The sequence below is a fragment of the Equus asinus genome, chromosome 28 (genome assembly GCF_041296235.1).
Source record: "Equus asinus isolate D_3611 breed Donkey chromosome 28, EquAss-T2T_v2, whole genome shotgun sequence".
NCBI classification, from domain to species: domain Eukaryota; kingdom Metazoa; phylum Chordata; class Mammalia; order Perissodactyla; family Equidae; genus Equus; species Equus asinus.
This window is the reverse complement of record NC_091817.1, coordinates 43,285,762-43,574,119: the sequence shown is the minus strand read 5'-3', so window position 1 is coordinate 43,574,119 and position 288,358 is coordinate 43,285,762. Positions and strand designations below refer to the sequence as shown.

At 43.4% G+C, this 288,358-nt stretch overlaps 2 protein-coding genes and 1 long non-coding RNA gene across 6 annotated transcripts; 1 reads left to right on the top strand and 2 right to left on the bottom strand.

The window, feature by feature from the left end:
* Positions 1-10,104: 10,104 nt before the first annotated feature.
* On the bottom strand, positions 10,105-17,705 carry LOC123281769 (uncharacterized). Of its 2 annotated transcripts, none has more exons than XR_011499082.1 (3): positions 17,298-17,655; positions 13,010-13,090; positions 10,105-11,479 (listed from the first exon to the last, which is right to left on the bottom strand). It is a non-coding gene; the product is annotated as an uncharacterized lncRNA (long non-coding RNA). The 2 variants fall into 2 exon arrangements; XR_006521481.2 differs by lacking the exon at positions 10,105-11,479 and adding an exon at positions 11,594-12,339 and having other exon boundaries at positions 17,298-17,705.
* A 53,291-nt stretch (positions 17,706-70,996) lies between these two features.
* On the top strand, positions 70,997-228,007 carry CDYL2 (chromodomain Y like 2). Of its 3 annotated transcripts, none has more exons than XM_070500412.1 (7): positions 70,997-71,410; positions 174,486-175,074; positions 199,225-199,442; positions 207,230-207,402; positions 213,641-213,851; positions 218,800-218,943; positions 221,560-228,007. In XM_070500412.1, the coding sequence occupies exons 1-7, from the start codon at positions 71,387-71,389 to the stop codon at positions 221,716-221,718; spliced, it is 1,518 nt and encodes a 505-aa protein (XP_070356513.1). In that variant the 5' UTR covers positions 70,997-71,386; the 3' UTR covers positions 221,719-228,007. The 3 variants fall into 3 exon arrangements, with proteins under 3 accessions (XP_070356513.1, XP_044617054.1, XP_044617055.1); XM_044761119.2 differs by having other exon boundaries at positions 199,222-199,442; XM_044761120.2 differs by lacking the exon at positions 70,997-71,410 and adding an exon at positions 71,558-71,778 and having other exon boundaries at positions 199,222-199,442.
* A 34,836-nt stretch (positions 228,008-262,843) lies between these two features.
* DYNLRB2 (dynein light chain roadblock-type 2) lies at positions 262,844-272,307 on the bottom strand. The gene is made up of 4 exons (XM_014845375.3): positions 272,165-272,307; positions 269,624-269,699; positions 263,956-264,123; positions 262,844-263,105 (listed from the first exon to the last, which is right to left on the bottom strand). Exons 1-4 carry the CDS (start codon positions 272,165-272,167, stop codon positions 263,062-263,064), a joined length of 291 nt encoding a protein of 96 aa, XP_014700861.1. The 5' UTR covers positions 272,168-272,307; the 3' UTR covers positions 262,844-263,061.
* Positions 272,308-288,358: the final 16,051 nt, after the last annotated feature.

The window sequence follows — 288,358 nt, the reverse complement described above, 5'->3', positions numbered from 1 at the left end:
CTGCTTCCAGGGGAACCCAATTTAGCTTTATAAACAGAAAATCAAACACGCCCAATTGTATTGAAAAGATAACAGTGGGTTGGCCACTTGGAAACTCTGCCTCCCCCATTTCTGGCCCCTAAACTCAGTTGCAAGGTCCTGCTGTGCAGCCAAATGCAGATGTGTGAGAGCAGGTGGCCACACGATGCTGAAGCTGCCGCTCCATGGCCCTCTTTGGGCGGCCTCAGCTGCACACAGATTTGCCTAAAGGGATGCAAGAAGGGCTGATGGTGTTGAAGGGAGACGTGGAAAGGGAAGTAGAAGCAGTCACGCAGGCTGGGCTTCCTTTGACCTTGCTTCCTTGACGGAAGGCACTCATGTCTGTTGGCCCAGTGATTGTACATTGAGGTGTTTTCACCCCTAGTGAGTGTGGGTTAATATGGCGGGGTGCGTCAGGTTCCAAGCTCGGGAGTCAGACAGAGGTGAACTTGAAACCCAGAGCTGGCATTTACTACCTCTTTGACCTTGGATGACTCACTAAGTCCCTTGCCTCATGTGATTGTCATGAAAATTAAATGATAAAATGCACATAGCATGGCACGCGTTGTGCCTTGCGTGCCATATAGTAGAAATGTAGCAATTATAATATTAGTGTGTGTGTCCACACATCCAATATATACAATATATATGTCTGTGTATATATATATATATACACAGACATATATATATAAGTATACACAAATATCATTTTGCAACTTGCAAGTTCTCATAGAGCCTAGAAAATGTGGTGTGGCTGGCTCAGGCTCCAAAGTATATATCTGCAGAGAGTTAAGATCCCTGAATGCGGGATAAAGACCTATTTTCTTCAAAAGTTTTTTTCAATATTGAAATTTTCAAATCTACACAAAAATAATATTATGAACTCCCAAATATTCATTACCTAGCTTCAGCAATGATCAATATCTCGCTAATCTTGTTTTGTCTATCCATCCCCCAATATTTTTTTTTTCCTGGAATATTTCGAAGCAGATTCCAGGCAACAATTCACTTCAGCTGTCACCTTCAGTTCGCATTGTAACGAGTTTAGCCTCATTCTTCTTCACCTAGGGCTGAAGATCCTCTGGGTAGTGCCATGAAGACTCGCGTCTGCTCTGGGCCATGCACGGGGTCTCGACTGCCCCTTCCTACAGCCCTGAGGCCTGAGGTCCTCGCCCTCGACATGTGGGCCCTTTCCTCCCAGGCTGTTGTTTGTAATGATGGTTTCGAGGTCGTATCTCATTTATACGCAGGTACCTGCTGCCTGCTTCTCTAGACTCAGCCGGCGTAATTCATGCTGAGCGCCTGTCTCCAATCGGGGAAGGCACTGCTGCCTCCACATTTCACAATAAATATCTTTTTAAACGGCCTGGTGTTCAGGCTCGTTTCTCATTCCAAGGAGGCTTTTGACTGATGACCTAAAGAATTGCTTCCCCGTGACTGACAGGGTAATGCAGTCTCTGCAGCCTCCCCTCTTCTCTCTCTACAGGAGGCTGGGTGAGAGCTGTGACTTCAAGTGCCACAGGACACTTCCAACAGAGCCATTTACCCCAGTCACTACCCATTTTCCTCTGGCCCCACAGGGCTGCAGGCTGCCAGCCAGTAAGTCAGGTCCATCTTGGGGGTGCTCTAATGGGACGCATTTTTGCAGGAAATCAATGTGAAAGGCCTCCAAGGCCAAGGTGAATGAGGGCTCCCTGCCCGCCTGGCTCTGTGAACGCCCTCACTTGAGTCTGCAGGCAGCTCACAAAGGCACAGTTTAACAGAGACCTTGAACCCCACTGAATGCAAAAGCTCTACTACGGGGGAGAGTTGTGATTAGAACTCTCTCTTGATCTGGAGGCCCTGAGCTGCAAAGGCTGCTCATTTTATGATCTCCGTAGGCCCTAGGCACTCTTACTTTGTGAAGCACCTTTCATCACATCAATCACAAGAAAATGGACCCACATCCCGCATGAAATGCAATCATGTATAAATGTTAAGTTGCAGATGACTAGAGGCCTGGGACAGATTCTTTCCTAGAGCGTTCAGGGAGAGCATGGCCCTGTTTGTGCTACCAACGAAAGCCAAGAGGCCTAGAAAACGATGGTTCTTAACTTTCTATTCTTCCATCAGACTTAATTCAGTATTATAGAATCATGAAGGGCCTGAAAAAGTCACCTAAATTGTCCAGTTACGCTTTTCTGGGTCTTATGCAGGAATACGTTGCCCAGATTTGGAGTTTTGTGATATAAAAACCGAGCTTGCAATTCTAGGTAACTCACTCCATTGGCAAAAGAAGCCCAGCCATCTGCTTTCTAGATGACCTGGGAAGGTCTTTAGTCCTTGGGTGTGAACGGAATCCAGGCTGGAGTGACTGAGTTAGTTCTGCTTTAATGATTGAGGATGCTTCCAAGCTCCTAACTGCCTCTATCTCAGAAGTCAGTCAATAAAAAATAAGTGCCATAAATGAGAAGGGCCTGGGGAGCACAGCTGGCTGGAGGCCACCAGGAGGCTCCTGAGTGGCTCTGGCTTCTCCCCTCTGAGGGCCGTCACCAGGTCATTCTGCTGCACATAGTTTGGTTCTGAGTGTGGCCCCTTGTTAGGGGCTGAGTTGTGTCTCCAAAAATTCATACGCTGGAGTCCTAACCCCAGCACTTCAGAATGTGACTGTATGTGGAGTGACAAATAAAAATGGCAAGTAATAGGAATATATTGCAGTATATGAGGAAGCCATGTGGTGTAAACCTAATTCGGCCTGACCTTGTCTTTCCAAAAGGGCCTGACCGTGGCCATTGAGCATGCATTGTATATCTGCTTTAGACATTCCCTATGGCAAGAACAAAGGCCCTTGAGACAAAGTTGCAACTTCCCTCCCCCTCCCAACGTTGGCATTTCCTTCAGAATTAAGCATCTTTCTTTAGGCTAGAAACTGATCGCGGCACTCACCTGTGACCACCAGACAATAGACTTGCCTCCTGCTACGCCCTCTGAGATAGCAGACCCACTACCTGCTGTGTCCATCAAGCACTGTGCCGACAGGGCAATCTTGTGACTATTGTGGGAGGGACATTTCAATCATATGTGAAACATCCTGTTTGGGGGTATATAACCACTCTGTATACCTCACTTCTTTGGTGCCCTTTCTTCCTTTGGGAAGAAAGGCCCTGGGCCATGGTCCTCAGATTTTAGCTCAGAATAAACTCTCCCAAATTTTCATTTATAGATTGGTTATGGATTATTTTTGTCAACAGGAGATAGGGTTTTTAAAGAGGTAATTAAGTTAAAATGAGGTCATTAGGGTGGGCCCTGATCCAATATGACTTGTGTCCTTATAAGAACAGATTAGGACACAGACACACACAGAGGGAAGACCATACGAAGACATGGGGAGGAGACATGTTCATCTACAAGCCAAGGAGAGAGGCCTCAGAAGAAACCAACCCTGCCAACACCTTGACCTTGGACTCCCAGCCTCTAGAATTGTGAGACAATAAATTTCTGTTATTTAAGCCGTGCCATCTGGGGTATTTTGTACCACATTTTGTAGAGCAAACTCATACAGCCCTCATTCTGTGAATGGACTTCTGCCTCAGTCTCTTTCTCTGGGCCTCATCCACCACTCTCCTGCCCCAGGCCAATCTTTTCTCATCCCCCTCCCAGGGGCTGGTATCTGGACCCCACCTGTGACTGTGGCTTGGTTCTCTGTATGTGCTTTTCTGAAGCTAGCTCTCAAGATGTATGAATACCATGACCGCTGGATTCCTTGTTGAGATGCTTGCGTGGGTTTTGCTTGCCCATTGTCCTTCTTTTGGGAAACTTCCCTTCCCCCATTCCATGTGTTTATAGTAGTCATAGCATCTGCCTTTCTTCTGCTGACCCATCCATCTGGCTCACTCCATGGACCATTATTCTTGACCAAGAAACATTTCAGAGGGAGAATCATGATTTTGGTGGCCAACTGGATACGGGGAGGGAAAATTGAAGGTGACACTGGTATTCTGGCTTGGGCATCCGGATGGATGATTGTGAGACTGGGAACATGGAAGGAAGAGCAAATTTGGGAGGAAATGATGAGCTCTGGCTTTCAACAACTAAGAAATGAGCCAATAAGTGATGTTTTAGGAAGGCTCGTTTAGGATTGAAAGGGAGAGTCTGGAGGTTGGGAGACCAGGAAAGAGATAATAATTGATCCTGGTGAGAGAAACGATGTTATTAACCAACCACTTCTGCATTGTAAGGATCATGGCAAATGCCAGGCTCAGATGAGCACGATTATCAAAGGTGGGCCCGGAGCTGTTTTGGGGAGTGGAAACTGGGGAGATTCCATTATTTTACAAGATAGAAGGAAGGGAATTTGAAGTTCCCAAGAGTAATCAAGAAGTGAGGGGGCGAGAGAGAAAGATGGAAGGAGGCTGGAGGAAGGAAGAGCCAGAGACCTGTCTCAGCCTGGAGATTCCATGTAAAGTGACCAGTCCCCGCTGATAGAGCGGCAAAGGAACGTGAAGCACGAGATACCCAACATTTAAAGTTCTCTGCTTTGCTCCGCCCCACCTAAACTTTTGCTTGTCTCCTACACACACAACCTCTTAAAGCAGTTTGGTTTTGGCTTTACAAGGAAAAAGAGGAAGGGTCTGAGTGTGGATATTTTCAGCAAAGCGAGAGCATCCGGGCTGTGATACCACGCACCCACTAAGGGCGCCTCAGTTGACAGATGGGTTTCACTCGTACTGTCCGTTATGTGCCTCAAGTCTGAACTCACCAACCGGTTCTGAAGCGTCCTTCCAGATTGCCGCGTTCCACCGCACCCTAGAGGCGCTCGGAAAGCATCTGTTGATCGACTGACTGCCTCACAAAGGTTCTCCCATAAGAAGTCCCCGAATGATCCACCTTCCAGTTCTGTCCAGTGGCCTGGCCTTGAGAATGTTGCTCCAAAGACAGCGCAGAAATTGCCCATTGCCACTTGGAGATCACAGTAAGGGAAGTGGCTGCACTCAAAGACGCAAGGTTCACTCAGCAGCTTCAGAAACTTTTTTTTTCAGCCAAGTTTCTGTTCTGCTAGCAGTTCTTGCTTGTGACCTAAAGCAGCCAGAGCCCCAGGGACCGATGCTGTCTAAACTTCCTCCCATTTATTGGCCTCCCCTCCCCCTCCCCCTCCCCTCGCCACTGGGCACTTGTGCTTCCCAGCAGCCTTTGCGGGCCAGCCCTTCCTGCACCCCTCCTCCAGCCACAGCCCTGCTCAGAGCGCTCATCCTATCAGATGCCGGCCCGCAGCTGGACGGCAGCCAATCGCAGCCATGAATGTTGGCACCGGGCTTAAATCCACACTGGCCTCCCTCCTGCCTGCGGCGGGTCTAGTCTGGTCTTCCTGTTCTAACGTTTCTCTCTGCTCTGGCCAAGGCGCGTGTGCAGAATTTCTTGGTTCCCATCATACCCGAACAGCTGGTATTTGTGTTACGACATGCGTTCTGAGTGTTGTGGATGCGTCCTCTGGAAATGTTGTCTGTAAATTAGTTTTTCTTTTGCATGTTGGTTTGTTTGAGCTATAAGCATCTGCAGCCCCCACTTTAAGAAATTTCAGAGCTCTCTTTTCCTTGTCTTTGAACGGAAGTGATTACTTGTCTGGTTGCCCAGATCTGGCTGGGAGCAGGGCCAAGAATCCCCTCTTATACACACCACTCAGTGCCCACACCCATGCAATAGTCTCTCAAAAACACTGACTCATCCTCTTTATTGCCATCATTCATTCGTTTACAATAATATTGAAACCTACTGTGTGCCGGGGACTGTGCTAGGTACTGAGGAAAAAACAGTGCTGGGAAAAAAACAAAAACCAAAAAAACCAATGGCCTTGCCATCCTGGAGCTTGGAGTCTAATGGGGGATATAAATAAGTAAACAATTTAGTCCACTGATGTAATAGGAAAAGATGGAAACACTAATCCAGACTTGGAAAGTCAGCAAAGTTTTCAGGAAGAAATGCCGTGTGCATGGGGCTTACAAAATGTTGATGTTAGGCAGGAAGGGCTGGCTGATGTTGGCCTAACCATTGCCCATGCCATGCATTTATGCATCTATCGTACAGGTAAATGCCATGTCGCACCAGACTTAAGGAAAGAGGGAAAGACATCGACTCAGTGTTTTTTCCATTTCTTGGCAGCCTTTCAAATGGAATTGTAGTGAATTGCTTGTCACTTTTTTGCTTGTAGAGTCTGTGCTTTGTAGGCTCAAGACTTTTGACTCTGTACAGTCAAGACTTGTTCAGTGTCCTAATGGGTAAGCTCGTTACCCTGTGGTAAAGCTGTATTTGGAACCCCCCAAGGTCAGCCTCATCCCTAAGCCTTGCTTTCTGGACATTGACCATAAACTTCTTGTGATATGTGTGCTTTAAAAATACGTATTGAAGGTGGACAGATGGGGATAGAGCACCTATTATTTTATATATATGAAACCAAATCAACCAGCAACTTTGGAAAATTTAGTTAAATTTGGAGTTATTTCAGGTGAATAAGAGTAGATAACAATTGAGTGCTTACTATGTACCAGGTGCTAAGTGCTTGATACGTATGACCTCATTTTGTCCTCATAACCACCGTGGGGAGTAGGAAGTATTTGCTCTCCAGTGTAGAGATGAGGAGAATGAGGCATAGCCAGGTTGAGTAACTTGCCCCATGTCTCATGGTCAATGGACAGGCAGAGGCAAGAACTCAGGGCGCCTCCCTTTGGAGCCTGGGCTCCTGACCATGCTGACTCTCAGAAGTCCTATATGTTCTTTGTTTTTTTCATGCACAGGATCGAGCTCCCTTCCAGGTACCTGGTTTGATTCTTTGGGTCGAGAGGATGTTTGGTCTGGAGAATCTGAGCATGGGAAGCGAGCCTGGAGAGAGAGTGATGTGTGAACTAGCACTTTATGGCTCCCTTGACTCATGGGCGAGGCTGCAGACCCATTCTTACAGCTTCTACACTCCCTCGGGGTCACCCCAGAGGGGTGGGTGGGAGCTGAAATCCAGTGCAGCTTCCCAGGTCAAGCCCAAGGGGGTGACTTTTCCAATTCTGCAGACTCTGTGGGGCCAGCCCGGTGGCGCAGCGGTTAAGTGCACATGTTCCGCTTCTGGGGCCCACGGATCACCCGTTTGGATCCTGGGTACGGACATGGCACCGCTTGTCAAGCCATGCTGTGGCAGGCGTCCCACATATAAAGTAGAGGAAGATGGGCATGGATGTTAGCTCAGGATCAGTCTTCCTCAGCAAAAAGAGGAAGATTGGCAGCAGTTAGCTCAGGGTTAATCTTCCTCTAAAAAAAAAAAAAGACTCTGTAAGGGCTGACTCTGGCCTGCCACCCGGCACGCCACCGCTGTAGCAACCTTGCCCGCTCCCAGCCGCACCCCTCTGCCTTGCCTGACCTCTGGTGCAGACCCGGCACTTCAGAGCCTATTTTGCCTCCAGGCCTTCCCCATGTAGGTTTGAGACTTCGAGGGGCCAACCTGGTTCTCCTTGCCTCACATCCTGAAGCTGTGGCATGCCCCACCCCAGGCTCACACCCGGCGGCAGAATCTAACACCAGGAGATGGTTTCAGGTTTCTGAATTTCCTGGGAGGGGAATTCCAACTAAACAGAGCATTAGGGAAGAAGGAAGAGCAGGAATGAGAAGAAGACAGGAAGAAATGGCAGGGGAGATGGATTGCCCATCTGAGGTCACTAATCGAAGCCTTAGGAGAAAGGGGGCCACACATCTCAGGCTAGATACAATCCCTACCCTCTCAGTGGGAGAAAAGTAGGGCTAATGGGACCAGCAGGCATTTACAAATAGATATAGAGCGTTGGGTTTTCAATTTCCCCCAAGTTACCTGTAAGAAATATTAAATGGCAGATGTGAAATCAGCTAACTATATCCTCAGAAAGCTAACTTCTCCGGCCAGAATAAGAAATAAGATGACATTTGTCTCTTTGAAAGATTCACCTGTGCCCACAATACAGGGGATCCGTGTCTGGGTTTGTGCACATGTGTCCTTAGGCGTGCCCGCTTGCATGTGCCTATGCCGGCATGTGACCATGTGTGTTTGCATGTGTGCGTGCACATGGGGCTCTCTTCCTGCCGCGTCAGGAAAGCACAATGTCCCAGTTGCTTTGGAAACAGCATTCTTGCCCTGACACAGCTGGGGACGAGGGCGCGTGGCAGGCTGTGACATGACGCTGTGCGGCTGTGATTCTCTGTGGAGGCTCTAGGACTGTGGGTTGCTTCTCTTTAGTCCTTGAAGACACATGGGCCATGCAGGATGATAGGTGCCAGGAGGTCTTTTTCAAGGAAGTTATGAAAGCCTCATTTGAAAGCAAATCTGGAAAAGAAAGCCAACTGGCTGTGTAGACGTACTCTTGGATCCTTGTTTCCTACTCCCTGAAGAATGTGCCAGTTCTTCCCTTCAGTGAGGTCTCTTCCAGGGGAGCAGGTACTGGGGCAGAGTGGTGCCCCTTTTCGGCCACTGGGGGACATGATTTAAGGCATCCTTGGGAGCGTCCTATATTTGTTTTATATAATGGAATGTTAGCAGCCACACTGTATTTTGGGTACAGAGGATTTTAGTGATTTCTGCTGCAAATGAAACAGATCAATGAGGAAACACCCAGTTAGAGAGACAGGCTAATAGGAAAGCTTATAAACACAAATGTTGGTTTATAAGGAGTGTGCACTGGTGTACTTTTTAATAAGGTGCTTATTCTTATACCTTAATCAATAATATCGTTCAATCATTAAAGAAATCTAGGGGCTACACAGTGAAGACGCAGGATGAAAGATCCAGTCCATGTTCTGCAGGAGTTCAGAGAGGGGAGAAAGTGTTTAATTCAAGAGGTCATCTCGACAAAGTGTGATTGTGCCGAGGAAGGTGAAGTGCGAGGCGTGGTGGAACACCTCAGAGGGAGGGAGGGCAGACCCAGTGGTGGTCGTGGGGTGGGGTGGGGGCGGTGGCAAGCTTGTCCGCCCCTCCCCAAGCCCGTTTTTTATTCATACCAGCTTGGGAACTTGTCATTCCTGACCAGTGAGTCAGTTGAGAGGAAAATGGTAATGAGTAAAGGAATGTCACTGTCAGTGTTACCTGGGGGGAACAAACCCACACCCACAGGCTCTGCTGGATTGCACTCTGACCCATAAAGGCACTGACTGCAAATTGCCATGGCCGTTAGTGAATATTAAAGTGACTTCACAAGTCGCCACTGAATGGGAGTGAGAACACAGATACTAGTGATCGTGACAAGATCAGCCGCCGTTTGTTTTGTCTGCAGGATGGCACTGTGCCAAAAACTCTGCATCCCTCATCTCCTTGAGTCCCCACTCATTCTTGTCCCCAGAACTCAGTTGAGAAAACTGCACTTCAATGAGGTAATAGGTGCTGAAGCTTCAGGTCTATATGTCTTGAAGGCCTGAGTCATTGCCACCGTCCCTCACACCCACGGCAGACAGACAGACAGACAGTCCATGCACATCAGTTGTAATGGGTCTCTTAGAATGTGATCAAAATCAGCTTTGTCTCCCTTCTTGCCTCTGCCCACTCCTCCCCCTGTCACGGGAAAAGTTCTTCTCTGCCCCTGATGGAAGCTCAGATGGTCCTATAGCTTTTCCAGCCTCTCTCAGATAATACAAAATACCCTTTCTGATGTCCCAAGGGTTCTCATTTCAGTACTCGGTCTGTTCTATCCTGTGTAAGGAACCAAAATCCAGACCTCCCTACTGATGAGACCTCTGCCCTGCTCTCTGCCAGCTGGGCCCGCTGTGGGCAGGAAGCTGGCAGTGGGAGAGGCTGTGTGGTCAGCTTCGCCCTGTTTCTCTGCCTTTATCTCCCGCAGCTTGGTGAGCAGTTTCAGACCCCTGCAGGGTCCAAATGATGGAGGACGGAGAGAGAAGGGGACACGAAGGGTCTTACTTGTCAGGTCTTGTCTTCAACTTACCGCTGTATCAGAAGGTTGCATGGAGGGAATATCATTTTAGCTCAAAAAAAAAAAAATTGGCAGATTTTGTTTAGATTTGGAGGAAAGGGGTCACTGGGACATGGTAATGATTGCTAAAACTAACTGAGCCCGTTTCCTGTACCGTACAATCACATACTCACCGAGAGGTGGCTATGATTACTTTTTCCCATTTTATTGTTGGGGAAACTGAGGCTGTGGGAGATGAGTAATTTGTCAGGTGCTGATAGCTCGTTGGGTGGGAGGCCAGCGAATTGAGCCTGGAGAGTTTGACTTCAGAACCTGGTCTCTTAACTGCCCTACTGTCTGAAGTTGGGTGTCTCTCAGGAGAGAAATGCATTATTCCATACCAACTTGACAGTTTGCCTTCTTTCTTGCTCTAGAAACACTGCCAACCAGATAGCATTTCCTTTTAATGACTGGTATCAAAGCAAATCTAATGAAAATGTGTAACTTGGAAAAAACCCAACACTGTCTGAAATTGTAGTAATTTATACTCATGAGGGGATTTCTTGTGCTTGAAAATAACCAACAACTCCATTGGATGGTGTGTAAAGACTAAAGAAAACAAAATAAATCTCATGGGAACTAATTTGTATAACTAGAAACTATCTCAAGAGAATTATTTTTTGTATTGTATGATACTTGGGAGCATATTCCGTACAGTCGAATTTGCACCCGGAAGTAATTTGATGTGGGAAATAAGACACCCTCCCCTCAACTTGTGATCTGTAAAGAGAGAAAAATATATCATTGATCATGGTTTTCACACGTAACGCTATTATTTCAGTTGTTGCAATTTGTCCCTTTCTCAATGCTTTAGTTTCATTGGTACTCACAGAAGCATTGAAACACTTTTCACATATTCCAATTCCTCAAAGCATTTTTAGTTCAAGAGATTGGAATATTTTGGGTGGAAGCAGGCATTTTGGAGTGGGTGGCTTGCAAATGCCAGTTCTCACCCCTTTGTCCAAGCCATTCCCTCTGCATGGTCTATCTTCACTGTCTCTACTTGTTGAACTCCTACTCATCATGCAAGACCCACATGGATTGTCACCTCTTCATGGAAGACTTCCTAATTGCTACAACCAAATGGGCTGTCTGCCTCCATTGGGCCGTAGAGAGTTTTAAAATTTGCCTTTGCAACATTTTGCCTTGTATTGGAGTTGCCTATCTTTGTGTCATTGCCCTAATTAGAGAGTTCTCAGTAGGTAGCATAAGCCAGCTCTACAGCCCATGGGCTAAATCTAGCCCACCGCTTGTTTTTGTATAGCCCTTGGGATAAAAATGCATTTTAGGGGCCGGCCCGATGGCGCAGTGGTTAAGTGCACATGTTCCACTTCGGTGGCCCGGGGTTTGCTGGTTCGGATCCCGGGTGCGGACATGGCACCGCTTGGCAAGCCATGCTGTGGCAGGCATCCCACATATAAAGCAGAGGAAGATGGGCATGGATGTGAGCTCAGGGCCAGTCTTCCTTAGCAAAAAGAGGAGGATTGGCGGCAGATGTTAGCTCAGGGCTAATCTTCCTAAAAAAAAAAAAAAAAAGAATGCTTTTTATATTTTTAAATGGTTGGAAAAACAGTCAAAAGAAGAATAATATTTCATGACACATGAAAATGATATAACATTCAGATTTCATTGAACATAATTAAAGTTTTATTGGAACCCAGCCATGCTCATTTCTTTGTGTATTGACTATGGCTGCTTTTGTACTAATACAGCAAAAGGTGAGTAGTTGCGACACACACCATGTGGCCTGCAAAGCCTAAAATATTTTCCCTCTGGCCCTTTATGTTTGTTGACTTCTGCTCCTGAGCAGGTGTCAAATTTTAGTGTCTATCAGAATAACGTGGAGGGCTCATTAAAACGCACTTTTTTGGGCTCCACTTCTACAGTTGTTGCTTCAGCAGCCCTGGGGTGGGCCCTGGGAATCTGCATTTCTAACAAGTTCCAAGGTGCCGCTCCTGGTGCCGGTTGGACTCAACTTTGAGAACCACTGGTCTGAGGTCAAGGATGGTCTTTGAAATCACAGATAGATCTTTATTAATTTGTTATTTATCAAGCCATTAACCTCTCTGAATCTCAGTTTCTTCATCTGTAAAATGGGGTTAATGACAACCTGGTCAGACTGTTTGAAGATTCAGCAGATGAAGTCTGTGAAAATTCCTGGAACAGGTAATAGGGGTTCAATAAATGGCCGTGTCTTTCTTTTCCTCCTTCCATCTCTCCTTTCTTCTATTCTCTCTCCCCACCCCTTCCCTCTGAGAAGGAGCTGTGGATACTCATTTTCTCACTGACTCTGAGTCGTCTTTCTTCAGGAGGCTGCTTTGGAATTGTATAGCCGTGTACAGCTCCTGCTGTGTCTCCCTCCAGCATGGTGCTTGTCCTGAAACCCAAGCAAGGCAGGCTGGGAAACCAATCTTACCTAATTGACTTGAGTACCTACTGTGTACAAGTTTCTGTACTAAGGAAGAAAATTAGGATCAAGGACTGAAAAAGAGGTTGTCTGTCTACCTCTCAGAAGTTTTCGTGATAAAGGCAGAGGCCAGGGTTTAAAAAATTAATAGTTGCCCTTTAGTTAATTGTAATCAGGCGGTTTTGTCTTTTTTCCCAAGAAGAATGATAAAGGGCAAGTGCTTTAGAAACAAAACTACGCTGAAATCTTTAAGGAACCAGATATGCGTGCACGCAAAAGAAATATGGGTGGTTTGAAAGCAGGATTTTTCTTGAGCCTAGTTTTAAAACTGTGGTTACATTAAGCACCCAAAAATACTAAGTTTTCCTTAGGATTTTTTTTCCCTTTAAAAGTTAGCCATTCTTGCTTCATAAAATTGTTATGAGAATCAAATGAGATTAATATAATTGTATTTGAAAATTATAAAGTAGTGTTTAAATGCAAGGGAAATCAGGTTTACCACATGAAGTCACAATCTAATTAGGGGAGAAAGAGTGTAATTCATTGGCTGAATAGCAGAGGCTGTGGAGAATTAGGTGGATGCTGGAGGACCTCACTTCTCTCCGTCTTAGCCCCTGGGAATCCGTACACCTTGATTTACCTGTTAAGCTAATTATTGAGAAGCCCTTTTAACTTTCGTGCTCTCAAATTTCTCACTTTCTTTCTCGACGTGTGGCAGAACCTGAAAGATGAAGAATTGAGAATTAAGCTCATACAGTTTCTCTTCACACAGGGCACAAAATGTCAGTCATTTACCTCCCCTTAGCCCTGGTGAGGAAGAGGCACTTTTTCATTTTGCATTTTTCCTTTAGTGCCTCCTTCCCATTAGCTCTTTGACTTCTTCGGCTGTGGCCACATTTACAAATCATGTTTATGTTAGTGACCTTCTTCTACTGAGAAAAAATTGTTTCTAGGCAATGGTATGCTGGTCAATGTTTAACAAACTGGCTTTCTGGGAAAGCGTATATGCTTGTAAGTTTATTATCAATGTCACTCATGGAAAGGACGCATAGCACACAATTTACAAGTAATGATAAAATACACAGTACTCTTCACTGTAAATTCCATGTAACTGGTTGATTTTCACAGGATGCTTTTGCTGATTTCTTTCGAATTCTTGTATCCTATGGTTGCAATTGACCAGCAAGTATAGTTCTGGCATAAATGTTGCCTGATATTTTCCTGTATGTTAACTACTAAGATGAAAGTGAAACAATCAAAGATGTTTGTAAGGATGTTTGCCAATGATGTGAGTGGCTCCCTTGCTGACTTGGATAATAGCTTTTGACTACTGGAAGAATATTTCTTTAATTTTTTGTGTGATTATGCCTACCGACCCAACGCACATTTAATTTTAATCTGCATTATTAACATTCTTTTCCATCACCTTCTTGAGCCTAGATGATCAACAAAACAATACGTCAAGCCCTGATTTGTAGCCTTTGCCAGTTTCAGTGGCGTAAATACTCCCATTGCTATGTATTTAGGCCGTTCCTCTGACTTGCGACTTAGGCCATTGTTCATCAGTGTCGGGGAAGGACGTCCAGATGGGATATTCCTGGCTCCCAGTGGCTCGCCCTTGCTTCCAATCTCTGTTTTCCAAATTGGGACTATCAGGTATACTTTCAATGTTTGTTATGGATTCTTTGCTAGTTTTACTTCTTTTTGCTTGTTTCTTTCAACTTTAGGGATGGGAGTTTGGGATATCTGCCTTGCAGCTATCATTCTTAGGAGTCTCTCACGTTTGGAACATTGTAGAGAATTTTGAACATTGTATACAGGAAGAAAATGAAAAGCAGTCATAATCCAATCTCTCAAGATTGCCATGTAGTTCTGTCGGTTGCTTTTTTTTTTTTTTAAAGTTTTTTTTTTAGATTGATTTTTTTTTTAATTTTTTCCTTTTTCTCCCCAAAGCCCCCCAGTACATAGTTGTATATTCTTCGTTGTGGGTCCTTCTAGTTGTGGCATGTGGGATGCCGCCTCAGCGTGGTTTGATGAGCAGTGCCATGTCCGCGCCCAGGATTTGAACCAACGAAACACTGGGCCGCCTGCAGCGGAGTGCGCGAACCTAACCACTCGGCCACGGGGCCAGCCCCTGTCGGTTGCTTTTTTGATGCACTCACATTTAGTCTCACTTTTTCTTTCTTCAACCAAATTAGGACCATAGTATACATTCATTTCTAAAGCATTTTTTAAATGAAAAGTATGATTTATACACTGAAAAGTGCAAAAACTAATGAACTATCACTAAGTGAAAATGGCCATGGAACCATCGCCCAGGTCAAGTGATGAAATGTTACCAGCCCCTCCAAAGCCCCTCCAAATTTATACCCTCTCCCTTTCCTCCAAAGTTAAAGGCTATCCTATCATCTATTGGAAATTAATTTTGCCTACTCTTAGGTTTCTATTTATAAGCCTATGGAATATACTCTTTTGTGTCTGGTTTCTCTTTCTTAGCATTATGTTTGTGAGAATCATCCCTGTTGTTGTGTGTAGAAGTAATTTGTGCATTTGCACTGAGGATTTTTTCCCATTGTGTGACTCTACCATAATTTATTTGTCCACTCTACTTTTGATGGATGCTTCAGTTGTTTCCACTTTGGGCCTATTTCAAACAATGCTGCTGTGAACATTCTTTTCACGCGTCTTTTAGGGCACATGTACCCTCATTTCCGTTGGATAATCGCTAGGAATGAAGTTCCTCTTCAGATGTCATGCGTACCTACCACCTGGGGAGATGATGCCAACCATTTACACTCTCATCAGTGGTGGAGGACACTTCCTGTTACCTCATGTTCTCACCAACACTTGGCATTGTACTTTTGTTTTTGAACTTTTTTTTCAACACTTAATATCACATTGTGAATGTTTTTATGTGTTAATGATGTTAGTTTTTTCATTTTTTTTTTGGCAAGGAAGATTGTTTCTAAGCTAACATCTGTGCCAATCTTCCTCTATTTTATGTGAGACGCTGCCACAGCATAGCTTGACAAGTAGTACTAGGTCCGTGTGCTGGATCTGAACCCCGGCTGCCAAAGTGGAATGTGCAAACTTAACCACTATGCCACCAGGCCGGCCCCTGTTTCATGATTTTTAATGGTTGTATAGAGCAGGGGTCAGCAAACTCTTTCTGTAAAGGGCTGGAAAGTAAATATTTTCAGCTTTGGAAGCCACACAATCTCTGTTGCAACTACTGAACTCTGCCATTGCAACACAAAGGCAGCCATAGACAACATGTAAGTGAATGAGTGTGGGTGGCTATGTCTCAATAAAACTTTATTTATAAAAACAAGTGGTGGGCCAGACTTGTCCCACAGACCATAATTTGCCAACCTTTGGTATTTATGAGATTTCCTAATTATAATGCTTTTCAAACTTGTTTTTAATCAGGAAAAAAACCACTTAAATCTACAAGAAACATCATCTATTTGTTGAATACCTACTATGAACCAAGCACCGTGTTTAGTTTTGGGAATCTAGTGGCACATCACTTACAGATAGGTTCTTCATGGATCTTACGTTCTAGTTGGGGTAGACTGACAATTACCAAAATAATAATGATAATACAAAGTGAATCTTAACTGGAACTCACTATGTAAAATAGATAAAAGCAGAACTGTTTGACTCGGAAATACAGAACTCAGTGTCCTAACAACTTGACCACAGTCTGGCCCCACTGGTTCCCTCTGTGTTTAGGGCTCTACTGATTACAGCTTGAAAAGCACGACCCAGTGATCAATTGTAGGATGTTGACAGTTTTTTTTTATTATGCCACTGTTTTGAGTTTTTTTTGTACATAAATCTTTACATTATTTTCTACAGTAGATGTCTAGCAGAGAATTTATAAAGTCAAAGGATATGGCTGTTTTGAAGGCTTTTGCTCTATTTTGCCAAAACATTTTTCATTTTGTGCTACCATGAGCACTATTACGTGAGTTGTATGTCACCTTTGCCAACATCCGGTATTGGCATTTAAAAAGCATTTGCAAATTTGATAGGTGAAAAGTATCACCTTGTTGCTTTAATTTGCATTTCTTTGATTAGTTGAGTGCTGAACATTTTTTCATATTTATTAGTCATTTGCATTTTTCCCTCTGAATTGATGAGAATAGGACATTTTGAGCATAATTTAAATAGAGTTTTGAAAAGAGATTAGCAAATCAATTTTTTTCCCCAGATGCTAGACTTCAAATTGGAACGAGGTCATGGTCAAGAAAAGATTTTTGGAGAACTCTCCTGGGTAGTCAAGCTTGTATTTTTTTCTGGACACATTATTCTTCTTAATTTGATAAAATAATATTATTTTTTTCAAGTGTTTAAAAACACTATTTGAAATTTTACAGGTAAAGATTTAAGTGTGAGAAACAGCGTGATGTCAGCAGAGGGGAGAAATGAAACTAGATGTAATGAAAGTAACTAGGTATGTGCTGTGGAGCAAATGCTTGTGTCCACCCAAATTCATTTGTTGAAACCTAAATCCCTAGTGTGATGGTTTTTGGAGGTGGGACATTTAGGAGGCAATTAGGTCCTGAGGGTGGAGCCTTCATGAATAGCATTAGGGCCCTTGTAAGAAGAGACTGGAAGGAGGCAGATGATCTCTCTCTCTGCTCTCCACCCTGTGAGGATTCAAGGTGAAGATGGCTGTGGGCAAAGAAGGAAGCGGGCCCTCACCAGACAGCCATCCAGTTTATATATTCCGTTATAGATATCTGTATTAGTCAGATGTATTAGTCTGTTTCTCCAGAGAAACAGAACCAATATGTATACATAAATCTCTCTCTATAAAAATCTCCATATATCTTTGTAGAGAGATATATAGATTTATTATAAGGTATTAGTTTATAATAAAAAAAGCTAAGAAAGGGATTTATTGTAAGATATTAGCTCACGTGATTATGGAGGCTGAGAAGTCCCACAGTCTGCTGTCTGCACGCTGGAGATCCAGGGAAGATGCTGGAAGCCTTGACAGCCAGAGAGCCGAGGGTGTAGATTCCAGTCTGGATCTGAGGTTCTATGAATCAGGATCACCCAGGGCAGGAGATCAACGTTTCCGCTCAGCAATCAGTCGAGGAGTGAATTCAACCTTCCTCCGCCTTTTTATTCTATTCAGGCCCTTGACTTCTTGGCTGATGCCTGCCCGTGTTGGGGAGGACCGTCTGCTCTGCTAGAATCTGTGCATGCTCACCCTCCACCCAAGCCGCTCTAGGTGTCTACTCCTGCTCCCCCTTCAGAGTTCTCAACTGTCCTGGGGGAAGCCTCCGTTGACCCCTGAAGTTAGGTCAGAGGCCCTGTTCTGTGAATCCCTTGACCCTGGACTCCTCTGGCGTCATCGCAAAGGTAATTAAATAACCAATTGTGCAATTCAACCTTTGATGTCTGCATTATGGTTGCCATGTCAATGAAGCAAGAAATAAATGGAAGGCAGAATCGGAGCAGTTTTATTGGCCCCATGCCACGCCTCACACCATACCTGTCAGATAACATCTGAGTCCAATCTCTGAGAGGGAGAGAGCGGGAGAGGGAGAGACGGAGGGACAGTGGGAGGGAGAGAGGAAGACTTCTGTATATATTTATTTTTAAGCTGAATTTCTCTTCTCTCCTCTCATCGATTCTGACCCTGATGGAGAAAACATTTTCAAAGGTGGCGGGATAAATTGTCTTGTTATTGCTACCTTTGTCCTTTGTTCTGGGAGATCCCCTCCACCTTCTTGTGAGCTTCTGGCTCTCTGTCTTCAGCATCTGCCCATAAACACTGGAGAAGCTGAATTTTAAAAATCCTAGTGTTGGATTACCTCCCCACCCACTGTTTCCAAAAGGGAGGCAGGAAAACACCCAAAGTGTATATCACCAAGGGAAAGGTAAAAAGTGAGAGTGTTATCACCCAGCGGTTCTGTTCATCAGATAAAAGAGATGCAAGATGGAAAGTGAAACATTACCCAATCCTGGAGTCACTGTGACTAGACCTGTGATGTTTCCCCAGGGCCACTGAAGGGATCAGCACAGACCCTTAGACCACAGCTAGGCTGTAAACCCCATGAGTGTGGGCATCCCTGGGGGTCTTGTTCCCTGCTCTGTCCTTGTCATCTCACAGCAGTCTAGCTCATAAATTTGTACTTGGTGACTGTGTGTTAAATGTCTGGAGGAATTAAACTCTTTAATCCGTTTAGAATTCGTTTGAGTGTATGCTGTGATTTAGAGAACTAGCTTTATTTTTCTTCCCAAATTATCAGTCTGTACCTTCAATGGCAAGTGTTGAATAATTTTCCCTTTTCCTATTGACTGAAAACACTCCCCTTACTGTGTAGTAAAATCATAAATATCCTTGGTGCTGTTTCTAACTTTCTGTTGATTAATCTGTTGATCTATTTGATCCCATCCATCACCCTTTTAATAATTGCTCTTGATTTTTGTTTTTTCAATGGCCAATAGAAAATTTACTTGTTTTTATAGAAAAATCTTACTTTCATAGCTTGTACAAGAAGATAACATTTGAATATCTTTAAAGCTCAGAACCCCAATCACAGAATATCAGAATATTGCATTCTGTCAACACACTTCGTTTAATTTATATGGCACAGGTAGTCATTTTATTTCCAATTGTGGGGTTCTATTATTAAAAATAAAATACAGATTATATTAAAAGTAGTACATTCTACCAAAGGTGCCTGTTTAGTAGGTTAAAGCAACTTTTAGCAGCTATCAGCAATGTCCTTTTCTTTCTCTGGACAACTCTGAGTGAGCTGGAGGAAGCCAAACTTCTAGTCTTGTGCAAGGAAGTAAAAGAAATTGTAGAAGACATTATGCATTTCTGGAATGGCTCCTGCCTCCTCATTCCTAATTTTCAAAATCTTCTTGGCTATTCTCCCCCATTGATTATCCCAGATAACCCTTACAGTCATTGTGTCAAATTCTGAAAGGGAAATCCCGCTGATATTTTGACTGGAATTGAATTACATTTGAAGGTTAATTTGGGGAATTTTTACATCTTTGCAATATTGCATGTTTTCATCCAAGAACATGATATGCTTTTTTTTTCACTCAATTGTCTTTGATGTCCCTTAATAAGCATTTTTATCTTCATATGAGTCCTGCATCTCTCTCTCTTGTTCCCTCCCTCTGTCCTCCCCCTTCCTTCCTTCCATCCTTCTCACTCTCTCTCTCACCTCTTTTGTGAATATATGTTTTTTCCCTACGAACTTTTCAAAACTAGTTATTTGTTTAAAAAATAGTTATTAAGCTCTTTTATAGTGCCAGTCTTATTCCAAGTAATCTAAGCCATTGACTTCTTTTATTGTGGTGTATATATATATTTGTTTTCAATATATATACTTGTGTTATATGCAAATAAAGATTATTTCAATGGTACACAGAAATTCCACCATAATCTTAAATAGCAGAATTCATTAAGGGTGTCCTTGTCTTGTTGTCTATTTTAATGAGAACATTTCTAGAGGTTTTTTTTTTATGTTAAGAATGCTGTTAGTTGCTGGCTTGCCATTTGATACTGATAGTCTTTGCTACATCATAAGAGTATATTCCAATTTCTATTTTGTTGGGAGATTCTTTTTAATAATCAGGGACAGATGCTCTATTTTATAAAGTGCTTTTCTACCTTTGTTGAAATGGACAAAGTTTTTCCTATTTAGCCCTATTAATACTGAACGACCTTTGCATTCTTAAACTTCATTTTGGTGTAGCTGTGGATCTTTTAATATGCTACTTTGTTAGGCTTGTTTAAATGTTATTTGGATTTTTGTGGCTCTACTTAAAGATGAGGTATCTGAGAGAGAAATTTTATGTTTCATTCTTCAAGTTTTCTATTTGTATTTTCTTTCCCTTCTTTCTTTCTTTTTTTTATTAAACTTGCTGCAGTTTATCCTCTGCTTAATTGGCCATTTCAAAGTACTATTTCTCAGGACTTTGAACAGATATATCAGTTCTATTACGTTTTCTAGAGTACTAATTTCTCCTTTACTGTAATTATTTACTTCCTTTTCTGTAGGTTTATAGCTTCCTGCATTGACTGTTTGTTTTTATTATTTCTTGTTTACTAATAAAAAGCATTTCAGACTGTGAAAATTCCTCTGAATACAGCTTTGACTGTGTTCTGTGAAATGTGCAGTTTATTGTTGGAGCAATTTTCTAAGTTGTCTCTCTATATAGATTTTATTTCCAACCTGATCCAACAGCTACTTTATAGAGAGTTTTACATTTTGCTGGTGATAGAAGGGTGAGAACACATGCCCTGTACAAATTCCATTTTTGAAAAAATTTTCAAATTTTCTCTGCAGACAAATAAACAATGGGTATAAATTTTGGCATATATTTGTTTACTTCTTTTATTAAAAAATCAAATGTTTTAGTCTAATTTTTGGTCAGTTCTTCCGTTAAGTTTTTATAGCAATTGCTTTATGTATTTTGATGCCAGTACATAAAGGGTCTCGACCATTATGCATTTATTGGTTCTGCCTTTACCAGGGGATTACATTTTACGTGAGGGAAGTGTTCCTGAAGACTGCAGGTCTGACTGATTTTCCCATTGGAATGAATGTAAAGTGTGTATGAGAGAGTATACTTAGTGTGGGTAAACCTTCAACCACTATAGTGTATTTTTATCTCAATGATTCTTTATTTTTCAGCATTCTTCTGATTATTTCTCAAAGGGCATAGTATGTCATGATAAATTTTTTACCCTACTTATAGTGTTGTATTATATCTAACTTCTATTTTAAAGTTATTGATTTGGGGTCACCATTTCAGCAATAGCAATTGTATTATTATTGTACAAACATTCTTATAAATATATAAATAGTTTAAAATTAAAATTTAAAAATTGCTTTTTACTAAAACTGTTATTTTTACTGTATATATAGTAAAATAATAAATACCCACCAAAATCATCTGTGCAAGTTCTAGCATTTAATAGCAATATGGGTTCAGGATAATGACAAACGATGGGGCGTATATTTGTTTTCTGCTAATGTGGTGCCATCATGTGGCAGCATCAATCATTATCATCATCATCATCATTATCTTCATCATTGTCATAACAAATACTATGTAATACATATGCCAGGCTGCATTCTAAGTACTTTAAATATATTAATTCACTTAATATTTGTAACATCATATAAGGTCATTATTATTATTATTCCCACTTCATAGATGAAGAAAGTAAGGCACAGAGAGGTACACAGCTTGTAATGGCAGAATTTAGACCCTCTGGAGTCCGAATTCCTAACTACCATGCAATGCTATCTCTCCACAGTTTACAATTCACTTGGTTGGAAAGCGCTGTAATTTTGCTATTTTTCAAGTTTTAAAAATGCTAGGCTTTGCGTTATTTCAAATTTTGCACATAAAGTACAATTTTCTTAAGATGTTTGTATCCCACTATTTAATTTACTTAATTCAAAATCACACAAAATGTAAGTATATTGTTTTGCTAAATTGCATTACAGAAAGTTTGCATGAGTTTATATTACAATCATACTACCATTATTTAAAAGAAATCTTTGTCAACAGAGGGAAATGTAAAATGACCTATTGTTTAATTTGCATCTTTTATTTAATTAAAAACAAATTTATTGACCTTTAGTGTCTCTTCTATAGATTTCATGCTTATGTCAATTTTTCTTCTGGGGTTTTAGTATTTTGTTCTTTGATTTATGAAAATTCTTTCTATTTTAAAGATATCAACTAATCCTTTAAATTTAAAACACCTTGACAAAATAGTACAGTTACATTTTGTATGATTTTTGAGTTGTAGTGGTAATTTTTTTGTTTGCCTTTGCCTCTGAATTTTCTTTCTGAGTTCTTATTTGGTTAATAGAAAATTTACATTTTTATATTATCAAGTCAGTTGCTATTTCCCTTCGTAATTTATTACATAGGCAATCCTCCTCCCTCAAGAGGTTGATAAATATTTAATCATATTGGTTCCATTTCTTTTATGATACAATCTTGTTTTATTTAACTCTATATTCCAGCTGGGATTTCTGTTTGTGCGTGGTGAAAAGGGAAATTCATAATTGAAAGTGAATCTTTACAATCCCTTTGCAGTTGTTAGCCTGGTGTGCTAACACAATTTATTAACATCTCTGTCTCTGATTTTGGATATACCTTTAATGAAATTAACGTACACAATAGATTCTGTTTCTCCATGACTGGTTTTGTTCCACCGATTCCCTTTATCTGTTCTTGTACAGTATCACGCTGTTTATTGCACCCTGAGATAGCTGCAGGGCTAGTCCGCCTCCTCTGGGGTTGTTCTTTGATAGCCTTATCTGTTTATTCTTCCAGTTTCATTTTAAAAGACAAGTTGCAGAGGCGTTTAGAGTATGGGCTCCGGGGCTGGACTTCTCAAGTTTAAATCTCGAGTTGATGCCTACCAGCCCTAAAGCCTTGGGTAGGTTGCTTCCACTTCCCCATTTGAGAATAATGGTAGTGTCTTCTGTGAGAACAATAGTAGCATCTTCCTCATGGGGCTGTGGTGAGGATTAACAGAATTAAAACACATACTGCACATAGTTTAATGCCTGGCGCAGAGTAAGTTCTAAATACTAGCTATTATAATTTTGTCAAATTCAAAACTCATCCCACTGGGATATTGATTGGAATCATATTAAACCAAATTTATGCATTGGTTTGGAAAGATTGATAACTCCCTCTTTGAGAACATAGCTTACTTTATTCAGGTCATATTGTGCATTTTATCAATGAACATGTGTAATTTTACCCAAGTGTAGTGTTCCAGTCGGATTCTTAGTTAGCTAGAGCATTTAAGATCCAGGTGGAGAGTGGGAATTCATCCCAAACCAAGCCAGATGAGACCTTTGAACTAAATACTACCCACCAGTCTCTTGAAAGGATGAGACCTTATTGAATGTGGTGGGTAAAGAGGATAGAAGTAGCATCAGTCACTCCTCTCCTTGATAAGAGTCTTGACTCTAAGACAAGACCCTCTCTGATTAGGAGGTTCTTCCTGGGGCAAGATGTGGCTGGTAGCGATGGTGATGTGGACTGGGCTCAAACTCTGGGTACCACCAACGGTCTTGTTGACAAGAAAGTCAAGGGTTCAACACCTCCACCTTCCCACCTGGATTACGCTCCAGGCCTTGTTAGAGCTGCACACCTACTCCAGTTAGAAATAGTAACCCTCAACTCGCCAGTCCTCCCCGACCTTGTTACATCAGCAACAGGGATGAACTTGTACAGACTGTTTACTCCTGGCATCCACTTAGTAGGAGCACTTATTGACTCATATCCTTTATTTTTCTCAACTAGTCAGTTTGACACGTTAGAAATGACAGCGTTCTTACAGTTAGTGCTTGCAGACCAGCACACATGGTTACTTTTGTTTTCTTATCAAGGACATGCTGTTCACGAACAAATTTGGGACTTGCTCTCCTTTTCTTATCTCTCAAGGCTAGGTAACACTAAACAGAATTTGTTCAGTAAATATTTGTAGCTTTCTTCATATACCACTCATAGTTTTCATTTAGACGTTTTACAGATATTGCAATTCTTTTGTTATCATTATGAATTGGATTATTTTTTTCTAATTTGTTATTACTAACGTTAAAAGAAAGTCATGATTTTTTGAATATATATGTTTTAGCAAGCCACTTTACTCTTTTCTTTTTCCTTTCATAACTTTTATCGAACTAATCAAGCTTATTATCATTCCCCTCTCCTTCTCTGGTTTAGAAACTATACATTCTTCTATTCTTTTCATGTCTTCTTTAAATTTTTAATGACATATTTGACTTAAGGTTTAAAGTTACTGGATATCTTTGTTCTCTTTCCAAACGTATGAAGACCTTAAAATGGTTTAACTCTGGTCTCCCCTGCCATAGTCCATATTTTTATTGTTTAGTGCTTCCATCTTAGTTTTTTTATTTTTAACATTTTCTTTTGAAATAATTATAGATTCACAGGAAGTTGCAAAGATAGCGCAGAGAGGTCCCTGTATCTTCTGCCCAGTTCCCTGTAAAAGTCACATCTTTTGTAACTATAGTGCAATATCAAAACCAGGAAGTTGATGTTGGTACAATGTCTGTTTTTAGTTCTATGTCATTTTATCACATGTGAAGATTTGTGTGACCACTACCACAATCAAGATACAGAACTGGTCCGCCACCATAAAGATCTCCTTTGTAATATTGCTTTATAATCTCACCCTGACCCCTACTCTCCCACCATCTCCCATCCCTGGCAACCACTAATCTTCTGTCCACCTCAATAATTGTATCATTTCAAGAATGTCATATAAATGGGATCACACAGTATGTGACCTTTTGAGATTGGCTCTTTTCACACAGCATAATGTCCTTGAGATCAACATTTGTTCTTGTTATTACTCTTAGATTTATTGATCCGTTTACCAGTTTCTCTACTTACTAGTATTTCTTGCAGCCCTCTACTTCCTTTTGAGTTCAGTTTCTCACTTCATAAAACTATTATAGCCTTTAGTAATTCTTTTAGTGAGCGTTTGTTAGTGCAAAATTCTTTCTGTCTTTGTTTATCTAAAATTATCCTTTACCCCTCCTACTCTGAATGGTAGTTCAGGAGGATAAATATTTCTAGATTCAAAGTTACTTTTTCACAAAACTTCCAAGATATCATATCCTTATCTTCTGACTTCTGATGTTGCTGTTGAGAAGTCCCCTGTCAATCTAATTATTATTCCTTTACAGTTAGTCTTGTTGACCCTTCTCTCCTGCATACTCACCTCTGCTCCCTCCATAGCTTTTAAGATTCGCTTGTTGCCTTGTGTCTTCCACAGTTTCATCATCATATTTTTAATTGTGGATTTATTTTTATTTATCTTATTCTCATCTCAGAACAAATTTCCAAAGTAGAGATTCATGACTTTTTTTTAAGGTATGGAAAATTCTTAGCCAACATATCTTCAATATCTTCTTCTTCCCTATATTCTTTCTCTAAAGTCAGGAGATTTTATATACAGTAAAATTCATCTTATTTAGACATACTGTTTAGTGAATTTTGACATACATAGTCATGTAATCACCACTACAATCATATAGAATATTTCCATCAGTCCAAAAAGGTCCCTCACCTCCTTTATAATTAATCCTCTAATTTCACCCCAGCTCCTAACAACCATTCATCTGATTTATGTCCATAGTTTTATCTTTTCCTAATTGTCATATGGTATAGAACTTTTGTGTCTGTCACTCTTTTTTTTTGCTCAGCATAATGCACTTGAGGTTTTTTTTTAATTAAAAAAAATTTTTTTTTTGAGAAAGATTAGCCCTGAGCTAACATCTGCCACCAATCCTCCTCTTTTTGCTGAGGAAGACTGGCCCTGAGCTAACATCCATGCCCATCGTCCTCTACTTTATATGCGGGACGCCTGCCACAGCATGGCATGCCAAGCAGTGCCGTATCTGCACCCGGGATCTGAACTGGCGAACCCTGGGCTGCTGAAGTGGAACGTGTGCACTTAACTGCTGCACCACCCGGCCCGCCCCAAGGTTTATCGATATTGTTGTGTGTACTCAGTAGTTCCTTCCTTCTTATTCCATAGTATTTCATTATAAGGCTATACCACAATTTGTTTATCTATTCACCAGTTGTTTCCTGGGTTGGGCGATTATGGATAAGGCTGCTGTAAACATTCGTGCACAGGTCTTTCAGGGGACATCTGTTTCACTTTTTGTGGGTAGATATCTAGGATTGGAATTGCTGAGTCATATGGTAATTGTACGTGTAACTTTAGAAGAAAATGTCAAAGTGTTTTTCACAGTGGTTGTGGCATTTTGATTTCCCATCACCTGTGTTTAGAGATCTGTTTGCTCCATATTCTCACCAGCACTTAGTATTGACAGTTTTTTAAAAAACTTTGTCATTCTAATAGGAGTGTAGCAGTATCTTATTGTGGTTTTAATTTGCATTTCCCTAGTGACGACTTATACTGAGCATTTTTTCATGTGCCTGTTTTACCAACTATGTATCTTCTTAGGTGAAGTGTTCAAATCTTTTGTTCAATTTCTTAACTAGGCTTTTTTTTTATTATTGTATTTTGAGAGTTCTTTAAATATTTTGAGTATAAATCCTTTATCAGATATGTGTTTTACAAATATTCTCTCCCAGTTTGTGGTTCATCTTTTCATTTTCTTAACCGTGTCTTTCGAGAAGCAGATGTTTTTAATTTTGATGCAGACTATCTTGTTTCTCTCTTTCATGCTCTGTACTTTTTGTGTTTTGTGCGAGAAATCTTATCTTTCTCATGATCACAAAGATTTTCTCTTTCGATTTCTTCTAGAAGTCTTAGAGTTTAGATTTTACGTTTAGGTCTATGACCTAACTTTTGCATATTTTGTGAGGTAAGTGTTGAAGTTCCTTTTCTCCTTTCCCACAAATTTTGATATGCTGTGTTTTCTTTTCCATTCAGTTCAAAACACTTTTTAGCTTCCTTGGTTTCTTCTTTGAGCCATGGATTATTTTAGAAGTGTCTTATTTGGTTTTCATGTATTTGGGGGATTTTCCAGAGATCTTTCTGTTACAGTCTTCTATTTCAATTCCTTTGGGTCAGAGAACATATTTCACACGACATGACTATTTAACTTTATTGAATCTTATTTCATGGCTCAGAATATGATCTATTTTGATAAATGTTCCATGTGCACCTAGAAAGAATGTCTAATCTTGCTGGTTTTGCCAGAGTGCTCTGTAAATGTCAATTACATCAAGTTGATTTATATTGTTGTTCAAATCTTCTGTGTATTTACTGATTTTCCCTTTGTTCTGTCAACTATTTACATGAATTTTGAAATAAATTCTGATTGTGGATTTGTCTATTTCTCCTTATAATTCAGTCAGTTTTGCCTCATGAATTTTGAACATCAATTATTAGGTGCATAATGTTTAAAATTGTCATGTGCTCTTCATGAATTGATCCCTTTTTCATTATGAAATGATTTTATTTATCCTTGGTAATATCCTTTACTCTGAAATCTACTTTGTCTGATTTTAATATATCTACCCCAGATTTCTTTTGGTTAGTGTTAGCATCCTTTTACTTATTTGTGTCTTTGTATTTGAAGTACTTTTCTTGTAGGCAGCAAACAGTTAAGTCCTGATTGTTTTGATCCAATTTGATAGTGCGTGGCTTTTAATTAGGGTATCTGGGCAGTATACATTCAATGTGATTAACATGGTTAAGTTTAAACCTGTAATTTAGCTATTTCTCTGGGCAATTTACATTTAATGTGATTATTAATATGGTTAAGTTTAAACCTATAATTTTGCTATTTCTTTTCTCTTTATCTAATCTATCTTTGTTCCCTTTTTCTTTTCTTCAGCCTTCTTTTGGATTAACTGAACTTGCGTGTGTGTGTGTGTGTGTGTGTGTGGGTGTGGGTGTGTGTGTGTGATTCCGTTTTTCTCTTTTGTTGGCTTATCATATGTAACTCTTTGTTTTGTTGATTCACTGATTGCTCTAGGGTTTGATAGTATTATCTTTAACTTGTCACAGTCTATTTTTGAGTGACGTTATACCACTTTACCCATGAGAACTTTACAATAGTATGTGTCCGTTTCTTTCTGCCTGACCCTTGTGCTATGATGTCATACATTTTATTTTTATATATGTTATAAGCCCCATTCTACACTGTCATATTTTATGCAGTCAATTATGCTTTTTAAAAAACAGCTTTATTTAGGTATAATTTACCCATTGTAAGCATACAATGTAGTGGCTCTTAGTAAATTTATACGAGTCTGAAATCATCATGATGATCCATTTCTATCACCAGACAAAATTTCCTCATGCCCATTTGCAGTTAATCCTCATTCCCAATTTCAGCCCCAGGCAACAATTAATCTGCTTTCTGTCCCTATAAATTACATTTTCTGGAATTTTACAAACATGTAGTCTTTTGTGTCTAGCTTCTTTCACTTAGTGTAAATAATGCTCTTGAGGTCCATCTGTGCCATTGCATGGATTATTAGGTTGTTTACTTGTATTGCTGAGTAGTACTCCCTTGTATGGGTGTATATAGTTTGTTTATTTTCATTTGCTCATTCAGGAACACTTAGGTTGTTTCAGTTTTAAGCTATTCCAAATAAAGCTACAGTGAACATTCACGTCCAGATTTTTGTGTGAACATAAATTTTCATTTCTTTAGGATAAATACCCAGGAGTACGACTACTCGATTGTATGTTAGTGTATCTTTAACTTTATAAGAAACTATCAAACTTTTTTCCAGAGCGACCCCCATTTTACACTCCAACCAGCAATATACGAGAGGTCCAATTGCTCCACATCCTTTTAACCCTTGGTATTGTCAGCATTAATTTTAGCCATTCTACTTGGTGTGCGGTGGTATCTCCTTCTGGCTTTAGTTTATATTTCCCTAATGGCTAGAGAAGTTGAACATTTTTTCATATGCTTATCTACTATCTCTATATCTTTTCTTATGAAGCTTCTATTCAAATCTTTGCCCATTTTCTAATTGGATTTTTTGTTTGTTTTCCTACTGTTGAGTTTAAGAGAATTCTTTATATATTCTAGATACATATACTTTCTAGGACATATGATTCGCACATATTTTCTCTCAGTCTGTAGCTCGTATTTTCCTTCTTTTCACAGGGTATTACATAGAACAAAAGTTTTTAATTTTGATGCTATTCAACTTATCAAATTATTTTTAGCGGATCATGCTTTTGGTGTCAAGTCTAAGAACTCTGCATAACTCTGAGTCACGAAGCTTTTCTCCAATATTTTCTTCTCCAAATTTCATAATTTTACATTTGTTATATAAATGACCCAAAGATGGCTTCTGTGTGCTGGCTCCTAGGTTGTTTATTTCTTTACTGCAGGCTGAGACTTCTTAGCTCAGAAGCCCATTGGTGCCAAACTCAAATTTTTACGCATCAAATTATTTAAAAATAACCCAAACAAGCATATTTGGAGCCTGACTACTTTGCATACCCTGTGAAACCTCACCCAGCAGCTGCTGACCATTAGTAAGATAGAACTTTGTGCTAACAAGACCCAAAGGAGCTCTCTGGCCCAGAGACTCCCCGCTGTGCAGCTGAGTGACAGCATCTAGACAGTAAGACCACTCTCCCATCCTCCTTTTCTCCAGGAGTTTCCTTGCCCTCCTCTCGTTCTGGGTGGTGGCCCCACACTGTGAACCTCTGGATGGTCTTGTACCCTGAGGGAGTCCCTCTCTTATGCAATCCTATCCAAGCCACGCCCAATAAAGCATGTGTGTTACTGCCTCTCACGGTCGTGCCTTTTCCATTGATCAGCCTCCAAATCCCTTGAACTCCCTACAACATTTTACATTTACAGTTAGTTTTTTGTATAAGGCGTCATTTTGTTTTTTTGCTATGAGTTCCAATTGTTTCAATACCATTTGTTTAAAAGAGTATCCTCTTTCCATTGAATTACTTTTGCATCTTTGTTGAAAGTCAGTTGGCCATACTTGTTTGGGTCCATTTCTGGACTCTATATTCTCTTCTGTTATTTTATTCTTTTTTTTTTTTTTTTTTTTTTTTGGTGAGGAAGACTAACCCTGAGCTACATCTGTTGCCAATCTGGCTCTTTTTCTTTTTCTCCCCAAAGTGCCAGTACATCGTTGTGTATCCTAGTTGTAAATCATTCTAGTTCTTCTATGTGGGATGACACTACAGCGTGGCTTGATGAGTGGTGTGCAGATCCGTGCCCAGGATCTGAACTGGCGAACCCTGGGCTGTCAAAGCAGAGTGCATGAATCTAAACACCTGGCCACGGGGCCGGCCTCCTATTTTGTTCTTTTTTGATACTATTATCAATGGAGTTGGTTTCTTAATTTCAATTTTGGACTCTTCATTACTAAAATATAGAAATACAGTTGACTTTTGTATGCTGATTTTAGATCCTGTGACCTTGCTAAACTTGTTTACTAGTGATTATATTATAATACTAGGTTTTCTTTTTTTTATTCTTTGGGATTTTCTACATATAGTATCATGTCATCTGTCAGTAAAAACAGTTGTATTTCTTTGCTTCCAATTTGCATGCCTTTAATTTCTTTTATTCGGCTTTATTTTACTGTTAAGACCATCCAGTATGTTGTTGAATAGGTTTGTTGAAAGCAGACATTCGTGCCTAGTTCCTGATCTTAGGGAGAAATCATTCAGTTTTGCACCCTTAAATATGATGCAAGCTGATATATATATATACATATATACATATTTTAGGAAGATTAGCCCTAAGCTAACATCTGCCGCCAGTCCTCCTCTTTTTGCTGAGGAAGACTGGCCCTGAGTTAAGATCTGTGCCCATCTTCCTCTACTGTGTATGTAGGACGCCTGCCATAGCATGGTTTGCTAAGCAGTGCGTAGGTCCACACCGGCGATCCGAACCAGTGAACCCTGGGCCGCCAAAGCGGAATGTGTGAACTTAACCACTGTGCCACCAGGCGGCCCCACAAGCTGTATATTTTTATTTATGCTCTATCAGGTTGAGGAAGTTCCCTTAGACTCCTAGTTTGTTGAGAGATTTTTATCATGAGTGCATGTTGGATTTGGTTAAATACCTTTTCTTCACTCATTAAGAATATCATGTGACATTGCCTTGCATTCCTGGGTAAATCACAAGATAAACACACACTTGATGTGATTTATAATTTTTTGATATGTTGGTGAATTCAGTTGCTAATATTATGTTTAAGATTTTTGTATCTATACTTATGATGGATATTGATCTGTAGTTTTCTTTTGTTGTAAGGTCTTTGCCTTTGTTTTCAGGGTAATTCTGGCTTCATAGAATGAATTGGGGAGTCCTTCCTTCTCCTCTATATTTTGAAAAAACTTGTGAAGAGTTGGTAATATTTCTTCTTTAAATATTTGATAATATTCACCAGTGAAGCCAACTTAACTTTGGCTTTTCTTTGTGAGAAGATTTTAATTATGAATTCAATTTCTTTACTTGTTACAGGTCTATTCAGAATTTCTTTTTATTTTTGGATGAATTGGAATTTCTTTCTAGGAATTTGTTCATTTCATCTAGATTATCTAGTTTTTTGTCCTAAAGTTGTTCATAACATTATCTTATAATTTTTAAATTTTCTGCAGGCTTGGTGATTATGTCCTCTCTTTCAGTCTTGATTTTGCCTGTTTTCTTTTTCTCTGTTCTTTTCTTGGTTGGTTAATCTAAAGGTTTGTCAATTTTATTGATCATTACAAAGAACCAATTTTGCCTTCATTGTTTTCCTGTTTCCTATGTCATTTATTTTACTCTTCTTTTTCTGGTTTCTTAATGTAGATGTCAATTATTCATTTGAGACCATATTCTTTCCTGATATAGGCATTTAATTGCTGGCTTTCATAAACTTTAATTTCATAAACATTAATTGCTGCATTTCATAAACTTTAATATATTCTGCTTTTGTTTTCATTCAATTCAAAATATTTTCTAATTTTCCTTATGACTATTTCTTTGAGCCATTAATTATATAGAAATATGTTATTTAAATTCCAAATGATTGGTTTTCCCAGATTTCTTTCTGTTGTTGATTTCTAATTTAGTTCCATTGTAGTTAGAGAACATATTTTGAATGATTTCAATCCATTTAAGGATATTAAAACTTGTTTTATGGCCTAATATATAGCCTATCCTGGAGAGTGTTCCATGAGTACTTGAAAGGAATGTGCGTTCTCCATTAACTGGAGGGTGTATTCTAAATATGTTAAGTTGGTTGATAATGTTGTTCAAGCCTTTTATATTCTTTTTCAGTTTCTATCTAGTTATTCTATCAACTATTGAGAGTGAGTTATTGAAATCTCCAACTCATTGTTGAATTGTCTATTTCTCCTTCAACTCTTGTCATTTTTGGATTTATGTATTTTGAGGCTTTGTTATTAGTTGCATATACGCTTACAACTGTTTTGTTCTTTATGATATATGTTGACCCTTTTATCATTATGAGATATTCCTTTTATCTCTAGTACTATTTCTTATTTTAAAGTTTATTTTGTCATTGATAAATATAGCCACTGTAGCTTGCTTATTGTTACTGTTAGCATTGTAAATCTTTTCTCGTCCCTTTACTTTCTACCTATTTGTGTCTGAATTTAAGGTGTTTTCCATAAACAGCATGTAGCTGGCCCTTGCTTTTTTAAAATTCCAATGTGATAATCCCTGCATTTTGACTGAGGCATTTAAACTAACCATGTTAATGTAATTATTTAGATAGTTGGATTTACATTGGTCATTTTCCTACTTGTTTTCTGTGTCTCCCGTCTTTTTTACTCCTCAGTTCCTTATTTACTGCCTTCTAGTGTGTTACGTAAATATTTTAATTCCTCTGTTGATGTTTGTTACTGTATTCTTTAGTTGTTTTCTTAGTGGTTGCTATAAAGATTATTATATACATCTCAATTTATCACAATCTACTTCAGATGAATACATTCTCAATTTTTGTGAAATATAGAAACTCTGCTACAACATGGCTTCATTCCTATCCCCTCTGTGTACCCCTGTTGCCATATACATTACATCAATATATGTTAAAATGCAACAGTACAATGTCTTAATCATTGCTTTATGCAATGTAATGTCTTTTAAAAGAATTGAGAAGATACAATATATTTATAAAATCTCTTATGTTGGCCTACATATTTACCATTTCTAGTGATTTTCATCTCTTCTGTGTATTCAAATAACCATCTGTTGTTATTTCCTTTCAGTCTGAAAGACTTCCTTTATTATTGCTTGTAATATCGGTCTGCTATCAGCAAATTCTCTCAATCTTTGTTTGTTAGGGAATGTGATTATTTCATATTTATTTTTGAAGGATAGTTTTGCTGGATAGAAAATTACTGGCCGACAGCTTTTTCTTTCAGCACTTTAAATGTTATCCCACTGCCTTCTGGCCTCCATTGTTTCTGATGACAAGTCTGTTGTTTATCTTATTGTGGTTATTTTGAGGGCAACTCCTTTTGCAGTAGCATGGGGCTATGGCCAGGATGATTCTGCCATCACTGCCAGCCTCCTAAACCTTCACCTCAAGCACTGCCTCTGAATATGGTCCCAGGCTGATGGTGGCTGGAGCTTGGGGAAAATGATGTAAAAGTGGCCAACAAGTGGTGCCTACAATCAACATGACTAGGACCAGGACTGGGGTGGATCTGCGTCACCAGGCCAATGACAGCACATCTTTGGCTGGCTGGGCACCTGGCTTTGTGCTGATCCCCCTTGGATTTCACGTCACTTTTGTCTTGCTACTTTTCAAGATTTTCTCTGTGTCTGATTTTCTGTAGTTTGATTATGATGTTTGTAGGTGTAGATCTCTTTATTTTCAACATACTTAGAGTTTGTCCAGGCTTCTTAATATGAAGATTAGTGATTTTATAAAATTGGGGAAATGTTCAACCATTATTTCTTCAGCAAGTCTTCTGCCTCCTTCTCATTCTCATTACATGTATGTTGGTGTGCTTGATGTTTCCCCATATACATCTGAGGCTCTGTTTATTTTTTTCAATCTTTTTAATTTATTTTTCAGATTGGATAATTTCTATTGATCTACAAGTTCACTGATTCTTTCTTCTACATTCTATGGGTTTGGAAAAATATAGAATGACATGTATCCATCATTATAGTATCATACAAAGTATTTTCTCTGCTCTAAAAATCCTGTGTGCTCCACCTCTTCCTCCCTCCTCACTCCCAACTTCTAGTGACCGTTGATCTTTTAACTGTCTCTATGGTTTTGCCTTTTTCAGGACATCATATAGTTGGAATCATAAAGTATGTAGCTTTTTTGTTTGGCTTCTTTCACTTAGTAATATGCATTTAAGTTTCCACCATGTCTTTTCATGGCTTGATAGTTCATTTCTTTTTATGCTGAATAATATTCCATTGTCTGGATGCATTAGTTTATTTATCCATTCACCTACTGAAGGATATCTTTGTTGATTCTGAGTTTTGGCAATTATGAATAAAGCTGCTATAAACATCCATGTGTACGTTTTTGTGTGGATGTGTTTTCACCTCCTTTGGCTCAATACCAAGCAGCATGATTGCTGAATCGTATGGTAAGAATATGTTTAGTTTTGCAACATGCTGCCAAACTGTCTTCCAATGTGGCTGTACCATTTTGCATTCCCACCAGCAATGTATGAGAGTGTCTATTGCTCCACATCCTCACCAACATTTGGTGTTGCCAGTGTTCTGGATTTTGACCATTCTAGTAGGTGTCTTCTTGGTGATTTCAGCAAGATATCTCCATGTTGATTTAATTTGCATTCTCCCAATGACATAAGCTGTGGAGCATATATATATATATATTATGTTTTGTTTTGTTTTGTTTTTTGTTTTTTAGGAAGATTAGCCCTGAGCTTACTGCTGCCAATCCTCCTCTTTTTGTTGAGGAAGACTGGCCCTGAGCTAACATCTGTGCCCATCTTCCTCTACTTTATATGTGGGACGCCTACCACAGCATGGCTTGCCAAGCCGTGCCATGTCTGCACCCAGGATCCGAACCGGCGAACCCGGGGCTGCCGAAGTGGAACATGTGCACTTAACCACTGCGCCACCGGGCTGGCCCCTGTGGAGCATATTTTTAAGTGCTTATTTGCTATCTGTGTATCTTCTTTGGTGAGGTGGCTATTGAGGTCTTTGACTCATTTTTAAATTGGATTGTTTGTTTTCTGGCTAGAAGAATTTAACCCAACTAAGGAGGAAAGAGAAGCTTCCCTGAGAAAGTGATGACTTGAAAGAAGAAACTTGAATGATGAGTCAGAGTTGGATAGGTTAAGAGATAGGAAGCGAGAGGAAAAGGAAAATGTATAGACAAAGGGAAAATTATATGCCAATGCAAGGAGTTGAGAAACAGGTGCCACGCTTGAAGAAGGCTGGAGGATAATCAAGCAAATGGGAGAATGATGCCTAAAGTATGCAGGAACAAGAGTTTTATAAGATTATCTGAGATTTGAGATATTTTTCTAAAGAAGAGTCAAAATGAAAAGTTTTAAATAGCTGTAGGTGATGGGTTTGAGTATGTAACATGATCATCTTTTTTTTTTTTTTTAGAAAGATCTTTCTTTCACTAAGCGAAAGAAGCCAAATTGAAAAAGCTACATACTATATGATTCCAACTATAAGACATTCTGAAAAAGGCAAAACTATAAAGACAGTTAGAAGATCAATGGTCGCCAGGGGTTGGGAGTGGGGAAGGATAAATAGGTGAAACACAGAGGAATTTTAGGTTGCAGGATGGTGAATGGGTTTAGGTGTGGACACAGATTGGTTGCTAGGAAGCCAGATTTGAGGCTACTGTAGGAGTCAAGTTCAAAGATAATTGTAGCTTGGACTAGGGTAACTGTAGTGGGGGTGAAGGAAGACATGCAAGATGTGAAAAATGCTTAACATATTGGATCAACAGGACTGGGTTTTTGAGTGTATGCAAGAGAGAGAGGGAGAAGAGTCAAAAATAACTTTGAGATTTCTGGCCTGAGCAACAGACTAGATGATGGTGCCATTTATTGAGATAGGGAAAAATGGTACAGTAGCAAGTTTGGGAGAGGAAGGGAGAAGAATTACGAGGTCAGGTTTAGCCGTATCCAGGAAATAAAATATATGGATCTGGAGCTTGTGAGAAAGGAATGAGTTGGAGAGATGGATTTGGGAGTTGTTGGAATATCCACGATAATGGAAGTTTGGGAAGAAGATGGGGCAGCACACACAAGCTGTGTAGATGGAGTCAAGAAGAAAGAAAGAGGCTGGAAGATTGCCTAACATTAAGGGTGGATAAAAGAAGGATCCAGGAAAGGAGAATGAGTAAAAATACTTAGAAAAGGTGGGAGAGAATTCAGGGAAGTTTGGCACCCCTGAAACCGAGGGAAAAGATATTTCTCAAAATGAATAGTCAGTGGTATCAAATGTTGCAGGCAGGTCAAGCAAGATGAGGACTGAAAAGTGTCCTTTGGATTTGTCGCAAGAAGGCATCAATTTTTCTTTGTGAGAGAAGGTTCAGTGAAATAGGTGGAAGTCATAATGAGTTGGTTGAGGACTAAGCTGGTGGTAAAGAAATGAAGGTTGTGAGAACAGAGTCAAGAAGTTTGACTCTTACCGCGACTTCTGGGTTGCCTAACCCAAAGGCCGCTTTCCAGTCCTTTCTTTTTCTTCAAACATTTGACCATTGTGTGTTTTGGTAAGGATGTTTATTTGTCAATTTTGCCTGAAATGTAGTTGGCTATCTCATTCTTGAAAATTAAAAATGCTAAGTTTGTATATATTTTCTTTTACTACACTTTTTTTTTTTTTTTTTTTGGTGAGGAAGATTCTCCCTGAGCTAACATCTGTGCCAATATTCCTCAGTTTTGTACGTGGGTCATTGTCACAGTGTGGCTGATGAGTGGTGTAGGTGCACGCCCAGGATCCGAACCTGTGAACTCCACGCCACCAAAGCAGAGCTCATGAACTTAACCAACTACCCGACGGGGTCGGCCCCTGTTATTACACTTTTGACTATTTTGCTCTATTTGCTCTTTTTCTGCAGAAAGATTCCCACATTAGTTAGATCTTTATAATCTCTCTATCTGCCAACTCTTCTAATATTTTCATTTTCATTCAGTATTGCTTTAATAATTGATTTGAAAAAATTTTGTTAATGTTTCTCAAATTTGTTCTTTGCATCATTTAATCAAGTTTTGGCAGCATTGTCTTTACCGTTTCCCATACAACCGTTTTTTCAATTATAATTTTTTATATTGGTTGTTGGTTTATGTCAGATTGTTCTTATTTCATAGAAAATAGATCCCTTGTATCCTGCTAAATGTAAGAGGTGGATCTTTTATGAACTCTTCTCTTATTTCATGAAGTTTAGCAGAAGATCATTTATCCAGGAGTCTAAACATAAGAGTAAATGATGGAATTATTATACATTTGTTATATCCTTATTTTTTTTAAAGAAAAATCATTGTCTACTTTAAAAAAATCATTTATTATAATAATTGAAGAATGATTTCCTGAAGTGAATAATCCGTGACGATGATGAGCTCCATTGAGCTGAATCTGTGATGATGAGAGTTGCAGTGGAGGGAGGAAGAATCCCTTTATCTGATGCTATTTTCTACTGCGAAGAGCTCATAAATTTCATGGGACAAATGTCATTTATTACTGAGCAGGAGATGGCTCAGATGTGGAGGCTGAAAGAGAAACCTGAGAAAGAAAAGCAGAGGGAGGAGAAGCGGATGAGGAATCTTGTCATCGATGCTGCGGCACCATTCCGTTCTTCGGTGTCTGTGCTGCTGTGACATCATATCCTGTTGATAAGGGACCCTTGCCACATCCCAGTCTTCAAATCAACAAGGATCTCCTGGGAAATAAAAACTTTATTTAAAATAATAATTTATCATTTTTATGTATGTGTCATTTTTAAAGGAAATGAGTACTAAAATTCTCTCTGAGTGTTTGAGAATTGATAAGTAAAATATATTTGCTGTGGTTTTATTAAATTTTTAGATATATGCTATTTTTTCATTTTCAAGTTAATCCAGATGTTTTTCATGGGTGCAAAATGATGACATGTTTAACACATTCTTCAGTTAGTTTTCATAATACATTTATATTAGGTAAAACTCTTCTAGAATATATATGCTTTTAAAACTAATTTGTATTTTGCTATGCTTTGGGTCCCACATAACATTCTAAGATGCTTTTTAAAAATCATTGTGCTTGTTTGAAGCTGCGATATCTAAATATGGAAACATCGCATTATTCTGTAAGAGGTCAAATCATGGACATTCTGGCTAAATGATCTTCCATTGTAAAACTATCTTACAGGAAAATCTTCTTTGAACCTTCCTTAGAACTTTACTCCTTTCTCTCAGACTTCAGAACATTTTATGCTCTCTCTTGATTTCTTATCCTGGCATCTCCAGGTGGACTCCACCATTTTTGGTGTGGTAAGGAACAGGAAGAGTGATTGACTGCTGCCACGGTAACTGGCGCCCCGAGTCAACATTCAGAAATTGTCAGACAAGTAATTTCATCACCTTATTATCCAATATTTTCTTCACACAGTGCAGCTTTTAAGCAAGAGAGGTGAGGCAGCATAGATGGTTTCATGCTTGTAGAGTCGCAAGCATAAAGATGAAAAAGATGGCAGGATGATACGATACTAAGGTGATCTCAAGCATAGAGGCTCAACATGTCCCTTTTACTCATCCAGACAGGAGTTCTGCCAGCTACGGGAACTCCTCTGAAACCGCACCACCTTGTCTCCTCCACCGCTCTCTTTTATTTGTATGTACATTCTTTACCTGTTCCACAGGCTCCAGTGTTTTTCTAACGGAGACATGATTATTTTTAAACTGAGACGTTTGTCTAATTCTGAATCAGTAAGTTCTTTCAATCGCTGCAACACTGCATTCTAAATAATTCCACACTTTCATTACTGTACATACAAAACCTCATACAAAGTCCACTTTCCAGGTGTAATATTTAACCAGACCCAAATGTCTTCCTATTTAATGTACTGTATTTTGATCTTGATCCTTATGACCCATCAGACTCTACACTGATTTTTATTTTCTGTCTACTCCTTCGTGAACGTCCAGTAACATATCAATATCCGGTGTTGGAGAGCAATTAGTTTTGTTCCCAATCCTCTCTGAGGAATATGGATACTGGTTGATACCCTCGTCCTATCTGAGGTTGACAGTGGCTTTGTGTGAAGTGTGTGTAACTGTTACTGGTGCATAGCAAATGTTTAATGACATTTCTCAAACATCTAAACTATCTAGGCAAGATTAAAGGCCTTTGTAAGTAGAATCGTGTTTTAGGAAATGAAGAACTGCGAGGCCAGTGGCTTTTATAAACCAACTCTGAGATTATTGAGGCCCTGGCTCACCGAAAGGATGATGGCTAAGGGGAGGGGGCTTCATTTTGGAGTAATGCAAATGGTCTTATACTGATTGTGGCGATAGAGACACAACTTTCAATATACTCAAAGTCACTGAGCTTTGTGGGGCAGAGAAAGGCGAGAGGGGAAACCTAGATGGGCAGCACGGATGTGGAGCAGCAGAGTTAATGGCATGTTCCAGGAATGGTAATTACTTGATAGTTATTTATTTTAATTTTTCTTCTTTCTTTATTTTTGCTAATTTCATCAGATTGCTATTCATTCTATTTTTCCCCTTGTTATTTTGGGTTTTCTATTGAAATTTTTTGTTTCATTCTGTTCCCTTTTTTTGTGTTCCTAAGACATCTATATATTATTATTTGCAAACAAGATTCCAACTATTTCCTCAAGAAAGGCAGATTGTAGCCACCCCCCCAACCCCTACCCCATGGTCTTGTACTCCCTAGACATCCTGACCCTGAGGGAGTGTCCTACTCTTCCTGGGGTCTGTCATTTATAATCCCTCCTCGGGGTTCTCAGATGCTGGCCTCATGGCTCTTGCCCAGCGCAGAGGGAGGAAAGCTTACAGAATCTCTGCCCACAGGAACCCATTGCCTCCCATCCCTCGTCGATCCATGCAAGAAACTGACCATCTCAAGAGAGGAACCAGACAGGAGTGGAAGGGGAGATGGGTGTTGAATGCATTGAAAGACCTAAAAGATGCAATTTGCTACAGAAAATAACTGTCAGATTAGGTGTAGGTTAAAGACCTGCAAAAAGTTAGAAAAAAATACTGAAATTTAAAAGGATTCTGCTTTTGGAATGTGTCACAATCATCTTTAAGGTCTCACTCCATTTTAAAGAAACCAAGACTGAATCCAGACAGGAGGCATATGGATGTGGTTTATTCAGGAAAGATAACACATCCTGTTATCCTGTGCTGTCCAATACAGCATGTGTGTAGCTGTTGCCACGTGTGGCTAGTGATGGCTGCATTAGAACTGGTATAGAACATGTCCATCGTCACAGATGGACAGTTGTTGCAATGTTGTAACAGTATTGCGATCAGTTGTCCACACTCAGAGAAAAGTTCCTGCCTCTCCATTACAAACATTGGTTAACCAATGTGCACGTGTATATTTATATGTTTAACATATGTATTATGTTAGTGGCACACTGTTTTAACAGACTAAAAAATTTTTAAGCAATCAATGGTTAGTCTCCCAATCTCACTGGAGAATAAGATTCGACTGTGATTATGTTTTTATGTGCACAGTGAAATGATTAAATAGTGATGCAGAAGAGGATGGGGAAAGAGTAGGAGATTGAACAATGGGTGGAACCTGTGTTTTCTTTACAGAAAAAGAAAGTAAGTGATTTTTTATTTAGTTATAGAGCACTTAATTTTTTTAATTGCTTTTTTTTTTCTGGGAAAGATTCACCCTGTGCTAACATCTGTTTCCAATCTTCCTCTCTCTTTCTTTTTTTCTCCCCAAAGCCGCAATACACAGTTGTATATTCTAGTTGTAAGTCCTTCCAGTTCTTCTATGTGAGCCGTCACCACAGCATGGCTACTGAAAGATGAGTGGTGTGGTTCTGTGCCTGGGAACCCAACCTGGGCTGCCAAAGCAGAGTGTGCCGAACTTTAACCATTAGGCCATCAGGGCTGGCCCTAGAGTACTTAATTTTAGGATGGACTTCACTGAGAATGAATGATTCAGTACTTTTCCTCAGGATGCTGGAGATGAAGGCACTTGTAGCTCTATTAGCCAGCTGGATATCAGTTTGAGGAGTCTGTCCTGGCCAGCCAAGCCTGTCTCGTGGTCTGGCTGATCCCTTGGGGAAGTGTCTCAGACCCACCCCCTCTCTCCTCCTGCCCCCACTGGACTGGACTGGACTGTCTATGTCATACTTACTCATGTAATTCTGCCCCCTCTCCCAAGCTCCACAAGAGCAAGGACCATGACTGGTTTTGCTCACCACCGTGTTCTTGGTACCTAGCGCATAACAGAACATCGATAAATATTAGCTGAATGGAAGATTAAATCAACAATAAGGTAAGAACCTGTTGATCACAGGTGTGCATCAAATGGGTTCTATTCCTTTAAGGAATGAGAGCCTGGCCGCTGGAGGCGAGAGCATATTTCATTTACATTTATGCATTTGACCCTAGATTGTGTAACTTATTTACAATGGTGTCTGGGAAAAGCTGCAGACTCATAAATAACCAGGCAAGTTAAGGCTGAAGGAAAAAAACGGCTGAAGAATCAGTTGCTTGTTTTAAAAAACTCATTTCATGATGCATTTCCTTTTTCTTATCAAAGAGGCAGGAAGCTCAATGTCTATAAATCTTTAACATAAGTATCCCCCTTCAAAATGAGGACAGACTTTTAAACCTCTCTGGTAACCAGTCTCTTCATGAAAGTTTATGATGCTTTGGGAATAGAGAGTGCTAATTTAAGTGGGGTGCACAGGGAGAGAACACTGCAAAAGAAAAAACAAACCTTAATTTTACTTAATCTCAAATTATAACCAATAATTACATAAGAAATAATCAGTATCTTCCAAAATATAAGCAGTGTTTTACATTTCCACTGACAGCTTAAATGTGTACCCTAGCAATCAGAGCAAGGTATTAAAGTTCATTTTCAAGGACTTGCAATAAAAAGGTGAATAACAAAGCCTATGCCAAGACAGACAGCTTGTGAATAACTGCTTACCCCAGGACTCTCAATGCTTTTGTGAGAGAAATATCAATAAGGAACCTTCTTCTTACATAAATAAGCTGAAGGAAATATCTTGATTTTCAGAACTGATAGGATTTCAAAACAGGAAAATCTTCAAAGCAGATGCATGTTTTGAAAAAAGAACAAAATATTTCTTCCCAAGGCAACATTCATACTCTGGAAACAGCTGAACAATCTCCCTGTTGACTTTTCCCCTTGTTTTGAAAATTTTAATGGTGACTTGGGTGCTGTTTTCGCATCCTGGTCTTGAGTAAATGTGGTTTCAGTCCCTAAATAAATCTCTATATTCTTTACAAATTCTCTACCTTGAGAATGAAATATGCATCTAAATTACAAGAGGGAACGGGCATGACAACTTTGCATTTTTCTAATTTGTGGAGATGAAGGAATCCTATAACACCGACTGTAGGTTTCCTCTACAAAACCCTTATAATTCCTCTGCACACTGTCTCCTTTCCAGAATCTTGTGGCATCTGAAATACTCAAAGCTATTTAAATGCAATGTATTAGTTGTTGAAAACAGAATAGCTTCTTGTTTTCTTTCCCTTATCTTCTCATTGTTGGGTTGTGAGCATTTGTAAACTTGACCATCTTAAAACCTGTGGAGTGGAAACAAGAATTGTAGTGTAACAGTTAACCCTTCTAGCTTTGTGTAGGATCATGCGTTTTCTTGACCTTCTCCTCTGTCTTGGCATGGACTTGTTTCCTTTGCTACAGCTTGTGTGCAACTTCGTTCCACTTCCTGTTGGAGAAGAGCCTGTGCAAGTGGTTGAAGCTTCTACCAATAGCCACAGTTTTGGGTCCTATAAGTAGAATTCCTTTGAGACCCTGGTCAAAGGGCAACATTCCTGAGGAGAGGACTGGTGTTATGGTAACCCTGGTGCCATCTCACAGGTTGCCTTTTCTAGGATGGCTTCCCTTCTTCTTCCTCTCTTATAGGATGGTTAACCGTTCTCTTTTGTGTGCCATCTCTGTACTCCATGATTGTTTCTGTCCTGGCACCCAGTGCACTTGGCTGCCATTGACTATCCATTTTCCTGATCTCCCTTCCCCTCCAACACGTGCTTAATTTTGAGCTCCCTGAGAATACTGAGAATAGCATTAAGAAATATCATTATTACCACCATCATCATCTCTAACATTTATAGATCATTGACTATATGGCCTGTGCTAAGTGTATCATTGTCTCACTTAAACTTTACAGTGCTTTTACAGAAGGGTAAACTGAGGCTCAGGAGGAGTAAATGACTTGCACAAATTGGTAAGTGGCAGAGGCAGGATTAGAACCCAGATATATGTGATCTGGGCCCTGAGATCTTCATCATGATGTTCCGCTTCTGCATGACTTATTCATCTTTGGATCTCCAGTCACTAACACAGGTCATAGCCCAAAGTAGTCCTTGGCCAACATTTCTTGAATGGATGAATGAATGAGTGTGAAGAATTGAAAGGAGCAGCCCAGGCAACTGAATAAACAGAAGTAGGGCTGCTCTTGGCCAAACATGGAAGGAGGCCAATGTTTTCTTTGCCCCCCTTAAGGGTTTCTCCCTCTAATATACTACTGGACTACCTTAGCCTTCCCATTTTCCTTTCTAGCCAAGCTTACTTTTATAAAGGATGGGATCAATTTATTGATGTGGCCAAGATGCAACCCTCCTTCCAGGAGCAACAGCATTATAATGGGATGTCAAGTTTTTAAGGTGACCCTGAAAAAAAAACCCTGGCCTTGGACAGCCCTGTTAGAACCAATTCTATAGGGAAGTTCTGAGGGTTTTATGACCTGCAAAGCTACTCAATATAGATGTTAAACAGCCTAGTTTCTTCCAATTATGCCTCACTTCAACTGTGTCCTCTTGACACTCAGGGTTCCCCAGTGATTGGGCTGGGAGAAAGCTCCCAAATATGAGTGAAAGATGAAAAATATTCAGTCATTTGGACTTGCTAGCACACTGAAAATTGGATAAATTAATGTTCAACCAGCTGTTTTGGCTTTGGCCCACCAGACAAAGCCAATTTCTATCTTCGAACTTTTGGGGATCTTCTTTAGGGAGTCTTGATGGAGTGCTTCACGGAGAGCTAGTCTTCACCCAAGTCTATCACAGGAGTCCGAAGACACAGCCAACACCCCATCTGCACTGGTTCCTTTTGGAGATCTGAAGCTGTTGTGAAGTGGGTTTTCATAGCACCCAGGAGCTAACAGAACCAAACGACAGATGAAAATCACGTTCTGTAGACCAGCGGTTGTCCATGGGGGGCCATTTTGCTCCCAGGGGACATTTAGCAATGTTGTGGGGTGGTTTTGGTTGTTATAGCTGGGGAAAGGTGCTTCTGGCATCTAGTGGGCAGAGAGCAGGGATGCTGCTAAACATCACACAGTGCACAGGACAGCCCCTCCTAACAAAGAATTATCCGCACCCAGGTGTCAGTCGTGCTGTTCTTGAGAAGCCCTGCAGCAGAGAAGTCAAAATCAGGAAGCAAAATCTGTCGATGCTGCAAAGGAATGAGTATGGGGCTCGGAGTAAGAAGCAAAGTTAAAAAGTCAGAACACAGGTGGATTCTGGAGAATTGGAAGTGGGGACCAAAAGCAGGAGCAAAGTGAGAGAAGCTGAGACCGTTGCTCTGAGCAAGGGCGTAGTGCTCGAGGTTCCTTGAACTTGTGTGGTGCGGAAGTGGGCTTGCCTGGTTTTGAGGCATGGGGTTGGACCACACGCACAATGATAGCAGATGAGCAGTGCTCTGGGGATGCAGTTGACCCCTGGGTGGGTGCTAACTAGCCCAGAGGACTTAAAGGATTTGCACAGGCCATGAGGATCTACCACAGCCATTAATTAGCCCTGGAATTGAATCTAAGACGTCAGTATATGTCGACACCACACAGTTTCACCAATTCAAAGCATTTGAATGACAAATTTCATTTCTGGGTGGGTTTTTTTTTTTTCTTTAAAGCATCATGTCAGTGTACTGTGGAGGGAAGTGAATTCATTGATGGTGGTCATCTTGATACATCTCGACAGGATCATGAGGTAATGTGGCAGAAAGAAAAAAAATTACTCTTTAGTAAAAAAAAAAAAGAGTATCAAGTTTCTGCCTTGTAGGGGAAGAACAGCATGACTAAGAGAGGTGAATGGCACTTGGATGGAGTAAAATACTTCAATGGGACTGTGTGGTTGAGGAAGATGAGCCCCTACCTTGCTTTTCTGCCAACTTCCAGCAAAGCCTAGATTCGTGAGGGTGAGGGAGAGAGCTCAGTTCCTGCCAAGAGAGTAAGGATTTTGAGTGTTGGTGGGCAACCCAAGAAAGAGGGTTTGAGGGACCCAGCATGTGAGAAGAGGGCCCAAGTAACATGGCAGGATGCAGCACCTTAGCGAAAATTGTGGGAGTGAGAAATTCCCTGTAGAGGAGAAATATGGGGAACTATGCAAAATGGATGCAGTTGTAAATTAGATGCTGTGCTTTTCCTGGTTGTGAAGAAGTGATTTTTAGGAAACCACTTCTATTATCCCCCAAAACCTCAGTAAAATGTCACCACACACAATGGCCTTGGATAGCATTGTTTGGGGGAGGGTGGGGAGGGAGGAACGTGAGAGGTGCTCACAGGAAGCAGGGAAAAGAGGTGACTGGCAGAAATGCAAGCCCCATTCGCTTTTCTTCCCCATTCCCACTTTCTTGGACACTGGAAAATCGCGCGATTTCTCTTAGTACTGAGATGGGGGCTTGAACCATATTATTTGGAGAATAAAAGAAAATGTGTCGGGGTTGGCCCTGTGGCCAAGTGGTTAGGTTTGCGTGCTCTATCTCAGCAGCCTGGGGTTTCACTGGTTCGGATCTTGGGCGCAGACCTGGTACTACTCATCAAGCCTTGCCGAGGTGGTATCCCACATAGCAGAACTAGAAAGAACTACAACTAGAATATGTAACTATTTACTGGGGGGCTTTGGGGAGAAGAAGAAAAAAAAATGTGCCCTCAGCAAGCCAGAGAGAACTGGAGCTACCTATTACAGGAATGAGTCAGTGAGAAGAATTATCAAGCAGTGGTGCCCGGTCGGTCTGCACAGGGGGCCCCGCCTTCTCACGAGTCTTCTTGGGAATTGTTTCCTACACAGGTATCTGGAAATTTTCTCATGGCTTTCTCAAGGTCTTTTGGTGACACGTGCAGCCTGAAGCTTTTCCAAGGAGCTGGAGTCTAATCCTTTCTTGCTCAACCTAGCTACAAGAACTTGTGGAAGGGAGATGTGATAAGAGGTAACTCTGAGATGCTGTAGCCTGGGCTTGCATGGGCCAGAGCCCAGGCTTTCTGCTGGCATTGCTTGCTTCAGAAGATAGATGAATTCTACATCATCTTCCGAAGTCTGTCCTCTGAAGATGTCTTGGTTTTGCTGCATCGCATAGATCACGCCTGCTGTGTCTCCCTGCAGTTCTGGGAGTGCCCAGCGGCCAAACACGGCACAAGAGGCTGTTGAAGAGGCTGTTTGCCAAAGACAAAGAGTTGGAGATGCCAAGGCATTTTCTGCAGTCATTTTTCTTGCCCAATCCTCATCGTCTTCCATTAATCAGGAGTACTAATGAACAGTCACAGAGTGTCCAAATGACAATAATTCACCTTTCCCTCAATCCTACCAAGGCTGTTTAAATGCAGCTGTAGAAATCATAAGGTTTGTGCATGATAGCTGTGCTCTAGGTCCCATGAACTTCTCTTCCTCCTGGATTTTTGCTCACTAAGTCAGCTCTAACACTTTCCTTTTCCATCTCTTGGCTTCCCACTGGATCTTGCCCCTAGATCATCATGCAGTGGGTTCCTCCTCACTGCTCACGTCTTAGTTCAAATGTTACCTCTTTGGAGAGACCTTCACTGGCCTCCCAGGGCAGAGTATGGCTCCCCCACTTCCCTGCCATTCTGCAGTGGGTTTTTTTTTCCAATGTACTCATCACTACCTGCATTGGTTTGTTTGATGCCTCCTTGGTTGCTGTCTTTCTCCTTCTACTAGAATATAAACTCAATGAAGCCCAGGATCTCATCTAATGTGATCACCATGACATCCCACCATCTTCCATTGCACCCTGCGTGTAATAGGTTCTCAATAAATATTCATTTAGTAAATGAATAAATGAATTAATAAGTGAAACTACTCTCTATAACGAATGACTTTATGGTCTTTTCTCAGATCTCATTCTCCTTAACGTCCCTGTTGGTTTCCCATACACTCAGAGTTACTCTTTACCTTTCCATGCATACGATGCCCTACCTTATCAGGGGCTGGTGTGCTTATTTTTCCATCTCCTACCACTCTTTGCCTTGCTCCAGTCACACTGTCTTTTCTATTATTTGAGCATGCTAAGCTTGTTCTTGATGGTCAAGAGCACAGCCTCTGGACTTGGCTGAATGCGAGTTTGAACCCCAGCTCTGCTTGTTGCTAGCTGTGTGATGCTGGGCAAATTCTTTACCTTGTCTAACCTTCATCTGTAAAGTGTAAGTGATGATAGTACCTGCCTCACAGGTGGTAACTATATGGGGCCCGTGCTCAGAGAATTAAGGAAGTCTCAATGAATGTTAAGTCTTATGAACACAGCATAGATTGAGTCAGAGTTGCAGGTTTTAGCCTGCAAGTCTTTTTCAGGGAAATAAAAAGTCAGTCATGGGTGTGGCTGAGTTCTTTAGCGGGACGAGTGTGGACCAAGGATGTGGAGGGTCAAGGATTGAGTTGTGTGTTGCATTCACAGCAAGATGGAAAAGCCTCAGAGAGAAGACATCCAGAAAGGGTAGGAAGCAGACCAGTGCAGCAGTGTGGGAAGCCAGGAGCAGTGTGGATGGCTGGAGAGTGGCTGCAGAAGATGAAGTCAGAGATACGGGGTGGTGGCAGTGTCTGAAGGCCCTGAAATGTTATCCAGGACATCCTGGAATGTCATCCTAGGAGATTGGGATGTCCTTTTCTTCTTAGCTACTTAGGGCCATGGATCCCTAGTGGGTTGAATAGCGTCCCCGAAAAACCTCAGAATGTGACTTTGTATGGAAATAGAGTCTTTGCAGATGTAATTAAGGTAAGGATCAAAACCTTAGAGATCATGCTGGCTAGGGCGAACCCTAAATCCAATGAGTGTCTTTATAAGAGACAAAAAAGGACTCATAAAGACACAGGGAGGAAAGTCATGTGAAGACGGAGCCAGAGATTCGAATGATGTGACCACGAGCAAAGGAACTCCAGGAGCCACCAGAAGCTGGAAGAGACAAGGAAGGATTCCCCCGAGAGCCTTTGGAAAGAACGTGGTCCTACGAACATCTTGGTTCTGGACTTCTGGCCTCCAGGACTGTGAGAGGATAAATTTCTGTTGTTTCAAGCCACCAAGTTTTTATGGCTGCTTTAGGAAACGAATCCAATCTCTTAGAGAATTTGATGAAATCCTCTTTTTTTTTTATCCTCTCTCCGGGAAAAGACATGTATGTATGCACACACATGTGATTTTGCTCTCAATTTAATGGACGTTCTGAAGTTTATCCATGAGTCCCAAGGTTAAGAACTCTTCCTCTGGATAATGGGGGCATCATTTCTCTAGATAATGGGGCATCATCAACCCAACTGGGTCTGAATTTCAAAACAGTAATCATGGAAGCAACATAGGGATAAATAGGAACTAAGGAGATTTTAAATACTGAGAAAGAATTACAGTGGAATCACTTCCCTTTTCACACTTTTGCAAAATCCTGCATTATTTTTTTTTCTAGAATTATTTGAATACAAAAGAAAATTAATAAGGTTGCTTATCATGTGTCCCAAGGTAGGATTTTTAATAAAACAAAAAGGAGCAATGATGTTAATTTCTGCAGTGTGCTCGAGAACGATGGTACTGCTGTGAAGAGGAAAAACACCCCAGAGTAAAAACTTGCCTAATTCACTGGAATTGGGTGGAGAAGTGAGGGAGAGGTGGGTGAGGTGGTTGAATTTTGTGACTTCTGCGGCTAGAGGTGAGGCTGCTGCTGAGAGTTTGAAGCCTGGTGTGAGGCAGGCTCCTCATGAAGGCGCCTAGTGGCCATGACAGAGCATCTCTGGAGAGAGGCGGGGGAGAGCGATGCTAGCCCTGGAGCCATGGAGAAGGGACAGGGCATGGAGTGGGGTTCTCAACTCTCGGGATTCCACCTTCCCTCCCAGCTCTGTGGCAATTTCCTCTCTGCCTTTACAAACTGGGACAAAAGATAAAGATTCTGCTTCTTGAAAGATTCTTTATATATTTAGGAAATAGCTTTAGTCGTCAGGCTGGAATGTATTTTCTAAAGATGAGTGGTATGTTTTGATTACCTTGCATGATCAGAGGGAGAGGAAAAGCCATAAGTTCAAATCCAAATTTAGCCTTGTGTGCATTTGGATAGGTCATATATCCGAGCCTCAGTTTCCCTATTAGAATAAAAAAAGTTGCTTTTAGAATTAAATGAGACAATATTTGCATGGTAGACATTGTATGTGACCTACTCAGGAGCCATCCTCACCCACACTTTTTTTTTTTTTTTTGCTAATGGCATCCCAATTTATTCCAGGATAATAGAACCTTATCTCAGCCTGGGGTCCTGTGACTTAGATCTGGAGAAGGAGATGAAAGGGGAAGTTTGTGAATGAAGGCCCATCTTCCAAATAAAAAGACAAACTCTCACAGGGATAAAGCCTTTGCCCCTTCCTCTTCATTCTGCTTTGAATGTTGGATGTGATGTCTGGGACTGCAGCAGCTATCTTGTAACCACAAAGGTATAGGCAGTTTGTGAGTGAAGGCAGAGCAGAAAGAGAAAGAGCCCAGGTCTCTGACAGTATCACTGAGAAACTAACCAAAGCCACAAGCACTAACTTCTAGGCTTCTTGTTATATAAGTTAAATAAATTCCTGTTTTCTGTTGCAGACATACGCAGTCCTAACTGTGACTCCTAAATGTGAAACAATATGTCCTCTTCCTAGTACTTGGCAATAGTGAGAGTCAATAAGCGCCAAGACCTTTCCCTTCCCTCCTTTCTTCTGCATTGGTTTAAGTTTTGCTTTTCCTGTGTCATTTCCCAAGGGCCCCATTTCTTTATTTTGTGCATACCTTCATGACACATTCAATTTTACTCAACAGCATCTTATTTGACCAAATGTCACCTATCAACCAAAGCTACCTTTCTTCAATAGAGCTGAGAATCCAAGAGGAAAAAAAAAATTAGTGGCAATTGTGCAGAAAATTAGATGCAAAGAACTTCCTACTCTAAAAGTGGTCTGAATCTTAGAGTAGGCAGAATCTGAGCAGAGAGCCTCAGTTCTTACTCATAGCTTCTAGCCTCTTACTTTGGATACAGTTTCCTTCAAAACTTGGCTAAATAGTTGGAAGCCTGTTCAAAGCAAGAACGTGATGACAGCATAGGAGGAGAACAAAAAACTATAAAAAGCAAAACTGTGAAGTGAGCATTTTAGGAGCTCGAGGTCATTTGTGTAGCTGCAGGCACCCCACACCAGGAAAATCCCAAAAGGGACCTATCCATCACAGCACGGTGAGAAAGGTGGCATTCCTAATTATCCAGAGATGCACAGAAAAGGTTAATCTATGTTCCATATATCCTGCCCAAGGCAGGGAAAGGTTTTAGCTTCTTTTGGAAGATTTCCATTTTTTAAAAGCTTTTCCTTGAAAACAGTAAGCTTCCCATATCTGGGACATTTCACTTTAAATATTTGGATAAACGTGTTATCTTGTTGCCTAGACATCTTACGTGTTTAGAGATTATCGTTCTAAATTCTTAATCTGTATTTGTGCTAACACTCCCTGCAGAGATAAAGCCCCCTTACAGACATGCGATAAAAGCCTATTGGTTTGACTTACCTTTATTTGTAGAGGCTGTGGGGCATAAGAACTTCCTTCATTTACTCTTTCAGCTTTTACTTTCAAGAGTTGGTGTCACACCTAGAAGAACTCAAGTGACAGCAGTTGTTCTGATTGGGTGGGTCATCCCAGGATCTCAGGAGTCTTCGAGATGCTTTATCAATGAGGGAAATAAGTACACTTTCAGAGCCCCACGTTACGAAGTGTGGACTGGCTAGATAATGCTCCCCTAGGGCTAATGCTGCTCCAGCCCTGGCACGGAAGGAGGTGATGGAGTTTTCAGTTTGGACTCAACTATTCGTGCCCTTTGGGTAGGGAGAGAAACACAGGTCCTCCTTCACCCCACCATTAGAGAGAACAAGATGCTGAGAGAACTGAACAGGCAAAGTGGACACAGATGTAGGACAAAATTCTGGGGAGAAGCTGAAGCATCACACAGCCTGGATAAAGAAGTGGAGACCCCAGCATGGGTCATGAGGAGTCTCAAACTTGGGAAGAAGATCAGACCAGACCAGAGCAGAATGTGTTCCTCCATTTCTCTTGACTGTCCCGGTTAAGGGGATTCATGCACTCCTTCAGAAGGACAGGCAATCAGATCAGGAACCCTGTGTGTACGTCCTAGTACCTTGCTCCTAAAGATGGAGGATAAATGAATCACTTCTCAGGACAGAGCTTGGAATCATTCATTCTCAAAACATGTTTTTTCAGCTTAATAAACACTAAGTTAGACAACCCCAGGTGTTGTTCATTGCAGACACTGGGACCAAATGGACCCAAGGTTATGACATCCATAGTAGACAGAAATCGGATGTACTGTTCTTCTATGTCAAGCATTCTTCAGTTAGACGTCCATGGATTTATATTTGTCACTATATGTGGTGATGGATGTTGACTAGACATATTGTGATGATCATTTTGCAATACGTATATCAAATCATTATGTTGTACACCTGAAACTAGTATAATGTTATATGTCAATTATATCTCAATGAAAAGAAAGTCTTGAGTATTATCTGTTTATTAATCAAATTGAATTTTTGAAAATCTGTAATCATTTCCAAAAAGAAGTCCTATTGATTGGAATTGTATTATATATATGGATTAATTTGGAGGAGAACTGATCAGTTTGCAATCTTATCTTCTCATCCATGAACATAGTATATTACTTTATTTGTCAAAATCTATTTTTATTTTTCTTACAGATTTGTAGATTTTAAAAAGAACGTCAAAATTTATTTCAAGAAATTTTATAGCTGTTGATACTTTTACAAAATAATTTTCTCCCATGATATTTTATAAATGATTGTAACTAGTATATGGAAATCTATTGTCTTGTTTCATATTTTTTAATAAAATTAGAATTCTGAACTTATTTAATAGTTTTTAGTTGATTCTCTTTGGTTTTTGAAACTAAATAGTTATGTATACTGTTGTAATTTACATGTTATTTCTTTTTCTAACTTATTGCACTAACCCAAAATTCCAAGACATACTGAATAATAGTGGTTATTTCAGGCATCACTTCCTTTCTCCTGATTTTAGAAGGAGAGGAAATCTTATTAATGTTTATGAACTATTCCTCTACCCCTAGTGTGCTAGCATTGTTTAACCAGGTGTGCAGCTGAATTTTATCAAAGGGGTTTCTTTTCATCCTTCAAGACCCTCACAGAGTTATTCCCCTTGGATCTATTACTGTGTGAATCAGATTGACGATTTCATAATATTGAACTATCGTTGCACACGTGGAAATAATGCTGGCTGGACACAGAGTGATATTCTTTGAATATATAGTTGTATTTAACTTGCCAAAAAATTTTTAAATGACTTTTGCATCCTTATTTAAAATTACAATTTATCTTCGAATTTCCTTTTTTGGGGGATATTTTTGTCAGCTTTTTTATGGCATCAGAGTTATACTGATTTTATAAAATTAATTAGAGAGTCACCCTCTTTTTCTACATGTTGGAACAGTTTCAAGAGAATAGGAATGAATCTCTTTCTTAAAAGTACTCACCTGAAATACTTCCTGGTCCTAAAACGTGTTGGGGAAAATTTTTTTTTTAACTTCTTACATGGTCATTTGTATTTTTGACTTTTCTACCTCTTCTTAAGTCAACTTTAGCTATTTATAATTTCCAACAAAATTTTCCACTTAGCCAAGATTTTAAAATTAATTGGCATAGCATCTAAGGTATCTTGTGCCATTTAAGATATTTCAGAAACTGTAAATTTAAAACGATTTTGAAATTTCAATTTACAAGATCTCAGATGTGAATGAAGCCAGAGGAAAAATGTCAACTCTGTCTGCCACCAACAGATGGCGGTAGCAGTTCCTTTATATTCTTACTTTAGATGTAAGAACAAATGGACTTTGAAAGTCTATCGGAACCTGTATCTGCAGGAGACCTTTACCGTTCCAAACCTCATACGTGTGCCTTGTTTCTTCTCCTTCCTCCCTCCTTCCCTCATTTCTTTCTCCTTTCCTTCCTCCCTCCTTCTTTCCCTTCCCCACCTCTCTTCCTTCCCCTCCCTTCCTCCCTTCCTCCCTCCCTTCCTTCCTTCACTTGCCTGGCCTTGGAACATGTTGGTCTTTTCAAAGAATCAGAGCTTAGATTTATTTTTTGACTGTCACTTATATCTGCTAATTCCTTATTTTTCAATTTTATATTTTTTCTAGTGTTTTAAAATTTGAGTGCTTAGTTTATTTCCAATATTATTTAATAATGAAGGCATTTAACTCTATAAATGCCCCCGCTAATTAACACCTTGACTGTATTCCATTAGTTTTTATATCATCTGTTTTCCCTGCGATTGACTTCTAAATCATCTGTCATCGCAATTTTGATGTCTTCTTATACATAGCTATTTAAGATGGAGTCTACTTTTCATTCTATGAAGGGAGTCTTCAATATCTAAGTCCCTGTGATTATGAAGTTGTATAGGGGAGTAAAACTGTCATAACGTGAAACGGTCACTGATGGATTAACCATGTATAAACTCAATCTCATCTTACAGGTCCCTTCACTGGTAAGACCAGGGCTTTACCTGTCCTTCTGGTCAGATCTCTTTGTCCAGTCACCTCCAGCTGATCGTTGGATGTTTTCCTGACAAAACAAAGCAAGCACATTATATTTGATTAAAAAGAGAGCCTACAGAATTTTATAAGATTCAAGGTGATGTTGGAGAACAGCTGGAATCATCCACATTTCTTTGACAAATAAGAATCTGGCAGAATGCAGGTGAAAGAAGAGGGAAATCCACAAGACGATGACCTGATAGCTTCAGAGGAGAAATATCTAAGTAGAAAAGCATTGAAAGGACCCTTAGGAAATTGGTGAAAACTCTAAATTTTTCTTTCAGAAAAATTACTCTATTTTCAAACATGAAGGATATTGTCTCATGAGATCCCAAATTTCGTCAGAATAAATATGCCAAAATCAATATTCATTTTTTGTTCTTTAATTTCATTAAATATGCAATAAAATAATCTCACTTTGATAATTTTTTGTTTCATTTTTCAAGATAAAGTTCTACTCCAAATTTTCTTCAGTGCTTATTGTGAAATTTTGATCTTCCTTTTAAGGGCATATACTTTAAGAGGATTATTCTCAGGATCAATTATCCTCAGGTAATGTTTGTTATTAATTTATAATTTTATCAAATGTTTGCATTTTGTTATTATGTGTTCTATGTTTATAAATTTTCCGTGATTCCCAGGAAAATGTACTTTCTTATTTTAAAAACCCTATTTTAAAAATTAAGGGTTACCAATTTTATGATTTAGATCCTTTATGGCTTTGTTTATTTTTTGTCTGATTTATCTGCCACAACCAATAATCGTATGTTGAAGTTTCACAAAATCATAGTGTTTGTGTCAGTTTTTCTGTATATTTCTAGCAGTTTTTTCCTTTATGTATTTAAGTGGAATATTGTAAGGAACAGAACAACTCAAAAATTATATATCTTATTTTAAATTTTATTAGTAGCTAGCATTAAATGTTTCACATACATTTTTTAATTCCTAAAAAGCTGTGTTCAGTATTTGCTGAATCTTGTACCGTCTTCACGTTGAATTATATCCCTTATTACTAGAAAATGTTCCCCTTTCTCCCATGTACTTTTTTTGCCTAGATTTCTTTTTCATCTAATATTCATTTTACATTTCTATCATATCTTCCTGTCTTCTTTTGTTTTTTTAAATGTTATGTCACTTTCATCTTATATTTATATTTTGTGAAAAAAACAAGCTTTGGAACTAACCTGTTCTTGTGGCCTAAGTTGAGTCTCTGCCTCCCTTATGGGCATTTATCCCATTGACATTTGTCATTATAGTTAATATTACCCCAGTCATCTTATCTCACGTTTTCTGTTTTTTACATATCCTTGCTGTCTCCTTTATTTCCTACCTTATGCTATGTTGACTTTTATGTTTGTCTGTGTTTTAAGGCTAATATATCATGTAAATTCTAGTAGTAGTTATCTTCAGTGTTTCAAATTTTTTCTCTGATTTTTGTTTTTCTAATCCCAAACTCAGGAGCAGAGGAGTATCTTTGGGCTCCCCAACCCTCCCTCCTCCGTTTGAGACAAAGTATTTAGCACAACTTGCTTACTTCCCCCTACTTCACAGGTTTCAGTACCAGATATTATTACGTTGTTACTTTTGCATTCACTTTCAGTTTTAAAGCTAGATTAAAAACAGTGATTTAGACTCTACTATTTTGACCAGTTTCAGGGTTTTCTTCTGTTTTCTTTATGATAATTCCATTCCTGAGGCTTTTATTTCGATTGGTATATATAATTAGGTAGTTTTTTCCCCAAGAAAAGTATATTTTCTGAGTTCTTGTTAATATGAAAATGTTATTGTGTTGCCTTTACATATAAATGATTACTTTTTTGTATAAAATAGTTACATTTTAATTTCTGTAAATTGGTAAGGGTTTCGTTCATCACTGTTTTCTTCTATTATAGCTTCAGATTTTGCTTCTGTTCCATTCTTCCTCTTCTTCAGTTGCGTTTTTTAAAATTATATCTTTGTTCTTCATTCTCCATCTTCCATGGGTATCGTATTTTCTCTCTTCATCTTAATCTTTTTGTTCTTTTATTCTAAATTCTGGGAAATGTTCTTAAGTTTGCTGTCCATGCCACGTGCTGTCATTTATTGTCTACAATGTTGATTTTAATTCTGCTACAACATTTTAAGTTTCCTTGAAATCTTTTGTTACTCGTCTCCTTTTTTATCTTTTTCTTTTGTCTATTGATCTCAGTTTTTTTCTCTCCTTATGCCTCTTTGATAATTATTCATACAGCCTATTATTTTTTGTCCTTCTTTTGAGAACTCCAACCAGGTTTTGGAGTTTTTCCTTTGAATTTTGGAGCAGCTCATTTCAGAAGCAAGCTCTTCCCCGAGTTCTCCCTCTTTCCAGGTTTCTTGCTGTATAGGTATGTCTTTCCTCAGATAAACTCCCTACTTTCCCTCTTTCTTTGTGATAAAGAAAAGTGAAATTACAGCCTTACAGACATCTCTTGGTTCAGAAAAATGTAATATTTCATCCTTGTCTTACTGAAGAGAAAAATATTCCTCCTTTTAGTGTATATTTTTAGCTATGCTGTTAATTGAAATCAATACAATAATACTTTTTTCGTATCTTGCTTTTTAAAAAAATAAACGTTATTTCTTAGAATAGTTTTACGTATACAGAAAAATTGCAAAGTTAGTAGAAGCCTTCCCATATAGTTCCCACCCAGTTTCCCCTATTATGAACACCTTACCTCATTATGGTACCTTTGTCACAATTAGGGACCAATACTGACATATTATTATTAACTAAAGACCATTCTTTCTTTACGTTATCTTAATTGTTACCTAATGTCCTTTTTTTCTGTTTCAACATTCCCATCCAGGACATCACGTTACATTCAGTCATCCTGTCTCCTTAGATTCCTCTGGCTGGGACGATTTCTCAGACTTTCCTTGTTTTTGATGAGTTTTTGAGGAGTACTGGTTGGATGCTTTGTAGAATGTCCCTCAGTTGGGATTTGTCTGATGATTATTTCTGAATTAGACTGGGGTCATGGCCTTTTGAGAGGCAGACCATAGGGGTAAACTGCCATTCCGTCACATCATCTCAAGGGTGCATGCTCTCAGCATGACTTATCAGTATTCCTCTTGGTCTTGATCACCTGCCTGAGGTTGTGTTTGTAAGGTTCCTCCACTGTAAAATTACTCTCTTTCCTCCTTTCCCTACTGTGCTTTTCGGAAGGAACTCTGTGCAGCTCACGCCCAAGGAGTGGGAAGTTATTCTCCACCTCCTTGAGGTGGAGTATCTGCATAAGTTATTTGGAATTCTTCTGCGCAGAGAATTTGTCTCTTCTTACCCATTTATTCATTTAGTCACTCATTTATATCAATACTGACTCATGAATATTTATTTCCTACTTTGGATATAGTCCAATACTACCTCATTTATTTTGTTCCTCAAACTGTTCCAGCTTTGGCTACTGGGAGCTTTATCAGTTGACTTCTTTGACAGCCCCCATCACTGTGGGTTTATTTATTTATCTTGAGCACTATAAGATGTTCCAGGCTCATTTTGTTTATTTCCTGTCCTAGTCCTAGAATCATCATTTCTACAAAGAGCACTGTTTTTTTCCCTTTTTTGAGGAAGATTAGCCCTGAGCTAACATCCACCACCAATCCTTCTCTTTTTGCTGAGGAAGATTGGCCCTGAGCTAACATCTGTGCCCATCTTCCTCTATTTTATATGTGGGACACCTGCCACAGCGTGGCTTGATAAGTGGTACTAGGTCTGTGCCTGGGATCTGAACTGTTGAGCCCTGAGCCTCGAAGCAGAGCGTGTGAACTTAACCACTGTGCCACCAGGCTGGCCTCCCCCTCCCTTTTTTTTTTTAGTGGAGAATAGTATTAGAAACCAAGATCTGGGCACTAGGAGTGTTCATGCTACTTAAGGTCTTACTTCCAGGCTTTCTCAGCTGACAGAGCAAGGAGATATATGTGTGTCTACTAACCTGTATATATACGCATAGCTATAAATATTCCAATATGTAAATATTTCTATCTATATTAAGCTAAACATATGTTTATACTGATGTCTCCAAGTCCAGCCCATTATCACATGGATCATTCTAGCCTCCTCCCATTGCTTCTCCGTAGACTCCCACTCCAGAAACTTGCTTTGCTTTTAAAATAACATTTCCTTAAAAACAAAATGTCCTGATTCTACAAATGTGTCTGTTTACATGTATGTGCATTACATGCTCATTCTAGAACATTTGGCAATGCCTATGGAAGAAAGCCCAAATCCCCTTCTATATTCAATCACTGTTAACATTTTGCCACACGCATACACACGTACACACACACAAACACGCACACACACGTAATTTTATGAACAAAGCTGTAATCATACTAGATATACTATTTTGTAGTCTGCCTTTTCCACTCAACAAAGTATAATGAGATTTTCCCTCTGTCATTAATTATTCTTAAAGGTCATGATTTTAATTACCTGCAGAATATTAACCTTTTGGACATTTACATTTTAATAATTTTTAGTATTATAAATAACAATAATGAATACTCCTAAACATGCGTCACTATGCACGTACCTGATTTTTTATTTAGAATATTTTGTGGAAGTTAGATTACTGGGCCCTAGGGTCTGACCATTTTACAGAGAATGATAAACAATGTCAAATTTCCTTCCAGAAAAGATAGCAGCAATTTAGCTTACTACCAACATTATAGATGAGAATTTTCTCTACATCCTTAGTAATATTAGGTATGGGAATAATTTTTTAAAAACATCAATTAATTAAAATGACGTCTTGCTGTTTTACATTGAATTTCTTTTATTACAAGTGTGTTTAAATAGTCTTTTCCAAGTTTATTGGCCATTCATATTTCTTCATTTCTATTTTGCCTATTAATGCCCTTGCCCATTTTTTTGTTAGGTATGTTTATTTTTTATTATTTCAAAAATATTTTAATTTAGAAATAAATGCATACTCAAGATGGAAAACTTTTTAAAACAAAGAAAAATAATTATCCATGATCTCATCACTCATTCTGATTTCACTGCTATCATTTTCATTTTGATGTGTCTCTTTACACACCAAAAATCAATGTTTTACATTTTATATATAGTTAATTAGAAAAACGATACACTGGACTCCTTGTTTTGTAGGCTGCTTATCAATCACTGAATGCTGTATCATTAATATTTCCTTTTCTACTTAAAAGGAAAGATCTCTTGGGAATGAGTGTCTGTGCATCTCTTCGTCTTTTCTGTCGCCATCCTTCATCAGGAAGTCTGACTCCACTCAACAGGTTGATAAGGACCCCAATCTGGACCATCTCCTCATTTCATGGCACTGTTTTCCGTGCCACAAGGATTTCTATGGGATTAGCGTTCACTCACTTCCTGCGTTCCCTTGCACTGCTGCGGCTGCCATTCCCCTAGCCTTGAGGGCACGGGATAAGGAGCGACGGCTACTCTCTGCTTTATCACTACATTCCGATCATATACACAGGCTTGTCTCGAAATTTTCCATAGCACAACTAAGATATCACTGTAACATTTCACAAAACTTCTAGAGACCTTGAGATAAAAGAAGAGAAATTGAACACAAAGTTAAAACCAATTACTGGGTTACTTTCTGAGACCACAGATCCAGGTTCCTCCACCTGGGTCCCCGGCTGGCACTGCCAGGGCCGCTTCCTAGACTGGGTTATTCTGGTAGAGGTCCACCTCATTCGACTCTCTTCTCCTTGGCTTCCTCTAATGCCTTTCTCTTTTGTGGAGCCTCGGGTTCCCTCTCCAATGCAAGTATTCATTTGTCATCTTCTGATTGGTTCTTTGCCATGATGATTGGCATTTGCAGCGGCCAATCCTCTCAGACATAAAAATAAACCTAGTGCCCTGCCCACACGGGTGGGGCTTGTTTTTGGACACCCTCTCACCCAACAGCTTGTAATGATCAGTACATTTTCAGAAGTCAAGTTATTCAGCATAAAATGGAAATCCCCCATAGGGTAGTAGAAATTCAAAAAGACACAAGCATAAAGCTAGTAATTGCAGCACTATTTGTAACTGCAAAAGGCTGTCCATTAACAGGATGAATAAACTATGATATTGCCACATCATGGAGTATTATGCAGCGGTAGGAAGAATAATTCTAAATAATGCTAAAGAATGATTTCCAGGATATGATGTTTAGTGAGGAAAGCAAAGTAGACAAAAGTGTGTCTAGCATACTAACATCTATCTAAGAAATAGGGGTATAGGAATGTATGTGCTTATTTGTTTATAATAAAAATTCCATAATAAACCATGACATCAAATAGTTACCTACAAGAGGGGGAGAAGGAACAGAGTGGAGGGAAAATGACAGAAGTAGACTTCCCTAAATGTACCTTGTTTGTAGATTTAACTTTGGAACCATGTAAATATTAACACAAATAAATAAATGAAAATAAAAATGAAGCCCCTAAAAATCAAAATCAAAATGAAAACAAATGAATCTAAATGTGCGGTGAGTTGGTGACTTAACCAAGAAAGGAGGAGTTATTTCAAGTGAGTTTAAAACAAAGCAATGTGACTGGACATCTCTTGTGGGATAAAACCTAAGGACTATAAAACCTACAAAAAAAAAAACTCTAGCTTTGTCCATTGAAGAGTCCTAGAAACAATGGCCAACCTATAGCCATAAGCTGGTGTTCACTTTATGGTATCTTAATGCCATGTCTCAGTAAAAAGAACCAGGAATTATTGGTGAAATGCTGGATCCCAGGTCTGGTGCAGGAAGTAGTCAAGATGTCTGAGCATCTTCACGTATGAGAAAGCAAGGGTGTGTTCAAAGACTCAAGAACCAACTGGAAGAGGCTCCTGCTGGCTAAAACAGGAGCAATTTGAGAAATAAGAGGAGGAACAGTGGCAATGGGGTGAAACATGTTCAGCATGTTAAAATTCATGTGTTCGTAATGACACTAAAACACATGCCTCATGATCCTTTGGAGATGTTAGAGAACTAACTCATGATTTGGAAAACTGGTAAATGAAAGGGAAGAATGAGGCATTTAGCCAGCCATTACTGTGCAAATGTACCTTAGGGCAGCCAAAGACTTGATCAGGAAGATTTCATATAAGTATCCACTGATTAAAAAGGAAGAAATGATAAATAACTACCATTTTGCAACACCTCATGAAATGAATCTAGGCAAAAATCATGAGAGGCTGCTGAAACCATAAGAAGGAAGACAGGCAGACATCATGTGCCTTCTGGTGGGAGTGCACACACCAGCTACGAAGTATTCTTGCCCCCAAACAAACCGAAATCTAGATCTAGCTGCTGGCATACAGGAAATACTGGGTACAGAAGCACATGGTAAATGACACCACTGACAAATGATTGAGTTTTTCTACAAAAAAATTGCAAGAAAAAAAGGCAGGGATGGGGAAGAGGAAGGAAGATATTTAAAGGTTACCAAAAATTTAAGAGACATAGCAAACAAATGCAATGCATGGATGTTTGGATCCTGGTTTATACAAACCAATTGTCAAAAAGTATTTACAATGCAACTGGGGAAATTTGGGCATCAACAGAATATTTGATGGTATCCAAGAATTAGTGTTAACTTAAGTGTGATGGTGTGGTTACATTTAAGAGACTAGTCCTTATATTTTAGAGATCTATATTGACATGTCTTCAGATAAAATGATCTGATGTCCGAGTCTTTCTTCAAAATAATCTAGTGTGTGGGATGGGGGAATGGGGTGGTAGAGATAAAATAAGAAAGGCCTTGGACTGGTTGTTTTGTAGCTGGGTAATGGGCGCATGCAGGCTCACTGTATTATTCTCTCTACTTTTGCATAGGTTTGGAATTTTTCATTTTAAAAAAGGTAAAAATATTTAAAAAAAAAAAAGATGGATAAGAAGAGGAAGAGGAGGAGGAGGAGGACGAGCAGGAGAAATCCCCCTGTGGGGCTTCACAATACATTTAGTTGTGTCCCCTTAGGGTTCCTCCAGAAGCTTGTGGTGAAGAATAATGCCTTCAGGTCCTGTGTATGGGCCTCTGGGCCTCTATTTCTGGGCTCCTTTGGGGGAACTTCATGAATGAAAACATGCACACTCATCTCCCAAGATGTAGGAACAATGCTAAGTCTATTTAGGAAAGAAATATTTCCATATAATCTTCAAGGATGCAACTTTACCCGCAACAGAGACAGCCTTTCACATGATTCTGGAGAACAGCAATTCCCGGAGTGGTCCAGGCAACCCTGGGGCCCTGAAACCATTCTGGGGATCCATGTGATCAAAACTATTTTCATAATAATAAGATATTTTTGCTGTTCTCATTCTCTCACTAGTGTACAAAGGAATTTTCTTTTTTTTTTCCAGCTTTATTGAGATAGAATTGACATATAACATGATATAAGTTTAAGGTGTACAATGTGATGATTTGATATACACGTATATTGCAAAATGTTTACCAAAATAAAGTTAATTAACACATCTTTCACCTTGCATAATTACCATTTTGTTGTTGCTGTTGTTATGGTCGGGACATTAAAGCTTTGCTCCCATGGCAACTTTCAAGTATACAGTACAGTACTGTTGACTACAGTCACCATCCATACATTAGATCCCCAGAATTTATCATCTTATAACCTGAAGTTTGTTCCCTTTGACCGACATCTCCCCATTTCCCCACCCATTAGCCCCTCAGAGGAATTTTCTAGAAGCTACATGACTCTAGATAACTTTATTGCTCTGGCGGCTAATGGAATGTGTGCTTGTGTCTTATTTTTTTGTGCATATATTCCTGTGGTGTCAAATTCTTTCAACTTAATTTCTGATATACTGAATATCAATAGATAGAACCCACATACACAATAGCTCTTCGGAGTGCACAGTAATGTCTGAGAGTGTCAGTGGGTCCTGAGACTAAAACGTTGAGAATCTCTTATACAGACAGCAGTTTAGTCACTTGAAGCCACAGAGATAGGCACATCTGTTTCACAATAACGTTGTTGACTTACCATGTACAAAGATGAATCACATTTTGATCTTCTAGACAAAGGAGTGTTGGGTTCATGGACTATAATCCAAGTCCCTTCCTCTTACAACACACACATACACAACTAAAAAATTGATACTGTTTGCTTGCCAGAATCTACCCACCTCCTACCCCAAGATTTCAAAGTCACAAGATTAATTCTTAGACAAGGCTCAACGCCAAACACGTGGGTTTTCCTTCTCCCCTGGTGGTCCCTGCAAGAAGCAACTTTTCCCCCAGCTCTTATCCCACCTGGCCTACTTAAGGCAACAGAAGCTTGACTCAGCTGCCCCTTCCAGAGCATATCCCCAGAGTCATGACCCTTTCTTCTTACATCTATAAAATGGGGCCAACGGTTCCTACCTCACTGAAATGATAAAATGTGGAAATGATAAAACATGCATCTAACAGTTGAGTTCTGCCTACAATGCCTAGAAGGAATGGCAGCTTCGCTCTAATAAAAGTTGCTGGAGCCCATGAACGGCTCGACACCTTTCTTTACTTTTCCTTTCAATTAAGATCGTTCAAAGAATGTCTTGCCTGGGTTTCTGGGAGGTTCTTCCTTTTGCTCCTTGGCCCTCATTTCTCAGCCTGTCTCACAGCCCCAGTATCTGTGGTCTTTTCCACCCCCGAGTCCTCACTCCAGATTCACCCTCTATCCTTAAAGTCTTCAAGGTTCTGAACATAGATCCTGCCCCTGTCCTGCTGGGACAACAGCAGGCCCTCACAGTGTGAGGAAAGGAAGCAAGAAAGAGTAGAAGGAAACAAGGGATGGTCACACATGGAAAGGATGGGCCCAAGGGAGTTGCTCATGAGTAGTAGTCGCCATTACTGACTATACACCATTTCAAGAGTCCTTGTCACCTGCTATAGTCCTTCTCACTCCAACAATCTTTGTTTCAATCCATTGACCAACAATTTTATTTGTATAATCTTTACCCCAGCCCCCATGTCATCTAGCTTAGGTTCAGTAACCATCATCCTATCATTATAATTACTTCCTTCTATATACTCTTAACTCCATCTCCCCTCTCTCCTTCAATTGAACTCACGTGGCGAATCCTACCTATGGTTAAACCCAATGCCCAGCCTGCCCCTGAACAACTGAACATGGTTGGATAAATCCCAACCATGCTTACTGATTTGACTGATCTGATTAACTTACGACCACAAATATCCACTGGCCTTCAGTACCTCCCAGCAATACCACTGTATTTTCCTAGTCAAACCACTCTTCTCTCTGAGTTGATTTTTCATATTTTAAAATCTGTCTTCAAACGTCTAACAATAGAAAAACCATATATTTCTTATCTACATCTGGATACTCTTTGGAGTGACAAGGGGTGCTATTAATAGTTTTTTGCGGGGACAATAGACTAAACCAGTATTGTTCCAGGCAAATCACATTCCTCTATTTGATACCTCTCGTTTTCCCTCACTTTCGTCTGATGATTTCATGGAAAATATAGAAATAATAGAAGAGAGCTTCAGACCTGCCAATGACCTCATTTATAGCTACTTGACTTTCCCTGTTCTTCTAATGCATGGTGTGTTAGCTTCTTGTGGCTGCTGTAACAACTTACCACAAACTTGATGGCTTAAAACAATAAAAATGTATTCTCTCATGGTTCTGGAAGCTAGAATTCTGAAAACAAGTTGTTGGCAGGGACGTACTCCCTCCAATGGATCTGAGGAAGAATTCTTCCTTCCTAGCTTCTGGTGGTTGCTGGCAACCCTTGACATTCCTTGGCTTGTAGACACATTGCTCCAATCTCTGTTTCCATCCTCACATGGCATTCTTCCTGTGTGTCTCTGTCTCTGTTTTCTCTTCTTACAAGGACGCTAGTTATTGGATCAGAGTCAATCTTAATCCTGTATGACCTCATCTTAACTAATTACACCTAGAAATAAGGTCATAATCTGGGTTTTCGGGTGGACATGAATTTTGGGGGGGCACTATTCAACCCAGCACAGAAGGATGCTGTGCTCCTGAGTCCAGCCCCTCCACTTTGGCCTTCTGCATCCCCTCCCCACTGGCCTTTTCAAAGAGATGTTCCTACAATTCTCTCCTCTCTCTGTTGCACGACCACTTCCTCCTCTTTATTGCATCATTCCTATCATTGCACAGACACGCTATCATATCAACGCCCCCCTCCACCTACTGACCCACTTCTCTGCTCTTTATAGCAAAAGGCCTTGGATGAGTCACCTGTCCTCACCATCTGTACTTCCTCTCTGCCCAAACTCTAACTCGCTTCAGTCTAGCTTTCAACATTACTGCTCCACTGAAGCTGGTCCCGTCAGGGTCACCAGTGAACTCCACCCTGCCAAGTCCCATGGTCAGTCTTCTTACCCCACCTCTCACTGACATTAAGGGTCAGCCCTGCTCTCTTTCACTTGGATTTGGGATGCGACACTCTCTTGGTTCCCTCCTTTTTCAATCACCCCTTCTCAGACTGCTTCGCTGGCTCCTCGCCCTGCTCAGGACCTCTAAATGCTAAACTAGGACTCCATGCTAGGCTCTTCTCTTCCAGATTTCTGCCCACTCCACCAGCGATCAAAGCTCGTCCCTTTCCTTACCATCAATATGCTAACCACTCCCACAAATGTCCAGCCTGGTTCCTGACTCACATATGGAATACTCCCTCATCTCCACTTGGATGTCAACGTGCATCTCAAAATTAGCATGTCCTAAAACTGAACTGTTGATTTCCTCTCACCTAGCCCTAAAACCACCTACAAAATGCGCTTCTCCCTAGTTTTCCCCAGTAAATTGCACCTCCATTCATCCAGAAACTCAGACCAAAACATAGGATTCTTCTACTTTCCTCATATCCCACGTATCCCCCTATACACCCTAGTCCAACAGCTTCTTTTCATCTTGACACCTTTCTCCTTGGTCCACATCTCTGGGATCTCACACCTGGACTTCTCTAATAGTGTCCAGCATCCCGCTTGTCCCTCTTCATTCCATTCTCTACCCAGGAGCCAAGTGATCCAATCATATCTTTGCCTTGTTCAAAGCTCCTCCAATGACCTCTGACATCACTTAGAGTGGCATCCCACTTCTCTACCTGGCCTACGAGTCCCTACATGTACCTGGCCTTTGGTTAGCTCTTGGACTTACTTCTTCCCGTGATCCCTGATACTCAGCTTCAGCCACGCCAGCTTAATTGCTGGACCTTGAACACACCAAGCTTCTCCAGCCTCAGGGCTTTGCCCTTGCTCTTTTCTCTCTCTGACATTCTCTGCCCTCTGATTTGATTTGTGTTTTCTCTCTCTTTGTTCAGGTTTCAAGTGCCACCACCTTAGTTAGGTCTTGCCTAACTACCTTATCTCAACCAGTATCCCTTCCCAGCCCTGGCACACACCCATCTCAGTTCCTCTCTGCCTCTTTATCTAGCTTCATTTTTCTTCGCCATTCTTATCAATACCTGAAACAATATTATATATGTATTTTGTTTTCTTATTTTATTCTTCACAGTCTCCTCCACTGTACTTCATGAGGGCAGGGTATCGTTTGTTTTGTTCAGTGAAAAAAATACCTAGCATGTTGTAGACACTGAATAAGTAGGACTTTACTTCAGTCATTATTATGATTATTGAAGTAAAGTATTTTTAAATTAATGCTAAAAATAAAATTTCATTAGTAACAAGAGTTTCTACATGGCTTGAGAGCAATATTCATTTTGATGGTTTTATTTGATTTAATTCCTTTCTGTAGGAATCTTGAACATTCAAGGATGTTAGGGACAAATATCAAGTTTGAAACTGGTAATAGTAGTTGTAATAGTAATTATAAAAGATACCCTTATTCAGCCCTTACTAGTGACAGGTGTCTTGCGTGTATTATCTTATCTAATTCTTGAAACAACTCTAGGGGGTATTTATCACCCCAATTTACAGATGTGGTGTAGTGGTTTTAAAATATGTCTGCAAATTCTTTGACAGTTTTGGTTTACTTTGTTGGGTTTGGGGGGGCTGGATGACAACGGCATGTGCACACTCAAGCAACCCTATGAAGAGGCTCACATGTCTAGGAGCTGAGGCCTCCTGCCAACAGCCATGTGTGGGCGCCATCTTGGACGTAGATCCTCCAAACTCAGTCAAGCCTTTAAGTAACTGCAGTCCTAGCCAACATTTTGACTGCAACTCCAGATGAGGCTGTAAGCCAGAACCACCCAGCTAAGCTGCTCCCAAATCTCCAACCCGCAGAGACTGTGGGATAAGAAATGCCTTCTGTTTTAAGCCACTAAGTTTTGGGAAAAATTTACTGTGCAGCAATAAATAACAAATCCATTTGGATATGACAGAGAGGTTAAGTCAAGAGCCTCATAGCATAAAGCTAGTAGTGATGATGCAAGAACTGGAATCCAGGTACTCTGACTCTAGAGCCCACATGTTCAACCACTGCACCATACAGGAGGTCAAGATCACATCTCAAGTAATACCAGAAGGAGAATATTGCCGCATTCTAATGCCACTGTTGGGATAGTGCTGCAATCTTTCCTTGGAGGTCACACTGGCTGGTCTTGCTCCATCACGAGGTCATGTTCTAGGCAGCCCCTGCCTTTGCGTCTAAGATCCCCACCTGCCCCAGGCTTATTCCACCCATAGTGGACACCTATCTCCCCGCATCCTTTCCCCATTCCTTTGGGCTTCTGCTTATCTGTACCTCCAATCACATAATTCTGGTAAAGCTGTCAATCATTGTACTTTTCCTGCCCCATAGGTGGGTGTATGACTTAAGCTGACCAACTATAGAGTACTATCAGTGAGTGACTACAGTAACTGGGCCAAAACAAGAGCATACGATTTACATCAGCCAAGCCCTCCCCTGGGATTTAGAAATACCATATGAAGTCTCTAAGCTGGGATGACGTGAGCTGCCAGGCATCATATTTTCAGCTGCATGGAGGAAGACTACCTTCAACAGAAAAGATGTCAGCATGCAGAAGGAGGCAGAGAGTGAGAGAGACCATTTTATATCCTTCGAGACCTTGAATCCAGCCAACCCTGAGAGCAACTCCATCCTTTTCTAATCTATGTGCGTCAATAAACTCTCTCTTTGTTTTAGATTAGTTTGAGTTGAGTTTCTATCACTCACCCTTGAGTTATGACTAGTATGAAAAGTCTATCCCAGTTTTTGGAAGATGGTGAATGTCTTCATTCTCTGTGAGCAACAATGGTTCTCTGTCATCTGAAGAACCTGGATTAGAACTGTCCATTGGTTGGGCTGACCTGCCCACAGAGGGTGAAGAAGAACATTCCCTTCATCCTTCAGGAAACATCTGGCTTTTCTGGAAGCCAGTGATGGTCTGGGGGTAAGCTCAAAATAAAACAGCGTTATGATGGATGGGTAACTCAGCCACTCAGTTTGAAACCTTAGTCATCTCTATATCCTTTCTTTCTTCAGTTGTTCACCTCCTCCCCCAATTCTCAACACACACACACACACACACACACACACACACACACACACACATCCTGTTAGTCATCAAGTCCTGTTGATTTGGATCAAATGCTTTATGGAAGTAGGTGGAGTAACCACAATGAAAGCTGGTGGCTGGTGGATTTTTCCTTCTGAACATCTTGCAAATCCAGTTTTTCCTCTGCATTTCTACTGTCACCATCGTGGACCAATGCAATTAGTCTCCCTGCCTCTAACCTCCACCCTTGCCATCCATTTCTCATATTTCTCCCAGAATTTGTTTTCTAAAGCACACTTTTGACCGCCACATGCTTTTGATGGATTTAAAAGTCTTCACCGGGTTTCCACTGCTGACTTGCTAAATTGCAAACTTCTTAGCTTGGCTTTCAAGACTCTCCATGAACTGGCCCACATTCACTCTCCAACATCCTGTGACCTCTATGAATCAATCTTCTAGTCTTCTCACACCCCTCCCATTGTAGAACTGCTTACCAACTTCCCTTACTTCTTTCCCCAAGTTAAAACACTCTCCCTCCTTTTCTATGAGTCTTCAAGATCCATTGCAACGCTACCTCCTCCATAAATTATTCCCTGAGCATGCCAATCCACAGTGAATATCCCTTCTATGAATTCCGTAAACAATTGTTGTCTAGACGAGGGTTTTTTCAAACTGTGCTCATATTCTCAGGGAGTATTTGGCTAGAGCAAGTCAAGTTTTGGGAGTTTTTGTAAAACTACTGATTACATATTCAAATTTGGCTGAGTGTATTATTTCCATATCCAGTTTCTTTCTTGTCTTCTGCTTCCAAATTACATCCTCGTGCTATGGTTGTGCATTTATTCCCAAGTACAAATTAAGGATCATTAAAATTTGTTTTGCGACCTACAGATAGAGAACTGCTTATTATTAATGTTATTATGTAAAACCATGGGCACTGGGAAAATAGTATGAAAAGGGAAAAGAACCTCTATGACAATTTCCACAGTTTCTCAACCAAATACACTTTATTATTTCCACACTCTCAGCCGTTTTTCCCCCTCACTGTTTTAGTATGGAGGTTTAACTAGAAATTGGTATAAAATTTGTTGTATTGGCATAGTCTGACAAACAGTCATTGTGTACCTACTTTCTGCCAGGAATAGTGATAGATGCTTGTGACACAAAGATAAACAAGCCCCTGCGGGAGGAGGAAGAGTTTTCCAGATGGATTCAATGTAGAAGGACATTCTAAACAGAGGGAACAGCATATGCAAACTCACGTGTCCTAGAATGAGTGAGACGTGAAAACTTTGCGGTCCGGATTCTGTGGAATTTTTTTTAATTGAAAAATTTGGTGACTTTTAAAAGTTTGACAACCTCTGGATTAAACCCTTTCTCTTTGTCATATGTGCCTCTTTGCCATTTTGTTCTCCACAAGGGCAGTTCAGGGTCCAGATTCAGACACAAATAACCTTTACTGAGATCTGCTGGTAGAGGCCACTTCATAGATCCATAGATCCTCTATTTAATTCTCCCATCATCTTAGGTGTTTATCAGCACCTCCAATTTAGACATGAGGAAAGCAAGGCTCAGATGGGTAAAGTGATTTGTCCCAAGTCTCACAAATAGGAAATGACCGAGGGATGATGTGAGTAACATCCACATCACATCTGGAGAGGTGACCAACTGGGCATTTTTTGGGCTGGGATGAGGAAGACCTTTCTTCCACTTTTCGAACAGCCTGCCGTCCCAGGTTCTAAGGTAACTACATCTTTTTTAGAGGGAAGGCTTTAAACAGAAGAGTGACCGTTTATCCACGATATTAGTAGGAAGAGATGACTTAAGGAGTTTGGACCTTAGAGAGCTTCTCCAGTCCCTCCAGCTCTGGAGCTGGCACTTAGTAGGAACTCTTTTTGTTGAACGACTGAATCCTTCTCACGTGCGCGTGGTTAGTCCCTCCTCCAGGACTCAAAGTCCCTTGTGGGCAGGGTCCCCGCTGTGCCTGTCCAGGGACACTGTGCCAGGACACTGGGCAGAGTTTGGAAAATATCTGTTGAATAATGGATGAGTGAATGAACTGGGGGAGGGGGTTATGGCGGGAAGGCCACCCTGGCTCCACAGACTTTCCAGGGTCGATGGGTGCTGTCCTGGCTCTCCCTAGTGCCTCTGGATGGGCCATTTCGTCCTCCTCCCTGTGGCCTCCCCATCTTACAGACCAGACCGGAGGGAGGGGCTATGCCGCCGGGGAGGCACCGCTCAGCCCCCAGGGGCAGGTCTCCCAGGGCGGCGCCCACTCCCCTCCCAGGGGTGGTGGTGGGGTGCGAGGGAGAGGTGAGGCCCCAGGCCGCTGAGTCCGCCTGGGGCCCCTTCTCTGCGACCTGCCACCGCAGACCTCTACCTGCCTCCCTGGCCGCCCCTTCGCAGCCCGGGGCCGGGTGTGCCCGGCGGGCACCTGGCCCGCCACCCCCGGGGGACCCCGCCGGCCGCCTCGGGAGCCCGCTCGGCGGGCCCGCGCGCTCCCCGGCTCGGGGACCGGTCCCCCGGGGCGCGGCCGGCCGCCGCCCCCGCCCCCCCGCCCCGGGGGCCGGGCCGGGCTCCCGGGGGGCGGGGACTCGCCCAGTGGCAGCAGCAGCGTCCGGGCCGGCGGCGGGCGCGGGGCGGCTTCCTGCAGGCGGCGCCGGGGCGAGCCGTTGCCCGCTGCAGCCGCCGCCGCCGGGTGGCCGGGTCGCGGTGCCGGGCGCTCGGGCCGCGTCGGTGCCTCCCGGGCGCGCTGCGCGGCCGTCGCTGCTGCCCGCGCTCGTGCCGCCGCCGCCGCCGCCGCCGCCGCCGCCGCTGCCGGTTACGCCAGCCCCGCCGCCGCCCGCTCTGATTCTGCGCATAGGCAGCCCCCAAGCCTGTCATTCTGCAAAAACACAGTTTACTCAACACACCACACACACACTCGCACACACACGCGCGCACTCACACGCGCACACCGGCCCCCGCGCGCACACGCACGGAGGGCGCGAGCGAGCAGACGCGCACAACCGGCGAGCCAAGTTCCGCAGCCTGGCATGGCTTCTGGGGACCTTTACGAGGTACGGGGCCGCGGGGGCGCGGGCGGCCCTCGCCGCGGGCGGCGGGCGGCGGGCGGGCGGCGGGGCCCGGGCCGGGGCCGGGGCCGGGCGCGAGCCGGAGTTGCCGAGCCCGCGGCGGCGGCGGCGGCGGCGGCGGCCGGAGGGCGGCGGGGGCCGGGCGCGCCTCCTCCCGCCCGCCGCCCGCCCGCCCTCCCGCGGCGCCCGCGCCCGCTCCCTCTTTCTCTTTCTCTCGCACACTCTCTCTTACTCCATCTACTTTGCGGCCTTGGAGGGGAAGGAGGAAGCCGGGCGGAGCCGGGGCGGGGGAGGTAGCGGTCCCGGGGAGGTGTTTCTCGCCCGACGAGCCGCCCCGAGTGCAGAAAGTACAGGTAAAAGTCGGCGCCGGACGTGCCGGGGACGCTGGGGGCCGCGGGGCGGCGGGGCGCGGCCCGGGCTGGGCCGGGGGCGCGGGAGACGGGGGCGGGCGGGGAGAGCCAAGCCCAGCCCCGGCGGAGCGGGGTCCCGGGGGGCTGCGGAGGGGGCGGCTGGGTGGGCTTTCGGGGGACACCCGCCAGACCGCTCCCCGGGGCCACGAGGCCCCACCTTCCTGCCCCCACCTGCTGCCCCCGCCACCGGCTCGGAAGCCCTCCCGGCCGGGGCGTGGGGGCGGTCTTTGCGCGTGTCGTGGCTCCCTGGGGGCGAGAGGGGGCGCTGCAGAGGGCCCTCGGTGGAAGGAAGAGAACATGGAAGCCAGAGGTGGGTGGTAACACGTTGCTAGAGGACAAGGGATGTGAGCCCTGCTCTTGGGCCTCTGCGTCTCCCTCGGTGGATACCTGTCTCCAGGTCCACACAGGTAATGGCCAGCATTGGATACTTTGAAAGCGTCTCCAAGTGGTCAAGGAAGACGTTAATTTGGCGTCTTTGAAACAATGGAGAAATAGCTATGGCCCCTGGAGCTAGGTTTTGGCTAGCTCTGGATACGACTCTTCCTGCTTCTGGATTCTCGACGAGTGGACAGAACTAGAAACAGTCCCCACTCCTTGAGGAGAATGCCCCCAAAGAGGTGTTGTCCCCCAAGAGGAGGTTCAGGATAAGGAAGCTAAGAGACCAGCCATCTTTAACCAGAAGGCCTGCTGATCCTTCGAGAAACTAGCTTCAGTGGTCAGCCTGGACCTGGACTCTCTGAAAATGAATGCGGTAACACTAGCTCTGGTTATCAAGGCTTTGGGCTAAATTGAGGTGAATACCCTGAAAGGGTGGAAGTAGCCTTCTGGGTAAGAGACTGTAGGGTGATTCACCCACAATGAGCTTTATTTTTTTGGGCCCTCTGGGCATCTGAAGCTTTTTCAGATGGTGCATTTGCTGGCTGATGTGAGAGAAGAAGGATGGAGAACAGGCAGGTTCGCATCTCAGCTCCCTGGTCAACCAGGGTTTTTTGGATGATTCTGGACTTGGTGAGGCCCAGATATGGACTGCTAGTCAGCGGCTCAGGTGGGGCCAGTGGATAATCTTGGCACGCCTTGAAAGAATGATGCAAGTTGACCTCTTCTCTACCCTACTGCCTTGTTCATCCCTCTACTAATAAGGAAAATGAAGTTGGGTAGGAACCTGGTGAAGAACTTTGGCAGATTGTGGCCAAGGCGTCACCCACGCACTTTGATCTGTTTCAAGATGGTGGAACAATTTCTGAAACCAAAAGTTGAAGCACAGTAAAATGGAAGATTTGATTGAGCTTCCCAAAATATAACCAGCATTATGAAGACGTTGGCCAAAAGTGGATATTGTTCAGGGGCAAAGCTCCTCTCATTGGGAGCATGCATTTTTCTACCCATTGATATTGAGTCATCTTAGAGCTGCTGACCTTGTCTGGGTCAAAAGTTGCATCATGAAGGCGTTGAGAGGGCATATTAGGGAGTTGTCAGTATTTCTCCATTTAAAGTTTGGAACTTATAGAACCTTCTGGGGATAATTTCTTGTTTAATGTTCATCTGAAACTGCCCTCCTTAACATTGGTAATTATAGTTGCCAGATGAGTCTATTAAGAGGGGAGTTTTTATACTGGCCTTGGAACTATCTTAGCACATCAAGAGTTCTTACTGAAGTTCAATAAACAGGACAATAATAATAATTACTTCTGTGTTGGAGGTAATGGTACTAGATGTAAAATAGTTTTCCCATGGCTGATTATTCGCATAGTCATTACTAAAAGGGGTAACTTGCGTTACGAGAATATAACCAAAGTCAACGTTTTTATAGCCTGTGTCTACATTACACAACATATACTGAGGAATTTAATTTGTTGTCCAAATTTAACTTTAAAAACAAGTGCTAAACTGCACCTTAGCATATATATTCCTAACTGTAAAATTGTTGTGTGTGTAAAAAAATAGGATGTTGATTTAAGGACAGATCTTGGAATATCCAGTACATTGATTGACCTTGAAAGAATAATAAAGAAGAAAACTCATCTCATTCTCAATTATGGCATTGCGTTAACTAAATATTACACTCAAGCACATATACAATGGCCTCTTGTAACCTCTAACCAAGAAACCACATTTTGAGTGGGCTGAGAACTAATAGCAATTTGTAATTGATGTGTTTCACCTGTGCGTCTACTGACATTATTCTTGAGCTTTCATGGCGAAGATGTGATTTGAATTGTAGAGATTCTTCGTCTTCTCTTTGGTATTTCAGACATTAAATTGTAAAGAGTAAACCTTCTGCCAATAGCATTTTTTAGGAATAAGTGCTGATTTTAAAGATCCCAGGGGCTGGCTGCTGTGGCCAAGTGATTAAGTTTGTGCACTCTGCTTTGGTGGCCCGGGGTTTTGCTTGTTCGGATCCTGGGCGTGGACAAGCCACCACTCATCAGGCCATGCTGAGGCGGTGTCCCACATGCCACAACCAGAAGGACTCACAACTAGAATATACAACTGTGTACTGGGGGGCTTTGGGGAGAAGAAGAAGAAAAGAGGAAAAAGAAGATTGGCAAGATGTTAACTCAGGTGTCAATCTTTAAAAAAAAAAAAAGAAAAAAGATCCTAGAAAATGAAAACTTTTTTTGTGTAATGGTACTCTTCAGTCACAATGAAGAAATATAGGATCAAGCTCAGTTGCCAAAATTTTGGATCTTGATAGATTGTTTTGCTTTGTTTGTCCTATAGCAGAGATCTCATCGTCTGGTGTGGTATAGCCATCACCTATAGGAAGCCGATCGTAAATATTGGTTGGTCTTTTCAGAGTCAGGTATCTGGATACAAAATGATCTTCCTTATCCAGATGCTGTGGTCTGCATTCTGCTAAACGTGAGGTCATAAAGTGGCAGTCTGTCAGCCATGTCTGGGCTATGTATTTTGCCTTGCCTCGAGGGTAGATCAGAAAAATGGATTTGAGTACCTTTAGATGGAGCATGTGATCTCTAGTTTGTTGTTGTCCCCGTGCTCCCTGTGACCATGCACTCATTCTGCTTCACTCATATTTATGCGGCTCCAGTTGGCATTAGAGTTTGCAACCTCAGGATTGCAGTCAATCATTCTCTAAGATGTTTGGGTATCAGGAAGACATAATTGGTAGAATAAGGAGTCCAGTTCTCTCGTCCATCTCTGTGTCCCTAACTCCTTGCCCATTCAAATACTTGTTGACTGAATCAGTGAAGGGAATACCAAATTAAGTACATTAGTCCCCTCTCATCCGCGGGGGATATGTTCCAAGACCTCTAATGGATGCCTGAAACCGCGGATAGCACTGGACTCCATACGTACTATGTTTTTTTCCTATATGTACGTACCTCTGGTAAAGTTTAATTTATAAATTAGGTACCGTAGGAGATTAACAACAATAATTAATAATGAAATCGAGCAATTATAACAATATACTGTAATAAAAGTTACTGTAGATCTTAGCAACCTCAGCATGCGATTTTTTTCCTTTCCTTATCGAGTGGAGAACTTTCACTTTTTCACTTAAAGGAAGCACTTCATGGCTTCTCTTTGGCATATCCGAATTGCCAGCATCACCACTCTTGCGCTTTGGGGCCGTTATTATGTAAAATAAGGATTCCTTGAGCACAAGCACTTGGGTACCGTGGCAGTCGGTCTGATAACCCAGATGACTACTGAGAGATTAAAGCTCAGGTAGCGTATAGAGCATGGATACACTGGACAAAGGGATGATTCACGCCCCAGCTAGGATGGATTGGGAGGGTGCAAGATTTCATCACACATCTCAGAACGATGTGCAATTTAAAACCAATGATTGTTTATTTCTAGAATTTTCCATGTAATACTTTTGGACCTCAGTTGACCGCGGGTAACCCAAACGGCGGAAAGTGAAACCACGGATAGGGGGACTGTTGTACCCATAAACAACCTTGGGTGACCTTTGTTATCCTTGTGTTGAGTGTTACCCTCTGTTCTCTTTTCTTCCCTGGCTCATGGTCTCTTGGTGGTGGTAACACCATGGGTAGGGGTGACTCTCTGGAAGGAAGTGTGGCTGAGTCCCTTTCCAGAGAACTGGCCTGTTATTCGTTGGAAAGATTGAATGTCACCCACGTGGCTTTCCCTGTGGCTGTTGGGTGGTATTTCAAACCCCTTCCCTTGTGATTAGCTGACATTGTGGAGGAGGGCTCCACTTCGTTGGCGAAAATGTTCAGAGAGAGTGCTGTATGTCTGTAGAGAAAGTCAGTAGTGGCCAAGTTGAAATTTATTGAGATGGACTTGACAGCATAGTTCCTTATGTGATTGTCAACATTCTATTTATTTATACTTCCCAAAGTTCTATCTCAAAAGGTTGAAATGTGCTATATGTCTTTTTTGGGGATTGATAAACAGGCATGCATCCATATCTATGTAATGTGTACATGTGTGTTTATATATATATATATATATATATATATATATTTCTAATATAAACTACTGCTTTCATTCCAAGTAAAATAAATAACAATAGGATAATTTTAGTTTTGTTGAAAGAAATTTACTTTAATTAAAAACTCTGCTACACTGATAAACACAGGCATTTCTGCTATAGCCCTATATATCCACCTTGCGTTCTGCAGAATCATGCGCTAAAAATACAGGGCTTATGGGAAAAACAAGACTGATTCAGACCGCTGAAAACCTATGGAACTTTGTAACCAGAAACAAAAACAAAAACAAAAACAAATCTAATAAAAGCACAGCTCGGTTAAATCTCTACCAGGCTGTTGTTTGCCTTTAACAGGTCAGTCCATCCTTTACATCCTTCAAATTGGGCCTGTGCTTCCTTCTTCTCTCTGTAGCTTGCAGAGGGCATTTGCTTCTTAGAGACCACTGTCATCAAGATTAAATCTGGGGGCTGGCCTGGTGGTGTAGTGGTTAAGTTTTTGGGCTCTGCTTTGGCAGCCTGGGGTTTGCAGGTTCGGATCCCAGGCATGGACCTGTATACCGCTCATCAAGCCATGCTGTGGCAGTGTCTCACATACAAAAAAAAAAAAAATAGAGGAAGATTTACACAAATGTTAACAATCATCTTCAACACAGCAACGGTCTTCCTCAAGCAAAAAGAGGAAGACTGGCAACAGATGTTAGCTCAGGGCCAATCTTTCTCACCAAGAAAACAAACGAAAAAATTATGACTGGCCCAAGGTGTTGCCCTCTTCATTCATCCGTATAGGGAGAAATTCTGTCGTAGCTTCATCTGTGACTTGCAGCTTCATCGGGCAGGTTAGCAGAGTGGAAAGCATAGTGTTCTCGAAGCCGCCATCAGCCGCTATTCATGTTAAAAGAAGGTGCTTGAGTGTGTATTCAGTTCTGTTCTAAGGTCTTCATATATCAAGTCTCTCTCTTTCCTTAGAGCGGGCTTGCCTATGATTGCTTCCAAATATTAGCAAACTAGGAAAAATGAAATAAGAATCTACACAACTTAGTTGTTGCGCTGACATCATTCCCCTGTTTACCAATCGTGTCTGAACTAATTGCTGTTAAAGAAACACGTGTAGAGGCAGAACAGATGGTTACCAATATAACTTCTTGAATCTCGGTACCAGTATTTGAAGAGGCAGATATGGTCAAAGAAAGTATATCGGTTGAGTTGAATTGATTCCTTGGCTCATGGTAGGCACCTGATGGATATTGAATGGGTGTATGATTCTCCCACCTTTTGAAAGTTATTTTAAATTATTCCCCATGGGTAGATGTGAGCTTATTTTCAACTAGACTTTCATGTCAAGTCATTCCTCACTGCGTAAGATCATTTCTTTGGGGGCTTAAACTGTCCTCGAAGGGAGTCGATGTAGCTCCTTGCAGCCTGACCGATTGCTAAGGAATGGTTCAGGCATGGTCATTATCAAAGATCCTAAGTATTGGAGACATACGTTTAGATTACAAAGATGAGTCCCTCTGCATCTCTTGGATGGTGAAGAGAGGTATAGATGTGGCCGAATTCATGCCACCATCATTCATTTGTTCATTTCACATTAATAGAACACCAAATATATGCCAGCTACCGGGGAAATGAGATTGTGCTTTCAATGAACCTACGGTCTAGTGGGAGGTAGAGTTAAGAAAATGATTTATAGTGCAATGGAAAAGTGTTAGGACAAGGGAACGTGGGGTTCTCTAGGAGCATGGGGAGATCCAGCCTTGGGGGAATGGGAAAAGGCCTCCAGAGGAGGTGGTGGCTATTGAGGAGTTTAAATTAGGAGATGAGCATAATCATATTTGCAGGACTTATTGAGAATATTTATCTTTTCTCTTTTTGAAAGCAATTTGTTTGTTTTTGCATCTTTAAAAAATGTAAGCATAAAGAGAAAAATAAAAAGTATAATACCCAAGAAAACTATTATTATGCATTTAGCACACACTTGATGTTCAATAAATACTAATGTGATACCTGCATTAATTAAAATGTCAGCTTCTTGATGTAGATAGAAATGTAAGAGTGAAATTGTTTTCTGTATATATTTATGTAATTAAAAAAACCAGATTGGAATGTAGGGTACATACTGTTTTAAAACTCATTTCATTTTCACATATATATGATATAAAATATGATTCTATATCATGATTTTGAATGACAGGTTAACTTTCTTTGAATAGCTGCACCATTTTGTCTGTAGCTAATCCCCTCTTGTTGGACATCTAGAGTATTTCCATTTGTAAACCATTATAAATATTGCTGTTATTAATCTCCATGAACATAATTATTTGTATGCACATCTTATTGTTTTCCTCAGGATAAATTCTGAGAGATGACATTACTAGGTTGAAGAATGTGAGCATTTTTAACACTATTGATATATAACCTCAGATTGTCCTTCAGAAAAGGACAGTGGGTTAGATTGGAGGAAGACTAGTTAACGTGAGCAGTTAATAGGCTGTTTCAGTGATTGAAACAAGCAATATTGGTGGCTTGAACTAAGGGAGTGGTAGAAGAGACAAAGAGAAATGTGTGGAATTGAAAGATTTAAAAAGAATCAGCACATATTTGGTGCATAAGTCAGGCTTATGTTTGTATATAATATAAAATATACAATAACAGTGACTTAAGGTTTATTTTCTTAGATGAAATAAGCTTGGAGTCAGGCAGTTCAAGGTTGGTATGATACTCTGTGAAGTTCTCAGGGTATCAGGCTCCTTCTGTCTCTTTCATCTTCAGCTGTGGCTTCTGTCCTCAAGGTCACTGCTTGGTCCAAGGTGGCCATGGAGCTCTAGCCATCTTTTTCATAAGAGGATGGAGGAAACAGGAAGGAGGCAAGGGCAAAAGTTAGGTCATCCTTTATAAACAGCTTACTGGAAGTGCCATACAATCCTGTTTTCATCTCGTTGGCATGAACATAATTATGTGGTCACACTTAGCTGCAAAGGAGGCTGGAAAATGTGCTTTTTCAGCTGTACTAACGATTCCTCTCTTCAATAGAACTTGATTGTCAGTATGTAGAGAATGAAGGAAAGCCAAGAGTTGAGGAACAACTTCTTGATTTCTGTTTTGGTCCAGTAGATGGGTGGTGGAACCACTCATGGAGATAGTGAACCCAGGAGGAAGCAGGGATTGAAGGAAGGGGGCTGTGGAAAGGACAATGAGTTCAGAGTATGTGTGGGACATTCAGGCCTAGATATACATAGCAGTAGGTCATATGAGCCTGAAACTCAAAAGCAGTATCTGGCATGGAGGTAGAGATTGGGAATCATTAGTATCTAGATTATAATTAAAGCCAAAGGATAGTGGGTAAACATGAGGAGGGTGCACTGCTGGAGTACTGGAGAAAATGGACATTTAAGGGATGGAAGAAGAGAAAGAAGATCAGATTTATGAGGAGTAGCAAGAGAGGCAGAAGGAAAAACAAGAGGCTTCGCTGTTATAGAAGGCAATGGAAAATGGCATTTCAAGAAAAAAGTTATGGTCAACAGTGTCCTTTGGATTAAATAACCAGGAAGTCATTGGTAACCTTAGGGAGCATCTGTTCCAAAGAGTGTGTTGGTGGGTGGGGAATGGCTTCATTGCAGTGTGATGATGAGTGAGAAGTGTTGGGAATGTGGATGTAGAGACATCTTGTATGGGCAGCACTTTTAAGAATCTCCTAGATAGTGAGGAGAGAGGGAACGTGATATCCAGGGATGAAGTGGGAGAATGGATCAGCCATCTCCATTCCCCTAGTTCTAGACATGCTTTGCTTTTTTGGATGACTTGGATAACAAAAGATTGTGGTGTAGGCTTTGGGTTATTGGACTTACATTCTTAGAAGAAGTGAATTTCCGTAAACCCTATAAACCCATCTCCTGCTGACCTATGACTGTTGAGTCCAATTAATTTTAGCTGGAGAAAAAAAAAGAGCATGTATAATGTAGGCATACAGAATCTTTCTAAATAAACTTTGGTCAAGGAAAAGATCTTGCTGAGTGGAGGACAGGGAGACAAAGTTCTTTATTAAGGGTCTGTCAGATCACGATGGTGCTATTGATAAATGAATGTGATGGTATTTTTTGTGTCCACTTGGCTCCCTCCAGTCCCCAGTTATTCCATCAAACACTGATCTAGGTGTTGCTGTGAGGGTATTTTGTAGATGTGATTAAAGTCCATAGTGAGTTGATTTTAAGTAAGGGAGATTATTCTAGATAATCATGGTGGGCCTGATTCAGCCGGTTGAAAGGCCTTAAGGTTAGAACTGAGGCTTCCCCGAAGAAGAAGAAATTCCATCTGTAGACGGCAGCTTCAGTTGGAAGAGTTCCAGCTTCCCCTTCCTGATGACCTGTCCTGTGGACTTTGGACTTGCCTAGCCAGCCCCACAACCATGTAAGCCAGTTCCTTGCAATAAATCTCGTAATGTATGGTGGTTCTGCTTCTCTGGTTGAACTCTGAAGCAGTCAGGGTTCTAGTTCACACTCCGCCATAATAACAGTGTGCCATTAGGTAGGTCTTTTAGTCTTCTTAAACCTTGGTGGCCTCTGCTGTAAGATGAGATCTCTTCTATTTTTGAAATTTCTCCTGCTGATTTGAGTCTGTTACTTCTTCAGATAAACACCTCCCTTGTTAGTAGCTGTCGTCACCTTGTTTGTATGCGTGTGTCAAGAGGGGCAAGCCCAGAGCTCCAAGAACCCTGCCAGGCCTTGGTGTTCTGTCACACTGCTGTTGTTCCGTGGAGCTGTGCTCGGATGGCCGGCAGAGGTGGTGCTGGACCTCCAGAGGAGGCCTCTTCTGGGTCTGAAATTCACCCCTTTCTTGAGTCAGCCTCCTGCTCTGGTAGTTGAGTGAGTGATGGGGGTTGTAGAATAGCTCCTCTCAGTCCTGATCCACCTCCTCTTGTCCCTTCTTTCAGCTGATTGTCTCCCTCTGACAGTGCCCCTTAGACTTAGCCGGTGGATAGAAGCCGCTACTTCTGAAGGTCGCATCACTCCAGGGCAAAGGCCGTCAGTTGACCAGCCCTTAAAACGCAATAGGTTCCTAAGAAGCCTTGGAGGGCCATTGGTTTGTCGTTTTATGTCCCATTTTTTCTTATTATAAAGGGCACTGCTCCCAAATTATTCCCTCAACTCCAGTCGCCCCAACTCTCCTAGAATCTCCTGGGGGTGACCCATCACCACGTGGCTTCATAAATGACTTAAAGAAGGATCAGCAGAAACTCGAGAAACATCTGTGGGACTGTGGCTCTGGGCCACACACTGCCATGCCAGGAATTCCCCTGCCGAGGGGCCACCACCTTATTCTCAGATTCTTGATCGGGGAATTTTCCTCTTTGGTTTTCATTGCCTTGTCTTCTAGTCCATTGTTTTAAAAATCATGTCTCAAGGGGTCTGCTAACAAACCATGGATATTATGCAAATACTGGATTTGAATTTTATTTAGAAATAGTCATTTAATAATCCATCAATCAAATATTGACTGTCTGTCGACCCCGTGCCTAGAACTTTGTGAGGTGCTAGGGCTGCAGCCTTGAAGGTCTTTTCAGTTGTTGTTCAGAATGTGATCATCGCAAAACCTAAGACCCAGATCCGGTTGTAGACCACATTTTTAACACATTGGAGTGTTCAGTACATTAAAGAGGGCAACCAGGTCAACTGTTTTTTGTGAGCAGACCTCAGAATACAGCTTTTCCCGCCATCTCTGGACATATATTTGAACTTGTGGTCAATGCACTGTTTTAGCAGTGTTGTAGGTCTGCAGTGTTCCTGGAAAATTCAGGCCTCTTCATAGCTCTCCACATAAAACTGTACAAACAAATATTCTGTACAACACAGTGCACCCCATTCAATGAAATACCACTCAGTGAGGTGTGAGATACCTCAGTGAAACACCAAGGGTCAGATGGTGGTGGTCGGTGAATGGTCTAGATGTGGTGTGACCATCAGCGTGTGATAACAATTGAAAGTCTAGCACTTTTTCTCCTTATGTTGTATAAAAGGTACTGTTGGGGTTGATTGAGAGTTCCAGATCCTTTTTCCCTGACTTTTAAATTTGAGAGAAGGAATGTGAGCACTTGTTTTATGTACAGGTTCAGCCACAAAACAGACATGTCCTTCGTCTCTTCTTTCAGACTCCAGGATCGGTTAGAGTGTAGTATACCCTGAGATTGCAAGACAAGATAATCCAACCCAAACTGATACTGCAACAGCCACTTTTCATAGCAAATCAAAGACTGTTTTCTTATTTACAAGCAGACCAAATGCAGAAATAAATTGCTGAGGCTGTTAATTGGATGACAGCTAACATCCTAGGACCTCATTTAAAATTTTTTCTATTAATCAAAATAGGCTTTATTGTGCTCATGAGTTAACTCACTGATGAGAAGCTGTCATAAGTTAAACTTACAAAAGACATCTATGCTAAGAGATTTTACGTATTTAGTTTCCTGGGGCCATTTTATTGGGAAAAGCGTTACATTGCTGAGCCCCAGCATTTTCTGTTAGACTCTAAGCTCTCTGAGGGCAGAACCATGTCTGTATTAGTCATGATGTATTCCCAACTCTTTGGCACTTTGCTGGACACATAGTAGCTTTTCAGTAAATATTTGTTGAATGAGTGATTGAAAACGTTTGAACTGATGCTTCTAGGCCACCTTGGCCTTCTCTTGAGTGAGCTTCCTTTTCTGCTTCCTGTGCGGTGGTGTTCTCTCCCTTTTCTAAGAAGATTCCTTCAGATTGTCCTTGAAATTCATGTTTCCATTTTGCCTTCCCCCAGATCTCGTGTAGCTTTGTTAGGTAACAAAAGTCCCTTAAAGCGAATTGAAACATTCAAGCCATTGTCCCTCATTATGAGTGACGACTCAGTTGAGAGTAGCCATTCTCTGTTGAGGCCTGCATGTGACAGAACCCCTTTCACGTCGACACGCACAAAGACCGCCCTATAGTTTGCAGCTGCTGCTGCCATTTGTAGCTCTGCCTCTTTTCTCTACTCTTGCCTCAGTGGGTTGGCCCCGTTTGATACACACCATCCTTTTTGGGTTGGGCTGCCTGGAACCAGACTCTGAAATGGAGAGTTGTATCCAGAGGGTCTCCTGAAGAATGCGCTTCGGAGATACACCTGTAGGGAAGTGAGGAAGGCAAGACTAGACCGATGGTGGGGCTGACCTGCAGTAAGATTACAACCGAGGTCTCAGCTGATCCTATGGAAGGCTCTTGAGCGGGGATGGCCCTTCAGAAATGTCCCAAATTGAGGCCAGGGAACTGGGCCATCATATCCTTGCATCAGCCAGTTATTGCTGGTAGGCTGCCCCATGGGAGGGAGTGTATTCTTGGGCAGGGAAGTTCCCTGTGGCAGAGGACAGTTCCCTTTGAGGGGCACATCTGTGAGCAGCAGAGATATTCCTAGAAGCAGAGGGGATGGGCACATCCACCCTGAAAAGGAGACCTGGGTGGAGCATCACATCATCCACTAATGGATGCTCCGGATCCTCCAGAATACATGTCTGTCACCTTGGTTGTATTTTAGATTATTGGTGGCTCCATTGAAGACGTCATTGGTCACTTGCCAGCTTCATGGGGCAGCCTGGTCTTGAGTCCTCACAGACGGGCGTGTGTTAGGATGGTGGTGTGATTCCCTCGTTTCCCCATGCAGCAGGCACACATGTCCACAGGGGGGCCAGTATTTTGGAGGCTGTCATTTCTGTTGGGTCTGTGCCTCTTATTCTTGAAATGTGGTTTTCTCGGTCATTCTCCCACTCTTCAGTCACCTTTGAGTCCTCATCTGTTGCTGCCTCTTCCTCAAACTTTGGAGCTTCTCAGGGTTTTGTCCAGGGTTCTTCTGTTCTCTCATTGTGCTACAGTGACTGTGTGGATGATTTCCAAGTCTCTGACGCTTGCCTGGACTTTTCTTCCGAGCTCCAGAGCTGTCCATCTAATTCCACTTGGGCTCTTCAAACTCAAAATATTCGAAGTTGAACTTACTATCTTCCTGTGTAAAACTTGCTTTTCCTTCTGGGTTCCTAGCCTCACTAGGACCTCCATCCACCTGTTCCTTAGCCAGAAGCATGGCCTCTTTCATTTTGCCCAGATACCATGTATGTTCTTCTGAGTCAGCATCCTGCCTGTTTCTTGAATCTGCCCTTTTCCCTTCTTAATCACTCTCATCACTTCAATTCAGGAGACAAACTCCCACTGCTTGGGTCGCTCCAAAACCTCTTAGCTGATACCTCTGCATCTAGTCCAGTTTTTCTCTATACTCTCCTCACAGGCTTTTTCTAAAATCCCCATTTTATCACGTCTCTCTCCTGGTGAACTACCTCTAAGTAATGCATAAGCTCTTTGTGATATGATGCCTTCTCACCTCCTACTGTGTCTCCATTTACAATAGATAGCCTCTCCAGAGAGATCTGCTCTTGGTTTCTGGAACGTTCCACGTGCTCTCCTTTAATCACACCCTTCCAGATGACTGGGGTGCTCTCCATCACCAGCCCTGCCCCATTTTTGCTCGCTTAATTCCTGCTCATTCTTTATGTCTCAGCTTAGATGGAGCTCTTGGGAAAACTTCCCTGACTCATCAAAGATTTTCTTTGGGCTCCTGTGGAACCTGATTCTTCTCTCATTATAGCCCTCGCTTTAATGTGTTGTAATTTATCATCTTGTTTTCGAAGTCTCCCCCTGGGTGGTAAGTTTTGTGAGGGCAGGGATTCTCTGTCTTGGCCCGTCTTGAGCACCAGCACAGCGCAAAACTCAAATCTGTGTAATGAGGGAATTAATATACTTGTCTTTTATTTACACGGAAGTTGAAATTGTCTCAGGTATTTCTACAATCTATTTTGTATGAAGCTTGAAGGCATTTTCAATCTTTCAGTTTTCCTAAGGGCATATAACTCCTTAGTCTCTTTTCTTTGTCTTTATTGACCAATCAATCAGTGGATGTTGGTTTCTCATAAGCAAAATTCACCGACAGCTTTTGGCTTTGTGTGGTTAATAAAGCTAAGGCAGTCAAAGGAAAGCTGAATCTTGGAGTTGGATGGGAGTTTTGAAGTCATCTGCTTAGTCTTCCACTAACATCTCCGACAAGATCAAAAGCGAGGGCCTCTTTTACTCTCTTGAAGGAGACAAATGCTTGAGATGCTAAAACTGGCTACTTGCCTTCACTAAAATCTGAGTGTGTCATACGTGAGACAGAGACAATATCTTCCTGCGCTGTTCTAGAGAGTCGCCTTGAAAATCTTGATGTCATTATTGCTTGCTTATGCAAGACTTAGTAACAGAGGCCAGTGAGGCTCAGCACAGCCTTGAGTCTTGTTTAATTCTCTTGTTGAAGAAGAATGGCGTCAGGATCTGCCTCACCGGCTGAAGTCACAGGCCTTGACATTATGGGGAGCACTTGATATCTAAACTTTTCCTGGAAATCCAAACTCATTTATGAACTGTTGGAAGTCAGATCAAGTATGGAACCCAAAGCACCCGTTGCAGTAAAAAGTGAAGGGGCAAAATTCTAGTGTGTTGATAGTTGCATTGCTGTATTTGCTTGTCTGTGTTGCCACCTAAAACCACATTCACTTTGATGAATACGCTACACATGGAGACCCGGGAAACAGACTTTGGTAAGGGTCTTGTCGTTAATAGAAAGAGAAAGGGAACCACCCAATGGCTGCCTTTGGGATGGAAGAACATACATACCCTCTTCAAACCATAGACCTAATTTTCTCTCTGAATTGATGTATGTTTTGGTACCACGTAGAAGGTCCTAGATTGTTTTCTCACCTTGCTTCTCAAACATGGCAGAGTTGGAAGAGTCTTTGATATCTTGAGGGATTTTTATGTTTTATTACTCCCCACCCCTACCCTTGTGTGGCTCTGTCTACGGTATTGTCTTTTTGGGAAGCTCATGCAAACCCCATTTGCTTTTGACTTAATGAGTTGCTGTATATCTTTTGAAGAAGTCTAACCTCTGATCCTAGTTGATGCATAGAGAGGTTATTGAAGTGTGACCTCCTATGATTCTTGTATAAAGTAATCTTAATAATAATGGCAAAAACAGTAATAAAAGCAGTTAATGGGTGTTTACTGTGTGGCAGACGCTGTCTAAATTCTTCACTTAGTCATTCCTATGGGATGGCTCCTGGTATTACCCCAGATTGTGATTCGGAAGCTGGGGCTCACAGCCACCAGATGGTACAACCGAGATTTAAACCGGGTCATCTGAAGTACCACTACTCATCTTGTGCTAAATTGTAAAATGCCCATGGGTTCCCTTCTGACTTCCCTCCTTTTGTTACTCAGTGTACTTGTACCGTAGGCTCTCTCTTGGACGTGTGCTTTACACGGAATCTCGGGGATAGGTCAGTGACTGTTGCACAAGAACAAGAAAAGGAACAAGAAAATCTTCCTGCTTCTCCATGCTTACAGCACGAAAACACAATTGTGTATGTCGTGTATCGTTCAAGAGAGGGGTGACCCAGGCCAGCCTGCGTGTTAGCATGCGAAGGAGTTCCTGTGAGATGAGTTCATCAGGACGGGCAATCTTCCGTTTGAGTCTGTCTGAGTAGATGTTTGTCACGTTGCTTTCAGCCATGTCACTTCAGAGAAAGTGATGGCTCTGCCCACCTGGTAATTATGATGGAGAACCAGTTTCAGTGGTGTTGGTGTTGGTCGGCCTTGACTCAGGCTTTAGCATTGAGAAGAGTGGTTTTGAGGGCATTTGGTAACGTTTCTTGGTCAGTCTCATTTCATCCTTTCAGCATCCTTAGGAGCCTCGGTGTATTTTCCCATATGCTCTTTATTTATTTTGGTTGGCATGGTGTCTGCATCCCTTCATGGTTGAAACTGGCGGGATAGTGTTTTGAAACTCTTTCTTTAGTACCATGTACTGTACTTAGAGTTTGGTGTCTGGTGGACAGTGTACATATGGGTTTGTGCTTAAAACAGCCAGGCTTCCCATGGGTGAGGCAAATAATCCCACATGCCAGCCAATGGGTCTGCACACTTGGCTTTAAAAAAGTTAGCATCCATATTGCTAATCTTTACTAAAATTAAGATAGTATGTTCAAATAAGCAGAACCATTCATACCAATACTTAAAGCAATAGAAAGAAATAGGAGATATAGGAAACTAATTTTTTACCATCTGTGTGACAAACTGTAAAGTACTGACAGTAATTTATCAGTGTACTTTTCTGTAAGAAAACTTGAATAGAGAAGAAAACTAAGATATAAGAGAATACATATACAGATGGAAACACACAGTTTCTTTCCTTCCTAGGTATTTTGCATTGGGTTGTCCAGAGGACCTGACATTTCTATTGATTCTAGTAAAGAGTCTTAGAGGCTGGAATATCTTAGATGTCATGTAGTCTAATTCCTCCCCCAGTGTGTACATTCTTCACATATCATCACCCAGTTCCTCCTGGGAAACTTTCCAAGGAAGCAAGGTGCTCCCCGTTGAAGGGCAGCCTCTCACATTTTGGTGGAGTGTACTTGCTGTTGGAAAATGCTTTGTTACAGTGAGCCAAAGTCTGCCTCCTTGTGCACTTTCTACCTGTTTGTAAGAGTAATGAATTTAGTCGCCAAGAACTATTGGTTTCATTTCATTAGATAGCTCCATTTCCCCTGCTACCGTCCTAGTCCAAGCCATTCCTTTCTCTCATCTGGAAGAAACAATAGCCTCTTAAGTGGACTACCAACATCTCCTCTTTGCCGTCTTCTGTTCTCATACTGTATCCAAAGTGAGTGTTTGAAAAGGTGGTTCTGCACATGTCACTTTCATCCCAAAGCCTTCGATGGCCTCCCATCGCTCTTGGGCAGAAGTCCAAATACTCACCGTGGTGTAACACCTGCCTACCTTTCCAGGTTCAGCTAAGAACACTCTTCCTTTTCTTCTCTGGGTACCAAACTCACTGCCTCTTTCCAGTTCATGCAAATGTCCTTTGCCTCAGGACCTTTGCTCATGCTGTTTCTTGTACCTGGAAGGCCCCCCTGGCCCTGTCTGGTCTCTTCTTCCCTCACTTTTCAGCTCTAAAGTTGATTCACCAAGGACACTTTCCCTGACCCCCAGACCAGGGTAGACCTCCCTGTTATGTATTCTCTGAGCATGCTGTGCTGCTCCCTTCGCCGCATTGGTCCTTGTAATCAGTCAGTTATTTTCGTACCTATTTAGGGGCTTTCTTCTTTAAGGCAGGGTCACATCTTGCTCCGTCATGTATCTCCAGCACCTAGAGCATGAGAGGTGTCTGTGGGAGTCTTCCAAGTGTTCCAGAAAGCTTTGGGCCACTAGAAATTAGGACCGTTTCCTCCACCAGAGTAAGCATCACTATCTGTTTTTCCCTCCTTTTATCAATTGTGTTTCCTAACCTCCACCCTCCTGGTTGTTCTCTCGTGGGTATCTCTAGTCTGTTTGATGCCCTACCTTAAATGGACTACCTACAATACTTCTTGGTTTCATCAGCCAAGGTTGCTTCTTGTAATTTGGACGCTGGACTTGTTATTAATTTAGTCTCAGGAAAAAAAACCAGAACCTGAATTGCAGACTAAATATTGAAAAAATAACATCAATGAAAACAGAAGACTTAGAACTTCTGGGCAATGAGTTAAGTGGAGCCTAGAGGAACTTTCATAACCTGAAACACGTACACTAAAAACAAAATGAATCAACTCAGTGTTCATCTCATGCGGTTAACAAAGGAGCAACCAAAAATGAAAGGAACCATAAAAAAGGAATAACATAAATAAAAGCAAAAACATTGATAAAATAGAAAAATAGAATAAGTGTATTAACATTGTATTAGCTTTTTCTGATGGCAAAGTTTTACATATATATATATATCACAATTTTTTTTATTGTGGTAAAATATATATAACATAAAATTTGCCATCTCAACCATTTTTAAGTATACAGTTTGGTGACATTTAGTATTTTCACAATGTTGTGCCACCATTACCACTGTCTTGTTCTGGAACATTTTTTATCATCCTGAGAGGAAACCCCACACCCATTAAGTAGGCATTCCTCATTTCCCCAGCCCATGGCAACCACTAATCTGCTTTCTGTCTTTGCCTATTTTGGGTATTTCATATAAATGGATACCTTTATGGATAGCAAATCCATAAAGACAGAAATGGATAAATATATATTTGTGTTTCATATAAATATATAGCCTTTTCTACCTGATTTTTTTTTTTTTTACTTGCCGTAGTGTTTTCAAGGTTCATTCATGTTGTGGCATGTAATCAGAATTTCCTTCATTTTTATGGCTGAATAATATTTCGTAGTATTGTATGTCTACCACATTTTGTTTATCCATTCATCTTTTGATGGACACTTGGGTTGTTTCCACCTTTTGGCTCTTGTGAACAATGTTGCTATGAACTTGGCTTACAAGTGTCTGAGGCCCTGTTTTCAGTTCTTTTGAGTATATACTCAAGAGTAGAATTGCTGGGTTATATTATAATTCTGTGTTTAACTTTTTGAGAAATTGCCAAACTGTTTTCCATAACATCGGTGCCATTTTACTTTCTCATCAGCAGTGTGTTGAGGATTCCAGTTTCTCTGCATCTTCACTAACACTTGTTACGTTGCGTGTTTTTTTTTTTTATAGTAGTCATCTTGGTAGTTGAGAAATGGTATCTCATTATGGTTTTGATTTGTATTTCCTTAAATGACTAATGGTATTGAGCATCTTTTCATGTGTTTATTGGCATTTGTGTATCTTCTTTGGAGAAATGTCTATTCAAGTCCTTTGCCCGTTTTTGAATTGAGGTTTTTTTTTGTTGTTGTAGGAATTCTTTACACATTCTGGATATTAAACACTTATCAGATATATGATTTGAAAATATTTTCTCTCATTCTATGGGTTGTCTTTTCATACTCCTGACAGTGTCCTTAAATGCATAAAAGTTGTAATTTTAATGAAGTATCTGTTTTTTGTTTCATTGCGTATGGTTTTGGTGTCAGATTTAGGGTAGAACTTCCAGTGTTATGTTGAATAGAAGTGAAGAAAGTGGGCATTGTTGTCTTTTCTTGGTCTTAGGAGAAAAGCTTTCAGATTTTCATCATGGATATGATGTTGGCTATGGATTTTTCATAAATTCTCTTTATCATGTTGAGAGAGTTTCCTTCTGTTCCTGGTTTTATGAATGGTTTTATTATGAAAGGGTGTTGGATTGTGTTAAATGCCTTTCCTATGTTGACTGAGATGGTCACGTATTTTTTCCTTCGTTTTATTAATGTAGTGCATTACATTTATTGATTTTTATATGTTGAACCACCCTTGCACTCCTGGGATAAATCCCACTTGGTCATGGTGTGTGATCCTTTTAATATGCTGCTGGATTTGGTTTGCTAGTATTTTGATGATGATTTTTGCATCTATATTCATAAGAGATATGGGCCTGTAGTTTTCTTGTAATGTCTTTGTCTGGCTTTGGTTTCAGGGTAATGGGGGGTGTCATAGAATGAGTTAGGAAATATTCCCTTCTCTTCAGCTTTTTGGAAAAGTTTGAGAAAGATTGGGGTTAATTCTTCTTTAATTGTTTGGTAGAATTCAGCAGTTAAGTCATCTGGTCCTGGGCGTTTCTTCGTTGGTAGTTTTTGATCACTGATTCAGTCTCCTTACTTGTTATAGGTCTATTCATATCTCCTATTTATTCTTGAGTCAGTTTTGGTAGTTTGTGTGTTTCTAGAAACTGCTCCATTTCATGTAGGTTATCCAGTTTGTCATGTAGGTATCCGGCAAATTAGATGACCTACATGAACAATGCTGTTTGTTCATGGCATTCTCTTATAATTCTTTTGATTTCTGTAAGGTCTGTAGTAATATCTTCTCTTGGCAATTTGAGTCTTCTCTCTTTTTTTCTTAGTCAGTTTAGATACAAGTTTCTCAATTTTGTTGATCTTTTCAAAGAACCAGCTTTTGGTTTCATTGATGTTCTCTGTTTTTCTGTTCTCTTCGCTATTTATCTCAGTTATAATCTTTATTATTTCCTTCTTTCTGCTAGCTTTGAGTTTAGTTTGTTCTTCTTTTACTAGTTCCTTAAGGTATACAGTTAGGTTATTGATTTGTGATCTTTATTTTTTTTTTTCTTGGTGAGGAACATTGGCCCTGAGCTAACATCTGTTGCCAATCTTCCTCTTTTTGCTTGAAGAAGATTCTTGCTGAACTAACATCTGTGCCAGTCTTCTTGTATTTTGTGTGTGGGATGCTGCCACAGCGTGGCTTGATGAGCATTGTGTAGGTCTGCACCTGGGATCTGAACCTGTGAACCCTGGGCCACCAAAGTGGAGCACACAAACTTAACCACTACATTACTGGGCTGGCCCCTTGATTATTTTTTAATGTAGGTCTTTCGAGGTATAAATTCCCCCCTGAGCATAGCTTTCACTACATCTCATAAGTTTTTATATGTTTTGTTTTTGTCTGTCTTAAAATATTTTTAAATTTCCCTTGTGATTTTTTCTTTGACCCATTGGTTGTTTAAGAGAGTGCTGTTTAATTTTCACCTATTTGTGAGTTTTCCAATTTTCCTTCTATTATTGATTGCTAACTTTATTCCTTTCCTGTGTTTCCTTCTATTGTTGATTCTAACTTTATTTATGTGGTCAAAAAAGATACTTTATGTGATATCAATCTTTTAAAATTTATTAAAACTTGTTTTGTGGGCTGGCGTGTGGTCTGTCCTGGAGAATGTACCACGTGCACTTGAGAAGAATGCATGTTTTGCTGCTGTTGTGCATTTGGTTTCTGTACGTTAGGTGTAATTGGTTTATAGTTTTCTTCAAATCATCTGTTCCCTTACTGATCTTTCTGGTTGTTCTATTTATTATTAAATGTGAAGTCTTAAAGTCTCCAGCTCTTGTAGAGCTGTATATTTCTCCCTTCCATTCTTTCAATTTCCATAATGTATTTTGGGGCTAGAGCGTTAGGTGTGCATATGTTTTATAATCATTATATCTTCTTGACAGATTTAATTGGAATTTTTAAAAAGCCATTTTGTTGTTTGATTAGGTCATATGAATCTTGAAGTCAGTTAAAACCTCCTAGATTTTTTGGAGGTCCTTAGTTTACTACTTTTTACTGACCCTACCCTTGTGTTATTGACATTTTACCATCTTCCTCTAAATTATATGGAAGATTTTGTCAAATGCCTTGTCGCTTTTAAGATATTGTACATCTGTATCGTTTTCCTTGTATACAACCCTGCAAATCTTATTAAAGGAGGAAATGAGATTGGTGTGAAGGATTTGCTTATTGTAATGGTTCCATGTTGTTATTGATAAATCATTTCATAGTTTTGTATAGACCTATAAAATAACCTTTAAAAAATCCGTTTTAGGATTTTTACCAAGAATTCACAGCAAGCCGCTTAGTTAGCAGTTTGTAGAACAGAAACAGCAGCGTGTGTGTCTCTGTCCTGCACGCAGTTCTTTTTCAGGATTTTAAAAAATTGCTAGTTACACTCTGTAATTTCCTTACAAGGTTGTTTTCAGGTCCTCAGATCATCATAAGTTTGGGTCCGGAGGTTTGAAATCAGCTAGAATGAAAGTGCTTGTGTGTCTTCTTCTCAGTTTCCTCTCCCCATTATATGTTTTCCTAATAAATATGGATAAAGCAAATACATATTCACTGCCAAAAATTTTTAGAAAATAGAAAAAACAGGAAAGAAAATAACTCACAATTCTTTTATTTAGCAGTGTCCACTGCTAACACTGATGTATATCCTTCTAATCTCTTTTTCTGTTTACACAGGGAATATCCAAATGTGTATGTAATAACCACAGAATACAAAATTATGGCCATACGGTGCAAAATGTTTTGTAACTCTTTTTAATTATATATTATATTTCTTTACTTTCTTTGGTAGTATCCTATAACATGATTTTAATATGCCATACCGTATAATTTATCACCTTGTTGTATATTAGATTCTATACTTTGCTTGTTTTGAAATTTTCAGTATTTTAAATAGTGATATAACTAAGCTTTCTTTAGAAATCTTTGTATATGTTGCTGATATTTCTTTATGATAAATTTCTAGATGTGGAAGTTCAATGAGTATGCCCTTTATAAAGACCTTTGCTGATACTGCCAAATTGCTGTCCGGCAAGGATTTGCTTGCCATCCAGCAAAGATGTGGCCAACAGTGACTGGCATGTTTGTTTCACTAGTCTCTCAGCACGGCTGGTGTTATTGTTAAAAAATGCAGTTTGTGGGGCCAGCCCGTGGCCGAGTGGTTAAGTTCGTGCTCTCTGCTTAGGTGGCCCGGGGTTTCATGGGTTCAGATCCTGGGAACAGACATGGCACTGCTCATCAAGCCACGCTGAGACGGCGACCCACATAGCACAACCAGAGGGACCCACAACTAAAAATGCACAACTATCTACTGGGGTGCTTTGGGGAGAAGAAGAAGAAGAAAAAAATGCAATTTGGGAGATGTTTTTCATTTCTTACTGATTTATAAAGATTAAAAAAACTATCAATGGGTTTAATCCTTGTTTATAGCATACATTAACAGAAATATTTATTTTTCTTTCTGGTTAGTTGTTAATTTTGCCTACTGTGATTTTTTGTTATGAGGAGAGTAACAAATTTTTATGCTAGATATATGCAAATTTATGAGTCGTTCTCATCGCTCCATCCTTCCTACTCCTCCCCTTCCTTCTTTTCTTCCTGCTCTCCTTTCTTGCAGTGGGGAGGAAGCCTTCTTCCATGTGCTAAAGTATGTAACTATTGATCTGTAGTCTTTCTCTTTTTTTATGGCATAATTTTTGCACATTGAAGTGTGCAACATTTGTACATTTAATATAGCTGTAATTTCTTTTGCTGTATGGTGTGAAGTGGGGTTATAGTCACTGCCACTGTTTATCGTGTTTCAGCACTGTTTACTGAATAATTCATTATTTTCCCTCTGATTTGAAATATCAGATTCATCACTGACGAAATTATTACGTGTAGTATTATGAATTTGTTTATGGGCATGCTGCTCTTTTCCACAGATTTAATTATTGTGCTTTTAGAAAACATTTTATTATTTGGTAATTTGAGTCCACTTTTGTAGTTCTTTTCTCAAAATGTTTTTGATTATTTCTTTTGATAAAGTGTCAAAATAAAATCCAGGTGAGATTCTTCTTTTAATTTTGCTAGATTTACAGACCACTTTGGGGGAAAGTTGACGTGTTTGCAATTTTGAGTCTTCTCCTTCAGAGACGTAATACGTCTCCCTATTTATTAAAACTTACTTTTATGTGTGTTAGTGAAATTTTCTGATTTTCTTGACACATATCCTAAGTTTATTACTAGGTAGTTTAAATTTTTGTTGCTTTTGTGAATAGAGTTTTATACGTAATTTATTATTGTTTATAAATTGGGAGAGTAATTTTTTGGGATATTTGTCTTTAACTATATACCTTCTGAATTCTTAACAATCTAATATATTTCATTCACTTCTTTTTGGTGTGTTACGTGGTCACATCATCCTCAAATTATATTATCTTTCCTGTCCCTTCTGTTATGCACTCATATATTTTCTACTCTTATTAACCAGAATTTGCAGAAAGTGCTAAATAATAGTGTGGTAGCTGACATTCATGTCTTATTTCTTGCTTCTGATTTAATAAAACTGCCTTTTCTTTCGCCATTACTTAAGGCAGTGGCTATTGATATAAGGCAGATATTATTTTTCCTGTTAATTATAAAAGTTCCTCTACCTATGTTACTGTTTTTTTTCTTTTTAACAAAGATTGGATGTTACATTTAATTAGATGTGTTTTTGGTACTGACTGAGGTGATCGTATGATCTTCCACTGTGTTATAAACTTGGTATAATTTAGAAACCAATTTCCTAAGACTAACATTCCATATTTTGAAATGAGCACACTTGGTGACGATGCAGCTTTTATTTTAATATTTTGCTAGGTTCAGCCAGCTGCTGTGTGTGTTCAGAATTTTAGTGTTGATGTTCATAAAATGTGATTGGTCTTTGGTTTTCTTTTGGTGTGTGTACTAATTTAGTCAAATTTTTAATGTCACGATAATGCTGATTTCATGAAAGTAATTGATTAACCTTTTTTGTTTTTCCATGTTTTCAGACTAGTTTACACATGTCAATTAAATTTTCTCTTGAATGTTTTTTGAAAGAAATAAATTGCTTATGATATTTTCTATGTCTGGAATATTTTTTGACACAATTTTTGATAGTATTTTCAATGGCTGTTGATCTTTTTCATATTTCTCTTTCTTGAGTAATTTTTGGTAATTTATATTTAATAAGAACATCATTCATATTATCCCTGTTTTAACATTTATTTGAAGAGGTGCAAATAGTTTCCTCGTATTTTCGGAATATCTGTTTCATGTATTTGGTGATGTTCTTCTTCTCTTCCTAATGTTGTAGCTTTGTGCTTTCCCTCTGTTTTCTATTTTTCAGGTTGCCAGCAGTTTGTCTATTATATTGAATTATTTTCATAAAATCACTCCTTAGCTTTGTCTTCCTATTTCACTGTTTTCTGCTTTTTATTAATCAGTTTCTGCTTTATCATTATTCGTTCCTTCATTTGTTTACTTTTCCTACTTTTAGTTATGAAGTGCAGTATGCAAACAAAAGTGTAATATTGTATATATATAATTTAATGATAATAATGATAACGAGTGTACTAACCATGTAGTTTAAAAGAGAGAACATCTTTTTAGCCCTCTGTGGTCCTTTTCCAGTGTATGCCCATCCCTCTCTCCAAGAGTAGCTATTCTGACTTCCTGGTTATTTCTTTTACTTTCTCTATAGTTTTACAGCATATTTATTATCCCTAAAATTATGTTGCTTGATTTTTCCTGGTATTGAACTTTATAGAATTGGAATTAAATTTATGCATTATTCTACATCTTTCCTTTTGCTCAATATTATGCTTTTGAGATGTATCCATGTTAATGTAGTTCACTTTTACTGGAGTATAATATTGCTTTATAAGAAATATGAATATTTGTATTTACATATATAAATACACAAAGGTATTAAAGTACAATATATAGTATATACCATGCAAATATAAGATATGCAGATATATTGAATTTATCTATCTATTGTGGATGGACACTGGAATTATTTTAGTTTCTTATCTTGTTTTCATGCTTTGCTGTTGTAAACAGCGTTGAATGAATATTTTTGTAGCTGTCTCCTGGTTCATCCATGCCAGAGACTCTCCATGATAAATACTTAGATGTGGAATTCCTGGGTCCTAGTGTACTCGACTTTACTAGCTCATGCCAAATTCATCAGATTATTTCCGAAATATTTATGTTTTCTTTAGGCTTAATTTGTTCTTAATTTTCTAGCTACTTGAATTGATCGATTAGCTTATTTATTTTCACATTTAATATTTGAAAATAAAAAAAGAAAAACATTTATAGCTTTTAACTTTTTCCAGAGTACGGTTTTAACTACAGAAGTTTTATTACGTAGTTTTCTAATTGATATTTTTTTCTAAATAGAATGTATTTTCAGTTGCTGTTTGCTCTTTCACCCCAAGAGTTATTTAGGAGAGTGTTTTAAAATTTCCATCTTATCAAATTAATATTATTTTTTGATTGTCTTTGTTGTCTTTGGCTTCAAGTTTTCATGCGTCTTATGTAACCCCTTTTGCAATGTTATTGAATTATTTGTGACTAAATAGGTGACCAGTATTTTATTGATATTTGAAAACTGCAGAATCTCTGGAGAGCACAAAATTTGATATGTATAGTATATGAATAAATATATGTTGATACTGAAGACATAGACCTATTAGATAAAGCTGATTAATCATATCAAGTAAATTCCTTAGATCCTTTTTGGTTTTGTCATAAGATGTGAGGTAGTTTGAAGACTCAAGGTCTCCTTGTAAATGTACTGGGTGGGTTTCCATGTCAATGCATAGAGACAATATTGTGAGTACTGACGTGTTTGAACTTATTTATGGCATTGATTTTCTGTTTATTAAGTTTTCATGTTTTCTCTTTCTCGCTATTATTTATTTTGTGACTTCTTTTAGTGTTCTGATAGTTATATATATGCTTCTGTTTTTGTGGTGGTTATTCTTAAATTCCTAACAAATATATTTGAAACTATTCTTTCTACTAATATGTAGACTTAAACAATTGTGATAGCCTCCTTCTTCTTCATTTCCTCTCTAGTGGCCCCTTCTCCTGGCTTTTAATTTAATTATTTGAAGTTTATTTACAGATTTTTGTTGCTATTGTGTTTTTATACTATACCTGTTTCTTAGGCATTGTATCTTTAACATTTCTTTAAATATAATGTCAACAAAATTATTCAGATTTAAATATGAATTTACTTATGACTTCACTTATTACTCTTTTATATATTGCATAATTTTGTTTTTTGTGGACTTGTGTTTCATGATGCTGGAGTATTTCCTCAGGTAGCTCTTTCAGATAGGGACTATGCATAGAAAATCTGATTCCTTGAATATAGCTGTTTGATTTAGAACAATATTTCTTTCTATTGGAATAAGTCTTCCTCTTTTGATCACTTGATATAATTTTGCAACACATTCGTTTTTATTTATTTATTTATTTTTAATTTCAGTAACATTGGGTTATAACATTATATAGCTTTTGGATGTACATCATAATATATTTCTAATTCTGTGTAGATTGCATCATGTTCCCCACCCAAAAACTAATTATAGTCCATCCCCTCACATGTGAGCCTAATCACCCCTTTTGCCCTCTCTCCTTCCCCCATGGTAACCGCCATTGCAGTCTCCGTTGCTAGGTGTTGTTTGTCGTTGTTTTTATCTTCTACTTATGAGTGAAATCATATGATATTTGACTTTCTCCCTCTGACTTATTTCACTCAGCATAATACCCTCAAGGGCCATCCATGTTGTCACAAATGGCCGGATTTCATCATTTCTTATGGCTGAGTAGTATTCCATTGTGTGCATACACCACATCATCTTTATCCATTCGTCCCTTGATGGGCACCTAGGTTGCTTCCAAGTCTTGGCTGTTGTGAATAATGCTGCAGTGAACATAGGGGTGCATGTATCTTTATGCATTTGTGTTTTCAAGTTCTTTGGATAAATTCCCAGCAGTGGGATAGCTGGATCATATGGTAGATCTATCCTTAATTTTCTGAGGATACCCCATACTGCTTTCCATAGTGGCTGCACCAGTTTGCACTGCCACCAGCAGTGACAAGGGTTCCCTTCTCTCTACATTCTCTCCAACATTTGTTGTTTCCCGTCTTGTTAATTATAGCCATTCTGACTGGAGTGAGGTGATACCTCATTGTAGTTTTGATTTGCATTTCCCTGATAGCTAATGATGTTGAGCATCTTTTCATATGCCTGTTGGCCATCCGTATATCTTTGGAGAAATCTCTATTCAGATCTTTTGCCCATTTTTCAATTGGGTTGTTGGTTTTTTTGTTGTTGAGCTGTATGAGTTCTTTGTATATTTTGGATATTAACCCCTTATCTGATATGTGGTTTGCACATATCTTCTCCCAATTGTTAAGTTGTCTTTTCGTTTTGTTGATGGTTTCCTTTGCTGTGCAGAAGCTTTTCAGTTTGATGTAGTCCCATTTGTTCATGTTTTTCTTTTGTTTCCCTTGCCTGGTTCGACGTGGTACTTGAAAATATGCTGCTAAGACTGATGTCAAAGAGCGTACTGCCTACGTTTTCTTCTAGAAGTCTCATGGTTTCAGGTCTTACATTCAAGTCTTTAATCCGTTTTGAGTTGATTTTTGTGCATGGTGTAAGGGAATGGTCTACTTTCATTCTTTGGCACGTGGCTGTCCAGTGCAACACATTTCTTAATGCTAACCCTCTATATTTTGGAATAAATCATACTTGGTGATGGTGTGCTTTTTAAAAAAAGTATTCTGATGAATTCAGTCAGCTACTATGCTTCTTATCCTTCCTCTTGTGGCCTCTGCCTGTGTCTTACCACTCTTCCCTTTATTTTTTGTCCATTCCCGCCTTCCTGCTGACCTTGAATGTCCCATGTTTCATCTTACGAACTGTTCAAAATACTCTTCAGTCTTTGCCTGGCACGCTCTCCTCCTGCTACATCTATGAATTCACGTATTTTTGACTCTTATTTCAAATGTCTCTTCCTATAGGAAGTCTTCCTTCACGTCTAAAACCAGATTAGGTTTCCCTGTTTTCTGTTCTAGCACCTTCTTTGTATTCTTTTCCTAGGACTTATTATGGTTTGGAATTTATTTGCTTGACTGTTTGGTCAATGTCTGTCTCCTCTGAAGTTCACAAGGGCAAGGACTGTGTTTGTTTTTCTCGCTATTGTATAATCCTGGCCCCACGTACAGTGAGCGAGACATAGTGGATATGCAGTAAGTATTTATTGAATTAATCCTGCCACTTTTGATTTCTATTTCTATTTTCCTTATATATTTTATCCATTCTTTTCATTTTATGCATTCATTGATTGGCAAAATGATAAATATAGACTTTAGTGACTTGTAAAGGAATACCTGTCTCATTATCACCAGGTCTTCATCTTATAGAATACTGTCAGCACCCAGAAGTCGCTGTATATATGAAGTTCGTTCTTAATATTCTTTTACCCAAAGCTCAGTAGTGACTCTTCCTTTTTCATTCCTGAGACTGCTTGTACTTATCTCCTCTCTCTCTTGTTTTTTTTGGTGAGGAAGATTGTCACTGAACATCTATGCCAATCTTCCTCTATTTTGTATGTGGGACGCTGCCACAGCGTGGCTTGCTGAGGGTTGTGTAGGTCTGCACCCAGGATCCGAACCCATGAACCCTGGGCTGCCAAAGTGGAGTGTATGAACTTAACTGCCATGCCACTGGGCTGGCCCCTCTCTCTCTTGTTTTTTTTTTGATCATTCCTGTCGTTGGTTTAGTTTGTTTTTAATGTTTTGGCTCACTTTTGGCTTTGTGGATTTCTCTGCTGTTTATTTTCTATTTCGTCTGTTCTTTATTATTTTCGTCCTACTCTTTTTTCTGTATTTGTTTTCCTTTGGTTAAAAAAATTATAGATGTGGTTTTTTAGTTCATTAAATCTCAGCCTGCCTTTTCCCCCCAAGCATATCAATTAAAATTAGGCATTTTTGTTTAAGTACTGCTTTAGCCATATCCCACAGGTTTTAATATGTGATCTTTTTGTTATTATTGAGTTTAAAATATTTTCTGATTTCCCTTCTTTTTTTTGGGGGGGGTGAGGAAGATTGGCCCTGAGCCAACATCTGTTGCCAACTTTCTTCTTTTTGCTCGAGGACTATTGTTGCTGAGCTAACATCTGTGCTAATCTTCCTCTATTTTATGTGGGATGAAGCCACAGTGTGGCTTGATGAGTGGTGCTAGGTCCGCACCTGGGATCTGAACCTGTGAACCTCTGCCAAAGCAGAGTGCGTGAACTTAACCACTACACGACCTGGCAGCCCCTCTAATTTCCAATTTGATTTAGGAGTGTCTTTCTTAATTTCCAAACATGAAGATTTTCTAGTTATCTTTATTTTGTGGAGTTTTAGATTAATTGTATTGTTAAAGAACGTATTCTAGGGGCCCTCCCAGTGGTGCAGCATTTAAGTTCGCACGTTCCGCTTCTCGGTGGCCCGGGGTTTGTCGGTTCGGATGTTGGGTGCGGACATGGCACCGCTTGGCAAAAAGCCATGCTGTGGTAGGTATCACACATATAAAGCAGAGGAAGATGGGCATGGATGTTCGCTCAAGGCCAGTCTTTCTCAGCAAAAGAGGAGGATTGACAGTAGTTAGCTCACGGCTAATCTTCCTCAAAAAAAAAAAAAAAAGAACATATTCTGATGTTCTCACTTAAAAATGCTTTGAGACCTGCCTTCTCACTTAGTCTGTGGCTACTTTTTGTAAGTGTTTTGTGCATGTTAAAATAGTTGTATTCTGCACTTGTTGAGTACAACATTCAAATATGTCCTTTATGTTGAGATTATTAATTGTATAATTATATAATTCTATAATAAAGTAATATTCGAATATTTAGCCTTGCTGATGTTTTGGTTTGCTTGTTCTATCAGTCATTGAGAGGAGTGTATGAAAATCTCTGTTCTGGTTGTGGATATGTCTATTTTTCCTTGTAATTTTATCATTGTCATATTTTGATATAGTTTTATCAGTTTTTACATTGTATATTTTGAGTTTATGATATTAGGCACATACAGATTTATAATTTTTATATGTTACTGGGAAACTGATCCTTTTTTAAATAAAAGAATCCCTCTTCTTAACTCTAGTAAAGCTTTTTGCTTTAAAGAATATCTTGTCTGATATTAGGAGAGACACATCATATTCTCTCAATAATGTTTGCATGGTATTTATTTTTCCATAGTTTTACTTTCAACTTTTCTGTATTTGTTTGTTTTAGATGTGTCTTTCTATATGGCACATACAGATCTTCCTTGGCTTATAACGTGGTTATGTACTGAGAAACCCATTATAAGTTGAAAATACCCTACGTTGAAAATGCATTTAACACACCTAACCTACTGAACATCATAGCTTAGCCTCACCTACTTTAAACATGCTCAGAACACTTACATTACTCTACAGTTGGGCAAAATTGTCTTACACAAAGCCTATTTTATGATAAAGTATTGGATGGCTCATGTAATTTATTGAAAGTGAAAAACGGAATGGTTGAATGGGAAGAGAATGGTTGAATGGGAAGAGAGTGGTTGAATGGGAAGAGAGTGGTTGAATGGGAAGAGAGTGGTTGTAAGTGTGTTGGTTGTTCACCCTCGTGATTGTGTGGCTGCTGTTGCCAGCATCACGAGAGGGTGTTGTGCTGCACATCACTAGTCCAGGAGAAGATCAACATTCACAATTCGAAGTATCGTTTCTAGTGAATGCGTATCACTTTCGCACCATCGTAAAGTTGAAAAACCGTTAAGTTGACCCATCGTTAAGTCAGGGACTGACTGTAATTAGGATGTTTAAAAAATCCAACCTGATAACCACTATGTTTTAATTCCAATATTTAGACCATTTATACTTAATATAATTATGCATATATTTGGGTTTAAAACTATCATTTACCGTATACTTTCTCTTTGTCCTACCTATACTGCATTCCTCTTTATCTTCTTTCTTACCATTTTATTAAGAAAAATTTATTATCCCATTTTCCCTCTATTATTTTAGTGGTTACTCTAGAGTTTACAACATACACATTTGACTTAAATGCTAATGTTAATTGGCATTTTACAGTCTTATGAGACAATGCAAAGGTCTTAGAAATCTTTATGCTCCAAGTTAGGTTTGTTTTTGTCTTAGATATTATTGTTTTTAGGTGTTTTATTTCTGTATATTTTAAACCCCACAGGATATATTATTATTATTTTGACTTTCCCTTATTTCTTATTTTTGTGGCTCTTTATTCCTTCTTCCATCTCTAGCTTCCTTCTGAAATTATTTTCTGAAGAACATTCTTTATTATTCCTTTAGTGAGGGGCTGTTGGTAACAAATTGTCTTCTTTTTTGTTTGTCTGAAAAATCTGTATTTCTTGGGGCCGGCCCCGTGGCCGAGTGGTTAAGTTCACGTGCTCCGCTTCGGCAGCCTAGGGTTTTGTTGGTTCAGATCCTGGGTTCGGACAGGGCACTGCTCATCAGGCCATGCTGAGGTGGCGTCCCACATGCCACAACTAGAAGGACCCACAACTAAAAATACACAACTGTGTACTGGGGGCTTCAGGGAGAAAGAGAAGGAAAAAAAAAGAAGATTGGCAACAGATGTTAGCTCAGGTGCCAATCTTTAAGAAGAAAAAAAAAAATCTGTGTTTCATATTCATTCTTGAAGGATACTTTTTCATGGAGTAAATAATTCTCAGGTTTCAATGATTTCATTCAGTGGATTAAAGATGCCATTCCATGGTCTTCTGGCAGTCATTGTGTTTATTTGACTCCTTGATTTATGGAGTTGATATTTGTCATCAATTCCCTGTAAATGTGTATTAAAATCCTTCACTGTGTCCTTTTTGTCTCTTAATTTTTTCATTCTTATTATATTCCGATTCATCTTCCAGTTCACTAATTATTTAATTGTCTGTGCCTCATTTTTCTTAAAACTCTTCCTCTAAGTCTTTAATTTTGGGTATTGTATTTTTCAGTTCTAGAAATCTGTGTAATTTTTCAGTTTCCATTCCTTTCTTGAAATTTTCAATGTGGTCTTTTAGCTCCTTGAATCTACCATAGAATCGTTATTTAAAAGTCTCTGTTGGACATTTCAACATCTGGAGCCGCGGTAGGTCTGTATGTACTGTCTGATATTTCTGCCAGTTCTCATTAACACCTTCTCTCCTCTTGTGCCTCTTTATCTTTGATCGTATTTTGAAAAAAAATGTCTGCAGAGCTAAACTGAGGCCTGGATTGATTTTATTTTCTCTAGCTTGGATTTTAATCTGCTTTTGTCAGACACTGGGGAAATGTAGGATCATTTTGAACCACTTACAGGAATGGAGATTTTCTGGGCCATCCAGATAAATCAAAGCTTAGCAGTGGCCTTTAGGAGGCTAGTTTGCTTGCTGTTTCCTCTACTGCTAGAATGCAGCCCATCAGGGGCCCAATGCAAATTCCCAGTAGGTCCAATTTTGTCATCCTCTCAGCTAACTCTTCTGTTCAGGAAATGCCCTCCCATGGCCCCAGTTCTGGATTCACTCCCTGGCTTTCAATTTTCTCCTTGTTTCTGGCTGGGTAATTGGCCAGTACCTTCTAAATTCTCCTCTTCTGTTTTTCTTTGGCAAGAACGAAACAATTTTTCATTCTTGTGGTTTTCATTCTTGTGGTTGTCTTATGTGTAACTGTTTCCCCAGTTTTTGTTAGAATAACTGAAGATTTTGTATTTGTTCTTCTAGATTTTTAAATATTATATCTTATTTAAAGAAAGATTAAAAATTAGCTTTTATATAGCTACACTGACAAGAATTAGACATCAAATCTAGTTTTTCCTTTTATCTTTGCTTATCATGAATTATTTGATGGCACATCTACTCCAGTTTTTAAAAATTGTTTTGGTTCATTTTTTGGTCAGTGCATTTTTTTTTTCCTCAGGAAGAATATATGTATGAGTGATGTACTTTCTGGGCTCTTGAAGATCTGAAAATGGAAAACGTATTTTTTGTTCTTCCGTATAAATAATGTTTAGCTTGGATGGTTGTGAAAATTTTGTTGCGTATTTGTTTCTCTGAAAACCATGGTGTGGAGGAGAAGTCTGATGCTAACATGATTGAAAAACTAATACCCTTTCTCTCTGGTTCTTGTAAGATTTGTTTTTTACCTTTTAAGTTAATAAATTTCAGAAATATATATCTAGCATGGAGTTTTCATTAATATAGGTTGGTACCTAGTCTTTTGATCTGTAGTGAAGTTTTTCAAAATTATGTTGTTAGTTATTTCTTTCTTAAATCATGTTACATTGGCTCATATATTGTAGTTTTTCTGGATATACCCTCAATATTTCTATAATTTTGCTCATCATTTTTTCTTCCTCCTTAATTCTCAGAAATTTCTTCTTAGCTAGTCTTCTAATTCAGTCATTCAGTTTTCTGCAGTGACTGTTGCTGACTTTGTATCTTTCGCAAAATAGTTTCATTGTTTTTATAAAACCTGGTACTTTATAATATAAACAATACAGAAATGTCCGTTTTATTTAATACTTTTGAAGTTATCATATTCTTAAACCCTTCTTTCCTTTTCATGAGTATCATTGAGAATCCATATTGCGTAATTTATGAAGCCTTATGAAATTTTATAAATACTGTTGTACTGCGAAATGATCAGTCTCATTCCTCAGTTTAGCGTCCTTAATTTCATCTATGCAAATACGTCTGATTTTCTTTTCAGTGTCTTTATCTATATAAAGGCATGCTAATTTCTCTAGTGTTAGGAATTGAGCTAAGATTCTACCAGTGAAAGTATTGGTCCCTGTTCGCATATCTCAGGCTGAGATGAAAGAAGCTAGGAGCGGGTTATTCTGCCTGCAATTGTGCGTTGCCGTATTGGCAGAAGGGGCTGAAGCCGGAAGTGTTGACATGACTGGGAGCTTCTAATCCCTTTTGAAGGATTCCTTCATATGTTCATGGTGACAGCCTAATATTAACAGGTGCAGGGTCCCTTCTCTAACCAACTAGGCTGTCCTCATTCGGAGCCATCCGTGGAGTGACTCTTCTTTTACTTAGCGTGGCAAGACTAAGGGATAATAATGGTATCTACCTTTTAGAGCTTGACAGTTAGTTGAGACAAACACTTGTTAAGCTTTTGTGTAGTTACTTGCACATAGTAAGTGCTCAATAAATGTTGGCCTCCACATCATCTCCATCAGCTTATGCTTGGGCTAATTTTTTTCTAACTTTACAACTTTTTGACCCATCATCTCAATCACATAATGACCTAATACGTTACAACTGATTAGCATGTGACCATATCCCTGCATACATGTGATCTTAAGCACTGAAATGCTTCGATTGCTTCCATTGGCTCATAAAACGTGGAGCCATTGGCTCTGGGTATGGCTGGAGCCCATGATTCTGGAGTTGTAGGAGATGATTGTGTAATGGGTGTTTGCTGGCTGCTTGATGAAGGCTATTATATTCTATGCTAAGAAGTTTGGACTTTATTCGTAGGTAATAGGGAGCCCTTGAAGGTTTTAAGTAGGGGGTGCTGGTGGTCAAAACTGTGCTTTTGATAGCACAGCTTTCTAAGTATAGAGTCCTAACAGCTAACATTTAGTAATACAGGCCATTTGCTTGTCTAAGTGGTTTATCTGCCTTATCCCTTTTAATCCTCAAGCACCTGTTGCAGACATGAAAACTGAGGCACCAAGAAGCTGATAAACTAAGTTACAAATCTAGTGGATGGAGGAGGCAGGGTTTGAACCCAGGTAGTCTGCTCCTTCCACCTTTGGTTCATGTCCCTTTGGAGCCCAAGCTCACCTCCTTGCACGGTCACATTCTTCCGCAGGCACTTTCTTCTTTCCCTTTCTTGGGATCGCCCGCTCTTGCATAGTCAGAATTTCGCTGTGGGGCTCTTTTGAAGATCATTTGAACCGTCTTTCTTCTTAGAATCCCTGGACAATAGACGCAGTCTTTCAATCTCAAAACATTTTGAGTCTGCCTTCCTAAAGTTCGAGATCTCGAATGGAGGTGCACGTCTAAATCAACTGTGGGGTTTGATAAACTGGGATCGCCCTGGCCTCACTCCAGACCAACTGTGTCAACGATGGCAGGGGGGCTCGTCTGTGGATGGACAGATTGAAGAAGTTCCACAGGTGATTCTGATCTGTGGGGGCAAGGTGTTTGAGAACCAATTGTATTGAGAGCTGTGGGAAAGTTGACAGTTATTAAAAACGATAACCATCAAAACCACCACCACCACCGTTTATGATCCCTTTACTAGGTGTCAGATGCCTTATTATGCTCTTTGTGTGTTTTAATCATACAGCCCTTTGACATAGATACGTGAACTCATATTTGCAGATGAGAATACAGAAGCTCACGGTGGGTCAGTAACTTTTCAAAGTCGTGGAGCTTCTGCGTGAAGCATCGGAACCCAGATGGCTGCTTAACCACCAATGGGGTCAACCTTGAGTTTGCACCAGAATCCCCTGGAGGGCTTTCACGCAGACTACTGGCCCCACCCCCTGAGTTTCTGATTCACTAGGGCTGGACAGGGGGCCCAAGAATTTGGATTTCTAACAAGCCCCCAGGCTTGTGTCCTTGTACCTTCTTTGTTGGACTGAGCCTGTAGCTTTTCTTTCATTGGGAACCATCTCAATTCTAAACTCCACATGGCATGGTCCATTGCTTTCACCTGCCCGGTTCCTTTGCTTTGTCACTCTTGTGACAAAGAATCCACAGAAGCACCTGTCCACAATGATGCTTTTAACCTTTTGAGAGAGAACTTGTCATAGGGGTGAGTTCAACCCTAGGTCTCTATGAATACGGCCCTCGATAACTGGTCACCTCTGCGTCTTCTTGCTCTCATTTCATTCCTCCTGCCTTCCAGATAACTACCCAGTGTTGTCGTTAATGAACTGTTTAGCTTTTAAGATTGTTATCCTCCTGCCAATAATAGAAGCCTAGATGAGAAGATGCTTGCAAGGAATATACAGCTATTTTGGTGCTGTTTTTAGCATACCAGAGGCAATACACTTTCTCAAGTCGATAGCAGGATGCTTTCTTAGGGGTAATTTCTATTGACATTAAGTTCTCGCCTAGTTTAGGTGTGCCCTGCCTGTACCATAGATTAACGTGTTCCCGAGTTGGATAATATTGTAATTGCACGAGAGCAGCCTGCTGTTTTGAGGAGTCCTATAGCAAATCATCTTTGTAAAGTGAACAGTGACACCCAGTTTATAAATCTAGATTTTCACCTTTTCCTTAAAATGAAATATGCCTACAGGTTGAAGCACTGGTCTCGGAGGAGAGTCTCTGTGCTTCTACAGTTAATTTCCCTGAAGATGGTAATTCCTAGTAATTCCAGTAACTGTAGTAGCTTCAAAATAGTCTGAGTCAATTCTCATAGAATTTAGTACAGGGCCTCAAAGAAAAAAAGATGCAGTTCAAGATTTTTCCATGTTTCAGGGAATCTTAGAATTCCCCTGACAGTTTCCTGGTCTTAGGGCAACTTTGAAGTGGTTTGTGCAGTCCCTGACTCTGTTATTATCATAAGTTTGTGTGTTTATTTTTTCTCAGTGCGGTTCCTCCAATGCAACTGCATCTTTATCACGATGCGTTTGCTCCTGGGCACTATCTCAGCCGCTGAGTGTCGTCCGTGTTGCTGGGGGAGGTCCGTGCCGGGGGAGGGCACCTTGTAATTCCTCTTCTTATCCACATAAGCAGTGAACACTGTCCCAAACCAAAGAGGATAGTTTGCTTGCCTCGCTCCTAACCATCATCCCAGAAGTCCTCCAATATTTCCAATGACCACGATGTAGTATTCCTTCCCGGCCATTCTTTCAGCATGTTGTTTTGAAACCAGATAATATTCAGTTGGTATATGGGTCACAACTCTGATCCGTGGTTAAAGTCATTCAGTTACCTGAGAGGACACAGTGGAGGCCAGTTCATCTGGAAGGGCTTGCTGAAAAAGTCACACTACTTAGGACCAAAGTTTCTCTGCATATTTAACAATTTTTAATGCTTATATTATATAATTATAAATTATTACATTATAATTATAAATACCACCACATGTTATTATATATAACATATAATATTTAATAATACATAATATATAATACGTTATTTTTATATATTAATATATTATATAATTATATGATACTTTTATTCTTATATTTCAAAATTTTATTGACTGCACTAGCCCAGTTATCTTATATATGAATGTATGGAATCAATTTTCAAGTGAAATAAAGTCTTAGTAGCTGGGATTAGAATGGTATTTAATTTACTATTAAACTTGGGAAGAACTGACTTATTGATAATAGACCAATTGGCTTATTCTCTGATTGAGAATCTGACACCTCTTAAAACAGGTCTCACTGGTATTTTTTAGTAATTTTTTGGTTTGTTTTCTTGATACGGATTTTACATAGTTACGTTTTTCCTAGGTATTTTGTTCTGTTCAGTTTTATTTTTGTTGGTGTTGAGAGTCTATCTTTTTCTATTATATTTTTTGTTTATTAATTTTATAGGGTAAATTATTGGTTATTGAATACTTATTTATTTATTTATTTTTTTGAGGAAAATTAGCCCTGAGCTAACATGTGCTGCCAATCCTCTTCTTTTTGCTGAGGAAGACTGGCCCTGAGCTAACATCCATGCCCATCTTCCTCCACTTTCTATGTGGGACGCCTACCACAGCATGGCTTGCCAAGCGGTGCCATGTCCGCACCCAGGATCCAAACTGGGGAACCCCGGGCCACTGAAGCGGAACGTATGAACTTAACTGCTGCACCACTGGGTGGGTCCCTATTGGAAACTGATTTTATAACCTGCAGTGTTTCCCACTCTCTCTTGTTAGTTATTACTGTCTTCTGCTTACTTCTCTTACATTTTTTAAGTTCAGTTTTATCTTAAGCAAATAATAGTCAATTTCTCCATCCTTCCTGATAACGGATGCTCTTATTTATTTTACTTGCTTTGTTTACCAGTGTTAAATACTTTTAAATTTCTTTACCAGTGTTAAATACTGGTTGTGATGGGAGCCTTATCCATGATTTTAATGGGAATGCCTATATCACATCATCTTCAGTTTGATGTTGGCTGGTGGTTTAAAAACGACTGGGAATGTCCTTCTGGTCCTAGTTTGCTAGCTTTAAAAAAATAGGGAATGACTTATTAGATGCTTTTAAAAATTATTGAGATCATGTGATTTTTTTCCACTAATTGATATGAAGATTTTATTAATTTATTAATATTTTTTTCTGGGACAGATCCTTGATGATGGAGGTATATTTTCTTTTATTATACTAGTGGATTACAAAAATACTGTATTTAGAATCTTTTCATGTATGTTCCTAAGTGGTACCGGGCTGTAGTTTTAGTTGTGTGTAAGTGTGTGTGTGTGTCAGATTTTTCTGTCAAGGTCATGAAATGGCACAGACTGAGTGGGGAAATGTTCCTTTTTCACTATGTCTGGAACATTTTACAAAGCTTCAGAGAGCATTCTTGAGAAACCTTTTCAAATTCATCTCTAGCTTTTGCCTTAAATTGATTTTCTTAATTTTTAAGTCAATTTTGTTAATTTGTAGTTATCCAGAAAATCCTCTATTTCACTGAGAATTTTCAAATTTATTGTTTTAAGTAATTTCCCCATGTTTTTGAATTGCTGCTTTATTTTTGTTAAATATCCCTTTTCACTCTTTATTGTGTCTATTTGTGTTTTCTCATTATTTTCTTTAATTAGACTACATAGAGGTTTGTGCGTTGGTGGTAGTTTTTGTTTTTAGTAGTGTTTTTCAGAGAACCACCTCTTGCATTCTACTCTTATCTGGTTGTCTTTTTTTGGTGGGGGAGGAAGATTTGCCCTGAGCTAACATCCATTGCCAATCTTCCTTTTTTTTTTTTTTTTTTTTTTTTACCTTGAGGAAGATTGTTGCTGAGTGAGCTAACATCTGTGCCAGTCTTCCTCTATTTTGTATGTGGGATACCTCCGCAGCATGGCTGATGAGTGGAGTAGGTCCACGCCTGGGATCCCAGCTCGGGAACCTGGACCACTGAAGTGGAGCACGTGGAACTTTGACCCTTGGCCATGGGGCCAGCCTCTGATGTTAAGTTTTTAATGGATTCATTTCTGCTTTTAACCTTAGTAATGCCTTGATTCTGTTTTTTGTAGGTTTTATTTTGTTGTTCTCTTTCTAATTTGTTGAATTGGATTGTTGGTGCATTTACTTTTATACTTTCTTTTTTAATAATAAAACCATTTAATAATTTTCTTATGATTATAGTTTTGGCTGTATCTCTATTCTAGAGTGTTCTGTGTGGTATTATCATTATTGCTATTTTGAGCTAATTTGTAATTGCATTTCTTTACCCTTCATGCATTGTTTGAGTCTTTCCTAAATAGCTGAGGGTTTTTTTTTCATGTCTGTAATTTCTTTATAAATCTGTGATGAATATTTTGCATTTTTCTATCTCTAAAATTATTCTTTTAGGATAGGTTTCCAGAAGCAGGATTAGCAGGTCAAAGGTAAGACTATTTCCTAGGCTTTTGATAGATATGGCCAGATTCTTTATCAGCTCTTTTGGCCATCGAGGACAGCTGGGCCTTTTCTTGGTTGTAGGTGTTAAAAGTCATTCCCCACAGATGCTGGGTCTCTACAGACAAACGTAGAGTGGTAGAGTGGGCTCTGGTCCCCCACTGGTGTCTCTGCTCCCTGAGTCCTCACTCTTTGGCGAGGAGATTAGGGAGTTCTCCCTGTTCATCCTCACATAGATCCGAGATGCTTCGACTCCTGGGGACGCTAATGGGCAGTAACTTACAGTTACCTCCACCCTGCAAGTGCAGGCAGCCTCCAAGCATCCCTGCTGACACAGAAGTGTCCTGACACGTACTGAGCCACCAGGAAACGCCAGGCATTTTACCTATTTTGCCATCTTAGAATACCTCTATGAGTTAAATAGAATGTGGGTGAGGAAACCAAGACTCTGAGAGGGGCCGTGAGGGCTGAAGTGAGGTCGGTGCCAGTAAGGGTGTGAGCACAGCTCTCTGACTGCCACCCCTGCTCCTTCCACTCGACAAAAGTGCAGGCTGTGTGGCTGGGCCATTGCCCAGGTGCCAGGAGTGAAGTTCTGAGGACACTTCTCCCAGGAAGTCACGTGGGCTTCTCACTCAGCCGGCACGTGTCCACCTTCCCATCTGAGACCCTGCTCCTCCTGCAGCAGGAGGGCCCTGGGGAGCCTGTTGATTCCCCAGTTCATTAATTTGGGAGGAAAGAGAGCCAGACCTCATCACACTCCCAAATGAATTTCAAAATGAATTTCATAGTAATTTACTGAGCTCATACTCTCTGCCGGGTCTCCTGGTGGATTCTCCTGCTGAGTCCTCCTTGATGGAGGGCCCTTGTCGTCTCTGTTGTACAGATAAGGGAAGTAAGGCTTAGAATGGCTAAGTGACTGGTCCAGAGTCACACCATGGACAAGCCGTGGAGCCATGTGGGCTGACACCAGATGGCGATTTTCTACGGTGTTACTCCTGGCCACATTTTATGGGACATGATGGGTGTGACAGCTCTCAGATTCTGGTATATTTTCCCAACTACATAAAGTTTTTATGCAAAAAATCCCCTTCTCTAGTGGCAGTGTCTTCTAACTTCTGATATTGGGGTGGCCTTTGCTCCTAGCTTAATCTGCATTTGCCCCAAATCCTAGACTCTTGTCCACACAGCCCTCAGAAAGCCATGTAGTCTAAGTATTTTCCCCTGTGGCTTTGCCCCCCTCTTGGTTGCACCCCCTCTTCCCAGATGGACCTGTGGTATATTCACCTGCTTGGTGGTGCGCCACAGGTTGGCAAGGATCGTGTCTGCCCAAGCATCTTGTCCCCACCCCCTGCACAGTGGTGGCTCTCGGGTGCATGTTGGAGACGTGGATTGTGCTGAGCTTGTTAAGAAGGGATAAAAGTTGCACTTGCCTCCGAGGATTATTGTGAGGATTAAATGAGATGATGCACAAGGCATGCTTCCCTCATTGCTATCCCACTGTAAACAACTCTTCCTGTCTCTCCTACGTCTGTTCTTCCCACAGACCTGGTTATTTACCTTGACTTTTGACAAAGTAGATTATATATTTTAGAAATAAGTCCTTTGCCAGAGATATGTATTCTGCATATATTCTCACAATCTGTGGATTACCTTTTTATTTTCTTAATTGTGTCTTTTGATAAGCAGAAGTTCCTAATTTTAAAGAAGTTCAGTTTATCAGTCTTTTGCTTTATGTTGAATGCTTTTTGGGTCCTAGTTTAAAAAAACTTTCTACCTGAAGGTCGTGAAGATGTTCTCCTGTGTTATCTTTTAGAATATTCGTTGTTTTACCTATTGCATTTAGATAGATGATGGATCTGGAATTAATTTTTTGTATTTGGTGTGAGGTAGGGGTCAAGATTCTTTTTTTTTTTTTTTTTTAAGTTGGGAATCCACTATTTCTTGAAAAGGCTGTCCTTTCCCTGTTGTGGTGTTCCCTTATAATAAATGGATTGACCATGTATGTATGGTTCTGTTTCTTTGACTTATTGACGACTAATGTAAATGAGAATTTTACTACTTCCCAAACCTTCGGAAGCTTGGACTCTGTTGCCCCACTTCATTTCTGTTAGTGTTGTCGTGCCTTTTAATTCTACATTATTTTTGAAGTCTACATACCATTATTATTAATTGGTTTGTACAATGAATATTCATTTATATTTACTCATATATTTATTCTTTCTGTTGATTTCCATTGTTTCTTGCATTTCTAAATTTCAGTATGGAAGAATTTTCATTCCTTCCTTAAGAATTCTCTTTAGTTTTGTTAATAACAGCAGCGTGCTCCTGAGAGCTGATGGTTCATGTCTTCCAACTCTACATTCAGGGATGTCACTTTGGTAGCTTCCAGTCAGCCATGATGGGAGTATTTATATCACAGAAATTGGAAACTACGAATTAGTGCTTTTTTTTTTTTTTTGGAAGCCGGTTGTTAAAACATTTACTAGCATATTACTGGTTGGTGGCAAATTCTGTCAGTTCTTGTGTCTCAAAGTGTCTTTATTTTACTCCACTTTAGAAGGATATTTCCACAGGATAAAGAATTCTAAGTAAGTGGCATTTATTTCCTCTCAGCTCTTCTATTGTTTTTATAGAGAACTCAGCTGTCAGATTTATTGTTGCATTTTTTTTAAGATAATGGACGTTTTTTTCCTCATCTGGTTACTTTTGAGAATTTTCTCTCTGATTTTCTGAAGTTTTACTGTGGTGTTTCTAGGTATCGTTTTCTTTTTATCCTGCTTAGAATCTTTGCAACTTGATATTCTCTTTATTTTTAGAAGATTCTTGGTGATCATCTCTTTACATGAAGGTTCTACCCTATTCTTTTTCTCTTCCTCTTCTGGGACTGTTGTCACATATATTTAGACTTTGCCACCATGTTCCCCATGCCTACTATGTTCTTTTTTATTTTTCTACCTTGTTTTGCTTCCTGTTTCTATCTGGATATTTTCTTCTAACCTATCTTTCACTTTACTGATTCCATCTGTGTTTTATATGCTGTTAAACTAATTTACTGTATTCTCAATTTCTGTTATTCTGCTTTTCAGATTTAGATTAATTCTGCTCTGGTTAAATTCTCCATGTAGTTATCTATTTTGAAATTATTTTAAAGGTTGTGTTTGCTAACTCCAGTATTTATATCCTCTGTGGGTCTAATGTGGGTCCTGCTTCTTGGTGTGCCTGGTAATTTTTGATTGAATGTGGGACATTTATTTGGGTCATGGATGATGTTCCCTTCTTGCAAAGAGGATTCACCCAGCCTGTCTCCTGAGAGGATGAGGCAGATCGCCTCCGTTTGATCAGAAACTGAGGCTGGTTTGCAGTCTTGGTAAGGGCTGGCTACTTCTGGTTGCCTTCCTCTCCCTAACTGAGAGCCTCATGTGTTTATTTTTGCCTTGGTAGATTCTGAACTCCAAAAATCATCTCCCTAGCACCGTGAGCCTCCGGACAGTTCAGCTGAGCTGTTCAGCCTTTTTCTGCTCAGCACATTAGTTTCTCATCTTCTTTGATTGAGAACCATCAAATGCTTTGAAGGGAAAGCAGGTGTAGAGCATACTTCTCTCTGCCTCTCTTCTATCCCAGCTTTTTGACCCTCAAGTCTTGATTGGCCCCTCAAGCCCATCATTCACGATGATTCTCCTCCTCCCAGCCTTTTAAGCCTGTGGAAAGCTCTCCTTAGCTTCCATGTACCGTTCTGCTTTCTGTTTGTGCTTCTGCCAAGCTTTTCAGCATCTAATCCCACACCATTTGAGAGCTGGTAAATAATCCAAGGGGAAGAACAGAGCGCGGAATGTCAGGCACACCTCCATGCATTTTTTCCTCTGGGATCTTGGTGCTTCAGATCCTGGCTGCCTCAGCAGCTCTTGAATGTCGCAGAACAGGTGATGAGCTAGCTTTCCTGGTTGTTCTTGGCAGCAACATTGGTTTCCTAAAAGTTGCTGTGTCTTGGCTGGAGTAGAAGTCTAAATTTTTTGTTTTGTTTTTCTTACATTATCTGTGTTTGTTCTGAAACCAGAGTTATGCCAGCCACAAAATAGACTGAGACATTCCCATATTTTTCTATAAAAGCTGTTGACTAGCTTTTAAATTATCTTTTGAAAGTTTGAAAGAGTTTGTTAATAAAATCATTTGGGCATGGCACATCCTCCCCCCTCCAGTTGTTCATTGGCAGCTTTTCCTAATTTCTTCCCTGGTTATCAGTTTTGTTGGCTCTTTTGGTAATTGATTTCTTTTGGATTGTTTTAATATGGTGATTAATTTCATCTGTATTTTCCAGTTTCCGGGTTGCCGAGGAAATGTAATAGTTTCAGATTTCTCTGTTTATAGCTTCTTTCTCACAGATAGTGTTTTAGGTTTTGTATTCTGTCTCTCTCTTTGGTTTGCTAATTTGTCTTTTTCATCTCCTTTTTGTTGAGGAAGATTAGCCCTGAGCTAACAACTACCAATCTTCCTCTTTTTGCTGAGGAAGACTGGCCCTGAGCTCACATCCGTGCCCATCTTCCTCTACTTTATATGTGGGACGCTGACCACAGCATGGCGTGCCAAGCGGTGCCATGTCTGCACCCGGGATCCGAACCGGAAAACCCCGGGCCACTGGGAAGCGGAACGTACGCACTTAACCGCTGCGCCACCAGGCTGGCCCCCTTATCTCCTTTTTTAAAGAACTGATTGTTAGATTTTTTTTGACCCAGTCTATCCTTTTTACTTTTTATTTCTCTGAATTATTTTGTGTTTAAAATTAATCCTTTTTTCTTGCTTTGATTAGGATCATTTTGTTGACTTTTTTCCATGGCTTTTTGTACTGAGTAGTTTACATATTTTCATTCTTGCTTATTTAAAAATTTTATATCAAGCTATTTTTTTCTCTTTGAGCTTAGCTTTGGATGAACCCTGTAAATTTTGGGATGTGTTGGAACTATTGTCTTGATTTAGTATGTAGCCCATAATTTGTTTGGATTACCTTTCTTAGCCAAGACTTAATTATTGGGGTGTTTTGAGGTTTTGTCAGTCCTTTAGCTATTGATTTTTCTTTTTATTGTTTTGTGGAAGGAGAAAATAACTGGTTAATTTCTGAACTTTGGTATTTATTAAGTATTTCTGGTGGACTGGTACTTGCTCAATTTTTGAAAATATTCCAGAGACATTTAAAAAGACTGTGTTTTGCATTTTTTTTATTGTGAAAAACCTAAGACTGCTATAGACAAATCACCAATTGCTTTACATATTTTCAATAATTTACTTTTTCAACAATTGTTTAATTGATTACTTGCACTAAATAAGATACTGCTAGGCACTCAATAAAGTTTTAGTTTTTTTAATCATAAAATGTGATTACTAGAGAAAATTTGGAAAATAAAAATATAAATAATAAATATGAGTGACCCATAATTCTCTACTCTTAACATTTTGGTCAAGTTTCTTTGGGTCTATTTTGCTGTATATACTTTATTTAGACACAATTGGGACTGCAGTGTACATGTGGCTTTATATCCACTTTATATTTTAAGCCTCAGTCTTAGGCTTGACTATATCCTTTTTTTTTTTAACCTTTTTTTTTTGAGGAAGATTATCCCTGAGCTAACATCTGCTAATCCTCCTCTTTTTGCTGAGGAAGACTGGCCCTGAGCTAACGTCTGTGCCCATCTTGCTCTACTTTATAGGTGGGACGCCTGCCACAGCATGGCTTGCCAAGCAGTGCCATGTCTGCACCTGGGATCTGAACTGGCGAAACCTGGGCCGCCGAGAAGCAGAATGTGCGCACTTAACTGATGCACCCCCGGGCCGGCCCCTTGACTGTATTCTTATATCTTAAATGTTCTTTATGGCAATATTCAAACTTGTACAGAGAGAGCATACAATTAGCTCCCTTCTGTGACTTTCTCCTCTTTGATGGACTTCTTTGTGTCAGGCTGGGCTCATTTGGAACCCGTAGCCACACTGGGTCCCTGAGAGCTCTCAGTGCAGACTTGTAAGTTAGGAAAGTGAGGGACAGGGGACAGTTCAAGTTCAGGGATCACAAGTTAAGTTGGGGATGGGGAAGGGAAGGCGATAGGTGGTGGTAGTGGTGGTGTTGGCTCTGGTGGTGGTTGGGGGTGCTGATAATATGCATTGTGTTGTTCTGCTAATGTTATCTTATCTCTTCTTCACAAGAACCCTGTCTTCCATTTGTTCAAACCAAGGCTCCATGGATTACGTGGACCAGCTCGAGATTACCCATCTGAGTTTTAAATGGCAGAACCAGGATGCAAACCTGCGCTCTGGGCCCCAAACCTGTGCTCTTCCCTTTATACCTTGCTGTCTTCCCACAGTCACCTACTGGTGTGAACTGGCTCCAGGCTTGAACTTGTGTGCTGTGTATACTGTGTGCCGACACGGGGCTGGGGCCAGGGTTACGGAGCTGATGGTGCCCTGTACAAGGGCTCACGGTCTAGGTGGAAGAAGAACAAATATAGAACGGGATTCAGGGTTCAGGAATCTTGCCCAATAATTCAGGAAAGGCTTTTTGGTGCTGATGTCTGATCAGAATCTTCAGGTGTGAGTCAAGGGCCTGCCAGGTGGGCAGAGGTGGGCACAGTGTTCCATTCAGGGGGAACAGCAGGAGCCAGATGAACAGATGTGTGTGCAGGAAACAGAGAACAGAGATGAGATTTGGCTGGAGTGTACAACGCTGAAAGGCAGAGAGAAACTAAGGTGTGCGCTCAGTACTTCTAGGGGAGTCTGTATGGACAGCTTTTGGGTGTGGCCATGCCCTTTTGAGTGGTGCCTGCTTCTCTGACCTTAGAAGTTGGGAGGGAACAAAGCCCATTCCTGATGCAAGAAGGGGCTCCAGAGGGCAAACTACCACCTCGTTCCCACCAGCTACCACAGCCACCACCACCACCGTTACCACTTCTGACAACATCGGTAACAGTGACTGCCAGCATTCATTGCACACTTACTGGGTCCCCAGCCCTGTGCCTAGCGCTTTGTATGCAACATCTTTTTAAATCCTTTCTCAAACCCATGAAGCCTAGGTACTTTAATGATGAGGAACCTGGGGCTTGGAGAGGTTAAGCACATGCCCACGGTCCTACAGCTAAGAAGGTGCCAATCCAGGGCTTGAACCCTGACACCTCAGACACCCGATGCTGGGCTCTGTGCCACGGGGTCCAGGCTGGTGATGCAACGAGGAAAATGACACGTGGTGGACCATTTCCCAATTTTCTTGAAACATGTGGCCTTTTGGTCTGCCTTTGTTTTATTTATTTTTTGATGCTTTTGAGTCCAGAGAACTATTTCTATGCTGTAAGAAGATTGACAGCACATACATGATGATCAATGGCGACTGACCCTCAGCTTTGGGGACTCTAGGCATAGTGGGGATTGTGGCAAACCCAGAGGGGTAATGGTTGTTAAAATCTAGCCAGTGTTGGAATATAGACCCAGGGCTGCCAGTCCTCCTTTGTCTTAATTTTTTTCTTTTAAAGAAAAGCTGGGAATCTGGATTTTAGGTGAAGTCTACCAGTTTTAAAAAGTCAGCTCAGTGTTTTCAGTGACCCCGAGCCAACAGTAATGGAGCTGTGGGAAATAACAGTCTCCTAGTGCGTGGTTTCCAGGCTGTGCCATCCTGCCAGAGACCCTCCTGCGACTCATTGGTCTCCCTCTCAGCCCTGGGAGGGGGCCTGCTGACCTACGTGGTTTTGCTGTTTCCTGGCACATCTGGTGGCCGAGCGAGGAGCCTGACTGCGCCGTCTGGGCCAGGAATCGTTCTCAGTCCGTCTTGGGCACTTGGCTTCCGGTGCCCTACATTCTTGGGGTTACTCTTGCTGTCTTCACCAGTGATTCAGAACAGGCAGAAGATTCCAGAACACTTGAGAGGATGCAAGGAAAATTACTTAGAAGCTGCACTTAAAAAAAATCTGGCTGTAAGAAAAAATCAAGAGGTCACTTCTGGAGTCGGTACCAAATGGAACATTTTGAGCACGTTCGGAGAAGCCGTTTTCTTCCCGGAGCACAAGTCACTCCTGAATTCAGAGCACTCGGCGTTAGGAAGTCAGCTCTCCCCTGGTCAGTGGGGTAGGGTAATGTGGTGTGAGTGTGTTACACACCCAGCCCGTGCTTCTGTGCAGACAGCGAGCGGGATTTCAGCCTCCCATCATCTGCAGATCGTCGTGGGGTTGGGGCATAACTGCCCTTGTTTTCGCCAGGTGCAGCCTAGCACCGCGGCATGGTACCTGGTGGAGAGGTGCCTGGTCCCCAGAGCAGAGCCAAGGGCAGAAGGCAGGTCTTGGGAACCAGTCTAGTCTTGTGAGTTTCATTCCCTTTCCACTCCACTCTTCAAATTCCAAGGAATTGGGAACAGATGATGCTGGCTCGGTGGCAGGCATGCCGATCCGCGGTAGCAAGGGTGCTCTGACGACTCCAGAGCTGTTTAATCAGGTGGTGGCAACGTGCTACTTGTTCAGGGTGAGTCAGTGGTGTCATTGGTCCTCCCTGCCCTCCCCTGTCTTCTGAGGCAACAGGGGGCAACACGAATGAAAGGTCAGTGTATAGAAACCTTTCCAATTGAACAAGGACACCCTAGTGTTCAGGGTGAAAACTCGGTCATGGGTGGGATTGATTTTAAATTCTCTACAGGCATCACAGAGGGAGGTTACAATTGTGTCATTTTGCTCCTGAAAGCCAAATCGAGGAGCAAAATCACCTCCTGTTACAAGCTGATAACTTGTGTACTGTCGTCTCTTTGTAACGATAGTAGTAATAATAATAATCATCCCTAATGTGCATTGATTTAGTATGTGCTTACAGTGTGCAGGCATTGTTTGAAGTGTTGATAGATATTAGCACATTCAGCCTTCAGACCAACTCTACCAATGGGGCGCTGTTATTATCCTCCTCTTACGGATGAGAAACTCAAAGCACAGAGAGGTTAGATGGCTTTCCCAAGGTCACACAGCTACTAAGCGGTCAGGCTGGAATTTTGCATCCTAGCTGCTCTTGATTCCACTCTGCTGACTGCCTTTTGCCATGGGGTGTTTGAGTATTTGTGACAGGGTTTCATTTGACTCCTGGTTTCAGTGTCACTGGTGTCACAGGGACTGGACATCTGGCTTTCCAGATGCTCAGTTCACACAAAAGAGGTTGCCTGGTGTCATGCATGGACCATGGGATTTGGAATCAGAGGGTCTCGGTTAAAAACCCCAGACCCCCACATTCTGCCTGTGGGACCCTCAGGCAGCTTGACTGAGCTTCTTACCTTGACTGTTTTGTTGAACGGGCAGCATGCTGGCAGCGCCTGGCTTCTGGGGGTGCTTGTATAGATGAGGAGAAACAAGCGTTGAGAATGCGCTTTGTCAGCTGGGGGGCCCCAGCTGTGGTCCTCTTATTAGGCCATGTCTGTCACTCACCCTGCAGGTCAGGGGTTTTGCATGTTGTAGCACCAAAGGGGCCACTGGGGTCTCTGTCTGCAGAGCTTTCCTGGGGGAAGGAGACAAGTGGCTCAGTGCCTTCTGCTGGGCTTGTATAACTCATAGCGGAAGGGTGGTGTTCCAAGCTTGTCCCCTTTCTGATCTGAGAGTGCTGCTGGTTGTCACAGGGATGAAGTTACTGCCTCACTACCCTGTGCATTGGGGAGAGAACCTGCCAGCGCTCACTTAACTAGAAAGTCCCTTTGCCGTGTTGACACACGCTGTCAAACCTGAGTTTGGTTGAGACCCCCACGTGGCATTTCACCGTAGCTCTTGGTGAGCTGGTGTGACATCTATCACTTGGTCAAGTTGCTCAACTTCCCAGACCCTCAGTTTCTCACCTGTAAGTCGGGGACAATGACATTTTCTTGGAAGGTTGTTGGGAAGATTAAATAAAATGATGGATGTGGAGTAGCTAGAAGAGGGTGCTCCTGCATGTTCATTTCTTTTCCTTTCGGGTCCTCACTTGTTGCCTTCTGAGGTCAGGACTCCAGAGTGGGGCTTCCTGCAGGAAGGGCATCTTCGTGGTGTCTAGTGCGAGGCGAATGTTAGAGGATTCAGCGTGTGAGAGGGGAGAAGAATCCACGACAGCCTCCTGGAGCTCTGCTGTGGTTTCCAGAGTTGCTCAGGGAGTGGGGATGCAGGAGATGAAGGCAGGAAAGGGAGAGCTTAGAGAACACCGCCCACATGTGCCAGCGCCTCCCGGAGCGAGTTTCCCAGGACTTTTCTGCATCTCTGGACTTCGACTCACCCTGATTCGGTTTGAATCTCTTGCTGCTTCTAAGTGTGTTGCCTTGATGAGTTGCTTTAACTTCTCTGTGCCTCAGTTTCTTTCTTTTTTTTTTAAACGGGAATAATGATACTTACCTCCCAGGGGATAGCAAGTCTGGAATGAGACAGTGCGAGTGAAGTCTCTGTAGGACACACTCAAATAGGGTACTCCTTTCTTATTGGAGGAGCCCACAGGAACAGTGTAATCCCCCCACCCCCCGCCCCAACTGCTAACTACGATTTCCTGAGTGCTTAGTAGGTACCACTCTTGTGTTCAGGCACTTTCTGTTTCTTTTTCTTTCTTCTGGTCACCAGGGTGTTGCCTTCAGTTGTCAGTTGTCTTGATTCTTGCTCGTATTTGAAGGGGTTAAGTGTTTTAACAATAAATATTAAAAGAATTTCAGGGGGCCGGCCCGGTGGCACAGCAGTTAAGTTCGCATGTTCCGCTTCTCGGTGGCCTGGGGTTCGCTGGTTCAGATCCCGGGTGTGGACATGTCACCGCTTGGCAAAAGCCATGCTGTGGTAGGCGTCCCACATAGAAAGTAGAGGAAGATGGGCACGGATGTGAGCTCAGGGCCAGTCTTCCTCAGCAAGAAGAGGAGGATTGGCAGCAGATGTTAGCTCAGGGCTAATCTTCCTCCAAAAAAAATAATTTTTCAAACTAATGTAATGTTGCTTATAGAAAATAATCTTACCTGGATTAAGTAACAACAAAGAGTGAACATAGAGTTCACAGTGTCATGGTTTTGGTGGTTAATGCCAGTCCCTCCTCCCCAGGACGTGGGTGAGACTGGTTCTCTACTCCAGGGCGTAGGGAACATCTCTTCTGGCTTGTTCTGAATCCTCGTATCTTGTCCTCACTTTTACACCAAGGATTAAATTACACAACGCAGTTAAAGCATGGAACTCTGCCTTAAGAACATGGTGCCTGTAACGTAACATGTGATGGTGATGAAACTTTGTACATAGTTCTGGTTATTTCCTTAGGCTATTTTCTACAAGTGGAATTACTGGTCAGAAGATGTGACTATTTCAGAGGTTTTTCATGGGCATTGCCAAATTGCCCTTTAAGAATGTTGTAAATTTAGGGAAATTAGCATTTACATCTCTCCCGCAGTATATAAGAGTGCCCATTCACCTGAACATCTGCCAATGCTGATCAGTTAGTTTAACTTTGGCCAAATTTTGCAAAAAATGACAATTAATTGTTTTATTTTTGAGACTTTTATTACTGGTGAGTTTCAATATCCTTTATTTCCTGGCCATTTCACATTTTTTTTTCCTCTCTCTCACACTTCTTTTTCCTGACCTTTCCCGTTGATACGTTTATCTCTTTCTGACGAATCATAAGATTCATTTCAACATTAAAAATAAATGTTTACCGTTTGTTGCAAGTCTTTCCCTCATAATGTTGTTTCAAATTTAGATTATGCTACTCTTTGATATACAGAAATTTAAAATGTTTATGTAATAAAAGCTTTTAAATTTTCCTGTAAAGTTAGAAAGACCTTCTCTATCCCTAAATCATGGATGTATTTGTGAATTTATTTATTTTTACATTTAATTCTTGAATTAAACTGTATTCATGTGGTTGATATGAGGTAGACTTCTCGCAATTTTCCTTTAAATAGTTAATCAGTTATCCAAACCCACTTTCTTGACTGAATCTACAATCTAAAATGTCGTTTTTATTATACACAAAATCCATCTACAAATATATGTAATGTACACATAGGTCTGTTTCTGGGCTTTTTATGCGATTTCACTTTTTGTCTGTGCTTATATCAGTTACTACTTTATTGTAGTGTTTAATAAATGGTAGTGCAAGTCCTGAATTTATTTTTCTTTTTGTTTCAAAAATTTCTGGGCTATTCCTGCTTCGTATTTACTTAAAATAAATTTGTCAGGTTTAGGAAACCCAGATGGGATTTGATTGAAATTGCTTTAAATTTAAAGTTAATTTTGAGAAAATTAGCATGTTTATAGTAGTGAAACTTCCCGTCCACAAATATAGAAGTGTCTCCATTTGGTGAAATCATTTTTTTTTATGTGTCACAGTTGTTTTGTGGATTTCTTCATATAATCCTGAACATTTTTTGTTAAATTTATTTCTAGGCATTTTATATTTTTGTTGCTTCCATAAATAGGATTTATTTCCTCCTATATTTTCTAACCGGTTATTGCCGAATGTTGATTAGATCTTTAGTTTGTAACCGGACATCGTTTTGAGTTTTCTCATTCTTTCTAAATTCTTTCACTTCATTCTCTTGAGCTACTTAGATGTATGATAATGTATGCAAATAATATTTTTTAGATTCTTTTCCTGTAGATTGCCTCTTTATTTTTGTTTCCTGCCTTATTGCATTGGTTAGAAGTTCTAAAACAATGGCTCTAGACATCAGGGCTGCCTTTTTTTTTTTTTTTTTTGGAGGAAGATTAGCCCTGAACTAACATCTGCTGCCAATCCTCCTCTTTTTGCTGAGGAAGACTGGCCCTGAGCTAACATCCGTGCCCACCTTCCTCTACTTTATATGTGGGATGCCTGCCTCAGTGTGGCTTGCTAAGCAGTGCCATGTCTGCACCTGGGATCTGAACCGGCAAACCCTGGGCCACTAAAGTGGAATGTGCGCACTTAACTGCTGCGCCACTGGGCCGGCCCCCGGCACTGCCTTTTTAATGGTGGAATTTTATGCACTATAGAACTTGAAAGAGTGGGCGTCATAATTGTACCTCTGGAGTAGACCTTCCAAACACTTCCCAGATACGTATGTCCATACTTACATCTGGCTGTTCTGTACTCCTGCCCTCCTCCCTCCAACCTCTACCACTGTAGAAGTGAAAGATAAAGAATGAGAATATACCTGTATTTAAATGATGGGACTTGCAGTGGGGAACACAAGTGGCCAATTTCAGGTACTCTGGTTTTTGCTGTATCTTCCTGGATGTGCTTATTCCACGGGCTGCACTAGGGTTGACAAAGGCACAAACTTGTCCTGTGGATGTCAACCCGGTGTAATTTAGCTAGTCTCTTTTTGCTGAGTTAGAGACCTCTAAACAGCTCTCCTGTCTTCTGTAGTCTCTCCTCAGCACCCCCTCCCTGCCTGCTGCAACCACCCCCTGCACAGCCACATGGGGAGAAAACCTAACAAACAAAGGAAAACCCTGAGATCGCTCCAGTCTTTTGTTCCTGCACATCCGTGTGCCTCAGCTTCATTCTCAGGCAACTTGGGCCGTTCTGTTGGGATAATCCAGGTCAACCTTTCTGGGCAATTGGACTGTAGGGCCTGTGTGTGGATGAGAGATCCCAGATGTGGGGCTTCTTTTTCTGGGGAGTTTCCATGACTGGCAGGCAGTGGGTCTGTCTGTCTGGAAGCAGAGCTCCCGTGACTCACTCCTGCCTCCGTGCCCCCCCGCCCCCCAGCTCTGAGCTGGCACTGTGTACTCCGTGGGCCGGTGCTGGGTGGCAGAGTGGGTGGCAGGGCGGGAGGACGTCAGAGCACTCTGGGAAGGCAGTGCCCAAGGCTGTGTGGTGTGCTGGTTCTGTCTGTGACGGCTGCCCCGAGACGCTCCATCCGTCTGCCCTGCTGAGGCTTAGCTCCTGAGTCTTTGGTCCTATGAAGCCTCCAGATTTCTCCCTTTCCCATGATGTTCCTTTCTCCTGCTTGTGTATCCCCCGAATCTTTTAAATTTTTTTATTGTGGTAAAATACACATAACATAAAATTTGCCATCTTAACCGTTTTTAAGCGCACGGTTCCACGGCATTGCGTACATTCATGTGGTTGTGTGACCATCACCACCGTCCATCTCTGGAACTCTTTCATCTTGCAAAACTGAATTGTGTCCTCATGAAACACTAACTTCCAGTTCCCCTCCCCCCAGCCCTTGGTAACCACCTTCCACTTTCTGTGTCTATGGATTTGACTACCCTAAGCATCTTATATCAGTGGAATCATACAATATTGGTCTTTCTGTGACTAGCTTATTTCACTTAGCCTAATGTCCTCCAAGTTTATTCAGATTGTAGCGTCCTGCAGGCTTTCCTTCCTCTCTAAGGCTGAATAATGTGCTATTGTATGTATATGCCACATTTTGCCATCCATTCATCCCTTGATGGACACTTAGGTTGCTTCCACCTTTTGCCTAATGTGAACGATCCCCCCGATCTTTTATAGCTGATAATAACAGTGGTCAAAGCATTGATGGCTTTTTACAAAGTCATCCCTCTGAACTGTCACAGTAATTTAAAATTTGCCACTATTATCATCTCTATTTTGTAGCTGAAGAAACTGAGGCTTGGAAGAGTTAATAATTTTCCCAAAGTTACTTTAAGAACTGCTTTATTGAGATATAATTCACCTACCATACGATTCACCCATTTCTATCCAGTCACAGATATGCACAACTGTCACACAGTTGATTTTAAACATTTTTATCACCTCAAAAACAACCCATATCCGTTGGCAGTCACTCCCGCTCCCCCTTCCCCTAGCTCCTGACAACTACAAATCTACTTTCTGTCCTCTTTATATTTGTATGTTCTTGATATTTCTTATAGAGAGAATTATACAACATGCGGCCTTTGTGACTGGTGTCTTTCACTTGGCATAATGTTTTCAAGGTTCCTCTATTCGTAGCGTGTATCAGGACTTCATTCATTTTTAGGGCCCAGTGTTACTTATTGAACCCGTGTAGTCTGAACCCTGAGTCCCAGTGTTCACCCGCACTGCTCCCCTGCCTGCCCATCACATGTGGACAGGCTCACATTTACTAACTGTGTCTTCCCAGCTCCTCCTCGAGTCACGAGGCAGGGACCCAGCTTTGGGTTTCTGTTGCCCGCTGCTGTTGTGACACAAAGCAAGCACTTAGTAAATCGAGAATTAGTCAATTAAAAAGAAGCGCTGTGCTTGTTGAATGCTGTGTGTTGGGCGGTTTTGCCAGCTAAACTCAGACGAGGGGTTATTTGTATTAGTATTCTGCGCGTGATGATTGTGTGTCATGTTTTGCCGTTAGAAATGAGAACAGACAAATGAGAAAATATTCCTTAAAAGGCTCGGAAACAATGTGAATTATAACTGTATTGATGATGGGGATGTGTCACTATTTGCAATTAGATTTAGGAGCTGGCAAACAGCCCACAAGGCAGAGGCTTGCATACGTTGCCCCTGGGTCCCCCTGATGGGCGGGGATGTGTGTGTGTGTTTGTGCATGTTTGTTCCATAGCCTCAAGGTCACTGGCCTACACCATAAAGGGCTGGTTACTGAGGGCAAGCTGGGCAGGTGATCTTTAGTCCAGAGGCCCAAGCTGACCTCGGTTGGGAGGGCTTATTGACCTGCCCGAGGTCCCTGAGCTAGTAAGTACAGAGCGGGGCTCAGCGATGCCAAAGTCCCCACTCTCTTTTTGCTGCTCTCTCTAGCCCTTGTTGTGGACAGTGATTGGAGGCTGGCGAGGGACAAATGTCTTCTCCAAAAGTAGGAGCTGATTGAAGTTCCCTGACTGGCTCAGGTTTGCAAATGGAAGGTGTGGTCTGAACGCAGTGAGGGCAGCTTGCCGAGCACTCTGTAGGGAATCCAGTGATTACTGCTATGAAGTCCCTGAGAAAAAAATGTCTGTGAGTGAAAATTCCAGGGTGTTTTTCTAGATTGAACACCCAGAGGTCTAGTTGGAATCAGGGCGATCCTCTGGGGGCGTCTCTGCTGCCTCTGAGAATTCCCTTCCTACCCCCCACTCAGGTCACAGGAGCCTTGTAACAGCGAGCATGTGGTGACAGAAGTCACTCCCGTCCGTGAGCACCCATGCTGGGCCAGGCGCGGAGCTAAGCACTTGCAGGAGTTCCGTCATTTAGTTCTGACCATGGGGTGGTCATCATTAACCCCATCTTGCAGATGAGGAAACTGATGCATAGAGTGGAGGGAAACTTGTTCAAGTCAGTCAGGATGTGACCGGACGGCAGTTGGTTGAGTACTGCTTTGTGCAGCGCTGTTTCATCTTAGAAAACAGACCCATTATAATACAGAAGAGTGCAGTTCATATAAATTTTCTTCGTGGCTTAGTGGCAAGTTCACTAGCTTGGGCACCGTTTATCCTCTTGGCTGCCGGGTTCCAGCACTTCCCTCGCTTTTGAGCTACATCTCAGTCTGTTTGCTTCATCGGAGCCTCTCCTTCTGCTGTCATTTCATGCTCTTTAGAAGAGTTGCTGCCCTTGATGGTGGACAGAAGGCGAGCAAGGGGCATGGCTAGAAAAACCAACCAAGAACTGAGAGAGAGGACTGAGCCAGGTGATAAATACAAGTTTTGTGGTGACTTGAGGCAGGTGTACCTTTGCAGGAATGGCCAAGGGAACAGGATGGAGCTCAGCGCTCCGGGGTCGCTGGAAAGCCTTTGAATGGAGAGGCTTCAACAATATCTCCGCAGCCTGGGAGGTCCAGATGGTCAATGGTTGGAACGTATTGTGGTGGGAGATCCGTTATGACTTCCTGCACCTTAAATTGAAGAAACGGGAGCACTGGGTTACAAAATGGGGAAGCAGCTCTCAAGGGAACGTGCATGTGGCAATGAGTCATTCGATACCTCCATTTCCTGGAATACTTAATAACTTAAGGGGGTACATCTGTACCCTCAAGGCCCAACACAGTGTCTTTCACATCATGGGTGCTAATGAATGAATGAGTCCAAACCCCATGCCTCTAGTTGCCAAATAGATTGACTTCCTATGAGAAGAGCTTCCTCTTACCCCTTCCCAAACCTACTCCCTTGGCTCAGTTTCTGTCCAGTTGCTTTCGACCTGGATGTCCTGTCTGCTCAGCTGTTCCAGGTCCACAGCATGTCCGGTTTCCAACTGTGCCTTCACGCCCAGTGCACCTCTAGCATTCTCTGTCTCCATGGCCCACAACCCAGCTGTCTCAACCTCATGCCCAGGTAAAATGCCCCTCCAAAACTCCACCGTGCAAACACAGAGGTGTCGTGACCCCCCAAGTTCTACTCTGTAGCCTGGCTACCGTGGTTCTAACGTGAAAGCTTTTCTCCCCCCTCGGTAGATTCAACAAGACTTACACGTGACTGAGTAAAGTCTCAAAGTAACACTCTGGAAATACCGAGCTTTGGGTGATGGCATTTCCTGATATAGTCCGTGACAAGATCACTGCTGCGAAGTGTCCGTCCAGCTATCTAAAAGTGGAATAGAACTTTTTTTGTATATGCTAGTTTATCTGTTACCTTTATTCCTGGCAATAATTAGTTAGCAAAGCCAGTCTTCCATTCAGAATTAGTCTGGGAGACCGTATGTCTTGCCATCAGGAAGGGACTTAATCTTACTGGGGAGCCATTGCTGAGTTTTCAGAGGGAGATAAGACTGAGATTTATGTTTTAGAATGGTCAGCCTTGTGTCTAAGTGGAGACGAGATTGGAGGAAGGAGACTGAAGGCCGAAGATTGGTGAGGAGCCATTGCAATAGTTTTGGTCAAAGGTAATCACCGTGTATGTGATCTGTCATGAGAGCATCTCAAATCCCCAGCAGTCTCTCTCCTGTGTTGCTTCTCCTCACGAAGGTTCCTTCGTGGTGAACTGCTTTACTTGAGTTTATTGACAAAGCCCTGGGGAAGAGGCACCTCCAAGGTGCCTCTCCTCTGGCTCAGACAGCCATTTCTCCATCTTGGCACAGCAGTGATGTCGCCAGAGGGATGGGAGTTTAGAAACTGCCATGTCCTACTGGATATGAAGAGAGGTCACAAATGCCTTCCAGGAAGCTGCCATAAACATGTCCAGGGAGCCTTGGAGAATGTCCAGAATTGTCAACATTTTCAGAACATTGGAATAGGGCAGGGCCATTGCATAGCCAAAATGGCATTATGAAACTATTCAGAGTGTGTCCAGCAGATACAGAAATAGGCTTCCTGCTCATTCTATCCCTGTCTACTCTCCAACCAGGCTGCGACTGTGGCTCCTTTGAGGTTCTCAGGGTATCTTAAAATATGTGCAGCAGAGATTCTGGAATAATATTAAGAGCTTTATTTGACAGCTCATTTTATGAATTCAACTTCCTCAGTTTCCTCCTAACTGCATACTCCTCCCAGTAAACTACCTTAACCCCTCCCATAAGAGATGCGGGGCTCTGGGGCTGGGGTGAACGTGGTTGTGGGAAGGACATCATCCAGAGACACGGGATATATTGGCTCATTGCTCCAACCGTCACCCTTTTCTATGGATGCTGCTGAGTCTTTTCATCAATGGCCTTTTCACATCTTTTGATGGACTGAATAGATCATGACGCCTTGAGCCAGACAACAGAATTAAAAAGTGTTTGTGTGTGTGTTTTCAATTCCTCCACTTTGACTGTTGTTTTGGGAGCACTGTAACCAATCCAAAAAAAGCACGCGGACCTTAAGAGAGGCTAGTTTAGTTTTTTGAGAACAAATGGAACAAAAAGAAGTCCTTACACCGCTGTCTGGCAATTCAAGGTCATTTTCATCACCGCTAATGACCAGATTCTTAGACTTCTTTCTGAATACTTTTTATGCATTCATTTACTTCGTTATTTTAAAATTTTATTTATTTTTTGATAGTTAAACATGCTCAGGGTACAAAATTCAAAAGGAGCAGAAGGATAAATAGGGACAGTGGTTTTCCTCAAATATCTCCCAGACATGACTCTGATGAGTTACCAGTGTCACGTAAGAAATTCTGTGCATGTTCGAGCTTGTGTGTATATAGAGGAGATTTTTTTCTTGATTGGGCAGATTTGTGATTTTCTCTGTACTGCAGCCTGTGGAGGGCAGAAGGCTCCTGTCAAGAGTTTGGTTAGAAGAGGCCTCTAGACTTGGTGTGACACTCATGTAAGGAACATACCATATTCACTGAATCTACAATGCTGTGAATAATAAGATATATCACTAAGACAGAAAACTATGCAGCCAGTTAAACTAGGCTACTCCCTCAATTGTGAGACATATCCTGATTTCAGAGATGCTAAAATGTGAGAAAAATGTTCTCAGCCTCAGTGAAATGTGGTACTTTATCTTCTCATCATTCAGTCCCATTCATAGATTGTCATTATTATGGTGCTCATCAACAAACGTGATGGCTCTAGTGATTTGCATTATGCCTATTTATTCTGGAGAGAAAGTGGCTCTGAATATAGCTTTGCACTGTTATGGGTCAAAAAAATGTCACACCTGCTCCAATCTGGACTCATTTCCCTCAAGGTCTGGTGCACAGTGATCACCCTGGAGTCCCTTCTTTATCAGCTCCGGGAGTCCTTGCCTTTTTCAACTGTACAGCATCTCCTATGTATTCTTTCTTGATATACACCCTTGTTGTGGTGGAGTGCATTCTCAAGTAGATTCTCGAGAAAGGTAGATGGGAAGTTAATTTTTTGAGATTATCCATTTTCTAAAAATGTCTTTATTCTCCTCTCCCACTTGATTGCTGATTCGGCTGAGTATAGAACTCTAGGTTGGAAATCATTTTCCTTAAGATTTTGAAGGTATTGCTCTGTTGCTTCTGGTGTTCAGTGTTGCTTTTGAGAAATCTGAAGACATCCTGGTTCTTGGTCCTTTGGGTGTAAAACTTCATTTTCCTTTCTGAAAGATTTCAGAACCTTAACTTTGAAATCCAGTCCTGAATTTCCACAGGGGTGTGCTTTGGGTTAATCTGTTTTTGGTCATCGTATGGGATACCTGGTGGGCTCTGTGAATCTGAAATCTCATGTTATTTGTTGTTGGAATTTTCTAAAATTTTTAAATTGATTTCCTCCCTTTTGATTTCTCTGTTTCACTTTCTTGAACTCCTGTTATTCAGATGTTAATTTGTTGGTTCTCTAATTTTTTTATTACCTCTCCTATATTCCTTTTGATTATGTTATTGTCTTTTATTTCATATTTCCTTAACTTCATCTTCGAACTGTTCTATTTCTGTTCTCATGTTTTTTTTTGGTGAGGAAGATTGGCCCTGAACTAACATCTGTTGCCAATCTTCCTCTTTTTGCTTGAGGAAGATTGTCCCTGAGCTAACATCTGTGTCCTTTCCTCTATTTTATGTGGGATGCTGCCACAGCATGGCTTGAGTGGTTGGTGTGTAGGTCTGTACCTGGGATCCAAACCTGCAAACCCCAGGCTGCTGAAGTGGAGCACGTGAACTTAACCACTTCGTTACCAGGCTGACCCCAAGAGCTTTATTTTTTGAGTTTTTGAATATTCCTTTTTTATAGAATCCTGTTCTTATTTTGCATGTGAATTATTTTATCTTTTCTTATTTCTTGAAGGGTATTTATTAACAGCTGTATTGAGATATAATTGAGATACAATAAATTATCTTTAAAGTACAAAATTTTTTTTTTAAGATTTTGTTTTATTTTTTCCTTTTTCTCCCCAAAGCCCCGCAGTACATAGTTGTATATTCTTCGTTGTGGGTCCTTCTAGTTGTGGCATGTGGGATGCTGCCTCAGCGTGGTTTGATGAGCACTGCCGTGTCCGCGCCCAGGATTCGAACCAACGAAACACTGGGCTGCCTGCAGCGGAGCACGTGAACTTAACCACTCGGCCACGGGGCCAGCCCCCGAAATTTGATGTTTTGATATATGTATACCTGTGAACCATCACCTCAGTCAATCTAATGAACATATCTATTACTTCTAGTGGTTTCCCCTTGCCTCTCTGTAATCCCACCTACCCCTTCCACTGCCTCCCCACCCCTGTCAACCACTGACGTATTTTCTGTCACTACACATTTGTTTGCCTTCTCACAATTTTATATAAATAGGATTGTACAGTGTGTACTCTCTCTCATTTGGCTTCCTTCACTTGGTATAATTATTTTGAGATTCACCCATGTTCTTTTGTGTATCAATAGTTCATTCATTTTTTTGATTCTAAGTGATATCCCATTGGTAGATACACTGCAATTTATCCATTCTCTTATTCTTGGACATGGGAGTTGCTTCCAGCCTTTGGCTATTACAGTAAAATTGCTGTGAACATTCATACACAAATCTTTGTAAGGACATATGCTTTTATTGCTTTTGGTTAAATACATAGGAGTGGAATGCAGGAATCATACAGTAGATGGATGTTTTAAATTTTTAAGAAACTGCCAAACTATTTTCTGAAGTGCTTGTACCATTTTGCATTCCTCCCAGCAATGTGGGAGAGTTCTAGTTTCTCCACATCTGGCATTTGGTATGGTCAATATTATTAATTTTAACCATTTTTACAGATGTGTAGTGGTATCTTGTTCTTGGTTTTAATTTGCTAATTTGCATTTTTTTAATGACCCATGATGTTGAGAATCTTTTCATCTGCTTGTTTGCCATCTGCATACCTTCGGCAGGTGAAGTGGTCTGCTCAAATCTTTTGCCCATTAAGAAAAATGGATTTTTTTCTTACTGAGTTTTATGAGTTCTTTATTCCAGATATAAACCTTTTATCACATACATACTTGAAAATATTTTCTCTCAGTCCATGGCTTATCTTTTCATTCTCTTTTTTTATTTTATTTTTTTATTTTTTTCCTTTTTCTCCCCAAAGCCCCCCGGTACACAGCTGTGCACTCTTCGCTGTGGGTTCCTCTAGCTGTGGCATGTGGGACGCTGCCTCAGCGTGGTCTGACGAGCAGTGCCATGTCTGCGCCCAGGATTTGAACCGACGAAACACTGGGCCGCCTGCAGCAGAGCGCGCGAACTTAACCACTCGGCCACGGGGCCAGCCCCTTATCTTTTCATTCTCTTAATGGTTTCTTTCAAAGAGCAGAAGTTTTAACTTTGAGGAAGTCCAGTTTTCCGAATTTTTCTTTTATGGATTGTGCTTTTGATGTCATATCTAAGAAATCTTTTATCTAACCCAAGATCACAAGGATTTTCTCCTATGTTTTCGTCTAGATGTTTTATAGTTTTAGGTTTTATGTTTAGGTCTATGATCCATTTTGAGTTAATTTCTGTGTATGGTGTGAGGTATGGTTTGAAGCCCTTCTTTGCATGTGGATATCCAGGACCATTTGTTGAAAATATTATATTTTCTCTACTCTATTGCTTCTGCTCCTTTGGCAAAAATCAGTTGTCTATATATGTGTCTGGATTGATTTCTGGACTCTTTATTCTATTCCATTCATCATTTTTTAAAATTTTTACACCAATATCACACTATTTTGAATACTGTACCTTTGCAATACTGTACTTTAAAATCAGATAGTGTTAGCAATCCAACTTTGTTCTTTTTCAGAGTTGTTTTGGTGATTCAGATTCTTTTTATTTCCATATTAATTTTAGAATCAGCTTGTCGTTTTTACAAAAAAGCCTGTTGGAATTTTGATTGGAATTGCAGTGATTCTGTAGACCAATTTGGAGAATTGATAGCGTAACAGTATTGAGTTTATAACCTGTGAACATGATGTTCTTATGCATTTAGGTTGTCTTAAATTTTTCTTGACAATGTCTTGTAGTTTTCAGTTTGTGAGTCTTGCGCATCTTTTTATTGTTTTGTTTGATAATATGGCGAACCACGTTGGCTTTTTTTAATGTTAAACCGACCTTGCATTCTGGGGATAAAATTCCAGTTGGTCATGATGTATAATCCTTCATATATATGGTTGGATTGTATTTGCTAAAACTGTCGAAGTTTTGCATTTATATGCATGATAGATATTAGTTTATAGTTAGTTTTCTTTTCTTGTAATATCTTTGTGTGGTTTGTGGCAGGATAATGTCCTGATAGAATGAGTTGGGAAGGATTCCCTTCTCTTCAATTTTCTGAAGAAAATTTGTGTAGTTGTAGTAAATGTGTGGTAAAAGTGGAGTTTCTTTTGTGAAAAGATTTAAAAATACAAATTCAGTTTATTGAATAGATTTAGGGCTATTCAGCTTACCTATTTCTTCTTGAATTCAAGAGCCTTGTCTTTGTGTCTTTCCAGGAATTTGTTTATTTCATGTAAGTTGTCAAATTTATTGAAATAAGTTAAAAGGATAATATTCCCTGATTATGCTTTCAATATCTGTAGAATCTGTAGTGATGACACCTCCCTCATTGCTGATATTATTAATCTGTATCTTCTCCCTTTTTTCCCTGGTCAGTATGGGTGGAGGTTTATCAATTTTATTGATTTTTCTCATTGAACCACCTTTTGGTTTTTCTCTACTGTTTTTCTGCTTTCCATTACATTAATTTCTCATCTGATCTTTGTTATTTCCTTCTTTTGCTTCTTTGGGTTTAATTTGTTTCTCTTTGTCTAGTTTCTAAAGGTAGAATCTGAGTTAATTGACTTAACACCTTACTTCTTTGATAACAGAGGCGTTAGCAGCCTCCCACAAATTGAGTATGTTGTGTTTTCATTTTCCTTCAGTTAAACTACTTTCTAATTCCCTTTTGATTTCTTCTTTTACCTGTTGTAAAAGAGGTATATTTAGAAGTATATTGCTTAATTTCAAAATAGTTAGGGATTTTCCAGACATCCTTAATTAAATTTCTAATTTAATTCTACTTTGGTTGGAGAACGTACTTTATAGGATTTCAGTTCTCTTAACTTTATTGAGACTTGTTTTATGGCGCAGTCTGTGGGCAAGTACTCTGTATGCATTTGGAAAGAATGTGGGTTCTGCTGTTATTGGGTAGAGTGTGCTAGTCAACTGGGGTTCACTAGTAGGAGCAGAATGCCAACTAGGTCAAGTTGGTTGATAGTAATGCCCAGATTTTTCTATATTCTCCTTTTCTCTATGTGTTGATTTTTTGCATACTTGTTCCATTAATTTTTGAGAGAGGTGTATTTAAACCTTTGACAATAATTGTGGATCTGTCTCCTTCCACTTCTATCACTTTTTGCTTTTTGTATTTTGAAGCTCTGTTATTAGATACATAAAGGTTAAGTTCACGTCCTCTTGATGAATTGACTGTTTTGTCATTAGGAAATGACTTTCCTTTGCCCTGGCTTTCTGTGAAATCCACTTTGATATTCAAATAGCCACTCCAGCTTTCTTTTGAGTGTTAGCATGACATATTTTCCCGTCCTTTTACATTTAACCAATTTGTGTGTCTGTATTTAAAATGCATTCCATGTAGCCAGCATATAGTTGGTCCTTGCTTTTTTATCCATGCTGACAATCTCTTTTAACTGGGGTGTTTAGACCATTTACATTTAATGTTGCTCTTGATGTGGCTAGGCTTAATTCTGTTACCTTAATGTTTGTTTTCTATTTGTCCTATCTGTACATTGTTCCTCCTCCCTTTCTACCTTCTTATGTAGTAATTGAATAATTTTTAAATTTTTAATCTCCAACTAGATATACGTATTTGTTATTTTAGTGGTTGCTTTACACAAAATTCTTTGTTTTTTGTGTATCTTGGGATGTCTTTACTCTGCTTTCACTTTTGGAAGTTATCTTTGCTAGATATTGGATTCTTGATGGAGTCATTTTTCTCTTACTGCTTTAAAGATTTTCTTTTTACCGTTGGCTTTCAACATTTGGCTACGATGTGTGATATCTTTGCGTTTATTCTACTTGGAGCTTGTTGAGTTTCTTGGATGTGTAGATTAGTGTTTCTAATAAAATTTTAGGTGTATTCAGCCATTATTTCTTTTGATATTTTCTCTTCCCCTTTCTGTCCTCTCCTTCTGGTACTTCCATTGTGCATATGTTGATGTGCTTAATATTGTCCCACATTTCTCTAAAGCTCTGTCCATAGTTCTTCATTCGTTTTTCTTTCTGTCCTTCAGATTGCATAATCTCTACTGATTTGTTTTCAAGTTCACTGATCCTTTCTTCTACCAACTCAAAATTTATTGTTGAGCCTTGCTAGTGATATTTTCATTTTGGTTATTGTCTTTTTCAACTCCAGGATTTCCATTTTTTAAAGAAAATAATTTCTATCTCCTTATTGATATTTTCTATTTGATGTGCCATAGTCATCATACTTTCCTTTAGTTCTTTAACATCTATATAATAGCTGTTTTGAAGTCTTTGTGTGCTATATCCAATATCTGGGCCCCCTCAAAGACAATTTCTGTTGCCTCCTTTTGTCCTCTGTCTATTCATCACACCTTCATGTTTCTTCACGTCTCATGATTTTTGGTTGAGAACAGGGCATTTTGGATAATATATTGTAGCAAATATGAATACTGATTCTCCCCCCTTAACCCTCAACCAGAGTTCCTTTATGTTTGGTAATTTATTTATGTGTTTAATGACTAGGCTGAACTAATTCTGTAAAGTCTATTTTCCCCTCGATGTGCAGCTTCTGATGTCCCTCTTCAGCTTTTCCCTCTTGTTTTTATCTTTTAGCCTCACTTCCTATGGATTCCCCCGGTTAACATAAGCCACGTATTGGTCAAAAGTGGTGCTTATGCCCCTTCAACCTGTTAGATTTTCACTCTTTATGATTGGATTTGTGTGTGGCTTAGAGACTACTTTCACAGTTTAGAGGGTTTATGATTTTGCTGTGTGCTGAGGACTGGTATTTGGGATGTTCCTTCTCTAAGACAGTTTTGAGAGAGTGCAGCCTTGGGTGTGTGCAGTCTTCCAAACCATGAAGGATGTGTGTAATTTTAAGCCTTCCTAGGGTCCTTGTGTCTTATTGTTCAGGCAGTGTTTGGTCAGAGGTTATGCTTACACCCCTTGAATCAGTGAGGCCCCTGCCCTTTGCTGACAGGTCCTTGGAGGGGAATACTTTCAAGTCTGCTCCACATCCAGCTCTGTTTACTCTTGAATGGGTGTAGCCTAATGCATGTGCCCAGTCTTCTGGATTCCCAGTTATGAGTGTGATCCCAGGATAGACCGTCTTGGTTGTCCCTTTCCTTGCTTCTCTCTGTTAAACATATGACTGGTCTGCTGTTTTGTGTGTTGCTACTAGTTTCATGAAACCACTAGTCCCCTCTTAATTCCTTGACACCCAAGTCTCCATTGTTTTCAACAATGTCCTTAGTCATGATCTTTTCCATGCTCTGTTCCAAATAATATCAATTCCCTCAGACATAGCTTTCAGCTTGCCAGTCCTGATGACCTCTTTCCCCTTGAACGGAACCTGTCTGTACCACTGCACCAAGCCTGGAGGTGGGGACAGAAGCTCACCTCTCCCAGAGTGACAGTTATGCTCTATGCATGGACACCAGGAAAAGATGGTAGCCATTGGTCTTCTCAGCTTGCCCCTCCATGCATGCAACCTCCACCCCACAAGCAATCTGAGTTGGGGGAGGTGATTGAAGCCCCAAAATTCTTGGCCCCTGTCAAGCCTAGTGTAGAGCCCACATCCTACAAATGGGATCTGTGTTAGGGGAAGAATTCCTGGTCCCTTACCTGGACCTGAGCTTCTGCAACATGGAGCTGGTGGAAGGGTGGATGGGAAGGGGGGATGAGGGACTCTGGGGGCTTGCCCCTCTTAGAGTAGAATTGTAGCTCTAGATTGTGAGCTGGGAGGAAAAGGAACCTCCTTTTTCTTGGCTGCACCACCTGGAGCAGAGCTTCTGTAACTTAGAGCTGAGCAGGGGGCTGGGGGCAGGTCATGGATCAAATGCCCCAAACTCTCCGGGTTATTATTGAGATTTAGTAGTTATTGTTTTATAACTGTTTCTCCCTTTGGTGTATCCACTTAGGACAATCTTCAGAGACATTAAATGTTTCTTTTTCTTTTATAATTTTCACCAGTTAACTTTTTTGTTGGGGGAGAGGGTCTGCTGAGCTCCTCACACAGCTAATACAGAAGTCCTGCTTCGGCTTCTTATTAATCATTTTAAACTTTAAAGGGACTTTTCAGGATAGTTGTAGAGTCACAGAAAATCTGAAAAGATACTACTGAGATTTTCTGTGTACTTCTCCCCCCGTTTTCTCTGTTATTAACATCTTATGGTGCTGTTGTACAGTTGTCACAACTGAGGATCCAGTATTGGTAAATTACTGTTAGTCAAACTCTATACTTCATTTGGACTTCAGTGGTTTTCCTTAGTGACCTTATTTTGTTCCAGGATGTAGGGGGCTTGAGGGATTTGGGGGCTGGTCAAGGAATAAGATATGACCGTGTAGCACACCCAAGCTTTATTTGGGCGATGGCTTTGACAGGCTTGCGTGGCGGGAAGGCCCCTTGGAGCATGAGACTTTCCAGAGGCTCTGTGACTACTCAGGAGGGTGGGCAGAGGAACTCCTAGGGGAGAGGGGGACAGGTGATGGGCCTTACGTGTGTAGGTGATGTCACTCCCAGCCCAGCAGAGTCTCTGGGTCAGAGAGCTCTGAAGGGCAGTGGGAGCCTGGGGTCTTTACAGTTACTGAGTTTATCTTATCTGTGACTAGCAGATATTGGGCGCAGTTTCACAGGGTATGCAAAGCAAGCAGGCTCTAAATGGCTAAAGATTTGCTCGTTTGGGCTATGTTTAAAACAATTGGATGTATAAAATTTTGAGTTTGGCGCCAGTGAGCTTCACAACCTGCTGTGAAGACGTAAACAACTAAGGGCCAATCTACAGAGGCCATCTCTGGCTCATTTATATAACACAGGATCCCACCCAGAATGTCACATTACATTTAGTCATCATGTCTTCTTGGCATCCCCTGCTCTGTGACAGTTTCTCAGACCCTCTTCGTTTCTCATGCCCTTAACAGTTTTGAGGAGTACTGGGCAGGTATTTTGTAGAATGCCCCTCAATTTGGGTTTGTCTGATGTTTTTCTCGTGATGAGATTGGGTTTATGGGTTTTGACAAGGAAGACCCCAGAGGTCAATGCCATTCTCGTCGCATAAAAAGGCTACATGCTACATGCTGTCAACATGACTCGTCACTGTTGACGTTGACCTCGATCACCTGGCTGAGGTGGTGTCTGTTTGGTTTCTTCACTGTTAACCTGACGCCCCTCCTCTTTTCATACTCTATTCTTTGGAGTCAAGTCACTGAGCTCGCCCCACACTCAAGGGGGGCGAGTTGAGCTCCACCTTCTTGAGCGGGGGGAGTGTCTACATTATTTGGAATTCTTATTATTTGGAATTCTTCTGTCTAGGAGATTTGTTTCTTCTCCCTAAATTATTTAATCACTAATTCATATGATTGGACTCATGGATATTTATTTTATAGTTTGGGTTATAATCCAGTGCCACCTTCTTTATTTTGTTTGCTCGAGTTGCTCCAGCGGTGGCCATTGGAGGCTCTTTCAGGTTGGCTCCCATGTCCTTTTGATAGGTTTGCATTCTTTTTTTTTTTTTGCCAGTTCCTTACCTTCTGGCTACAAGATGCTCCAGGCTCATTTTGTATATTCCCTGCCCCAACCCTAGAATCAACCATTTCTCTGAAGAGCCCATGTTCCTTTTCTTGGAGAAGGATGTCAGAACCAAGGTGTGAGCCCTAGGCTTACAGTTGCAGTTTTAACTAGGAAATATGCCTCAGCTGCTCTTTCATTCAGTAAATACGTATTGAATGCCAAGCTCTGTACTTGCGGTTGTGTTTTTAGTTATTTAAAACTTGCTGTAAGTAGGATTTCACTTTTTTATGTATAGTACTTAGAAATTCATTCATACTTTAATGTCATTTTAGTAAAGGGTTATAATAAAATTGGAGATGGGGTTGTTCAATTATTGTTTGCTATGCTAAAAGCATTCTCTATTTTACAAACTCCTTCATTGCATTGCTAATTTTAATTAAAAAATGCATATTATTGGGAGCAAACGTGAATGAATATTGGTTTGAATCATTAAACGGTCATCAAATAATTTTTCACTGTTCATGTGGAAAATTTCAAACATACACAAAAGTAGAATATTGTACTGAACTGCTAAGGACCCAGAAGACAGCTTCAGCAGTTTGAACTCATGGCCAATCTTAATTCATCCGAACCTGACTTTTTTTTCTGGATTAGCAAATCATTTTTGAACTTGAAATAGATGTCACTGCTTTTGCGTGACTCAGACACACATAATGGAAGGAGCTGAAATAAATGCTAAGGAACATTTCACGGTTGGCCTTTTTAAGAGCCCATGAGTGACTAATTGTCATGCCTCTTGAGAAGAGGAAAGACTTGTGCACCAGCGTATTAGAAGCTTGTGGGTAGAATGACCCCAAGAATGTTTGTGACAAGTGAGAGTTTGAAAAAACGGGTGTTCACTCATCCAGGCTGTAGAACTCAGATCTCACTCCTCTTGAATGACAGGGCGCATGCTTGTCACGAAAGCGTGCCACTCACCCTGGGGCTGGCAGGCTTTCAGCTGCAAAATATGCTAAGTATTTTCCAATTCAGCCTGGGTTCAGGTTTCTCAGGTTGGTCCCACACACACCCGTTGCCAGAATTTCTCAGGCACTGCTGGAACTTCCGCATGTAGTTTAGGCCGCGGTGACTGACTGTTTTTCCCTGACGTGAAAATGAGAACTCAGCTTTGTAGACTGAGATTTGCTGACTATAGGATGAGATTTGTGAACTCAGTCGTTCAACGAATGTTTCTTGAGCACCTGCTGTGGGCCAGGAGTTATGCTGGGGACACCATGCTGGGGACAGGACACACATACCCTGCTATGTGGCGCTCGTAGTCCAGGGGTAGAAGGAGCAGTCACCGTAAGTCACACAAATTGCTAATTACATTTGGGATAAGTGTTATAAGGGATAGAAAAGAATGTAAAAATATAGGGGTCCCTGACGTTTTCTAGGGTGTCGGGGAAGATACTCTGAGGAGGTGACATTGAAGTAGGGCCTGAAGGATGAATAAGGAGTTGGCGAGGCAAGGCATGTGTGCGCGTGTGTGCATGCATGTTTCTGTGTGTTCGTGTGTGTGTGTTGGGGTGGTATATGGGAACTGGGCATATTCAAGCCCAATATATTAACTTAATATATTTACTTAATTAAGCCCAATTCAACCCCAGTCTCCCAGGGGATAAGACCTACAAAGTCTTTCCAATGGGGAAGAGCTGAACATGTCAGAGGACCCGGGAGAAGGCAGCATGACCGGAGTGGGGCAGGCAGGCAGGCTCCAGACCATGAGTAACTATGGACTGTGATAAAAAGCCTGAGTTTTGTTCCCAAGGCAGGGGGGAGCCACTGGAGGGTTCCAGGACAGGGTCTTTCAGGGTCAGCCACCATGTGTACAATGCATGGGTAGGGGGTCAAGACTGGACACAGGAAGACCAGGTGGCAGGCTGCAGCAAAGGTCCGGGCCAGACGTTTCGTGACTTGGCGAGGCAGAGAAGTGGGTGCATTTGAGATTTAGTTCACAGAGTTTTAGCGTGGTGGCTTTCAGCCTTTTTAGACTGTGACCTATTAAAAGGAATGTATGTCGCATCATGGGCTCAGTACACAAATGTGTGGTATGTGTTTGTGTGTGAAACAAAAGCTTCATAAAAGACTGCCTTTACCACAGGCAGGGCACACTGATATATTGCATGCCATCCATGTGATGTCAGCCTGTGTGTGTGTGTCCTATGTTTGAGGTGGGTGGAGGGTATTGCGAGATTTTATGAACCATGTTGAGGAATCTGGGTTTTCTTCCTGCGCAAAGTGAGATATTTCTAAAGTTTTAAAGCATAGTTGTTTTTTGAGAGAAACAGCTTAGTAATATAGAAAAAAGACCCTTGTGACAGGAACACTAAGTCATAAATAATTTCTCTAGGTCTCTTCCTCCTCCTCTTCTTCTTCCTTTTTGGCAGAGGTTGACAGACTTTTTATGTAAAGGACCAGAGAGTACGTATTTTTGGCTGTACGGGTCATTCAGTCTCTGTCCACCACTCAATTCTGCTGCTGTGACGGGAGAGTAGCCACATATAGACAATCTGTGAACAAATGGGCCTGGCTGTGTTATCAATAAAACTTTATTTACAAAAAACAGATGGTGGGCCGGATTTGCAGGCTGTGGTTTGCCCACCGCTGTCCTGAGGAAGGAGGGGAATAGCCTTTGGGATCAATAAGAAAGGAGGAGGACTTGATGAGATAAAGTCAGTGTGCTGGGGGGGTGGTGCTTGTCCCACCTGGTCCTCCAGTGGGATCACAGCACTGGAATATGGTGGCCCATCCAAAGGAAGGCCCAGTGGGGCCAAGGTGCATTCTCACACTTGGAGGCTTTGCTTTTGGGGAATCTGGGGTGCAGAAGCAATTGGAGTTAAGGTCTTTACTTAGAGACCTCCCATCTCCCAGCCTCGGATTCAGCCACAGACAGAAGGCAAACTGTAAATTGGATGTTCGGCTCAGTTCGTCAGGGCTGCAAGGCCAAGGCTGGACTTGATACCAGGCCAAGGATTAATTAATGCAACCCTTCTGGGCAAAGCTCCCTGCTCTTGGAGCCACGCATGGGGAATGCAGCCTTTGTGCAGAGAGAAACGGCTCCTAAGAGGAGATGGCTTGAGATGGCTCCTTGGGACTGCTTTTCTCTCTCCAGGAATTCCTGGATGTACACTGCACATGTAAATGCACTTGGAAGCAAATGGTAAGCCTAAGCAGGTGCCTGAAATGAGTCCTGTGACACACATGGGCCAGAGAGGATGCATCTCCAGTGCTCCTGCTGCCCTTGGCAGGTCAGAGGCCTTCAGTGCAGCAGGAGGGGGTCATGGCACCTGGGCCCCTCTGTGCCTTTGCCCTCTCTCTCTGCTCTGCCAGTGGAAACCCTCATGAGCCTCCAAGGGCTGAGTCCAGAGTGGTCCCCTCTATGGAGAGTCACTCCTCCAGTCAAGAGTATTTTCCCCTTTGTGGACTCCCTCAGCGCTTTAGACCTCAGAGAGCCCAGGGAGACTTGTATGAAAATTACTAGGACACCAGTCTGCCTCCTGGAGTAGATTATAAACTCATGGCCTGTGGCTTATCCACCCTTAGATTCTAGCTCCTAGCCCTGTCCGTAGATGGAACACAATATATTGGAGAGCCAGCATGGGGTTTTGGACAGGGCATAAGTTTTGGAGGCCTGCCACTGACTTCCTCTGTAACCTTGGGCAAGTTCCTGGACTCGTTTGAGCCTCAGTTTCCTCCTCTGTAAAATGGACCTAATAAAACCAATCTTAGGTATGTTCTGAAGATTACAAATAAAACATGCACGGAGCTTGTGTCCCTGTTCCACTGCTTTGCCATTGACTTGATAAAGTATCTCATCAGAAGGAGCTGGGGTGTGCCGGGGATCCAGTTGAGTTCCCTGGGCAAATTCTGAAGGATCAGCCCTGCATTTGCTCTCATTGACTCTGAGACGCCGTCGGTTATGAAGTGCTCTATTGTTTTACATACCTCAAAACGTTAGAATCACACGGGGAGCTGTCACATATCTCAATGCCCAGGCCGTAACCCAGACCAATTACATCAGTAATTTGGGATTTGGGCATGGGTCTTGTTCCTTCCTTCCTTCATTTCCTTATTTATTTTTTATTGGTATTTAAAACACCTCCCCAGGTGAGCCAATGTGCAGCCAGGATTGGGAACCACTGCCCTAAAAGAAACACCTCTGTCAATGATATGATGGCTCAGGGCTTCCTTAGCGCCGGGGGCTTTTGTTTTTATTTGTTTATAGAGCTCTTTTAGAAGTTCGCTCGGCTCCTGAGGAGCTCCCTGACCACCTCTGCATTGGGGAGGCTCTCTCCTGGGAGTGCTGGCCCAAGGGGCAGATACCAGAAGTGGGCGATGGCCAGGATTTCTTCCTTGCCCTCCTGATGCGTAGTCCTCGAGTGCACTGTCTGGGGGCTCCTGGACTCAGGTTCAGTGGGTGAGGGAAGGGTGGATGGGGCCCAGGGACTGTGGGGACTGGATGGCGCCAGAGGAGGGGGTGGGGGTGGTGGGAGAAGGGGCATAACAGCCGAGTCTTTCCTGTGCACGCTGCTGGAGAAGCAGAAGGGTGGCCTTGATTTCAGCCCTGATTGCAGAGATGATAAAATGGAAAATTGCATGCATCTTAGAATCAGTGGTGGATTATGTGCTAGAAGATAAGTCAGCTTAGGAGGAGGTGGTCAGCAGCGACTCAGCTTGGCAGTGGTGCCCAGGCTGTGTTTGACTGTAGCAGACAAGGAAGCACTCACAGCTCTAGGAGCAGTTTGTCATCGTTACCACTTCCCCTGGTAGTCCCGGTGGAAGTGCTCCCCTTCCTGCCAGGCAGTGTGTCTCTGCTCAGACTGGCTCGCACCTGGGGAAGGAAATCAACCTTCCGAGTCAGCTACGAGTCTGAATCCAGGCTCTAGTGCCTGTTAGCTGTATGACTATAGGCAGACCTCTTAATTTTTCTGAGTCTCAGTTTGCTCACCTGTCAAATGGGAATGATAAAATAGCTTCTGCACCAGAGGATCGTTGTGAAGAGTCACTAAGTTTCTGCAAGTGAAGTGCTTTGCAGGAGCCGGGCACATAGGATCAGCCAGTGAATGGCAGCAATTGCTTTGCTTAGTTCTCTTGTCCTGCAGGGGTCGTTCTCATCGTGATCTCTTGTACTCCTTCTTTGGCCAGGCACTGGGGACACAGAGGAGGATGCCCCTAACTGCCTAGGAGGAGGTGACATTGTCCTGGGGTCTTGGTGGAAATGCGTTCTCTGTCCTTAGAGTCTTTTCAGAATGAGCATATCTCTCTGTAGCCACTTCCTTATAATGATATGATATGGGTTCTCTTGGGTTATTTTAGTCTATTCTCTTATTTAAGATATGTTACCCCACTGGTGACTCTAAAGAAAGCGTTTGAGCAACCGCACAGGCAGAATTTCTGAAGCGGTTGGGTTCTCGGGGTTTAATTTTAAACCAGAAACAGTATTACAAGTTGGATTCCCAGGCCAGCCCACTGAAGTCTTCTCTCGCTAATGCTGAAGAATTATAGTACTAATCAGAGCAGCGTGTCCGCTGCAGCCTACCCTCGTTTGTCTAGTGATCCAGGAGGAAAACGCATCCCGAATCCCAGGGAGAAGTGCCAGGGACATGCATTCCCCACAGCCACAACTCTTGCAGGACCCGTGTTGACGGCATGGGTGGATGGTCCCCAGCAAAGTCGTCTCAAGCTTTAAACCGTGTTCCTTGCTCTCGTAGAAGAGCGCACACTCACTGCCAGAGTATTTCCTGGTGGATAAACGAGAGCAACAACAGGGTTCGCCGGAGGCATTTACATGCGTAGTTGTTTTTACACTGCCTGGTCATCGGGCACAAAACTGTGACTATTTACCAATGCAGCAGGAATTAGCATCAAATCTGCATGGGCAAACCTAGTCCCTAGGTTTTGTCTCCTTGCCTCATTGGTTTCCTGGCATTTAGAGTTCAGGGGGCAGTCAGTGGTTTCCAGGGTCCAGCATGGAATCTGGTGTGTCCACAGGGCGGGGAACAGTAGGGGTACGTGGAGGGGCGCCCCCTGAACTGGCTGAGTGGGTTCACCTCCTTAGCCTGCAAGGACGTTACACGGTTTCAGGGCCTCTGCAAAGTCTGGATTCCCTCTCTTCTCACCCTTGTTCTTGGACCTGCCCATTTCTGCCTCAGTGTTGTTTTGCTCCATAATTAAATGCTGGTAGCTTTACGGGGTTGAGGCATGGGAGATGGGGACATTGTTGGGAAATGATCCAGCACAGGGGGGATGGATGATGCTTTTGAAACTCCCCCTGAACTAATGGGGCTTAGATACAAAGATGCTGGTGGGGGGGTGGGGGTGGGGAAGAAGTTGACCAAGGCAGACCTCAGCCACTTCTCGGTTTCCCCTTGGGCTGATTCTGTTGTCATAATCTGTGCAAGGACAGACACAGACTGCGAGCAAGGTGCTTCCTGTCCTCCGTGACTGCACAGCATGCAGCTCGTTGGGCACAGCCTCCTTGTTTCCTGTCACTTTATCTACGTTCCTAGGAGAGATGGCAGCACGCAGGGGTTCAGAATTGGGGTCCCAGGTGACCTTGTTTTCCTCCCCGCAGCCTGGAGGTACAGATACTTGTTTGTCTCAATTTGAGTTGTTGGCTGGTCCCCAGGCTGGAAAAGCAGGAACTACCCCCAGAGCTAAAAACAATGCAGTGATTCTCAAAATTTAGTGCATGCCAAGGACTAGTGGTCTTGTTACAGTGAAGACCCGTAGACTATTTCTAGATGGTGCTGCAGAAAATTAAAATGATGAAGATCTTGATGATCCTCATTTGAGTCGAATCCCCACTATGTTCTAAGTACAGTCAGTTAATACAGCAACCCGTGAGCCAGTGGTATTCCTAGTTCCATTTACAAACGGGGAAACTGAGGCTCTGAGAAGTCCGATGATATGCTCAATGCCACACAGGCTCCTGCTCTTAACCTCCTTCACGGGGTCTGGGGCAGAACCCAGGAAGCTGCATTTTATGAACATCCTGGAGGGTCCAGTGCTGGCTTGAGAAGCAGTGCCCTGGACTTCAGGGTCACTGCAGGGCGGGGATGTATCTGTCTTGTTCAAGAGTCTGTCTCCAGGGCCTAGCCTGGGCCAAGGACATAACACGAGCTCAGTCAGTACTTGTTGAAGTTGTTCTCTTCAGAGGAGTCCTTTGGGAATCTCGGCGTCTCCTGCCGGGTTCCCTGGGAGCGTTAAGTTGTCAAGCCCAGAACTTGTGCCCCAGCTCTGACAACTTTGGTCTTGTTGCCAAGGCCACTTCCACTTGGCCTCCTGATTCTGCTCCAGGATCCCTGCATTGCTCCCTGGCCTGAAGTCCATGCCTCCTTCATACTCTCCCTGTTTCTCTAGATTCCAGGCCCTCCCTTGCTCTGGTCAGTATCTTTCTTTCTCTTTTGTTTTTTTTTGGGGGGGAAGATTAGCCCTGAGCTAACATCTGCTGCCAATCTTCCTCTTTTTGCTGAGGAAGACTGGCTCTGAGCTAACATTCATGCCCATCTTCCTCCACTTTATATGTGGGATGCCTGCCATAGCATGGTTTGATAAGCGGTGCATAGCTCCGCACCCGGGATCCTGGCGGACCCTGGGGCACCAAAGTGCAATGTGTGAACTTAACCACTGTGCCACCAGGCCAGCCCCTGGTTAGTACCTTTCTTAGTGACCAGGGTTCTGTGTCCCACAAAAGCCTGGCTATTGGGACCCTCTTACCTGGGCAGGCTTTCCTAATGCCACCTGTTGGCCTGCACTTCTGGGTTCTCTATCCCATGAGCCACTCCCTACCATCTGCTGCTGGAGCCTTGGACATCAGGTTACGCTTACCAGACTGGACTTCGAGCTCCTTCAGCTGCATCCTTTCCCTATAGGGGCCAGTTGTGCTTCTGAGCCTGGCCACCATCCCAGCCTGCCGTGCCTCGAGGCAGAGGTCACATCTGTTTCAGATGGTCAGGTGCTACAGATCCTAGCACTGGAGTCGGTAGGCTTGGGTCAACTCCAGGCCCTCAAGCAAGCACTTTAACTCTCAGAGTCTCGGTTTCAAAATCTGTAACCCAGGTCTGATGGGCCCAACGTCTGCCTCGGGGGATCGACATGAAGGTTAAATGAAATTATGCATCTAAGGTACTTAGTGTCGTGGCGGCCATGAGGGTCTCACTGTTTTATCTGTCATGTGACAGTTTGCCATCCATCTGTAAGTGAGTCGTGAGTTTTACTTGCAGATTATTTTGACAATGAGTGTTATACATTAACATTTTATTTTAAATTAGGTCCCTCAGTTTTGTGCAAAGGCAAAAGAAAACCGTCTTCTCACCCCCCCATGTGGCCAGGTATAGCACAAGGAGCACGGGCTTAGGAGACAGTCTTGGGGTTCAGTCCTGGCTCAGCCGTGTGACCGACTCATTTGGCCCCTCGGAGCCTCAGCTACTGCATCTGTCAGGTGGGGATCACCGCCTTTCCTGGGCTTTGTTGGGGTGACTTAGTGGCAGTGCTTGGGGAAGTGCCCAACACGAGCCGTACAACAGAGGTGTGATGCCCACGCAGGGAGAGCTGGGCGCCCTTGGCACCTCCCTATGAGTGCCACACTGTCCTGCTTGGCCTTTCAGGGGGAGAAACTTATTAAAAACTGACCTGCTCAAGGTGCCCCTCTTTTGCCTCCACAACTACGTGGGAAAACTGTTCTAAGAGCCGTGTCATGTTTTGCACGCCAGGGAATTTCTGGTGAGATGGGAGAGATTCCCCTGCCCCATATTTACTTGGATGCTGTGTTCTTTGCACAGTTGCAATTAATTAGTCATTTATTTTAACTATTTGTTTCTGTCTGTCTTCTACATATCCTGGCTAAGCCGGAGGTCAGGGGCCTCATTTGTCTACTTCACTGCTCTGCGTCCCCAGCAGCTCTCATGAATACTTGTTGCCTCCCTGACAGTGGAGGAAACCTGAGAAGGGATCTGGCTCAATCTCCAGTTTACCATGGGGGATTTCTCTTCATGGCTCCCAAGGAGGTAGGACGGCCTCCTTACATGCCACCCTGGTGGAATCTTGGAAAGTGTGCTGGGGGTTCTTGATCACCCCAGCTCAGGTTACCTCTCTCTCCGCTGACCTTCCTTTGCGGCAGTGGCTATGTTCAACGTTTTGTCACTGGAGTGTCTAACTCTAGTGTCATCAGGAAATCCAGTCCCCTCTGGCCCTGTGGCTGTCTTTTTTGTAAGATGGAGCCCACCAAAAGTAGTGAGGTGGGGAAGAGAACTGGTGATGTTCAAAATCCTTATAGAAAACACACAAGGCAGTCCAGGACTCTGGGAACTCCTGAAGGCAAAGCTGCTGGGTGTAAGGCTGGGTAGTAAGAGTGGCTACCCTCTATACTCTGTCATCTGGGCAGTCTCCATTCATCCATCCGTCTATTCATTTATTCATCCATTCGTCTTTCCACCCTTCCTTCTTTCCATCCATCCATCCATCCATCTATCCACCTTTCCATCCATCTGTCTGTCCATCTTTCCATCTAATTACCTATCATTCATCTTCCATTTATCCATCCATAGGATTTTGATAGTCTACTATATGTCAGGAGCCATGGTAAGTACTGGTATCTCATGTGAGCAAAACCAGACACATAAAACCACTTTAGTGACCAGTGGGTGGGATATACACTAATTAAATAGTCCCACTAAAGGATGTATAATTACAAAGCCATAATTGCTTGAAGGAAACAGCACTTAATGAAGGATTCTTATGGTGGGGAGCCACAGAGGAGGCTTCTGTCTGTGGAAGTGATGTTTGAGCTGAGATAAGAATAAGGAACTAACAGTTACTGAGTACTTTTTATTTGCTAGGCCCTGTTATGATTCTTTTTATCTAATTTATGTATGTTAACTCTTTTATCCTCATAATGACCCCATGAAGCAGGAATGATTATCATCCCGATGAGGAACTGAGACATATAGATGTTTAGACCTATGCCCAAGATAACTACACTTCGGATTTGTCACAAGTTCTGGACAGTGTTTCAGTTCCAGTGTTCTAATTAACGTTGCTGCAAAACAAACCACCCCATAAATTAATGGTAAAACATTTTTATTTTAATGCTTGTGGATTCTCTGGGTCAGGAATTCAGACAGGGAACTTGGGAATGGCTTATCTCTGCTGCATGGTGTCTGAGGCCTCCATTGGACTTGAAGCCTGGGCTGACATGATGGCTAGGGGATGGAATCCTCTGGAAGCCTCTTTACTTGTATGTCTGGTGGCTGATGCTGGCCGTTCGCTGGGCTCTGACCTCGGCTGGAACATCCTACACGTGGTCTTTCCACGTGGGCTCACTTGGGCTTCCTCACAGCATGGCTGTTGGGTTCCAAGAAAGCATGGTGGAAATGGTGGCACTGTATGATCTAGCCACAGAAAGTCATACAAGGTCACTTCCACAAACTCTGTTGATAGAGACAGGATGGTAGAGAAAATGTCAAGGTCTTGATCATCCCTGGATGACCGTTGACTCTGACTGAAGCTAATCAAAGGCTCAGCAGGATCTTCTGAGCTCTGGGTTAAGCCTCAATATCCAAATGGAACATCTTGAACGGTAACCCATGGCTGTTGCTCAGGGCATCTGAATGGCCATTTGATGTAATAAAAAAAAATAGTGCTGCCAATCTTCTGGATGTTTGTCCATAGATGACAATCTGATTGTCACCTGAGTGATTTCAGAATTTCCCCCACAGTACACTGTACTCACAAGCCCCTCCTAGCTTGTCTCAAAACTTCATCCAGCTACCCACCCATCCGAGTATTTATCCACGCTTCTGCCCTCCTTTGTACCCATCCACCTAGCGCTTATTAAGTTCCTACTGTGTGCCGTGCACTGCACAGGCAGGGTAAGCAGGAGGAGAGGACGGAGCTCAGTAGATCGTGGGCAGAACCTCAAAGAACACAGTGTCTTGAGAAGATATACAAGTAGGTAGGGCTGCTCGGGGCCACGGAGGGGCTCTTGTCTGTAGTGAAACGCTTTATTAATGAAGCCACATCCACTGTACCTGGGGTGCCCTTGTCCATGCAGCCGCCTCCTCTTGTCCCTCTGTTAGGTATTGGCAAAAAGTCTACATTTGCTATCATGGAGGCCGGTGTCCCTTTGGGCTGTGCATTACTGAGCTTGTGACACCCAATGGATATCAAATCGACAGAGCCAGCCATATATCCTACATAACTCAGATGAAGGGAAACAGATGTGTCTGGTGGCAATTGTGTTTTCTTTTAGCCACCCATTTTCCTTTTATCCCAGAGCTCTGCACTGCAGCTCGGGGCTGTGTAACCACACACACCTTTTGGACAGGGGCCTTACGACCTCCATCTCTAAGCACCCCACTCAGGCCTACAGAGTCCTCTCTCCAGCTGCCCGCCTTCTCCCTTGCGGTGGAGGGAGATACAGCTGCCCCTTGAGATGGGGTCATTTTTGCCACGTTCGTGTCTGTGTGTGTTCGATTTCTTGCTGCTGCGGCGAGGCAGCAGAGAGATGTGAGGGGCCGGCTGACACGTAGAGGAGCCAGCAGCCAGCATCGTCATGATGCTGATGAATGAATCGGAGAGTTACAAGGGCAGGCAGAGGACACCAGGCAGTGATGATTTACACCTCTGGTTTCTTGCACAGACTCCAGGTGATCAACTGGTGACTTGTGAGGCACTTTTTGGACATTATTTTAAAATAGACACAAACTTAATTGCATTCAGTTGAATCACAGTGGGCAGGGGTTTGCTTTTCTTTTTTTTTAAGTGTGAAGAACAATTCTTAGCCCTCTTTCCCCCTTGCCTCCCCGCCTCACCATGCCCCAAACACCTGGCTTGGGCGATCGGAGTGGGTGAAGCTGGTTGGCTTAATCCAGTGTTGGTCAGATAATGGATAATTCAGGATCCTGTGGGAGGCTCCATCCCTTGGTGCCTCATTGAGTGTGGTCACCCAGGACATTATCCTTTCAAGGGACATGAGGCGTGGGGTCAAGTTTGGGAGTAGAGGCAGTAGGAGTGTCTCTTGAAATATTAAGCTTCAGATGTAAGGTGTATTTGTCAAGCCCCTCTTAGGGCCAGGTGTGTTGCTTTTTAAAGCATTTAATCCACAGAACAACCATTTGAGAGATACTGCGATACTGTTATCACTGCATTTCTGAAGAGGAAAGGGAGGCTCCGAGAGGTAAAGTGATTTGCAGAGGGCCACACAGCAAGTAGCTTGAATTAAATCACAGAGCTGTCAGGATTCAAAGCTTGAGTGCTCTCTTCTACTCTGCATCCCACGTGTTGAGAGGAGGGGAGAGGGTTTTGGTGTGGGAAAGCCAGCTCATGAAATGTTAATAGAAACAGGACTTTCTGCTGAACACTCAAAGGTCATCCCATCTTTGCCCTCTCCCAGGTGTGCACGCAGGCCGGTCTGCCCACCCCCAGTGCCCGCGTACGCTGTCAGCATCTGGTTCCCTGCGTGAGAGCTTGGGGCCATTCGGCTATTCTGACCCCAGTGGTTCAAGATATAGACTTTCTATTTTTCACAGAATCCATTGGGTGGTTCCTTCTGTGCTAAACATGAAAACGCCTCACTTCCTGTTGGCCATCTGGTTTGTCCAGAAAGTTGTCTTCCTGGTAACAGCCCTGCTTGCATCAAACCCTCCCAGCTCATCTTCTCCCATTAACACGGTGTGCAAGCGTCTTGCAATTTTCCAGGCGTTCAACGAAACCTTTACTTTCTGTTGGTATGTTTTGCCTTGTGTGTTTGCCTGTTGCAAAGGGACGATTCTTTCCATATTTACAGCAAGCAGCAGGGCTGCAAATTAGTTCTAGCAACAGACTGAAGATAACCAGCTGTAGTGGAGGATTCAGATTTGTCCTGTTACAAAAATATGTATTCGCGAAACTAAAATTTCAAATTACTTCCTTCACATCTTGAAATAAATAGTGTGCCGGGTATGTGATAGGCAGTGAAGAACTATTTCTGATTTTTAGCAAAACTGAAAATTAGCATATTCCAAACCCTTCTTTGTCACTTAGCTTTTTAAAAATTTGAAACACAACCCTGTGTGCCTGTGTGCGTGTCTCAGCAAATATCATTGTCTTCTCAGTCTTTGTTTTCGTAACGATTCATTGGTTTACATACATTTTTTATCTTTTTCACTTAACAAACAATATATTATAGTCATGTACTATTTGGTTACGTAGTCTTTGTAATTATGTTTGGTGGCTTCACACACACACACCCCCACACCACCCAAACACACATCAGTGTGACAATGAACATCTGAATGCACATATTTCCTTTTTCCTGTCGAATTATGTCCTATGCTTCCTAGAATGGGATTACTTGGTTGAAAGATATGGGCATAACTTGGTAAATATTGCCAGATGACTGCTAGAAGCGTTGTACCAATTTATAATGCTATGTACTTCCTTTAAAAATTCAATCAACCGTGGAAGAACATTTTCCATGTACGGTAAATTCTGCTGTAATGTGACTTAGGTATTCCTAGTAATCACCGAGCTATCCAGAACCATGCAATAAAAACCCGTCAGGGCTTATGGGAAAAGTGGGGTCAGGGCACTGAACCCAGAAACTTTGTCAGTGACACAGTAAAACAAAGAAGGTAGGACAGTTTTGCACATGTTAATGGTTAAGAAACACAGACTACACTAATTGTGACTGGAGGTTGGCCTGTGGGAGTGGGTGCAGCTTGTGAGTCAGTGTGAAGTGGTGGAAGGAGGGAGGGAGGGCTGTGTGAATCGAGCAAAGTTGTGGATAGGTGTGGCTCATAACACGCATGGTGAACTGAGGCAGCTGGTAGATGTGTGGGGTGTGTGCCTGTTTCACATATCCTCTGTGGCTCTGTTTGGCTGGGTTCGGGTTTCTGCATTCACCTAGTGTTTCTGGTGAATGGACAAAAATCGTGCACAAACAAACACAGAATTTGTGTTATGCCCAAATTGTTCCCTCGTATCAATTGCGTTGGAACAAATTTGTGTTTTCAAAACAAGTTATAGCAGAACACACTGTGCTTTTTCTATTTGTATTTCCTTTTGTTTGACTGGCATCTTACGCTTCTTTTCATTTTGCAAGCAGGAACTGTGTGGCCAGAAGAGCATTTTTATCTTTATACTTAAAAATAGAAATGTAGACAGGTAATTGCCTCATTTTGCTTTATAATAAATAAGGATTGCATCAATTTTGCTTTATAATAAAGATTCCATCATTACCAGATTCCTGTCTGCTCTGCCTTCATACTTTAGAACTGAGGACAATTTGAACTACAAAATGAACTTCTGGTACTTTCCGCTTATAAGTTGAAAAAAGACCATGCCTTTTATTTATTTATTCATTTTTAAAAGGAAGTCTGACTACCAGCTAACATTTATTGATTGCTTCCCGGGTACAGTGATGCCCATTGTATTCTCAAGGGACAAGTTGAGTGTTCTCCTCTCTGAGCTTCACCCTCAAAATGGGGTGGTGTTGGTATCTTCATCAGGGGAGTGGTGAGGCTGTCCCAAGATAATGGGTGACTTCTCCAGTTCCTCTTGGGTGAATGAGGGTTTCCTCCTGTGCCTCCATCTCATTCTGGTTTTTCCGTTGACCTAACATCCTCCATAACTTTCCCATGAGACTTGGGGGACAGACGGGTATCATCTTTGCCCCAGCAGTGAGGCGTTTGGTCCTCTGAGCCCTTCTGTTGCAAGAGGAACCATCCGCCTTGCTTTCTGGATAATTGTAAGGTGATCTAGACTCCCTGAGTATCCTGACACTCCACTGGAGAGAAAACACTTGTGGTCTAAGAGATATCAACTGTCTCTTACTAGAATTTTCCCAGTGGGTGGTGATGAAACAGTTGTGCCTTGTATTACAGCCCCCTGGAAGTACCAACCCTTGACTGTGCCAGAGTTCAGATAAGCTGCATTCCCCTAACTTTATGGGGCTGTCTCTCTGGAAGGCCAGCCATAGTCATATGTTACAAACAGGGTTTTTTTTTTTTTTTTTTTTCGTACAAACATGAATTCTGTTAAAAACTAGGGGAGGATTATGACTTCACTGTGAGTCTTGACATCAGAATGATGTCACTACAGTGTCTGGAGTTCGTGTTCTAGCATCTTTGAGGCTACTTCCCCTTCCAGGGCATTTAAAGTCATAGAACTGGAAGGAGGCTTCCGGAAGGCTCCTTGAACAAGGATCATCTTATTCAAGGTTTTTCTCATTTATTTTAATTGTCTAAAAGTGTTCTTTCTGGCACCAAATACAATGCCAGGCAGATCCCCGATATCTGTACCCAAGCAGAGTGGCTGGCTCTGGGTGAATGGAGTTGGAAGTGAGGAATTCACCGGCCCCTGCTGCTCCGGGCTGACTTCCTGTGACGCCTCCATTCATTCGTAGAACTTCCTAGAACACAGAGGGAAAACCTCTGACGGCTGCAGCTCAGACCTCCACTTTATCTGCCAGGAGACGTGTGTAGGTGTGCTTCATTCTAGTCCCGCAGCCAGTAGTCGAAGAGGCAGCTCTTCCAGCCCCGCCTCTGCTCCCCAGGGACCAGAGACCTGCCCCTCTGCCTCATTCTGATGAAGGCTTTCAATTGCCCCGTCTGGGCTTGTAGGACAGGAAGCCTGCAACCCCAGCTCTCGTTTCTTCTTCTTCTTTCTTCTTCCAAGTGGTTCCTGTCTACACTGCAGACCTTCTCAACCTCGTTCTTCTTCATGTTTTCTATCAACTGTGGAGCATCCTTGTCATCCGTGTTAATTACTTTTGTGCGGGGGTAGGGGATGGTTTCCTCTGGGGCTGTGCCTAGCTTCTAGGTTAATAATTCAACGATAACTAATTGTTTACTGGAAGCTGGGGTCACTAGTGAATTCTTTCCAAACATTTGTGCACTTATCTCTGGTTGCTATTATATGTTGATTGGTGACATAACTGATTAGTTTCTGCCTCACCCACTAGACTGTACGTTCCACCAGAGTAAGGACCACATTTGTTGTCACTCACCATCACACCTCTGGTGGCTACTACCGTGTCTGGCATGTGATAAGCACTCAGTAAGTATTTGTTGATGAATGAACAAGTTCCATCTTTGTATCAGCTCTGTGAGAGTAGCTGTGGCTGTCTGGGATGTTATGTTGAAAATAAGAATAATAATAGTAATTATTCTATAAATTATTGTTATTACTGTTTACTGAGTGCTTCTGTGTACTAGATCCTGTGCTGAGCGCCTTGGGTTACTCCGGGCTGATTGGGGCGGGTGCTGTGATTGATTAGCAGTGTCTGCTTGGTTGAGGGGGCGGTAAGGAAGGAAAGGGATTAATTGGTGAGTATTGAGAGCTCTGCCCGATATATCTCACTGACTGGCAGGCAAACAAACATTTTGTTCAACTCTGGTATTTGAGTTTTTACTGGTCACCTTCATTGTCCAGTCCTCCCAACCACATGCACACATCTGCCATCTTGGAAGCTCCACATGTCGCCCTGGGTGAGCTCTGGAATGGAGTATGAGGCATGACAGTGGGCACACAGAGCACAGTGCAGCTGGGAAAGAGGGGGAGTGGGGCCCCCCTGCTTACCTGGGTGCAAGGTTTGATTCCAGCACAGGCGAGGCTTCAAGGCTGACAGCAAGGGTCAGCAAGGCCAGGTGTGGTTCTGGAAACAGAGTCTGGGTGGGGGTGGGGGAATCCCCACCAGGGAGACAGGACTCAGGGGAATGGTACCCAGGAGCCAGGCATGGAGGAGATCCTGGCTGCTAGGTTCCAGTTCCGGGGGAAGGGCTGGTTACTCCTCCCTTTCCTTGAGCCAGAACATGAGGTAGGGTAACCAGAACAGTCCCTAAGAGGACCCCACAGGAAACCCCTATGGCCTGAGCCAGCACAGGGTGACTGGGAGACCTGTCATGGGGCAACTTGGGTGGGTGATCACTGACCCATGGGCACCAGATCTTGTCCAGTGGACATTAGGGGCAATCCAGGGAGCAATGAGGAGTTTGACAGCTCTAGCCCAGTCCTGAATCTGGGAGGGTAACAAGCGCAGGCACTCCACGTTCTTTCATTTATCAAATATTTACTGTACACCTGCTCTGTGACAAGCCTTGGAGTTCACAGTTGAAAGACACAGTCTCTACCATGGAGGAGTTCACAATCTAGTTGGGGAGATGAATGAGTTTTTAAAGCATAATGCTATATGCATACATTTTTCTATGAATAAAAGGAAACCGTAAATGTAAAAGAGTATACAGAAGGTAATTAACTCTAATCTTACTCCCTGGAAATAACTTTCCTGTTCACACCCCTTCCTCTCTTTTTGGCTAGGTATGTGTGTATTCTACATGTTTGAGATAATTCTATAAATAACATTTTATATTCCTGTTAATGTTTCCTTCTGATCCTTTCGTGTAGGGTTATACTACGTTATTGAGCTAATTCTGTAATAAATTTTCTATCACGGTGTATCAGTTATAGACTTAGTGGCTGAAAATAGTAACAGTTTACTACTTCTCCTGATTCAGTGGGTGGGCTGGGTGGTTCCTCTGTTGGTGTCATCTGGGCTCACTCATGCAACTGGGATGGGAGGCCCAAGGTGGCCTCACGCACCTTTCTGCCATGTGATGCTGGCAGTTGGGTGGGTGCCTCATGTCTTGTCATCCTCCGCTAGGCTAGACCAGCTTCTTTGCATGGTGGTCTCAGGGCAGTGAACCAAGGAGGTGAAAGGAGAAGCTACAGTGCCTCTTAAGGCTTATTTAGCCTTTGGAGTTGAATGAACCACGTTAGGTTGGTTAAAGCAAGTCACAAGCCTAGTCCGGATAAAAGGGTTGGAAAATATACTCCACCCCTCGAAGGGAAGAGAGGCGAAGTCGAGTTGCACTGGAGCACGGACACAGAAAGATGTGACTCATTGAGGGCCGTTGCTGGAACAATCTAGGAGTCCCTGAAACTGTGAGCATCATTGTTTTTCATTTAACTCTTCGTCACCTTTCATCATCAGGAAACGTGTTTGTAGATATGATTTTTAAGGTGTACGTATTTCATTTTAACCTGTTTGTTAGAGATTTAGGTTTTAGTCTGTTTCCATGTAATGCTGAACTAAAAACGCAGGATGCCTTGCCAAGTTTTTGGAGCCCTTGAAGAGGCGTTACTAGGTCAAGGAGTGTGGCCATTTTAAGGCTCTTAATAAATATTGTAGAATTCCCCTCTGAGAGTGGTGCCACTTGTCACCATTAAGCATTATTGATTTTCAAAAAAATCAGTGGATAAAAATCAGCACCTCCTTGTTTTTGTTCACATTTTTTGCTCATTCATGAGATAAAGTGTTTTTACGTATTTCATAGCCATTTGTATATTCCATCTGTGAATAATTTCTTCATGTCCTTTGCTCATTAAAGCATTTTCTTCATGATTATTCCTGAAGGTCTTCGTATGTTAATTATTTAAGCTTTTGTGTGACGTATTTCTTGATTTTTTCCATTTTACTGTGTGCCATTTGATTTTGTTTCTGTTTTTATATACAATTTTTCTTCTGAGTGAAAAAGTATGCTATTTAAATATAGAATATCTTTCAACTAAAAATCAGATGGCTCTCCACCTCTGTTTTCTTCTAGGTTTTCCTAGTTTTTCGTGGTGTGTGTGTGTGTGTGTGTGTGTGTGTGTGTGTGTGTTTAAGCTTTCTGGCTCTTGGAACCACTTGGAATTCATTTTTAAACAAACTGATCCCCCCAAACTCTGCTTTCTCTATTGTGAAGTGAGGAGCAGTTTCCTACCCTATTCCTATGTAATTACCCTGGTGCCACTTATCCAAGAATTCTTCTATTTGGCTCTTATTTATTTATTCTTTTTGAGGAAGATTAGCCCTGAGCTAACATCCGTGGCCAGTCCTCCTCTTTTTGCTGAGGAAGATTGGCGCTGAGCTAACATCTGTGCCCATCTTCCTCTATTTTATATGTGGGACACCTGCCACAGCATGGCTTGGTAAGTGTGTGTAGGTCCGCACCCAGGATCTGAACCCGCGGACCCTGGGCTACCAAAGTGGAGCATGTGAACTTAACCGCTGTGATACTGTGCAGGGCCTGGCGCTGACTTTTGATGCTGCTTTTTCTTTTTTTTTCACAGATTCTATTTCCTAATATACTAAGGGATGCTTCTGGGCTTTCTCTCTTGTTCGGTTGATTTTTTTTTTCCTTCCACAATACTACACTCACAATGATTGTGGCTTTGTAGTCTGTTTTATTACATAATTGTGGGAGTGCCTCCTCATTCTTCTTTTTTTAGAATCTCTCAACTATTTTCGTTTAATTCTTCCAGAGGTCCTTGAGAATCATTTTGTACAGTTCTGAAAATGGACCCATTGGGATTTTGATTGTAACTGCTTTGTATTTATCGATCAGTTTGTTGCAATCTGACATCTTTAATATATTAAGACTTCCCTTCTAGAAACATTGTACATATAGCTGCATTTGTTGAAGCCCTTTAAAATAGCTCAGTAGAATTTCGTGGTTTTTCTTTTTATAGTTTCTCAATATTTCCTGTTAAAGTTAACCTTTATTATTTAATCTTTTTGATTGCTGTTTGGAATGTGCTCAGTTTTCCCTTTCTATCTTCTAATCGGTCCTTTAAGTTGTATAGGAAATGCATTAATTTAGAAAATATTTTCATTGATTTAAAAATGGCACAGATAACTGTCTAAATAGTTTGCATCGAAAAAAGTTAATACAGAAGAATAGTGAATAAAAATGAAAGACCCCCTTTAGCGCCTCTTCCCCCATCGCCCTCCCTGCCTGAGAGCCAGCCATTGTTAATGATTAGGCAATGGTTATGGACAATTAACAATGCGTTAGTCTAGCTCTTTATCTATTTGCACATGCATATTTTAACAAATGGGCTCATCCTATTGTATCCAAGCATATAGCTCTGTTTCAATTTCTTTACTCATTCTCCCAGATGATGATTACCTACAGTTACCTTTATGTCTTTTTTCCGTTAGAAATAGTCATACAGTCAGAATAGATGCCCAGAAGCAAATTTGCTGGGTACAGGGTTTGTGCAGTGTTAATTCCCAGCGGCTGGATACAACAAAGGTTTATTTCTCATTCATGCTAATGTTCAGGGTGGATTGGTGGGGGGTTCGGCTCCACCTGGTCCCTCAGGGGCCCAGGCTGGTGAAGGAGGCTTCACCATCCTGTAGCTGTACCGAAGGTAACTTGTGGCTTCCCTGATGACCGGCATGGAAGAGAGAGGGCAGGAAATGGAACGGTTTGTTCAGACGGGACACACATTTCTTCTGCTCGTGGTTCTTTGGCCTGAACTAGTACGATGTGACCCTAAATAATGTGTATGTCTGTTGGTAGCAGAGGGCATTTAAAAAATTTTTAAGATATCTGTCATCTGTGCATTTTTAGTTTTTATAGGTATCTGTTAAATTACCCTCCTAAAGCGTATATTGGTTTACGTTCTGACCAAGGGCACACGTAGCTATTCATTTCCCCACACCCTTGCCAACATATGTTATCATTTTGCTCTATCTTTTTCGTTGTTTTATTTTTACTTTACTTTTCTCTTTTGCTGAGGAAGATTTGTCGTGAGCTCACATCTGTGCCAATCTTCCTCTATTTTCTATGTGAGCCACCACAGCATGGCTGATGAGTGGTGTAGGTCTGCGCCTAGGAACTGAACCCAGCCCACCAAAGCAGAGCACGCTGAACTTAACCACCAGGCCACCAGAGCTAGCCCTGTTTTTACTTTTCTTGATTACTGAAGAGATGGACTCTGCTTTTTAATGTCTGCTTTTGCTCCTTTGAAGTTTTTATTCTGGTTCTTTGCCTATTTTTATTAGTTTTTCATTTTTTTATTGATTTCAAAATTTTTACTGTAGTCTGGACATTAACCCTTTATTATAAATTTCAATATTTCATCAGTCTGTTATTTATCTTTTTTAAAATTATTATTGATGAACCTACGTTGACACATCACTATCATCCAAAGCCCATAGTTTATGTTAGGGTTCACTCTTGGTGTGGTGTACATTCTGTGGGTTTGGAGATGTGTATAATGATGTATGTTCATCGTATAATATGCAGAATAGTTTCACTGTCCTGAAAACCCTCTGTGTTCCTCCTGTTCATCCCTCTCTCCCTGCAGCCCATGGCAGCCCCAGATCAGAGTCCTAAGTGTGTATCTGTGGGTCTCTGTGGATGTCCATTCTTTCATTCCTGTTATAGGTAATTTGTGTTTTCACTTTTGTTTTTTGCTAAGTCTGGCGAGAGGCTTATGAATTTTTTAGTTCTTTAAAAGAACCAGCTTTTGATTTCATTGATATTCTCTATAATTTTGCTGTTTTTAATTTCGTTTATTTCTGTTTCTATCTTTACTGTTATTTTCTTCCTTCTGCCAGCTTTGAGTTTAATTTGCCCTTCCTTCTTGCTTCTTAAGGTGGAAGCTTAGACTATTTGCTTTAGGCCTTTTTTCCTATTCTTACGTAAGCACGTAATGCTGTAAATTTCCCTCTGAACACTGATACCGAATTTGTCTCCCACAAATTTTGATATGTTGCATTCATTTCATTTTCATTTAGTTTAAAATATTTTAAAATTTCCCTCAGTATTTCTTCTTTGATCCAGGGATTAATTTAGAAGTATATGGTTTAATTTCTAAATATTAGGGGTGAGATTGTCAGATATATTTTTGTTAATTTGTGGTTTAATTTTGTTGTGGTCAGGGAACATAGTTTGTATGATTTCTATTCTTTTGAACTTTTTAAGGTTTGTTTTATGACCCAGCATATGGTAAATGTTCCATGTGCACTTAAGAGAAATATGTATTCTGGTGTTTTTATGTAAGATCTTTTATAAATGTCAATTAGGTCAAGTTGATTCATAGTATTTTGGGGGTATTTTGTATATTTGTCGATTTTACATTTTCTTGTTCTATTAATTACTGAGAGTAATGGTAAAGTCTCCAATTATAGTTGTGTTTCTAATTCTTCTTCCAGTTCACTCAGTTTTGCTTCATAAATTTGTAATTCTAAGTGTGTAAACATCATGTATTGTTACATATTCTTAGAGAGTTTTATTTTTTATGGTGTTTTTCTTTATTTTTAGTAGTATTCTTTGTTTTGAATTCTACTTTTTCTGATATTAATGTAACTACTCAAGCGTTCTTTTTGTTATTATTTCTCAGCTTATTTTCCCATCATTTTAGTTTTAACCTATATCTTTATATTGAAAGTAGGTTACTTAGAAACAACGTATAGTGGAGTCTTGCTTTTTCATCCAATCTGATAATATTAGTCTTTTAATTTGACTTTATGCCATTTACAGTAGTGTCATTATTTATATCATTATATTAAAATCTTTCATCTTGCTAGGTGTTTTCTATCTGCTCAGTCTATTCTTTGTTTCATTTTTCTCCCCTCTTTTGAGTTAAAATTTTCAAAAACATCCAGCATTTCTTATGATTTATTTTTATCTCTGCAGTTATTTATATCTCTTGTTTATTTCTAAAAGTGATGGCCCTGAAGTTTACGTTACATCTCTTTACTCGATTTACCTTCATCTAACTTACACTGCTACCCGTGCAGTTTGATGACCTCACTACAGTATAGTATGCCCATCTCCCTTCCGCCTTTGTCCTGTTGTTGTCATACAGATTACTTTTCCATATGCTGTGAACACACAGTACATTGGTGCTCTTTTTTTTTTTTAAGATAGTTATTTAACTTTAGAGCAATTAAAAGTAAACACCAAAAAAGAGTTTTATTTTTATCTTCCTTTGTCCTCTTTCCAGTGTTCTTTATTTCTTTGTAGAGATGCAGCTTTCTGTCTGGGATCATATTCCTTCTGTCTGAAGAACTTCCTTTAACATTTTGTGTAGAGTGGGTCTGCTGGTGATGAGTTCCTTTATTTTTTGTCTGAGAAATTCTTTCTTTTTCATTTTTGAAAGCTATTTTTGCTGGATGTCAAGTTCTTGCTTGACTATTTTTTCTTTCATCACTTTCAAGATGCTATTTCACTGTGTGCTATCATGCATGGTTTTTGATAAGTCTGATGTAATTCTTAATAAATATATCTATTCCTTTCCTAGTTGTTGATCTCTTTACCCTTTCAGCTTCTTCTGAGTCATTTTTGCTAATGTATATGTTATTCTTTTTTCATAATATGCATTTAATCTAGTATTTCAGACTTTTCAGAATGCATGGCATCACTTGCATTTAATTTACATGTTATATTCTCCTTTCCTTTATGATTGATTTTATTTGTATTTTCTCTACTTTTCCTTCAGTGGGATTTATCAGGAATTTATCTATTTTTTGTCTTTCCTCAAAATCAGTTGTTACCCTGTTTTGATTCCCTTCTCATTTCTTTTTTAGTATATTTTTAAGATATTTTCTTTAGTGGTCCTATGGGGTTTACCTTTAATATGCTAAGTCTATGGCAGTCTAGTGAATTGATAGCAGCTTAGCTTCAATAGCATAAAAAAGTCTGTTCATATATGGCCCTCCTCCCCCATTTCTGCTGTTATTCCAAATTACATCTTTATATATTCTGTACCCATTAACATACATTTGAAATTATTGCTTTATGCCTTTGTCTTTTAAATCATATAGGAAACAAAAAAAAATAGTTGCAAGCCAAAAATACAATAATACTGGCTTTTATATTTACTTCTGTAGTTATCTTTTCTTGAGTTCTTTATTTCTTCATATGGCTTCAAGTTACTATCTGATGTCCTTTCATTTCAGCCTAAAGGACTCCCTTTAGCATTTCTTGTAGGACAGGTCTACTAGTGATAAATTACCTCAGTTTTTGTTTATTTCAGAATATCATAATTTCTCTTTGATTTTTAAAGGACAGTTTGGCCTGATGTAAAATTCTTGGTTGACGGTTTTTTCTTTCAGCACTTTAAATACATGATTCCGTTGCCTTCTGGCCTTCGTGGTTTCTGATGGGAAATTAACTGTTAATCTTATTGAGGGTCCCTTGTATGTGGTGAGTTTCTCTCTTGCTGCATTCAGAATTCTGTCTTTGTGTTTGTCTGTCAGTTGTTTGATTGCATATCAAACACTGATGTCTCAGTGTGGATCTCTTTGAGATTATCCTACTGGAAGTTTGTTGAGCTTCTTGATATCTTGATTATCTTTCATCAAATTTGCAAATTTTTGGCTATTATTTCCTCAAATATTCTTCTTGCCCCTTTCTTTTTCTCTTCTCCTTCTAGAACCTCCATTATGTGAATGTTGTCACCCTTGATGGTGTCCCATGGGTCTATTGGGCTCTGATTATCTCTCTTCCTTTTTTTCTTTCTGCTCCTCAGACTGGATAATTTCAATTAAACTAGGTCCAGATTTATTTTTATAATCTTTATCTCTTTATTGATATTTTCTATTTGTTGAGACATTGTTATTCTGGCTTCCTTTAACTCTTTGTCCATGATTTCCTTTAGCTGTTTGAGCATGTTTAAGACAGTTGATTTAAAGCCTTTGTCCAATAAGTCCAATGTATGTTCTTCCTCAGAGACCATTTGTCTTAAGTTCTTTTGCAAATGGGCCATATTTTTTGTTTCTTTTAATGTGTTATAATTTTTTGTTGGAAATTGGATGGTTTGAATATTATAACGTGGTAACTCTGAAAATCAGACTCTTCCCCATCATCAGGGTTTGCTTTTATTATTTGCTGTGGACTGTTGCTCTTTGCTTAGAGTCTTTTCTAAACTATTCTTTTCAGTCTGTATTCTTTGTCACGCATGGTCTCTGAAACCTTTGTTCCTTTAGCCTGTGTTAAGCTAGTTGTGACAGATTTGCTTGTATGCCAGGAGAAATAAAGACAGAATATGAAGAAATAAGGAAGGAAGGAAGGAAGGAAGGAAAGAAGGAAAGGAGGAAAACAGAAGGTAAGAGAGAGAGAGAGAAATCAAGCAAGCAAGTAAGCAAACCCCTCACAGGCTTTCCAAATGGTTTCTGTGTGGGGACAATTCCTTCAATGCTCAGCCAGTCCCTTTACAGCTCTGCCTTAGTCTTCACTTCCTGCTTGCACTAGATGAAAGCTTGGGCCATCTCAGATTTTTTCTGGGCATGCATCCTGCCCTGGGCATGTGCATAGCTTTCCAAATTTCCCAGTATACACAGGCATTTTTGAATGCTCTAATTTCCCAAAGAAACTCTCCAGCTTTTCTTCTCAAGCATCTCTTGTTTTTCTCAACTGCACTGTTTTTGCCCCAGTTGGCAGCAGGCTGTTGATTTGCCTTACATTGTTTTGAAAGAATGATTCTGCATAGCATGAGTAAGTTTTGAGTGTAATGAAACAAAAACAAGTGCTTCTGTGAGTCCTTCACATAGCCCTTAGACAAGTTAGAGCAAACACAGTTCTTTGAGGGTAAGGTCTGCTCTGCTCCCGCCAGAACCAAAGACCCTGGCCCCACACTGGGAACATGGGCTGCCATATTCCCGACTGCTGCTGAGCTGGGGGTGGGGCGCAAGGGTGAGTGAAGATGACGCAAAGCGTTCCTACTATTTAAGTTGTGTTTTTTGTGATTTAGTGTTTGTTTGGTTGCTATAAACTTTGTTTCCCAGAATTCTGAAACAGTTTATTCTGACATTTTTGCTTGATTTTTCAGTGTTTCTGTGCAGGGACGGCCCTTGGAAGCTGCCTACTCTGCCGTTTTTTGCTCCTTATTTCAAGAATTTCGAATGTCAATGAGTTCAGCTTTTTAATATTTTCTAATTTACTAATAATTATTAATCTTTATTTTCTAGTAATTTGTTTTTATCTCTTGTTTACTACTAATTATTATTATTTATTCTTTCCTCTTCCCTAGAGTGTTTTTTTCTTTGTTTGGTTGCTCATGGTAGATGTTTAATCCCTCTCTCCCTTCTTCTTTCCTTTCTTCCTTCCTCCGTTCCTTCTGCATCCCAGCTACTTTGACGTATTTGGGTACTCATTTTTAGATTTTGAAAAATTGTTATTGTAAATTTTTCTCAGTGTTTTATCTGTGGTTACTTAGGGTCATATTTTTTCATTTGCAAGTAGTTGGGATTTATTTTTAAATTGTGTTATCGTCTAGTCTTATAGCGTTGTATGTACTTAGCAAACACAGTCTGTACAGGATCTTCTTTTTGGCATTCATTAGGGTTTTTCTCTGATATTTTCATATTTAATCAGTTTTCATAAGTGTGCTGTGAATGGGTTTCCTTAAATTTTGCTAGAGTTTATTTTTTACAAATTATGCAATTAAAAGTTTGTTTATAAACATATATGCAATATTTACTAGATTGACCATCATATTTATTTAATTCATATTCTTTATATGCATATTTTCCATCTGCTTGACCTGTCTAAATCTGAAAGTATTGAGTTTCAATCTTCTGTTCAAATTATTTTGATCAGTTTTCTGTTGGATTTATATAGTTATTTTTTGATCTCTTATTTGATGCAGGAAAGTTCATGCCTATTATGTATTTAGTGAGTATTTTTAATTTAATAAAATCTTCCCTTCCTATTTAATGTATTTTTCTCCTCAATTTTACTTTGATAGTCTTTACAAAATGGAATCCATCCTGCCTTATGTATTTTTCTCTATTTTTTATCTTTTTTTAATCACAAAGCATATTAGTATATAATGAGTGCTTAAAACTGTTAGGTTTTATGATTGTTGTTACTGTTATTCAGATGCTTTTTGTGTGTGTGAGGAAGGTAGGCCCTGAGCTAACATCTGTGCCAATCTTCCTCCATTTTATGTGGAGTGCCACCACAGTGTGGCCTGATAAGTGGTTGTAGGTCCACACCCAGGATCTGAAGTGGCAAACCCTGGGCTGCCAAAGCGGAGTGCACGAGCTTAACCACTACACCACTGGGACAGCCCTTGGATGCCTTTTTTTTTTTAGTTTTAGTATAACCTGCAGTTGTACTTTATAAAAAATTCTTGAAATACTTATAGATTTTCAGAAGAGTTATAAAAATAGTACAAGAGTTCCCATATACCCCTTAACCAGTACTCACAATTATTTACATCCTATGCTATATACATTCATCAAAACTGAGAAATTAACATTGGTGCTGCATTAGGAACTAAACTATAGACTTTATTAGGATTTCACCAGTATTTCCATGATGGTCCTTTTCTGTTTCAGCACCTGACCCAGGATACCACACTGCATTGAGTCATTTACTTTCCTCATTCTCCTTCAAACTGAGACAGTGTCTCGGTCTTTCCCTGCATTTCACGACTTTGACACTTTTCAAGAGTACTGGTCAGGTGTTTTGTAGACTGTTCCTCAATTTGGGTTTTTCTGATATTTTCTCACGGGGCTATGGGTTTGGGAATTATACCATAGAAGGGAAGTGCCCTTTCAAGGAATCATATCAGAGTATACGTGACATCAACGTGATGTGTCACGGGTGATAGAGCCTTGATCACAGGGGTTTCGCCAGGTTTCTCCGCTATAAAGTTACTCTTTTTCCCTTTGCCAACTCTATTCACCGAAAAGGAGTCACTGAGTCCAGTCTCTCAAAGGGAGAGGAATTAGGTTCCGTCTCTTGAAGGGAGGGGTGTCAACTGGTGGGCCTCTGTTAAATCGACCACAGTAGTTAGTAAATATGCTGAGGCTGTGCTAGCATCCTATTTCTCTTTAAAATTTTACCCACTAATTTCAGCGTCCATCTGTGGATCTTGCCTGTGGCAGTTACCACTGTGGTGTTCTAATGGTGATTTTTCTATTTCCCTTGTTCTTTTTACATTTGTTATTTGGAATTCTCCTGTAAGGAATATTTGCCTTTTCTTCCCCATTTGTTTGTTTATTCCAGAATCAGCAAACTCTTTCTGTAATGGGCCAGATAGAAAATATTTGTGGACCAAACAGTCTGTGTCACACAACTAACTCTACTCTTGTAGTGTGAAACAGCCATAGATAATGCGTAAGTAAGTGGGTGTGGATATGTTCCAATAAATCTTTATTTTTAAAAACAAGCATTGGGCCAAATTTGGCCTGCAGGCCAACTTCTGATAATTAATTCATTTATTTATATCAGATGAACTTATGGATATTTATTTTGTTCTTTGGGTTATAAATGTATTACTATCACTATTTATTTTATTATTCAAATTGTCCCAGCTTTGGCCTTTGGGAGCTCTTTCAGTCAGCTCCTTTGACATTTGCCCATCTTTGGGGTTTATTTATTTATTTAATTTGTGAACTTTCTTATTTTCTGGCACTACAAGATCCTCCAGGCTCATTTTTTAAATGGGTAGTTTGTATTTTTGTTCCTTAACACATGAGATGTCTTCCTCCTTCTCATCGGAAGGTCTCAATACTTGACTGGTTTTAGAGTTCTTAAGTTTACGATGTTTATTTTTTGTGTTCCGGTGTTTAATGTTCTCTAAAGTCTGCCTGATGTTTTTCCTACCATTTTGGATGGACGGTTGGGGTGTGAGGGTGGGGAGTTTAATGTTTTGAAACTACGAGGTTTTGCAAGAATAGAAATGAAGTCGATTTCCTCTCAGCCTCTGCTGCCCCCATCACTGAGATCTTTTTTTGACCTACAGACTCAAGATGTAGAAATTTCTTCTAGAATGCCTTGTTAGTGTTCTTGTTTCATGTTGATGTTCTCCCTCTGCCAGACTTACATTGGTTGGTTCTCTGTTAATGGTCCTCGATGTCTCTTCTCATTTTCCTTCATGTTTTCTTTAAAAATCTCTATGTCCTTTTCTTCTGCAGTCTTGGAGAGCTTTTTAAGTATGTTGTCTATGTCACCGATTTGACTTTCTGCATGTTGATTCTGTCCTTTTCTGGTTCCAATGGGAATTCTACTTCTTTGTTTGCGTTTTTTCTTTGGTTTCCTTACATCCTGTCTTATGTAAACCAGTCTTCTTTCATTTCAGTTTCCTTGTCAACCTGTTGGTTTCGTTTCATCACTTATCTTTTTTTCCTCCCTCTCTTTGAAAAACAGAGGTCTTATTTTCTGCAGTCTTTGAAAACATGACACAGGTGCTATCCAAGATCAAGACAAGTGGTACTTTTCTTAGTATGACTTTACTTTGAATTTTTAGTTATGATTATGTCCTGATAGGTTTTATAAATATGTCCTGTGATGATGTTGCTGTTACCAGTTTTTGTCTGTGTGTTTTTGATCAGAGAGCAGTCTCTTTGGTTTGGTGTTTTCCAGTACAGTGGGTGTGGAAATTTCTCTTGGTCCCTTGTCACTTGGATGCTCCTGAGTTCACCATTCAGACTCTCGCCCAGAGGTTAGCTTGAATTACATGGCTCTGAGCCGAATTTCTTGGTCTGGCAGCTATTTCGCTGGTGTTGTTCTGCTGGACTGAGCCCAAATGCCTCCTGTTGGTACTGCCTTCTCTGACTAGATAATCTGAAGCAATCGCTCTTCTAGACCTCAAACAGCCCATTCCTAGTTGCTCTCAGAATTTGTCCTGTCTTTATCCTTCCCAAGGACTTCATACCGCAAATTGTATTGATGGGGTCCCTGCGCCTTTCTACCCCTAAGGGAGTTGTTGTGGGATGTTGAAAGGATGCAGAAAGAGAGGTCCTTGTGGATGTGGGGCTTGAGGTCCAGAATCAGGGAATGTCTAGGGATGGCGGCTCTGGCATATGTATGGGCAGACAGCAGGTGTGCACATCTTCCTTTATCTTTTTTGGCCTTATATTTTGCATTCAGAGGTTAAGGCATGTACTAATAACCCAGAGTTTCTCAGTCCAGCCCCGTCTGGTGTAGGGTGCATCTCTTCAAGAGTCTGGATAGTCTTTGATTGCTAATCCTGGGTTCCCGAGCTATTGTAATTTTATACACTGTTGTTGTTGTTTGCTGGGAAGCTAGGATAGGGAATATGATTGATGAGTAGTCTGTTTCCATTCCAACCAATGGAGAATTGGAGCAGGAGGCCCACATGGCATGAGGGGGACCCCAGGCGAGTCAAGCTCAAGTCTCCGTCTGAACCATGTAAAGGAGCTCTAGGTTTCCTGTGGCCTTGGCAGGAGTTGAGGGGAGGCGTCTGAAGCCACAGATGTGCTGTCAGCCTCAGGCGGGTTGGGCCCCCTGGACAAGAGTGGGAGGTGGATATAGAGCAGTCACTGGAAGTGAGGGACCCAGCACGCGTTGGCCCAAGACGTAGCTCTCTGCTGCTGGCCAGAGGCGGGCAGACGTTTTATCTTCTATAAAAAATGGGAATAAATTTACTGACTTGTTGGGTTATTTTGAAGATAAAATGAGTCAGCATATAGGGATTGTGTCCTACAGTGGCTGGCGCTTAGTGAATGCTGAGTGAATGTTAGGTGGTGGTGGTGGTTTTGGAAAGCTGCTAGTAGAAGGCTGAGGAGGAAGGTGGGGAGTGACCTCTGTCTGCTTACAAGGGCACTGGTCCAGATTTTCTCCATCTCTGAAGGTCCAGTTTGGTTTCAGATTAAATTGTCCTTTCTCGGAGGAATACTCCTGCCCACAGGATTTTAGTGCCCTGCTTCTTCCACCCTTCTTTCTCACAGCACCCTTGTCTTCACCATCAGAGCACCTCCCATGATTTGTTACTACATGTTATTTGGGCTCACTCCTTTAGGGGCTTGTCCTCTTCTAAGCTGGTGGTTTCCCACTTGTGCGATGTGGCCAAGGGGCTAAGAAGTTGGGCTAAGGAGTCGGACGAACTAGGGTTCTAGTCTTGGCTAGCCACCTCCTGACTGTGTGATGGAGGGGAAGTTACCTACCTTCTCTGAGCCTCAACTTCTTCACCTCTCCAATGGTGAGAATAATGCCCAGCGGCAAGCCTGGGTATAAAGATGAAATCTAACACCTTATAACTACTTAACACATTTCCTGGAACTTAGCATCTTCCAATAAAGGTAACTGTCATCATCATTATTCCTAATGAGACAGCCATCCACTTGTCATGGCGGCATTGGTGATAATTGCATCGGAATTTCCCTGCCCCCTCCTGCAGTAGCGTAGCATCTCTTATTAACTGGGATCACAGAGAGTAAATGTTAATTAATGATTTGGTTGAACTCTAAGGAATAGTTCAGGGTCTCAGATTGCTTATCTTTGGAGAAAGAAGCTGGCCGGTGCGTGCGAGCACGCGATTTTTGAACACCATCCATGCGGTGGTTAGTCGGTACACAGACAAGGGATGGTTGTTTCCATTTGGAGGGCCTGTGCAGGTAGGGTGGGGTGGTGCATGGGGAGTAGAGTGGCCAGCACCCAGAGGCCCAGGTCTCTGTTTTCAGCGGGTGTAAGGAGTTAAAGGACCATGGAAAAGGTTGGGGGAGCTTAGAAGGGAAGAAGGAATTTCCCAGACGGAGAACCTTCGGTCCTATGCAAGATCAAGTCCTACATAATGTGGGCTTTTGTTATCAGCACAACAAATCAGAATTCTGGTTCAGTTTGAGGTGCTCCTGAGAAGAAGAGGAAAGAGGGTCGGAAAACCTACGCAGGGATGAAAAGGAGGTTAGGTACCAGGAGACAGTGGATTCAAAGTCTAATGGGATATGTGGGACCCAGCTTTCCTCTGAGCAACTGCTGGGCATTTTGGTCTTTCAGAAAAAGCAATTGTTTTTCTGGACCTGAAAAAAAGCTTTCTTTTCCCCAGTGTTTAAACTGGAAGAAGTAAGGTATATAAAAGCACTTTTGTCAACAGAAGTTTCATACATATCAGAGCAATCCCACTCATCTCCCTGTGGTGCTTTGCGATGTACAAGACACTTTACTTTCCCCATATCTGTTTCCTTGCAGTTCCTCCAAGAATCTTGCAGGTAGCTATTATTATTATTTCTATTTTAGAGATGGGGTCACTGAGGCCCAGAGAGGCTGGGCAACTTGCCCACGGTCTATGTGGATAGAAAGTGGCAGGGCCAACAGTTTTCCCCACACACCAGGCTGTTAGGGGTGATCCTGTTCCTACTTTTAGTACTGTCTCTCATCAGTATTGGGTGAACTTAAGTGGAAACGGTTGTCAAACCACCCAGTGGCTTTGTGGATGGGACTAGAGGTGGGAGCTGTGGCTTTTCTGTCCCCCATAAAGCCACTTGTGACTCTGTGACTCAATATTTCAGTAACTAGAAGGGAAGAAAAGCAAGCTCTCCTCCTAGCGTGGCCCCAAATAGCTAGGTAGATATCACACCCTTGCTGACCCCCCAGGCTTCTTGAGCAGCCGTGTTCTGCAGAGCCATCCCCCATACTTGGAAGGACTTATCCAAGTAGGTGGACTCTCTCTTCTTCCCAAGGAGGAGTTGATTATCCTAAAGAGATCCTATTCTGTAGTGGGGAAACTTTCTGTCTTTAGATGCCACCATGGTTTGTGTTCGCAGGAGGATGTGCAAGATTAAGTGACCTTTACTATGGAATGCAAAACTACTCATTTGTATATTCTCCACAACCACCCTGTAAGATAGGTGCTGTTATTTCCGCCTTGCTGGATGAGTCATCTGAGGCCCAAAGAGGTTTAGTAACTTGCTCAAGAACACATGATAAAGGCTTAGCAAGAGATTTAAACCAGATGGTCTTGCTCCATAGCCTGTGTTCTTAAATGCTGTACTAAGCTCATTTTGATGAGTGAGTGCCATCCATCTACTACCCATCCACTCTTGAACTCACCTCTCTACCTACCCTTTCACTCATCACCCATCCATCCAATCATCTGTCCATTTATCCATCTTTCCATTCACCCACCCATCCCACTGTCCTCCTATCTGTTCATCCATCCATCCATCCATCCATCTACCCACCTACCCATCTCACTATCCACCCAGCTGTTGATCTATCTACCAACCATCCATTTTTTCCTCCTTCTTTTTTTCCTTCCTTCCTTCCATCCATCCATCCCACTATCCACCCATATGTTCATTCATTCACTCAACCATCCATTTTTCCATTCATTCATCCAGCCACCCACCCACCCACCTATCCATTGTGTTGGCTGTTTGTCTGACATGGTTTTCTAGAGCATCATCTTGGGGAAGAAGTTTCTCCATCCTGGGAGGCAAGCATGTGCTTTCTGAAGCTGGAGACTTCCATGCCAACACAAATCCCTTAGCTCCCAAGAAATATCTGGGGGCTTGCTCTTGACACCCTAGGTTGATGTTCTTGGGAATGCTGCTGTTTCAGGGAGTGCCAGGTTGCTTGTTCACTTTCCTCCCTCTGTAAACCTGTGGAGGGTTTCCCCATGCAAAGTTCTCCAAATCCGCAAAGCCACAGGCTCTTGCAGAAATGCTCTTGACTTTCTGAAGCATTGTCACAAAAGAATACTCAACTAGCCTCTTTCCTTGATTAAATGGTTGGAAGCTGGATTAGTTGGCATGGTTTTACTTTTTAAAAAAACTGTTGTAGAATTTGTGTGTTACATCTAAAAATTATGTAATAAATCTAAAACAGATGTTCACAGAGCATTTTATAAGGAGAGAAATTTTAATAGAAATGGGCCAATTTGATTTGAGATAAATCAATTAAGGAAACAATTTTAATTGGCTGTGAAGAAGCAGTATTATGAAGAGGCAGTATGGCCTAGCTATTTACATATCTATTAAGTGCAAAGCAATGAAAGTTTTGTTTAATTAGTTTGCATAGCCTCTGTTTTGCATAAACCATTGGGGGACAATCTTACTTTTCGATTTTTTTTACATTATATTGCGGAAAATTTTAAACAGACAAGAATTCAGACATGTAAACATAACAGTGATGTAATGAACCCCTATGTACCCATTACCCATCTTTAACAATTATCAGCTGTAACTGTATCCCCTTCCCCCTATTGTATTGGTTTTCTTTTCATGAGTTTTGATGGCATATTCCTCACTTATTACTGAATTTTATTGGGTCAAAATTTCATTCTAGAAAAGTGTATTATGTTGACATTGAAATATAATAAACTTTTGAATAGAATTGCTTACTTTTTCATTGAAATTTAGCTTTTTTGGTAGAGCATTGGGAATTTTCTTCATTTGTTCTAATTAAAAAAAATTTGAATCTAGAGCAAAGTTGGAAGAATAATAAAGGAACCCTCACATACCCCTCACCTTGGTAGACCAGTGGTTAGTATCAGGACTGGCATTTTCCTAAGTGTGTTTTTCCATGAGATTCCTTGAAGACAGGGGAGATTTCCTTACCGTGAAGGTACATAGACAGTAGCACATGGCTCTAGAACCAGAGAGACACGGGTTCCGGTCTCAGCTCCACCACCGCCTAGCCCTACATTGTAGGCAAGTTGCTTCGTACTCAATCCGTTCGTCTACCAATGGGAGTAATGATGGTGTACACCCCGTGGGGCTATGCAAGCACATAACAGGCCATCAACAAGTGTGACCTATCACCTCGCCGTGCGGTTGTGCTCCCCGCATGGCGGCTGGGGGAGCTGAATAGAAGGAAATCGGGCTTTGTTGATTCAAGTCATTTTGGTCAATATGGAAGATTTTTGTAGTTGAGAGAATCGCTGGGCCTCGTGATTAAGAAAATAAATCCAGATGAGAGGGTTCAAATCCTAGCTCTGCCCTTCCCACCTTGGAACTTGGTTGAGTGACTTAATCTCTCTGAGTCCTTGTTTCCTCACTGTAAACTGGGGGTGGAGAGAATACCTACCACACTGGGATGTGGGCAGGAGAAAATGAGATGGGCGCATCCTTGCCCAACATTTAGTATTGTGTCTGCTTCATCCATGCCCGGTGAATGTTAGTAATCATTAGTATTATTGTAAGGGCACATTAGCATTGTGCCCGCCATAAAATGCCCCGTAAATGTCACTTATTATTATAAGTGAGGGTGAAAAAGCCACACCAAATTGGTCTTTAAAAGTCTGGTTCCACTTTGCTGCAATGAAAAGAATAAAGATCTTTCCTGAAAGCTTGCAATGTGATTTCCAGTAGGAGTAAGTCTGGGATGGACAGACGGATGCCAACAGCAGGGCATGGCATCACACAGTCATCGTGGGAAATGACCGTGTGCCTTAGGTTCCATTCAGTGATGTCCTAAAATAAACCAGCCTTCTTGATGGTTCCTGGAAGTGTCAGCTTCCTGCATTGATCAGCTCGCCCCATGGCCAGGGCGGGCACCTCCTCCCTGAGGGCTTGTGCTGTCCTTGTTGCCTGTGACTGATCTTTTCCTCTCTCTCTCTCTCTCTCTCTTTTCTGACTCTCATCTTGTATCCCAGGTTGAAAGGATTGTAGACAAGAGGAAGAACAAGAAAGGGAAATGGGAGTATCTTATCCGGTGGAAAGGCTATGGGAGCACCGAGGACACGTGGGAGCCCGAGCACCACCTGCTGCACTGTGAGGAGTTTATCGACGAATTCAACGGGCTGCACTTGTCCAAGGAGAAGAGGATCAAGTCAGGGAAGCAGGCCAGCGCCTCCAAGCTCCTGCGGGACAGCCGAGGCCCATCCGTTGAGAAACTCCCCCACAGACCTTCTGAATCTGGAAAGAGCAAAGGGACTTCCCATAAACGGAAGCGAATCAACCCTTCCCTGTCCAAGCCGAAGAAAGGGTACCCAGCCAAGCCCCCTGCGGGAGGGGACAGGGCCACCAAGACGGTGTCTTACAGGACTACCCCCAGTGGTTTGCAAATAATGCCCCTGAAAAAGGCTCAGAATGGGCTAGAAAATGGGGACACCGGTTCCGAGAAGGACGAGAAGCACTTCGGAAACGGGTCCCACCAGCCCGGCTTGGATTTGAATGATGTCGGAGAGCAAGACCTGGGCGAGTGCGATGTTAGCCACACGGCGCTGGCGGAGAACGGGCTCGGTATGTGGCTTGTCTTCCCCTTGCGTTTGGCCCTGGCCATGTGGATTAGGGCTTTGTGTGCAGCCTAGGGAGCTGCATCTGACCCCCAGCCAGGCAGGAATTCTCCCTCGTCTCTCTCCACCAGGGCCGAGTAGACTTGGTCATATGCCCACACTGGTTGCAGACACCTCTGCGTGTGGGGAGGCCAAGCCCCTGGTGCTCCAGCCAGGGCCTGTAATGGGTTGAAAACCCCTGACTGCACTTCAGGACACCCAAGACCATGGGAACCAGTCTAGAGCCCCTGCTCTGAGGGCAACTCCAAGTCCCCATCCATCAGGACCCCGAGACTCATGTCCCCAGAGGGCCTGTGCCTTTCTGGGGCAGCATGCACCTCACAGAGCCTTGCTTGCCATCTCATTGTGCTCCCAGCAGTGTAGCTCGGAGAGGGCGTCTGGGCTGGAGTCTGTTCCTCCTTCCCAGACCCAGTTTGGATGTGGAGTTCTCCAAACCTGTCTGTAAGCCTGAGCCTCTTGCCCTTCATCTGTTGCTAACATGCATGATCTGGCCCCATTTCTGTGTCGGGTCCTAAATGCCACCTGACCCCATCTTAGGCTGTTCTTTGATTTGCCTCTTCTTACTCTACCCTGGAAGCCACACAGCAGAGATTATGGAATTCCTTCCTCTTCCCAAGTCCCCACAGGCAAAATTAAGGAAAGAGGAGGCAATGACCCAGGTAATTCAAGCTCCCAAACCTGACATTTCCTCCATAGTCCAGTTGCTTCTTGCCTGAGTCCTTAGTGGCTCAAATCATCCAGGTTAGCCATCCTTGCTGGTTACACGCATGCCCTCATTTCTCGCATACCTGTGTGTCTACATGGTGGCATTTCCTCTTTCGCTGCCAGAACCCTAAGCCTCGGGTTGTCAGGAAATCCTGCATGAGTGTGGACAACCCACGCCCAACAGAGTTGAGCCATCCGATGCTCTGGATGGAACCAGAGTGTGAGAACACGGGTGCTGGGCTGCAGGTGGGATGGGCTGGAATTGCTCACGGAGGGATGGGATGACGGAGGCAAATGCAGCTGAGAGGCATGGTGAGTTCAGAGTTCAGAGTGCTCAGAAAATCCCCCGCTGGGGAGACCAGGACATCTTTAGGGACTCTCCCCAGGGAATCCGAGCACTCCACTTTCAGGTTCCTCTTTCTCCAGAGAGAGGAATTTCACCCAAATAGGATTTATTTATCTCTGCCCCAGATTGACTCACGTTTCTGTCTGGGGATCCCTGGTGCTGACATGACCCTGCCTGCTAACATATGTAAAAGCTGTTTGTTTTGAAAATTCATCTCTCCGGGAGGAGCGGGCTTGTGTCGATGAGGCCTGGCATGAACACCCATGTTCGATGTTCCTGTGACAGCTGCCAGCAGTGGAGGAATTCCCCGTCGTGGGGAGGGTGGCTGGGGAGGGGAGCTTTCGAGGCTCCTTGGGTGCAGGCTCAGGGAACTTGGGCTTGATTCCCTGCACCCTGCCCTGCTCAAAATGTGGCTGCGCTGAGAGTGAGGGGAGAAACATGAGGGTGGACAGTTTGCTGATTGGAGCTGCTAGACCTGCAGAATGAAGGAGAGAGGCCAGACTGGTGGAGAAGGCTGGAGGAAGGCGCACCTTTCCTTCATGCAACTCTCCAAAGGGGCAGAGCTGCCGGCCGTTTGCTCTCCATCCTTGGGCCTTGTTGATGCCCCCTGGCTCACGATCTGATGATGTGGCGTGGTACCCCACAACCAAGGGAAATAGGCGAGGACGAGCCTGCTGGCCTCAGTGGCGGCCTTGTACACCCCCAGCATTAACTCTGGAACGCTTCTTTACACTTTCTCGTCCCTGATCCCTCCTCGGCCTCATTTGTTCCCTGAGGTTGAATCTTCTCTACTCCACCTGGGCCCACCTGGATAGAGAGGAGGAAGCCATCCCTTTTGTTCGGTTTTGGATGTTCCTGAAGGGCCTTCTTGCTCAGTCGCATCCCATCGTATTGGTGTCCTTGAGAGCCTCTCATAGGCTGTCAGATTCTCAGATTTGACCCATAGATTACCTGGAGCCTTGTTAGAATGTTGACTAAGGCGGGAGGAGCCCTTTCACCAGCACCTGGTGACTCTGTGCATCTCGAGGCATGCTCTGTGCGCAGTGGGGGCGGCAGTGAAGTTTCTGATCAGGTGTCGGTTTAAATCGTTTGATACTTTTTTTGAGCACTTCCTAAGGATTAGTCACCACACTAGATGCTTGGAGTAGAGTAATGAAGAGATAGGTAGGGACTGCTCCCTCTGACACTTACAGTCTACTCTCCAGTAAGCTGAGAGTAGCTGTCCCTAGGTCAATGTTGAGATTCCTGAGGCTGGCTCATCAGAAGGAGTAACATGTATGTTATGTAGATGGTATGCCTTTCCTATACCTGCAGTGACATCTCCTGTGATCACTGGGATGATAAATGCTCCAACCACTGTCAGCCTTTAACACTCTAATTAGAACTAGCTTATTATCCAGGTCTTAGGGTAATTGGGGAGAGGAAAAGACTGGGAATCCTTGCCAGAAATACAGAGTGGTTTGGGGTTCTTGGAGAAGACCCAAGGCAGAGGGGGTTTTGTGGTTCTAGAACTTTCCAGCAAGGGGTTGGAGGTGTCATCAAGCAAAACATGGTTCCACTTATGTTTTCAACTAGAGGGAAGCCTTGATGAAGCCAGTATCCGTGTGCCTGAGGACCCCTGACTGTCTTTTTCCTCCCCGCTTCCTTAACCCTGCCTTCTCTGACCCCCTCCACCAAAGGATCCAGTTCCCCATGGCAGAAGGATGAGCCAGCGGGGTTTTCAGCACAGAGGCGGGCTCGTCTTTGCCGGGCAGAAGGGGATGGGGAGATCCTGGCTACGCTTTCCCAACATTTGTTTTGGGGGTGGGCTGTTGCTTTTTATATGATTTTAACTTGTCTTTGGTGAATTATGGTTCTGCATACAGAAAAGCAACTTATGTAACACGTTACTCATTTACTGCTGACTTCCCTGATCTGTGCTGTGGGAACAAATGCTAAATTGGGGCTCCGGCGGGTGGTGTTTTGGTTTCAGACTGAGTTTCCCCCAGCACTGTTGTGAAGTGTACGCAGCAACTCAGGAGCGCTCTTGATTCTGATTCTTCTCCAGTAATGACAAACGGCTCTGTGGTCCAGGGACCATCTGCCTCGATACCCCTCGGGGAGCTTGTTAAATATGGGCTCCACCCCAATGGAATGAATCGGGATCTCTGGGGCAGGGTGTGGATTATGCATTTGAAGGGCTGCATTTTAACAGCCATGGGTGTATATAGTAGTTCCTGTGGAAGCATTTGGTTGTAAGTGATGGGTGGTTCATAGATCTGTTTGTTGGTAGATCCAGACGTACTCCTTGGATTTTAAACTTGTAAGTGGGAGCGTGATTTGGTCCTTTAAAGGTTTAGTGCCTGACATAATTTCTCTTCCTTGCTAATGTATTTTTTACCAGGCATCTCTTTTCCTCCTTAACAGACCAGTTTCATCTGTATGGAAAAGCTTTTGGGTTCGCTGACCCCTCCTGTGGTCTGGCCCAGGAGAACTTGGTCTGTCTTGTCTAAGTAGGCCAAAGCATCTGTACTTTACAATTCAGATGAGCCTTTAACCTGTGGAAACATCCCTAACCAGGAGCCCATGTTTCACTCTGAGCCCTAGCACAGCATAGCCACCCAGTGTTCTCCGCATTTCCACGAAGCCAATGAATTTCCACTGTTGATGCTGATCCTGTGGCCCTGTGTTCACATTTCTTTGAATTTTGTGAATCATTTTCTTTGTCTTCTGGTAACTGTTGTCTGTCGCACAGACACCGCCTCTCAGACATTGCTTGATTTAGTCTTTTCAGAATTGTTCCTATCGTTGAATGAGTCATCCCACACAAACGTGCAATATTTATCAATTTCTCTCCATTGATCTTTTAAAATTGTCTCGGCTTTCACTTCTATAATGTTTGTTTATCTCTTCCTACTCACTGTTTCAACATGATTATCGTTTTCCGCTTTATTGATCATCATGGAGTAGCCGTATTTTAAAGGCACTTCAGGACTAAGCACAAACGCGAATGCCCTATGATTTTCGAGAACCTCGGACTCTCAAATGTGGAGCCGCATGAGAATCCCCTGGCGGGTGCGTGCGCTGTGCCAGTCCCTGAGTTCCTGACGGCAGTAGGTGTGGAGGAGATCTCAAGAGTCTGCCTTTCTAGCCAGTTGCCCGATGCTGCCACGGGTCCAGGACCCCACTTTCAGAACCGCTGCTCTAGACTAATGAACACCAAGATGGTTGAGACAGAAATGGCAGATGGCGATTGCGAAGACCGATTAGTGGTGCTGGGGAGAGCTGAAGCACTTTTGCCCTGGACCTTGAGTTTGTGTTTGGGAGAATGTGTAAGTCAGAAGTTTGTGAAGTGGAAAGTGGTAAGTTCAAAGTTTTCGAGAGCGGGCACTTCCCTGGGAGGAGGCCTCAGAGTGTACAAAGCGCTTTCTGTGATCATCGCGGCATCCTGAGCAGTGGCTGCTCTTGTTCTACCCATTGTACAGAGGGGGAGACTGAGGTTTCAAGTGTCCGGGTTGGGACCAGGAGAGAAATGCAGGCAGTTTGACTCCGGAGCTGGCCCCTAGATCGCTGCCCAGCTGGCTTCCAGGCAGTTCCTAGGCCCTGATCACTGACAAAAATGCACCCTGATTGGTGGCCGGGCAGCGCTGGTGGGGCAGGAGCCACTTCTTGGACTCATCATCCACATTGGTTATTGATGATAATGCTTCTAAGCCTGAGATACTATGACTAACTCTGTGCTGTTCAAGCTGAAACCCAGGATAAAATGGTCAATTTCCTAAAAACATCCAACTTAACAAAACGGACTCAAGGATGACTAGAAAACCTGAATAGAGCAATAACTAGTCAAGAAATGATTAAATCAGTCACTACAAAGCTCTCATAAAAAGCAGAAAGAAGTCATCCAGGCCCGGATGGTTTTGCAGGTAAACCCACCAAATAATCTAGAACAGATGGTCCCTCTCTTATCCAAATGGTCGTGAAGGACAGAAGAAGAGAAAACACTTCCGTTCCTTTGAAGAGCCCAGTAAAACCTGGATTTCCAAACCAGACCAGGAGGGGAGGAGCGAGCAAAATGACAGACCAGTTTCACTTAAGGATACACCAGTAAAAGTCCTGAATGACCCCCGGGGGCTTGTTACAGTTCCCACCATACTTCCTCAAAATTTTAACTTTTTCAGAAACTTCTCCATGCCCTGAACTTGACCCCAGTTCATGACCTTTAGATTCACCACTGCTGCTGGGAGTGCCCAGCTTGTGCCCGGAAGGAGCCTAGGGGAAGCTGGCTTGGGACAGCTCCGAGTGTCATGGGCAGTGGCCCCCAAGCCAGCTGGTGAGTCACAGAAAGCTCAGGGAGCATGTCCACTCGGCGGCCTCCCGTTAAGGCAGGTGTCCGTTTCCCTGGGCACAGCTGTTCTTTTAACACACTTCACACACCTGCTCCCAAGCCAACAGACTTGATCCAACCATTTTGTTTTTCGAAAGCAGGTCCTTTTCTAAACCAATAACGACCACCGAAGCTTCAGGGGTTCTTATGTTTTGTCTTGCAAAGCATGGCAAGCAAGTGACTTTGCTAATGAATGAACTTAAGTCCCTTTTCCCTGGTAATGTGAGGACCATCCAACTTGGCCACCGCCTCTGAGTGGAAAGTGCCAGATCGTGATGGAAAATCTGACTGTCACCTTGACTGGTGGCAAGTCCAAGGGAGAAATCCACTCTTGGTTGGTTTGCGAATCCTGGGTTTGATTCTGGCATCCGAAGGAGGCTGAGGGAGTCTTGACCACTGTCAGGATTCGGAGACGAACTTTTACTCTCCCTGTCAGCTCAGATAGTGTTTTCCTCTCTCCCCTACCTCAAAAAATGTCTGAGGAGCTGTTTCCAAGCCACCACTCATCAGTGGCGCACCAAAGCGGGTGGGGAGGGGAGTGGAAGCACCCCCACCAGCAGTGAGAGGGGATACATTGTCTGCAGAGGGTCTCAAAACAATAATCAAAATCAGTTTTCTGACTTTAATGGAAAGCTGCTCCTCCCCATTGGGTGGACCTCCGGGCCCCTGGCCTGCCCCCCACCCTCTGCTCTGCCCATACAAAGGCCAGTCTTCATTCATGATCATGATGTGGTGGTGCTGACTCCTTCTGTCCAGGGAGCCTGCCCACCCTTTGTGTCTAACATACTGGATATCATTTAATCTCCTCAGTGGTTCCCTGACTTAGCAACTTGACACAGCAGTGTAACAAGGTTAGCTGTGATTGGCCTTGTTTCTAGATGGGGAAACTGGGGCTCAGAGAGGTTGAGACAGAGCGCCCCAAGGGGAGGAGTTGGGATGTGGTGTCAGGTCTGTGATGCTGAAGCTCTCAGAGGTCTGTGACCAGTTGTTTTTGTTGTTTGTTTTGCTGAGGAAGATTAGCCCTGAGCTAACATCTGTGCCAGTCTTCCTCTACTTCATACATGGGTCACCGCCACAGCATGGCTGACGAGTGGTGTCGGTCTGCACCCAGGATCTGAATCCGCAAACCCAAGCTGCTGAAGCAGAGCATGGCAAACTTAACCACTACCCCACAGGGCCAGCTCTAAGTGACCAGTTTTATAAATGAAAAAAGGTCCTTCCGGGATTTAGGTTCAAACCAGCAAACCTTTCCCTGGGTCCTAGGGCAACGTTCTGGCCAGCACCCCCAGGCCTTCCTTTGGGACGTCTGCATGGTTCCAAAGATGCTGACTTGGCATTCCAGGCAGGTGGAATCACTGGTCCTGAGTGCTTTTCCTCTGGGCCTTAGATTAAGACACACACACACACACACACGCAGAAGAATCCAAGGCCTCATGGAGAAGGTGACATCTGAGTAAAGACTGGAGGTGGTGAGAACATCTTGCTTTAAACTTAAAATCTCGTCTGTGTCAGGCATGGGGAACTGCTTCCCCCTTTTTAGCTGCCCAGGTTTTACAGTGTGCAGAAAAACTGTCCTCTCTCTGACGGACGGCTAGGCTGCCTCCAGAGACACACGCTCTTACCAGCCCTGGCAGTTGCCAGTCTTGGTCGTGTTTTTCCAAGCTCTGTTGTTTTGATTTTAGTTTACAGATGAAGGTGAGCATCTTCTCATATTCCTGCCACTTGTGTTTCTTTCCCTGGGAGTGGCCCAAGCATAGTCATGCCAGGTGTAGCAGGAGGTGACATTCAGTATGGTGGGTGGACAAGGGCCACGTCACCTCTGGCAAATTGCGTAGTCTCTCTCAGCCACATTCTTCATAAAATGCATACATCTTGGGGTTGGCATAGAGAATAAGTGAATTCATTCGTAGTAAGTCCTTAGAGTATTACCTGCCATATGATAGACAGTTAATAAATATTAGCTATTGTTATTTTTCAATCCTTTTCCCGTTTTTCTAACTAGGGTCTTTTGTATTTTCCGATTTGCTTTTTAGAGCGCTTTACATATTGTGCATTCTAATCCCTGGTTATATATGTTAACTCAACCAGTGCTCATCAAGTGACTACTGTATTACCAGGAACTGTTTAGACAAATAATTGCAATGTTATATACCACAATGGAGATGTGCAGAAGATCCTGAGGGAGCTGTAAGCAGGGTGCCTAAGCCAGCTAGGTAAAGAAGTTAGGAGAGGGCTTCCTGGAGGAAGTGATGTGCAAGCTGAGACTGATAGAATGAGCCAGAACGAGTGAGGAAAGAGGCAGGGATGGTGGGAGGCGATGACAAGCAAGCACAGCGGCGTAGAGCCAAGGATCAGCATGTGGACGCATGGTACCACGTCGTGAAGAATATGGCAGCCCAACCAATTCTAGACACCTTGCAGGGGAGGCCAAAGCTCCAGGAAATTCCCTATGCAGTCGGGGTTGGCTTAAGAACCAGATAGATGGAGCCCGCAGCTGGAGGTGTTGTGGGATTCTTTCTGGAGGGGGCTGAGGAAGTCCTTTATGCAGCCCACACTCTCCAGGCCTGCGAGGCCTCCCTGATCTGGCCTGCCTTGAACCCTTCCCCACACCCGTCTGCCCGTGTTGTGCATGTGTGTTCCCCTCCCTGCCGGCCCTCATATGAATGGTCAGCCTCTGCTCATCCTTCATGGTTGCTCCAGCAGCAATTCCCCCTGGAACCCTTCCCTGACTCCCAGTGTGGGTCTGCGTCTGGATTTGTTGGCGCACATAGAACCGTGTTTCTTCCCTGACAGCATTCACCTCAGTTTGTGCTGGTCACAACCTGATTGCCTGAATAACTTCTGCCTCCCTCACTAGACTGTAAGCTCCACGAGGGCAGGAATGGTTTCTGTTTTTGCTCACAGTTTTATCTCCAACACCTGACAATGCCGGCCACATTGTAGGTGCTTAAGAAAACCTGCTGAATGAAGGAGTGAATGAATGAACGGATGAAAGAGGGAAAGCAAGAAGCCTTTCCTTCTTTAGGATGTGGGTCCTGAGGCCCCATTGTGAGTCCTCCTCACCACTGTGAAATCCTCTCATCACTTGTCTCCATCTCACCCTCCCACCTCGGGTTGCCCCTGGCTCCTGGTGCTCTGTCATGGAGAGCTAATGTCTTGTCAGGGCTCTTCCCAGCAACTAAAGGATTCCCTTTCTGTCGTCTTGTCTGACGCTTGTTTCACCATCTGCCGTGATGGTCCTACTTGCCAACTTCTCCTCCCTTAGCATTCACGCAGCCTCCCTGGCTCTTAATTAAGCGCCTGGGCTCACCCCACCCCGCCCTCCATCAAGGGGATCGCGTATCCCTTTCAGCGAGTGCATTTCATTTGGGTTGTATTTTCTCTATTTTGTCTAGTCCTTTGCTATGAAAGAGAAAATGCAGTGGCCTTCTTCATAGAAGTCCTGGCTACAGAAAAGATTTTGAGATTTCTCCTTTAAGTTTGAGGTAAACTTTGGAGGCAGCTTGGGAAGGAAGAAACTGGAAAGAGTGAGCATGGGCTTTGGAGACAGAGGGCCTGTGAGTTCAAGTACAACCTGCCTCTTGTTGAGTGAGTAACTCTAAGCAAGTCATAGTGCTTTGGAGCCTCGGTTTTGACCTCTGTTCTGTGGGAATAACCATCCCTACTACAAAGGATGGAATGATGAGTCCCAGCATGCAGTCAGTGCGGAGTGGGTGTTAATTTCTCTTCTCCTTTCTTAGACTGTGTTGCTTATGGAGCCTCTCGCTTTACCCTGCCCTCGTATGTCCTGTAGCCTTCTCATCAACACTGGGATATTAATTTTCATTCTTTCTATGTAAACCAGCAAGGCGAATTCAAGAGGCCCACTTCTGGGTAGTGGGATGACTGACCCTGTCACTTCTGTCCTTGATGGAAGTCATAGTCTTGAGTCTTCCGCCCGCCATCTTGGTGATGATAGTACTAGGTTGGAGGTTGCCATCTTCAAGTGTGTTTTCTTCTTCTGTGACATAGAGCTCTGGTGGTTTTTCCCACCTTCAGCCTCTTTCTCGACTCTCTCCCAGTTCTCCTCACTAGCAGGAAGTGGATCTATGCTGAGTTCCCAGAGTTTAAACAAGATGGCCGATTGCTGGCCTGGCTTTTCACCAGCAACTCCTTGCATCACTTGGTGGTGAGAGAGAAGCAGCTGGCCACAGGTTTACTGAGCACCTGTGTACACCAAGCCTGCTGTTGGGTGCTGAGGCTGTGGCTGCGTGTGGGAGATTCTTGCTGTCCTCACCCAGCTCACACTCTTGTGGGAAAACCCACGTTGTGCTAAACATTCTAGCACACCATGATATGGGAGCACCCTACATGAGTGAGGAACCCACTGGAACTAAGAGATTAGAGAAGGACTTCCAGGTGGAAGCAGCATCTAATCTGAGACCTAAAGGATGCGTCGAGTTTGGTCAGGCAAAGAGGAGATGGAAGAACGTTCTGCACAGTAGGAACTGTATTTTATTAAGATTTGTAGGAAATATGTAACATTTACCACAAATGTCATCAATAAATCTCATTTATACTTTTTTCATCAAACATTGAGTGACTGCTATGAACCAGTACTGTGAACGTAGAAGTGGGTCACTGTGTACCTTGTTCTTGGAGTATATTGGTGAATAAGACAAGATGCTCTTAGTTTAGGGAAAAAAGCAAAATAGGGAAAAGACAAATAAATTGACAGTTTCCATACTGTGTCAAAATAGCCAATGTTTATTTATCGAGCCTGTGCTCTGAGCCATGCCCTATTCTAAGCACCATGTATGTAGTTATTCATTTAATCCAGGAGGGAGAATTTATTTCTCTTCCTATTTTACAGATAAGGAAACTGAGGGATATGGAGACCATAGACTTGCCTATGGGCTATCAGCTGGTGGGTGGCTGATCCAGGCTTTGGATCTAGTTGGCCTGGCTCTGGACCCATTTTCTTAATGATGCTGCTGTTCAGCTTCTTGAGGGTTGGGATTATCTGGGAGTGTGGAGGAGAGCTTGAAATCATTATTTTTTTTTTTCTACGGTTCAGTTAAAGAGGCATTGACTTTGCGCCCACTGTGTGCTGGGAGCTGGGAATATAGAGATGACTAGGCTCATGTTCTAAAGAACTCGAAGCTTATTAAGCTAATTAGGGGATCAGATGGTCCCAGATGACCAGCTGCAAAGCCGAGTGTGCTGAGAACTCAGGAAGGGCCCAGACAGACTGCCACGGGGGCTCGGGGGTGGGCTGTTCCTGGGCACTTGGGGAGGAAGATACAGCTGCCCGGAAGAGAAGCATTTCAGATGGCCCTGAGGGTTCGAGGTGTGAAGGGGGATGGAAACATCACCCTGGGCCAAGGGGACAGCTGAAGCATTTTCCCAGAAGCAGGAAAGTGCAGAGAGTTTCAGAGAACCTCAGACAGTCCTGGAAGTTAGGGCGTTTAATGGGCAGGCGTGGGAATTCAGGTTGGAAAGTAGGATGAGGCCAGAAGGTAGAGTTCGTGAGCAGAGGAGAGTCAAGAAAAGAGGAGAAAAAGGATTTTCAACAGAGTCACTGCGTACTTTGAAGATCCTGGGGAGCCTTTCGCCGTGTTTGAGGAATCTGGCCTAATAGTGCCTCTAGAGTCGGCCTGGCTGTGGAGGGCTCAACAAGGAGACAGGCTTTGACCTCTGGAAAAGTCCCTTTCATCGAGTTATTTTGCATTTTGCATTCATGCTTTGCTCTGCTGTTTAAAGCATTTAGATGTCTGATAATAAACATCATAAGATGTATGCTCATCACCCTCAGCAGTTCTGAATAACCTTGGTGGAGTTTGTTCAGGCAAAGAGGAGAAGGAAGAATGAAATTAATGAATTTCTTCCTTGGGCTTTCTTGGAATTCACGGCATATGGATTTTGTCAGGCGTGATTATAACATGCCAGATGATGGCTAACATGACTAACGAAGATTTTTTGTTGTTGTTAAGGTACCTGTAAATTTGAGCTTTGCTGTTGAGTTCAGCCCCAAGATCAGGGATTCTGCATATGGTGACAGGCTCTGGGACAATGACCAGCCCTGAAAGAATGGTACAAGTATTGAGTTCAGGTGCATGTTGGGCTCTTTGAACTCTCATGACATGAGTGGGTGGAGTGACTGGAGGGTTTTTTCAGCTTCAGTCCCCCCCCTCCCCTCCCCTAAAGATCCTGATCCCCCAGCCCCACTTGTGTTGAAAGAAGCTGCTGAACCTGCCGGCGGCACATCATTCCTTCTCATGTGCTGAGACAGAAAAAGGCCTGACACGTTAACTTTGCGCCCGTGTACTTCCCCTCTCGGTGCACTGTCAGAATGGCCTGCAACACTTTAGGGATCTTTGGTGAGTCAACCACAGACCAGGAAATGGTTCTCATGCACTAGAACTATCACTTTCTCTTCTGAGAACTGCAGCTGGAAAACCCTAACCGGGCTGTCAACAAAGTGATGATTTTGCTCAACTGTGGAACCGATGAGTCTTCTCTTTTGTTTTAAGCCTTCCCTCCAGCCAGCCCTCTCCGGAGTTGGCAGCTGAAGGGGCTCCAGGGGGTGAATGGCCCTGGGGTGGTCCCAGCCCTGCCTACTCTCTGTGAATCGTATCTGCTTCCCGAGGTGGCGATCGTGACCAGAATGCTGAGCGGAATGGACGGGAAGGGAAATGCCTGGCACTTGCATCTTTTTATGGGGCCGCAGCAGATCCATCACAATCTCCTTATCCTGCTTTCTGGCCTCTTGCTCTCACTCTCTTACTTTTGGCCAGGAGCTAGAAACTTCTATAGGTCCTCCATTATATGCCTGGCACTTACTCCTTTATCCACTCATTCGTTTATTCCACAGTGACCGACCCGCTTCTGTGTGCTGGGCTGCATGGGTTCTGAAGGTGTAGGAATGACTAACATGGCCCTTGCCTTTAAGAATCCATCTAAGGGTGAGGAAGGGAGTCAGACGTGTGAGAAAAGTTCTGTCGGGACTTGCAAGGTCTGCAAGGTAATTATCCCGCAGCCTGATGACCCACACTGTCTGAAATGGTAGCTACCAACAGCTACCAACCACATGTGGTTAAAGCTAGATTTCAATTAATTAAAATTAAACATTTAAAAATTTCAGTAGCCATCTGTGGCTCTTGGCTACTCTATTGGGCAGTGCAGATACGGAATGTTTCCATTTGTATGTTGGACAGCATTGGATCAGACTGTAGGATCCATATCTGTTTCTGCCCATCAGTGTATCACAAGTACTAGGCTTGTCCCAGACACTCGTTACCTCCATGCTGAATGGATGGAGGAAGATGTGTAAAAGATGTATAAACAGCCAGAAGAAGAAAGATGCGTTCTCTGGAAGAATTCCTAAGCAGGTAACAGTGGAGCTGCATTGAAAAGGATGAGGAGACCCTTACCAGGTGGGCAGGAACGGAAGGGTGTTCCAGGAGAGAGAATGACTCTGGTCTTGCCACTTCTTCCTTCTGCGTGCTGATGCCTCAAACCACAAAAGGTGTTACTATTTTCTTCACAAGGGAAGGAAACTTGTAGCACTCACACCGTGTTCTCTCCCAGGGCATCTTTGAGAGGTGTGATCTCGCTCAGCTGTTGTGAGGCAGAAGGGCCAGGTGTGATATAAGTATAAGTCATCTAGGTGTGAGATCAACCTGATTTCAGAAAACAAGTGTTTTCATGCAGGTGACTAATATAGAGCTTTGGAAGTGTGATTGGCACATTGAGAAATGAATATGGACTGCTTCTCAGCATCGGGAGCATTGAATGTGGGATTGGCACGTGGTATGATGAGGTTGCTCCAGTTAGTTTCCTCCATTTTTTTTTCCACTCATTCATTCACTTGATGAACACTTTGTTGAGCAGTTGCTGTCTGCGAGGCACTGTGCTCAGTCCTGCAGACACAAAGGTATCTCTCAGCCTTGTCCCCAAAGAGCCTCCAGTCCAGTGGAGGCATCAGGCAGATGTATAGCTGATGATAACACTGCAAAATGGGCTTGGCTTGGTAGCAGTATCACACGACACCAGAACCAGGTACGAGTGCTCAAATTTTCTTTCCTGCTTTGTTCAGCAAAGACTAGGCTCTTCGGAAGAAAAGCAAAACATCCCTCAGAGCCGACACCAGCGTTAGGTTTCAGAGTCTTGATGCTTGAGTCAAGAGTATCAAGTTTGAAGGCAAGGTGCTGGAGTTTGGACCCCATCCTGGCACTTTGCAGTGGTGTGACCTTGGGTTTTGGTTTTCTTATCTGTAAAATGTGGATAAAACGGTGACTTACAGGGTAGTTATTAGGAATGAATGAGATAAGCTGTGTGAATCACATAGGAAACACTCAACAAAATGTTATTACATTATGGTGAACAGTAGAGAGGAAGGACGTTGAGAATGATGCTGTACCGACCCTAGAAGTCTCCTCTTCGGATTGTTCCGGGGCAGGTGAAGATCTCTCCTTGCCCAACTGCCCATGATAATCAAAGAGCTGCCCTAGTTTCTGATAAGTAGTGTGTGAGTGTGGAACCAGCATGGATAAAGCCTCCCTCAACCGGGGATAGCATCCTTTGTGATAGCATCCTTGGTGCTCTTCTGTGCTGGGGGTTTGAGACGTTCTTGGTGGAGAATGTGGGCACAGACTCTGAGCCCTGCCTAGAATGGCTGTGTTTCCTGAAAACTCATCTGCATTGCAGAAGTGTCCTGCGGTCTGTGCAGTCCTCTGTGGCCTCCTTCAGACCTTTACCTTCCGTCCTCCCAGAAAGCTCACCCCTAGTCCCAGGGCAGCTTATCTTTCAGATAATGGGTTTCTGTTTCTCTTTGTGTATCTTACAAACTGCAGTGCGTTTCCTGACACACCTTTTCTTGCTGCACGATGACAACAGCACACCATTTCTGGACACTTTAGGGGTCATTCTGCCATTTCTTGGTTGGTTGGGTGGGTTTCCTTCCCCCATCACCTGAGTTGAGGTGTCCTTTTCAGTCTTTAAGAGTCTCTCCTTAGGGAATCTTCCACACACCTGGATTCCTTGTTCTAGATTCTTTGTCCAATCTGATCATCTCTTTTAATATATGAGTTTAATCTGTTCACAGATTAATGTGATTATTAACATATTTGTATTTTTTTCTCCTATTTTATTTTGCATTTTCTTTTTATTATTCTGCTTCTCTGCCCTCTCCCATCCCCATCTCATGACTTTGTCATGCTTTTTATTGAATTGAATGTTTTATGTATTTCCTCTCCCTGGGCTGACTTGGAAACTAGCTATAGATTATGTTCTTAAGTTTTACCATACATACTTAACTATAAATTTTTCTAACAAATATGATATCCTCCTATTGTGTGTAGCAAGGAGGACTCTATTCAGCTTTAAATTCTCATTGGAAATCTTGTTTTTGTTTTGTATACCAAATGGTGTTAAACATCAAAGATTATGTTTATTATTTTCACAGCCAGTAATCACATTTACTGAAATTTTTTTAATCAACTTTGTTTCTTTTATCCTACACCTTCCTCTGAATTAACTGTTTGATTTGCTAAAGTTTCTCTTTGTAATTCTTTCAGACTCCGTGGTAGATAAACTCTCTTAGTGTTGGGGTGCCTGAAAATGCCCATTTTCTTGGTTCTTTAAATGCTGTTTTAGCTGGGTATAAAATTCTTGATTGACAGTTATTTTCTCTCAGCATTTTGATGATAGTAGTTCATTTTTTCAGGCCTCTGTTATTGCTGTTGCTGCTATCAGTCTGTCAATCCTTTTCAATAATGTGATTTTTTTCCTCCATGCTATATTTTAGGATCTTCTCTTTACCCATGGCATCCTGCAATTTCATTATCATTTGTCTCTTCATCCTCAGAGTGCTCTTTCAAACAAAGAATTTGTCTTTTCTTTTTTTTTCCTTTTCTTTTGGTGAGGAAGACTGGCCCTGAGCTAACATCTATTGCCAATGTTTCTCTTTTGCTTGAGGAAGATTGTTCTGAGCTAACATCTGGGCCAATCTTCCTCTATTTTTTTGTTTGTGGGATGCTGCCACAGTGTGGCTTGACAAGCGCTGTGTAGGTCTGTGTCCAGGATCTAAACCTGGGACTCCTGGGACGCCAAAGTGGAAGGCACTAACTAAACCACTACGCCACAGAGCTGGCCCCGAACTTGTCTTTTTTTAAGTTCTGGGAAGTATTCAGCTATTATCTATTTAGATAGTCTTTCCTTAGAGTTATCTCTTATACAGAATTTTAATTTTATTCTTATTTACAGGATATTTGTTTTTAAAATGTATTTGACTTTTTGTTTTAAGATAATTTCAGACTTACAGAAAACATTATAGAGAACCTCTGTTCAGATTCATCAGTTTTCAACATTTTCCCACGTTGGCTCTCTCTCTGTATAGGTCTCTGTGTTTATGTATATATGCGTGTGTATGTACATATGGGTATAAATAAATAGATTCACACATACGTACACACTCATAAGTTATATACAAATGATTATACAAATGATTATTTTTTTCTGAAACATTTGAGTATAGATCACACACATCGTGCTTCTGTACCCCTTAATATTTAGTATGGGTATTTTCTAAGAAAAAGGATATTCTCTTAAGTCAGCACATAGCACAGTTATGAAATTCCAGAAATTTAGCATCAGTACAATACTTTTGTGTAATCTATGGTCCTTATTCCACTTCTCTCTTTTGTCCCAAAAAAGTCCTTGAGAGAATTTTTCCTCCAGCATAGAATCCAGTCCAGAATCCTGTGATGCCTTTGATTGTTGTGTTTCTTTATTCTCCTTTAATCTGGAACAGTGCCTTGGTCTTCCGTTGTCTTTAATGATGCTGATGTTTTTAAGAGCACAAGCCAGTTATTTTACACACTGTTCCTCAGTTGGGGTTCCTCTGATGTTTCCTCAAGATTACATTCAAGTTACTCATCTCCACTAACATGCTTGATATGATGTTATTTCTTCTCCTTTATCTGTCTATCATCCATCCATCTGTCTGTCTGTCTATCAATCATTTCTACCTATTATCAGTGCAGACTTGAAAATTATTTTATGCAGTGGTTTATAATCCATTACTCCCCATTATTTATTTTTATGTTCCAACTATCCCAGATTTGGCCAGTGTGAGCCCCTTCAAGCTGCCTCATATGTCCTTTGACATGCCTGATTATTCTTTTCATCACTTCCTTACTTCCAAGTACAATAAGATTTTCCAGCCCAACTTGTACCTTGCCTGTCCAGCCCTGGAAGCAGTCCTTTCTCTGGAGAAGCCCTGGTTTGTTTTAGTGGGGATTGGTATTTAGAAGCCAACATCTGGGATCTGGATGTGCTCATTGTAGAGTTTCATTTCTTCTAAGCCCTTTCAGCTGACAGAGCTGGGAAATATATATAATTTTTAAAATCATGAGTTCATACCGATACCTCAAATTCCATTCTAATCTCATCAGCTTTTTCCTTGTCTCCCCCTGTTCCATAGTTGCTTAGAGAGAACCCTATCTCTCCATAACACCACATATTTACTCGTTTGCTCAACCCTATACTGCTCATAAAATAATTTTACAATTGCTCCACCCTTACCACTATGAAAACAAACCCTAGAAGAGCTCAAGATTTGTTTGAGGCTATATAAGTCATATTATCACACCCAAAAGTTATTTATGTTGATTCTCCCTGTGCTGCAGTGTGCTTATGTTATTCATTTGAAATACGATGAGATTAATTTCTTTCTATTTGCATGCAGCTTATTTTTTCCCCATCCTTGTCAATTTTATTTTCTTAACATGCTTTAGCATCCTTCCAAAAATTAAAACAAAAAGATATATTCAGAGATTGTCCCTCCTTCCACATCCCTTCTATTCTCTGCCAACCACTTGTGGGTAACCAATTTCATTGTTTTCTGATTTATTCCTCCTGCATTTCCTTTTTGCAACAATAAGCAGATTTATCTATTTCCTCGTCTTTCTTACACTCTCTTGCCTCCCTTCACTTGAAGGTATATTTTGGAAATCACTCCATCTTACTTCTTAGAGATAGTTATTCTTTTTACTGCTGCATGGTATTCCATTGTGTCAGTGTACATAGTTTATTTCCCCAGTCTATGCCTGGATATTTAGGTATTTTCTAATATTTTATGATTGTAAATAATGCTGTGACAAATAATCTTGTGCATGTATATTTTTGTATTGTTAGAGATATGTTTTCATGTCGCATTTCTAGAAGTGGGATTGCTAGGTTGAGAGTAAGTGCACAAAGAGTTTTGTCACCTATTGCCAAATTCCCTTCCATAGTGGTTGTACCATTTTGCCTTCCACCCACAAGTAAGAGAATGCCTGACCCCCCACATCCTCTCTAGAAGAGAATATTGTCAAGATTTTGCACTTTTGCCAAGCTGACGGGTAAGAAATGGTGTCTCAGTGTAGTTTTAATTTTCATTTATTTTACTGTGAGTTTTAATTTGCATTATTCTTTTGAGTGAAGCTGAAATCATTTATGTTTAAGGGCCATTTTTACGTAATATTTGTGGATCTGTGCATCTCTTCTGTCCATCTTTTTCCTGGAGGACTTTGGTCTTCTTGTCTTCAGTGTTGACAAGTTCTTTAATTTGGGCGTCTTAGTCTTTTATCTGTGATATGTGAATATTTTTTTTTCCTGTTTGTCATTTGCCTTTTAATTAGTTCTTTACCTTACTCCCATCCTTGTTTCCTTTCTGCCTGCTTTTGTTTGAGAATTTCCTATTTTAAATGAATGTTTGTCTAACATCTGTCCCATTGATCATTCTAAACGTCCCTATTTTAAAGTCCTTGTCAGATTGTTTTATGAAATTCATTCTATTGTATTTGGAGTAATTCATGTCACAAATGTTGATTTTGTTGGCTAGATTTCTAAGCGTTAGATATCTTCCTGTTTTGGTATTTTGGTGTACAGGCTCATCTCAAGAGGGAAGGGTTTTTTGGTTGGTTTTCTTTGCTCTCTCTCTCTCACTCTCTCTAATAGTTTGTGTTTGCCTCCCCCTGGCCCAGAGCTCCCAGGAAAGCCTCCGCCCTGGGCAGCACATGGCTCTGTTATCGTTGTTCTGCCTTCATGGAGAGACTGCACGCCATCCCCTGGAGTCAAGCCGTATGCCTGGGTCCCGCTCCCATCCTGCATGGAAGACTTAGTTTCTGCTGCCTTCTAGTCCACTTCCTGCCCACGGCTCCCGGCTCCCACCCTCACTTACTCCTTCGTGTTGGTGTTCTGCCTCTCACACACACACATGATTATCTTTGTGTGCCCAGTATTTTATCTGTCACTTCTGTGTGTTTGGAGCAGAGGGACTGTGTCAGAGCATGGTCTTTTGGGAGCCTTCTTAATGGGAAATACTTCTGTGTACTCCAAAAGAAGGAATGTGAGAAGGCTTGAAGGGAACAGAAGGAAGGAAACCAGCTTGATGGGGGGTTTCCTACATCCCCCCAACGCGGCAAGCGTTGTTGCCTTTACTTTGCAGCCATCCTGCGAGGCAGGAGTGGTTTCTCCCATTCCACACGCGGGAAGTCGGGGCACAGAGTGGGCAGTGGGCTGCCCAGCCTTGCGGCCCCTGAGAGGAGGGAGTGTGGGGGTTTGAACGCTCATCCCTCATTGGGTTTCACTCGGACTTTTGGGCTCACCAGGCTGGTCAGTCCCCTCTCTGCCTGGAATGCCCCGTCTCTTGGCCTGGGTCTGTGGCTGGGCTTAGAGGAAGGGCGTGGCCTGGGAGTAGGGGAGGCCTGGCTGTAGGACTCACCAGTTCATCCCTCTTTTCTGGAATGACGTGGCGTCCTTCAGCTAACATTTGTGAAGTGCCTAGGATGAGCCGGGCACTTGGCTAATCCCATGTGGGTTCTTTAATTAAAACAGCTCAAAACAACCCTGAAGAGCAGGTACCATCAACCCCATCTTATACTCAAGGAGACTAACACTCAAGAGCTCATGTGGCTTCCTCGCTTCTCCCAATTAGCAGATGCAGGGCAGGGATTTCCGTGCTGATTGCAAACCCCTAAACTTCCATGCTTCCGGTACGTTCTATTTCCCATGGTGCCTTCCCTGCCAGCCTGCCGCAGTCTCTTGGGAGGTATGATGCCCCAGAAGGGGAGAGTCTTGAGGGCGCTAAGTGTGAGGGCAGAGTCTGAGGGGCTGCAGGGGGGCAAGTTTCCTCTGCGTCTCCTGGAGGGGCCCGTTTCAGTCCCTGACATTCAGAAACATAACAGGACGTGAATTCAGGCCCTTAAGGAGTCTGTCCTCCCTCCCTTCCTTGGCCCAGAGATGGTGCATCTTCCGGGTTACCATGGGAGACTCAAGCCCACTGTCCTGATAGAGAAAAAGGCTTTGAATTCACAGAGACACTCCCCGCCCCCATTATTCTTTGTCACAGCACCACGTTGTTTTCCCATCTGTAATTATTTTAGGTGTCAGTTTACTTGTTTACTTCCCATCTCCCCGACCTGAAGCAGGCTCTGTGGGGGCAGGGACCTTATTTCTCTAATTTTTGTTGGCCCTCCATTGTCTAGTGTGAGAGCTAGCCGTAGGAGTTGATAAGTAGATTTTCAGTGAATGAACGAATAAAATGAGAGTCAGCTGGCTCCAGTCCTGGCTCTACCATTTAAAAGCTCTGTGGCTTCCAGCAAGCTATTCGCTTTTCCTTATCTGCAAAATGGACTCACAGTGGCAGTTACCTAGGACCGTTGAGAAATTGAGACAGCGTATACAGAGCTGCTCAAAAAAGATAACCCTCGTGTCCTCCTCCTTGATATAATTGTTAATTAGCACCTCAGCTCGGTTGGGGGGCGCAGAAGGATTTTATTCAAACCTTCCCCAGCCCCAGAAAGCATTGATGTACCCAAGCCCTGAGCTCCTGACTTCTCACCAGGCGAGAGCCGGTGTCCACTGAGAGCGGCTCCCGTTATGTGCTAACCTCCGCCAGCAGGACCACAGCACGCATCGGCCTGGGCTGCTGAGAGACCGTGGCCGGCTCCAATTAGGAAGCCCTTCCACAGAGCTGAAGGTTTTGAGGTTAACCCTGAAGAAGCAGCTCCCTTTACACAGCCTTTTAATTAAATGCCTGCGTTTATTTTCTGGAGTGCATTGAATCATTTTACCCGCATCGTGGTGTCTGACAAAGGCCAGTTACTCTGGGTAATGGAAAAGTGCAAAATGAGGAGGCTTCCTGGAGTCTGTTGGATGACACAGGCACTGCTGCTTCTGTGCCCCTTGGCGGCTGGGCGCTCATCTGGGTACAGACCCAGCATGTGGGACAAGCGGTCCAGGGAAGCATTTCCTGGTTCCCACCTTTGGCTTGGTTCTTGAGATTCCAAGATCCCCAATGCTAATTAAGGGTGTGAGTCCACTCAGGTGGATCCAGGGCTCCAGAGGCCGAGGAACAATTCCCGTGGACTTCTCGGTGCACAGGTCTTATGCTGGGCTGTGTTGTACGTGATGGTGGCCCTGCCCTCAAGATGCTCACAATACTGTAGGAGAGACAGGGTTCACACAGAAAATATTTTTGTGCTGAGCCAGGCTGTAATGATTATAAAGCAAGTGACAAGCAACCATTTATGCATTGTATACTATCTCCCAGGTCCTTTAAATATGTTATCGAATTGGACCCTCAAAACCTGCTCTCTGAGGATCAGCAAACAGGGGTGTCCACCCGGTCTACAGTAATTTTCCCAAGCGGGGCACAGGTCTGGCCTCATGGGGCTGGCTTCTATTGGTTCCAGCATTTCAGTCTCCGTAGTGACTTCTTTTCCATCCCTGCCAGAAACAGAATGAAAGGTTCCGACAGTGCTTAGCATGTAGCTATGTCCTTCTCTGGGTTTCCTCGTACCCTTCCTCCCGCACCACTGCAGCTTAACGAGGTCATCTTTGAGATGCAGCTCCATCCTGCATGGGGCAGTCACCCCCCTGCCTCCCAGCAGGAATGGTGACACGCAACAAGCTTTTCAGACCTTCATCAGTGTTCAAGCACAACCCTTGAGGAAGGCTGCTCACGCCCCGGCACCAGTGGGGCTCCTGGTGATAGACATGTCTGTGGGTTGTCTGGACCCTGGTTCCCAAAGCCTGCTTGCTGGAGCAGTGGCAGCAGCATGGGGGCGGGGGGGGGGGGGCCCACAGGCTGGGTTTTAACAGTTCTGCAGGCCATCCTGATATGCTCAGGTGTAAGAACCACTGGGCCAGGTTCTCGAACCGGCCTGCATGTCAGAATCACCTGGGAAGTGTTTAGTGGTTTTTAAATTTATTATTATTAACTTCATTTTAAAATGTATTCTTTAAAATAAACTTCACTTTTTAAACAGTTTTAGATCTACCGAAGAATTGGGAAGATAATACAGAGAGTTCCTGTAATACCCCACATTCAGCTTGTCCTCGTAATATTAACGTCTTATATTAGAATGTACGTACGTGTGTTACAGTTGATGAACCAGTGTTGATATGTTATTGTTAACTGAAGTCCATACTTTATAAAGTTCCCTTAGTTTTCACCTAGTGTCTGCTCAAGAGTCCCATCAGGATCCCACATAACATCGAATCGTCATGCCTACTTATGTTCCTCCGGGCTGTGACAGTTTCTCAGACTCTCCTGGTTCTTGATGACCTTTGTGGTTTTGAAGTGTACTGATCCGGTATTTTGTAGAAGGTCCCTCAATTTGGATTTGTTTGATGTTTTTCTCCTGGTTAGGCTGGGGTTGCGGGTCTTGGGAGGAAGACCACAGAGGTACTGTGCCCATCTCCTCTTATCATATCAAGGGGACGTGCAGTCATTGTGACTTGTCACTGTTGGTGTTGGTCTTGATCTCCTAGCTGGAGGGGCTTTGACTTCTCCATCTGCCCCCGTCCGGTTTCTCCACTGTCCAGTTACTCTCCCCGCCCCCGACTTCCCATGCTGTGCTGTTTGGAAGGAAGTCAGAGTGTGTACCCCACACTAAAGGGTGGGGGGTTATGCTCCCCCTCCTCAAGGGCAGAGGATCTCTGTAGACTATTTGAAATTCTTCTGCACGGGAGATTTGTCTGTTCGCTCCTGTTTATTAATTTATTCAATCATTCATTTATATCAGTGTGGGCTCATGGGTGTTTATTCCATACCGTCAGTTATAATGCAATACTTCTTTATTTTGTTGATCAGATTGTTCCATCTTTGGCCATTGGGAGCTCTCCCAGTTGGCTCCTGTGTCCTTTTGACATACCCCCATCACTGTGAAGTTTATTATTATTTTTCAGCCACTACAAGCTTATCTTGTCTGTGTCCTGCCCCAGTCCTAGAATCAGCCATTTCTCCGGGGAGCCCTGGTTCCTTTTACTGAGAATGATATTAGAAGCCAAGATCTGGGGGCTGGTGTGCCCACTGCTAATTGGGGTGTCATTAATTCTGAGCCCTCTCAGCTGACAGCAAGGAAATACCCGTGTATTCCTAACCTGTGTGTACACGCTTATCTATAAATATTTTTGTGTGTCACCATCTGTATCTGCTCTAAGTTAAACGTGAGTTCATACTGATGTCTTCAACTCCAATCCAGTACCACGTGGATCATTCTAGCTTCCTCCCCTCGCTTCTCTGTAAACTCTCACTCCCAACAGTGAGAAACCTTGTTCCTACCCTCTACCGCCATTTATGTGATGGTTCACTTCCAGCATGCGTGTATAGTGGTATCAGAATCGTAGCTTGTACCTACCTCCGTGGGAATCAACTTTATCAACCGGAGCACAGTGCTTCTCTACAGACTATTTGCCTTTAGTCTTACAGACTCCACTCATTTCTGAAGTTACTCAGGTCAGCTCCTTTCCTGCTGCCCCCTTCAGTGAGGGCGTTTCACACATTTGTAATACTGTTGGATCCTTCTGTGACATTCTGCATTCCATCCTGGGATTCCCCCAATCTCTTAAGTTTTTTAAAAAAAGTGTGTACTTTAGGATTCACTCTGCTGTGAAGTTCTTTGGGTTTCGACAAACACTTAACATCTTTTTTTCACCATTATAGTCTCATACAGAATAGTTTCCCTGCCCTAAAAAAAATGCCCTGTACTTCACCTGTTCTGCCCTCCTGCTCCTCCATCTGAACCCCTGGCAACCACTGCTTTTTTTTTTTACTGTTTCTATACTTTTGCCTTTTCTAGAATGTCCTAGAATTGGAATCATGCAGTGTGTAGCCTTTTCAGACTGGCTTCTTTCTCTTAGCAATATGCATTTAAGATTCGCTCATGTGTTTTTGTGGCTTGATAACTGGTTTCTTTTTGTTGCTGAATAATATTCCATTGTATGAATGTATCATCGTTGGTTTATCCATTCACCTGTTAAAGGGCGTATTGATTGCTTCCAATTGTTGGTGCTTGTGAATAAAGCTGCAGTTTTTGTTTTGTTTTGTTTCGTGGCCATAAGTTTTCAAAGTAGCGCGTTCCTTGTTGCTGGAGGCATCTGAGCAGAAGCTGGGTGCTCACGGGCGGGTGTGTGGGAGAGGGGAGTCAAGGACCACATGGGGCCCTTCACGGAGAGCCCTGTCTGTCCTCTTCCAAATTTGGGGATGGAGCAGTTAAACCCCCGGCCCTTCACCACCCCAGAACCGAGGGTGCACGGGGTCCCCACCACATCCCACCCTTTCCGTGGAAATCTGAACGTTCTCTGCTCGCGACGCTCTCGTGCGATCGTTGCCTTGTCAGTTTCTCACTTTGTTTATTTGACTTCAGAAGGTTCTGCGCTGACCAACGGGGCGTTATCCCTGCACAGCCCGGTGAAGAGGAAGCTGGAGGCAGAGAAGGACTACGTCTTTGACAAGAGGCTCAGGTACAGCGTCCGCCAGAACGAGAACAACTGTCGGTTCCGGGACATCGTCGTGCGGAAGGAGGAGGGCTTCACGCACATCCTGTTGTCCAGTCAGACCTCGGACAACAACGCGCTGACGCCCGAGGTGAGGGGGCAGCACCAGAGGGAGGGTCAGGCGGGGAAAGCCTCTCCCTCAGGCAGGGTGGGGCGCTGCTTTCTCTCCGTTCCATCGATGCAAATAGGCAACACGCACACAAACTTGGCTACAGGACACAATCTGCTAATCACTTGATGTACATCACTATTTGATCTTTATGACCAGGGCACGATACTGTCGCCTTTTACAGGGAAGGCCCTGGTGAACAGAGATTCAATAAACTGAGCAGGGTTGCATAATTAGTCAGGGGGCAGCCCCAGAATCCAAACATCGTGTCTGGGGCTTTTCCAGCTAAACTACGTAGTAGTCAGCATGTCAGATTTCTGTGCTTTAGACGGACTTCTGTTCACTCAACTCACTTACTTTTTTTTTTTTATTGCGATATAATTCACTTACCGTAAATTTCACCCTTTTAAAATGTACAATTCAGTGGTTTTAGTATATTCACAAAGTTGTACAACTATCACCATTATCTAATTCTGGAACTTTTCCGTCACCCCAAAGGAAATGCTGTTTTGAAATGAGTGACCTGTTAGTGGTCGCTCCCCTACTCCCTTCCCCAGGTCCCTGGCAGCTGCTAACCTACTTTCTGTCTCTGGACATTTCATACAAATGGAGTCGTACAATATGTGGTCTTCTGTGACTGGCTCCTTTCGCTGAGCATAGCGTTTTCAAGGTTTATTCGTGTTACAGTGTGTCTGTGCTTCCTTTCTTCTCATTGTCTGGCTATGCCACATTTCATCTATCTGTTCTGCAGTTTGGGGACGTTTGGGTTGGTTCCACTTTTGGCTATTATGAATAATATCACTAGGAACATTTGTGTACATGTTTCTGTGTGAACATATGTTTTCAGTTTTCTTGGATATATTCCTAACTGTGGAATTGGCTGGGTCATATGGTAACTCCATATTTAACTTTTTGAGGAATTGCCAAGCCGTTTTCCACAGTGGCTGCACCATTTTACATTTGCATCAGCAGTAAGTATATGGAGGTTTCAATTTCTCCACATCCTTGCCAACACTTGTTACTGTCTGTCTTTTTGATTATAGCCATTTTAGTGGGCGCGAGGTGGTATCTCTTTGTGGTTTTGATTTGCGTTTTCCTAACGTCTAACCACGTTGGGCACCTTTGTGTGTGCTTCTAGGCCATTTGTCTATCTTTGGACAAATGTCTATTCAAATCTTTTGCCTGTTTTCCAAATTGGAGTTTTTTACATTGTTGAGTTTTAAGAGTTCTTAAAATATTGTGGACACCAGGCCGTAATCAGATACGTGATTTGAAAATCCTTCCTCCCATTCTCTGGGTTGGTTTGTTACTTTCTTGATGGTGTCCTTTGATGGACAATTTGAAAAATGTTGATGAAGTCCAATTTATCTTTTTTCTGCATTACTTTTTGATGCTAATCATATTGTCTTAGGTGAACAGAACTGGGAAACAATGAATACTTAATGCAGTTGGGTCGACAACACCATTCAAAACGTGGGGTACTTAGTGGGGAGCGATGAGGGGACTCTTGATGGCGCAAATGTGGGAAAACACTCAGCCAAGCGGCCTTCTCCAGCTAGACTGACCTGGGGCACGGCATAGAGTCGCAATGACAAAGCAATGACAGTGCAGTGGCTCTTTGTGCTTTGTATTTGCTATTGTCCCGTTTCATCCCACCGGTCCCTTCTGATGTATGCTTATTATGATCCACATCTTACCGATGAGGAAACTGGCTTAGAGAACTTACCGGGCCTGGGGTCACATGGCATAACCGAATGTCGCTTTGGGAGGGCAGGGCAGGCACCGCTGTCACTCTTGCTCCCTATTTTGTCTCTCGCACGCAGCCCGGTGCCTGCCCCATTGAAGACAGTTAACTGCAAAGCCCCTTTTCCCTGTCCCTGTAATATGCTTCACTCTGCTTTCGTTGGTAGCAATGAAGACATGGAGGGTCGGCCACAGGGCTGTGTCTTGTGGGGCACACAGTCGAGGAGTGACTGCCCACCCAGACTGGGATGGGTAGGATGGCCTGACCTTGCCTGGTGTATCCAGTACACTCGGCGAGGCCCAGGAAGTGGGGTGGGGTGGGGTGGGGTGGGAGGCGCTGTGTCCTTGAACTTGTCATCACACGTCCTATCAGCATGATTTGCATAGACTTTGGTTCTTTTACAGGATGGTGGGTGTGACAGTCAGGAATGACCGCCAACCTGTAAGCGCAGAGACGTTTGTCGTTTGTGGGGATGGTGGTTGCTTGTTGCCCCTCCTTTAAGCATGGTGTTTTGGGGTCTTTCCCTCCTCCACCTTTGGAATCATCCCAGGGTTCTCTGCTGTGTAGACCTCTGTATAGGATTCAGAGAAGTCCAGACCTGGGGTTTACCCCAAAGGCTGTTCTGCACATGTTTATGTACCTGGAAACCTTGTTATTTTAAGCTCGTCCTGAAACATCCGCAGGAGACCAATTCTTGTTGGATTTTTTCTACTTCACTACTTTTTAAAAGCATGCTTTAAAAAGACACAGCCTTTTCCTTTGATGAATCGAATAATGTGAATCTCCCAGTTCGTTCTGTCTCCCTGGATCAGCTTTGCATGTTAACTACTGCCTACTCACTGTGGAGAACGCGTGGCATCCTGCCGATTTAGGTGCACGGCGTCTCACCTCCCAAGACAGGAGCTTGGTTAATTCGGGCTTGCATTCCTAATTGGCGTGTGTTGGTGACAGAACAGGAGGAAAGTGGAAAACTCTTATTGATCTGGTGTTTTCAGCTGTCTCAACAACCAGAGTGGATTAGCTGTATGGATAAGCCGGCTAACCGGGTAACGTGGGCCCAAAAGAAAGATCCTACTGAAGTGAAGAGGTGTTGTTAGCAGAGGAAGACTGATTTGGGAGTCTAGCAGACCTGGGTTCGAATCCTGCCTCCACCAACTCACCCCTTCTGTCCCCTCGGGAAGCTCGTTTGCCTCTCTGAGCTACAATATCTTGCTTGTAGGATTAGCGGTAACATCTGCAAAGAGGCTCACAGAGTACCTGGCACGTAGGAGGCCCTCCACAAATGTTCCTGTCATTGTTAGGGTGAAACAGAGGTGGTTTAATGGGCACCGGCAGACCCGGCCTTGCTCGTTTGTGGAGGGACAAGAGGGGGCTGCCTTCACAGTCATAACTGAATTTCTTTTTCTGGTTGTATATGTGACATTGATTGGATTGGCCTCATGGGCAGAAATTCATACATTGCTGAGTGTGTTAACTAGATTCTGAGGCTAGCGGGTGTGTCGTAATATTTTTCCTGTCTGAAAAATAGCGAAGAACCAGGAGAATAATGAAAATGCCCCTTAAGAAAAGAGCCAGCACAATGGCTTGCCCAAAGTCTTGGTGATGGAAAGCTCATCCTCTTACCCCGTTAGGAGAGGACCCCATGCCCTCACTCAACTCCCGGTTTTCATCAGTGCTCCCAGCCTCAGCAGACAGCAGCACCACCACCCCGGGAGCACCCCAGACATGCAGAAGTCACATGTCACACCCTCTTATCATATGCCACATCCACACTATCTTCAAGCTATTTCATTCTTAAATAGCTCCCTGATATGTTTCCTTCTCTCTGTTTTCATTATAAGCTTCCTAGTTCACACTACTAGGCTGTCCTGTCTGGACTATCACAATTACCTTCTCACAGGTCTGCCCACCTTCACGTCTCCTGCCCTGTAATCCATTGTCCACAAGGCAGGCAGAGTGCCCTGCCGGAAACACAAGTCTGATCAAGTCACCCCTTCCACACACATGTATACCCATACACACTGTGAACACATCACTGGATCCCGATCACTTTGGTTAAGAATTAAAACCTTTGGGCCAGCCTTGTGGTACAGTGGTTAAGTGAGCACGTTTTGCTCCAGCGGCCCGGGGTTTGCCAGTTCGGATCCCAGGTGCGGACATGGCACCGCTTGGCAAGCCATGCTGTTGGAGGCGTCCCACATATAAAGTAGAGGAAGATGGGCATGGATGTTAGCTCAGGGCCAGTCTTCCTCAGCAAAAAAGAGGAAGATTGGCAGCAGTTAGCTCAGGGCTAATCTTCCTCAAAAAAAAAAAAAAAAGAATTAAAACCTTTAATGTGGCCTGCAGGGTAAGTGCATTCTGACCCTTGAGCCTCACCTCATATCACATGTCACTCTTCTCCCCAGCTGCACTCCAGTCACGCTGGATTTCTTTCATGCTTACACCTGCCCCTGGACCTTTGTGCATGCCTGTCTTCCTGACTGAAACAGCCTTCTCTTCCTCCTTGCTTAGCTGACCCTGCTGTTCCTAAAGATCTCAGCTCAGCCATCAGTTCCACAGGAGAGTCTTCCCTCACCTCCCTGACCAGGTTGTATCGCTCTCTCATGTGCTTTCATAGCACCATGCACCCCTCCCTTCTGGAACTTATCCCAGTTGTTAGTGCACGTGGATTTGCGTGGTAATTTGTTAAGTGTCTGATTCCACCCGTTAGACTATAAACTTCTTGAGGAGGTAAATACTGTGCCGTTCACTCAATTCAATAAACATTTGTTAAATTCTACTCTGTGCAGTGCTCTGGACTAGGTGTTTCAAGGGTTATGCAGATGAGCAGGATACTATTTTAGTTCTTAAGGGATTGTATTGTCTATTACTGCCTAACAAATTGCCCTAAACTTAGCATCTTAAAACGACAAACATTTATTATCTCACAGTTTCTGTGGGTCAAGAATCCGGACCTGGCTTAGCTGGATGCCTCTGGCTCAGGGTCTCTCACAAGCCCACAGTCAGGGGGTGGGCTGGGGCTCCACTCTCGACTGAAGGCTCGGTGGAGGGGGAGCCGCTTCCAAGCTCACCCAGGTGGCTGTTGGCAGGTGTCAGGCCCTCACTGGCCAGAGACAGCAGTTCCCTGCCTCGTGGCTACTCCACGTGGGCTGTGGAATGGCCTCTCCATGGGGCTGCTCACACGTGGCACCTTGCCTCCCCCAGACCGAGAGCTCCAAGAAGGGGAGAGAGCACAAGAGGATGGCCCACATGAGCTATAGTCCTTTTGTAGCCTAGTCTCCTCTTGAAAGGGACCTCCCTTCCCTTTTGTCACATTCTCACGCTTAGAAGTGAGTCACTAGGTCCAGTCTACACTCAAGGGGAAGGGATGACAGAAGGGCATGAATATCAGTGGAGGGGATCCCTGAGGACCAGCTTGCAGGCTGCCTGTCACAGGGATTTAAGTCAGGTAGGAGGCAGGATAAGGTGAGGATGCGCCTGTCCTATAAGGGAGTGCGTCAGAAGCGTCATAGCAGGATTGGGGGGTCAGGAGAATGAAGAGTGTGCCTTTGGTTGGTGATATTTGGGAACGCCTTCACGAAGGTGGTTGCGGTTGAGATGGGCCCCAGGTGACTGAGTTGAGCAGGTAAAGATGAGGTAGAGACAGGGACCCTGGTCTGCTCTCATTTTACACCCACTTCTGATGGATCTGGTTATCTGCATCCAACCCGCGGCAGATCGGAAGCCGGAAGCAGTGGAGGACGACTGTGCCTCCCCCAGCAGACGCTGACAGCGGAGCCAGCGCCTGACAAGGCAGGGAATCTCAAGAACAGATTTAGGACTTCAGGCGCATGGCGGGCTGGTACCACTGGTTATTGCGGCTCATCCCAGGAGCCTCTGAGGGGACTGATCTGTCATACGCCAGCAGGTGACCACCGAGAGTTGGTTACGTGTGTGCAGTGTGTTGTGTTGAAGAAGGCAAAGGAGTGTGTAATAATTTTAGAACGTTTTACTTTAAACAAACCAGTGACATTATAAAATTTGGGGTCCTTCAAGAAGGTGGAACCCCAGCCATCAGTCCCAATTGGATTATCAACACAAGAAAGGCAAAGGAAAGGTGTACTAAGTAGATAGAATTTTTTTCAAATTAAAAAAATGTACTTTGTACTGTTGTTGGATGAATAGAACACAGATTTATTTCCATTTGGTTCTTAAAGGAGGTGGCTGTTTTGTTGGATGTTGTTTTCACTAACTGACAAGGAAGTGTGACCGCAGATGGAGAGGCCACTCGGAGTCCGGTGTGGAGAGGCAGCTCGTGCTTTACGGCAGGGTTTCTTGTGTTTGCCTCCCAGAGAACAGAGTTCACATGTGGGTGAGAGCATGTCTGTTTCTGGGGGCAGATGGATGGAAGGACCCACGAGATAGTGGCCTCTTAGCGTTTTTGCTGCTCACAATGAATGGCCATGGCTTGTACCCGGTTAGAGGGGAAAGTGCCTCCCTGTCCTCACAGAGTGCAGGCCAGGAGAGTCTCATTTCAGATTGACGTCTCACCCTGTTTGTTCCACTAAGATTTACCCATTCATGGAAGTCATCCTTCCATATGGAGTAGAAGAGAGAGAAGGGCCAGCGGGATGAGGTCTGCATCCTGCTTCTTCCCCTGACTGGTCACCTCCGGCAACTTACTTCACTTCTCTGAGTCCTCCTCCCTTCACCTGCAAGATTGGGATACCACTCCCGACCTTACAGGGTTTTTGTTTGGAATAGAATATTATATGGAAATGACTCGATGCGGTCCTAGCACTTCTAATGCTTACGAAATGGGGGCTTCTTTTAAAAGTATAATTTAAAAAGCAGTGCTCTCATAATATTTCCCCACTGTCCTCTATGATTATGCCTACTGGGTAATTAATAATGGTCCTTTAAAAGGCTGCTCACTTACTGTCCCCCCACTGGACTCTCAGCTCCATCCAGGTGAGGGCATGCCTTGTTTTCTCTTACCGTGTGTTCTCTGCATGTATTTTTTCTCCTTCCCTAACTTCTGTTGGATTGAGTAATTGAGCTTTTATTTTACATCTCCCCATTCATTATAATTCATGTACTTTTAAGAAGTTTTCCTTAAGTTTTGTACCCCCAGCGAAGCCTAAATGTGGTCGTTCCCTCTCCACCACTCCAGACATGCACACCTGCATGCTCCACAGTCCTCCCTCCTCTCGTTGTACACACTGTTCTCTCCTAGGACTAGAGTTCTACCTTGGGCAAACCCCCAGCCTCCACCAGGATGGTGACTTTTACAGTCAATTCTTCTGTTGATTTATCCACATGTTCACGTATCATCCACATTCACCAGTTTCTTTGCTGGCTGATGTTCCTTGCGTATCAGTTTTTTCTTTCTGGATATAGTTTTCTTCTTCTTGAAGTGCATCCTTTTTTAGTTCTTTCCATGAAGGTCTAAGAGTGGTAACATTCTTTTACCGAAATTGCCTGATCTTTACCCTTGCTTTTGAATGATAGTTTAGTTGGATACAGAATTAGCATTTGATGGTCATTTCCCTCAGCACCTGGAAAATTTTCTGGGTCTGATGCCAAAGCCCACTTCCTGTGTGCCATCTGCTAGCCATGCAAGGGTCTTAGTTGGATTAGGATGTGCCAAGGCCGGGCCTCCTAGAGATGGCTAACATACCTCACCTGGGCCGTGCAGTGGACTCCCTTCCCACGCCTTGGAAAGGGCTGAACAAGCAAATGCTGGAAGAAGATTTGCAGAGATTTGCGGGGATTAAACGACTCCCAGCCGGGCTTCCCAGTCTGCCCAGTGACCCACCACCACCTTATTAGCACTCTGTGCCTGCCTCGGGGGTAGTACAGGGTCCCTGGCTATGGTATTTCTTTGTGTGGCCTGGACGTGGCTTGTATCTGGGTGGGGGGGTACTCCCTGCACAGGCAGAGCAGAGTACTCACCTCCACCCTCAGGAGTGAGGCCACTGGTCTGAAAGCCCGGGGCTCACAGGACTGGTGCTTAACATTCCTGCAAATCCTCCTCTGCCCGCAGATCATGAAGGAGGTCCGGCGAGCGCTCTGCAACGCAGCCACGGACGACAGCAAGCTGCTGCTCCTCAGCGCGGTGGGCAGCGTGTTCTGCAGCGGCCTGGACTATTCCTACCTAATCGGCCGGCTGTCCAGTGACCGGCGAAAGGAGAGCACCCGGATCGCGGAAGCCATCAGGTGAGCTGTGCTCCTCTTCGCACACGCTGGGGCCCCCCTCGGGTGCCAAATTTAGCAGGTGAAAGCACAGGCTACTCAGTTAAATTGGAATTTCAAACATGAAGAATTTGTTTGTAGCATAAGGATGTCCCGTGCAATATTTGAGACGTACTTATGTTAAAAAAAATTTGTTATTTATCTGAAATTGAGATTTTAGTCAGGCATCTTGTATTTTCCTGCCAAAATTAGAGATGCCTTTGCTTTCTAGGTTGGATCCCACTTTATTCTTTCGATTGAAAAGAGATTTTATTTCCTTAGGTTAAGCCCCGTGTCTAGTAATGTCTATGTATTATCCACAGTGCTCCTGCCCTCTGGCTGACGGTGAAATCTTTGAGTTTCTGGGCGTTCCCTGTGCCCTGGAGCTGACGTGGCTCAGCCCTGGGGAGGACGATGGAGGGGTTCCCTGGGAGGCTGTGCATTTGCAGACCGGATGGGGTTGGGCGTGTCTCCCCCTCTCTTCTTACCTTTGAGGCAAATGTTGGGATCCTGCGGGTGACATCCTATTGCAACAATCAGTATTTCTTCTGGGACTCTGAAGGGTGCTTAGTTCCCTTCTCTTTACAGATTTATCAAAAGCAGGTGGGTGTGATTTCCAGCGGAGGCTGTCCCTTGTCCTCCGCCCTGGGAAGGGCACCCGGGCTCGCTGCTGCACCTGCACCGTGCTCAGAGTCATGGTTCAGTAATGCCACCTGGTCTTATTCCACGTGGTGTCGGGGATTTTTTGGGGCCTCCAGTCTTGCTGTGCTGAGGCAGCGTCACACGGAGGCTGATTCCCCCACCTGGCTGTGGGGGGCTTCCAGGGGTAGCGGAGTCTCCAAGAGATGACGTGGGGACACCCTCATATGTGCGGTTCCGAGTCCCTCTTCAGGCTGAAGCGTCCCCTGGGGTCTCTGCTCCAGGACATCCGTGTGCTTCCTGTTGCAGAATTCTTGCAGAGGAGACGTGAAAAGCCGCTACGATGTATGAGAACAGGCTTCGTGGTTTCCTGCTGCACTCAGGGCTCCTGGGTGCAGACAGCCCTGGCCATGTCCACTGCGGGGTGTCCCCTGCTTGTCATGTCCACATGATGCAGCTGCCTTGTCCTGTGGCAAGGGGAGCAGCAGGGTCCCCAGTAAGCTTCTCTCCTCATTTATGGGACCATCAGAGATGGGGCCTGAGGACAGCTTCGGCCGTAGCCATCATCTGGTTGGTGAATTCAGTGGAGGCATTAGCTAGATTTCCGGAAGTCCCAAACTCCAGGAGATGCTCAACCCATTAGCCCACCTCTGGACCCCACAGTCAGTGGAATTCAGGCATTTGCCATCCCGTTAGGAGGATGAGTTTCTCTTAGGCAGAGTGGAGGCAGAGACGGCACAGGGCATTCTTCTTCATGCTTCAAAGGGAGTGGTAGCTCCTCATTCATGATCTGGTAGGGACGTGGGGAGAGGGAACGGGGATGTCCCCTAGGCCACTGATTCTCAGCAGCGACAGCACAGAGAATCCCCAGGGAGCTTTTCCAAAACCCAGCTGCTTGGCAGCACCCGCAAGAGATCCTGAATTAAAGAGTGTGGGGTGGGGCCAGCACATCTTTGCTATTAAAGTTCCCTTGGGGGTTGTAGTGTGCAGCCAGGGTTGCGAACCCTGCCCCATGCTAACCAAGAGGTTTCTGTACCGCTGACTGACAGCACTAAGTTTTAGAAACAAAAAGATCCTTATTTTTATGCAAGAGAGAAAAGGTGGTTATAAGAGAAGTGGGTGAAGAGGAAGGTGATAGAAAGGATAAGGGGGAGGTGAGGAGCTTTGAGAGAAATGGGTGGGGGTGCAGACAATATGGCCCCATAGAGAAGAATGCCCGTGGGGTCACCACCAAACTCCTATGGGGGAGCTTCGGCTCCACCAACTCTGGGGTGCTCCCTCCAGCAGCCACACTTCAGAGTCTGGGACACGATGCGGCAGAGAAGCATCGTGAGTAAAGGGCATGGTCAGTAAGTGAGTTTGGGCTATGCTGGCAGCTCTGTCCCACTCCTGCAGATTTTCCCGGCATGTTAACGTATTTACCGTCTGAGAAGTCTCTTGCGAGAGAACTTTGTTTAAAATCTAGCATGGCTGAAACATCTTTTGGCCATCGAATCTTATAAGCTACTGACATCTCTCGTAATTCTCTTGGGACATGCCTTCTCTCGGCTGGGCTGACCTCCAGGATCTGGGCATGCTGCACAGCCACAGCACCCCCCCCCCCCCACACACACTCCCCGCCCCAGCAGTGCTCCCACCCCGTCCTCATCGTTTCCTAAAGAAAACATGTGCGCACATGGCCCAGTGCGCCGTGTTCACTCTGCAGATGTTCATTGAATGAATTAGCAGATGTGGGAAGAGCTCGGTGATTCATTCAGCAGAAGCCTCTATCCAGGACCCAAACAGAGCTGCCTGCCCACCCTGAAAGGGAGGCTGCCCTCACCTGAACTCCTCACAGGTGATGTGGTGGCCTGCTGGTGGCTAGCTGGACCAAGAGTGATCAGATAAGCCATGTGAAACACTTGGACTCTTCCTGGCACATCCTAAGTACTTAGAATAGGTATAAAGAATTGTTTTCATTGTTACTACTGTTATTTCTGGCCACGAGTTCTAGCTAAGCCTGGGTCTAACTATGGAGCGGGCTTCCAGAGCAACCCTCTGGGGCTCTGGGATGACTGTCACCGTGCGGATCTGGTGCTCACAGGCTCTGTACCGGCTGACCTGGCTCTGAGCTTTGGCAGTGAAAGGGCCGCACCCCACGGCTCAGTTAAAGGGAATGGGCAGCCGGGTCACACAGGAAATGCCAGTTGCTCCGCATGAAATCCAAACATCCCCATGTGCAGAATTTTGCTTCTGAGCCTTCTCTGGGCCAGGAGAACACATCACAGACCACTGAGAACGGAACGAAAGCCACGTCTGCCCTCCCCGGCAGATGCACTGGCCGTAACCATAGCGGCAGCGATCCAGGGCTCCCCGGGTGTTGGGCACTGTGCTGGTGCGCTGTGTGGACTGTCTCATTTAATTCTCATACGGCCTATGGGGACACACCATCAGCTTCCCTATTTTACAAGGAGGAAAGTGAGGCTTCAGAGACTGGTAACTTGTCCAAGATCTCACCACTAGTTAGGGACAGAGTCGAGACTTGGCCCCACGTCTTGGAGACGTCAAAGTTCCTGCTGCTTCTACCACATCAGAACAGTCCAGCAGCTCAGGCAGGCAGAAGCCGCAGGGCTCGGGTTGAGCGGAGGAAGCTGCGAGGGCCGGGGTCAGCCTGATGGACTTGGATGCTGGGGAGGACAGCCAGCCATCTCCCTAGCGCAGCCCCACTGTCCGAGTCAGGATCAGATATCTGAGCAGCAGCGTCTGTAATGCAATATCCTGTTTGCCGTCTGGCTCCCCCATCCCCTGGGCCCTTGCGATAGAGATCTGCTGCTCGAGGTGAGAGGAAATGGATGGGGAGAGTGGTCTGTGCTTCACATTTTTCTATCAAGGAAATGAACTGATGAGGCTGCTTGCATTGAAACAGGAGGGGTTGGAGATGGAGGGTTGGAGCTGTGCACACTGGGCCCCTTAGCCTCAGGGGTCCCTGATGCTCCTGCACAGAGCTTAGGTTGTACACAGAGCGAAAGTCTCTGGGGTCTAGAGGGGGAAGCTTCCAGAAGGTTGTGAGGGCTCAGGTGAATTCCCAAAGGACTGTCATGTGGATGACGGAGCAGAGGGAATGGGGGTATCAGAGATTCCCATGTGAGGCCCACAGCTGGGATGGACCCCCTTTGTTGAAGATGGTCAACAGAGGCCAGAGGATGCATCCTCAGGATGCTGTGGAGGGAATTCTGCCCCAAGTGGAAGATTTGGCTCCATGACTCTTACAGTCCTTCCCAACTCTGAGATCCAAGATGCCAGAATTGTATGAGGGTGTTTAGGAATGGGATGTCTGCCAAAGATCACCCAAACCCTGTGGTTCCAAGGACCCTATAAAGAAGCCCCACATCCCCTGCAGACTCCAAATTGCATCTGGTAAGAAGTACTTGTTAAAACCAGCGACTGAGGCTGTGAAGTTAGGAAGCCAAGCCAGGAAATGGACCATTGGAAAACCAGGAATAAGAGGGCCATGGTGCCAGGACTCCCTCTTTGTAGCACTGTCCTTTGGGGGTCAGCTGAAGTGGGGCCAGCAGCGGCTGAGATACCCCATCATCTACTCAGAAAGAGTCATACAGGAGTCAGAAATGAGATGTCTCAAGCCTGAGGTGAGGGTGCATACTTTCATGATGACATATAAGTCATAAGATTCCCCCACCGCAGCGAAATGTTAAGCAGTCTTCTCACGGTTGAATCCAATCCCAACATGTCACCATGACACCCACATCATTTGTTAAGAACTAGGGGGGAATAGTATCAATTGAGAAGGGATAAATCAGCTCTACATTTGTATTAGTTAGGTATTAGTTGCTCTAATAATAAAACTCAAATATATATTATGGCTCAAATATATATTATGAGAAATTTACTTCTCACATAGGTGAACCTAAAGCAGGTGTTACTGATCAGCCCATGGCTGTCCTCCAAGTGGTGACTCAGGAACCCAGCCTCCTTCCACCTTGTGGCTCTGCCAAGATTGCCATGCTCGTCAAGATGACAGGGCTTGGAGAACCACATGGTGGGAGGTTTCCATGCACCAGGCCTGGAAGGGCATATATGGTTTCCACCCACATTCCCTCGGCCAGCGCTTGTTTACTTGGTCACAGCCAGCTGCAAGGGACGCTGGGGAACGTGTTCTAGCAGTGGACCCAGGAAGAAGAGGACAGGGAAACCAGGCCTGGTGGATAGCTAGTGTGTCACTGCCACACATCTGCAGTCTTTGCTCTTGTTCTGGGAGAATCCTTTATGTATTCAGCAGCTGTTTACTGAGTGTTTGTCCTGGTAGGTGTAGAGACAAAGCGGTGCACAAGGCAGACCTGTGGGTTTCCTTAAGGAGCTGAAGGGGGAGGAGAATTCAAAAACAAGAAAGCAAGCAGATAATTAGGATAACTGCAAACTGTGATAATGGGAGAGTTTTCCAAGAACTCTCAGAGGCCCGTGCGGCTCATGCACAGTGAGCAGGGGTGAGAGAGACGTGAGATAAGCCTGGAGAGGTGAGCAGAGGCGGACCAAATCACGGTCGGGAGTTTGGACTTTATTCTTGTGAGTTCTTGGCAGTTTCCAATCTCCCACCTGAGGATAATGAAGGAGGCGGGCTTTCCTAGATGTCTTGGATCTTCCCTCCATGTCCAGATGCATATTAAAATGTTATGGATCTTATATAACAACTAGGGGGAAGGTGAAAAGCGTTCTAAGGCAAAGGAAGTAGAGGTTATTGTGGAGTCTTTGCTTAACAGGTGAAGGTGTGTGCTGTAGCCTTGCTCAGTGCAGAAAGCAGGGAGACAAAATACTGCTGAATCCCATGGCCATGGTTCCAGATGTCTCATGCCTCCAGGGGAGCCCAGCGTCCTTCCCCAATTTTGATCAAAGCCACCCTAACGCACAGACCCTCGCCAGCATTCTAGAGCCACCCTTAATGAGTCTGGCATCCTTTTAGGTAATTCAGAATCAGACAATTCTAGGAAGGAAAGAAATCTTAAATGTCATCAGTCCCCACCCGTGCCCACCATCTGAAGCTTGGATTTCCTCTGCAACATCACCCAAAGTGATCAGCGAGCCAAAACTGGAACACCTCCAGTGATGAGGAGTTCATCCCTCCCAAAGCTGCCCACTCCACCTCGGCCAGGGCGCTTCAAACATCCCTTCTCTCCTTGAGTTCAAGTGTGCCTCCTTGTAACACTTGCCTTTTGGTTCTATTTCTGGTTCTGGTTCCAAACCTTAATTTAACATGCAGGTTGTCTTCCTTAGGATATCTACAATTTGTCAGTAACTAGGGAGTGGAAGGATGTGGTAACTGGGTCCAATATTGGGACAACAGGTCCCATAAACCTGGGATCATCTGGGAAAACTGGGACATGTGGTCACCCCGTGAATTTCCCTCTCTCTGAAAAGCTGGCACTTGTGCTTCACACCTGTTGCTGGGAGAGAGGGACCCTGCCTGGCGCCCCTCCCTTCTGACGACCTGCGGGTGCATCACAGCTTCTTTCAGCCTCCGCAGAATGAAGGGTGTCAAGGGGTCCCCACAGGCCTGGGCACCTGTTAAAGAGGGTCTTCTCTCTCCTCCTAGGGACTTCGTGAAGGCCTTTATCCAGTTTAAGAAGCCCATTGTGGTGGCCATCAATGGGCCCGCCCTGGGCCTGGGCGCCTCCATCCTGCCCCTCTGCGACATCGTGTGGGCCAGCGAGAAGGCCTGGTTTCAGACCCCCTATGCCACCATCCGCCTCACGCCCGCCGGCTGCTCCTCGTACACCTTCCCCCAGATCCTGGGCGTCGCGCTGGTAAGCCTCTCGTCTCTCCCGTGGGCTTCCTCTCTGTGATGCGTGGATTTGGGTCCCGACAAGCCCCCTCCTCTACCCTGCGTTTAGGATATGGTCCTTCAGGTGGATAGAAACCTAGGGGTGCTCCCAGCCTGTGGAATCTGCTGGTGGTCTCAGCTTCCTCTGCCCACCCCCCCAGAGGAGCTGGGATGCGGCGCAGCTGATCTCAGAGCCTTCAGGCTGTGGGGGCCGGATCCCAGGGGCCGGGTGGCTGAGGACTGAGAGGGTGATGGGGATGTTTACTTATTGAACATGTACTGTGTTCACTTAAATTAGTTTACTTAACTAAGCACTTAATTTAGTTAAGTTAGTTCACTTAACTAAGCACTAAACTTGTTCACTTAACTAAGCACTTAGTTAAGTTAGTTCACTTAACTAAGCACTAAACTTAAGTTTGTTCACTTAACTAAGCACTTAACTTAGTTAAGTTATTCACTTAACTAAGCACTTAACTTAGTTAAGTTATTCACTTAACTAAGCACTAAATTTAAGGTAGTTCACTAAACTAAGCACTTAACTAAGTTAAGTTATTTCACTTAACTAAGCACTAAACTTAAGTTTGTTCACTTAACTAAGCACTTAACTTAGTTAAGTTATTCACTTAACTAAGCACTAAATTTAAGGTAGTTCACTAAACTAAACACTTAACTAAGTTAAGTTATTTCACTTAACTAAGCACTAAACTTAAGTTTGTTCACTTAACTAAGCACTTAACTAAGTTAAGTTAGTTCACTTAACTAAGTACTTTGCATAAGTCATCTCATTTATCCCTCACAACAGCCCGATAAGGTCCTGTGTTAGGGTGGGCTGTGCGCTATAACAAAAAATCCCACAATCTCAGGGGTCCAAACAACAAAAATTTCTTTCCCACTCTTGCCACAGTCCAGTGTAGAGATGCAGTAGTCATCCACACTGACTAGAAACGCAGGTATCTTCCATCTGGTAGATCTGCCTTCCTTTCCAGCCAGTGGGTGAGAAGAGAGAGCCTGGAGGACAGCCTGGAGGTGGTGCATCTTCACCTCCACTCACATTCCATTAGCCAGGATTTGGTCATGTGGCCACACCCACCTGCAAGGGAGGCTGGGAAATGTAGTCTTGCTGTGTGTCCAGGAAGACACAGAAGGGATTTTGGAGATCACAAGGCAGTCTCCACCCCAGGTGGAACCTGTTATGATTTCCGTCTTGGAGGTAGAAAGCTAAGCTCCGGGCACTTGAGGAGCTTGTCATATCACGGGTCAGTAAGACAGAGCTATGTTTGGGTGAGGTCGTGGAATCCATTGTAGGCTGCAGTCAGATTCTGCACCAGCAACCAGAAGCAAGGCTGGGCAGGGGCGAGTACTAATGACATCTAACACTTGGAAAGCACTCACTGTGGCCAGTGCTTGACAGCCTTTAACTCAGTCCATCCTCACCACAACCCTGGGAGGTAGGACAGTTGTTATCCCCACTTGACAGTTGTGGCGACTGAAGCTCAGAGAGGTTAAGTGAGTTGTCTAGGGTCACACAGTGGTAATGGCAGTTGTGGGATTTGAACACAACCTGTCTGCTTTCAGAGTCTGTGCTCTTAACCAGTATGTTTATAAAGGAGAACCCACACTGAGGAGTGAGTCTGAGATTAAGGGTCTCTGCCTGTTGTTTGTTTGAGCAAGATGATACTGTCTCAAGTCAACTTGCATCTCACTTGTTAACAGCTTGTCCCTTATAAGAAGGAGGGTAAGCAGACCTGGTGCCTTTGACTCCCCCAAAACCAGTTCTGGAAAGTCCCAGCGCCCACATGTGTGGATGTAGGTGCTCTCGTCTAGTGTGATCGAAGAAACCCGCCATCCTTCTCTTGCAGTGGACACCCATGACTGTTTGCTGAACTCACTGGCTCCGGGGTCAGCCCCTGTGTTGTTTGTTTGCTCTGTTTGACAGATGCTTCTGGACGCTCCTCCCCTCCCCTTGCCATTCCCGATTTCTCTAGCACTGAGTGCCAGGTCTCCTTGATCCTCCAGTATGTGATCTCTGTGAGTCTCTCGCGAAGCCTGTGGTGGGTCCTCTAGATTGAGTTTGAGCTCCTCATTTCAGCTCAAAAGGTTTCTGCGAGCCCCCTCTTTGTTCCTTTTCTCGTTTCATCTCTGGCCTCGACATTCACATCCCAGCAACTCCAAAAGGTCGCTCCCAAGGCCTGGGAGCTCAGCTCCGGCCCTGCCTGCTTTCCTAGCCCAGCAGACTGAGGGCAGGGCCTTCTCTGTCCCTCGGACTCCTGAGGCCCTGTCTCTCTCCCCGCCCCAGACTGAGGTCCTCGGGTGGAACCCTCTAGGTGCTGGGGGCCCCTGGGACTTAGCAGGCGCTCACTGAAGTGCTGCTGGCGCCGAGATTCTGCACAGGGACGCTTGATGGTTTTGAGGCTCCCTGCTGTCTCTTTGATATTTCCAGTCTGAAGAATGTGTCCTTGCATTACACACCTAAACCACATGGACTCTCAGATTGCAAAGGACCCAGTGGCTGTCCCCACGAGGCTCGCCAAGCTTGAGTTGCCCACCTACTATGTGCCAGACACTGGACCAGGCGTTTTCCACATGAAGATCTCATTTGCTCTTCTCAGCATCTGCAAAGGCAGGTGTTCTTGTCCTGTTTTACAGATGGAGAAACTAAGGCCTAGAGAGTTGAGGCGGTGCCGTAGCAGCTGTTGCTCCTTTTTTCCCCCAAGAAGCCTCAGTGGGCTCTCAGTAGCCCCAGACATTCATTGTCTTACCTGGTTAGAAATACAAAGATGAGTAACACGTAGGCTTCATCCTCAATAATCCCCAGTCTGTGGGCGCTAATGCACGGCTGGCATGGTGTTTCCCACTCTTTTGTTATCTTATTTAATCCTCACGGTTGTCCAGAGGTGGCAGTTGGTACCCACTGTAGAGATGAATAAACTGAGACTCGGAGAGGCAAACAGGTTTGCACAGCATCACAGGGCAAAGCCGAAGGCTGAGCAAGGATGTCTGATCCTACAGCCTGTGCTTTTGTCTATGCTGGTCCTGTAAACCTTTGCCTTCCCACCTGGGGAGGTAGACAACTACGCAGGTGGCCACATTGGTGGTTAGAGAAGGCTCCCAGCGGGGCCACCTCCCGAGTGAGTCTGGAAGGATGGGAGCCCCCATTCTGTCCCTTCTGTGTGGCTTGTCGTTCGTTGATGGTAGCATGAAATGGAAGGGCAATTGAGAGATCAGTGGAGATGGTCAGCAGCACTCGCCCACCGGCACCACCTTGTCTACGCAGCAGGGCCAGCAGGTGGGCTCGGAAGGCCGTTCGCATTGAGGCCCTCGGGGCTGCTTTAGGCTGCTCACAGTCTCCCCTGTGGCAGAAAAGTGAGGCCGGCCGGGAGCCCAGGAAGCCACCACTTTCCCTTTTGGTGTCAGCCACCGTGCTCTGCTGAACCTGGTGCCACTCTGGTTCCTCCCTGTCCCTTGTGGTCACAGAAATGTTAACATTGTCCATTCTTATCTCTTTCTCTCTTTCATGGCAATCATTTCTGAAACTCCAGGAATGTTGCTGATTGAGACACATTCTCGCTGACTGCATCCTTTTCGGCTCCTTCTACTGAGCTCCTTCCTTCCACTTCTATTTCCTGAGGCGGAGGTGTTTCTATATAAATCTAGTGACATATATTTGTCTTCCAAGCTCTAACTAAATGCATGCTTTAGGCTTATTACCGACCTGATGAATTTCTTTCCTGCGGCATGAACCATCGTCCTTTGGGTCATCATGGCCCATCAGTGACAACCAGAGCACAAGCAAGCACGTGCATAGTTCCAGAGGCTGAGAGAGCTGGGCCTTTGAACATCCATCCAGGAGCGGCTTGGCGTACAGGGGTGGGAAAGGAAGAGTGGGGGAGGCGGTGGATGGCAGGTCAGGGATGGGCTGGTCCGCGGTGTGGAGGAGGTGGGGCTTCATCTTGAAGGAGATAGGGACCTGTCACCTGGCCGTGACCATTACGCCCTAATTATTGGTGGAGAGTGGCTTGTTGGTAAGTTCTGGCGGTGACTGCACTGTGCTCTGTCTATACCTGGGACCTTATCCACGTAGCTCCTCCAGAACGTGTGACAGCTGTGAACTTCAGAGCAAAGGGAAATTCTTTGGGGAGTGGGGTGCAGGGGAAACCACAGAAGGCAGGGCAGTGCGTTCTGCCCTTCATGACAGAGCAGTGTCTGTGCCCAGCCCTGGGCCACCGGGAGAGACACGCCTCTCTGCGTTAGTATCATGGTATTACTCAGGACCTGTTTGGCTGCCAGTGATGGAAACACTTTAGGTGTAAAGGGAGAAAAAGAAGGAATGTAATGGTTGCCATAACTGGGAAGTCCAGAGGTGGAGCTTCCCTTGGGGCCGCCAGGGTCCAGGCATTCGAGCATCATCAGTATGCTTGTTCTCCGATCCTCCTTTCTTTGTGGACCCACCACTCCACAAAGCGGAGACATGGCAGTACGTGGCCTTGGGCTTGTTGTCTTTACCCCACAACCAGAGAGGGAGAAAGATTCTTCCCCAACTTCTCCAGCTTGGAAACCTCACAGAGAGCTTTGTTTTCTAGGGCAGATCAGGTTCATCCCAGAGCAGTTGTCATGGCCGAGGTGTCAGCCCTGAAATGTACCTAGCCGGAGACGCCTGCCCACTCCTGTGGGTCTGGGGAGACGTGGGGAGGGGTGTTGGGCAGGCGAAGCCACACTAGGAACATATGGGAATTTAAGGAAAGCTGTGGACCCTCTGCTTGGAAAGATGCCCATAGACACAGACGTCTGCTTGTGGTTCCCAAAGCTTATCTGACCCCAGGGAAGCATCCTGCCTTCGAGAGCTGGGACTGCTGCACACAGCGAGCCCAGGCCTCGCTAACAGACGTGGAGGCGCTCCGGGCTCTCAGCCTCCCCTGTCTTTGCTGTTGCAGGCCAACGAGATGCTCTTCTGCGGGCGGAAGCTCACTGCCCAGGAGGCATGCAGCCGAGGACTCGTGTCCCAGGTCTTCTGGCCAACCACGTTCAGCCAGGAGGTCATGTTGCGGGTCAAGGAGATGGCGTCCTGCAGTGCGGTGGTGAGTTCCTGTGTCTCCGTGTGTTTGTCCTTGCAATAGACCCATTTTACAGATGAGGGCAATAGGGGACTAATTGACCTGCCAAAGGTCATGCAGGGAGTGTGGGAAAGGCTCTGGGTAATTTAACAGACCCTGCACCTCGGTGTTGAGAGCTTAAATCCAGAGGAGACGGTCAACGTTGTTACACATTCCCCATCCTCTCCAGTTTGCAAACCTTACAGAAGAGATTTTTACTCTGGGATGGAATGTGTTGCCTTAGAGGAAAGTCCTAGACACGCACGAACACACAAAACGTCTATAGTTTTCAAGGAAGTGGAAAGTGAAGGCAAAGAAGGACAAAGGGTGTTAAACCGGCCGAGAGGCAGAGAAACAGTGCACGCTGTCCTTGTATGTCATTTCTCCTACACGCCGCGCGCTGGGCCCATTGAAACGTCACCATTTGACTCTGAAGACGCAGGGAAAAATAGATAAATAAGTAACACCTCCGCAGAGGCGCCGGTTTTTAATTGTCGATTTCATCTCATAAAGTCACTCGGAGCAGAGTATGGAAATACCCCGTTGAAAGGTGCGAGGAGGCTGCCCCTAGAGCCATGGGCCGTTGAGGAAGTGAGAAAGACTCTCTGGGGGAGTGAGGCCCGGGCTCTTCCTGGCCTTCAGAGTCAGGGGGGTGCTGCGCTGGATTTATGGGCCCGACCCGAGAGCCTCTCTTCCTTCTCCCCGTCTCCCCTGAGCCCCCACCCGGCTGTTGTGCCTCTCCTGATCCTCCTCATCAGCCTCCGTTGGGCACCTTCTGTGTGTAAGCTCTGCCCCCTGGAAGCTGACAGAATCAGGGATGATGACGATGGTCCCGTACTTTGATGCACACTTAGCATGGGCCGAGCACTGTGCTCATCTCTTTCAGTCTCCCTGATGACTACAGTGACCTACTCGTCCCACTTTGCCTTGGACTTGCCTGATTTTAGCACGGACAATCTCGTGTCCCAGGAAACCCCGTGGTCCTGGGCAAACAGGGTGGTCGATGACGCTAGGAGCAGCGGCAGAGAGAGGCAGGTGGAAATTCTAAGTGGAGGAGACGGTGTGTCTGAGGGCACACGTGTCCGAAAACCCATGTGGAGTTTAGGCAGCGGCTCATGGTGGCGCAAGCAGGTGCACAGGATGTTTGAGAGATGCTAAGACTGAGAAGGACGGGGGCAGAGAGAGGCCTCGAAGCTCCGGTGAGGAATTTGGCCTTTGGGCAGCGGAGGTTCTCAGGTGAAAGTGGCTGTTGAAGAGAGGCTGCAAGGAAATGTCTCCTGTGGACAGTTATGCATTCAGGAGCTTTGGGGTGATTTGCCCAAGAAAGGAATGTACTCCACGGTCTCTGGGAGGTGGTGGTCCTCCGAGAGACTCTTGGGATGACAGAGGTGGTCTCGGCCGGCCAGCCCCTTAGCCTCCAGCCCCCGCTGAGGAGTAAGATCCTGGCCTTATCCACCCTGCTGGAGCAGGCGCTCCTGTCTTGCTTCTTCCTGTCCGAAAGCGCTCTGGGAGAGCGTCACCGAAGCCTTGGCATCAGCACTGGTGGAGGCCGGGGCCAGGACGCCCGATGCCTCACTTCCCAGCAGTGCTCTGCCACAGTGAGCCCGCAGTGCGTCCTCGGAATCAGCCAGATGTTTGCCAGCCACATCTGTCAGGCAGCTCTAGCTAACTCCTTCCCTGAGCTCAGGTCCTTCATCCATAATGTGACGATAAAAATACCTATCTGCGGGATTATCATGAGGAAGAAGTAAAAGAATGCGGGTAAAGTACTTCTCACAGAGCCTATTGGTTAATGGTGATTGCAGTGGCATTGCTGTTATTATTACTATGCTCACCACGATTGTCATTACTCACTATTATTATTATTTTACTATTAGCACCATTATTACTACTATATGACTACTTTTACTGCTATTATCACTACCGCAATACTATGGAATTCTTACTATCATTACCATTGTCACTGCTATATTACCAACATTACCACTATTATTACAACTGTAATACTATAGTTTTATTACTATTATTGTCGCTATTATTACTCATTACTATGATTATTGCAGGTATTATTACTCATTGTTACTGTGAGTGCTACTATTATTACTGATGCTCTTAGTACAAAGCCTGAATAAGGGGCCTTGCTGTTGGGGTGAGTCACGTGGGTACTTTGACGCCCGTTAGTTCATTTCGTTATCTTACTGTGTGATCCCAACCATCCTGGAGTTCGGTATCATTACTCCTGTTTCACAGATAATGAAAAGGAAGCTCGGGGAAACAAAAGCAGTGTTTCCCACACTTTTTCACGACACCCATAGAAAATGATCCTGAGTTTATGTCACCCTTGGGTGAAGACAAAGCTGTTGCGGTCATGGGTAACGTGGGCCTCACTCAGCCATCCCAGGGATGAGGGCTCAATGTCTTGGCATGCCTGGAATCCATTCCTGGTATTGCTGGGGACACGGACCTGGGAAGCCCCGGAGCACAGGAGGCAGCCTCCTCTGGATTTGGACATGGGAAGGTTAATGGTGCCTCCTAGGCCCCGTCGTTCTTCTGGAGCAGATCCCCAGGGCTGGCTAACAAGCCTTGTGCGTTTCCCTTCAGGTGTTAGAGGAGTCGAAATGCCTGGTTCGGAGCTTCCTGAAATCCGTGCTTGAAGATGTGAACGAGAAGGAATGCCTCATGCTCAAGCAACTCTGGAGTTCCTCCAAGGGCCTGGATTCCCTCTTCAGCTACCTGCAGGACAAAATCTATGAAGTCTGAGACGCCGGGCTCCCTTGCCCCACTGCCCCAGGGCACCTGACTTCCAGCTCTGCCCGTGTTTCAGAAATCGGAGCACAGCGTATGCCCGGCCAAGCAGTGTGTCCAGGTGTCTCTTCCTACCTGGGGCTGTGTCCATTTCCTCGTGTTGTTCGGTTGCTCCTCATTGGTTCGGTTTCGTGTAACAGATGGGAAACGCAGCATACTTGGCCTCCCCCGTTCCCCCTCCCTACTGGCTAGAGAGCTCTCGAGGGCTATATCTTCCCAGGCCTCTGCCAGGTACGGCTGTCCTGTCCCCACTTGCTGAAATGCACCATCCTGGTCCAGGAAGGGGAAGACCGGTTTCCCCCATCCTTCTGCCTCAGGCTGTGTCTACACAGTGCCTCTGATTTGGAGACTCGGCTGTCTGGCTCTCTCTGGTTAACTGCAGATCTGGTGACAGGGGCCCATCAATCTTAGGGAATTTCCAGACCAATGAGCAAAACGATTGTGTAGAGCCAGCCTCAGTTTTCTCTCTGATGCAAATCTGTGTGACTTTTAGGGCTTGGTCTTCAAACCCAATTGAGTGATTTACGAACCCAGATATTGTACATTTAGGAATGTTTTGTTAAATATATATTTTTAAAATGATGTAAGTGGAAATTCTGATAATTTATGTGTATTATATGTAAAGCTAGTTTTGCAAAAACATGAACTACTAGGGAAATGTTTTTTCTTTAATCAGACTTATTTAATTTATTTATTTTTGTTTGTATATTATGATATCTGTCGTTCACACAGATATTATTTTCATACTGCCCTGGACCAAATCCTGTACAAGGTTTATGCCGTTTGGTGCATTCTAGCAATGAACCATATAGAAATAAAATTCAGAGGGATGAAAACAGAAGGATTTCTGTGGTTAAAAGGAACAGATCTGCACCAGATCCTCTATGTGTAAAATGGTTCTCAGCTGTAATAATTGGATACTTGTTCTTAGCAGAAATCATGGAAGAGTTTTCTCTTCATTCACATCAGGGAGCAATAATCAGGGATGAAGTCTCCTGCCCACAGGCCCTGGCTGCATGGGGACCCCAGCGTCTGAATTTAGACCACCAGCCCAAAGTCCCTGGGACAGCTGCGAGGAAGGACAGGTTTGGGTGTGGGTTTAGGTTTTGGTTGGTGAAGAGAAAGGTAAACATCAAGATTAGAGCAGAGAAATAGCAGGAGCATGTTCTGTATGAGTTTCAAACCTGTTACAGGCTAAGGATCCAGAGAGAGTTAGATTCTCAGAGTGGTGGGATTTTTCCATTTCATCACTGCTCGAGTGTTCTCAGAGCTCCTTTGCTCGTCCCATCTTCTCTTTCCCTCTGTTAGTCTCCAGCCTCTTTAGACCCTCCCTTGCGGAGAATTGAGTGGAGCCATAAGAGTTGGGTGCAGCTGGGGTTGGGAGCTGAGAAGAGGAAAAGGTCTTTGCTACAGTTCTCTAGCTCTCTCTGGTCCTTTTTCCTCTCTTAAAGGTGGCCAGATGCAATGGGCCAGCAAGTAGAGAGGATTCATAACCCTGAGCTTTGTGTTTCCAAGAACGGGTTGAGTGTCTACACTGTGGCTAGAGACATGGTCCTTTAGACAATGAAACTGAAGCTTATCTGGACTCTTAATTCTTAAGATGGCCTTGGTTCCCTCTGTAGGAAGCCTCTCTCCTTTTGAGTTTCCCCATGACGTCATGAGGGTAAGGAAGAGGAGGCTTCTCGCCTTCTCCTCCCTTCTCTTCCCGTCTGTGACATCTTGGCCACGGGGAGCTGGCAGTGGGGTAGCCAGCTTGGCTGAATCCACCCAGAGGAAAATGGAACTGAAGTCCTGTGTCCCCTCCCCTTCGTCCATGTGGGATCCTGTAGGAACTGCAGACCTAGACTCTAGGGAATTACTATGGGGAAACACCTGCTTTTGCCCAAATGCCTGTTGTCACGGCTCCACTTGGGTGTTGTCTCTTCCTCTGAGGAAGCGAACGTATGCTTTCCCGAAGCCCCCAGACAAACCTCCTGGTGTGTTGCGGCAGATAATCTCTTCACCATTGCTAAGCCCTCTAAAGAAAGAGCCCCTTGCTTTCTATGTACCTTCTGGGGGCAGCTGTTTGCCATCTGTAGAAGCAGTGCCAGGATTCTGGTTCAAGATGGAAGAGGATGTTTGGAATTCCTTCTGAGCAATGTCTGTCTTTGTTCCTTGCTGAAAGAACCAGAAATGTTTTAGCTTTGGACATATCACAAACCCAAGCTTCTAAACATTTCAAGGATCTCTGATGATAAGGCAGGAACGTGAAACCATTCCTAAGGTGGAATTCCTGTTGTTAATTTTAGGTTCTGGATAGAACAGGAGGTGTTTTAAAAGACAGTCTGTGTTTTGGTTGTTTCCATACAGTCACTCCAAGAGGATGTTCCACACGTTGGGCCAAAGTTGGTTAAATCTGTTTGCTTCAGGGTAGACTGAACCATTGAATTTCTCATCTTCTGGAGAGTTGTTTTGATAAGGTGTAGATGAAATCCAGGTAACTTACAGGAAATTGACCTGGGATGGAAAATGGCAGACCTGTGGGTGTGTCAGGGTTTATCCTAGTTGCTTTCTTGAGGCAGAGCTCAGGCTTCCATGTTTCTTCTTCTACCCTAGCACCCTCTCTCCACCCAGAGGATACTTTCTGCCCCCTCTCTCTCCTGCTTTTCCTCCATCGTACCCCATGTCTGTCACTTCCCAGAGCCTGGGGCAGGTCTTTTAGGAATGCTGCCTGGTCTTGGCACCCCAACCCCAGAGTCACCTTTGGGGGTGGAAGAGCAGCTATAGGTGGGAAGTGGAGGGTACCTCTTTTGTCAAGGAACCTTCTAGACAATCCACTCCTTGACATCCTGCTAGCCATGCATTGGAACTCTCCTTCCCTTTCTGCTCCAACCCCTGATGGTTAGTTCCCAGCATCTTCAGCATCTTGTAGTGGAAGCATTGAAGTTAACAGCCCTGTTCCAAGAGGTCTTGGGAGAACTTTGCTGAGGTGGCCAGGGTCCCTCACTATTCAGAAGTCACAGCCTAATGCTGATGTACCCACGTGTCCCTTCCTGCTTTGAAATAATGTCTGTGGGTGAAATCATCAACAGTTACCCTCTAAGAATGAAATTGGATAACTAGGAGAAGGTAGTAGAGAGTTGATTTAAAATATTGTTCTTCTTCAGTGTAGGTTAACCTAGGAAATGTTCTCTCTGAAGCATGGAAATATGTTTTTCCCGTATGAAGTTTAGGATGTGGATGGAAAAATAATAATCACAATAGATTTTGGGCAATGCCACTGTATCTCTGAATATCCACATTTAAAAATAGCCTCAACTGAATGCTGAATTGCATTTCCCATTATTAATTGTTGTTTTAAAAATTTTTTTAACTTTTTTTAAATTTGAAATTTAGTCACATTCATGCAATTTTCCAATCTAATTTCTGTGGAAATTTTTTTTAACAAAGAGAAACAAATGGAAACATCGTCAAATCTTCCTAAGTGAATATTTAAAATACAGAATTGCTTCTCTTCTGTGTTTCTGTATTCAGATGCTTAGATCTGTTGTATATATTAGTTTAGACACTCTTACTAATATACACAGTATTTAAGACTCTAAATGAGATTTCTTAAGGATTTTATTTTATTCTCTGTAAATGGTTTTGTATAATCTTTAAAAATCTACACTTTGCCTTTGTAGATATTTAAGGGGAGCCATTTGGGGGTTGTCTTGCATGTATATTTTTTGTTGTAGATAAGTGTTGCTTAGTTATTTCAGCAAATTTTGGTTGAAATGCTTACAGACTTTAATACAGTATATATTTTCAGAATATAAACTTTTATATTTCTGTGGTAAGTTAGGATATGCGTTTTAGGCAATCTTTTACATTAATATCACTTGTTCTTTCAAAAAATAGCACACTGGTTTGGTGCCAATGGTTTTTTGTCCCCCCCCCCCCCGTTAGACTCTAATGCTCTTATATTAGTAGAGAGCAGGTTAATTTTCTTTTCCTCAAAGGAATTGAGTTTGAAAATGTATTGAATTTGTGAATAAGCCTTACCATTAGGATCGGTAAATTTTCCAACCTTTGCAACTACATATATAGTTTAAGATCTCCCCATAAATTCTCACTGTGTGGCACTTGATGAAGTTTGTGAACCGAGCCTTAAGCTTGTTGCAAAAAAAAAAAAAGGGTAATACGGGTTGTTTCTTCCAAGCACCGTAAGCCATGTTGGTGGACTCAGTGTACTCTGTAAGTCATGGCTACTCTGAAGAGTATGGTTGAGTTGATGGCGCCCGGGGCCAGATAGGCACCTTGGTGATTGTCTATGGCCATACAAATGGACTGAGGACAGGTTTTCCAGAGCCACCTTTGTACTATTCACATGGTTTGGACACGGTCACAGGGAGGGCTGCTGGTCCCTCATTTGTTCTGAACAAATGGCATTTCCTGCTCCTGACCTTGGCAGTTGACCCCAGGTTCCTTGCGGATGACCTGGAAACTTCCAGCCTGGCTGAGGTCAGCACTCCTTGAGAGAGGTTAACAAAGTTTACATGTGAGTCTTACTGTGTAGACAATCTGAAGTCGATTTCAGTTGCATAATCAGCATTCCCATGTGTCCTGAGTGTCTTATCAATGAGCTGTGTGTGTTAAGTCATACTAAACCTGAGTTTAGCAGGGCAAGGCAAACTAGATGCCAAACATACACATCCACTGAGTCCGTCTACCCGGGGGTGCTTTAATGGAGCGTAAGTCATGGAGCTCATTGGTGGCGCATCCCTTTGTCTGGGACCTGATAAAACCAACTAGAATTTGGTCTTAAATTTTTAAAAAGTTATGAGCCCTTTTGAAGGATCACCCTTCCATAATTACCAACCGATTCTCCTTACCAAGGCTTTAAAGATGGTCTTGAGACCAGGGCTATCAGTATGTCTAAAGTCAAGTTATTTGGTTCATTTCTAGTAAGTGTTCATAAAGTCAACTTATCTACCATTAGAATGGAGATTTGCTTCAAATGTTTGCAGTGTGTGTGGCAGTCAGAAAAACTGACATCTAGTTTTAAGCTTCAGCTCTGGCGTCTCCATGGGTTGACCATGTCTCATTGGCCCAACACCTGGCCTGATGCTGGAGCCCATTGAGGTGACTCTGGCAAGTTTGGAGGGTGTAGAGTTTCCCATCTAGTATTTAATTTGTCCCTGTGCCATTCGTTCCAGCTTGAAGTCATTTGCCAGTGTCCATGTTGACAGGATTGTGAAACCAAGGACCAAAGAATTCCATTAGTCCAACAAAGCATGAGTTTCATAGATTGTGGGCACAGGTAGATAGAGATGTGCCTGTTTCATGGCACAGAGAAACTGCTCCCTTCCACCAACCTCATGCTCCCCCTGGCTGGCCCTCCAGAGGGGTCCGTTGTCACCTTGAGAAGGCTCTGAAAGATGAGTTTCTCAGATGGAGACTCTCTGTCTCAGGTGGGTGTTTCTGCTGTGCAGTCCCAACCTTTATCCATGTCATCAAAAGTGGAGGTCTGGCATTCTTCCGGCTTGTCTGACCAGTGTGGACTGCTCCATCTGGACAGAAACCTCCAGTGAGACTTTTTCGGATGTGTCTACACTGAGCAGCGATCCTGCAGTTGCCAAATTTCCACTTCTCTTTGTTCTACATCCACCCATTCCAGTTCCTATTTGGCATGAGAGGAATTTTCTTCAGTTCTCTCACCAGGTGATGCTCCATTCCCATTCACGATGCAATCGTTGATCCATTAACCAGTTGAGAAATGATTGATGATGAAGAAGTGGTGTTCTATTGGTAAGGCTTATTACCAAACTTCTGATAACGAAGCATGCTACCAAAAACGGATCCAGTCCCCCCCAGGAGTGTTGGGGTTCGATCATGGATGTAGCACTCACACCAAAATCCAAGGAGACCATTGCAAATTAGGCTACTCATTTTATTTTGCCAGGTTATCATAGGAGAGTCTTTAACTAGTCCTGAATATTTGTAAGTATGAGTCCTTCATAGAATTATAAAGCAGGTACAGCTCACCCTTTCTCACCACGTTGTAAATATTTCCCAAGACTGGGTGCAGTACTGAGGGATAATAATCTTCTGATTTATCAAATGCTGACTGTTTAGAGCAAATTGTACACTCTCTTTGTGAATGGTCCTGTAACGTGTATGAACACATTTCTGGGTGCCTTAGAAGTTGTATTTTTCATGTGTGCTAATATGCAGTATTTATACATTGTGAGAAGCTGCTTTGAATAAAAAGGTTGAAACTTCATCTGCCTTGGCTCGTGTTCCCCCTTTTGCAGCCTGTATGTGAAGTTCTCAAGCGGGTTCTGTGGTTTCTGAACAGAGAAGTTTCTGGGGCCTCCGGGGGGTTGAGACGTCTGATGCTTCTAAGTTGTGGCTGGGTTCCTGGCGAGCATAGGCACCCCACCCACATCTGGCCTGAGGCTTGAGTTATTCAGGCAGGTTGTCACTGGGTGGCAAAAGGTTGATTCTGGAGAGCGCTAGAATGGGGGGACATGGGGTTATTTTTCAGGGGGTTGATGTGAGCATTCCCCTCTTCGCTGGTACACCCAGAATGTTTTCTTGCAAAGGGCTCCCTCCTCCCTAGAGATAAACCTCCACAGGGCTCCATCGTGTACAATCCCAGCTGCCACACGTGGCTAACGACAATATTTGTCACTATGGAATTATGCAAAGTCCTTTCACATGCTGGATCTCGTTGCTTCTCACAACATGGCTCTTGTAAGAAGCACACTGATGAGGACACCCGGCTTCCAGAGCCTGGCTCCAGAGACACTGGGGGTGCTGCAGGAAAGAGGAAAAAGGAGGCTTTCAGGGGCTCGTGGCAACAGGGAATTCTGGGAAAGGGATTTGCACAAAGTCCTGGTCTACCCGTCCGTCCATCCGGCAGCCGTATTGAGCCCCCTGCTCTGTGTCGGGCACTGCACAGGTACCGAAAGACACAGATGACTCAGAACGTCCTGTCATAAACGAGTTTGGGGTCTAGGAATGTGAGAAAGGTGAGAATCCTGCCTAATTCTCAAACCGCCCACAGCGCGGTACAGGAGAGAACGCCTTCTTAAGCAATCGCCAGCCCTCAGAGTCTGGAGGATGGTGCACTGTTAATTGTTCATTTCCCATCAGGTCCCCGTTCAGTCCCTGTCGGCCGCCCAGCCAGCCTTGGCTGGAGCCAGGATCCTCCCTCTACCAGCCTCCCTTTCCTTTTTCTTTCTCTTGTTCTTGGTGTCATCATCGTTGTTGTCGTCATTGTTTTGTGTGCCTCTTTGCGTGTCTCCAAGGTCCTGACTCCATCCTAAGTAGTCAAGGTCACAGCTGGAAAGTCCCTAGCTCCTAACTGCTTCTGGTCCTTCCGGTAGACTGGACGAGGCCTTTCGGATGTTTCAAAGTGTAGCATCTATAAGACAAATCCTCGTTCCTTTGACTGTCTCGCACAGGCTCGCTTTGATGTGATGTTATGCTCAGTGAGCCCCTTCTCCAATAGTGAGAGGCAAGTGAAGAAGCGAGAGAGTGAAGCGGGCTGAGACTCCCCTCAGGTCAGATATTTCAACAATTAAGTGATTCGCCAGTATATTGAATAAGCAGTAACAGAGTGTAATCGCAAAAGCAATTTTTTCCCTCCGTCCCTTTAAGTCTGGTTATTAATGGAGCCGTCCTCTCTCAGCCCTAGATCCCAGCCTGCGGATGGTGGGCTGCAGGACCCGTCTGGTAACTAATAGCTCCTCAAAGTCACAAACACTAACTTAGGAACGGCAGCGACTGCCTCCCTGGTGGAGTAGCTCGTCAGCCTCGGGCTCCTGTCTGTTGAATTTCTCAGGCATGAGTCAGATGCCAATCCACTGTGTGCCCTCAGTTTTCGGGGGTACATGTAAATCTCTGTTGACGTCACATGAAAGGAGAGGCCTCTCACTTACTTTCCAGGTGTGTGTGCATCATATGGAGACACGTGTAGGGCCTTGTGGGTCATGGTGAGCACTGAAACTCTCCCTCCGAGTGAGATGGGAGCCCTAGAGGGTGTGGAAAGGTGTGGCCTGGACTGACTTGTGATTTAACAGATTCACTCTCTGACAACAGGCAAGGGCGGGGTGAAGGCAGAACAAGGAGACCAACAGGAGACTCTTGTACTTGTCCGTCTGCCCTTGACGCATCCTTGAATCAGGGTGAGGCGGTTGAGGTGGTGAGAAGGAGGGAGGTCCTGAGTGTATTTTGAAGGCAGACCCAGGTTTGCTGGTGGGCTGGTTGTGGGGTTGGAGAGAGAGGAGTCAAGGGTGATCCTGGGATTTGGGGCCTGAGCAGCTGGAAGCTGAATTGTCCCTAACTGAGGCAGGGACAGCTCTGGCCTTTGGGGAGCAGGTCTGAGTGGGTGCCGTGAGCTCAGCTGAGCCCTAGTATCAGATGCACAGGATGTTTGACCTTGCTCAGCCTTTGGGGGTTACAGCTGTGCCTGCCTCGTAGTGCTTTTCAAATGAGTAAGTGAGATTCACACACACGCACACACGCACGTATATAGTGACTGTGTATGTATATATGAGATTTATTTAAATATATAAAAGACGTTAATAGATAAAATTAGATTATATATGATGTTTAAAAGAGTTGTTGGCATATAGCCTTTTAATGATTAAATAAGATTTGCACAATGAGATTTATATATGTAAACGACATTTTATATATATAGTAATTAGAACAGTTGCTGACATACAGTCACTATTTAATGATTAAATGAGATTGTCATATTATATGCAAGATTTTATATATATAAGATTTATATAAATGAGATTCTATATAAATGTACAATTTTTAGAACAATTGGCAGATAGTCACTATTTAATGAGTTAACATGATTTATATATATGTGTATATATGCAGCATTTTATATATATGATTTATACAAATATACGAAATTATATAAATGAAGTTAGGCACATATATGAGATTTTATCTCTATGTAAAATGTTTAGAAGAGTTGTTGGCACATAGTCACTCTAGTGATGCAAGGAGTTTTACATATATGCATGAGATTATACATATATTCGATTTATTTAAAATAGGATGTCAGATAGATACAAACCTACAGCCCTACACACATGTGCACATAGACACACACACACACACACACACCCCTTTAGGATCGTCGTAGGCCGGCATTGCTGCTGAATCACCGGCAGCCATACATACCATTACCTGTGCTGGCAAGTGCCGCGGGTAGAGGCTGGGGCCCCCAGTCGGGGAACTCAGCGCAGGGCTGTTTCGGCGCGAGTAGGCGCAGCCTGGGCTCAGGAGAAAGCTGGACAGGACGTGGTACGATCCCTCTGGTCTCTCAGATGAGAACCTGACTCTGCTGGTAGCCAAGTGAAGCATTGTCCCCAGAAAGGCTCCCCGGCTGTGACATCCTGGCACATCGTCCTCCGCTCCTCGCTGGCCTCCGTGTCGCGTCCTCGTCCGCACCTGGGGCTCGCACTCCGCCTCCCAGGGTTGCGGTGAGGATTAAACGTGAGCGTGAGCGAGTGGGCGACCTGCCGCCCTCTCCCTGGGGGATTCTGCAGAGCAGCCCCATCAGAAGCTCTTGGGTTCTGAGGCTTCCATTGAGGTCTGTACTCCTCCATCCTTCAAACCCCTTCCCGTAAATGCCGATGCCATGGCAGGGGACCAGGGATGGGCTGGGGGCCTTCCCAAGCTGGGGTGAGACTGAAGCCCTTTGGGCAGCGAGCCAAGTCGAGAAGTCAGCATCCAGGAGCGGACAAGCCTGAGCAAGGCGCCAATCTGGAGTGGCTGGCCAAGAGCCAGCACCCAGCGACAGAACGGACAACAGGGACAAGAGCCGTTGTGACGGGAGCTTCAGGATGCCAGGTAGTGGGGAGACCCTGTGCATTTTATAGGGCAGCTGCCATCTTGCCCAAGGATGGGGAGGGGAGTGTCCAGGGCACCAGGCGGACAGGAAATGTCAGTGTGTGCGTGAATCAATGATAAGTCCTCCAGGACTGTCCATTTTAAGAAATGTGGAAAGATTTTGCTGAGAGAAGTAACTGGAGAGATCATAGGTGAGAATGTTAGAGATTCTTAGGTTGTAGTGGAAAGAGCATGATTTGAAATCAGACAACCTTGCATTTAAATCTCTCATTTGGCTTCGATGGAGGACACAGTCTTGATTTCCTAATCTGTACAATGGGCACAATAACTCCTCCTATGGGTTATGATGAGGCTCATGTGAGCTAAAGGCAGAATGTGCCCAGAAGAGGGGCTGCCACGTGGTAGGTGTCCCATAAATATTGATTCCCTGATCCCTGCCTCCTCCCCTTTCTCTTAAAAGCAAAGGAAACCTGGCTGAAGCGTGGGGGAGGGTAGGAGGAGAGCTGGGAGGCAGAGAGGGTCTCTGTAACTCTGTCCTCGGGCACTGACATCCAAGCTGGTGTAATTCGAGAGGCCCCAGGAGACCCCACCCACATGGGAAATCCCCCCCACCAGATGGTGACTTGTGGGGTGTAATTTAATAACCCCTAGGATTAAGAGCCTTAAAAATGATTTGTGGCTGCAGGATGATTGGGGTCCACGGGGTTAGCCACTGTGCGCAGAGGAACACACTTCCCCTCAGGGGCACCCAGGGACATGCCCGCTGGGTGATGGGGGGAAGGCTAGTCCTTGGGATTTTCCACTATTGTCAAACATAGAGCCCTAGGCTTTGCCAGGACAGATGGCGAATGAGCTGTCGAGGTGACAGGGGACCTGATGGGTTCTAGCTTCGTGGCACACTTGGTGTCCCAGGATGCCACCTGTGCAGTCACACTTGCTTACGCTTTCACTTCCAAAGATAGGTGCATGAGCTGCTCTCCCCGCCATTTGGATGGTAACAAGCAGTTACTGACAAAGAGGAGAAAATTCAGACGTTGTGGGCCAATTTCTGGCGGAATAAATCTGCGGCTGACAATTTTTTTAGAAGTCTTGCGATTGTGTCTTTAAGATGGTATCTACCCTTGCCCACATTTCCTGTTTAATAGCAGAGACTTTCTCTCCCCGTTCTCCTCCCAGAGACTTGCGTTGGTCATCACGTTATCATCACAGCAACAGCCCTGGGGGAGCAGGAAGAACATGCCATTTGGAATCAAAGAGAGCTGGGTTCAAATTCTACCTCACACACCGTGTGTGGCGTGCTGTGAACATACAGTTCCTCTTGGCTTCAGATGCCTCTTCTAGGTTTTGTTTTTCTTTAAGGATGAAGAAATAACATGCAGACATACTATCGAATAATGCACACTTATTTCAGGTTAGTTCCTTGTTTATAAGGTATTTTTTTGCCCAATCTCTTTTAATGCCTCCATTTAATAGAAGAGAAAACCTGGGGCTCAGAGAGGTGAAGTGACTTGGCCAAGGACACACAGTGGTAAGCAGTGAGCAGAATTCCAACTTATTTATTTGTCTTTTCATTCTGAAATAATTTCAGACTTACAAAAAGTGTTGCCAAAATAGTACCCCCTAAATCCCGCATATCCCAGATTCCATCAAATGATGACATCTTGCGTGAGCATGGCACAATGATAGAAATCAGGAAATCAACATTAATAGCAATGTTATGACCTAATTATTCAGATTTCACCAACTGTCCCACGAACGTCCTTTTTCTGGTCCAGAATCCAATCCAGGATCATGCATCACATTGAGTTGTCCCTAATTTCCTTTGATCTGGAACAGTTCCGTCACTTTTCTGAGATTTTCTTGACCTCGACGATTTGACAAGAATAGAACGTGCTAGTGATATTTTGTAGAAGGCCCCTCAGTTTGGGTCTGTCTCTCTCCGTTATTAAATTCAGGCTGTGCATTTTTGGCAAGAAAATCACAGAAGTGATGTTGTCTTTCCCAGTGCATTGCATCTGGAGACACATCACGTCCATTTGTTCCCTTACCGGTGACGCGTCAACTCGATCATTTGGGTTTAGATTCCAAAGCTTCCATTGCACCATGCTTCCCACATTCTGATTTCTGTAAACTGCACCCAAACGGTCAGAATTGATACCGTCATTGAAAATAACATTAAATGACCTTGCAGCTCAAGATGCTGCCTCTACACTGTGAGTTTACTCGAGGGCAAAACCTGATTTTGAATCGCCAGTGTTTTTGTGCCTTGCACAGAGAGAAGTCCAAGATGATGTTTGCTGACTGAATAAACAAATAAAATAACAAATACATGAATGAACAAGATTCCCAATTCAGTTTGCTCCTTGGGGGTAGGAAAATATACCCTATTTATCTCTTTATTTTCTGTAGTGCCTACAAACAGTAGGAATTCAATTAAACTTGAGTGAATAAAACTAAATCCTCCTGGTGGATATTTCCTTGCTTATAGGAAGAAGGGAAAAACGGTTGTTTTATCTTAAAAAAAATTTTTTTTGCAGGTGTTTCTCTTTTCTAAACAAAGGTATTTCTCCTTTGATCCTGGGTGTGTAAAAATAAATAATGACTTTCTCATCTTTGGTTGTTCTTGGTGTTTCTGCAGATGGAAACCAAGACTATTTAGTTTAAGAAAGCTGCTTAATGAGTTGAGGCTGTAGTAAGCAGAATTCTGAGATGGCCTCAAGATTCCCACTGCCTGGTGCTCACACCTTGTGCCCTCGAGTGTGGGTGGGCCTGCCCTAATCAGGTGAACCTTTATGGGACTAGAGTTCAAAGTCGAGAAAAGTCAGAGACTCAAAGCTGAAGCAGATTCTCTCCTGTTGACCTTGAAGGACCAAATGGAGAGAGTCACATGGCAGGGAATGGCCGGAGGCCTCTCAGAGCTGAGACCGGCCGCCGGTCAATGGCCCAGAGCAAGAAAGCAGGGCCCCCAGTCTTACAAACACAAGGTACTGAATTCTGCCAACACCCTGAATGAGCTTGGAAGAAGGCCCGAGCCCCAGCTGAGACCCCAGCCCCAGTGGACACCTCGATTTCAGCCTCGTGAAACTGTGAGCCAAGAACTCGGCTACGCTGGGCCCAAACTCCGGCCCCGCGGAAATTGTGAGACGATAAATTTGTGTTGTTTTAAGCCACTCGATTTATAGTAATTTACACGGCAATAGTTTTGCCTTTTCCAGAATGTCCTATAGTTGGAATCATATAGTGTGTAGCTTTCTCAACGGGCTTGTTTCTCTGAGCGATACGATGCGTGTACCTTTCCTTGGTTTTCTTCGTGACTTGCCAGCTAATTTCTCTTTATTGCTCTATAGCGTCTATCGTCTGGATCTTCCATAGGTTGTTTATCCATTCACCGATTGGAGGACATCTTGGTTGCTTCTGAGTTTTCGCGGTTAGGAATACAGCTGCTGTGAACATGCGTGCACGGGTTTGCGTGTGGATGTACGTTTTCAACTCATTTGAATAACCTAGGTGTGCAGTTGCTGAGCAGTAATAGGACCGTGTTTAGCTTTGTAAGAAGCTGTGAAACTCTCCTCCACAGTGGCTGTACCATTTTGCATTCCCACCAGCAACGAATGAGAGGTCCTCCTGCTCTACATGCTTGTCAGCATTTGGTATTATCACTTTGGGGGATTTCAGCCACAAATGGCACTTAAAAATGTTCATTACTGTAGGGGGAAGCCCTTTCTCCCCCTTCCCATGTTCCCACTTCTGCTCGTAATATGGGAACGCCCAGCAATGGCTCTGACATGCTGGGGCGACAGCTCCCGCTTCTTTCTACCCCTTGTTCAAATTTCTCCGTGGGCCAGGAGGGTGCTCCCCTGATCAGTGAGGGCCTGACATCCACTGGGCTTGTTTTCCAATGAGAGGCTGGGTCCCGGGGACAAATGTACAGCTCTCCCCCCGGGCTGGGTGTGCCCCCTTGGGGAGAGGGCTGCCATTCTTTGTTTTCTTGGCCTCGGATGAGAGGATGAAGAAGAGGAGGTTTTCTTTGGGGCGGCAGGTAGGTAGGACGCCCTGTGGTGTTTCCTAGTCGTGCTTTAGCAGGAGCTCCACCTGGGGAGGTGGGCTCCCGTTAATCAATCCGATATCCCATCGTTTACTATTTGTGTTTCTCAGCTACGGAACCGAGAGGGAACAACAACGATTCCTCATACAGTTATTATTCACAGTATGCAGATGCCCACTACCATTGTTGACTGTCCGTAAACCTCAGGTCCCATGGTCAGTGTACCATCATTAATCCTGTGTCATCACTCCTCACAAGGAACCCAAAAGTGATGTCTTATTACCCCAAGCACCTCGAGGCTCCAAGAGATCACACAGCTAGGAAACAGCACAGTCAGACTTTGAAGCTCTAGTTGAGTCACAAGCCCACACTGGTTCTTCTAGAGGTCAGAGCTCGGGGGCGGGGGCCTTTCTGTTCCTCGGAAGAGATGGGGGGTAGTTTCTTTGTCTCCCTATTCAGTCCACCGTACATCCTTTCCCTTGGGCCTCCCTCAGAACAATTTTCCCCATCAGCTCCTGGATTAGGTTGTTACCAAGGGAGGGAGAGCCTTAACTGATTAACTTCCGTGCACGGGGGGCCGTAGACTGCCTTTCATATCTGTTGTTTTGTTTACTCCCTACAACGAACCAGTTGGTTGGGTAATATTATGATCTTCTTTCTACAGAGGAGGAAACCGAGGCTCAGAGAGGTTCAGTAACTTCTCCCAGTCCATGACTAGTCCCAACTAGTAAATGGCAAGTGCTGGGTTTGGTGCGTGGCGTGGTCTCATTTTAAACCCCATGACCTTTACTCTATACTGGAGTCCTCAGACTCTTTGGTCTCAGGCCCCTTTTATGCTCTTAAAAGTGATGGAGTGGCCAACCTGGTGGTGTAGGGGTTAGGTTTGCACATTCTGCTTCGACGGCCTGGGTTCACCGGTTTGGATCCTGGGTGCGAACCTACACACCTCTTATCAATCCATGCTGTCGTGGCATCTCACATATAAAATAGAGGAAGATGGGCACAGATATTACCTCAGGGCCAATCTCCCTCAGCAAAAAGAGGAGGATTGGTGGAGGATGTTAGCTGAGGGCTAATATTCCTCAAAAAAATGTCATTCAGCTGCAACCCTTAATGACTTAGTAGATTCAGGTAATGGTCACTTTTCCTGTTAATTTCACCAAAAGGGAGACAACTAGACATTATGTCCCTCCTCATGGCAGGACACACCACCACGTGCCTCTATATGAACTTCCAATGTTCAGGAAAGGAGAGACATACGTTCCACAAAACTCCGTCCGCGCAATTAGTCAAACCTAGAACGTGGAAAACCACGCAAAGCATTTCAGCATTTGGTTCCTTTACCAAATGAATTTCAAGGAAAAAAATACCAATGGGAGGAGGGAACCCAGCACAGACATACCCACCAATCGCCATGTGCAGACTGCTTCAGATCCTGATTTGAGCAGAAAACAATGTGTGCCTGTGAATAACGTTTAAGGAATTGTTGGTAGTTTTTTGGTGGGATAATGACATCGTGGTTATGATTTTTTTAAATATCTTTATAATTTAGTACTATGTAGTTAAGTATTGAATTAATTTCTAAGTGCTTTACTTCTCATACCGTTTACCTCATTCTTTTAGACAAAGTAAGAGAAACCCAGAGAAGTGATTTGTCAAGTTCACACCTGGTACACGGGTCTGAAGGCAGGAGGTGGAGGGAAATCGTTCCGCCTTGTTACAGCTTGGCGCCATACCTTCACCAACTCTCGTCGGTCTATCTTGGTGTGGCTGCACTTCAAAGACCCTCCTCTAGAGAGATAAAGCTCGAGATGGCCGGGAGGGACAGGTGGCGGCCTCCATGGCTCATCCAAGAGGGGTGTGTCCTTGAGTGCATGCACAACGCCCCCTGTGGACCAAACTAGGGGGATGAGGTAGCATATTGTAGGGCCACTGTGAGGAGTCAACGAGAGAAGATCAGCATTGGTATTGGTATTGCTGTTTTATTCAAATGTGCCAGTCATGGAATTTCAAGCTGTGGCTTTAGCAGGATTCAGGTTAGGGGTTTTTCTATGGAATTCCCTATAGATAAGTTTGAAAAATACCCAGAAACAGCTCCATACCACGAAAGGAAATGCCAAGAGCAGCTTGATTAAGACTGAAACTCCAGATGTCACCAACTTTCCAACACGTGCAATTTCATGGTGAGTAACAAGTGGTAGGCAGGGCTGCTGACTCACAGGCTGGGAGCCAAGGGGCCTGGGTTGTCTCCTGCAAGAACATTTCATCAGCCAGTTGCCACCTTGGCACTGCCTGGTCGGCCCATCTCAGAGGCCAGGCTGTTTTCACAGTTTACGATGGTCGGTCCACACCGACAGATGCTCCTTCCTGGAAACGTGTGCAGAGTGCAAGCATTTCTTGTTTTGGAGTTCCTGGTTGACAGCTCAGAACCTCATCTTCCTTCCAATTAGCCGGTGGGCTTGGGACATGGATTTGAAGAGGTGAAGTCATGAGTCTGGCCTCACACGAACCTTTTACCTTCCTGAGGAGTGCGCGAACGCTTGAAGGAAATTTAGATGAAATCCTGGAGCACTTATCATGCAATCATCTTGGGAGAGAAGCACTCTTAAGGCTAACCAATTGCCTCTGCCAGGCACGGGGTTTCTCAGAGTAGCAGAGGGAGGCTGTGGATGAGTCATTACAAGCCCACCCCAATACTAAGAAGATAACCGAAAGATTTGGGCCTCCACTTGGTCAGTCAGCAGCTCGATCTTCTGAGTGGAAGTCCCAGCTGGGCAGCACAAACTGTTGTGTTCACCCCAGGAGTCAGAAATGTCTGGGCAAGTCTAGAGGATGGTGGGGCGGCCTCATGGGGTTATTTGCTTGAGGCCTCTGGGAAAGAAACCTTCTGAGGGAAGACTGAATCCAGCCAAGGAAGCATGGTCCAAGAACAGGACTCAGTGTGTGAGGGACCCACTTGGTTGCTGCAGTCCTGGGGGCAAGGCAGCTACAGTGAAACCTGAGCCCCCAGTCGGAGAGCGGCTGCACGTCAAGACTTGGGGAGGCATCGAGAGCCCACGGCTGCCGTTTTCTGTCACCAGGGAAACAGGATGTAGCACAAATGGGGACAGGTACTTTCCCAGTTGGGGTGGCTGTTGGAGCACAGAATGACGGTGTCACGCTAGAAGGCATGGTGCAGGGCAGTGGGCCTTTGGGCACGGAAGTGACCCTCCCCTACAGAGATAAATCTCGAGCTGGCCAGGTGGGACAGATGGCGGGCTCCATGGCGTATCCAAGAGGGGTGTGTCCTTGAGTGCATGCGCGACGCCCCCTGTGGACCCAACTAGGGAGATGAGGTAGCATATTGTGGGGCCACTGTGAGGAGTCAACGAGAGAAGATGAGCATTGGTATTGGTATTGCTGTTTTATACTTTTTGTTGTTGTGTCAAATGAACTTTGGCTCTGATACATGTATATATCTATAAAACTGTTAATAATTGAATTACGTAATTCATGTAAAGCCCTTAACCCAATGTCTGTACATAGTAAGGGCTCAATAGCTGTTGGCTATTATTATCATTATTATAATTATTAATGGAGGCAGTGGTACCAGGATAGCAGGAGGCATTAAAGATGGGCTACATGCTACTCCATTAAAGACAGGGTCAAGCATAGAGAAATGCCTTTCGATTACCATTACTATGAACCCTATTTTTATCCCTAGACTAAAAATAGGCCTGGCACACACAGGTTAATATTTAAATAAATATGTTGAACTTAGTAGAAGAGAAGGAGAGAGAGAGACTCAGAATAGGGACTTTCAGGTTCCACTTCCCATGTTGGTTCAGCCCCACGGGCTGGGGGCCCACCGTAAGCCGCTGTGTGAGGCGCTCTCTCTTCGCCATTGGGCTTCACCCTCGCAGACTTTCCTGAGGTGTGATTTCCCCCTGTGAAAGGAAGGGAATCTGAGGCTTGGGGACTGGGAGATCCCTGGTCAAAGTCTCGTTCTGCCCTTGAAAGAGATGATGAAATGGAGGCTTGTGCAAGCTTCTGCTCACGCTATAGATGATGTAACTGAGACGTAGGAGGCCCGAGACGCTTGTCTAAGATCTGAGGCTGGTTAGAGCCAGACGCCAGCGCCAACATTGGAACTCTCATCTCTGACTTCAAACCCCTTCCTACCTCACGGGGCTTTCTCAGGGGTGAGAAAGGTCCTGGAGGTCCTGGCAGTCAGTGTGATGGGAACAAACATGGAGATAGAGTGGGCTGGCATCTGGGCTCCCATCTGTGTCCCTGGCTCTCCGAAGAAGGTGTTGGTCCAGCCAAGGGGAGAGATGCAGGGTGAGCCGGAGAACTGGTTTGGCTGAACGTTCTAAATTTAGAAGGGGACTTGGATGTGCCCTCCGTGGCTTTTGACTGGAGCCCAAGCTCCGAGCGTGTTGGTGTTTTTCCTCTTTGGTTTCCCCGCGGGGTGGGGAAGCTGCTCCCCTCTCAGGTTCCTGAGGGCTCAGTCCCCGGCGCCAGGTTTATAAATACCCTCTTCCCTTCCCTGGCAGTTCTGACCCAGCTGATTGTCAGTAACCTCAGGGTTTCTTGCAGAGCCTCTGCACTCCGATTCACCAGGGTGATAATCAAGGGTGGTGGGTCACCCCCGACCCTGGGAGGGTCTGCGGCAGAGGTGTGGCATGACCCTGCAGGGTGCAGCTTCCAGGAGCCGCTGTCCTCCTCACTGTGGCCTTGCCAGACATCAAAAGTTATCTGGGGAAACCACACTTTCTTTAGTTGCTCTCAGATAAAGGGATTTGGAGGTTAGCACTGTGCGTCATTAAAGGGAGCGGGCGCATGGAGAAAAGGTCACGGGGGGAGCATCTGTAGAACACTGTCTGTGTGCCAGGCTTGTGCTAACTGATTTAATGTTGGTGATACTGTGAACAGATACTGAGGCTTCCATGTTGGCTAGATCTCTGCAGCCATCTTTATGCGGACTGCCTATTTACTCACCCATGTGATTCCATACAATCTGTACCATGATCCAGGGACTGAAAGGGTCCTGTTTCATGGCTGGGCCACCTGAGGATCCGAGAAGAGAAGTGACTTATCCAAGTCGCATGGCTGGTGCATGGTAGCTGCCTGAATTTTCTCTCTTTCCACAGTGCCATGTTGAGAGCCCCTATCATCTTGAACGCTGGGCAATTAAGCAACTTAAAAAGTTTTGGGGGCCAGCCTGGTGGCTCGGCAGTTAAGTGCGCGTGTTCCGCTTCCGTGGCCCCTGGGTTCGCCGGTTCGGATCCTGGGTGTGGACATGGCACCACTTGGCATGCCATGCTGTGGTAGGCGTCCCACATATAAAGTAGAGGAAGATGAGCACGGATGTTAGCTCAGGGCCAGTCTTCCTCAGAAAAAAGAGGAGGATTGGCAGCAGTTAGCTCAGGGCTAATCTTCCTCAAAAAAAAAAGTTTTGAAGTCCTGTAGGCAGGGGCTCAAATCACAGCACTGCCACTTGCCCTAAGACCCTGGGCAAATCCTCTAAACTTATCTCTATGAACTCAGCTCATGCAAGGGTTTTCTCACCCCTGCACGCAGAGAGATTGAAGGCTAGTGGATCTTAAACTTGAAATTTCTATGGAAGGGAGCTCTGTGAAGTACGTTGGAAAAGTTCGGAGACTAAGAGCCCTGTATTTCTCTGCACTGTCCAATATGGAAGCCGCTAGCCACTTGTGACTATTGAAATTAAAAAATGCAATTAATTAAAATTAAATAAAACTTCTAATTCAGTTCCACAGCCACACTAGCCGCATTTCAAATGCACCGTCACCTGTGGCCAGTGGCCACCATACTGGATGGCCTCATTATAGACCATTTGGATCATTGCAGAAGGTTCTGTGGGGCAGCGCTATTCTAGAAGCTCCTGATTTTCAGTCCCCTTGTGCCCTCTGAGTACACTCACTCTTTTCAGACCAGAAGGCAGGTCTAGGGCATGGGAAATATGCTCACTGTGGCCAACACACAATAGTGGATGGAGAGAGGAGCCAAAGAGAAGCTCCTGGTGGGCCCCTCAGTCTCGCCGCCATCTTGCACAAGCACACTGGGCTTGAGGGGAAGGGGTTGATGGCACCGGCACTGGAGTCAGGGCTCAGCTCTCCATTTTCCAGCTGTGCAACTGCAAGTGAATGAATAAACCTCCCTTGGCCTCAATTTCCCCAGTTGTGAAATGGGTATGCTGTGACTTCACAGAGGCTTCTGGGAAAATAGGAGGCGCTGTCTCAAAGCCCTGACACAGAACAGGTTATGATGATGTGTTTGTTCTCTTCCCCTCTGCTGGAGAGATGGCCGGGCGTGGGGGACCTCAAAGCCAGTGGCCCCTCAAACTGCTGCCAGGCTCCCCGCCCTCCCCGCAGCCACGTCTCTAGCCTGGTTAGTCCTGTCAGGAACTTTATTGGTATAGGTTCCAGCATTTGGTGAGACAGAGAATTGTCCCTTCACCAGGAAACAAATACAACACTTTCCCCAAAGGAAGGAGGGCAGAGGGGAGGAAGAGGCCAGAGTGCTGGCAGTTGTGGGAACCGATCCCCTCCACCCACCCAGTGCCCCTTCCCTTCTCTCCCTCCACCCTCTGTTCCCCTACTCGCCCCCCAACGCCCCCTTGCCTAGTGAAAATAGCATCCTGTGGCTGGGAATTTCAAACTCCACAGTAGCAATCACAGTCACAGCTATGGTTTGTTGAGGTCCTCGATGCTCCAGGCACTTTCCAAGGTATTTACATACAATATTATAAAAGCCCTCATGTTATCAGTCCATTTTACAGATAGGGAAACTGAGGCCCAGAGAGTTTCACTAACATGCCCAAGGTTGTGTGGTGGGGAAACATGGCTGAGCAGGGGGAATTAAGTTCAGGTCTGTAGGAAGCCAAAGGCCCGGCTTCTTCCACCGTTCCACACTCCCCATGGGGTCCGGAAGATGAGGATGTGAGAGTGACTGGCACGGGGGAGGGCTTTTATAACTGTGAGCCGTGGTCCAGCTCGAGGCGAAAGCTCAGGCTTGGTGGCATCCGCGCAGCTTTGAAATCTGGCTCTGAGTTGACCAGCAGGGGGATCTTGGGCAAGCTGCTTCAAAACTTTTAAAAACCAATGTAAGTTTCAGTTTCCCTATCAGTAAAATAAGACGGAAATTAAACCTCCGAATGATCTTTTGAGGATTCATGACTGAGCGGGAGGGTGGACAAAGTGTCTGGCCCCCAGTGGGTGTTTGGACTCCATTAGAGATGTCTGCCCTTGCAGCTTTCTGCTCGCCCTGGACCCGCCCTAGAGTTTCTCAGCCTCGCGCTGTCGACATTCTGAGCTGACAGTGCCTCGCGGAGGGGCTGTCCTGTGCGTTGCAGGATGTTTACCAGCATCCTTGGCCTCTACCTACTAAATGCCAGTTGGAACAACCAAAAATGTCCCCAGACTTTGATAACTGTCCCCAGGGGCTAAAGTCCTCCTTCCACCCCCTCCAGGTGGGAACTCTGCCCCAGCCACACTCATCCTCAGATTGACTGAAAGTGGGACGGGTGGTGTTCACGCCTGAATGCTGTTTGTGTCCTGCCAACGAGCAGCAGACGGAGGCGGGGATGCTGTTGGAGCGCCATCTCCCAGTGCACGGCCTGGGGTGGCCTGCGCTGGCGCCTTTTGAGGATTGGCACCCAGCTCACAGTTTCAGCCGACAATGATCCGAACAGAAGCACTCTAATTGCCTGAGGATCGGGTTTCCTCGAGGGGTCATTTCTTTCCAGGCTCCTGTTGCTGTTTATTTATACTCATCCCAATAAAAAGCATGTGCTTAGCTGCCAGGGGTATTAACGATGGAAGGGTCGCTCCAGACGGCGCCCGGGGAGGCGCTTGCAAATCCACCCTCCAGAGGTTCATCTTTTGCTGGATCTGCCTGGCAGGGCCCTGGTGGGGCTGAAGTGGGGTGTGTGTGTGTGTGTGTGTCCATCCGTGCACTGAGAACGGGCATTTGCTACTTCTCTGAATTACCACTTGTACTAACACAAGTGCCTCCCCCAAGAAGGTTTCTGCCCTCACATTTGGCCTCCAGACCGGGTCTCTGCCAGCCCAGCCTTCCTGCACCCCATCACAGACCCCTGTGGCTTCCAACTGGACTCTTGGGAGATGCTGAGACCCAAAGCCATCCCAGCTGGTTACCCCCCTAGAGGGAGCTAATGAAGTTAGAGAGGATGCACACACGTGTGCAGCCTCCACCGTTAACAATGAGCTTTCTCATGGTGATCATCACGATCAGGATAATATCAAATAAATGACCTTTCCTGACTCTGTGCCGACCACTGCGCTGTTCATTCATTCATTCATTCACTCATTCGCTCACTCATTCATTCCTTCAGACATTAAAACAGACAAATATTGATTCCTGCCATGCCCCACTCGTCATTATAGTGACAAACCAGTGAGGAACAATCGGACAGACCATCAGACAACTCTCACGGAGCTGCCAATTTGGGGACCCCTCCCCTATATCCACACAACGGTAAGCAAAAAACCAAGTAGATGAACAAGACCATGTCCGTTACTGATAAATGCTAGGAAGAGAATAAAATGGGTGAATATGACAGAGATTTGCTAAGGCAAGAAGAGCTTCGTCAGCATGAGGGTGTCCTCAGAGAGGACCTCAGCCAGGCCCTTATGCAGATGGTGAAAAGTGTTCTTGGAAGAGAAACAGAGCGAATGCCTCGAGGGGGCAATGAGCTTGGATTACTCAAGGCACAGAAAGGGGTCCAGAGCACCTGGAGCCTGGAGAAGCAGTGGGGAAGAAGGGGGTCCTGGGAGGGAGGAGGTGGTCAGAGAGGCTGGCTGGGGCCAGGCATCGAAGGACTTCTTAGGCCGTGATGAAGAGTTGAAGTTCAACTGTAAGTACAATGGAAGCCGTTGGAGGGTTTTGTGTACCAAGCCATGAGGTCTCTTGTATGCTTTTTAACAGCTCGTGTTGTCTGCAGTGCAGAGAAGGGGCCCAGGGGACAGTGGCACCCAGGGACACCAGCTAGGTGAGGGCCTTGAGGAGGTGGACAGTTCCTCTTGCTGCTGTAAGAAGCTTACCACAAACTTAGAGGCTTTTACAACAGCAATTGGCGATCCTACTGCCCGTAGGGCAGAAGTCTGAAATGAGTCTCGCTGGGTGAAAGTCAAGGTATCGGCGGGGCTGGTTCCTCCAGAGGCACCGGGGAGAATCCGTTCCTTGTCTCTCTTTCCAGCTTCTGGAGGCCGCCCGCATTTGTCGGCTTGTGGCCCCTTCTGCATCTTGAAAGCTGGCCCCGTAGCATCTTCAAATCTCTCTCTCTGACCTCTGCTTCCGTCGTCACATCTCCTTCTGCGACTCGGACCCTCGCACCTCTCTCTCATAAGGACCCACCTGAATAACCCAGCATCGTCTCCCCATCCCAAGAGCCTTAACTGACTCACATCTGCAGAGTCCCTTTTGCCATGTCAGGTGACCTATCTGCACATTCCAGGAATTAGGATGTGGGCCTCCTTGGGGGCCGTCGTTCTGCCGACCACAGGAAGTGAGTGCCATGCAGCCTTGGAAGATGCCGCTGGGGATGAGGAGAAGTGAGTGGACTGGGGATTTATTTCAGAGGCAGGACCCATAGGACTTGCTGGTGGTTGGGCTGTCGGCTGGGAGGGGAAGCGAGGAGTCGAGGAGGGCCCTTTACTGAGAAGGGAAGAGAGCAGACTTGCCGGTGAGGAGGCTGATTGAGAGGTTTTCCTGGCCGTGTTTATTTTGAGGTGCCCCCCAGACAGTCAAGCGGAAATATCAAGTAGGCAGTTGGATGGATGAGTCTAGAGTTGAAGACAGAGGCCAGGAGTGGTGATAGAAAAGTGGGAGTCATCAGCCTATAGACAAAATGTTAACCATAGGACGGGATGAGACCGCCTGGAAGAAAACGGTCAGGAGGAGCAGGTGATGGTCTTTTAAGGATGGAGAGGAGGAGGAGCCAGCGAAAGAATAACGCTGCTGAAACAGAGCTGACCGTGTTGCCCCAACACCTCCTGTTTCCTGAGCCTCAGTTTCAACATCTGCGCTGGGGAACAGAGATAACGCCTAACCCTGTGGGGGCGCCCACCCCACACCAGGCAGAGTGCCAAGTGCTTCGGACACGTTGTCTCATCTCAGCCCCACTGACAGCCCGATGAGGACATTTTATCATCTCCATTTCACTGTTAGGAAAACTGAGGCTAAGAACGGCGTTAGGGGGGCACCTCTCCAAGGTGCCGCAGCTGGAAGGTGTGTCCCAGACCCAGGTCTGAGCCGCTCCAAGGCCTCTGCTCCTTGTTCCTCCCTCGGCGGCGTTCTGCACCTCTGAGATGCTTCCATTCACCGGTCATCATAAATCATCTGACATTCCTTCCCTGCCGGACTGCGCCCCTCTGGAGGACAAGGACTGTTATTCTGTTGAGTGCTCTGTTCCCAGCACCCTCTAGTTGAGAGACTGTCCCTAACCAGCAGTTCTCCGGCCCTGCCAGCCCCACAGGCTTGGGCACCATCTGACACAGACAGGAAGGAGCTTGGACAGAACCCTGTCCAAGGACAAAATCCTGTCCTGTCCTACAGCTGTTTAGAACTCTGTCCCCACCCCCTCAACCCCCCCTGCCCCGGCTGTGGGGGCACCTTCTCTGCTTCAGGGGAGGCTGAAAGGCCAGCAGATGCTCCCCATTAACCTAGGGCCCGAGAGCATAGGTCCTCGTGCAGGTCCTTGGGCTCCTCAGCGGGCCTTTAGAATCTTCCAGGGGCTGGTTCTGAGAAAAGCAAAGCCGCCACTTCTGCTTCTGTGTGTTGGGACTTGCATCCTCCGCAAGGAGGCTGTTTGTCCTTCCTTCTCCCCTTTCTCCTCCCTGCCTTTCCCGCCTCCCTCCCCTCCTTCCTCCCCTCCTTCCTTCCTCTCTGTCTTCCTTTCCCCTCCCTCCCTTCATTCCACAAACACGTAGGCAGAACTAGGCACTGGGCGCACGGTGAGGTGGAAGGTGGGCCTCGTCCCTGCCGTCACGAAGCTGAGAGTCGAGCCCAGTGGTTCTCCTTCCTGGTGGAAAGTACTGACGATGTCTAAGCCACACCCCGGAGCAGCTGAATCGGAATGGGGTGAGGGGGAGCTGGTGATGGTAGAGTTGGGGGAAGTCAGGCTTCTGCACTTTTTAAAATGTCTCTAGTTGATTCTAATGCCCAGTGGGCCTGAGGAATGCTGGTTTCGGAGTCTAATGGGTTAGCCCAATAACTCTCTAAATAATGTAAAACTGCAACCCCGACACGTGCTATAGGGGTGGGGAATGGAGTCCAGAGGGGATATTTGGGGGGTTTGACTTGGTAGGGAAGTCAGAGAAAGCTTCTTAGAGGAAGTGACTTTGAGCTGAGATCTGAAGGACAGATGGGTAGGAGTGAACCAGGTAAAGAGATGAAGAAAAAGCGTGTGCAAAGGCCCAGTGGCAGAAGAGGGCATGGTGAGGACACTGATGAGGTAGTCAGGAGGAATGGGCGTGGCTGGAGCCATGAGAATGGGTTGGAGGGGGAGGAAGGAGGGGGAGGAAGCAGGGGGAGGAAAGGAAGGGTGGGGGTGTGGTTGAGGTTGGGAAGGGTGGGACAGGTGGGGGGTGGGACAGGCGGGCAGGAGCCAAACCACTCAGGTTTTGTTGGCTTGTGGGCTAAGGTACAAGCTTTGTCTTTATCCAGAGATCAAAGGGAAAGCATGAAGGCACTGAGCAAGGGCCGGCCTGCCCACACTTACAAACACACTGCAGGCGGTACGTGGAATGCGCAAGGAGGGGCTTCCAGGGTGCATTTGAGGGACACCAGTCAGGAGGCCACGCTGTGGTCCAGAAAGGAGGACAGGAACTGGGACTATGATGTTAGCAGTCAAGAAAAGTGGCCGGATGCCAGAGGCTAAGTCACTTGGCTGGACTCACACGCTGGCAAGTTCAAACCCAGTTCAATTGTCTTGCAAAAAAGCCCATTTACTAAGTCACCAAAATTCTAACTGCAGGTTCCCCCCTCAGAGATTCTTGACATCATTTTCATGGGTCAAAACCAGCATTTGCAAAAAAAAAAAAAAGAAAGGAAAAGAAAACCCAGGATAGAATGGAATAAAATACAGCTTAGGGTATTGCCTGCAGTAAAGGCGAGGGTTGCTTCTTGCAGACTTGGTTCCCTTTTGGACACCTATCTGTAGACGGGTGTCCCAGGTTGTGATGTGAAACCTCTTTCTTGCGGCTGATCACGGCCAAGGCGAGGCTGGAAACCGCTGCTCTGGGAGGCTCTTGTGTTCCCCACCTCTGCCCCTTCTCTCCTGCTGACCCTGGGTCCTAGTAATGAGCCACAGGGGAGGCAGTCCGTGTCCACCCCCCGGCACCTTCTGGTTTCTCATAATGCAGTATTGTGAAGTCGGGGGAAGGCTGGCAGAGGGGCCGGGCCCACGACTTGAGCCGCCACGGCAGGGGGGTCCTGGGGAAGGCCACGTGAGCCCTCCCTGACTCAGGGTCCAGCCCAGCCCAGACCTCCCCCAACCCCGTATAATCTGCCGCGATGTCCGTGCCGCCAGCCCCGGCGATGAGTCAGAGTCCTGGTGCCCCAGCATCATCCCTCCAGCCCCGGCTGCAGGCAGGAGTGGGGCTGCAGAGCCGAGAGGCCTTTCATTTGTTTGATGTAAGCCCTCGCCGCCAGACGGGGCGCGTCGCCAGCGAGGCCTAGTTTGGCCCGGCCTCTCAGAAAGCACATGCTGCAGTCTCACAGGACGCATCCTGGAGGACTGAGAACGGGGCTGCTCATGCTCCGTCCCAGGCCACCATCTCCCTGGGCCCTGGGACTCCCGCTGGCCTGGCCCTCGGAGAGAACTTCCAAGTCCCCTTGATTTGGATTTGAGCCCCAACTGGGTAACTCCAGACACCTTATCCTCTCCAAGCCTTCGTTTCCTCGTTTTGGGGACTCTGTTGTTCTCTTCCACAGCAATTATCCCTCTTGGAACGATAGGAACAATGCTTGAATTCCAAATAGAGCCCCAGTTCGGTTGGAAAGGATGACAAAGGAGCCTCTCCCTCCCTCAGATAGTACTGTGTCTGGCTCTAACCATCTACTTATTGAACTCTCTTCTCTTCTTAAATTCCCAGCACCTCTTGGAGCCAGTTCTGGCAAGTGAAACGTAGACGGAAGTTCCTGGGAAAGGCTTCTCTTCCCTACGGAAGCCTGGCTCAGAGAGAACTGTTTGTCTCTCCCTCTTCTTCCTCTGGGTATAGGCACGATGTCTGGAGGGACAGCAGCCATCTTGAGACCATGAAGATGTACGATAAAGATGAAAGAAAAGAACAATAGAAGAAGCACATTTGTGACTTTGTGACATTCAGACTTCAACTGCTCACCTTCAGACTTCTTATCCATTTACACACTGAAATGAGATTCTTTGACTTGTAGGCAAATACAATTTGACTTACATAGTCATCTATTCACGTGAGGCCTTATCCCTGAATTTATTCATTCAACAAACATTTATCGAGTCCCTACCACATGCTAGACAGGGGCTCTTCAGAGGTGAATCAGATTTCAATCTTGCCCTGAAAAGGCTCAAAGTCGAATGTGGGTAGTAAGAAATGTGGAATCCTCATAACAAAGGGGGTCTCCCTGCCCCCTAAGATGTAGTTATGATCAGCTGCAACACCTGTGAATTCCAAGGTGGTTTTACAACCTCAAGTTCAAATTTAGATCAGACTTCTGGCTTCTGTTAGGAAGTTCCTGTCTCCAAATCTTATCTCTGTCGCTCTATTTCTGCCCGCATGGATCCAAATGGGAAACATCTTTTACCAACCAATCAATTAGCCCCTGCCAAAAAAACTCCCCGCTTATCCAAGACCTTTGTACAGCAGGCTTGGCTAAACGTTTGGGCAGGCACACCCCCAAAATTAAAAATTGAAAATGACACCCTCCTGTTCTTAAAAATCATATGTCGTCTCCCACAGTCACTCTTCCACCCCCTTCTCCTCTTGCCTCCTCCGCCGCCCCCACCTCAATGAATGTTACATGCCTGTCTAGACAGACCCCAGGTAGCTGGGTGCTGAAGGTAGCAGGGCCTTGATGTCAGACGACCTAGATGCCAATCATCTAGTTTCTCTGTGGCTCATGTTTCTTGTCTGCAAAAGGGAGCTCATAACCCACCCCGCCTTGCAGAATCTGAGAGACGGTTCAGTGGGACAGTGCCTGGCACAGGGTCCAGAGCATTTGTGGTATAATCCATATTCCAGCCATATGCCAGTTCTAGATTACCTCCCCCCAAGGCCCCCAAAGGAGCTCATTAAAAAAAGTTTCCATCTCAAGTAAAAACCAGCCACCACTGGGCTTTATATTTCTGTGGTTCTAAGCAAAAATAGGAGGAATATGTGTCTTCATGATGACCCAGTGAGCAGAGAGGTGGAATATCTTCCAAGAAAATGGGATGTTTGGGACTGCTGACATGTTTGGCCCACTCTGCTCCATTCCTCCAGACCGACACCTGTCTATCAAATTGTGTTACCATGATGGGAAAGTTGAGGGAACGCCCCTCACCCCCTTCACATGTGCCCCAGTGCCCATCCCGCTATTTTTCTGTGACCAGGACTCCTTTTCTTCCTGCAAATCCCTCTCTGAGACTTCTTTTTGTTATTGAGATATAATTCATGTACCACAAATTCACCCTTTTAAAGTCTATAATTTGGTTGTGCAACTATCACCACTATCTAATTCCAGAACATTTTCCTCACCTCCAAAAGAAACCCTGTACCACAGGCCGCCACTCCCCATCGCCCCATCTGCAGCCCATGGCAATCCCTAGTCTGCTGTCTGTCTCTATGGTGCCTCAGAAATTTCTGCACCAACGTCTCAAGTCTGTGAGACATGCTTCATCTTTAACAGCTTTGGCCCTGACATCCCCATCTTATCTTTCCTTCTGGATAGTGGGTTTAATTTTCCCTAAGATATACTTTTCATTGTTTACTCAGCATTTGAACCTTCCCGTATCTGTGGAACCCCTTAGTATATGGCTATTGTAGGAGGCAGACGCCATCTCTATTAAGACTAAAAAAGTTAGATGCGTGCTTTCCCAGACTCCCTTGCAGCTAGACCTTGCATGTGTGAGCTAGGCTCAACCAATGACTTGAAATCTGGAGCTAGTGGCCCCCAAAATCAGGGATAGTGGAGAATCTTTGCTGGTAGTTGTCGTGCCTCAGCACTAATGTCCAAGGCCCATGGGTGGCCACAGCAGTGGGCCGTGCTCAGTGGCACCAACGTCCTCACTGGGCTGGTTCTGATTCTGATTGTGGTCCCAGCTGTCTCTTAGACTCCTGTGTTCCTGGCCATTGTTTCAGCCGGGTCCTCCGGCCTTCCCAGCTATTGTGTGAGCTGGACCCTATCTTTAAAGTAGATTCCCTTTCAGTTAAAATCATCCAGAGTTTGTTTCCATAACTGCAACTGAGAACCCCATCTTAGTTTAATAAGAAGTGTTTTTAAAGAGTAGAGTCTTAACCAGAACAGGTTCATAGAGGTTTGGTCCCAGAACACTGCCATTGACAGGGTGCCACATTTTAAAGATTGCAACCCCCTCCTTCCACGTTCTTCCTTATTCCCGCTGCAGGAGTGATGCGCTGGCCTCTTCCTCTGGGGCCATCCCCTTAGCAGCAAGCGGACAGAGATGGAGATGCAGACTCAAGATCAAAGGCATTGATGGTCCATCCTGGGCCCCCTCTGTGGGGGAGGAGGCCAAGGCCCTCTCCCTTCTCTCCTGCTTAGAAACTGAGTTTCTAACTGCTTGTCCTCTGTTATGGGTTGAATTGTGTCCCCTCAAAAGATACACTGAAGTATTGACCCCAGTACCTGAGAATGTGGCCTTATTTGGAAATAGGGTCATTGCAGATGTCATTGTTTAGGACAAGATCATACTGGAGTAGAGTGGGCCCTTCATTGAGTGTGACTGGTGTCCTTATAAAAAGATGAGAAAACAAACAAAGACAGAGACACACCTGGGGAAGAAGCCCATGTGATGACAGGGGCAGAGATGGGAGAGACGCAGTTTCAGGCCAAGGGACATCAAAGATTTCCAGCCACCACCAGGAGCTGGGAGGAGGCGAGGAAGGATTTCAGCCTCCAGAACTAATTTCTGGAGAGAATAATTTCTATTGTCTTAAGCCACCCAGCTTGTGGTACTTTATTACAACAGCCCTAGGAAACTAAAACATCCTTTGTACCCGAATCCTTGGCAATAGCTCTGCTTACGACTCCAGACTCAGAGGCAGAGAGAACTGGCTGTGGCTCTCAGCTCCGTTACTACCAGCCCCCTGGGTTGGGACAAGCCGTTTGCCTTCTCTGAGAGCCCATTTCCTCATCTGTAAATGGAAGATGAACATGCCTCCTTCAGAGACTGTTGAACATTTCAAGTAGTGCCTGGCACATAAATGGCAACTATTAATATTAAACAATTTCTCCTTGTCAGTATCTGGCCCCCACGATCGCATCCTGGTGAAGGGCAATAAGTCTAAAGCTTGCTCAGATCAAAGCCATGGATTATTCAAAAACAATGAAGTTACCTTTCAAAAGAGAGGATAATTCCTTGCATGCTATGCTTCCTCCCCCCCCCCCCCCCCGACTTTTTAATATCTTTTTGCACTTCTTAGTTTACGGGGCAGGAAGGCTGCCTTCTCGAGAAGAATGGGTGCTAACGCACAGGGCTGCCCACCACATCCCAGGGACAGAGCCCCCTCCCCACCATCCAAGGCAGGGTCGAGGGGGTGCAAATGCTGTGTGGGCAGCCCGTGGGGAATCTGGCCTGCGATCTGGGGAAGCTCAGCACAGCCTGTGGCTTTAATATCCGCTCTCCAGAGCTTCGTCTCCACTCGAGATGGCTGGGCTGATTGTAGCGCAATAAAGCTGGAGTTATGGTGGGGGCGGCTCTGCTCTCGCCGGCTGTTTCATTTAGAAGCTGCTGTAATACTCTTTGGGGAGAGATGGCAGTGATGCAAGATAATTCAGGACTCTAGGAGTCCAGGACGTTTATGGTCACTCCTAACCCCAGGGATTTCATGATTCCAGGCATGTGGCTGCACAGCAAGGCCAGCCTGCCGCTGACATGGGGAAGAAGATTAACAGATGTGGGGCCCTCCCGGGTGCCAGGTGGTTTATCCACAATTATCTGTGTGTACCTCCCAACAACCCGTAAGGTGTCTTAGGGCAGGTTCCTGAGAAGTGGGCCGTGTCCGAGTTTTCCTGTGCAGGTGACTAATCCAGGAAGAGCTTCCTCAGGAAACCTGCAAGGGAGCAGGTTGGGGGAGGGGAAGGAGCCCAGTGAAGGTGTGACTTCAGGCCAAGACCCCTGGAGGGGAGCTGCAGTCTGTTCCTGCAGGGGCCCTGGAGGGCAAACTGCCCCTCCCCTGGGTGCAAGGGAGCTGGACTTCCACACCCATCCACTCAGTGGCAGAGGGCCTCAGGGTCAGCGTGAGCAAAGGCCAGGCACTGTGGTCCTCCCTGTGCGCTTACAAAATGACTAACCTGAGAGCAGGTGGAAGCAAAACTCTCCGAAGCCAGCAGAAAAGCACACAGAAGTGATGAAAGGACCCAAGGGGATGTGGGTGGAAGCCAACAGTGTCTGCTGCAGGGAACAATGAAGATCCCCATTTTACTGATGAAGAAACTGAGGCTCAAAGAGTGAAACCACACTCCCTGGTGAGGTGAGTGGCTGAGTCAGGATCTGAACCAAAGCTTTCAACGTGTGTACTCTTTCCACTGCACGGTGGACCTGATGGCGGCTGGGAGCCAGGGGCTGAAAGCATCGACCTTTCTCCTTTCTTTTTACCATTTCTTGTTTCTTTTACAGCCAGCCCTCTTTTCACAGACCTACTTTCTGCAAGGAGAACTGGCTCCACATTTCCTTCCACATGGACTTCCTCCTGCCACCCCCCAAATATATTTAAGTAGCATTTTCTATGCTTAAAAAGGCAATAAATAGTGATGAGAATGAGTGATGGACCCCTGGCCTGCAATGCGGATGGAGCTCACCGGTGTACTGATGGCGGGACTAAGCTGGACCCAGAGAGTCGGATTCCACTCGTACAAAGTACACAAAGAGAAAAGACTAATCTCTGGTGACAGAGGCCAGGCTCTTAGTGACCCCTGGGGTGGCCAGTAGAGACTAGAGGGAAGCCCAAAGGGCGCTTCCTGGGGGCAGTCACGTTCCATTTCTTGATTTGGGTGCTGGTTACAGGTGTGTGCTCAGTTTATGAAAATTCATTGAGCTGTGTACTATGGTATGCGTGCTTTCTGTATGCGTCTCATACTTCAAGAGAAATTCAAATTGCAGAAAAAAAGCGAAAGGAACAGACAATAAAGAAGGACAAAAGGGAGAAAACAAAATCAGGCATAGTCTCGTTCACTCAGCAATCACTATTCTTTGGGTCATGGTGTGTATTTTTCAAAATCTTTCCAGGGATGTGTGCACACACACACACACACACACATGCAGGTGACAGAGGTCCCGGCTGTGTCGGAGCCGATTGTCCTAATCTTGAGAGTAGAATAGCCTGTTTGAGTGCTGACAAAACAGAAATAATAATGGATGTCCCAAATTGGGAACTGATATTCTGGGAAGAGTCGGGAAGGGACAGGTCTGAAGGAGACCTCAGATGTCCTAGGGATCTGCGAAGTGGAGGCTCCCGTGATAAAGTTGCCCTTGTTTATTTAAAGTACGTGCCCCTATTTGCCCTCGCAACTGGTGACGAGGATTATACCAGACACAACTTATTTATTTCTCATCCAAGCTTTCCATGCCGAGGGTAGACTAAATGAGGACTCTGAACGATGCACGGGGTTGGGGGGGGGTGCAGTGACAAATAAGACTTGGTTTCTGATCTCAAGAGGCTTTGAATCAAGCAGTGCGACTCTGGGCAAGGTACTGCCCTTGCATGAAACTCGTTTTCCTTATCAGGAAAATGGGGGTAATAAAGTCTACCAGCCAGGTTATGTTGAGATCATTGGGGTAACATCATAAAGAACCTGGAACACGGCGTGGGCTCCATGATTGTGTATGGCATTGAATAAATGCTGTAGGAGCCTGGTTCAAGCCCACGCTAGGATCCAGGCATGTCTGCCAACTGGTAGACTGGTGCTGTCGGAAACCTGTTTGCACGGCTGTTTTGGAGCATCCCCGGAGAGAACTTATTCTGAGCAAAGAAGAAGGCAAGAAAAACCCAGGATTAACCCAGTGAGGCTCACCTCTCTGAGTCGGAAAACTATCTGATTATGGAAGGGTCTGTACCCAGGAAAGGTCCCTGTGTGTAGAAACTGAAAGGGTGCACTTCACAAGGAGCCCAAGCAGAAGGACTCCAGAAAGGGGAACGAGGTATTTCCCTCCACTCCTTCCAAGTAGACCTCCCAGGTGGCAGTTGTGCCTGGGATGGGAGGAGATGGTGGTGGCAGGTGAGGGGGTGGTGCCCACTAGCCTGGTGGTTCCCAGAGGCATCTGCGATGTTCAGAACCTAGTGGTTGTGGTAGGAGCAGTGTCGTCCCCATGGACGTGGCAGTGCCAAGGGAAGAGGGTTGGAGCAGAAGTCATGGAGATGCCACGTGGAAAATGGCTGGACTGGCTCAGTGGCAGCCTGAGGTGCTCTGGGGACCCCCAAATGCTCGGAGTGTGAAACCTGGCTGTGGAATCAGCTTTGGCTGGATTTTACAGGGCATCTCTTTTCTCTTTCTTTTAGTCAGGACTGGGGTACAAGTTGACTTCTATACAACACTTTTTTACTTCTCTCCCCAGCTGTTAATAACTGTGGCTTTGGGGCGCCTGGGCTTGGCAATGGAGGAAGATTTCCAGAAGAGAACAACGGTAGAGTGGCAGTGTTCCTACACTCGCCTAGTCATGAGCCCTCACCCCGGGGCAGTTGTTGGGGCAAAATACATTTCCTTGGCCTTGGGTAGCACTTCTCAAACTTCCATGGGAGCAAGAATGCCCTGGGAATCTTCTTAAGTGCAGATTCTGCTTCAGCAGGTCTGGGGTGGGGCCCCTTAAGGGCTGTTGTGTGTCCGTGTGGGGTGGCGAAGGGCGGGAGAAGAGGACAGAACGGAAGAGGAGTGCATCCTGCGTCATGAGAGCAAGCAGCTTTGCTCACCTCTGGCTCAGCCTGTGTGTGAACGACCTCCCTATTCTTAAAGCAAAGCGTGAAAACCCCTGGCCCAGAATATGCCTCGCTACGCAGTTCTTTCTGCAAAGATTGCTCTTTCCCTCTTCTTAGCATTGTAAATTCCTATTCCCCCTTTAACCTCCAGCTCAGGGACGTCTGTTGGAATGCAGCCTTCCTTAAACACCAAGCACTTTATGAGTCCTTTCACTGTGTGGCATTTGCACTGTCCCTCACACCTACCTCGTTAGTTGCTATTATCTCACTGTATCGAAAACGTATTTTTTGTGCACCTATCTCCATTATACACCAGGAACTCTTTGGGGCAGGGATGATGTCATCCATGGCTGCTCCTGGGCAAAGAGTGTGCCTGGCATAAAGAAATTATGGGTTAAATGCTTGCAGCATGGGGCACGACCTGGTTAATGGTTCCCCGACTCAGCACACCTCCTTTCCTTTAAATTCTCAGATGGAGCCAGTATTTTGATTAATTCGAGATTTCATAAATGGCTATTAATCTCTGCTGGCATCTCCTGGAAATTGATGGGCTTGGCAAGATCAGGTAAACATGTTCAGATAATGTCCTTTTTCCTGTCCTCCTGACATCACTGATGGCGTTGTGCTTTCTTTTTCCTCCCAGAGACACTTTCTCCCTACTTCCTTGAGATATGATCGAATACCCAGGCGAAAGGTTCGGAGTTTGTGAACAACTTAAAGTTCATGTTGGATAAAGGATCTGGCTGACAGCACCATTTGGGGCATTGTAATCTGATGATGCTGGCGCCAACCCATTCCCCAGGGGTCTGGGACTTGCCGATACAGGCCTCCCATCCATGCTCCACAAAGGGTGCAGCTGGGAGAGCTGGAACCTATTCTGAGAAGCTGGGCCCTCTGCTCTCCTGGCATTGATGGGAAGGCCCCAGATATCTCCTTGGGGCTATTCAGGAAGCAGAAAGTTGTGCAGAAGCAGAGGCAGAAGGAGGCCCATGAGAGTTACTGACCTGCCTTAATTCATTTTGCAATCTGAATTGAGAACTTCATTTTGCAATCTGAATTGAAAAGTTTTAAAGCTTCTAATTGGTCAGAATCCTGTCTTGAGTATTCTCAGGGGATGTAGCTAATTATGTCTACTTCAAAGGTGCTCATTAACTTGGTGAACCCTTTTTCAACTTATCTCATGATCCAGGGAACAGTGTTTCTGAAATAGGACCTGGGTGGGAATAGAAATGTTGACTATTTACCCCATAGACACTGAGCACCCCCCCGTGCCAGATTTTCTGCCAGGCACTGGGGCGGGGAGGTGGGGGGTAAGACTAAGACAGAGTTTGTGTCCTTAAGCCTAACAGACTGTCAAATGAACAACTTCTCTTGATTGGGTTGTTGAGTCAACAGAGACAGTTAATACACACTAGAAAATCAGTCTGATGAATTGAATTGACCCATCAATCTGGCATAGAAAAGCTGGTTATGTGTGTAGGCAGAGTAGGGAGGGGAAGGAAGGAATGGTTCGAACTAGTTCCAAGTGTGGACAGAGTGGGAAAGGGACAAAGCATAGTACAAACTAGTTTTATGTGTAGACACAATGGGAGGGGGATAAAACGCTTGGTGAACACACAAAACAGCAGATGTGTTCTCGATGGGTAGATTGGTCCTGTGAGCAATTCCTGAGATGATGACACTCCATGAATGGAATGGTGGTCTGACACCCTGTAGACTCGGATGGTTAGATGGTTGCTGGGGATTAGAGGGGTTTGATGAAAGGATTAGGAGTAACTCTACTTGATGAACCCATGTAATATTGTCAAATGTCAACATTGTGACATTGATCATGTTTACAATAACATAACTGCTATGATGGTCATCTTCCAGCACTGATTGGTTCTCCATGTACTGTTGATGATGGTGATGATGATAAGAGCAACTACCCTTTGTTGAGCATCTACTAAGGGTCAGGTGCTTTATATAATTTCTTCTTGTCTCCCAACAGCCTACAATGTAGGAGTTATGGTCTGTATTTTACAGGTAAGGATTCTAAGGCTCAGAGATGTGACTTTCCCTGTCATATGTCTTGAGAGTCAGCAACGTAAGGGAACAGTTAAGAGTGTGTGCCCGAGCCAAGCATTGTGGTTTTGGTGCCTCCTCTGACATTGCAAAGCTCGAACGACCTTGGGCAAGCTGTGAAACTTCTCTAAGCCTTGGTGTTATGTCTGTAAAATGAGACTGTTGTGAAAATCCAATGTGCCTGTCACAGTAAGCGATTAACATGTGTTAGCCGCTACTTCTGCTGTTTTTCTCTCCTCCTTCTTCTCCTCCGAGGCCTCCTCTTCCTTTTTCTTTCTCTTCTTTTAAAAATAGTGACATAGTAAATTATTATTATTATTATTGATAGCAGGGCTGGGAGTCAAAGACAGACCTGTCTGGCTGCAAAGCAGTGTCCTCTCTTGGGTACCACACTGCCTTCTGGGGACAAGGAGATGATAAGTTGTCAAGTGAGTCTATCCTGGACTTCGTGATCCCCTTGTCTGTCATATGGCTCTCCGCCACTCCAGACACCCCGGGCCACCTGGAGTGGTTGGTGCTTTGGGAATGCATCTGCCCAGAGTCCAGATGGCCAGTTCTTTTTCCAGCCAACGACAAAGGCAGATGCCGCTCACCAGGTGGAATGAACTAGAGACCGCTCCCCAGTGAGAGGGACATCTCTTCCTCTTTCCCATCTAGAGTTCTGCCTCCTGAAGAGTCCAGCAGTGGCCTATCCTCCTGTTTAGCCAAAGCCATGGGGTGTGTTTTGAAGCAAGGGGCTGGATGACCGCAACCCATCTGTTCAGGGCCTCTGATTAATATACACTTCCTGGGGAGCCCCTGGGCTCCTTGACTGTGTCTGATTAAAGCAGCCAGGGGTGACCCAAATATAGCCCAAATGTGTTAGGTAAGGACTCTTTGGTCTCAGGAAGCAGATAAAACTCACTCTGGTAGTGTACACAGAAGAGGCAAACTTACCAGAAGGCTTTAGAAGTGTCTCGTAAACCCAAGAGTAAACATGTAGCTGAGGATCTAGAGCATTGCAGGGAACCCATGGAGTGAACATTCTGTTCTTGCTCTGCGTTACAATGCATGGCTCCCGTATTCCTTCCTTCCAAGAACTGGCTCTCTCTGCTGTTCCCCTGTGGAAAATATGGGCACCTGCAACACTTGTTTTTTTGTGCATAGCTCCAGTCACAAGGGGACCTTCTCTCTCTCTTCCAAATCTAAATACCAAGGAAGCATCTCTCATTGGCCTCTTCTGGGCCAGGTCACCATTGACAAACTTGATGGAATTGCACACGGATATTAAGACAAATCAATATAAATCCTAGGTAGGAAGGTGGAAGTGCTTATTAAATGATAAAGAAAGGGATTAGACAAAATTGTGTATCCAACAGGATTACAACTCTTTAAATCTATTTATGCATATGGTTGAAGATTAAAAGAGGCCACGGTGAGGTGTGTTAAATGGCTTGTATTCTGGTAAACTCAGTTTATTTTGCTACCATGGCTATTAATAATAATAATAATTGGCATCTATGCTGTACTATACAGGTCAGAATGCACTGGGGCTGGGCATTCTGCACAGCTGTAGGCAAGTAAACTGAGGTTCAGAGAAGTTGTGGACCCCGGCAATATACAAGCAGCAGAGTCAGACTCTAGGTCTCACGCTCCTTCACCTGCACTGTATTGTATCTCGTGTTGTAATCTTGACCAAAGAAAGAGAATTTGAACATCAGTTCTGCATCAGGAACATTCAAGTTTGACGACATCTAGAGAGAGGGTCCTGAGGTCACGTGTGGTGCAAGGAAATAAGGAGTGGAGGTTTCCCAGAGTAAGAACCCAGGAGGAAGTAAGCAGGTTCAGTCTTCTTTTCTCTGTGTTCAAAGAACGGCTGTGTGCATGGCTAACCCAACCCTCTATGTCAAAATTTGCATAGGAAATATACAGAAAGATGTTACTAACCTTAAATATTCCAAATATTAAAAGTAGTCCAAATTGCCCTGGGGACACCTGAGTTTCCATTACTAGAGATGATTCACATGAAGGAAGCACTCTAGTTCCCCAAATGTGAGATACCAATTGATCTTTTGTAAGGCTTCTGACTGGAGATGTTGCTGCCACTCTAAAACCTCTGTTAAGGTCCCAAACATGGTCTGCTTTTTTTTTTAAACAGGGAATATATATGAAATATTGGGTGATTTAATGAATATCTATGGCCAATTCATCTAAACATACTATAGGTTCCAATTCAAGGGCATTATATTATTTTCTAACATCAGAAGAGTAAGGATATTTTGCCCCATGTCAAAGACATGTTGGGGATAATTGTAATTTGTCAAAGACCAATAAGGGGGGAAAATCCAATTCTTAGTCTATGGTAATTTTTGCTTTTGAAGAGGATAGGGGATCTAGCTCAAAGGCCAGAATGTACCCAGTAAAAGGGGCTGTGAGAGGCAGATGCCTGCTGGGGCTTTGGCCAGGCTCCCATCCATCCTGTACTGGGATGGTCCTGCTATTCAGTGATGAAGATTTGGGAGCTCGTAATGCTACTGATGTGTAAATGCATTTTCAGCTATTTTATCAAGCTGCCCTTCTAGGTTCATTATAATTAATATTTATGGTTGGGATATGTTCCTCCAGTCATTCTACAAATAGGTCTATTGTTCAGGTAAAATTTATAGCAAGTTGGACCAGGGGGAGGCACCAGTGATCCCAGGCTTGTACATCTCGTAGGAAACAAAAGCTTTACCAATGGTTTTGTGTGGGTGTGGATCTTCAGTCTATAGGCCCAGGCATCTTTTATAGAGATAATTAACTATGCTGTTATGAATCCAAGGGGGGATGTGAATGTCTGTGTGCTGGAAGGCAGAGGCGGGTGGTACAAATTCCCCAAGATCATATCCTCCTCTGTTGTAACTGGCTTTGGCAAGTTCTACTCTCTGTCTCTCTGTCTACTCTCTGTCTCTCACAAAGGGTTACAGCTTCCTCTGGATGCAAAAGTGCAGGCAGGGCCGCAGCAGAATTCCCTGCCCAGTGGGATGGAAGGGTCTTCTTCCCTGCAAGAGTCCACATGGAGCCCTGGCACTTGCAACAGTGTCATCTGCACCTGCCAGAGATGTCCCACTGCGACATCTCAAATGGGGCTTGAAATTTCTGGCTGGGCCAGGAGGAAGGAAGTGGCTTTACCACTCAGCCATGCATCTGCTGATGAGCTCTGGCTGACTGGGGAACTATGGGGCGATGACAGATTTAGGCATTGGAATAAAATGCTAGCTTTGGTGTGCAGATTAGTACCTCCCAAAAACAATTTTTTGGAGGGTATGGATGGGGTTTCACATGCCCCCCAATAAGATCATAAACACCAATTCTGTAGGCATTCCCAGTCCATTACAGACCTACATACTTGATTCTTGACAGATGCCTGACTCCCAGCTCAGGTGAAAGCCTTACCTGTAAAACCCAGGGGTCGGAGAGATGATCTCTGTGGTCCTCTCCCTCAATAATGCATTTCCTTGCCATGGGGATTCCAACAAGATCTTGTTTATGTTGGAAACTGTCAGCAGATGCTGAAACTATCCCCGGCTGAGCGGGTATTATGGTACCCAGACCTCACGGGGCTGAAGGATGGGGTTGGGTCCATGGTGATGTGTCTGGTCTCCAGGTCATGGCGCAGAAGGAAGGGGAAGCACTCACCTGTCATTAAGACTGGCTCTTTGGCTTAATTTCCACTACTTACAGGCTGCATCTGGGTCCAATCAGGAGGGGCTCAGGGGGATGGGGAGCAGGTGGCACTGAGGACTCCAGGGAGAGCAGATACAAATTCGATACCACCTAGAGGTGGAGAATAGACAACAAAGGGTTCTAAAAACAACTTAAAAGCCAGAGACGTGACAACCAAATGCAGGGTGTGACCCTTGACAGGATCCTGGGTTTAAAAACACAGCTATAAAGGATGTTATTGGGACTATTGGGGAAATCTGAATGTGACCGTATTAGATGACATTATTGTATCAATCTTAAATTTCTTAAGTATGAAATAGGAGTTGCAGGAGCTTAAGTGCCTGTGGACCCCTGTGCAGGGTGACCTGTGCCTCCTGAGAATCCTCTGGGGAAGGAGAGACAGAGGCACACAGGGGAGGAACAGGCTGCAGCTGTATCTGTAACGTTTTCTTTCTTATTTTTTGGGCGAATCTCAAGGGAATGATGCTGAATGAAAAAAGTCAATCCCCAAAGGTTATATACTATGTTATTCCACTTATGTAATCTTGTTGATAGGTCAAAATTATAGAACTGAAGGACAGCTGTATGGGGGCCAGGGGCCAGGGGCTGGGGGGTGGTTACCAAAGGGCAACATGGGGCATCCTGGTGGTGATGGAAATGCCCTGCATCTAGACTGTCAGTGCCAATTTCCTGCTGTGATCTTCTACTACGGTTTTGAAAGATGCTGCCATGAGGGAAACTGGGTAAAGGGTACCCAGGATCTCCATGCTATTTCTTACAATTTCCTGTGAATCCTCAGTTACCTCAAAATAAAAAGCTTAGTTTAAAAAAGAGGATATAAGGCACGTATGGCAAAATATCAACTTCTATATGGCTCTTGGAAATCTGTTGTGTTTGTTCTACTGTTTTCTGAAAGTTTGAAATATCTAGTGAAAATAAAACCCTTCAGAGTTATCTAGTCAGCCTTCTGAGTAGGCGTCCTTGCCCAAGACCCGCTCCTGGTCCCCTCGGGCCGCTGTGATGGAAGGAAGTACAAGTCTGAGGAGTTCTGCAGGGCTGGGAGCAGATGCTTCGCTGTGGTGCTGACCCAGCCGACTCTCCCTGCCCTTGCTGACCCTGGGAGGGCGTCTAACGCTCCTCGAGGGCGGGGTGCCCTCAGAGCTCCCGCAGGGCTCCACTGGATCTCCTTGACACGTTAACAAAACAGCAAAATTATACATCTGGACTGACTCTTGGTGACAGTTACTTCTAGACTAAGCTGTCGCAAGGAAGACCGTCTTCTCACTAGAATCCTTCAGTTTCGTATATTATAAAATTAGAGACGTGCATACCAGAATTTATTTATTATATAGCTTAATCACGACTTTGCATTCAAAAGAGACTAAATGAGAGGTGTAGAATAGTTTAAATGTACAAATAGAAAAGCATGTCTAAAAGATCAGCTAGATTGGAATACAATCTTAGGAATCATTAAAGAGGAAAGTGTTTTCCACCCAGCGTCGCAAGACAGACTTGGCCATAGCAGGGCTATTCACACGGATTCTGAATGACAATCAGCAGATATTCCTTATCTGTGGAGAGAGAGGGACAAAATTAATCCACCCTAAAAATTAAATTTGATAAGTGAGTACTTCAACTAATCTGCTTTTGTCTTCAAAACATCACTTGGACCTTGTGTAGACCAATGGCTTCCCACCGTGCCTGCACACCAGAATCACCTGTCACGCCATTAGAAAATACCTTTACCCAGAGCTCAGTCCTAGAGAGTTTGATTTCATTGGTCTGCGGTGGGCTTCCAGGCATTGATCATTTTTTTTTAAAGCTCTCCAAGTGATTCTGATGTGCAGCCGGGGTGAGAACAGGAGTAGAAAAGCTTTGCTGAGCTTACGGGTAATTCTGATCTTACAGATGTACCATAGAGCAGTTTTTTGGACCCTTGGTTTAGGAGCATGAGTCCTGTTTTACGCTGACATCTCCTAACACCGTGAACGTAAGTCCTTCAAGGAAAGAAGGATTTCAGTGGCTGCTGTCTTTGGTAGGCCAGGCGGATGAGCTCCCTCCCCAGGGACCCTAGAGGCCTGCATCCACTCCCTCGTTTATCTCCTGGACAGGAGACATCTCCCCTACCCTCCAGAAAGTCTGTGTGCTAAGTTCACCCAACATGAGACCTACATATCCTAAATTTTTTGATTACTAATAATAACTGCAAGTGGGCAAAATTCAACTTCTTCAGAGGTCCAGTTAATCCCTAATTTCACAAAATTTTCAGGTTGGAACTTTCAGATTCAAACTTCTTCATTTTGTCATTGGAGAATATGTGCCATATTGAATATTAAAATCTATACTCCTGGTTCTCTGAAACAAAATTTTTATCCAGTAAAGTAGAAGACGCTTCAAATATGAAAGGAAATGCAAAATTACCTGGAGCGACCATGATTTCATGCTTCTTTGATCGGATCCTAAGGAAAGTGAGGTCGTTCTGAGGATCAATATCGCGGACAGTGCTCCTGGCTTTCATCGTCAGCTGATGAAGCAGACCTGCATATTGAACTGTTGTCGAGTTGTCCAGGGTTGTTCGGATTGGAATGCCTATTACGAGATTTAATTTGGGGTTAAAATTTTTTTCCGATTATAAAAGTAATATGCACGTTGTAGAAATATTGGCAAATACTGATAATTGTAAAGAGGAAGAAAAGTGATGGCTGATATTACTCCCTGGTAACAATTTTAGTTTATTTCCTTCCAAGCTTTTTGTCTCTACATGGATTTTAAAATATAGTTCAGTCAAACTATAATTACGTATTTGACAGCTGCATTTTTCTTCATTTAAATGTTAGCATACAAGTTGCCCTTGTGGGTGACGATGTCATCATTATTTTTAGTGGCTGTACACTTTACTATTTATGGATCTATCATAATGTAATCAATCCCCTATTGTTGGATTGTTAGGTATTGTACATTTTTTTCGTAGCCAATGTGGTGTCGAACATTTTTGTTCAAACACAGATCTTTTGGAAGCTGATAATTGACTATTTCAGTATGGATTTAACATATTACTATACACAAAGGATCTTCCCAAGCCTCCTGTCTACAGCAAGTCTGCTTTGAAATGCTTGGGCTCTGACATGGCGTTACTTTTCTTCCCTGAGGCTCGAAATAGAAATGGATATGTCTGCACACGGTAGAGAGCGTATCAAAAACGATTTTCCTAACTCCTCATACGGTATTTTGCAAACCTTAAAGTTTATATTAGAAAATAGCAACAAGGTCACTATAGTTTTGCTCGGCATTCCCTGGTTTGCTCTCATTCTTGGTTTAAGGATTATTAAATCTGGCTATGTGCGTGCTCTATTGTTCCATTCTATGAGTTAAAACAGAACCCATTAATTTAACTGGAAAAATCTAGGCAGACAAATATGCAAGTATAATTCAATTCAGTTTGGATCAATCTCGCTCAGTTCAGATCTCCCAGCGCTCATGCTTACTATGTAACAGGTGCTGTCCTAGGTATTTCCCACGTACTGTATCTAATCAGAGATGGCCTTCGTATTATTTTGAGAAATACCACATAGCCAGGGAACTCCAGGGATCTGATTTGCAAATGTGCCTTTAACTTAGGGGGACATAGGAAGGTGAATTTGGGATCGCTAGCAAATTCCTCAGGTACCTGAATTAAGGCTGATCAATAAAAGAGGCCAGCATGGCTCTTGGGTTCCCCCAGAGAATTTAATTCCAGAAACTGTTAAACAAGATGAGCACTTCAAGAGTGGATGAATGTTACCAACTTGAGATTTTACCAGTTTTTCATGAAACCCTTTGAGAGCCTCAATTCTGACTTTGAAACAGAGCTAATTTCTTTTTCTTTTCAGAAAACCGTTATCTCCAGAATAGGTCTTGCTAAATAATACGAGGACAATATTTACAGGAAAACCTATTTAATAAATAAGGTTTATATAAAATTTGTTAATTTCTGCATTACTATTTGCTAGCCACTTTCCCCCCAGAAGTCAGTTATGTCTTTCACACCTGAAGGAAAGTCCCGAGACAGGTATCTTTAACAAGCAGGAAACTGAAATGCAGCAAGCCCTCACCCTTTCAAGAGCACTTTTTGACGAATAGTTTTATTTTGCATCCCGAATAGTCACTTACCTACAAAGTCTGCATTGCTCAGTGTCAGAACAAGAAATACAACCGGAATAAATTATTTAAAATGTAGATGACAAGATTATGAATCAGATACTCAGGCCTATTTGGTTAGTCTATTCATGATCCAAGTCAATAAATAAAACAGCCAGCCTTTCTGAATAATAAGTGCACACTGTGGAAACTCTTAAGAGTTTTTCATATCCTCTGTAGGCACTTGAAAAAAATCAGTCAACAAATATTTATTAAGCTCTTGCTTGGTATCATGTGAGGTAATTAAAAAATAACTTATTAAGAAGTAATTTTAGCACATGGTATAAAATTCACCCACTTCCCCTTCCTGAGAGGCAGCCACTGCTCCCAGTTTCTTCAGTATCCTTCCAGAGATATTCGATGTCTACCCAACTATGTTTGTGTTCATGTTCTTTATTTTATTGTATCATTCTCTATTCTATACCTTAATTTTTAAAATTTAATACACTTGGGAAATTGTTCCATTCATACATGTAGGGCACGGGCCTTCATGTTAACGACTGCATAATATGGTTGTTGAATGGATGTTTTGTAATACATGTAACTAACAGATCCTCCTGACGGGCATTTACACTGTTTCCAATCTTTGACTTTTATAAACAAGGCTACAGAATATGTCCCTGTGCGTCCCATGTCACATCTGTACATGGAGGATACCATACATATATATAGGGTACATTCCTAAAATGGAACTCCAGGAACAAAGAGTATGGATCTGATATTGCCAAATCTATGGCAGGACTTTAAAACATGACTCTTTAAGATCCCAGTGATCTGGCCCCCTTCAACTGGACATTTGTACTTTGGTTGATAGATTGCATTTCAAAAACAAAAGGAATTGAAAAAGAGTAAAAGGAATTGGCTGGATGGTTGATAAAATCTAATGAGATTCAAACGATGGATGGTTAGAAATGCTGAGAATATTTAAAATTAAGAGCCTACAGAAATCAGGTTTATATAGATAAGAATATATGACAGATATGACTGCCTGGGGAAAAATAATATATATACACAACAGCATCTAATTCAATGATCAGCGCAGCAATATTGTAAACAGTGTGTGGCTTTCTAAACGGGAATCCAAAGTTAAAATCTACATTATTGATAACTCTACTTTATTGTCGTGAGTCAGAAGTCTATGTCTCAGCAAAGGAGAAGCCAGAGGACTCTATTTAACATGGCATACGATGAGATCTAAATGTTTAAGCACGGTGGAAGGCCTCCTAAACACAAATACAGTGCAAAAATATGTTAAAACGATTTGCCTAGAATTAGGAGACTAAAACCGCTAGAGAAAATGGAGCACATAAACGCCATCTTAGTTAAATATTTTCAGCATTAAATTTCTTGGGACTTCTGAAAGCTGCAGAGCTGCACTATGAAAAATGACACTTTCATCTAAATTGAGTAGGCTGTTGAAATGGAGTATTTTATTACATTCTGGTCACACAAGTTATACCGTATGCTATTAATAAACATCTTTGCCACACACTCTGTTTATTAACAATCTGGCTATAAAAATAAGCCCCTCATTTGTATTTTTGGGAAAAAGGTTAATTTGGCTTTCAGAAAAGTGCCCTGAATCGTAACACCAGCTTATCCTGGTATTACAAGAAGTTAATGGGTATTAAAAATAATATTTTGTTGCCTTTGGACAAGAAAAATGTTAATTGAGAAACCTCAGGAAAATAAAGCACAAATCTTTCTAATCCCACTACTCAGAGATAATCACCATAACCCATCCCTGCCTTGTCCTCCATATTTATTTGCAATGTCTGTGCCTGGCTTTATTTACGATTAGAAAATGCTGGGTACTGCTCCCATCTCTGCTCTTTTCATCTACTACTGGAAGTACTTTTCCATGGCTCTCAATATTCTTCGACATTTTAAATAGAGTAATGGTTCATCAAGTAACTATTACTTAATTAATTTAAAATTCTCCCTACTATTGGGATAGATTTACTTGTTTATTTATTGCTATTACACACGATGCCTCAGTGAATATCTTTTGTACCTGAATCTCTTCTTCATCACTCTTTAAGATAAATTCCTAGGAGTGGAATTACAGATCACAGGGTGTGGCCATTTTTCAGACATTTGAGGCATATTGCTAAGATTATGTACTTTAGACTAAGATCCTCTAAAGTAACACGTTAGATGAGATGTTCTGGGTGGCACCTGCACGGGGTTAAATAGCGTCCCTGCAAACTTCAAGTCCACCATAAACCTCAGAATGTGACCTTATTTGGAAATAGGGTCTTTGAAGAGTAATTCGTGAAGATGAGGTCACACTGGACTAGGATGGGCCCTAATTCAATGACTAGAGTCTTTACAAGAAGAGAAAACAGAGACAAAGAGAGCAGAGCACCACATGAGGTGTTGGAGGGGATGGAGGCTGAGATTGGAGTGATATGTCTAGAAGCCAAGGAACGCCAAGGATTGCTGGAAACCACCAGAAGCTGGGGGAGAGGTAAAGAAGGACCCTCCTGTCGAGCCTTCCAAGACAGCCTGGCTGTGCTGACACCGCAGCCTCCAGAACTGAGAGAGAAGACGTTTCTAACCTTTTAAGCCATCAAGTGTGTGGTACTTTGTTGCAGCAGCCAAAGGAAATGAATGTAACGCCTCTATGAAGTCACGTGGACAGCCCGTCTTAGAGGGTGTGGCAGAGTTTCCGCAAAAGCCTGGAACTAAAATCAGTTCAACCAGAACCATGCAGGAGGGCTGGACCACTTCCTGGAAATACTAGGCATAGCTCTTGACTTACCCATATAGCTGATCTTAAATTCTCTCCCTCCTGATCACTGGGTAAATTTATTACATTCATTTGACCTTGAGTTATTTTTAATTCTATTTTATTATTTTGCAAAACACATCAAATCTTTTATCTGTACAAATCAATTAAAAATCCCCACATTCTCAGAACTATTTAATTATAATTCTATTAAGCGTTGGGTGTTGTGCCAAGCCTTTGATAATTATTATTTCATTTAATTATCATGACCATCAGTAGAGGAGGTTATTTTCCACTTTTAATGATAAGGGATTGAAGCTCAGAGTTTAAACAGACTTTCAGGTGGTAGTTGTTCAATAAATATTTATTGATGGATTTGCTCCAAAATAATGATTAGCTGTGAGATTCTGTTGCCAGGCACTGAGGGGGCAACGTGCCAATTCCATGGCTCCATCATGAATAATATGAAGTAGCTACTCTTATTTCACCTAGTGCCCTGGGATTTGCGGCACCTCTTGTCCTTACAAATGCCTGATTTAGCAATGAAACCAGCAGGAGCCTTTAAGAGGTCACCACCATAGCTGAGCATGGAGCAGTGCACCAGAGAAAATGCTCTGTGCAGTGTTAACAGGGACTAGGGAGCGAGAGCAAGTTTCTCGTATAAGTCTACAGATTTCATAAATGGAAACGTACTGGCCTTTCTGATACTAAGTCCACAAAGACTATACTATAAATACCATTAAAATTAATTCACCAAGATTTTATTAAACAGGTAAAGGAACAATTTCATTTAAAATGAAGACTGAAACTCTGTATCCTTCATAATGTTAAAACCAAAACAAACTGCCAACAATATTTTCCTTATCTTCAATTTGATAGTTTTATAGGTACTCCTGAAATGTTACAAGAATTACCATACCTTTAAAAATTCTACCAAGTGTAGTGTTTCTTGGGAATATATAGACGTTTTTAGACATGTCTTATTCATATTTGCATCCCTGGCTCTCAGGAGAGTGCTTGGCATACAACAGATAATAGATGTTTTATAAGATGTTTGATAAGCTAAAATATACAAAATATGATTTTATTTCAAATTTTAAGATGCTTGTCTTAAGGTGTGGCACAACAAACAGGTTCTTGGTTGGCTTCTGGTGTCAAGAAGGCAGCCTGTGATGTATTTACCTTCTGCATTTACAACCATCGTTCCAATAACCCCTTTATGGGTCTGGATCCTCTTTAGGGTTTCCTCCACCTCTGCCTGGAAGAGATCAGGAAGGTAATTAACTGAAACGGTCTTTGTGGTGACCCCAATCCTAAAGAGAATAATGTTTAGAAAGACACCTACTCCCTTAACCCATGGTACTGGATGCTATAATCTCATTTTATTATATTTTTGCTGAGGAAGATTCGCTCTGAGCTAATATCAGTGACCAATCTTCCTCTTTTTGCTCGAGGAAGATTAGCCCTGAGCTTACATCTGTTGCCAATCCTCCTCTATTTTATATGTGGGTTGCTGCCACAACATGGCCACTGACGAGTGGTATATGTCTGCACCCAGGAACCAAACCTGGGCCTCTTAAGCAGAATGCACCGAACTTAAGCACTGGGCCATGGGGCCAGACCCTATAATCTCAGAGTTCTGGAAGACAGCTTCAAAATTGTCAAGTCTCATATACAAGCCTACATAAGACTCTCTCAATACAGCCATGACAAATCGCTTGGCTTGAATTCTTCTAGAGACAGAGAGCTTACTGTCTCCCAAGAGCTCACTCCATTTTTATCCGTCTCTATTTACTGGAAAAGTATTCTTTACATTGGACAGAAATCTGCTCTCGATCATCTTTCATTCATTGATCCTTCTATACTCACATGAAAAATTCCTTTTCTACATGATAGACCTTTAAATATTTACAGAGCTGTATCATTACCTCCTTCTGTCTTAAAGTATTCCTTAATGAGAAATCTTGTTCTCAGTCCTAAATGTTACCTAATTGGGAGTTCAGATTACTAAATTCAGGATATTCTGTAAAAACTATGCATTCCAGGGCTCCAGGATTCTCTTGGTAACTACAGCCGGAGTCTCAGTGCAAGCTGAATGTTGAGCCATGAAAGATTATGTTGGAACCCCATCATTAGGTTTTAAACTCAGCTTTCTGAATGAATCTTATGCATAGACTATATTGTACCAGTTTTCGTCCCCTCGACAAACGCTAAAGTCAAGAATAATCTTTTTCAAACCCGTGTACTGTTCATAGCTGAGTAATCACTGGACATTCTGAATTCAATCAGTATTCTGCAAAGTCTCCTGATGAGGGTTTGTGACTTTTTCCCCTCCCAGCATCGTCAGGTGAACAGTTATCTTTTGCACCGATGTGGGCCGAAGCACTCATTTCCTCTTTTCCACCACCAGAGCAGGTGTTTCCTGAATTTCAGGCATTCATGTACTAGAGTCACGATTTCTGCCATTATGAATACCATCTATATTATTTACCTAGCACGTTCTTTAAATTATCTCGCTGCTAAAGGCTGAAATAAAGGCATTTGAAAAGGAAATGATACATCTACCACCACAAAGGGAAATCTGGTATCATTTGTCATAAGTGGATATAACCATGAAAACAAAACCAAAGGAGAAGATATTATTAAGTTCTACCACAATGAAAGCTCTGAGCGTGAGGTCTGTTCTTCAGGTGAAAGTGGAAGTTATCAAATGATAGTGGTATTAAGGACCTAATAGTGCCAGAAACTTTCTCCTGGATATAGTCTAAAGGCTGCAAAAAAAAAAAAAAAAAAAAAAACCGGAAGAGGAATAACGTTCTCTGATGTGATGCTCTCTGTGTTACTGGTATTTCTGAGGCATCTTATGTCACAACTAATGTTTGCATCTCACTTTGGGAAACAAAGCACTAAAGTATGAGTTGTACAGGGGATCAAGAATTTATTACATTTTTGCCATCTTTAAGAGAATGCCCACAGCTCCTTCCACCCCTGCTCTCGTTTCTTTCTCTTTTACTTCTCTCCCAAACGCCTCTCTCTGCTGTCGCTGGCCTTTCTCTGCCTTCTCCCAGTTGTTTTCTCTTATGATTTCTGAGTCCTCCTAGTACAATCTCTTAATCCCCATCTCCATGCCCTTTTCCCTCCTCTCTTACAACTCTTTGCTTTCACCTTGCTCTGTTTCAAACTTTCCCCAGTCTCCACTTTCCTTCTCTTCTATTATTATTACTGTTATTTTTGCGCTCTCTCTTCCTTTTCCTCTTTTCTCCTTTCTCTTTATTTTCCTATCTTCTCTCTCAATATCCCCTCCTTCTCCCCCTTCTCCATTCCCCTGTGCTCCCTGTCCCATCTCTTTCTTCCCTCTTGGGTGATTTTTCTCCTCTCCAGCTCGTCCCTTCCCTTTGCAAACTTTCCTCGCGGTCCAGATCTCTGACCCTCCTGGGGATCTTTATCCCTTAATATCTGTCTTCTCTTTCTCAATATAGCGGCCCCCCCCCCCCAGACCCGCCCCCATGCCGATTCAACGCCCTAGATAGCTATCCCCCAAGACAGCTTCCCGCATCTAGGCATCTTCTTTGCAGGGTCTCCCTGGCACCCCTCCAAGAAGCTTCTGGAGCCCCCAGCCTTCGCGGCGACCCCGGCCCCGGCCACGCCTGGGTCGGCCCCGGGAGGCCTCCTCCAGCCGGTGCTCTTGGAGCAGCGGGTCGCGGACGGAGACCCCAGATTTACCATCGCGCGGGCGGCGAGACTCTGGGCTCAGTCCGGCGCCTCCGCTGCCCCGGACGTCAACAACGCTTCCAGCCGTTGCTAGGAGACAGGGTAGGAAGTGACCTCCCGGAAGCGTCGGTGCCGCGCCTGCGTGCGCGCGGGTCGGGCAGCCGCCGGCGACCGCGCTTCCGCCCTGACCTGGCCCGCCGCCTCCCGGCCGCCGTAGGCGGAGCTTGGGGATGGTGGCCCGGGCCGCTCGCCTGCGCTTCTCCTCGGCCCACGGAGCGATGGGGCCGAGGAGCGGAGGGCGTAGGCCGACCTCCGGGTCGTTCGTTCGTCCATTCATTCGTTCATTCCTCGAGGTGCGCATTAGTGTAACAGTCGCTTCTCGGCTCAAGAACGACTGACCCCCTGCCACGTGCCAGGCTCTCCTCTGGGCCTGGGGTCCCGTCTGGCCGGGGAGACAGACCACATGCGACCAGCGAGGCAACACTGTCCAAGTGTGATTCCTGCTCGGGAGCAAACGAACAGGGCTGCGTCCATCTGACCCCGGGGTTGGGTCCCTTAGCTATTGGGTAATAGAATCGGCTACCTGGGACACTGGGCGGGCTTCCTTCAGCGCTGGCCTGGGCAGCAGTGGTGTTTGTCCCCCCGCCCCCCAAGGATAGTTTTTGTGTTAAAGAAGAAATATATCACGGTCTGGAATAGTACAATCATGTGTATGTATGTATATGTTAATTTACATCTCCCCACCCCCAGAACAGTAGGGGAAGCCAGGTTTTACATCTTAGGTTCTCAACTAGTTGTAGCACTCCCATACTGCTCTTCCCTCCCTTGAAGAGTTGCTACGTACCAGTGTTTTTGTATAATCCGTTAGGGTCTTTCTGTTTTGTCATTATTTGCCAACAGTGCTGAGTTGCTGAAAAACTGCAGGTGGTAGTGCTGGGGGTTCTACACAGCGCCATGGAAGAGCATTCCCCTGAGTGTTTCCGGATCTGATGGAGGAAACAGAAGTTAAAGATCAATTAGGGATGGTCAGAGGACACTTGACCTTTGGAAGGGCGTTGATAATATCTTTGTAGCTTCTGAGGAGGAGACCAACTAACGTCTGAATTGCAGCAGGAGAATTTTGTGGCTGGAGTCGTAAAGTCCCAGGGTTTGGAGAGGGCAAACATTGATTACAAAATACCAGTGGTAGGTTGAGAATACATCTCGGTAGGGACCGTACTATGGTGACTCTGTAATACAAGTCCAGTTCGTGCATGCGTTTCCAGAAAGCAGCCTCACAGCAAACAAGGCATGCCTACTGCTAGGAATGCCAGCTGGAATCTGAATGGGCCCGTGTCAGGGATGCCCGGAAACAATTTTGAACTCAGTGGTGGTTTTGGACTAGATGATCCATTTCAACTTGGAGCCTGTCATTTTATGGCTTTAAGTTCCGAGACGTTCTGAGAAGCTCTAGTTCTGCTGCTGCTGCTTTTTTTTCTTTTTTGGTGGAGGAGGAGATTCTGGTCACCGTCATTCTCCCCTTTTCCTCTAAGAAATTTATGCTTCTCAAAAATCCAGGTCACGGCAGCTAATCCCCCTCATTCAACACCTGGAATTCCAACCAAGATGATTTGGAATGAACAGCCAAGGTGGTGGGGGAGGAATCTGGTGTGTCTGTGTGTCTACAGAGCTAGCTCTTGTCTGATTGCCTATATCTACCATTTTAAGTCATAAAAGTATAGGTGTTTACAGTAATACTGGCTGAATTGTATAAAGACTGATTCTTGGGCTCTCTGAGTGTTTCTGATCAAGGAGATTCCTACTTTATTGTGTCGCCATTTGTTCTGCTTGTAAAAGTCCGTGGCAGTGCACCATATCTGTTATGTCAATCAGCTTTAATGAAGGAAGCGGCTGCATATGCATGGAGTGTGAATCCCCTCATTTCTGGAGTCAGGGTGTCAAACTTGTTCAATAGCTGACAGCTGTGATTAGAGCAAAGCAAGACTCCAGCATGAAAGGCACTGACAGGAGTGCCCAACTGCTGAAAAAGTAATAAGAAGTAGCCAAACTGACTTCCAGCAAACAGTCGTGTTTGACTCGCTGAACACAGGAAATCAATGAGGAGAATATGAGCCATTTTCTCCGTATCGATTTTCACTTCTAATTATTCCTTGGAGGTGCCTTGGTTTAATTTTTGTGCCTTTTTGGGACTACAATGAACACCCAGAGCCGTGCTATATAGAATATCCTGGCAGTCTGCTCCCTACACCATCCTCACTACATGTCAATTATCCTTTTCCCTTCTCCCATCCGCTTACCCCTTCCTTTGATTCACAGTAAATGCTAAAAAACTTTGAACTTAAGTGGAAGGGTTAATAAATAATACTTTTTGCAAGTACTCTTAAGTGACCCAAAAAGTTGGGGTACATGCGAAGACAAAGCATGCCATTCTTCACATACAGTTTTGTTAAAATGAGATGATTTTCTTCTGGGGTCTCTCTTTCTCTTTGATGAAGTCCTACTGCTCCTGGCTTAGCCTGAAGAAATCCAAGTAGCTTCATGATCTTGAGGTTTCTCTTGGCATTTTTGTATACCACTCCGTATATCTATCTTTGGCGCTCTTGCTGGTTGGCAAATATTAAAAACAGGGCTATGGAGTATGTTTTGTGCCCTTTTCTCATGCGATGAGGCATTGTGTGTCAACTTAAACAGAACTTCTAGTACTCTACTGGTTTCGCTCCAAAAAGTGCACGCTAGATTCGTTGAAAATGCCCCTTAATGCTAAGGCAGGCTTAGAGTATGTCAGTGATATCAGTAAGTGTTCCACGTAACTGACCCAATGCCATAGAATTACAGAATTACAGATTGAGGTTTCCAGAAGATCAACCATTTTCTACTTCTTATTAGGACAAACACACCCTCTGGGAAAATTCTTTCCAGCATTCAGGTGTAACATAAGCATGTACTTCCCATAAGGGAATTCTCCCCGTTGGAATGAAATGATTTCCTAGAGCACAGAATTTGGAGTTGCGTGCAGCCAGGGTTGATGTTTCTAGGTGTGTTTCCTTGAGTAAAATAAACTCTCAGAGCTTCTGTTTCCTCTTTTGTAAAATAGGAAAGATAATATCTACCTTGGAGGGTTGATGTGAGGTTTCAATGATATTATATGGGTAAGATGCCTGACTTGTACCAGGCGCCCAACAGGGATCACTTACCCATGTTTCTTTCTTGTGTCTTATCCTTTCTTTAGTCCATCCTTCCTTCTTCCCTTCATTCCTTTTCTCCCTTCTCTCCTTCCTTCTCATCTTTCTATTTCTCTACTCTTTTCCTCCCTACTTCCCTCTCCTGTTTCTTTCCTCTCTCCCTTCTTAACCATCTTCTCTTCAACCTCCTTTTCCTTCATGCCCTCCCTAGGGAAAATATCCAGAATTCGTATTGTTGACTTTCTCCCTAAAGAATATCTTTACCTTTCTTTTCTCATTCCCTTTCTCCTGCTATTCCTGTATTATATTCATCTTTGTAATTCATCTACCTCTAATTTCATTTTTTCACAATTCCCATTTTTAAACTTGTGGCTCCAGCAAGCAGTTACCATCTCAGTGCACTGCACTCAGTAGATGTTCTTAGTATCTCAGGGGTGAGGACAAACTAACTATTTCTTTGTCTGTTAATTTTGTTCAAACAAGGAAGGACTGAAGGGAGCAACAAGTCCCATGCACTTTATGAACCCCTTCTTTTTTCTGATAATCCACTCCCAAGGTCTCTGATCTATTTTTTTCAAGCTCTCTGATGTATTTAGTGTCAAAATTACTTTCATTGGTAGGTATAACACACAAAAAGTTAGGTCCACAAAACAAAGTTAGGTTGGTGGGTTAGTAACAGAAATTAGGTGCATAAAACAAGATGTACAGTCAGGGAGTTACCACAAAGTGAACTCCTGTGTAACCCCCAACCAGGTCAAGAAACAGAACACTGACCACATTCTGGAAGCTTCCACATGGCCATTCTCAATCATTACTCCCACAGTGTATGGCCTGAAAAGCCTAAAATATTGATAATCTTATCCTTTATTGAGAAAAATTTGCTGACCCCTGCAATAGACTGTTTCTCCTCTATTTAGTCTTCAAAATACATTTGATGGTTGAAAACAAAAATTATAACATTGCTCAAGGTTTTCAAAGTATGTAATATGTAAAATAACTACAACATAAAAGGAGGAGGGTAAATGGACCTATCTGAGGGTAGGGTCTTCCACTTGGAGTGTTCAAGTGTTGATTCTAAGTAGGCTGTGAAAAATGAGGTATGTAATCCCTAGGGCAACCAATAAAAAAGTGTACAGATAAACAGCACAAAAGATGGAATATTAAAAATTGTTTAAATAATCTAAAAAGGAAAAGGGCAAACAGTGGAATGGAAAACAAATGGCACAATCATAAAACAAATAATATAATTGTAGAGTTAAATCCTGATATGTCAATGATTACATTAAATGTAAATAGTCTAAGCACATGAATTAAAGAGATTGTCAGAATAAATTTAAAAAATGATGAGTGATTTCTGTTTCTGGAAAGGTGGAGCAGATGTACTTTTCCTTAGTCTCTCCACTAAATATAACTAAAAACCCTGGAAATTATAGAAACACAAGAAGACTCTGAAAAATGGAGAGAATCAGATTGCCTAGGCACCTTAGGACCCAAGGAATGACATGATTGCAAGTTATCTGGGTTTTCTTTTTGCCTTGTATATTCTAGTCTTAGAGCTGAAGAAGCTGGTGACCCAGAAATGCCAACAGGCACAGAAATTTTAAAAAGCCCCCACAAAAGCCTATTCTCTAGCCAAAGGACACGGAAAGGGCCAGCCAACAAGATAGAAACTCTTAGAAAATAACCACTGTTCTCCAGCCAAACACCAGAGAAAAAGACTAGCAAAGGCCAAGTGGAGAGTATAGACTTCCACTCTCAGATTGCTATTAACTCTCCCCATCCCCTACCAGGGTATTGTCAGAGAAGGCTGAGTCAGTACTTTCATCCCCCTGGGTGTTAGCTAGCTACCCCCCACCCCCCCGCCCAGCATAGGAATAATTACGTTAAATGTAAACAGTCAAAATATACCAATGAAATGATTGATTAGCAGATTGGATTAAAAAACATGACCTAACTATATGCTGTCTGCAAGAAAGTGACTTCAAACATAATAATAAGGCATGTAGAAAATAAAATGATGGGAAAAGACATATCATGTAATCATTAACCCAAAGAAAGCAAGAGTTGTTATATTAATATTAGATAAATAGACTTCAGACCAAAGAAAATTACCAGATAAAGAGGTATCTGGAACATTATATTATGATAAAATGGCTACTCCAACAATAAGACATAGCAAATCTAAAAATGTATGCACCCAACAACAGAGCTGCAAGCTATGTAAAATAAAAGTGATAGAATTGAAAGGAGAAGTGAACATGTCCTTAATGATAGTCAAAGACTTCAACACCCCTTTCTCAAAAATTGATAGAAAAACAAGACAGAAAGTCACTGGGGATAGGAAACTCAACATCATCAGCCAACAAAACCTGTTGACATTTACAGAACGCTCCAACCAACATCAGCAGAATCCATGTTCTTTTCAAGTGCCTATAGAGCATATACCAAGATAAACCACATTCTGGGTCATAAGACAGACCTCAACAAATTTAAACGTTTGAAGTCATACAGAGTATGTTCTCCAACTACAGTAGAGTCAGGCTAGAAATCAATAACAGAAAGATAAGGGGAAAGTCTCCAAACACTTGGAAAATAAACACCACGTTTCTGAATAATCCATGAGTCACAGAAGAGATCTTAAGGGAAATAAAAAATACAGTGTACTGAATGAAAATGCAAATACAACATATCAAAATTGTGGGATGCAACTAAAGCAGTGATGAGAGGGAAACTTATAATACTGAATGTTTACATTAGAAAAAAGGAAACATCTTAAATTAACAATGTGAGCTCTCACATCAGGAACTCAGAAAAAGAAGAGCAAAATAAATCCAAAGGAAGCAGAAGAGTGTAAATCATAAAGATAAGAGCAGAAATCAATAAAATTTAAAACAGAAAAACAATAGAGAAAAATCAATGAAACAAAGAGTGGGTTCTTTGAAAAGATCAATAAAGCTGACAAACCTCTAGCAAGATGTACAGAGACAAAAATGGGTGAAAACACAAATTAGCAGTATCAGGAACGAAACATGGAATGCCGCTAATACTCTGCAGATATAAAAAAGGGAGCACCATGAACAACTCCACATGCATACAGTTGACAACTTAGATGAAACGGACCAATTCTGTAAAACCACCCACCACAAAAACTCACCCAATGTGAAATAATGTGGATAGCTTTATACTATTAAAGACACTGAGTTCATAATTTGAAAATTCCTCAAAAGGAATCTCCACTTGAGATTCACTAGAGAATTCAATGAAATGTTTGAAGAATAATTTATGATTTATACACAATCTCTTTCAGAAAATAGAAGGGAGAAAACTTCCCAATTAATTTTATGAAGTTAGCATTACCCTGATATCAAAACCAGGCGGGGCTGGCTGGGTGGCGCAGCGGTTAAGTGTGCATGTTCCGCTTTGGCGGCCCGGGGTTCACCGGTTCGGATCCCGGGTGCAGACATGGCACTGCTTGGTATGCCATGCTGTGGTCAGCGTTCCACATATAAAGTAGAGGAAGATGGGCACGGATGTTAGCTCAGGGCCAGTCTTCCTCACAAAAAGAGGAGGGTTGGCAGCAGATATTAGCTCAGGGCTAATCTTCCTCAAAAAAAATAAAATAAAAAAATAAAAAACAAACAAACCACAAAGAGATAGTCCAAAAAAAAGGACAGAAGGAAAGAAAACTACAGGCCAATATCTTCCTCCCTGAATATACATGCAAAATCCTTAACAAGTTATCAGCTAATAGAACTAGCAATGTATAAAAAGAATTATGCACCATTATCAACTGGAGTTTATCCCAGGGATGCAAGGCTGGTTCACCATTCAAAAATCAGTCAATGTAATCCACTATATTAACAGGCTAAAGAAGAAAAAAATAATCGCATGATTATATCAGTTGATGCAGAGAAAGAATATGACAAAATTTCACACTTGCTCGTGATTAAAAAAAGCAGTCAGCAAACTGGAAATAAAAAGGTAACGTCTATAACTTTATAAGGAACACCTACAAAAAAGCTACAGGTAACATACTTAATGTTGAAAGACTAAATCCTTTCCTCCTGAAATCAAGAACAAGTGAATAATGTCCTTTCTTACTACTCTGGTTTAACAACTTTTAGCCAGTGCAATAAGGCAAGAAAAAGAAAGAAAAGACAGACAGATGGAAATGAAGAAATAAAACTGGACCTATTTGTTTATGACATGATTGACTATGTAGAAAATGCCAAGGAGTCTATGAAACAACAACTAGAACTGGAAATCTCAGGTATAAATCTAACAAAACGCCTAGCACTTGGATGCTGAAAACGACAAACTGCTGATTAAGAAAATGAAGAAGATCAGAATAAATGGGGGGATGTCACTTCTCTCCAAGTTGAATTACAAGCTTAACACAATTCCTCCAAAATCCCAGCAAGATTTTTTTGTAGATAAAGACATCGTTCTAATATATATATATATATATTGAAAAGCAAAGGAAATGTAATAGCTAAAACAATTTTGAGAAAGAAGAATAAAGCTGGAAGAGTCACTGTACCCAATTTCCAGACCCATTATATAGCTACAGTAACCATGACTGTGTGGTATTGGTAGAGGGATAAACACACAGATCGATGCAACAGAACAAAGAACCCTGAAATAGTCCCACACAAATAGACCCAACTGATTTTGACAGAGGTGCAAAAGCGTTCAGTGGAGGAAGGATAGCGTTTTCAGTAAATGGTGCTGGAGAAATTGAACATCCATTAACAAAACAAAACAAAACAAAAAAATCCTTGATTTAAGGCTCACACCTTATATATAAGTTAACTCAAAATGGATCACACACTTTAAAGTGTAAAACTATAAAACTTTAAGAAAAACACATAACGTATTTATACTCTAGGGTTACGTGAAGAGTTCTTAGACTTGACACCAAAACGCGATGCATAAAAGAAAAAAATTGATAAGTGAAATTTCACCAAAGTTAAACTTTGCTCTCTGAAGAGGCTGTTAAGAGAATGGAAGACAAGCTACAGGCTAGGGGCACCTATTTGCACCCCATGTGTCTGATAAAGGACTAGTATCTAAAATAATTAAAGAAGTCTCAAAAAACTCAAGAGTAAAAGAAATGATCCAGTTAGAAAATGGGCAAAAGACACTCCACTGAAGAGGATCTACAGATGGCAACTAAGCCATAAGAATATATTCAACATCATTAGTCATTAGGGAAGTGCGAATGAAAATCACAATGAGATAACATGGCACACCTATCGGAATGGCTGAAATAAAAAATAGCGACGACACCAAATGCTGGCGAGGATGTGGAGAAACGGAGTCATTAATGCATTGCTGTTTCGTTTGCGTGGGTTTTTTTGTATTTATCCTGCTAGAGGTTGTTGTGCCTCTTGAAATTGTGGCTTGCTATCTTTCATCAGTTTTGGAAAATTCTCATCCTGTGTTTTGCCAGTTTCCAGTAATTTAAAAACCATTTTTATGAATGTATAAAGACTACGAGCTTTATCTAAGGGAATTGGCTGAAAAGTGTTTGTTTATCATACTCTGCATGTATATTCCCATCTATACAATTTTAAGTACGAAAACAAAACAGCACAACTGTGTATGCTCTTTCCCCTTTATTGCCCCCTCGATGCTCTCTGGTTCTTACTCTCAGGATTTACTGGTTATCATTTAATATATGTTAGGCTAATTTTGATATAATTTTATTTCCTAATTAAGCCTATGTCAGGATGTAAGCAGTGAAATATTTTCTCCAGGCCTTTAAAAACTAAGGATCATGGCTATTGGACGATGGGTCAGTCTGCAGCCCTTCTATTAACACTGAATAATCTCACATGCTTTGCTGGCTGGGCATGGTTTTCCAAGCCCTTCACTGTGCCCCGTCTCAGTTGCCCTGGCGTTGACCCCTTGAGCTTGGCAGGCTCAGTTCCTTTCTGCAGATCTCATCTCTGAGGTAAAGAAGTCAAATGACAGAATAAGGATCCAGACTGGTAAATCTCATTTCATACCAGTCTGGTACTTCCCAGGATGGCTCTGACTCTGTATTTGAGTGCCTATTTTAAACTCTTCAAGCTACCTAGTTGACCCTTGGCTATTCTAGTTCCAAAATATCATCGTCCTTCCATGGACACAGTAAGTGGCTGAACCAGAAACAAAGTTGAACTCCCTTGTCTTCTTTCTGGGCTATCGTGCCAACTGCATACAAGAGAGAAGAGGACTTTGTCACTTGCTTGGAAAGAGGAAGGGGTCTCATCTCGCTCCCAGCTGACTGCTGCTTCATAACAGCACCCCAGACTTCCCAGAAAGATCCCCTCTGTAAATTTTTTTTTTTTTTTTTTTTGGCCACTTCTCTTACATCTAACTCAGGAATTGAGATGGGTTGTCTACGGATCCTGGAATAAGTCTGTAGTTCATGAAGAGATTGCCAAACAGAATTGTCACAAGCCTTGACTAGCAAGAAGCAGCTTACCTTGTGGAATCTTGGGCCTTACTCTTGCCCACTTTAGGGATTACAAGAACAAGGTATGGGAGGAAAAAGAAAGGTGGATATTGAGGCACATGTTTGGAAGGCAAAGAGATGGAGACAATGTATGGAACATCAGAATCCTTCCCAAGATGGATCACACTTAGGGCAATCATTCCTTCCACAATATTGGTGGAGTATTTGAGCCAGAATAGTGGGCATGCAGGGAACACAACTGTGAATAAGACAGAAAGGTGCCCTGCTTTCATGGCCCCTACATCCTAGTGGGGGGTATGGTTAATAAACCAGTAATTACAAAACCATGCCTCCAGCTCCTCATGGGGGAAGTATAGGTTGCAACTGGGGCACATGAGAGGTCATCTTGACCCAGTGTCAGGGGCTCCTGAAAGGTTCCTGGAGTTAGTGATATCTAAGCTGAGTCATAAAGGAGACATTCCTTAGGTGAATAGGTGTGGAGGTTGAATAGAGGGAAAAGCGTGGCAAGAAAAATGAAGACGTTTCAAAGAACTAAAATTATTGTAGTTTGGTATGAGTTTAGCAAACAGAATGGGGAAAAGATTTCTCTAGGAAACACCTAGCATTCCTTTGATAAGTTGGGTCCAAGTGCATTACCTGAAATTTAGAGCATTGCCGTGAACGAGCCACTGCCCCCTCACCCCCCGTACCAGTGTGCCGAGGTAGGAACCCTGCCTTCAAAGTGCGGGTTGACTTAGGTTTCTACATTGAAAGCCTTGCCTGACAAAATGCGAATGAGGCCCCTCCCGCTGAGGCGGCCAGCGCCCTCCAGTGGAAATGAAGATGAGTCCTCCCTTTAGCCTCGCGGCCTGGCCATATTGACTGCATTTTTGTCATGCTCCTGTGAGGTGGCAGTCAGCTGAGAGTCAGCAAACTTGGCTGAAATTCTGAAACCAAATAAAACCAAATAAGGCAAGAAGAGTGCTAGTTCCTGTGACGAGCTGACTTATTTTATTATCTAAATTTGAATCCTTTTAATATGCCTCCAAAAATGTTTCCAGGTTGAGAAAAATTATAAAAAATAATGGAAGAGAGAATGAGAACGATAAGAAAGTGGGAAATGTTTTGTCATGTCTCTTTCAACCACATCCCCCAGAACATTGTTTCAGCTTTGCCAGGTGGAAGGAAATTAGTAAGTGGATCTGCTGGTGTAAACAATTTTAACAAGAGAAAATTAATTTTATTTCAACTCCTCTGAACAAACGTTGGACAGTAGCTCAGGAATTGTTACCAAATATCCAATCTGTTGAGGGGCTCACGTGTCTGGGAGCAAGACAGAATGAGGACGTGTGTGTGTTGGGGGGAGGGGACAGCTATGGCTCAAGTCATAATGTCGCAGGACGTGAGATGCTCCAGCATACACCCAGTACCACCTCCCCCTCCAGGAGGAAGATTGGAATCCTTTGCCCGATTGCATTGTGATTTCGAGACTATTCAATGTCATTGAGCTCTTCCAGAAAAATTCAAAATTTAAGAACATGCTAAATGATGTGGATGTAATTAAAATGGCTTAAATGACATAAGATGCTGAAAATGCAGTAGCCGCCTTTCTTTCCCCCTCAATAGGAAGAAGGGCCTGTTGGGGGAGATGACCCTGTGTTACTTTCCAGAATCCTCTAGGTGGCGCTGCTGCAATAGCTATAGGCTAGAAATTTTTTTAGCAAACTATCAAACCAAATATTTAATTTAAACGTCTGGTGGTGAATTGCTAATATGATACTATTGATAATTGATACCATCACATTTGCTTTATATTCTCCTAAGAATGAGTCTATACACATAAATTACACGACAGAGTAATTTCAAGAGTTGGAATACATGTACTTCTCTGGTTATTATTTAATAAAATTAAGGACTTTCATGTGTGGTCAAATTTTTCTATACATTAAAAGTGGCTATAGGATTAGTTCTTGCTTACCTGTACGTGCGCTGGACAATGTAGGGCACTGCTTTGTACACTGTAAGTGCTAAATTAATATTTGTCAGAGGAATTGATTCTATCTTGTTCTTGCCTTCCACTACCGATAGGAGAAGAGTGACTGACTGTTAAGCTTTTTAAAATCCTAGGCAGACGTTGCTGCTTATCTTTGCTAGTAAAAAAGATTGGGAGGACATTTTTTTCTTTATTTCTGAAAATGGCCTGAGGCGTACACATTTAGAAAATCACTTCTTTATTTTAAAAGCAAATTGGTTTTCAGGTTGGTTCCATTGAAATTCAGGAACGGTATGAAAAACTGTGTTTGATGATTACTCGAATCTTAATCAAGATTTTATTAAAATCAATATTTGATATGCTGCTCAGTTTAATTAAATTAAACCATAGAGAAATGGCCGATAAATGAGTTTGAAAATCAATCACAGGATAAAGTATGTTTCTTTTAATTAGTTTAACATATGAAATGTTGGGTTGAGCAATTGCTGGCCACAAAAGGAACAAAAAAAATGACTTTTGTTTACACAATGTGAACAACTAATATTAATGAGCATATATTGTGTGCCAGGCAGTGTGCTAAACATTGTCTGTTAAGTTTCTTCATTTATTTTGAAACAAAATCCTATGAGGTGTGTCTTCTCATTGATGATACAGGCCCGGGTTTGAGCCAGCATCAGTGTCCCAGGTCATTCAGCCAGTAAATGGCAGAGACAGATCTTAACACAGTGATCAAGCTTTTCCTGCTATCTTAAATTGCTCACAAATAGGAAGAAAAAACCTAATTTGATTATGGTTAATTTTAGAGAAGCGCATTGGTGGTAATTTTCTTCCTAGAAGAAGCGTTGCTTTTATAGACGAGTGATAGATGAGAGAGGGGAAAACTCCCAAATCAAAAGGCATGAGTGTTGATTTAGCAGCTCTAAGTCCCTTGGACTGTAAAAAAAAAGATTTTTATTTTTCTGGACAGACACAGAATACAGTTATTTACTATATAATTTATGCTCATCAAGAGTGGCAGAGATTTATGGCTTTAGTAAAAAAGCGTTCTAATTGGGATTAGCTAACAAAAAAGTGGTGGAACTGGGGAGGGAGCAAGTAGGAAAATGTGATTTCAGTTGAGGTGTCTCTCCTCTCATGAGATGCTAACAAAAGGGCCAGTGTTACGCACGGGGGCTGGGAGCGTACTTCTAATTAGGCCTTCAGAGTTTGTGCCTGCAGTTTTGGTCCTAAGTATTCTTAGTCATTCAGAGTTGGCTCTAGGAAACTAATGATATTCTTGTTAAATACCATCGGCAATAGAATGAAACTGCAGCTTCCTGAAAAACCTCCCTCATTTTTATGCCGTGCTTGTTAGGTGAGATGAAAATAAAAAACCAACAAGAATCACTACTCCACAACGGGGCAACTTCTCTGCTCTAGGCTGAGAATGATTTTTCTTTCGAGTCACTGCGTCCTAAACTGCAGTCATTCGTCTATCACGTGCACAATTTTTGACATCTCCCCGTACCCCTTGTGACTTAATATTTTCACTTAAAATTGCTCATTTAAAAAAATCAACATTAAATACATTTATTTTAGAAGGGAGTTTGTTTCAAGGCTGTAGATGGGGACTAGAGTCACTTGTTCTAAGAAGGATATGAGTGAAAAGAAATAGAATTTAATCAAAACACTGTTATCAAATTTTAACTCCAGGAAAGTGTCGAGAGTTCATAAAGACATACTCATACCAGACTGAGACTTCCTGTTTTACTATATCCGAGGAATAAAAAAGATTTGAAAAGGGCATAATGTTTTCATTATGTGAATCAATTTTATCTGATGAAGCGTCTGTGTACTCCCTAATGTCATGTTTCCCACCAGAGGTGCATCCTTCAACCTTTGTGATGGAGAGCCCACGTATCCTTGTCTGCTGCTCACGTCAACCTTCGCCCCTCTTTCTGTACTTTCCCGCTTCCACCCAATAGTGTTTGAACTTCGCTCTCCACCCACCTAATCCCACTTACCTTATTTCTAAACATTTAGAGAATCCTGTTAAGCGAACAGTTGAGATGCAGGGTAGATTACAAAATGAATACAGCCATGTGCTGCATTTTGGTCAATGATGAACCGCATAAATGACGGTGGTCCCGTATATGAGTACCATACAGCCTAGGTGTGTAGTGGGCTGCATCATCTAGGTTTGTGTAAGTGCACTCTATGATGTTCGCACAATGATGTAATTGCCTAACGACACAGTTCTCAGAACCCATCCCTGTCATTAAGCAACACGTGACTATAATTTCTGTTGTTGGGTTACACTACTTTTCTCCATATATGCTGTTTAAGATGATTTTTCTCTAACCAGATGTGGCAAATTTCCAATAATAGTAAAGTAAATATAATGAACAATATGTCTCTTTACCACTTCTGACCTTCATAACCCCCACTCCCCCTCCAGAGGCAACCACCGTCATCATGTTTTATGTGTTCTTCCCGAGATATTCTGTGTATGTGCAAGTTTATTTGAACCTGTGTGCCTTTCCTTAAATTTCACACAAATGGAAGCACACTCCGCACTTCACTTTTTTTTACCCAAAGGTATTTTTTGGATGTAGTTTCATATTAGTCTATATAGCCCTAGTCCATTCTTTCGAATACTGCGTGGACATACGCTATGCATGTAACTAGTCCCCTTTTGATGGACACTTAGATTGTTACTTTTTCTTCTTCAAACAGTGCTGTAATATCCTTGCATAATTCTCTTTGGGCCCGTGATGACCATTGAGAAATAAATCTAATGCTGGAGAGTACCCATTCAAATGGATGGAGTTCTGATTATAGTGATTAGAGAGGGCAAACACGGTCATGTTTCTTTCATGAAGACTGGCTTTCTCTTCTTTTTCCTCACCCATAATGTAAATTCGAATTTTCTGCGGTGTGCTGCACAGCATGAAGCATCTTGATTTACACATGAAGTTGTAGGTTCTAAATGATGTTCGTTGCATTTGTCTAATACTAATTAATTCTTCCTTGTCATGATCACCTTTGAAATTAGTTGTGTAGTTTTGTGCTCAGTGCTTCTCTCTCTTAGTAGCTGACAAGCTCCATGAGGCCAGGGAAGGACTTGAGGTTGTTGAAAAACCCTAAACTCCTCTGATCTTAGGAAAAATAACTGCCATATTATTTTAACAGCATGTAGATACACATTCCTAGTGTAGTTTGAATGGGAAATATGAAGGGGGGAAAAAAAAGAAAGGAAACAACCCATGAGAGTTGGGGTTGCTATTTCTGACCAAGCTGGAATTGGGAAATACCAGAAGTCTCCTGGGGAATCTCATTTCACCGGAAGATGATCTTGTTCTCTTGGCTGAAGAACGGACATGTATTTCTGTGTATATAAAACTTGCAGACCCAGACAGAGGGCCAGTCTACCTTCTGGCTTAGCCTGCCATTTATTATCATTCACAAGGTGGTGTTAGATGCTCAGCTTTTAAAGGAACTGGCTTTTCAGCAGTATTTGTACCCTTGAGAGTAGATAGAGAGAGCTCTGTGTTGTATATTAATCAGAGCTTTCACGACTTGCTTTGAATGGTATTCGGAATGTGTCTGGGAGTGTGGTGAATGAACTCTGCCCAAAGTGTGCTCTATTATTTATTACTCGGGAGTCTTTCCATCTGAGACATAGGCTGAAATTAAAGGAACCAGATGCCTACCTTTAATAACCCAATGTTCTTCCCAGTTTCTGCTCCCTGTGCACCTCAACCCCAAAAAGGGTTCCAGGATTTGATACCTCATCAGAGTCAGTTTGCGTTTAAAGTTGCTCAAATTTGTATTTTTAAACTCCTCACTCTTTCTGTGGACGTGTAGATCTCAGAGCACACCATGCTAGGCAAACATTTAGCAAACGTGCCTGGAAGCTGTTCCTTCTAGAACCGCTTCCCCTCCCTTTTCCCAGCTGGCAAATCTTACTCATCCTATAAAACCCAGTTCAAGTGTCACTTCCCTCTCTGTCCTCCCTGACCGTCCCAGGCAGTGAGTCACCTCCTTTTCTGTGCTCCCACCATCCTTTCTGTAGATCTCAATCACATGCATTCCCAGTGAGGGCAAAATTGTCCCCAAGGGGGCAAAAATTTGTTCATGGGGGACAAAAATATTATTTTTCTAATGAATATAACACAGATATACATACAATACATAAATAGATATACAGTATATAAAATTTCACGGTGGGGAGAAGATTAGGAAAAAGATACCTAAAAATGCTTGATTTTAGGGTGGCAATAATGAGAAAAGATTGAGAAACACTGCTTTGTCATAACACTAGTCCTTTGTGTGACCATCTTTATTCTGAATTATATACTGTGTATATCTTACAAGTGAGAAAAGCCCAGCCTCTAGCATAGTCCTTGGCACACATTGGCATTCGCTACTTTTTCACTTGAAGGAACAGATCATGATTGAGAGGCTTGCTTCTAAGCGTGACTGCTCCACACCAGAAACTCCTGCAAAAATCATTTTTTATACCAATTCCCAGGATCTGCCTCCAGAAATTCTGCCTTACTCGATCTGGAGTGGGGCCTGGGCAGATGTATTCTAAAATGCTACTCAGG

Bases quoted from the DNA above. Each gene is read 5' to 3' on its own strand.
- CDYL2 (XM_044761119.2), top strand. From the start codon at position 71,387: ATGGCTTCTGGGGACCTTTACGAG. The intron at 71,411-174,485 runs GTACGGGGCCGC...CTTGTATCCCAG, and splicing joins CTTCTGGGGACCTTTACGAG to GTTGAAAGGATTGTAGACAA. The intron at 199,443-207,229 runs GTGAGGGGGCAG...CTCTGCCCGCAG, and splicing joins ACAACGCGCTGACGCCCGAG to ATCATGAAGGAGGTCCGGCG.
- DYNLRB2 (XM_014845375.3), bottom strand. The intron at 264,124-269,623 runs GTAAATACATCA...ATCTCGTAATAG, and splicing joins GATGGTTGTAAATGCAGAAG to GCATTCCAATCCGAACAACC. The intron at 263,106-263,955 runs GTAATTTTGCAT...CTCTCTCCACAG, and splicing joins TGAAATCATGGTCGCTCCAG to ATAAGGAATATCTGCTGATT.